Source organism: Rhinoderma darwinii, chromosome 1, assembly GCF_050947455.1.
Source record: "Rhinoderma darwinii isolate aRhiDar2 chromosome 1, aRhiDar2.hap1, whole genome shotgun sequence".
NCBI lineage: Eukaryota > Metazoa > Chordata > Amphibia > Anura > Rhinodermatidae > Rhinoderma > Rhinoderma darwinii.
Genome location: NC_134687.1, coordinates 275,821,183 through 276,096,357, shown reverse-complemented (window position 1 = coordinate 276,096,357; position 275,175 = coordinate 275,821,183). Strand labels below are relative to the sequence as shown.

The 275,175-nt window shown below is 43.3% G+C and overlaps 1 protein-coding gene across 2 annotated transcripts; it reads left to right on the top strand.

Annotated features, from left to right (window-relative positions):
* Window positions 1–44,286: 44,286 nt before the first annotated feature.
* Window positions 44,287–203,224, top strand: SH3GL1 (SH3 domain containing GRB2 like 1, endophilin A2). Of its 2 annotated transcripts, XM_075864257.1 has the most exons (9): window positions 44,287–44,590; window positions 80,476–80,544; window positions 94,419–94,491; window positions 112,456–112,599; window positions 115,703–115,836; window positions 166,082–166,240; window positions 171,956–172,184; window positions 202,238–202,294; window positions 202,414–203,224. In XM_075864257.1, exons 1-9 carry the CDS (start codon window positions 44,546–44,548, stop codon window positions 202,608–202,610), a joined length of 1,107 nt encoding a protein of 368 aa, XP_075720372.1. In that variant the 5' UTR covers window positions 44,287–44,545; the 3' UTR covers window positions 202,611–203,224. The 2 variants fall into 2 exon arrangements, with proteins under 2 accessions (XP_075720372.1, XP_075720379.1); XM_075864264.1 differs by lacking the exons at window positions 44,287–44,590; window positions 94,419–94,491.
* Window positions 203,225–275,175: the final 71,951 nt, after the last annotated feature.

The following is a 275,175-nucleotide window of genomic DNA, read 5'->3' as shown; positions in this document are numbered from 1 at the left end:
GCGCGCACTGACCCTTTAAGGCCGGGTGCGAGCGCGTGCACGCACCCTACGGGACACAGCAGAGCGGAGCGGAAGTGGGCGCTGGCATCTCCTGGGGAGGTCACAAGTCCGTGGCTGCGGCCGCCGGGGGAGGGGGGGGGGGGGTCGGGAGTAGTCCCGATGGTCCGCGGCCGTGGATGTTACACTCGTTCACTTTGCTCCTACGGTAAATGCTGCAGAATTTCTGCACAGTATTCCGTTGTGGAAAATCTGCAGCATTCACGCTATCTGGGAACGCAGCCTAAGGCTGGGTTCACACGACCTATTTTCAGGCGTAATGGAGGTGTTTTACGCCTCGAATTACGCCTGAAAAGAGGGCTCCAATACGTCGGCAAACATCTGCCCATTCATTTCAATGGGTTTGCCGATGTATTGTGCCGACGACCTGTCATTTTACGCGTCGCTGTCAAAAGACGGCGCGTAAAAATAACAGCCTCGTCAAAGAAGTGCAGGACACTTCTTGGGACGTAATTGGAGCCGTTTTTCATTGAATCCAATGAAGAACAGCTCCAAATTACGTCTGTAATGGACGCCCCCCAAAACGCTAGTACATGCAATTACGTCTGAAATTCAGGAGCTGTTTTCTCCTGAAAACAGCTCCGTAATTTCAGACGTAAATGCAGTTATCGTGTGCACATACCCTAAGGGTCCACTTTGGGCAGACAGATGGTCTCACAATATCCTCAAGCAGCCTCAGGTACAAAAAAGAATTTATAGTAGATTCTGTGATGGTGAGTTGCCCAGGCCCTTATGCAGTAAAGCAGCCCCAAACCAAAACATTTCCACATTTAGTCCCCATGCACATGACCGTATTGGTTGTGTGGTCCGCAAAACCCTTGTGCACCAGTGTGTCATCGGGACTCACGGATCCACAACAATTCACCAGTATTTGCGGCCCCCGCACCGATCCGTGTAAATCACGGTTGTGTGTATGGGGCCATATATATATATGAATGGAAATTGCAGCTGCAAAAATACGGTCATGTACACGAGGCCTTAACTTCTGGTGAAATGCTGTCTTCAGTTTTTGGAGAGGGGTTGTCTGTGAATATTTGTTTACAGAATGAACGTTCCCACAATATTATATCATTACACCTGGCCATAAATTGGACGGTAATAATCTTCTCATCAGACTTGTATGGGCACATTGGATAACTATAATAGCCAACATCATCTTAACCCCTTCCCGCTGCAGCCACTTTAGACTAACCTGACAGAGCCTTATTTTTTAAATCGGATGTCTCACTTTATGTGGTAATAATGTTGGAATGCTTTTACCTATCCAAGCGACATTTGTAGAGTAGTTTCTCGCTAGTACAAAAATTTGGAAACTAGGAAATTATTCCCTCAAGGAAATTATTTAGGGGTATAGTAAGCATTTTGACCCCACAGGTTTTTTGCAGAAGTTATTATTAGTAGGCCGCGAAAATGAGAATAGAAATCTACATTTTTTTCAATAAAGTGTAGGTTTAGCAAATTTTTTTCCATTACCACAGGAACTATAGGAAAAAAAGCGCCCCAACAGTTGTAAAGAGCAGTTTCTCCCGAGTACAACAATAACCCATGTGTGATCATAAACTGCTGTTTGGACACACGGAAGTGCTCTGAAGGGAAGGAGTGCCATTTGACTTTTGGAGCTCAAATTTAGCTGGCTGGAATAGTTTGCGGAGGCCATGACGTGAAAACCCCCCCACAAATAACCCCATTCTGGAAACTACACCCCTCAAGGAAATAATTTAGGGGTATAGCGAGCAGTTTCTCCCAAGTACAACAATACCACATATGTGTCATAAATGGCTGTTTGGACACACGGCAGGGCTCAGAAGGGAAGGAGCGCCATTTGGAGTTCAAATTTAGCTGGAATGGTTTGCAGAGGCTATGTCACATTTGCATAGCCCCTGAGTGGCCAAAACAGTGGAAACCCCCCAAAAGTGACCCAATTCGGGTAACTGGAACCCTCAAGGTAGTTATTTATAGGTATAGTGAGTATTTAAATAAATTATTCAATTAATAATTCATGGATGTGTGATATACTTTGAAGCACTCCTTTATGCACAGGCCAAGTTTTTTGGGGCAGGTTTCGCAATAACAAGTTGTGTCTCGTCTTCTCCCCCTTTTGTAACACACTTTTTTGGGTCCTTCCCTTTTTAACAGTGGAGGGGATTTTGCCAGGAAAGTATTGCCCTGGTACAATACGTGGACCAACACTTCTAGAAATACTCGGGCCCTCCCCTTCCTGGTTCCCAAATACAAAAGCCTTGATAACCATCTCTTGAAACTGAAGGAATGTCTCTGTCCAGCCTGCACATTGGTATAGCACCTCAGTTATACAATGCCATCTGTACCATGTGCACGACCAGCTTTTTGTACCACACATTTGTTTTCCGCATGGCACTGTACGGCTTCAGTACTTGATCAGGGAGATCAACCCCTCCCATGTACTTATTATAGCCTAGGATGCAATCTGGCTGGCTTGTAGTGCTACCTCAGACAGGGACAGGGGTGCTGCCGCTACTGTGTATTGTGGTCAGCATAAGGACATCCCTCTTATCCTTATACTTGACCAGCAACATGTTCTCGCTGTTTAGTGTCCTTCTTTCTCCCTTTCTTAAGGGTTGCCCAATTAGAGTTTTGTTTTTCTTAAATGTTTTTATTTTGTTCTGACAACGTTTTTAGTATAAGGGTATGTTCATACGCAGTAGTAAAATACGTCTGAAATTACAGAGCTGTTTTCAGGCAAAAACAGCTCCTGAATTTCAGAAGTTTTTGCAAGTACTCACGTTTTTCGCGGCGTATTTTACGGACGTTATTGGAGCTGTTTTTCAATGGAGTCAATAAAAAACGGCTCCAAAAACGTCCCAAGAAGTGACATGCACTTCTTTGACGCGGGCGTCTTTTTACGCGCTGTCTTTTGACAGCGACGTGTAAAATTACACCTCGTCTGAACAGAACATCGTAAAACCCATTGAAAGCAATGGGCAGATGTTTGTAGGCGTAATGGAGCCGTTTTTTCAGGCGTAAAACGCCCGAATTACGCCTGAAAACAGTGCGTGTGAACATACCCTAACAGAGGGAGGGAATGGGGGAAAGGAAAGGGAGACAAAGGGGAGGGTAAGATACAAATCAGCAGTAATGTCAAACATTTACATATCAGATGTGTGATCAGATTTGTCATTCAGTCAATCTAGTAAGAATATTAGAGTTTTAGGGAGGCCTCTCTGGTTTTTGCGCATGGTTCTGCATGCTTGGCAAGTATTGGTGGAATTTTAGTCTCCCCTTAAAATGTACAAGGGACCCGTTTATTGCAAAGTTCTTTTTGGGGGTGTATAATTGTTCAAATGTGGTGCAAAAATTATCAATGACTGGCCTGATTTTGAATAGGCGGTCATATGTGGGGTCATCACAGGGCGGGCACTGTGCATATCATTATAATGCAAACATTTCAGACTTATTTCAAAACGTGTTCGGGGCATTGCCAAGTGGTAAAATGCGGTGCTGTATAAAATGTCCGCACTCCAGTATTTCCTAATCTCTGGCTTTTTTTACTAGGCCCATATGTAGCACAAGGCCCCAAAATTTCATCATCTCCCCTGCCTCTATGGGGGTCCACCTAGCAAATGATGATGCAGGGTTTTGGGCTAAAAATTGCTGGGCGTATAAAATTGTCTGGGCCACCGTTAAATTAACAGAATCCTCAGAGAAATAGACCTTAAAAAAGTCAATTTCTGTGTGGCCTGCAGTCCCAAACCAATTTCCTGAGCTGCCTATGAAATCTGGAATGTGAGGCTCATAATCCTTAGGGGGGCGGGTTCCACATGATATCACTCATATGGGGGTTGCCTCAGCTGTTGTCCTGGGGCGCCTTTGCGGGGGTTCCTCATCACTGGATGAGGTCAAGAGGAATGGGGCAATTACCTCTTCTCCCTCGCTGGCCGTATCAGTGGCCAGGATGGCGTATTCCTCCTCGGCTGAATAGACCCTTTGGGATGATTGGGACATTTTTATTAGGGGGGTATGTAGTGATTCAACACAGGTAATACTCAATTTATTTTTACAGAGGTGGTTGTGTATGTTGTGGTTTTACACGTGTATATTAAATTTCAAAAGGAAAAAAAGAATAAGGCCCCATGCACACGAACGTATTTTTACGGCCTCAATTCATTTCAATGGGCCCATGCACACGACCGTGTTCTTATTACGGCCGTGTTTTGCGGTCCAGGCTCATAGAAAATAATGCACGTGGCCGTGTGCACGGCTGGCGATTTGCGGTCGGCTCGCGGGTGACACTCCGTGGCCAGCCGGCCGGCCCGAAAATCACGGCCGTGCACATGCCTACGGTCGTGCGCATGAGGCCTAAGATGAAAATTTAGGAGAAAGAAATTGACTGAACATTCAATATAAAACGGTAAAAAAAAATCCTGACTATCAGACACTAACAAATTAAGGCCGGATTCAGACGGACCTATACAAGTCTATGGGGCAGTGCAGACAGTCCGTGAGTTTTGCGCAGCGTTAGTCCGCTGCGTAAAACGCACGACATGTTCTATATTTACGCGTTTTTCGCGCATCGCGCACCCATTGAAGTCAATGGGTGCGTGAAAATCACGCATGCCCCACGGAAGCACTTCCGTGGGACAAGCGTTATTCGGGCACTAACAGTAAAAGAATGAATTTAAACAGAAAAGCACCACGTGCTTTTCTGTTTACAAACATCCAAACGGGGTGTCATAAAGATGGCGGCTGCGCGAAAAGCACGCAGCCGCGCATCCATATGAACAGGGCACACGAAGCTGTCAAGTGCCTTTTGCGCACGCAAAACTCTGCAGGTTTTGCGTGCGCAAAACGCACACGCTCGTCTGAATCCAGCCTAACCCTAACGCTGGAAAGAACTCTAATTTTTTTTTTAGCTAAAACTGTGTCACTATGCTATCAAAAATTTTGTAACCAAACTACAGTTAAAAAAAGAAAACTGAATGACCGTTACTAACTGACGCTAACTATAACTCTGTGAATTTACAGTAAAACTGTCGCTACGGTATGAAAATTTAGTGAACGAACTTCAGTTAAAAAAAACGGAATGGGGGGGCGTGGCCAGCTATGGGAGAGTGAAGACGTGCTCTCTCCAGCTCCTCAACTAGCGTTACTAAATTGGCTGACATCCGCTCCCAGATATGGGGAAAAATTCTAAAAAAGCAAGGGCAGCAGCCCCTACATGTCCCTCATCGCCCCAGCGCGATATCGGGGATTATTTTGGGCGACAGCCCCAGATGCAGCTGCGGGCTGTGGCGCGGGCCGAGGCTGGGGGTCAAAATGGCCGCCCGACCTCTCCATCTCCAACGGACCAGGGCCCGGAGATGACGGCAGGACAGATCCACTCACCCTCTGAGGTGCAGACCCTGGAGTTCACCGATCCTCTGTCTCCTTCCCGGGCTGCGATGGATCGTGCGGCCCGTGCGACAACGCCTTTCCAAGATGGCCGCCGGGACCACGAGGCTTGCGGATGCAGGCCTGCTCTGGAGAGCACGGCCCTCCTTTCAGCTGCTCCGATAGAGAGCGTGCCAGCACAGGAGGTACCGGACCCAGAGGCACCAGATCCCCGGTCTTGCTGGGAGACATCGGAGACCCCTGTGGCGGCGGACGCCGTTCCCCGGTCACAAGAACATGTGGCCTCTCAAGATGGCTGCCACCCTCCATCGTCTTTGCTTTCATGGCCTGCGGGCCCTCTTCTTCCGGGATCCGACTGCGGCCTACTACCAGCCCCTGGAGTGAGAGACACCGCACCTGCCCTGCCTGCAGTTCTGCAGTTGGAGGAGTTAGCGAGGAGGCACAGTGAGTACCGAGGCCCTGAGCCTCCCATCACCCAGCTCACCTCACACCCTATGGGACGGATAGCCCCAGCTCTCCCCCTTCCATCCAGGGATCCGGGGCTGGTGGGAGCCTCTCCCTCTCGGCCCTCCAGCTCCGCACGGCACGGATACCCCAATGCCCCAACGATATTAGTCTCGACCCTGCTTATGGGATCTCCCCAGCATCCCGGGACTATGCCTGCACTATCTGCAAGTGGCCAAGGTCCTCAATTGCACCCACTCCCGTCGCCTGAAGTGGACACGCCAGCCAGTAGTGGATTAAGTTTTACCGACCCGTTGTCTGGATCTATGTGTGAAAATCGGCCGGCGACTCTCTCAGATATCCGCCAGCTTGTTCAATTGTTGCCTACTAGGGCTGATATGACTTCCTTTGCCAGACAGATCGTGGAAGAATGCAAGCTGGAGTTTACACAGTTTCGTGCGGATCTTTCCTCACTTTCTACGAGGGTGGACACTCTTACGCAGGATCGGGTTGCTGAAAATGCCACCATTGCAGATATCCAATCTACTATCCAGCAGCACTCAGCTCAGTTGTTCACTTTGCAGCAGCATCTTGATGATATTGAAAACCGTAATAGGAGGAACAACCTACGTGTTCGAGGATTGCCCGAATCTGTTCCTGCGTCTGATCTGTTTTCGACTCTCTCCACCATCTTCAATACTTTACTAGGCCGTCCGCCGAATACCCATATAGAGATCGACCGGGCACATAGAGCTCTCCGCCCTGTAAGTATTGACGATCCTCGGCCGAGGGATGTCATTTGCCGAATACATTTCTACGCAATCAAGGACTCTATCCTCCAAAAAATCAGACGGCAACCCATCATTCTCCATCAAGGCACGCAGTTACGTATTTTACCGGATTTATCTCGACATACGCTGGCGCAAAGAGCTGCTCTCAAACCCCTGCTGGAGGTACTCCGAAGCCGGGACATTATCTACAGGTGGGGCTTCCCGTTTGCCCTGATGGTCCGACAGGAGGGCCGTACCTACACTGTGCGATCCCCGACCGACCTGCCTGGTTTCTTGCGGGACTTGAATCTTCCTCATGTTGCATTACCGGAGTGGCCCTCGTTGTTATCCTCTGCTGGCGGGGGATCACGGGGGAGACGCCCAATCTCGGGGCCCCTAGCGGTGGTGGAGGGTCGCCCTCCGCGTGGACCCCGGAGACGATCTAGACGCCGACAAGAACGTGACCCTACTCCACCCATGGAGATCGCCCGTTCGGCGTGATGACCCGGACGGCCGTTCTTGGAATTCCTCCTTTTATTTACTTACTGCTGTCTGTTTTCAAGATTGCTTGTTGCTTTGACCGTTACCTTCAGATGCCTTCCAATGTCTTCCTCTCTTATTATTTAACCGGTTAAGGACTAGGCTGTTTTACAGCTAAATGACCAGAGCAAATTTCACAATTTTGCTATGCGCTTCTTTAGATGACTATAACTCAGCAGGTGAATAAAGTTCATCTTTGAATTTTACACTCTTTTTAAAGGACAGATAGGGCTTTGTTTTAGTGGCATTTGTCAGTATATATAATTTTTTTTTTTTTCTCTAAAGTGGGCAAAATTGGAAAAAAATGCAAGAATTTAACAATTGCGTCGGTTTATGCTAGCATTTTTCACACACGGTATGAACCACGGCCAAAATTTATCTCCTTTCACATTCTTCCACTTCTCCCGTGCATGGGGATACCAAATATGTGAGCCTTATTCACTGTGCGGGCATGTGCCAGGGCTTGGCATAAAAGGAGGCTTTTTGGCCTTTTCGGTCCAGGAATTTTGCATTTGATTTTATAGCCGTATACTGTTTTCTGGGGGGCCTAATGCTGCTGAAACATTAGAAACACCCCATAAATGACTTCATTCACACAAGTAGACCCCACAAGGTTTCCTTCAAGGGGTTTATCATATTTTTAGCAAGTCCAGTTTTCTTCTGAAAGTTTCTTGAATAAGATGGAACAAAATAAAATCAGCACTTTTTTAGCAAATGCGTCAGTTTAGGCTAGTATTTTTCACACACGGTATAGACCACGGACAAAATTCATCTCCTTTCACATTCTTCCACTTCTCCCGTGCATGGGGATACCAAATATGTGTGCCTTATTCGCTGTGCGGGCATGTGCCAGGGCTTGGCATAAAAGGAGGCTTTTTGGCCTTTTCGGTCCAGGAATTTTGCATTTGATTTTAGAGCCGCATACTGTTTTCTGGGGGGCCTAATGCTGCTGAAAGATTAGAAACACCCCATAAATGACTTCATTCACACAAGTAGACCCCACAAGGTTTCCTTCAAGGGGTTTATCATATTTTTAGCAAGTCCAGTTTTCTTCTGAAAGTTTCTTGAATAAGATGGAACAAAATAAAATTAGCTTTTTTTTTTAACAAATGCGTCAGTTTATGCTAGCTTTTTCACACACAAAATGGACCACGGACAAAATTCATCGCATTTCACATTCTTCCTCTTCTCCCGTGCATGGGGATACCAAATATGTGTGCTTTATTCATGGGCATGTGCCAGGGCTTGGCATAAAAAGAGGCTTTTTGGCCTTTTCGGTCCAGGAATTCTGCACTTGATTTTATAGCCGCATACTGTTTTCTGGGGGGCCTAATGCTGCTGAAACATTGGAAACACCCCATAAATGACTTCGTTCACACAAGTAGACCCCACAAGGTTTCCTTCAAGGGGTTTATCATATTTTTAGCAAGTCCAGTTTTCTTCTGAAAGTTTCTTGAATAAGATGGAACAAAATAAAATCAGCACTTTTTTAGCAAATGCGTCAGTTTAGGCTAGTATTTTTCACACACGGTATGGACCACGGCCAAAATTCATCTCCTTTCACGTTCTTCCACTTCTTCCGTGCATGGGGATACCAAATATGTGTGCCTTATTCACTGTGCGGGCATGTGCCAGGGCTTGGCATAAAAGGAGGCTTTTTGGCCTTTTCGGTCCAGGAATTTTGCATTTGATTTTATAGCCGCATACTGTTTTCTGGGGGGCCTAATGCTGCTGAAAGATTAGAATCACCCCATAAATGACTTCATTCACGCAAGCAGACCCCACAAGGTTTTCTTCAAGGGGTTTATCATATTTTTAGACAGTCCAGTTTTCTTCTGAAAGTTTCTTGAATAAGATGGAACAAAATAAAATTAGCAATTTTTTAGCAAATGCGTCAGTTTATACCAGCATTTTTCACACACGGTATAGACCACGGTCAAAATTAATCTCCGTTCACATTCTGCCACTTCTCCCGTGCACGGGGATACCAAATATGTGGCCTTATTTATCACATAGAGATGTAGGAGGGCGGAGGATAGAAGAAGATTATTTCACATATCGCTTTTTTTCAAAGCTGGTTTTACAAAACTCAACAGAGTTTCTATAACACTTCCAAAATATCTGCTCGTCCACACTTACATTCTGCTCAGGGGTGTAGAGTTGCAGAAATAAATTATTCAGGGAATTTATTAGCGGTCTTATTTTGAACAACCGATCCCGGTTTGCATCGGTACTTGGGGGGGCCTGTGCGTTGTCATTGAAGTGGAGGAACCTCATTATTGTCTCATAACGAGACCTGGGCATTACTGCAGAATATACTGGGGTGGCTTGGGCGGGTCTTGTTGACCAGTAAGACCTAATGGAGGGCTTTTTGACAATACCCATATTTAGGGTGAGCCCCAAATTTTTTTTTAATTCCTGCAAATTGGTGGGCGTCCAATCTCTGGCATGGGTGGATGAAGGTTTCTGCCTTATATATTGCGTGGCATATAAATTTGTTTCGTGGACAATCTGATTTAGGATGTCGTCCGTTATAAATAAATGGAAGTAATCCATTTGGACAAAATTTGTATTGTCCACGGTTATGCCAGGAGTGGCAGTAAATCCGTGGATTCTAGGCCCAAAAGATGGGGCAGGTGCCCATACAAGAGCCTGGACTGGAGGGACCAGGCTGTCCCGTGCTACAGCGCTACTTGGCCCTGCGCTTTCATGTTCTGCAGTTTCGACTGCATCAGGGACAACGTCCCCTGAAGATGAACCTGAAGTGACGCTGTCATCGTCACTACCTAAAACAGGTTCCATCTCGGACGCCATCTCTGATGCGGTCTCCGACTCAGACCACAGCATGGCGTATGCCTCCTCGGCGCTAAACAACTTCCTCGCCATAACGTAACTAACACTAACACTAACTAAACAAATTTTATTTTTTTATTTTTTTTATAAAACACACAAACTAAGGCCCCATGCACACGACCGTGCCCGGAATTGCTGTCCGCGATCGCGGGCACGGCCGGCCGCTGACTGACAGCCGCATTTTCGGGCCGTGCTCCCATACAAAGTATGGGAGCACGGCCCGCAAAATGCGAAAGAACGGACATGTTCCATAATTCCCGGAACATTTCCACGGCACTGACACCCTTCCGTAGTGCTACTGAAAGGTGTCAGCGTTCAATGAAAGTGAATGGCTCAGTTTTTGCGGACCGCAATTGCGGTCCGCAAAAACGGAGGTTTTTTGCTGTCGTGTGCATGGGGCCTAACTGCTATATATATCTACACTACCGCTAACAAAAAAATAAACCGCTATTGCTATATATATTATATATATGTGGATATATATATAATTATATACTCCCTACCTGCCTATTCTAATAGAATAAAAGAAAGAAAGGTAGATAGATAGAAAAAAAGATAGATGGATAGATAGATTGTATAGATAGATAGAAATCTATCTATACAGAGAATGTTTTATAGTGTAACTGTTTTTTTTTTTTTCACTGTAATCTTCTGGCAGCAATTCTCCCGAGTCTCTTTTTCTCCTCAAACTGAAACAATATTTGAGGAGAAGAAAAGAGGCAGGAGATTTACTGCCAGAAAACTCAAAATAAAACAAATGTGGTCGCTGTGATTTTCACAGCGACCACATGTTCAGGGACCATCAGATTGGTCCCTGATACTCTGCCCAGTGCCCAGAGCTGTTGGTAACAGCGAGGGCACAGGGCTGTGTGCACGCGATCGCGGGCACAGGGCTGTGTGCACGCGATCGCGTGCACACTGTTTTATAAGCAGAAATGCATGTGATCGCTGTGATTGGTTGTCACAGCGACCACATGTTCAGGGACCATCAGATTGGTCCCTGATACTCTGCCCAGTGCCCAGAGCTGTTGGTAACAGCGAGGGCACAGGGCTGTGTGCACGCGATCGCGTGCACACTGTTTTCTATGCAGAAATGCATGTGATCGCTGTGATTGGTTGTCACAGCGATCACATGTTCAGGGGCCAAAAGATTGACCCCTGACATTCTGCCCAGTGCCCATGGCTGTTAGCAACAGCCAGGGCATAGAGCTGTGTGCACGCGATCGCGCGTGCACAGTCTCTGAAGTGCGGCCGTATATATACTATACGCCGGACTTTAGAGACCCTGACCGCTGGCCGTATATTTACGGCCAGCGGTCGGGAACCTGTTAAAGTGTGCAAATGATGTTAAAGCTGTTAATACCTATATTATTGTACGCTAGGGAGTGCGGATAACTCTTATGCGTAGTTGCCACCTTCCCCCTGTAGGTTTTGGACCGAATTTTCGGTCTTCCGCAATAGTGCGATTAGCTTGTGCGGCAGTTGTTTTTCTACTGCCTTTTTTGTTTGATTTTATGTCTGTGTTTTTCTCTAATGCTCTGTTCTTTACTCCTAGCTTGTTTCCCTCCTCTACTTCCCTCCTGGCGATCCTGGACTCCGATCCTTCGTGCGTTAGCCGGCATTCCTCAGCGAGTCGTTTAGTCTGCATCCATGGCTGACCTTAATATTGCCTCCTTCAACGTGAAGGGGCTGAATGTTCCTGAAAAGCGGGCGCAAATTTTACACCATCTACACAAACGTAAGGTACACATCGCATGCTTCCAGGAAACACACTTTAAGGAGGGACATACCCCTACTATCAGGCACAAACACTACACTACGTGGCATTTCAGTAATAATCCCCTTTCCAGATCGTGTGGAGTTGCCATAGCCCTCCACAAGTCTCTCCCCCATCAGGTTGTCGATCTTGTCGTGGATCCCGATGCGAGATACCTCATCTTAGTGCTTAATATTGGTGGGAGGGAATTCACGGTGATTAACGCTTATGCTCCTAACCAGGGTCAGGTGCCCTTCATTCTTCAACTAATAGAAACCGCCCTTCCAGTGGTCCGAGGGACTGTGGTGCTGTGCGGAGACTTTAACCTTACTCTGGATCCGACGGTGGATAATTCTACTGGTCGCTCTAGTGTTGCATACGGTGCTATTAGGCGGGTGAGGCGTGCTCTCCTACAGCTTCAACTGTGTGATGCATGGCGCATTCAACACCCCGCGGATAAGGATTATAGTTTTTACTCCCATCCGCATGGCACCTACAGTCGCTTGGATTACATTTTCCTTCAGCAACATGCTCTCCCCTGGGTAGCATCTACGTCCATTGGCAGTATCCTGTGGTCTGACCATGCCCCGGTATATTGTACCTTACATCTCCCCTTCATCACTAAAGGCCCCTGGACTTGGAGACTGAATGAGTCCCTGCTCCTGGATGGGGTGTGCCATGCTGATTTGCTTCAAACGGTGGAACATTTCACTCTTGATCATGCCCAGGATGACACGTCCCCCTTGGTTCGTTGGGAAGCTCTTAAATGTGTTCTCAGGGGGGTCCTCATAAAACATGGGGCGCGCCTTAAGAGGAAAAGGGCCCACTCCCTTAAAATTGCTCTCCAAAAAATTAGTGCTCTTGAACTGGCTCACAAACGTGCGCTGTCTCTTCCGATTTTACGTGAGTTACAGATTGCCCGACAGGACGCCAGACGGCTGTTGGACTCTGCCCAGCAGCGCGCTCTTCAAGTCTGTCGCAGTAAATTCTACGAGTTTGGCAATAAGAGCGGACGTATGTTGGCCAGAGCTTTAAAAACCAGAATTGCCCAGTCACACATCCCAAATACTAAGGCCCCTTCTGGCCAAGTTGTTCACACGACCCCAGAGATAGCGGAGTGCTTCCATAGCTTTTTCTCTGAGCTTTACAACCTTGACCCTCCCACCCCCGCCCCCTCCCATCCGCCGGGACGGGACTCTTTCTCATCTCCCTTCACACCGTTGTCTGGGGAGATAGCTGAGGAACTTGATACGGACTTCACTCCCGCGGAGCTCCTCATGGTTATAACTGAACTTCCTGGGGGAAAGAGTCCTGGCCCGGATGGCTACACTGTCAAGTTTTACAAGGTGTTGGCGGACCGGTTGCTACCGCTTCTGTTGTCAGCTTTTAACTCTATTTCCCCGGAGGTCCTGTTTCCTCCTAGCTCCACCTTGGCTCATGTCGCGGTTATCCCTAAGCCGGGTAAGGACCCTCAACTCTGCTCCAGTTATCGTCCCATCTCCCTGCTCAATGTAGACTTAAAGGCATGGTGTTGCCCGAAAAACATGTTTGTTTTTTTTTTATTAAACATTTAGTGTGTGGGTGATTAAACATTGTTCAAATTTTTTTTATTTTTTTCACGAGTCAGGAAATATTATAAATTATTTCTAATTTATAATACTACCCATTTTTGGTCACTAGATGGAGCTATTTCCCAAAATTGCAGCATTGCAACATTGGGTTAAAAGCTCTCGCTCTAGTGAGCTCTCAGCATCCCCCCCTCCTTTATCCTGGCTAGTGCCGGGATAAACGAGGGGTTTGAACGGTGTAACCTCCTACACTGTGTGTCGCCATTTTTTGAGCTAACACACAGCGTAGTAGGTTTACATACAGTAGTAAACACACACAAACACGAACATACATTGAAATCTCTTACCTGCTCCTGCCGCCGCGGCTCCCTCCGGCCCGTCCGCTCCGTTTGCTGCCGCTGATCCAAGTGCACAAATCCGGAAGCCGCGACCGGAAGTAGTAATATTACTGTCCGGCCGCGACTTCCGGTCCACAGGAAAATGGCGCCGGACGGCGCCAATTTCGAATTGGACTGTGTGGGAGCGGCGCATGCGCAGTTCCCACACAGACGCCGTACACGGAAGTCAATGGGACGGGAGCCGTTCGCAGTCCCTATGGGACTGTGGCTGCCGTATTCCATGTCTGTATGTGTCGTTAATCGACACAGACAGAAATGGAACAAAAAATGGCAGCCCCCATAGGGAAGAAAAAGTGAAAAAATAGAAAAAAGTAACACACAAACACACAAATAAATAAAAACGTTTTTAATAAAACACTAACATAAAACTGACATGAAAAAAAAAATTTTGGTGACACTATTCCTTTAAAAATTTACGCTAAATTGCTCGCCAATAGACTGAATAAATACCTGCCAGATCTAATTCACCCGGACCAGGTGGGGTTTGTGCCTGGTCGGGAGGCCCGTGACAACACCCTTAAAACTTTTGATATCATTCACCACGCCCAGACTAACCGAATCCCGCTCATGATCCTGTCCCTGGATGCTGAAAAGGCGTTTGAAAGAATATCGTGGTCTGCCCTTTACCAAACCCTTCGGCATGTGGGAATAGGACCATCTTTCTTGGCAAAAATTATGGCATTGTATCGTACACCCTCGGCCCAAATAAAAATAAATGGCTCCCTTTCGGCACCTTTCCCTATTTACAATGGCACACGACAGGGCTGTCCCCTATCCCCCCTGTTGTATGTCCTGGTTATGGAACATCTCATGGCCTCCATTCGGAGCAACTCGGATATTAAGGGTATTAACATTGGAGGGAAGGAATACAAGTGCTCGGCATTCGCTGATGACCTATTGGTCTATCTCACAGACCCTCATGTCTCTCTCCCTTCACTGATGTCCGAGTTGTCTCGTTTTGGAACATGGTCTAATTTCAAAATCAATTTCTCTAAGTCTGAGGCGCTAAATGTTTCTCTCCCGGGCCCGTTAGTGTCGCTTCTCCAAAGTAATTTCCCCTTTTCATGGCCCTCCAGAGGTATTACATATTTGGGTGCCCGTATAAGTGGGGACCTTACACAATTGTTTACAAATAATTTTATCCCCCTACTGGCCAAGTTTCGCACTGACCTTAATTCCTGGCATAAGACTGAGTTTTCCTGGTTTGGCCGTATCAATATTATTAAGATGTCTCTCCTCCCCCGCTTGCTTTATCTCCTGCAGACGATCCCCATCTCTATCCCATCTTCCTATTGGTTGCGGCTTCAGCGATGCTTCGGCTCCTTCATTTGGCCGACTGGTCGCCCACGTCTGAGCCGGGCTCTTCTGACTCGTTCCAGGGGTACGGGTGGGGTTGGTCTGCCGGATTGTCGGCTCTACTATCTGGCATCAACTCACGCACGGGTTTTAGATTTTTTTCATAACCGTGAATCAAAATTATGGGTCCGTTTAGCTCAACAACTATGTCCCAGTACCCTATCATCCCTGCCGTGGATCCTGCCCGGGAATAGACCGACTCAAGCCTCCTTTGTTGTTTACCATACTCTCATGGCGTTGAGGTCCTTAGGGCCTGGAAGTACGCTTGTAGACCCCCTGGGTCCTTTAACTCCTATCACAGATAATCCGGCCTTTCCTGCTGGCAGGGCTGGTCGCTCCTTCCTAGGCAGGCCGTCCACCGGCCCCATGTATTTTGCCCAGGTCCTCTCCGCTTCCTCTCTTCTCCCTCTAACCTCCATCTGCCCCGATGCCGTGCCCCTCACTCGCCATATATATGAATATGCCCAGTTAAAACATTTTTATGGAGCGGTAAACCGACGCGCACATCTTCACAGGTCGTTGACGGACTTTGAGCGCCTATGTGTCTCCTCCCAGCCCCCTACACATACCATATCCACAATATATAAATTACTCCTTTCGCAGCGTTCCCAACAACTCCCCTCCTTCTGCGGGGCCTGGGAGAGAGAATTACATACTACATTTACTGATACACAATGGAAGCGGTGTTTCTCCCTCTCACAAAAAGCCTCTATAGCCATTAGGGCCCAGGAAACTAGTTATAAAATTGTCTCTAGATGGTATCGGGTCCTGGCTGCGCTTCATAAATGGTATCCGTCTGTGCCTGATAATTGTTGGCGTTGTGGGGCTGTAGGAGGTTCCATGTCTCATGTTTGGTGGAGTTGCCCCTTGTTGAGGAGTTTTTGGGATGCGGTACTTAAATTGATATTGGAGGTTACTGGAGTCTCTGTCCCCAACTCTCCGGAGGCAGCTCTTTTATTCATGTTCCCGATGCCATTACACATTTATAAAAGCTCCCTAACTAGACATCTACTTCAGGCGGCAAAGTCAGTGATCCCGCGCAGGTGGAAAACGGCAATACCCCCAACATTAGATGAGTGGTTTCGGGAAGTTGCCTTGATACAGCGAATGGAACACTTGGTGGCTCACTCCCCGGCAGCTGTGGTAAAATACACGTCTACATGGTCTCCTTGGATAGTGTTTCTTTCTTCGCCTTCCTACCTCACGGTTGTAACCTGAGTCGGCCTATGCCCCTGTGAAATACACTACGGCTCTTGCTCGCTGCTGATTTTTTTTTATTTTTTTTACTCATAATACGCCGGAACTGGAGTCCAGGATCCCTCCTGTCCTCTCCCCTCCCTCCTATCCTTCCCTCTCTTGGGGCCTTTTTCTGTACTTTCTTTCCCCCTGACTAGGGCTATGTGCCTCTCCTTCTCTGTTTGAGTTAAGTGATTTCACTGTACCTCCTGATGTTATGCCTCTAGGATTATTCATGCTATTGTTGTACACTGACAATTCTGTTTCATGTCAAGATGTGATGCACATTATTGATTTTTCCTTTTTTCTTGTATGTTTTTGCTTTGGTCCACTGACCTTGTTTGTTCTTTTAGTTATGGGTGGAGGCCTTCCCTCCAATATGTTTTGTAATTTTGTGTTCTAAAACTCAATAAAAAAATTTTGAATAAGAAAAAAAACGGAATGTCCGTCACTAACTGACGCAAACTATAAGGCCTTATTCAGAACGTGGAGAAACTCGGACGTGAAAAACGGCCGCTTTTCACGTCCACGTTGCCCCCGAGCGGGTCCTGTTTTCATGGAACACCCATAGACTTGAATCTATAGAGGGGTCTGTGAAAATGGAAGAAAATAGTACATGTTCTATTTTTCAATGGACCCTTCACACGGTCCGTTGAAACAACGGCCGTGTGAACGGTCCCACTGAAATACATGTCCGTGTGACGGCCATAGGTTTAACGGCCGTCACACGAATGTATTCAACGTTCGTCTGAATAAGCCCGAACTCTGTAAATTGACACTTAAAAAAAACAAAACAATGTCCGTCACTGACGCTAACTATAACGCTGTAAATTTACACTAAAACTGTAGAAAAAATATATAGCTAAAACTTCTGCTAAATATTTTTTTACAAAACGGACGTCAGTAAACGTCCACTACTCTAACGTCCTACCTATGTAGGTACTAACTACAACTTATATATAAAAATAATAAATAAAAAAAGGCCCAAAAAAACCTGCATCAACAAATTACCACTGAGGTTGATTATAGACTTAGCACACAGCGGCGCTAGTAGACAGCAGATACCTCCCTGCTCTGCTATAGTGCCCCCCTCTAGATAGCAACCCCCCCCTTCCAGGATAGATAGCGCCACTGTAGCGCCCTGAAGGAGCGGAATCCCCATGTGGCCGGGCATTCCGCTCCTGGAGCGCTGCTTGATGCCTCTGTCCATATATGGACAGTGACATAAGGGAAAACTCCTGAAGCGGAATCCCCGGTCACAGTATTGAATACTCTATGATTGGGGATTCCACTCCAGGAGAAGCCAATGACGTCATGGACACAGACGACAGGAGCTTCTCCTGGAGTGGAAACGACGGTCATAGCATCTGCAACGCTGAGGACGGGGATTCCGCATCAGGAGTTTTCCCTGATGTCACTGTCCATATATGGACAGAGGCATCAAGCAGCGCTCCAGGAGAGGAATCCCCCGGCCACACGGGGATTGCGCTCCTTCAGGGAGCTACGGTGGTGCTATCTTTACTGGAAAGAGGGGGGGTTGCTATCTACAGGGGGGCTGTGGGCTGTGTGGCACTACCTACAAAGGACAACTGTGCAGAAGCACACAAAATACCCAGCTTTCCCGGGTATAAAAAAAAAGTGTGGAAATAAACTAAGATATAACTTTTATTTAATCTAGCTAAAAGGATTAATCCTTTACTCAAACTAAATAAAAGTTATAACTTAGTTTATTTCCACACATTTATTTGATAGCTGGGAAAGCTGGGTATTTTGTGTGCTCCTGCACAGTTGTCCTTTTTTGAATGTCTATTGCCCGCCAGCTATAAGGGTCATTTCGTAGTCCTTGCACTAGCTACAAGGGGGCTATGGGCAGTGTGGCACTACCTACCAGGGGGCTGTGTGGCACTACCAACCAGGGGGCTGTGTGGCACTACCAACCAGTGGGCTGTGTGGCACTACCAACCAGTGGGCTTTGTGGCACTACCAACCAGTGGGCTTTGTGGCACTACCAACCAGGGGGCTGTGTGGCACTACCTACCAGGGGGCTGTGTGGCTCTACCAACCAGGGGGCTGTGTGGCACTACCAACCAGGGGGTAGTGGGCTGTGTGGCACTACCAACCAGGGGGCTGTGTGGCACTACCAATCAGTGGGCTGTGTGGCACTACCAACCAGGGGGCTGTGGGGCACTACCAACCAGTGGGCTGTGGGGCACTACCAACCAGTGGGCTGTGGGGCACTCCCTACAGGGAGCTGTGCGGCACTCCCTACAGGGGGCTGTGCGGCGCTATCTACAAGGGGGCTGTGCGGCGCTACCTACAAGGGGGCTGTGTGGCGCTACCTACAAGGGGGCTGTGTGGCGCTACCCACAAGGGAGCTGTGTGGCGCTACCCACAAGGGGGCTGTCTGGCGCTACCCACAAGGGGCTGTGTGGCGCTACCTACAAGGGGCTGTGTGGCGCTACATACAAGGGGCTGTGTGGTGCTACCTACAGGGGGAATCTGTGAGTGGGGGGCTGATGGTAATTTTACTGAGTGGTGGGCTGATGGTAATTTTGCTGTGAGTGGGGGGCTGATGGTCATTTTACTGTGAGTGGGGGGTTGATGGTCATTTTTCTGTGAGTGGGGGGCTGATGGTCTTCAAGTGGTTTCCACCTCTGACCTCCAATTGAAATTAATAGGAGGCAGAAAATACCTGCGGCATCGGTTTGGAGATTTTTTTTCCTGTGACTTTTGCATTCGCTTCAACAGCTTAAGAAAAAACACAAAAAAAAGGTAACACAACGCTGTCAGTTGCTGAAGGAATTTTGAGGCAAATTTTTTTGCCTTACAAAAAACGTGTGTGAACATGCCCTACGAGTGGAGTGCTTGTTCTTAGCCGTTTTCTGTCTTTCTCAAAACAATTTTTGGTAGGGGGGCCCTGAGGAAATTTTGTTTTTCCAGTGCTGCCTCGAGTCCGAAAAGGTTGGGAAACTCTGTACTAGGCTACAGGGTCCCGTCATGGAGCAGCTCAGTTCGTCATGGGAACGGGGCCTAGGTGAGTACAAGTTTTGTTTTTCATTGGGGGCACTGTCTACAAGGGGGAGGTGCGGGGACTGTATGGCACGATCTACAAGGGGGAGGTGGGGGACTGTATGGCACTGTCTACAAGGGGGAGGTGGGGGACTGTATGGCACTGTCTACAAGGGGGAGGTGGGGGGCTGTATGGCACGATCTACAAAAAGGATGTGGGGGATTATGGCACTGCATACAGGGAGGCTATATGGCAAAATCTACAGGGGGGCACTATACTGTGTGGGGGCCATTAAGCGGATATTGTACTGTGTAGGGGTACTACAGATGGCATGATACTGTGGGCACAATTAGAGGACAAAATAATGTGTCCTTGAAGGGGTTGTAATATATTATATTATTAAATATTATTATTATACTGTATGGGGGCACTAAAGGGGCATTATAATTTTTTTATGGGGCATTTTTTTTTTTATGATGGGGTGGGGCGCCGAAAGATCATTTGGCACAGGGCGCCATCTATCCTAGGGCCGGCCCTGTATACAGCACCAGCGCCAACCTCAGTACATAAATACAGCACTACAACCAAGCTCAGTACATATATACAGCACCAGAACCAAACTCATTACATATATACACAGCACCAAAACCAATCTCATATGTATATACAGCATCAGAACCAAGATCAATACATATATACAAATACAGCTCAAATTAGTGCAACCCCTGCCGTATAAGTTTGTACGGCGTAAAACTACAGCTCCCAGCATGGCCCGAACAATGGTGAGGATATGCTGGGAGCTGCTGTTTCACAAAACAATATCATATCATAATCATCTCGCTGCAGATCACAGAGTGACAACAGCACTGATTAGAGGCAGAATAAATATTTACATTAAGTGACTCACCGGTGACGTCTCAGATTCTAGTTCTTTTCTTCTCCCTTCGGTCCAGACCTCTGTCGGATTTCTCCCGGCCATGACCCATTTCTGCAGTTTTCCGCTCAGATGTCTTCAGCTTCTTACTTTTAAAACATTTCTGCACCTATAAACAAAGTTAAAATTCTCAACACTTCTAAATATAATAAAGCACCATACACTGCAACTCTAACTATAATAGCGCCATACACGGTGTCCCTGATTATAATAGTACCATACACTATGTCACACACACACACACACACACACACACACACACACACACACACCGTGCCCCCTGTAGATAGTGCCCCCATAGCCCCCTGTAGATAGTGACCCCCATAGAGCCTCTGTAGATAGTGACCTACATAGAAGCCCCTGTAGATGGTGCCCACATATGGACACCAGAGCTGCAAGGCAATAGTGCTAACCACTGAGCCACCATGCTGCCCTACATATAGCTTCCCCTATAGATAGTGCTCCACGTATAGCCCACCTTTGTAGATAGTGTCTCACATATAGCCACCCCTGTATATAGTGTCCCACATATAGACCCCCCTGTAGATAGTGCCACACATCCCCACATATAGACTCCCCTGTAGATAGTGGCCCATATATAGAGCCCCCTGAATATAGTGGCCCACATCCCCACATACAGACCCTCCCTGTAGATTGTGCCCCACATACAGACCCCCCCTGTATATAGTGGCCCACATAGACCCCCCTGTATATAATGGCCCACATAAAGACGACCCCCTCCCCCTGTAGATAGACCCCCCACTATAGATAATGCCACTCACATTTTTATAAGAAAAAAAATAATATAAACTTGACATACTCACATGATCCCATTCCCACGCTGTTCAGTGGCGATGGAGACATGCTCTCTTCTGAGCAGGTCTGCTGGAGCTGAACGAGCGTCGTCCAATGCCGCTGATTGGAGGGGCTGAATGACTTGCCCCGTCAATCAGCACCTTCCAAGCCAATCAGCGTCATTGTAAGGCACTGGATGGTCGGGCATGGAACATGCCCGTCCATTTAGTGCTAATGCTTGTATTTGGCTGCCGCTAGCAGCGGGGCCCCCTCCGGTGCTAGCGACACCTACAGGCATGAGAGGGCCTGTGTCGCCCAGCCCATACTTGGAGGCTCGGCGGCGCGGGCCCCATAGTAGCGGCGCTACCGCTGTAGCAGCCATAAAGGCTGCTAGCGGTGCCACCAGGCATATGGGGGGGCGTGTCGGCTGGCGGCACGGGCCCCCTCAAGCCCCGGGCCCCGTAGCAGCCGCTACGGCTGCTACCGCGGTAGTTACGCCACTGCAATCTGGTTCAACCTCTCATTTTTCAGAGGTCCTTTTGAAAATGAAAGAAGCAATGTAATCAGTTTTGATTTATCTCCCCCTTGTGTTTGCCTAGGTGTTCATGGGTAAACGTTAGTCTTGCCATGATGTTCTTCCTGGACAGCAAAGGTTTTCTCCTGGTACACCTCCCATGTAGATTTGTTTGTTCAGCCTTTTTCTCGGGCTGTGGCTCGCACAAGCGCGTTAACCTGAGAACAACGTGTGATATCGACTGTAATATAGGTCTATGGGGTCGCATTAACCCCTTCCCGCCGGATCACGTACAGTAACGTCATGAAAACTGGTGTCTTACCGCATTTTCACGTTACTGTACGTCATGGAGATGAAGCTGGCTCAGGAGCTGAGCCAGCAACATCACCGCCGGGTGACAGCTGTATGTTACAGCTGGCACCCTGAGGTATCGGCCAGGACCGGAGCTAGCCTCCGATCCAACCGATTAACCCCTCACATGCTGCGTTCAATAGAGATCGCAGCATGTGAGGAGTTTATAGCCACCGGCACCACAGCAACGTGATCACTGGGTTGCCGGTGGCTGCAAAGGCGATCGGAGGGCTAATGCTTACCTCCCGGTCCGCCAGTAACGGAATCATCCTATGCCCCGTCGTCGGCGGGGCCCAGGAGGCTTCCGGTACCATCGGCAAGATGGCGCCGTCTCAGCTTCCGGCTCAGAAGCTGAGCCGGCGTCATCAGCAGTGGGTGTCCGCTGTAGCTCCGATTCCTGGCATTAACCCCTTCGATGCAGCGATCCATTGTGATCGCTGCATCCTAGAGGTTTGTAGAAAACCGGCAGCCTTGCCATGCGATGGCAAGGCTGGCGACTGCTACTATGGCAACAGGAGCCCTAACAATGGACTCCTGTCTGCCATTACGTAAGCTGATTAGGCCCCGCCCAGAGGCGGATTGCTGTCAGTGAACAACAGTTGGACATTCAAGTCCCCTAGTGGGACTAAAGAAAAGTGTAAAAAAAAAGTGTCAAAAAAGTAAAAATAAAAGTTGTAAAACATACAATAAAAGTTTCAAATAATAACACAAAACACAATCGCCCTTTTTCACTTATCAAGTCATTTATTATAGAAAAAAATAATAAAGCCATACATATTTGGTATCGCAGCGACCGTAACGACCTGAACTATAAAAATATTATGTTATTTATCCAGCGCAGTGAACGCCGTAAAAAAACAACTCAAAAACACCATAATTACTGTTTTTTTGGTCACGGTCTTCCAAAAATTGAAATAAAAAGTGATCAAAAAGTCGCATGTATCCAAAAATGGTACCTAAAAAATCTATACCTCATCTCACAAAAAACAAGCCCTCATACAGCTCCATCGACGAAAAAATGTAAAAGTTATGGCTCTCACAACTTGGCGACAGAAAAAATACATTCTCTTTCCAAAAGTAATTTTATTGTGCAAAAAGTTATAAAAAAGTTCTATAAATTTGGTATCGCCGGAATTGTACTGACCCGCAGAATAAAGGTAACATGTAGTTTATAACGTACGGTGAACGCTTTATATAAAAAAAAAAGTGGCCCAAGCTGGGCACGACATATTTGACACTGAATTGGCATATCTAGGGAAAATTTTTAATTTGTACCTTCCGCAGCGCAATCATTTATGGAAAAGACACATGGGGTGAAAATGCTCACTACACCTCTTAATAAATGCCTTGAGGGGTGCAGTTTCCAAAATGGGGTCACTTCTCAGGGGTTTCTTTTATTATTTCACATCAAAGCCTCTGCAATTGTGAACCAATACTTTATATGTCGCCAAATTAGGCCTCAATTTTACACGGTACTCTTTCACTCCTGAGCCCTGTCGAATGTCCAGGCAAAAGATTAGGGCCACACGTAGGGTGATTCTAAAACAGGGAAACACCACATAATAATTGAGAGCTGTCTTGTTATGGTGGCACAAGCTGGGCACCACATATTGGCGTATCTAAGGAAAAATTCCCATTTTCATTCTCCCACATCGTGTGCACACAAATTTCTGCAAAACACCTGTGGGGTTAACATGCTCACTACACCCCTAGGTGAATACCTTGAGGGTGTTGTTTCCAAAATGGGGTCACTTCTGGGGGGGATCCACTGTTTTGGTCCCACAGGGACTTTGCAAATGCAACATAGCGCCCAGAAACCAATCCAGCAAAATCTGTACACCAAAAGCAAATGGCGCTCCTTCCCTTCTGATCCCTGCTGTGTGCCCAAACAGCATTTTATGACCACGTGTGGGGTATTGCCGTACTCCAGAGAAGTTGCTTTACAAATGTTGGGGTTCTTTTTTTCTTTTATTTGTTGAGAAAATTAAAAATTTGGAGCTAAAGCTACGTCTTATTGAAGAAAAAGGATTTTTTTTATTTTCACTGCCCAATTCTAATAAAATCTATGAAACACCTGTGGGGGCAAAATGCTCACTACACCCCTAGATGGATTCCTCAAGGGGTGTAGTTTTCTCAATGGAGTCACTTTTTTGGCGTTTTCACTGTTTTGGTCCCTCAGGGGCTTTGCAAATGCGACATGGCCTCCGCAAACGATTCCTGCTAAATTTGAGCTCCAAAAGCCAAATAGCGTTCTTTCCCTTCTAAGCTCCGCCGTGTGTCCAAACATCCGTTTCTAACCACATGTGGGGTATTGTTTTACTCGGGAGAAATTGCTTTACAAATGTTGTGGTGCTTTTTCTCCTTTAGTCCTCGTGGAAATTAGAAAAAATTAGCTAAACCTACATTATCTTTGAAAGAATGACGATTTTCATTTTCTCTGCCTACTTCCAATAATTTCTGCAAAAAACCTGCGGGGTCAAAATGCTCACTATACCCCTAGATAATTTCCTCAAGGGGTGTAGTTTCCCAAATGGGGTCACTTTTGGTGTATTTCCACTGTTTTGGCACCGAAAGAGCCCTTGAAACCTGACATGGTGCCTAAAATATTTTCTAATAAAAAGGAGGCCCAAAATCCACCAGGTGCTCCTTTGCTTCTGAGGCCAGTGCTTCAGTCCATTACCACACTAGGGCCACATGTGGGATATTTCTAAAAACTGCAGAATCTGGTCAATAAATATTGAGTTGCGTTTCTCTGGTAAAAACTTCTGTGTTACAAAAAAAATTGATTAAAAATGAATTCTGCAAAGAAAAAATGAAATTTGAAAATTTCACCTCTACGTTGCTTTAATTCCTGTGAAACGTTTAAAGGGTTAAGAAACTTTCTAAATGCTGTTTTGAATACTTTGAGGGGTGAAGTTTTTAAAATGGGGTGATTTTTTGGGGGTTTCTAATATATAAGGCCCTAAAAGCCGCTTCACAACTGAACTGGCCCCTGTAAAAAAAGCCTTTTGAAATTTTCTTGAAAATGTGAGAAATTGCTGCTAAAGTTCAAAGCCTTGTGACGTCATAGAAAAATAAAAGGACGTTCAAAAAACGATGCCAATCTAAAGTAGACATATGGGGGATGTTAATTAGCAACAATTTTGTGTGGTATAACTGCCTGTCTTACAAGCAGATACATTTACATTTAGAAAAATGCTAAATTTTGCAATTTTTCACAAAATTTGGGTGTTTTTCACTGGTAAATATTGAATTTATCGACCACATTTTTCCACTATCATAAAGTCCAATGTGTCACGAGAAAACAATCTCAGAATCGCTTTGATAGGTAAAAGCATTCCGGAGTTATTACCACATAAAGTGAAATATGTCAGATGTGAAAAAATGGGTCTGGTCCTGAAGGCCAAAATGAGCTTGGTCCTGAAGGGGTTAACAGACCGTGTGCATGTAAAAAAATGACTCCTGTAAATACAGTGAAGGAAATAAGTATTTGATCCCTTGCTGATTTTGTAAGTTTGCCCACTGTCAAAGACATGAACAGTCTAGAATTTTTAGGCACAGCAAGAAAGTGGGTGTGATCCAGCGCAAGAGAAGAATCATTCAAATTGTATTAAAATGGAAACTGGTTCCGATTTTATTGAAAATGCAAGTAAAAAACAGGGAGAACTTGCTCCCACGGAAGAAAGGTGGATATATGGAGAGAAGATGGGTGTGTGAAGCCTACGCGTTTCAGACGATCTCCTCGTCCTTAATCATGGCTGAGAATGAATGGTCTGACATTTGGGGTTAGGGCTTATATCCGGTTTAATACAGGTGTGTTAGATTGCGGTTCAGGAGAATTTAGATGGAACGCAAACATGTGACTAGTTCTACATCGGCTCGCTTCATCTGTCAAGCTCTGGACACATGAAAACCACTACGTGGAAAACCGCGATGTACTTGCGGTGAGTATGTACATAACCTTCCAGTGTATTTATTAGTGACAGTTAACTATGTCAATGATATTCTCAATATCGGAATATATGCAACATTTATTTTTTGAAAACGAAAATGTTAGTTTATTGAATTTAAACCGGATATGACCCCTAGGTGAAAAACACCCCACTGGTCAGAGATACAGTTAGGTAGAGAAATGTTGTGTGAATGCACTCTAGATGCGGGATATTTAAAATGAATAAAAAGTGACTAGTATTGACGTATATATTTACATGCGAGGAACTAGTGTTTGTACACCAAGAAGCATAGTGTACCGATACGGCTTTGGCAGTTAAAGATGTTGGTGCGCTGCAAACATGACTATAGATGTAAAGTCAGAGCACATTAAGCTGTGACATCCTTGTACCCACAAACACTGGCTGAATGATCTGGTAGGACGAATTTTATGGAATTTTTTCTTTGTGGACAACGAGTATAGTGCTTTTATAAGACTGTTGAATATGATTCAAGATATTTCAATGAATATTAAAAGGAAAAATCTTTCAAATATGAAAATATAATTATATCTATGTCTATTTATCGGTTTAATGTTCGGAATTAAGTGCTGCTCTCCTATTAGCTTTGTATTTTTCAAATTTACGAAATGTCATTGTTAATATTGTTATATGGAATTGTCATGGAATAAGATATCACTTCTAATCAATAATTTGTCCATTTTCTCTACTATTTTTAGGCTAGGTTAATTTTACCAGTGAGAGATAGATTATATAAAAAAAACAAAAAACAGAAAATCACATTGTCAAAATTATATATATTTATTTGCATTGTGCACAGAGAAATAAGTATTTGATCCCTTTTGCAAACAAGACTTAATACTTGGTGGCAAAACCCTTGTTGGCAAGCACAGCAGTCAGATGTCTTTTGTAGTTGATGATGAGGTTTGCACACATGTTAGATGGAATTTTGGCCCACTCCTCTTTGCAGATCATCTGTAAATCATTAAGATTTCGAGGCTATCGCTTGGCAACTCGGATATTCAGCTCCCTCCATAAGTTTTCGATGGGATTAAGGTCTGGAGACTGGCTAGGCCACTCCATGACCTTAATGTGCTTCTTTTTGAGCCACTCCTTTGTTGCCTTGGCTGTATGTTTCGGGTCATTGTCGTGCTGGAAGACCCAGCCACGAGCCATTTTTTATATCCTGGTAGAGGAAAGGAGGTTGTCACTCAGGATTTGATGGTACATGGCTCCATCCATTCTCCCATTGATGCGGTGAAGCAGTCCTGTGCCCTTAGCAGAGAAACATCCCCAAAACATAATGTTTCCACCTCCATGCTTGACAGTGGACACGGTGTTCTTTGGGTCATAGGCAGTATTTCTCTTCCTCCAAACACGGCGAGTTGAGTTAATGCCAAAGAGCTCAATTTTAGTGTCATCTGACCACAGCACCTTCTCTCAATCACTCTCAGAATCATCCAGATGTTCATTTGCAAACTTCAGACGGGCCTGTACATGTGCCTTCTTGAGCAGGGGGACCTTGCGGGCACTGCAGGATTTTAATCCATTACGGCGTAATGTGTTACCAATGGTTTTCTTGGTGACTGTGGTCCCAGCTGCCTTGAGATCATTAACAAGTTCCCCCAGTGTAGTTTTCGGCTGAGCTCTCACCTTCCTCAGGATCAAGGATACCCCACGAGGTGAGATTTTGCATGGAGCCCCAGATCGATGTCGATTGACAGTCATTTTGTATGTCTTCCATTTTCTTACTATTGCACCAACAGTTGTCTCCTTCTCACCCAGCGTCTTACTTATGGTTTTGTAGCCCATTCCAGCCTTGTGCAGGTCTATGATCTTGTCCCTGACATCCTTAGAAAGCTGTTTGGTCTTGTCCATGTTGTAGAGGTTAGAGTCAGACTGATTAATTGAGTCTGTGGACAGGAGTCTTTTATACAGGTGACCATTTAAGACAGCTGTCTTTAATGCAGGCACCAAGTTGATTTGGAGCGTGTAACTGGTCTGGAGGAGGCTGAACTCTTAATGGTTGGTAGGGGATCAAATACTTATTTCTCTGTGCACAATGCAAATAAATATATATCATTTTGACTATGTGATTTTATTTTTTTTTTTTTTATATAATCTATCTCTCACTGGTAAAATTAACCTAGCCTAAAAATTCTAGACTGTTCATGACTTGGACAGTGGGCAAACTTACAAAATCAGCAAGGGATCAAATACTTATTTCCTTCACTGTAAGCCTGCAAACTACATGTGTGACACAGAAGTGGATACTAAAGAGAGGAGCCATATAAGTCCATCTTTTCATATGTTCCCTTCCTTTTGTATCTACTCCTGGCTTTAAAAAAAAAAACGGCATCAAAACTTCAGGTGTCAATAAAGGCCTGATGGCTTACTTTTTAGGCTACGTTTACACAGTGCAGTGAAATTACATGGTTTTGAAAAAAATCTGGCGTTTTGTTATATTTAACCCCTTCCCTCTTTGGCCACTTTTGACCTTCCTGACAGAGCCTCATTTTTCAAATCTGACATGTTTCTCTTTATGTGGTAATAACTCCGGAATGCTTTTACCTATCCAAGCGATTCTGAGATTGTTTTCTCGTGACACATTGGACTTTATGTTACTGGCAAAAGTTGCTCGATACATTCAGTATTTAATTGTGAAAAACACCAAAATTTAGCGAAAAATTGCAAAAATTAGCATTTTTCTCAATTTAAATGTATCTGCTTGTAAGGCCGGGTTTACACGAGCGTGTGCGTTTTGCGCACGCAAAAAACGCGGTGTTTTGCGTGCGCAAAAGGCACTTGACAGCTCCGTGTGTCAGCCCTGTATGATGCGCGGCTGCGTGCTTTTCGGGCAGCCGCCATCATTATGACACTCCATTTGGATGTTTGTAAACAGAAAAGCACGTGGTGTTTTTCTGTTTTCATTCATCCTTTACAGTGCTGTTGCATGAATCAGGGTATGTTCACACGGCAGCCTCCGTAACGGCTGAAATTAGGGAGCTGTTTTCAGGAGAAAACAGCTCCAGCATTTCAGCCATAATGGCATGTGCAGGCGTCTTTCGCTGCGTCCATTACGGACGTAATTGGAGCTGTTTTTCCATGGAGTCCATGGAAAACGGGTCCATTTACGTCTGAAGAAGTGACATGCACTTCTTTGACGCGGGCGTCTTTTTTATGCGCCGCCTTTTGACAGCGGCGCGTAAGAAAAATGACCGTCGGCACAGAACATCGTAAGACCCATTCAAATGAATGGGCAGATGTTTGCCAACGCTTTTGAGCCGCATTTTTGGACGTAATTCGGGGCTAAAACGCCCGAATTACGTCCGTAAATAGTGTGTGTGAACCCAGCCTCACACTTGTCCCACGGAAGTGCTTCCGTGTGACATGCGTGGTTTTCACGCACCCATTGACTTCAATGGGTGCGTGATGCGTGAACAGCGCACAAATATAGGACATGTCGTGCGTTTCACGCAGCGGACATACGCTGCGTAAAAATCACGCACCTGTCTGCACGGCCCCATAGACTAATATAGTTCCCTGCGACGCACGGACGTATAACACGCTCGTGTAAATTAGCCCTAAGACAGGCAGTTATACCACACAAAAATGTTGCTAATTAACATCCCCATATGTCTACTTTAGTTTGGCATCGTTTTTTGAACATCCTTTTATTTTTCTAGGACGTTACAAGGCTTAGAACTTTAGCAGCAATTTCTCACATTTTCAAGAAAATGTCAAAATGCTATTTTTACAGGGGCCAGTTCAGTTGTGAAGTGGCTTTGAGGTCCTTAGATATTTAGAAACCCCCAATAAGTCACCCCATTTTAAAAACTGCACCCCACAAAGTATTCAAAACAGCATTTAGAAAGTTTCTTAACCCTTTAGATATTGCGCAGAATTAAGGCAAGTGAAATTTACAAAGTTCATTATTTTTTTCCAGAAATTCATTTGGAATCCATTCTTTTTGTACCACGGAAGGTTTTACCAGAGAAATGCAACTCAATATTTATTGCTCAGGTTCTGCAGTTTTAAGAAATATCCCACATGTGGTCCTAGTGTGCTACTGGACTGAAGCACCGGCTTCTGAAGCAAAAGTAGCACCTAGAGGATTTTGGGCCTCCTTTTTATTAGAATATATTTTAGGCACCATGTCAGCTTTGAAGAGGTCTTGTGGAACTAAAACAGTGGAAACCCCCCAAAAGTGACCCCATTGAGGAAACTACACCTCTCGAGGAATTCATTTAGGGGTGTAGCAAGCATTTTGACCAGCCAGTTTTTTTGCAAAAATGTTTGGAACTAGGCCATGAAAATGAAAATCTACATTTTTTCAAATAAAATGTAGGTTTAGCTAATTTTTTTTCATTTCCAAAATAACTTAAGTAGAAAAAGCACCACAACATTTGTATAGCAATTTCTCCCGAGTAAAACAATACCCCACATCTGGTCATAAACATCTTTTTGGACACACGGTAGGGCTCAGAATGGAAGGAGCACCATTTGGATTTTGGAATGGTTTCTGGGCGCCATGTCACATTTGCTGAGCCCCTGTAGTACTAGTACAGTGGAAACACCCCAAAAATGACTCCATTTGGGAAGCTGCACCCCCTGAGGAATCATCTAGGGGTATAGTGAAAATTTTGATCCCAAAGGTTTTTTGCTGAATTAATTAGAATTAAGCCATGAAAATGAAAAATAATTTTTTTTTACAACAAGATGTAGTTTTAGATCAACATTTTTCATTTTTACAAGGAAGAGAGAAGAAAAAGCACCCCAACATTTGTAAAGAAATTTCTCCCGAGTACGGTAACACCCCATATGTGGTTATAATCAGCTGTTTACATATATGGGAGTATTCAGAAGAAAAGGACCTGGTATTTATCTTTTGGAGCGTAGATTTAGCTGGAATGGTTTGCGGACGCCATGTTGCATTTGAAAAAACCACTGATGTGCCAAACAAAAGTGACCCTGTTTTAGAAACTACACCCCTAAAGGCATTTATCAAGGGGGGTGCAGTGAGAATTTAGACTCCACAGGTGTTTTTCAGAAATGAATACGCAGTGGATGGTGCAAAGTGAAAATTGCAATTTTTCCACTGATCTGCCTATTCACCGCACAATATGTTGTGCGAGACGGTCTGTATATTTTATTGGTATTATTTTGTAACACATACGACTTTTTGATCACTTTTTATTTCATTTTTTGGTAAAGGAAATTACCAAAAACAAGCAATTCTGGAATAGTTTTTTATTGAGTTTTTTTCGGCATCCACAGTGCGCCCTAAATTACATGTTAGCTTTATTCTGCGGGTCGATACGATTACGGCGATACCAAATTTATATCGTTTTTTTTTATGTATTGCAGCTTTTGCACAATAAAATCACTTTTTTTATAAAATCATTTGTTTTCTGTGTCGCCATATTCTAAGACCCATAATTTTTTTATTTTTGCGTGCACAAAGCGGTGTCAGGGATTATTTTTTGCAGGACGGATTGTCGTTTTTATTAGTACTATTTTGGAGTAAATGTGACTTTTTGATCACTTTTATAGCATTTTTTGGAAGGAGATGTGACCTAAAAACAAAGATTCTGGCGTTGTTTTTCATGGTTTTTTTTACGGCGTTCACCGTGTGGGATAAATGACATAATAGTTTTGTAGTTTGGGTCGTTACGGATGCGGCGATACCAATTATGTATAGTTTTTTTTTTTATTTTAATGGTTTCTCCCATAATAAAAGACTTACTATGGGGAAAAAGTCAGATTAGCTTTTTTATTTATTTGAAACGTGTGTGTTTTTATTGTTTTACGACATTTTTATTAACTTTTTTGACTTGTCCCACTAGGGCACTTGACGGCCTGATGCCCCGATCGCTACTCTAATACACTGCACTACATGCGTAGTGCAGTGTATTAGCGCTGTCCGTTATTCACTGACAGCAAGCCTATGAGGACGGGTCCTCATTGGCTCCCGTACAAGGCAGACTCGGACACCATTATTTGGCCTCCGATTGCCACAGCAACCCGCCGGTCGCAATATTGAGCGCATCTGAGGGGTTAATCAGCCGGATCGGAGAATAGCTCCGGTCCTGGCAGTTACAGGAGGGTGCCAGCTGTATAATGGATGAAGCAGCCCCCACTACACTCCGAACCACCCGACAAAGACGACGACAACCCTGGCACACGCCTCAATCCCGCTTTCTTCAGCGGTGCTTGAGATGTGCCGAACGACTGTGGAGAAAATCGCATTTGGATGCAGATTTCCTCCATTACAAATTTATGCTCAAAACTTACAACTCTGCCCTTCACCGCGCCAAACAAGTCTACTTCACTTCTCTCATCTCCACACTATCTAATAATCCAAAACGCCTCTTTGATACTTTTCACTCCCTCCTTAGTCCTAAAGTGCAGACACCAATCACAGATCTCAGTGCTGAAGACCTGGCCAATTATTTTAAAGTTAAAATTGACAACATCCGGCATGATATTCTCTCCCAGTCCCCTAGTAACATCGATCCCCTTCCCCCCCACACTCCCTCTTCTTCACTCTCAGCATTTGACCCAATAACTGAAGATCCCCTTCCCCCCCACACTCCCTCTTCTTCACTCTCAGCATTTGACCCAATAACTGAAGAAGAAGTCTCGAGGCTCCTCTCTTCTTCTCGTCCTACTACCTGCCCTAGTGATCCTGTCCCCTCACACCTCCTCCAGTCCCTCTCCCCAGCTGTCACTAGTCACCTCACTAAAATATTTAACCTCTCTCTTTCCTCTGGTATCTTTCCCTCCGCTTTTAAACATGCCATTATAAACCCATTATTGAAAAAACCAACACTTGACCCATCCAGCGCTACCAACTACCGACCAGTCTCTAATCTGCCCTTCATCTCCAAACTCCTGGAACGCTTGGTCTACTCTCGCCTTATCCGCTATCTCTCTGCTAACTCCATTCTTGACCCCTTACAATCTGGTTTCCGCACTCTACACTCCACAGAAACTGCCCTTACTAAAGTCTCAAATGATCTCTTGGCGGCTAAATCGGACGGTAAATCCTCTCTCCTGATTCTTTTGGATCTCTCTGCAGCCTTTGACACTGTAGACCACAAACTCCTACTTAACATGCTCCACTCTATTGGCCTCAAGGACGCGGCTCTCTCTTGGTTTTCCTCCTACCTCTCTGACCGCTCATTCAGTGTGTCATTTGCTGGTTCCACTTCTTCTCCTCTTCCCCTTGATATCGGGGTTCCTCAGGGATCAGTCCTAGGTCCACTCCTCTTTTCTCTCTACACAGCTCCTATTGGACAAACCATCAGCAGATTTGGCTTCCAGTACCATCTCTACGCTGATGACACCCAATTATATACCTCTTCCCGTGACATCACCCCTGCTCTAATACAGAACACCAGTGATTGTCTGTCCGCTGTCTCTAACATCATGTCCTCTCTCTATCTGAAACTGAATCTTTCTAAAACTGAGCTCCTTGTGTTCCAACCATCTACTAACCTCCCTAAACCTGATGTCTCTATCTCTGTGTGTGGCACTATCATAACTCCTAAGCAGCACGCCCGCTGTCTCGGGGTTATTTTTGACTCAGATCTTTCCTTTACTCCTCACATACAATCACTTTCACGCTCCTGTCATTTTCACCTAAAAAACATCTCCAGAATCCGCTCTTTTCTTACGGAGGAAACTGCCAAAACTCTCATTGTTGCTCTGATTCACTCTCGTCTTGACTACTGTAACTCATTACTAGTCGGTCTTCCCCTCACTAAACTCTCCCCTCTCCAATCTATCCTCAATGCAGCAGCCAGGCTCATCTTTATGACCAACCGCTACACCAACGCCTCTAATCTGTGCCAGTCACTGCACTGGTTGCCCATCCCCTTCCGAATAAAATTCAAACTTATTACTCTCACCCACAAAGCTCTCCACAGTGCTGCACCTCCTTACATCTCCTCCCTCATCTCTGTCTACCACCCTACTCGGGCTCTACGTTCTGCCAACGACCTTAGATTAAAATCCTCCATAATCCGAACCTCCCACTACCGTCTCCAGGATTTCTCTCGTGCTGCACCCGTCCTCTGGAATGTGCTACCCCAGACAATCAGATTAATTCCCAATATCCACAGTTTTAAACGTGCCCTGAAAACACATCTATTTAGACAGGCCTATAAAATTCCCTAATCTGACTCCTTTTCATGGCCCTCCATTTAGATTAGTCATCAGAATAAGATTCCCTCACACTCCTTCTCTTCATGTCCGTCATACACGGATAGTGGCTGGTGACCGGCTCATGCAGCTTTATGATACCACCGCATGTGTATAAAAATGGCCGGACCATTGTACAGAACAAACACTATTACACTTTGTGTCTCCCTTATGTCCTCATAGATTGTAAGCTCTTGCGAGCAGGGTCCTCACTCCCCAGGTTTGAATTGTAAATTAACTTTGTCACTATGTAATGTCTGATATTGTTTTCATGTTCCCTCTACATTGTAAAGTGCTGCGTAATATGTTGGCGCTATATAAATAAAGATTATTATTATTATGTCACCCCGCGGTGATGGTGCCGGCTCTGCTTCTGAGCCCGCACCATCACTGCCATGTAACTGTACTGCGGTTTGCGGGAACACCTTCCCGGCAGCGCCGTATATATACGGCAGATGTTGGGAAGGGGTTAACTGCGATTTAACTGCACTGTGTAAACATAGGCTTAAACGGAACCTGTCACCAGCATTTCACTTATTAAACCAGCAATACCTGGTGGAAGTGGGTGAATAATCATTTTTATGTAACCTATAATTATCTTATAAGTCGGCTCTGTACCTTTAGTGTTCCCACACGTATGCTAATGAGCAAAAAGAGTCATATCTTCGTTCCTCAAGCCTTTCCGAGTTAACCCCGCCTCCTTACTTTTGATTGACAGCTCCTCACCTCGCCACAGCACACATGAAATACTGTGCATGCACATCAATGTCCTGTTTTGGTGCGTGTGCACAACAGGACACCATAGCGGCGCATGCGCAGTAACTAGATTTGAGGCCTGGACGATACAGGGACGGGTATCGGACCTTACGTGACAGGTGCATGCGCTATCTCAGACGAGATTTTGGCGTTCAGGGTGGGCCCGTTTTTGGAGGTGGGCGGGTATAAGAAGAACAATGGACGAGACCGCCGGAATATTACCATAAAAAGCGCAAAATGTTTGCAGACCGTTATTTACCTTCGGAGGAGCAGTTTAAAAGGGAATAATAACGGCAATGAACTTTAGACAACAGTGGCCAGCGAGGGGTGAGTAGAGTTCAATATGCTGGTGACAGGTTACCTTTAACCTCTTAACGCTCAGCGACGTACTATTCCGTCGTGCTGACCGCCCCGTTCGCGCTCAGTGACTGAATAGTACGTCGCGGGAGTAATGGCCATTTCGACCGTCTTCCCGACATATACAGGAGCTGTGACAGTTGCTGTCTTGTAGAGCGCTTGTCGCAACTCCTATAGCGGGGACCGATCGCTGTGTCCCTGCTGATTAACCCCTTAAAAGCCGCATTCAATAGCGATCGCGGCTTTTTAGGGGCCGGGGATGGTGACTATGGCAACCGGACACCTGACAATGGCGTCCGGCTATGCCATCTACGGAAGCCTAGTGGCTCCTGACAAAGTCAGGACCCACTATGCTTGCTGTCAGTGAGTAGCTGACAGCTCTAATACACTGCACTATGCATGTAGTGTAGTGTATTAGAATTGCGATCACGGCCTCCTGCCCTCAAGTCCCCTAGTGGGACAAAGTAATAAAGTATTGTACAAAAAAAGTTGTGTAAAAATAAGAAAATAAAAGTTTTAAAAGTAATAAAAGTAAAAATCCCCCTTTTTCCCTTATCAGTCCTTTATTATTAATAAAAATATATAAACAAACAAATAAACTATAGATAATTGGTATCGCCACGTCCATAATGGCCTGAACTACAAAATCATTTTGTTATTTATCCCGCGCGGTGAACGCCGTAAAAGAAAATAATAATAAACCGTAACAGAATCACAATTGTTTGGTCACTTCCCCTCTCAAAAAATGGAATAAAAAGAGATCAAAAAGTCGCATGTACCTAAAAATCGTACTGATTGAAACTACAGTTCGTTACGCAAAAAATAAGTCCTCGCACGGCTTTCTTGATGGAAAAATAAAAAAGTTATGGCTCTTAGAATATGGCAACACAAAAAGTAAATGATTTTTTACAAAAAGTATTTTATTGTGCAAACGCCATAAGACATAAAAAAAACTATAAACATCTGGTATCACCATAATCGTATCGCCCCGCAGAATAAAGTGAATATGTCATTTATAGCGCTCGGTGAACGCTGTAAAAAAAATAGAATAAAAAAACAATAGTAGAATTGCTGTTTTTTTAGTCACCACGCAACCTAAAAATAGAATAAAAACTGATCAAAAAGCCGCATGCACCCCATGAAAACTACAATGAATTCTTCAAGGAGTCTAGTTTCCAAAATGGGGTCACTTTTGGGGGTTTCCAATGTTTTGGCACCACAAGACCTCTTCAAACCGGACATGGTGCCTAATAAAAAGGAGGCCTCAAAATCCTCTAGGTGCGCCTTTGCTTCGGAGGCCGGTGCTTCAGTCCATTACCGCACTAGGGCCACATGTGGGATATTTCGCAAAACTGCAGAATCTGGGCAATACGTATTAAGTTGCGTTTCTCTGGTAAAACCTTTTGTGTTTTAAAAAAAATAATTGTATAAAAAGAATTTCCTGACAAAAAAAAATAAAAATGTAAATTTCACCTCTACTTTGCTCTAAATTCCCGTGAAACACCTAAAGGGTTCATAAACGTTCTAAATGCTGCTGTGAATACTTTGAGAGGTCTAATTTCTAAAATGGGGTGTTTGATAGGGGTTTCTAATATATGGGCCCCTCAAAGCAACTTCAGAACTGAACTGGAACCTAAAATAAATAAAAATGAGGCAATACTTCGCTTCTTACATTATACTGATGAGCCATGCCCACCCCGAGATGACCCCAGTTTTGACCGTTTGTATAAACGGAGACCCCTATTAGACCGTTTCAGTGCCCGGTTTTCCCAAGCATACACCCCCGAGAAGTGTATTTCTATTGATTAATCCTTGGTAGATTTTAAAGGGAGGCTTCAATTCCGCCAGTACCTGCCGAGTAAGAGGACAAGGTATGGTGTGAAGATGTATAAGCTGTGCGAGAGTGCATCAGGGTATACCTACAGATTTAGGATATATGAAGGGAAGGACACCAGTATTCAGCCCCCAGAATGCCCCCCCCCTTACTGGGAGTTAATGCAAAAATTGTGTGGGAATTAACCAGGGTTACCACCTCTACCTGGATAATTTTTATACCAGCGTCCCACTCTTCAAGCGCCTCGCTTCCAGAAGTACTGCGGCATGTGGCACTGCTAGAAGAAATCTGAGAGGCCTCCCTAAGACTCTGCAGGGCAAACAAGAAGGGGTGAGAGCAGGGCACATTCTAGCAGCAACATATTGTGTGTCAAGTACAAGACAAGAGAGATGTCACACCAGTACCCATGTACCTGTACAAGGTACCAGTACAGAGACCACCAAACCAGACTGCATCCTGGACTACAATAGGTACATGGGAGGGGTGGACTTGTCAGATCAAGTCCTGAAGCCCTACAGCGCCATGCGGTGTGGTATAAGAAGCTGGCCGTGCGCATCATACTAATGGCATTGTACAGGGTGGGCCATTTATATGGATACACCTAAATAAAATGGGAATGGTTGGTGATATTAACTTCCTGTTTGTGGCACATTAGTATATGGGAGGGGGGAAACTTTTCAAGCTAGGTGTTGACCATGGTGGCCATTTTGAAGTTGTCCATTTTGTATCCAACTTTAGTTTTTTCAATGGGGAGGGTCATGTGACACATCAAACTTAGCGAGAATTTCACAAGAAAAACAATGGTGTGCTTGGTTTTAACATTACTTTATTCTTTCATGAGTTATTTACAAGTTTCTGACCACTTATAAAATGTGTTCAAAGTGCTGCCCATTGTGTTGGATTGTCAATGCAACCCTCTTCTCCCACTCTTCACACACTGATAGCAACACCGCAGAAGAAATGCTAGCACAGGCTTCCAGTATCCGTAGTTTCAGTTGCTGCACATCTCGTATCTTCATAGAACAGACAATTGCCTTCAGATGACCCCAAAGATAAAAGTCTAAGGGGGTCAGATCGGGAGGCATTTCTTCTGCGGTGTTGCTATCAGTGTGTGAAGAGTGGGAGAAGAGGGTTGCATTGACAATCCAACACAATGGGCAGCACTTTGAACACATTTTATAAGTGGTCAGAAACTTGTAAATAACTCATGAAAGAATAAAGTAACGTTAAAACCAAGCACACCATTGAAATTCTCGATAAGTTTGATGTGTCACATGACCCTCTTCCCATTGAAAAAACGAAAGTTGGATACAAAATGGCCGCCATGGTCAACAGCCAGCTTGAAAAGTTTCCCCCCTCCCATATACTAATGTGCCACAAACAGGAAGTTAATATCACCAACCATTCCCATTTTATTTAGGTGTATCCATATAAATGGCCCACCCTGTACAATGCGTATGTGCTACGTCGATGTACAGGCCAGAGGGGAACTGTTAGGGATCTGCCAGGTACTTCATCTAGGTATACTCCTGGGATTAATCAATCCACACCTGAGGCCAGACCTGTTCGACTGACACCATCTCCCACCAACCAGGGTGGCAGGCTCAGGAGTGGGAGAGCCTATCGCGGCCTGGTCTGTCGGAGTTAGCTCCGCCCCCTGTCCTTTATTACCTGCCCTGTTCTCTCCCTCAGTGCTTGTAATTCTTTTGGATTCCTGGCCCCACTGCTGCTTGCTCCAGCCTGCTTCTGCCGTGCTTCTGCCTTGCTGCAGTTCTGCTTGACCTTCTTTGCTTTGCCCCTGGCTTGCTTCTGTCTCCTTGCCCGCTTGGGTGTACTCACTTCGTCCTGGTCCTGACTGTCCGTTCGCCGCTCCGTTTCCTCGTGGCGTTCCGTGGCTACTGCCCCTTCCCTTGCATGTTCCCTGTTTGTTTTCCTGTGCACTTAGACAGCGTAGGGACCGCCGCCCAGTTGTACCTCGTCGCCTAGGGCAAGTCGTTGCAAGTAGGCAGGGACAGGGCGGTGGGTAGATTAGGGCTCACTTTCCCTTCACCTCCTTCCGGCCATTACATAATTACAAGCCCTTACCTAGTCTACCATTTCTCCTACGCTGACGCTATCATGGACCCCCTTGAGACCCTGGCCCAGCAGATGCAGGGCCTCTCCCTACAGGTCCAGGCCCTGGCCCAAAGGGTCAATCAGGGTGACGCTGCTTTAGTAGTACCCCTCACCTCACCTCTAGAACCCGACCTCAAATTACCTGACCGGTTCTCAGGGGACCGTAAGACGTTTCTCTCCTTCCGGGAGAGTTGCAGACTGTATTTCCGCCTAAAGCCCCACTCCTCAGGTTCCGAGAACCAGCGGGTGGGTATCATCATATCCCGACTCCAGGAAGGGCCCCAAGAGTGGGCCTTCTCCTTGGCTCCTGACGCCCCTGAACTTTCCTCTGTTGATCGTTTTTTCTCTGCCCTCGGACTCATTTACGACGAGACTGACAGGACTGCCTTAGCCGAGAGTCAGCTGGTGACCTTACGTCAGGGTAGGAGACCGGTTGAGGAATACTGTTCTGATTTTAGGAAGTGGTGCGTAGCTTCTCAGTGGAACGATCCGGCCCTAAGGTGCCAGTTTAGGTTAGGATTCAGGCGGATAGTAGACGTTCTGCTAACCCCCGGTTTGTCGTCGGGGATTTGGTCTGGTTGTCGTCCAGGAACTTGCGCCTTAAGGTCCCGTCCAGGAAGTTTTCTCCCCGATTTATTGGACCTTATAAGATCATTGAAGTCCTCAACCCTGTATCCTTCCGTCTGGAGCTCCCCCCATCCTTTCGCATACATGACGTCTTCCATGCCTCCCTCCTTAAACGCTGCTCCCCGTCCTGGTCCCCCTCGAGGATACCTCCTGTTCCCGTTCTCACCCCTGAGGGGGTGGAATTCGAGGTGGCCAAGATTATGGACAGTAGGATGGTCCAGGGCTCCCTCCAGTACCTGGTCCATTGGAGAGGATACGGGCCGGAGGAGAGGACTTGGGTACCTGCCCGTGATGTTCACGCTGGGGTATTGATCAGGAGGTTCCACCTTCTCTTCCCCACTAAACCGGGTCCCCTTAGTAAGGGTCCGGTGGCCCCTCATAAAAGGGGGAGTACTGTTAGGGATCTGCCAGGTACTTCATCTAGGTATACTCCTGGGATTAATCAATCCACACCTGAGGCCAGACCTGTTCGACTGACACCATCTCCCACCAACCAGGGTGGCAGGCTCAGGAGTGGGAGAGCCTATCGCGGCCTGGTCTGTCGGAGTTAGCTCCGCCCCCTGTCCTTTATTACCTGCCCTGTTCTCTCCCTCAGTGCTTGTAATTCTTTTGGATTCCTGGCCCCACTGCTGCTTGCTCCAGCCTGCTTCTGCCGTGCTTCTGCCTTGCTGCAGTTCTGCTTGACCTTCTTTGCTTTGCCCCTGGCTTGCTTCTGTCTCCTTGCCCGCTTGGGTGTACTCACTTCGTCCTGGTCCTGACTGTCCGTTCGCCGCTCCGTTTCCTCGTGGCGTTCCGTGGCTACTGCCCCTTCCCTTGCATGTTCCCTGTTTGTTTTCCTGTGCACTTAGACAGCGTAGGGACCGCCGCCCAGTTGTACCTCGTCGCCTAGGGCGAGTCGTTGCAAGTAGGCAGGGACAGGGCGGTGGGTAGATTAGGGCTCACTTTCCCTTCACCTCCTTCCGGCCATTACAGGAACTTTCCTGGAATTTCAAGAGGTGGTTATTAAGAACCTAATCTTTAGGGACCAAGAAGGGGGGGGGGGGGCACCCAGTACTTCTGGAAGCGAGACCACACGCATCGTACCAGGGCAACACTTTCCAGGAGAAGTTCCCCAAACTGGCAAGAAGGGAAAAAGTCAAAAGAGGTGCAAAGTCTGCTATAAGAGGGGGATAAGGGAGGATACAATATATCAATGTGACACATGTCCAGAAAAAACAGAGCTCTGTATGAAAGAGTGTTTTAAAATTTATCATACATCCCTTGATTTTCAATCTCCCCAGTTTTACTTACCCTGATGCACTCCGCACAGCTTATCCCCCCTCGTCTTTCCCTTCTGAGCCCTGCTGTGTGTCCAGGCAGCTCATAACAGCCACATGTAGGGTATTGCCGTACCCAGGAGAACCCACATTAGTTTATGGGGTGTATGTCTCCGGTCAAAATGCTCACTACACCTCTAGATGAATGCCTTAAGGGTGTAGTTTTTAAAACGGGGTCACTTCTTGGGGGTTTTAACTGTACTGGTACCTCAGGGGCTTCTGCATACATGATTTGCACCAGAAAATCCCCAGTAGGCCAAATGGTGGTCCTTTCCTTCTGAGGCCTCCCATGGGCCCAAACGGCAGTTTATCACCACAAATGGGGTATTGCTGCACTCTGGAGAAATTCGGCAACAAAATGGGGTATTTTGTTCCCTGTGAAAATAAGAAATTTTGATAAAAAATTACATCTTACTGGAAAAAATATTTTTTCATTTCACAGCCCAATTCAAATACATGCTGTGAAAAAACTGTGGGGTCAAAATGGTAACAACAGCCATAAATTAATTCTTTGAAGGGCGTAGTTTCCGAAATGGGGTCACTTTTGGGGGATTCCTACTGTTTTGGCACCTCAACATCTCTTCAAACCTGGCATGGTGCCTATAATATATTCTAATAAAAAAGAGGCCCCAAAATGCACTAGGTGCTTCTTTTGCTTCTGTGGCTTGTGTTTTAGACCACGAGCACACTAGAGCCACATGTGGGACATTTCTAAAAAAAATAATAAAATTGAAATTCAGCAAGAAAAATGAAATTTGCAGATTTCACCTCCACTTTGCTTTAATTCCTGTGAAATGCCTAAATGGTTAAATAAACTTTCTAAATGCTGTTTTGAATACTTTAATGGGGTGTTTTATGGGGGTTTCTAATACATAGGCCCCTCAAAGCCACTTCAGAACTGAAAAGGCTTTTGACATTTTCTTAAAAATATGAGAAATTGCTGTTTATGTTCTAAGCCTTGTAACGTCCAAGAAAAATAAAAGAATGCTCAAAAAACGATGCTAATCTAAAGTAGACATATGGGAAATGTGAACTAGTAACTATTTTGGGTGGTATAACCATCTGTTTTACAAGCAGATGCATTTAAATTCAGAAAAATGCTATTTTTTTTATACATTTTCTCAAAATGTTACAATTTTTCACCAATAAACACTGAATATATCGTCCAAATTTCACCACTAACATAAAGCCCAATGTGTCACGAGAAAACAATCTCAGAATCGCTTGGATAGGTTTAAGCATTCCGACGTTATTACCACATAAAGTGAAATATGTCAGATTCTAAAAACGGGCTCTGAGCCTTAAAGAGGCTCTGTCACCAGATTTTCAAACCCCTATCTCGTATTGCAGATCGGCGCTGCAATGTAGATTACAGTAACGTTTTTTTTTTTTTCAAAAACTAGCATTTTTGGCCAAGTTATGAGCATTTTTATATTTATGCAAATTAGCCTTTCTTATGTACAACTGGGCGTGTTTAAAGTTAAGTCCAAGTGGGTGTGTATTGTGTGTGTACATCTGGGTGTGTTTACTTGTTTTACTAGCTGGGCGTTGTGATTGGAACTGTATGATGCTGACGAATCAGCATCATCCACTTCTCTTCGTTAACACCCAGCTTCTGGCAGTGCACAGACACACAGAAACGCCCAGATGTACACACACAATACACGCCCACTTGTACTTAACTTTAAACACGCCCAGTTGTACTTAAGAAAGGCTCATTTGCATAAATATAAAAATGCACATAACTTGGCCAAAAATGCTCGTTTTTGGAAAAGAAAAAACGTTAGTTATCTACATTGCAGCGCCTATCTGCTGCAACACGAGATAGGGGTTTGAAAATCTGGTGACAGAGCCTCTTTAAAGAGACTCTGTCACCCCATTATAAGTGCCCTATCTCCTACATAAGGAGATGGGCGCTATAATGTAGGTGACAGCAGTGCTTTTTATTTAGAAAAACGATCAATTTTTACCACTTTATTAGCGATTTTTAGCTTTATGCTAATTAGTTTCTTAATGCCCAAGTGGGCGTATTCGTTGTACAGAGGAGTGTATGACGCTGACCAATCAGTGTCATACACTTCTCCCCATTCATTTACAAAGCACATAGCGATATAGCTAGATCACTATGTGCAGCCACATAAACACACTACAACATTACTGCAGTGTCCTGACAATGAATATACATTACCTCCAGCCTGGACGTGATGTGTATTCAGAATCCTGTCACTTCTGTAGCGTCTCTGTGAGATTCCAGCAAGGCAAACGTAATCTCTAGAGATTACGATGTAAACTGTCATTTAAAAAGAGATTACGTTTGCCTTGCTGGAAATCTCACAGAAAAGATACAGACGTGTCAGGATTCTGAATACACATCACGTCCTGGCTGGAGGTAATGTATATTCATTGTCAGGACACTGCAGTAACGTTATAGTGTGTTTATGTGGCTGCACATAGTGATCTAGCTATATCGCTATGTGCTTTGTAAATGAATGGGGAGAAGTGTATGACGCTGTTTGGTCACTGATTGGTCAGCGTCATACACTCTCTGTACAACGCCCACTTGGTCTAAAGTAAATACACTTGGGCATTAAGCAACTCATTAGCATAAAGCTAAAAATCTCTCACAAAGTGGTAAAAATAGATCGTTTTTTTAAAATAAAAAGCATTACTGTCACCTTATGTAGGAGATAGGGCACTTATAATGTGGTGACAGAGCCTCTTTAAGGCATGTTCACACGCGAAATGTTCAGGCTAAAAAATGAGGCTGATTTAAAAATAAAAAAAAAGACTGATAATCAGTAAAACGCCTGGAATTCAGTGTTTTTCAATTTTGCAGGTGTAATTGAAGCGTATTTTGAGTTGTGTATACGCTTCAAGAAGTGACGTCACTACTTTTTTTTTACGCAGCTATCTTTAATTCAGTAGCATAAAAATACTCCTCGTATGTACTACACAGGGTATTTGTTAAGCTGTTTGCTGACGTATTTCTAGTGTATTTCAGCGTGAAATGCGAGCGTTTTACAAAGCAAACTACGTCTGAAAATAAGCTGTGTGAACGTGGCCTTAGTGCTTGAAGCCTGCAGCTCTGATTTCTCTCGTCCAAGCCTTGAATAGCGCTGCCCGGGGTTTACGTCCACATTTCCACTTCTATGAGGACAAAGAGAAAGGTGTTCGGCAGCAGTCGCCATACACAGCGCACATATCATGAGGAGCCCGGCCACCAGCTGCGTCCAGCCGCTGCCTCCTGCACCCCAGGAGTGACTCACACTCAGGACACAGACTCCGTGATTGTTACCCTCCCCCGTTTCCTCTCTCATACCGGAAGTGAGCGCTTGCCATGTAATTTCCTGAGCCGGGAGCCCCGAAAGGCTCTAAGTTTGTTTTTTTTCCTTCATCGACTTTCGGAATCTGCGCTCGAGTTTCCCAGGCCGGAGCCATGTCTGTAGCGGGGCTCAAGAAGCAGTTCTACAAGGCTAGTCAGGTCAGCCGAGGGGGGAATGCTAGCTGTGTGGTTACACCGACGCCGCCTTATTACAAGCGAGCTCGACAACTGTGGCGGCGACCTGGGCGCTACTGCGACTTTCTGTATGTGTACGGGGTGTAGTAGTGCTGACCAGTGTCACGTAGTGGAGTTGTAGTAGAGCTCCGTACTAGTTTAATGCGACGGTGATGGGACTATGTGCTAGTGATTCGGTGTACAATCGTCTGGCTGGAGGCACAGGGCACAGGCTTTCTTCACAGGAATCTGCGAGCCTCAAACTTTTGGGTTCCATGTAACTTTTATTGTTATTAAATGAAGTGTACAAATTGGTGGGATTTATCAAAACTGGTGCAAGGGAACACTGAGCCCATAGCAGCAAACTGGGCATATATAAATCCGCAGCTGACCCTCGTAATAAAATGGAGCTACTACTCCGCGTTTCAGCTCAAATACCACGGAGATTCTGAACGTTTTTTTTATATCCGCAGCGAGTTCATTACTCCGAGCTAATGTTTTATTGAGCGTGTGAATAAGGTCTAAAATACTCTATTCTTATGCGTTGTCCGCAGAATAGGAATGGATTTTCACAGGATTCACGTTCAGATTCACATGGACGTGTCCGTTTTGCATGCTCAAAAATCGCACTGTTTCTCATGCGTTGCAGTTCCGTGAGGCAACAGTTTTTTTTATGTCCGTGTTGGTGCACGTTGTGGTGTTTTTTCTCAGCCTTTCTTTAGCAACAGATGACGTCCGTGTGCTGTCGATGATTTTCATGCACCCATAGGCTTCAATGGGCGCATGGTCCGAAAAAACGGACTAGAATAGGACATGCAGTGAGTTTCACGCAGCGGAAACACGCTGCGTGAAAAATCACGCATGTCTGAATAGCCCTATTGAATTGCATAGGTCCGTGTGCTGCCTGTTTTAACGGACAGCACACCGACTTTACAACGTTCGTGTGAATCAGGCCTTAATTCTGACACGATGTGTGAACGTCTCCCTATTGTTTGCTTTTAAGCAGCTCCCTAAATTTTTCGTTTGCAGTAGTTTTTGATAAATCCACCCATTGAATGTTTGGCTGCATTCAGACTGCCGTTACGGCTTTCGGGTAGGGCTACACACAGACATTTTATAGCGTGGCCTAAAGAGGTATTCTCACCTTAGACATTTATGGCATACCCACACCTATGTCCAGAATGGGGAATGGCTGCCACATCCAGGTGGTAAATCAATGAAGGGGTGGCAGAAAATGACGGAAACAGCTGTGTCCGGTTTACACCATTCTAGAAAGAAGTGCGGGTCCCGGAGGTGGCTCCTGCATCTCAGACATTTATGCCATATCCTGCCATAATTGAATACCCCTTTAGACCAGGACCACACAAGCATTTTTTGTCTTGTGTTTTTTTTTTTTTGTTTTTTTTTTTTTACAAGAAATGGATCTAAAAGGAAGGAAAGGTCTAAAGAAATGACGCATTTAGTTTCTTTTGTGTTACTCCAGTGTTTGGCTAAAAACGGCATCAAAACCGTGTGTGATCGTAGCAACGGATAAGTCTGTCACAAGCCAGTGCTCCTATCTTGTGGGTACTGCCACTGTACCCATGAGTTCCGCATCAGGAACACGGCTGTTATACACAGCCAGGCTCCTGCCACAACTGCAGGAATTGGAGAGAACTCCAATTCTGGCAGTTTAACTCAGATCCCGCATTCAATAGCGGCCATGGCATCTAAGGTATTTCACATAGGGTGTGCCCTCTGTCACCCCATCGGCACACCTGCAGGGCGCCAATGGGTTACAAAGGCCCCCAGGTCTGCCATCAGTAACTGCTTATTAGGCAATACCAGAGGCATAGCTGAATTACTTGTCGGTTGCAGGCCTCGTTCACATCGGCGTCGGGGCTCCGTTCATGGGTTCCGTGGAACCTTTCCCTCAGGGGAACCCAAACGGAAACCATAGCTTTCCGTTTGCATTACAATTGATTTCAATGGTAACGCATCCGTTGCACATGGTTTCCGTTTGTCACTGTTCTGTAAGGTTTCCGTTTTGACAGAATCGATAGCGTATTAATTACTATGCTATTGATTCAGTCAAAACACCAGAAACCTTACAGAACGGTGGCAAACGGAAACCATTTGCAACGGATGCGTTACCATTGAAATCAATTGTAAGGCAAATGGAAATCTATGGTTCCGTTCATGGGTTCCCATGACTGAAAAGTCAGACGGAACCCATGAACGGAGCCCCGACACAGATGTGAATCAAGCCTTACTGACAGGCTATAATGTTTGGCAAACTTAGGCCTCATGCACACGAGCGTGTCCGATTAAAGCGCGTGAATCGGGTCTGTGTGTTTTGGGTTATGCATCAGTGCGCTTTGCGAGGGGGATGCGTTATTCACTTGCAAAGCACATCTTTTTTTTTTTTTTTTTTTTTTAATAATTTTCAACTGAATTGATGCGTGTGCGGTGCATGGTTTTCACACACCCTTTGACTTCAATGGGCACCAATATAGGACATTAAGTGAGTGTCACGCAGCGGACTTTCGCTGCGTGGCCCGATCAATGCGTCCGTGTGCTGTGCTTTGTTTCAACGCACAGATGTGATTCACGCTCATGTGAATGGGGCCTTATGACAAAGGATTATATCTGCTATCAAAAGATCGCATAGTGAAGTCCCCTTGAAGGAATAAAATTAAATGAAAACAGTCAAGGTTTCTGGAAGAAAAAAAATGACAGTAAAAATAAAACCAAGTTTTTCCATAAAAAGTGGTTTTATTTAGAAAGTGTAAAAAACAAAACCCAACATATATGGTATTACCACGATCGCAAAGGCTCTAAACCGCTTGGTGAACGGCGTACAAAAAAACAGTGCAAAATTACTTTTTTTAGCTACCCGACCCCCCCGGAAAAAAATGTTACCCCCAAAATAGTACCAATGAAAACTATGTTTTGTCCCACAAAAAAACAAGCCCACATATGTCCACAAATAAACATGTTACGGCTCTTAATCCCTTCCCTTTAACCCCTTAGTGACCACTAATACGCCTTTTAACGTCATTCACTACTGGGCTTTAGGCTAGGCTGACGCCTTTTCACGTCAGCCTAGTCTAAGTCCTGCACGGGTCTCCCGTGCAGGCTGGTGCCGGGGCTCTGCTGTCTGATGACAGCTGAGCTCCTGCTCCAACGCCCGCGATCGAAGTTTACTTCGATCGCGGCCGTTTAACCCGTTAAATGCCGCCGTCAATAGCGACCGCGGCATTTAACTTTGTTTACAGAGGGAGTGCGCTCCCTCTGTCACCCATCGGCGGCCCGCGAATGCAATCGCGGGTCTCCGATGGGGTGTCATGGCAGCCGGGGGACTGATAAAAGCCCCCAGGTCTGCCCTGGACATATGCCTGTTAGGACGCGCCGGAGGCACGTCCTAACAGATTGCCTGTCAGATTTACACTGACAGGCAATAATGCTCTGGTATACGAAGTATACCAGAGCATTATAGTAGCGATCGGAACATCGCACAGTAAAGTCCCCTAGTGGGACTAATAAAATCAGTCATCAAAGTGAAATAAAGATTATTAATAAAAAGTACAGTAAAAAAATAAATCCATTTTTTTCCATAAAAAGTGGTTTTATTTAGTAAAAGTGTAAAAAAAAAAAAAAAAGTACACATATGTGGTATCGCCGCGACCGTAATGACTCCATTAATAAAGTTAATATGTAATTTAAACCGCAAAGTGAACACCGTAAAAAAAAAAACGCCAAAAACTATGGCGAAATTGCAATTTTTTTCCATTGCCCCCCAAAAAAGTCATAATAAAAATGAATCAATAAGTCCCATGTACCCCAAAACAGTACCATTCAAAACTACGTCTTGTCCCGCAGAAAACAAGCCCAAAAAATCACTACATTGATGGAAAAATAAAAAAATTACGGCTCTTGGAAAGCGACGATGCAAAAACAAATAATTTTAGTTCAAAAGTGTTTTTATTGTGCAACAGTCGTAAAACATAAAAAAACCTCCACATATGTGGTATCGCCGTGATCGTACCGACCCATAGAATAAAGGTAACATGTTAATTACGTCGCACAGTGAACGGCGTCAATTTAAAAACGCATAGAACAATGGCGGAATTTCAGTTTTTTTTTATAATCCCCCCCAAAAAGGTTAATAAAAGTTAATATAAAAATTATATGTACCCAAAAATGGTGCCATTAAAAAGCACAACTAATCCCGCAAAAAACAAGTCCTCATACAGCTATGTAGACGAAAAAATAAAAACGTTATAGCTCTTTGAATGCGACTATAGAAAAACGAATAAAATAGCTTGGTCATTAAGGCCTAAAATGGGCTGGTCACTAAGGGGCTATAGCCACTTTTCACCTTCCTGACAGAGCCTCATTTTTCAAATCTGACGTGTCACTTTATGTGGTAATAACGCCGGAATGCTTTTACCTATCCAAGCGATTCTGAGATTGTGTTCTCGTGACACATTGCACTTTATGTTACTGGCAAAATTTGCTCGATATGTTCAGTATTTAATTGTAAAAACACAAAAATTTAGCGAAAAATTAGCATTTTTCTCAATTTAAATGTATCTACTTGTAAGACAGGCAGTTATACCACACAAAATTGTTGCTAATTAACATCCCCCATATGTCTACTTTAGATTGGCATCGTTTTTTGAACATCCTTTTATTTTTCTAGGACGTTACAAGGCTTAGAACTTTAGCAGTAATTTCTCACATTTTCAAGAAAATTTCAAAAGGCTATTTTTACAGGGGCCAGTTCAGTTGTGAAGTGGCTTTGAGGGCCTTATATATTAAACCCCCAAAAAGTCACCCCATTTTAAAAACTTCACCCCTCAAAGTATTCAAGTATGTCTTAACCCTTTACACATTTCACAGGAATTAAAGCAAAGTAAAGGTAAAATTGACAAATTACATATTTTTTTGCAGAAATAAATTTTTAATAAATTTTTTTTTATAACACCGGTTTTACCAGAGAAATTCAACTCAATATTTGTTGCCCAGTTTCTGCAGTTTTAGGAAATATCCCACATGTGGCTCTAGTGTGCTACTGGACTGAAGCACCGACTTCAGAAGCAAAGGAACACCTAGTGGATTTTGGGGCCTTATTTTTGTTAGAATATATTTTAGGCTCCATGTCAGGTTTGAAGGGCTCTTGCGGTGCCAAAACAGCTAAAATCCCCCAAAAGTGACCCCATCTGGGAAACTACACACCTCAAGGAAATTATGTAGGGGTATAGTGAGCATTTTGAACGCACAGGTTCTTTACAGAAATTATTGGAAGTAGGCCGTGAAAATTAAAATCGGCATTATTTCAAAGAAAATATAGGTTTAGCGATTTTTCTCATTTCCACAAGGACTAAAGGAGAAACAGCACCGTAAAATTTGTAAAGCAATTTCTCCCGAGTAAAACAATACCCCACATGTGGTAATAACCGGCCTCCATTTCAGCCACCGGAACCTCTGCATTTCATTGCTGGGGTTTCGATGAGCTGCAAACACCTTAAGTGCAGCACTCGCGTTTGAGCGCTGCACTTAAGGGGTTAATGGCGGGGATCGAAGCTAATTTCGGTCCCCGCCGTTACAGCCGGATGTCAGCTGTAAGATACAGCTGAGATCCGGCGATGATGGCACCGGCTCAGCTTCTGAGCCGGAGCCAAACATTTGGCGTATTGGTATGGCAAAATGCGGGAAGTCAATGCTTTCCATGGCGTACCCATACGGCAAATGTCGGGAAGAGGTTAAAATGCTGCGATTCAAAAACAAATATATATATATATATATATATATATATATATATATATATATATATATAGATAGATAGATTTTTTTAATTTTTTTTTTAAAGGGTTCTTAGTTTGCAAATATAGTAAAACATAAAAAACCTATACATATTTAGTATCGCTGTAATCGTACCGACCCGTAGAATGAAGGTAACATTTATTTACGCTGCAAAGGGAACGCTGTAAGTTTAAAATGCGAAAAACAATGCTAGAATACTTAGTTGTTTTTTTTGTTTTTTTAAAAATTCCCTCCCAAAAAAAAGTTTATCAAAATGAATCAATATATAATATGCACCCAAAAATGGTTCAATAAAAAAATACAACTCGTCCCAAAAAAGCAAGCCCTTATACGGCTATGTTGATGGAAAAATAAAAAAGTTATGACTCTTAGGCTGGGTTCACACGAGCATGTTACGTCCGTAATGGACGGAACGTATTTCGGCCACAAGTCCCGGACCGAACACACTGCAGGGAGTCGGGCTCCTAGCATCATAGTTATGTACGACGCTAGGAGTCCCTGCCTCTCCGTGGGACTACTGTCCCGTACTGAAAACATGGTTACAGTACGGGACAGTTGTCCGGCAGCGAGGCAGGGACACCTAGCGTCGTACATAACTATGATGCTAGGAGCCCGGCTCCCTGCAGTGTGTTCGGTCCGAAATACGTTCCGTCCATTACGGACGTAACATGGTCGTGTGAACCCAGCCTTAGGCTACATTCACACGAGCGTATCCAATTCACGCACGTGAAAAACGCATGTGTATCTTGTCCGTTATGCATCAATGCGCTTTGCGAGTGGCATAAGTTATTCACGCACTCGCAAAGCACATCTTTTTTAGTTTTTATTATTTTCAATCAAATTTATGCGCAAATCACGTACCGCACACGGATGCATCAGTGTGCGGTGCATGGTTTTCACGCATTCATTGACTTTAATGGGCGATAGGTGCATGAAAAACGCATCAATATAGGACATGCAGTGAGTTTTACGCAACGGACACTCGCTGCGTGAAAGCTCCTGCATGTGTGAATGGCCGCATTGAAATCAATGGGTCAGTGTGCTGTGCGTGGTTCTTACGCACCGCGCACGGACGAGTTTTACGTTCGTATAAATGAGCCATTAGAAATGCAACGGTGAAAAATAATGCTTGGTCATTAAGGCCAAAAAGAGCCTGGTCGTTAAGGGGTTAAAGAGGCTCTGTCACCACATTATAAGTGCCCAATCTCCTACATAATCTGATCGGCGCTGTAATGTAGATAACAGCAGTGGTTTATATTTAGAAAAACTCATTTTTGACAGTTAAGAAACTAATTTGCATAAATCTAAAATTGTTCATAATAGACAACTGGGCGTGTTTTTACTTTTGACCAAGTGGGTGTTGTAAAGAAGTGTATGACGCTGACTAATCAGCGTCCTGCACTTCTCATTGTTCCAGCCCAGCTTCTTTCACTGCACAATCACGCTGTAACAATGGGCTGGAGCAATGAGAAGTGTATGATGCTGATTGGTCAGTGTCATACACTTCACAACGCCCAGTTGGTAAAAAGTAAAAACACGCCCAGTTGTCTATTAACCCCTTCCCTCTTTGGCCACTTTTGACCTTCCTGACAGAGCCTCCTTTTTCAAATCTGACATGTTTCACTTTATGTGGTAATAACTCCGGAATGCTTTTACCTATCCAAGCGATTCCGAGATTGTTTTCTCGTGACACATTGGACTTTATGTTACTGGCAAAATTTGCCCGATACATTCAGTATTTAATTTTAAAAAATTGCAAAAATTAGCAATCGCCGTAATCGTACCAACCCATAGAATAAAGCTAATGTGTTATTTACGCCGCACAGTGAATGGTGTAAATTTAAAACGCATAGAACAATGGCGGCATTTCAGGTTTTTGTTTCTATTCCCCCCCTCCAATAAAAGTTAATCGAAAAATGATATCTACCCCAAAATGGTGCCGTTAAAAAGTACAACTAATCCCGCAAAAAACAAGTCCTCATACAGCTATGTAGACGAAAGAATAAAAAAAAAGTTATAGCTCTTTGAATGTGACTATAGAAAAACGAAAAAGAATAGCTTGGTCATTAGGGCCTAAAATAGGCTGGTCACTAAGGGGAAACGTAAACCGGATAACAAACAAAAGAAAACAATGCAGAGAATCGCTTTTTCCTATAATAACGCTGTAAAAATAAATTACATAAAAAATAAAATTTCTCTCGCATAAAACAAGGCCGCATACAGCCACGTCAATGAAAATATAAAGTTATGGCAGAGAGGCAATAACAGAGAAATTTAGTTGGTCATTAAGTTCTTTTCATGCCCTGTCATTAAGGGGTTAAACACTAACTTCGTTTTATGCTTTACGTTTGACGTATGTTCTGAATTCGTCACCATAGTGTATATGCGACAATGTATACGGTAAATGCTTACGTCATGTCCCTGTATAGATTTAACTGATACCATTATGGTCTACCGGTGATGTTTCTACTGTTAGGCATCCATTTAACGCATACTTCACCCATACACTAACGTGTTATTCATTGTATACGTCGTGAAAAGCCCATGACGTATACGTTAACTGCATATCTATGACGTATGCCATACAGTGGCATACATCACCCATAGGCTTCCACGTTAAGAAAAAAAAATAAAAAATTTGGCATACTGTGCGTTACACTTTTTTTTTTTTGCGGAATGGAGAAGCCCAGTCTACTATGCGATTTCATTCTTTAAAAGAAAAGGTAGACTTCTGTATACCAGCCCGATGGAGGCAAAAAGGACACTCTTTTGGTGTCCGTCGAGCTAATGAAGCCCTATGGTTAAAGAGGCTCTGTCACCAGATTATAAAATCCCTATCTCCTATTGAATGTGATCGGCGCTGCAATGTAAATAACAGTAAAGTTTTTTGTTTTTTTTAAATGATCATTTTTGCCCAAGTTATGAGCAATTTTTAATTTATGCAAATGAGCTTTTCAATAGACAACTGGGCGTGTTTTCTCGTTTTACCAACTGGGCGTGTATTGTGTTTTTACCAACTGGGCGTGTTTACTAGTTTTACCAACTGGGCGTTGTGAATAGAAGTGTATGACGCTGACAAATCAGCGTCCTACACTTCTCATCGTTCCCACCCAGCTTCTTTCACAGCAGACACACAGCGTAAAGTCACCCACAGGTCCTTCAACCTTGGCGTCGGACGAAAGAGGATACATCAGCTCCAGGCGTCCGAGAGGGTAATATGCTCGTCTCTAGGGAGTTTACTATGCTTACCTGCACACGGTGATGCTGCTGCAGATTCAACTGTACCCTCTCGGACGCATGGAGCCGATGTGTCTTCTCTCGTCCGAAGGACCTGTAGGAGGAAGTGACGTCACAGTGTGATCTCGCGAGAACACGCTGTATGTCTGTGCAGTGAAAGAAGCTGGGTGGGAACGATGAGAAGTGTATATCGCTGATTGGTCCGCGTCATACACTTCTATTCACAACGCCCAGTTAGTAAAACGAGTAAACACGCCCAGTTAGTAAAAACACAATACACGCCCAGTTGGTAAAACGAGAAAACACGCCCAGTTGTCTATTGAAAGCTCATTTGCATAAATCTAAAATTACTCATAACTTGGGTAAAAATGATCGTCTTTAACCCCTTCCCGCATTTGGGCGTAACTGTACGCCCGAAAACCAAGTGATTTCCCGCAGACGGGCGTACAGTTACGCCCTGCAGATAAAGCGAGCACAGGAGCTGTGCGCGCTTTATCTTCAGCGGCTGTCAGCTGTTATACACAGCTGACATGCCGCTGCGATGGCTGTTACCGCCGATCGCAGCCATTTAACCCCTTCAATGCGGCTGTCAATGACGTCCGCCGCATTGAAGCGGTTGACAGAGGGAGCTCCCTCTGTAACCCCCGGGGCCCCCTGCGATGGATTAGGCAGGACCTAATACGCTAACTGTCAAATGAAGAATGACAGTTACTATGCACTGCACTACATAAGTAGTGCAGAGCATCGTAGCGGGGATCAGAAGATCAGATCTTCATGTCCCCAGGTCAGTGTAAAAGAAAAAGTAAAAAATGTGAAAGAAAAATAAATAAATAAAAGTTAATAAATAATAAATAAATAATAAAAACAACACTTGCCCTGTTTCCCTGATCAACTCCTTTATTATTAGAAAAAAAATGAAAATCTGAAAAAAAATATATACATAATAGGTATTGCTGTGTTCGGAACGGCCTGATCTATAAAAATATCACATTATTTTAACCGCACGTGAACACCGTAAAATTTTTTAATAAAAAACAATGACAGCATTTTATTTTTTGGTCGTCTTGACTCAAAAATTTTTTAATAAAAAGTGATCAAAAAGTTGCAAGTAACGCAAAATGGTACCAATAGAAACTACAGTTCGTCACGCATAAAACAAGCCGTCCCTCAGCGATATCAACTAAAAAATAAAAAAGTTATGGCTGTCAGAAAATGGCGACACTAAAACATGATTTTTTTTAGAAAAGAGTATTTTTATTGTGGGAACGTAGTGAAACGTAAAAAAAACGATATAAATTTGGTGTTACTGTAATCGTATCGCCCCGCAGAATGAAGTTAACATGTTGTTTATACTGCACGGTGAACACTGTAAAAAAAAAAAAAAGACACGTGCTGGAATGGCTGTTTTTTGGTTTCCGCATCTCCCAAAAAATGGAATAAATAGTGATAAAAAAATCGCATGTACCCCAAAATAGAACCAATAAAAATTACATCTTGTTCCACAAAAAACGCGCCCTCACACAGCTCCGTCACCGGAAAAATAACACGTTATGACTCTCTCAAAACGCAATGATGCAAAATGATTCTAAATGACGGCCCAGACTCCTTTTTACGTCCAGTAGAATTTCACTAAATACCCCACATCGTCATTTGCTGGACCCCACAGGTGGACCCTGTAGATGCAGCGGAGATGAGGAAACTTTAGGGCCTTGTGCAGCTTATAGGGCTGGTGAAGAAGTCAAATATAAGGCAACACTGGAGCGCAGATATTTTGTATAATACCCAATAAACCCGGCCTGTGCATAAAGGATTGGTTCAAAGCGCAACATACCAATCCATGGATTACTAATTCTCCCCATTATTAAATCATCCTATTATGCCCTGATGTACTCCGCCCAGCTTACATATACCCTGATGTACTCCGCCTAGCTTACATATACCCTGATGTACTGCGCACAGTTTACATATACCCTGATGTACTCCACCCAGCTTACATATACCCTGATGTACTCCGCCCAGCTTACATATACCCTGATGTACTCCGCCCAGCTTACATATACCCTGATGTACTCCGCCCAGCTTACATATACCCTGATGTACTCCGCACAGCTTACATATACCCTGATGTACTCTGCACAGCTTACATATACCCTGATGTACTCCGCACAGCTTACATATACCCTGATGTACTCCGCCCAGCTTACATATACCCTGATGTACTCCGCACAGCTTACATATACCCTGATGTACTTCTCACAGATTACATATACCCTGATGTACTCCGCACAGCTTACATATACCCTGATGTACTTCTCACAGATTACATATACCCTGATGTACCCCGCCCAGCTTACATATACCCTGATGTACTCCGCACAGATTACATATACCCTGATGTACTCCGCGCATATTACATATACCCTGATGTACTCCGCACAGCTTACATATACCCTGATGTACTCCGCACAGCTTACATATACCCTGATGTACTCCGCACAGCTTACATATACCCTGATGTACTCCGCACAGCTTACATATACCCTGATGTACTCCGCGCATATTACATATACCCTGATGTACTCCGCACAGCTTACATATACCCTGATGTACTCCGCACAGCTTACATATACCCTGATGTACTCCGCACAGCTTACAATCCAGCAAAATCTGCTCTCCAAAAGCCAAATGGCGCTCCTTCCCTTCTGAGCCCTGATGTGTATTCATACAGTACTTTATTACCACATATGGGGTATTTCCGTACTCTGGAGAAGTTGCTTTACAAATGTTACGGTGATTTTTCTCCTTTATTTGATGAGAAAATGAATTTTTTTTACCTAAAGCTACGTCTTAGTGGAAAAAAATGACATTTTTCATGTTTACTGCCCAATTCTAATGAAATCTATGAAACACCTGGGGGGGTCAAAATACTCACTACACCCCTAGTTGAATTCCTCAAGGGGTGTAGTTTCCTAAATGGAGTCACTTTTGGCGGGTTTCCACTGTTCTGGTACCTTAGGAGCTTTACAAATGCGACATGGTGCAGAGAAATGAATCCAGCAAAATCAGCGCTCCAAAAGCTAAATTGCGTGCCTTCCCTTCCGAGTCCTGCCGCTTGCCCAAACAGCAGTTTATGACCACATGTTTGGTATTTCTGTACTCTGGAGAAGTTGCTTTACAAATGTTGGGGTGCTTTTCCTCATTTATTTGTTGAAAAAAAATAAAATTTTGAGGTAAAGCTACATCTTATTGGAAAATAATGTAATTTTTCATTTTCACTGCCCAATTCTAATGAAATCTATGAAACACCTGTGGGGTCAAAATGCTCACTACACCCCTAGATGAATTCCTCAAAGGGTATAGTTTCCCAAATGGAGTCACTTTTGTGGGGTTTCCTTTATTTCGGCACCACAAGACCTCTTCTAACCTGACATGGTGCCTGAAATATAATTTAAGAAAAGGAAGGCCCAAAAATCCTCTAGGTACTCCTTTGCTTCTGAGGCCGGTGTTTCAGTCCAGTAGCGCACTAGGGCCACATGTGGGATATTTCTAAAAACTTCAGAATCAGGGCAATAAATATTCAGTTGTGTTTCTCTGGTAAAATCCTTCAGTATTACAGGAAAAATGGATTAAAATGGAATTTCTGCAAAAAAAATGAAATTTGCAAATTTCCCTTCCACTTTGCTTTAATTCCTGTGAAACGCATAAAGGGTTAAGAAACTTTCTAAATGCTGTTTTGAGTACTTTAAGGGGTGCAGTTTTTAAAAAGGGGTGATTTGTGGGGGTTCCTAATATATAAGGCCCTCAAAGCCACTTCAGAACTGAACTGGTCCCTAAAAAAATATTCTTTTGAAATTTTCTTAAATTTGAGAAATTGCTGCTAAACTTATAAGCCTTGTAACGTCCTAAAAAAATAAGAGGATGTTCAAAAAACGATGCCAATCTAAAGTAGACATATGGGAAATGTTAACTAGTAACTATTTTGTGTGGTATAACGATCTGTCTTACCAGCAGATACATTTGAATTTAGAAAATGCTAATTTTTTGCACATTTTCTCTAAAATGTTGGTGTTTTTCACGCAAAAATATTGAATATATCGACCAAATTTTTTCACTAACTTAAAGTACAATATGTCACGAGAAAACAATCTCCGAATCACTTGGATAGGTAAAAGCATTCCAGAGTTATTACCACATAAAGTGACACATGTCAGATTTAAAAAATGAGGCTGTGTCATAAGGTCCAAAAGTGGCTGCGTCCTTAAGGGGTTAAAAACAAAACAAAAAACACAACGTTACTGTTATCTACATTGCCGCGCCGATCACATTTATTATGAGATAGGGATTTTATAATCTGGTGACACAGCCTCTTTTAAGGAACAGTGTCACCAAAAATTTCTTTTTACATCAGTTTGATTTTAGTGTTTTATTAAAAACTTTTAGATTTATTTGTGTGTTTGTGTTTTACTTTTTTTAATTTTTTCACTTTTTCTTCCCTATGGGGGGCCGCCATTTTTTTTTCCATTTCTGTATGTTTCGATTAACGACACATACAGACATGGAATACGGCACATACAGTCCCATAGTGAATACGAACACGGCCCGTTCCATCCACTATGGTGTACGCCGTCTGTGTGGGAACGGCGCATGCGCCGCTCCCACGCAGTCCAAGTTGAACTGTGCGACGTCCGGCGCCATTTTCCTGTGGACCGGAAGTCGCGGCCGGACAGTAAGATTACTACTTCCGGTCGCGGCTTCCGGACTTGTGCACTTGGAGCGGCGGCAGCAGACGGAGCGGACGGACCGGAGGGAGCGGCGGCGACTGGAGCAGGTAAGTTATTTCTGTGTGTGTTTACTACTGTATGTTAACCTACTACACTGTGTGTTGGCGACACACAGCGTAGGAGGTTTGACCGTTCAATCCCCTCGTTTGTCCCGGCACTAGCCAGGATAAAGGAGGGGGGGGGATTCTGAGAGCTCACTAGAGCGAGTGAGTTTTCTCAAATTTTGCAGCATAAAGCAATGTGGTTGCTTTACCACATGCAATGCTGCAATTTTGGGAATTGCTCCATCTAGTGACCAGCACTGGGAAATATTATAAATTAGAATCTAATTTATAATATTTCCTGACTCGTGAAAAAAAGAAAAAAAATTAGAACAATGTTTAATCACCTACACACTAATTGTTTAACTAAAAAAAAAAAAAAAATTTTTTTTTCTAGCGTCACATTCCCTTTAAGGTAGCGTATACGTCGGGAGCTTTCCCAACGTACACGCTAAATGTAGTGTACACAGAGCCCTATATGTACCCTAAAATAGTGTCGACCAGATCTGCAACTCATTCATCCCTCAAAAAAAACAAAACAATGCCTAGCGTCCTGGTCATAAAAACAAAAATGTTATGGTTAGCATAATGGCAAAGATGAGGGGATTGAAGTGGTGATTAACACAAAATTGGGGTTGGTCCGTGAGGGGTTTAAAGGTATATTGCTCTATGATGCAATTTACAGATATCCTGTTAAGGCAGTGTGCGCTAAAAGTTTGACATTCAAGAAAGACATTGGCATGTATTTGCATTTTGATAACAAAAAGGCATTAACCTGTTCCAAATCCAGGAACCTCCCTTACCTAGGAAATTCACTGGGATTGCCTATAATAGAAGCCACTGGTTAGCTGCTTTTACCATGCAAGAGATCTTATGAACCCCTTTAGGACACAGCCTGTTTTGGCCTTGTGGACACAGATGATTTTTTCAAATCCGACGTGTCACTTTGTGGTAATGACTCTGGAATGCTTTTGCCTATCCAAGCGATTCTGAGATAGTTTTCTCGTGACATACTGTACTTTATGTTAGTGAAAAAATTTGGTCGATAAATTCAGTGTTTATTTGTGAAAAACTTCAAATTTTAGCTAAAATTCTTTTTTTTCTAATTCATTTTTCTAAATTTAAATGTATTTGCTTGTAAAACAGATAGTAATACCACACAAAATAGTTACTAGTTAACATCCCCCATATGTCTACTTTATGTTTGCATCATTTTTTTTTCACGTCCTTTTATTTTTCTAGGACGTTACAAGGCTTAGAACTTTATGAGCAATTTCTCATATTTTCAAGAAAATTTCAATAGGCCATACTTTCAAGAACCAGTTCAGTTCTGAAGTGGCTTTGAGGGCCTTCTATATTATAAAGTCCCCATTAATCACCCCATTTTGAAAACTGCACTCCTCCAGGTATTCAAAACCACATTCAGAAAGTATTTTAACCCTTTAGGCGTTTCACAGGAATTAAGGCAAAGTAGCATTTTTTTTTGCGGAAATTCATTTGTAATAAAAAAAAAGCTGTAACACAGAAGGTTTTACCAGAGAAATGTAACTCAATATTTATTGCCCAGATGCAGTTTTTAGAAATATCCGACATGTGGTCCTAGTGTACTAATGGACTGATACACAGGCCTCAGAATCAAAGGCGCACCTAGTGGATTTTGGGGCCTCCTTTTTTTAGGAATATATTTTAGGCACCATGTCAGGTTTGAGGAGGTCTTGTGGTACCTAAACAGTCGAAACCCCCCAAAAGTGACCCCATCTTGGAAACTACACCCCTCAAGGCATTTTTCTAGGGGTATAGTTAGCATTTTGACCCCACAGTTTTTTTGCAGAATTTAGTGGAATTAGTCTGTGAAGATGAAAATCACCTATTTTTCTGTGGAAACATAGAATTTTTTCATTTTTACAAGGAATAAAGGAGAAAAAGCACCCCAACATTTGTAAAGCAATTTCTCCCGATTACGGCAATACCCCATATGTGGTCGTAAACTGATGTTTGGACCCACAGCAGGGCTCAGGAGGGAAGGAGCGCCTTTTGGATTTTGGAGCGCAGATTTTGCTGGATTGGTTTTCAGTGCCATGTCTGGTTTGCAACGCCCCAGAGGGACCAGAACAGTGGAAACCCCCCAAAAGTGACCCTATTTTGGAAACCACCCCTCAGCAAATTTTTCTAGGGGTATAGTGAACATTTTGACCCCACAGGATCTTTTTTAGAGCTAAGGTGACCAAAAAACAACGATTTTGGCACTTTAAATTCTTTATTCCTTACAGCGTTCACCGTGCGCAATAAATGACATTTTACTTTATTCTGCCGGTCGGTACGATTACGGCGATACCATGTGTGTATGTTTTTTTTTGTTTTTTTTTTAAGTTTTGCAGCGTTTGCACAATAAAATTAAGTTTCTATAAAATAATTTCTGAGGCACCATATTCTGAGCCGTAACTTTTCTTTTTTCGTCAAAAAAGCTGTGAAAGGTCCTGTTTTTTGCGGGACGGGTTGTAGTTTTTAGTGGTACTATTTTGGGGTAAATGCGACTTTTTGATCACTTTTTATTCTACATCTTGGGAGGGGTGGTGACCAAAAAATAGCGATGCTGACATAGTTTTCCGTTTATTTTGTTTGCGGCGTTCATCGTGCGGAAAAAAGAACATTATAGTTTCATAATTTGGGTCGTTACAAATGCGGTGATACCAAATATGTGTACTTTTTTTTTTTTTTTTTTAACTTTTTCATTTTTCCCCTATAATGACTTATTAAAGGAAAACAAACTTTTTTTTTTATTTTGACACTTTTATAAAACATATTTTAATTTTTTTTTACTTTTTACACTTTCTTTTTTTTACCTGCAGCTCTGATCGCTGCTAGAATATATTACACTACCTAAGTCACAGTCACTCTGACAGTAAGTCTACGAGGACCAGCCAGAGGCTGGTCCTCATAGGCTTCCATACATGGCAGACCCGGAGGCCGTTGCCTGGCCTCCGGATGCCATCACAAGCATCAGCTGCCCCCACAATTGCATGGGGGCTGCTGATGTGCTACAAACCCCCTAAGGGTATGTGCACACACACTAATTACGTCCGTAATTGACGGACGTATTTCGGCCGCAAGTACCGGACCAAACACAGTGCAGGGAGCCGGGCTCCTAGCATCATAGTTATGTACGATGCTAGGAGTCCCTGCCTCGCTGCAGGACAACTGTCCCGTACTGAAAACATGATTACAGTACGGGACAGTTGTCCTGCAGCGAGGCAGGGACTCCTAGCATCATGCATAAGTATGATGCTAGGAGCCCGGCTCCCTGCACTGTGTTCGGTCCGGGACTTGCGGCCGAAATACGTCCGTCAATTACGGACGTAATTAGTGTGTGTGCACATACCCTAAATGTGGTGATCGCAATCGAGCACCACATTTATCGGGTTAATTGCCGAAATCAGCGGCGATGAGCCGCTGATCGGCAACACTGGAGTTTCCTCTGTCGGGGATAGCTGATCTCCCAGTTCCCGATGCACACCTTGTCGCAGACAGTGTGCATTGGGAACGACACAGTGACTTCCTGTCACTCTGACAGGAAGCCTATCAGGACCAGCCGAAGGTTGGTCCTGGTGGGCTTCCGTCCATGGCAGACATGGAAGCCATTGTTCCGTTTGCCATGCTAACTATCGGCAAACCCCGCGATTTCGGACTGGGGTCTACCGATATGCTAGAAACCCCTAAAATTCGGCAATTGCAACCGATCGCCGAATTTAAGGGGTTAATTCGCCGAAATCGGCGGCAAAGGACCGCTGGCCGGCAAGAGTGGAGTGTCGGCTCCCGGTTCACGGTGCAGACTGTCGCCGACAGTTTGCACCGGAAAAAACCCAGTAACTGTACGTCCTCATGTGGGAAGTAACCTCCCGCAACGACGTACAGTTACTTACTCGTGGGTGTAGGGGTTAAGAGCTATATCGTTCAGACATGGCTTAGGGTTCATTCACACGTTGCGGTTAAAACCGCATGCATTTTTACCACGATTTTGTGTGTTTTGTCAAGCGGTTGCAGTAAAAAACGCAAACGCATCTGAAAACACTAATTTACAGTAAAAACGCATGCAGTTTTAGTGTACAGTTCCAACTGCACCTCAACGTGTGAATTGACCCTTATGCAAGTTTGTTTCTAACCAATATACTGACATTATAATTTATTGATTCTAATCATACCAGGGAACATTCATTAAGGCTGGATTCACAAGTCACGGTCATTTTGCAAAAATCTAAGCAAAATGGCTATGGTTGTGGAAAAAAAAAGCATTTTGCCCACGATGTGTGAACCCAGTCTGTGTGGAGGAAATGTGATTTAGACAACAATATAGGAAAGGGTTCTTTACAGTAAGGATATGTTTACGTAGTTATTTTCAGGCATATTTTGAAGCATAAAACGCTTGTATTCCGCTTAAAAATACACTTGGAATAAGTCTATAAACATTTTCTTATTGATTTCAATGGCAGATGTGGTGTTCATATGAGGCGAATTTGTACACTACCGAATAAAAAAAAAAAAAAAAGCCTAAAAAAAAAATGACGTAATTTCTTGAGGCGTTTTCCAGTGTGATTTTTTTTATTTTTTTTTGTCATTGTCGCTGTAAAAAAAATGCCCTGAGAATACACCTTGAAATACGCTAGAAAACCACTTCAAAGTACTTTTCAAAAAGACTTTGAAATTCAGTTTAAAAAAATGCCTGGATTTAGAGTGTTTTCTCTGATCGGCCTCGTATTTTTCTGCCTCAAACGTATGCCGTGTGAACATGTAGAATTGTCCAACTATGGCATGCAATAGCCCAAAAGGTAGTAATGGCAGATACTATGACCTCATTCAAAAAAGGACTAGATTCTGATCTAAGGGGTAGCTCACCATGTTGAAACCAAGAAACGCCCCAAATCGCGCAGGCAAAGGCTTTATCATCTTTTCCTGAGTGGCTTTTGGTCGCTCGTGGGAAAGAAAAAAAAAAGCAGCATGCACTATCTTCGAGCAGTTTCCGTGGCGCTCATTTTGAGTGCTTTATGCGGCGGTATTTGCCTGCGGTTTTTGCATTAGATTCTATGACGAAACTAAAAATTCAGGCAAAATGTGCAAAAAAAAAACCACCAAAAAAAGCGTAAAAAACGTATGGCAAGTCCAAATCTGTCTCAAAATTCCTGAAAGGAGTTTTGAGGCAAATTTCTTTCTGCCTGACAAAAAACGTTGTGTGAGCTCCCCTAATAAGGCCTCATGCATACGACCGTAAAAACACCCGTTATTGCGGGTCGTAATTACGACCCGCAATAACGGGCCCATAGACTTCTGTTAGCCATGGGTACCTTCCCGTTTTCTCACGGGAAGGTGCCCGTGCCGTTAAAAAAAAAAATAGAATGTAATTACGAGCACGGTCGTGTGCATGAGGCCTAACAAATGACGTTGAGGGTTATTATGATTAATAATAAAAATAGTTCATTGTAATATAGTATACAACTCTATCAAACAGAAATATGGGAAAATAGCTTATAGAAGCTGATTTTAACAATGGGAACCCTAGTAGGATAGTGTCACGTGTTTGAACTCTTGGAATTTACCACTCTTAGGGCTCGTCCACGCGTAGCGGAATTGCGTATTTTTCATCCGGAATTCCGGACGGAAAATACCCAGCAGAATACAGTAGCAGCAAAGTGGGTGAGATTTAACAAACCTCATCCACACACTGCGTAAAATTTCCTAGCAGAAATTCACCTGCGGTGCGTATTTTTCAGACCGCAGCATGTCAATTCCTGCTTCAGAATGTGGACAGAATTGCTGCGTTTTTCAGTGGAGATGTCGCCATCTCCGAACATTGTGAAAAAGGCAGCAAAATACGCACCATTTTCTGCAGTAAAACACACAGGAAATGGTGCGTTTTTGCCGCAGCGGATTGTCTGCTACTTTCAACAGAATCTCTGCAGAATTTTTTTTTCAGCAATTTTGTTGTGTGTGTGGACAAGACCTTAGGCTGAGTTCACACTGGGCGGATACACTGCGTAATAGCACGCAGCGCATCCGCCCTGTGCACCGCAGGGAATTCCTGGTGAAAAAGTGCACCAAACTGGTGCTGGTTCGGCCGGAATGTCCGCTGCGAAAAACTGCAGCACTTAGCCGGCAAGCTAGCAGACCGGCCTCCTGGGATGACGTCTTATCCCAGGAGACCGCTGCAGCGGCGGTCACATGGGATGAAGTGTCATCCCAGGAGGATGAAACCGACTCCTAGGTTAGGCCCCATGCACACGACAGTATTTTTCATCAGTAATTACGGTCCATAATTACGGACAGTAATTACGGACCCATTGATTTCTATTTGCCACGGACACCTTTCAGTATTTTTACTGATGGGTGTCCGTGCTGTAAAAAACGTATAGAACCTGTCCTATTCTTGTCAGTAATTACGGCACGGACTCTCCCATAGAAGTCTATGGGAGCTTCCGTAAATACGGGCGGCTACTGATGTGCATCCGTAAACCGTCCGTAATTACAGAAGAATTGCTAGGCAACATGTTGATGACATCGTTTGTAGCCTCCCTCTTTTTGTGAGGATCCGTATATAAGGATGCAATACGCATGCCTACTGATCCGTATTTACGGTCAGTATTTCTGGATAGATGGAAGTTTATTATTATTATTATTTTTTTTTTTCTGAGTTCCGTTTTTTGCGGTGGGATCGCCACGAATGATGCAGGATTTACATCCTTATTGACTTCAATGGGGAAATCCAGCAACATATAAGCAGCGTTTACGTAAAGACAATTGATATGCTGCGGAATGAATTTCCACACCGCAGGTCAATTTCTGAGCGGTATTTCCGCTCAGTATTTACGCAGCGTGTGGATGAGATTTGTTTTACCTCATCTACTTTCCGCAGCAAATACAGTAGCAGCGTTTTCCACAATGAATTCCGTTGCAGAAAATCCGCAGTATTTACGCAACGTATGAACTGGCCCTTAGGGCTTGTCCACACGTAGCGGAATTGCTGTGTATTTTCCGTCCAGAATTGCGGACGGAAAATACGCTGCAGAATACGGTAGCAGCATTGTGGATGAGATTTAACAAACCTCATCCACACACTGCGCAAATATTCCGACCAGAAATTGGCCTGCAGTGCGTATTTTTCGGACCGCAGCATGTCCATTCCTGTTGCGGAATGTGGACTTAAATGCTGCATATTTCAGAGGAGATATCACAGTCTCCTAGTAGTCAAAACCACAGGAAATGGTGCGTTACTGCTGCAGCGGAAAGCCTGCTACTTTCAACAGAATTGCTGCAGAAATTCAGTTGCGTGTGGACAAGCCCTAATAGAAAGCACCGAGCCTCTATGCTGCCTATAACCATGTAAAATTCGAAAACTTTAATTTAAAAAAATAAATCCGTTATTAGAATTTTTATGAATATATATTTTTTCCAAAGGATAGAAACTGTACTATAGCCTTGATGGGTAAGACACAGTATGTGGTTTCCAGAGCCCTGTCTAAAGAACCTTAAATGCTATGCAGACCTTTTGAGGGCTTGTCTGTCAGTGTGTTTTGTGTAACTTCTTAATTAGTTTTTATTAAAAATTAGTTTTCGTTTTTTAGATACAGCTGTACTGTATCCTCCATACAGAACAGCTGTATCTTTCGTTTTGACTTGAATCCATCTCAGTGTCAGCGGGGTCCTATGTGTCACACAGGGTCCACTTGTGAACAATCACATCTAGGTTCATCACTTAGATGTGATAGATTACAGGTGGATACTGCATGACATAGACACACAGGACCCTCTCTGTGAACCAGCCAGGTCTGCGGACCTAACGGGATCAGGATTTAGCGCTAGATACAACAGTGCTGTATAGAGCATACAGAACAGCTGTATCTAAAAAAAGTGAAACACATTTTTAATAAAAACTATTTATAAAGTTACACAAAACACACTGACAGACCTGTTTATTAAATAGTGGGCTGGGGTAGACTGTTTGATTTGTAGGGTGGAAGTAGTACAAGCTGCATATCTTATCAAATGGAGACCTCGCCTTTAGCTGAAGTGTTCAGGCCGTTGCCTCTCCCTTATTTTTCTCTCATTTCTAGTTAAGTCAAATGCAAATTATATTTATTAGTTTCTGGATTTCCTCAAATTCTCACAGCATAGCAGCCTTTTCCGCCTCCATATATATATATAGAGGCATCTGTTTGCTGTATTTTCTACTGAGTGTTTTTGACTGCGCTATCGATTCCGTCAAAACAACGGACCCATTACAAAACGGAGACAAACTTTAAACCATTCGCAACGGAAGCATTACCCTTGAAATCAATGGTAATGCAAACAGAAGCTGTGGTTTCCGTTTGCCTTTCCGTTGATGGGTTCCTCCTACGAAAAGCTCAGATGGAACCCACCAACGAAAAGTGAACGCTGATGTGAACAGGCCCCTATATTTTAGCTGCTCAAATGCTTTGGGGTTGTTTTTTTTAACCCCTTCCCGACATTTGCCGTACATGTACGTCATGGAAAGCATTGACTTCCCGCATCTTGCCGTACATGTACGCCGAATGTTTGGGACCGGCTCAGAAGCTGAGCCGGTGCCATCATCACCGGATCTCAGCTGTATCTTACAGCTGACATCCGGCTGTAACGGCGGGGACCGAAATTAGCTTCGATCCCCGCCATTAACCCCTTAAGTGCAGCGCTCAAACGCGATCGCTGCACTTAAGGTGTTTGCAGCTCATCGGAACCCCAGTAATGAAATTGCCGGGGTTCCGGTGGCTGCAATGGCAACCGGAGGCCTAATACTGGCCTCCCGGTCAGCCTAGCACCGAAGCCGGTCAAGATCCGCCCGGCGGCGGAGCCTGATCGGCTTCCGTAGCTGCCGGCAAGATGGCGCCGGGTCAGGAGCTGATCCGGCGTCATCAGCGGTGGAAGTCAGCTGTACTGTACAGCTGACATCCACCTGTAACGGCAGGAACCGGAGCTAGCTCCGATCCCTGCCATTAACCCCTTCGATGCAGCAATCGGAAGCGATTGCTGCATCGTAGCGGTTACTAGCAGATCGCCAGCCCTGACAGGCAATCAGGACTGGCGACTGCTGTTATGGCAACAGGAGACACAATGGTCTCCTGCTCTGCCATTACGGAAGCCAATTTAGGCCCCACCGGGAGGCAAAGCCTAATCGGCTTGCTGTCAGTGAATGACTGACAGATCTAATACATTGCACTACATAGGTAGTGCAATGTATTAGAAAAAAAATAATCTGACCGTTGGACCTTCAAGTCCCCTAGTGGGACTTGAGAAAAAGTGTAAAAAAAGTATAAAAAAGTGCAAATAATAAAAGTTTGAAAACAATAAAAGTTTCAAGTAATCAAATAAAACACAATCCCCTTTTACACTTATCAAGTCCTTTATTATTGAAAAATAATAATAAACCATATGTATTTGGTATCGCCGCGACCGTAACGACCTGAGGTATCAAAATATTATATTATTTATTGCACGCGGTGAACAGCGTAAAAAAAAACGTAAAAAACGTTACCAGAGTTTCTGTTTTTTAGTCACTTTGCCCTACAAATGTTAGAATAAAAAGTGATCAAAAAGTTGCACGTATCCAAAAATGGTGCCTATAAAAACAATAGCTCGTCCCGCAAAAAACAAGCCCTCTTACACCTCCGTCGACAAAAAAATTAAAAAGTTATGGTTCTCACAACTTGGCGAAAGTAATTTTATTGTGCAAAGTTGTAAAACATAAAAAAGTGCTATAAATTAGGTATCGCCGGAATCATACGGACCCGCAGAATAAAGTTAACATGTAGTTTATAACGCATGGTGAACGCTGTATAAAAAAAAACCGAAAAAAGCTGTGCCAGAATTGCGTTTTTTTGTTTACCTGGCATCCCAAAAAATAGGATAAAAGGTGATCAAAAAGTTGCATGTACCCCAAAATGGTACCAATAATAACTACAGCTCGTCCCGCAACAAACCAGCCCTCATACCGCTACGTCTATGAAAAATAAAATCAGTTATGGCTCCAATAAGTCAGGAAATAAAAAAATATGCAGTTGTGCCCGAGGGGAACATTTCTTCTGTTTGAAGAGGCGATTTATCAAGGACCTAAAATTAGGGAACCAGGAAAGGGAGGGCCCAAACATATCCGCTGGAAGCGCCGGTGCCCGTATTATACCAGGACAACACTTCCTAGCAAAATTACCCAAACTACAAAGGCGCGGAGTGTGGACCAAAAGGGGCATAAGAAAGGACGCCATATATCAGTGCGACACCGGCCTGTGCAGAAAGGATTGCTTAACAGCGTAACACACATCTATGGATTATTTTATTGTTTTTTTTTACCCCATTATTATACCACCTGACTATGCCCCTTATATACTCCGCCCGGCTTACATATGCCCCACATTATAAACGGAAACACCAGTAAGACTCCAAACAAAACTACTACCAAGCAAAATCCACGCTCCAAAAGCCAAATGGCATTTCCTCCCATCTGAACCCTACAGCGTGCCCAAACAGCAGTTTCCTTCCACATATATGGCACCGTCATACCCGGGAGAACCCTTTTAGCAATTTTTGGGGTGTGTGTTTCCAGTGGCATAAGCTGGGCACGACATATTTGCCACTGAATGGCATATCTAGGGAAAATTTTTTTTTTTAATTTGCACCATCCACAGCGCATTCATTTATGGAAAAGACATGTGGGGTGAAAATGCTCACTACACCCCTTAATAAATGCCTTGAGGGGTGCAGTTTCCATAATGGGGTCACTTCACAGGGGTTTATTTTTATTATTTCACATCTGAGCCTCTGCAGTTGTGAACCAATACTTTGTAAATCGCCAAATTAGGCCTCAATTTTACATGGTACGCTTTCACTCCTGAGCCTGGTCGACTGTCCATGCAAGAGATTAGGGCCACATGTAGGGTGTTTCTAAAACCAGGAAACCCAGCATAATAATTAGAGAGCTGTCTTGTTATGGTGGCACAAGCCGGGCACCACATATTGTCCACATATCTGTGGAAAAAATCCCATTTTCACTCTGCAACATCGAGTTCACACTAATTTCTACAAAACACCTGCAGGGTTAACATGCTCACTACACCCCTAGGTAAATGCATTGAGGGGTGTAGTTTCCAAAATGGGGTCACTTCTGGGGGGTTTCCACTGTTTTGGGCCCACAGGCGCCCAGAAACCAATCCAGCAACATCTGCACTCCAAATGGCGGTTCTTCCCTTCTGAGCCCTGCCGTGTGCCCAAACAGCAGTTTATGACCACATATGGGGTATTGCCGTACTCGGGAGAAATTGCTTTACAAATGTTGGGTTCTTTTTTTTCCTTTATTTGTTGCGAAAATGAAAAAATTTGCGCTAAAGCTACGTCTTATTGAAGAAAAAGGATTGTTTTTATTTTCACTGCCCAATTCTAATAAATTCTATGAAACATCTGTGGTGTCAAAATGCTCACTACGCCCCTAGATGAATTCCTCAAGAGGTGTAGTTTCCTAAATGGTGTCACTTTTTGGGCGTTTTCATAGTTTTTTCCCCTCAGGGGCTTTGCAAATGTGACATGGCCGCCGCAAACCATTCCTGCTCAATGTGATCTCCAAAAGCCAAATAGCGCTCTTTCCCTTCTAAGCCAAACCGTGTCTCCAAACAGCCGTTTATTACCACATGTGGGGCATTGTTTTACTCGGGAGAAATTGCTTTACAAATTTTGTGGTGCTTTTTCTCCTTCAGTCCTTGTGGAAATTAGTAAAAATAAGCTAAACCTACATTTTCTTTGAAAAAATGTTGATTTTTTATTTTCAGGGCCTAATTCCAATAATTTCTGCAAAAGACCTGTGGGGTCAAATTGCTCACTATACCCCTAGATAATTTCCTCAATGGGTGTAGTCTCCAAAATGGGTAGTAGTTACCACTGTTTTGTCCCCTCAGGGGCTTTGTAAATGTGACATGGCCTCCGCAAACCATTCCTGCTAAACTTGAGCTCCAAAAGCCAAATAGCGCTCTTTCCCTTCTCAGCCCTGCCGTGTCTCCAAACAACCGTTTATTACCACATGTGGGGTATTGTTTTACTCGGGAGAAATTGCTTTACAAATTTTACGGTGCTTTTTCTCCTTTGGTCCTTGTGGAAATGAGAAAAAAAATCACTAAACCTACATTTTCTTTGAAGAAATGTTGATTTTAATTTTCACGGCCTACTTCCAATAATTTCTGTAAAAAACCTGTGCGGTCAAAATGCTCACTGTACCCCTAGATAATTTCCTTGAGGTGTGTAGTTTCCCAGATGGGGTCACTTTTGGGGGATTTTGACTGTTTTGGCACCGCAAGAGCCCTTCAAACCTGACATGATGCCTAAAATTTATTCTAACAAAAATAAGGCCCCAAAATCCACTAGGTGTTCCTTTGCTTCTGAGGACGGTGCTTCAGTCCAGTAGCACGCTACGGCCACATGTGGGATATTTCCTAAAACTGCAGAAACTGGGCAACAAATATTGAGTTGCATTTCTCTGGTAAAACCTTCTGTGTTATAAAAAAAATTGTACTAAAAATTTTATTTCTGCAAAAAAATATGAAATTTGTAAATTTCACCTCTACTTTGCTTTAATTCCTGTGACAGGTGTAAAGGGTTAAGACATTTTCTAAATGCTGTTTTGAATACTTTGAGGGGTGAAGTTTTTAAAATGGGGTGACTTTTTCGGGGTTTCTAATATATAAGGCCCTCAAAGCCACTTCACAACTGAACTGGCCCCTGTCAAAATGGCCTTTTTGAAATTTTCATGAAAATGTGAGAAATTGCTGCTAAAGTTCTAAGCCTTGTAACGTCATAGAAAAATAAAAGGATGTTCAAAAAACGATGCCAATCTAAAGTAGACATATGGGGGATGTTAATTAGCAACAATTTTGTGTGGTATAACTGCCTGTCTTACAAGCAGATACATTTAAATTGAGAAAAATGCAAATTTTTGCAATTTTTCGCTAAATTTTGGTGTTTTTCACAATTAAATACTGAACATATCGAGCAAATTTTGCCAGTAACTTAAAGTCCAATGTGTCACGAGAAAACAATCTCAGAATCGCTTGGATAGGTGAAAGCATTCCGGAGTTATTACCACATAAAGTGACACATGTCAGATTTGAAAAATGAGGCTCGGTCAGGAAGGTCAAAAGTGGCTAATTTTGTTGACGGAGTTGTATGAGGGCTTGTTTTTTGCAAGACAAGCTATAGTTTTTATAGGTACCATTTTTGGAATACGTGCGACTTTTTGATCTCTTTTTATTCCTATATTTTTAGAGCAAAATGACCAAAAAACAGAAACTCTGATATAGTTTTTTTACAGTTTTTTTTTTACGCTGTTCACCGCGTGCAATAAATATAATATTTTGATACCTCAGGTCGTTACGTTCGCGGCGATACCAAATACGTATGGTTTATTATTTTTTTTCAATAATAAAGGATTTGATAAGAGTAAAACGAGGATTGTGTTTTATTTTATTACTTGAAACTTTTATTGTTTTCAAACTTTTTTATTTTTTTCACTTTTTGACACTTTTTCTCAAGTCCCACTAGGGGACTTGAAAGTCCAGCTGTCAGATTTATTTTTTTCTAATACATTGCACTACCTACGTATTGCAATGTATTAGATCTGTCAGTTATAAACTGACAGCAAGCCGATTAGGCTTCGCCTCCCGGCGGAGCCTAATCGGCTTCCGTAATGGCAGAGCAGGAGACCATTGTGTCTCATGTTGCCATAGCAGCAGTCGCCAGTCCCGATTGCCTGTCAGGGCTGGCGATCTGATAGTAACCGCTATGATGCAGCAATCGCTTTCGATTTCTGCATCGAAGGGGTTAATGGCAGGGATCGGAGCTAGCTCCGCTTCCTTCCGTTACAGGTGGATGTCAGCTGTAACATACAGCTGACTTCCACCGCTGATGACGCCGGATCAGCTCCTGAACCGGCGCCATCTTGCCGGCAGCTACGGAAGCCGGTCAGGCTCCGCCGCCGGGCGGATTCTTGACCTGTTTCCGTGCTAGGCAGACCGGGAGGCCAGTATTGCCGGGGTTCCGATGAGCTGCAAACACCTTTAATGCTGCGATCGCGTTTGAGCACTGCACTTGAGGGGTCAATGGCGGGGATCGAAGCTAATTTCGGTCCCCGCCGTTACAGCCGGATGTCAGCTGTAAGATACAGCTGAGATCCGGTGATGATGGCACCGGCTCAGCTTCTGAGCCGGTCCCAAACATTCGGCGTATGGGTACGGCAAAATGCGGGAAGTCTATGCTTTCCATGGTGTACCCATACGGCAAATGTCGGGAAGGGGTTGAACATAGGAGCATGTGTGTGACAATGGCAACTGTCACGGTATATGTTAAACGTATACATTGGGGAACTTCCCCAGGGCTGGAATCCATGAGAAGAGCATAAGGTGGCACTAGGTCCAGGGATTCTGACCCTGGGCAAGTTCCTGACGTCACTGTCCGTATCTTGATGTTACATACTTGATATGGCGCTCTTGGTGTTCGTTTTATTTCCTCCCAGAACATCCACCTAATTCAGGGGTAGGCAACCTTGGTGAGGCAGAGATCTTCTTTTAATAATACTGAAGGTTCATATGATCTACTGTGATTTAAATACCCTTTTTCCACGCGGAAAAAAAATTATCCTGTTTAGGCCATGCTCTGAACTTATACAAGGTGGTTTTTTCAAATGATTTGGTTTTTTCCAAATGTTCCAATCACATTTTAAGGCCTGATTCAAATAAACAAGTGCAAACTCGAACGTGAAAAATGGCAGTGTTTCCCGTCCGAGTTGCACCCATACCCGACGCGTTTTCACGGATCCCTCAAAAACTTGAGTCTATTGAGGGATCCGTGAAAACGGACGAAAATAGGACATGTTCTATTTTTCATGAGCTCTTCACACGGTCTGTTAAAACAATGTGTTCTCAAAGAAATGGAGCAGAAAAACAACATATGGTCACAGAAGAACTAAGGCTCTATTGACACTGCGTTTTCAGTGTACATCCGAGCTATATGTCAAGAGAATTTACCAATGTAAGCCTCCATTATATGCCACTGTAGGCTGTTATTGTAAAAATAAACTTATATTGCGCAGTTTACTTTTTTTTTAAATATTTTTTTGTATGGTTAAGCTCAGCAGACTACACTTTCCTATACAGTGAATACATGTACCGGCCATATGGATGCCAAAATGACACTGTTTTGCATCCGTCTGGTTGAATTTGGCCCTATGGATCGGTGTATGCACCAGAAACTTTCCCAGTGCATACACAGAACTGACACTGCCAACACTGTGTGAAGAGAGTCTAATCAGTAAAAAGTCAGTCAGTATGATAACAAACAAACAAACAAATTATTCTAATTAACCCCTTCCCTCTTTAGCCACTTTTGACCTTCCTGACAGAGCCTCATTTTTCAAATCTGACGTGTCACTTTATGTGGTAATAACTCCGGAATGCTTTCACCTATCCAAGCGATTCTGAGATTGTTTTCTCGTGACACATTGGACTTTATGTTACTGGCAAAATTTGCTCGATATGTTCAGTATTTAATTGTGAAAAACACCAAAATTTAGCGAAAAATTGCAAAAATTAGCATTTTTCTCAATTTAAATGTATCTGCTTGTAAGACAGGCAGTTATAATACACAAAATTGTTGCTAATTAACATCCCCCATATGTCTACTTTAGATTGGCATCGTTTTTTGAACATCCTTTTATTTTTCTATGACCTCACAAGGCTTAGAACTTTAGCAGCAATTTCTCACATTTTCAAGAAAATTTCAAAAGGCTATTTTTACAGGGGCCAGTTCAGTTGTGAAGTGGTTTTGAGGGCCTTATATATTAGAAACCCCAAAAAAGTCACCCCATTTTAAAAACTTCACCCCTCAAAGTATTCAAAACAGCATTTAGAAAATGTCTTAACCCTTTAAACATTTCACAGGAATTAAAGCAAAGTAGAGGTGAAATTTACAAATTTCATATTTTTCTGCAGAAATACATTTTTAATACAATTTTTTTTATAACACAGAAGGTTTTACCAGAGAAATGCAACTCAATATTTGTTGCCCAGTTTTTGCAGTTTTAGGAAATATCCCACATGTGGCCGTAGCGTGCTACTGGACTGAAACACCGGCCTCAGAAGCAAAGGAGCACCTAGTGGATTTTGGGGCCTTATTTTTGTTAGAATATATTTTAGGCACCATGTCAGGTTTGAAGGGCTCTTGCGGTGCCAAAACAGTCAAAATCCCCCAAAAGTGACCCCATCTGGGAAACTAGACACCTCAAGGAAATTATCTAGGGGTGTAGTGAGCATTTTCACCGCACAGGTTTTTTACAGAAATTATTGGAAGTAGGCCGTGAAAATTAAAATCAACATTTCTTCAAAGAAAATGTAGGTTTAGCGATTTTTTTTCTCATTTCCACAAGGACTAAAGGAGAAAAAGCACCGCAAAATTTGTAAAGCAATTTCTCCCGAGTAAAACAATACCTCACATGTGGTAATAAACGGTTGTTTGGAGACACGGCGTGGCTGAGAAGGGAAAGAGCGCCATTTGGCTTTTGGAGTTCACATTTAGCAGGAATGGTTTGCGGAGGCCATGTTACATTTACAAAGCCCCTGAGGGGACAAAACAGTGGAAACCCCCCACAAGTGACCCCATTTTGGAAACAACACCCATTGAGGAAATTATCTAGGGGTATAGTGAGCGATTTGACACCACAGTTTTTTTGCAGAAATTATTGGAAGTAGGCCCTGAAAATAATAATCTACATTTTTTCAAAGAAAATGTAGGTTTAGCTAATTTTTTCTCATTTCCAGAAGGACTAAAGGAGAAAAAGCACCACAAAATTTGTAAAGCAATTTCTCCCGAGTAAAACAATACCCCACATGTGGTAATAAACGGCTGTTTGGACACACGGCAGGGCTTAGAAGGGAAAGAGCACTATTTGACTTTTTGAGATCACATTTAGCAGGAATGATTTGCGGAGGCCAGGTCACATTTGCAAAGCCCCTGAGGGGACAAAACAATGAAAACGCCCAAAAAGTGACACCATTTAGGAAACTACACCTCTTGAAGAATGCATCTAGGGGTGTAGTGAGCATTTTGACCCCACAGATGTTTCATAGAATTTATTAGAATTAGGCAGTGAAAATAAAAACAGTCCTTTTTCTTCAATAAGACGTAGCTTTAGCGCAAATTTTTTCATTTTCTCAACAAATAAAGGAAAAAAAGAACCCAACATTTGTAAAGCTATTTCTCCCGAGTACGGCAATACCCCATATGTGGTCATAAACTGCTGTTTGGGCAAACGGCAGGGCTCAGAAGGGAAGGACCGCCATTTGGAGTGCAGATGTTGCTGGATTGGTTTCTGGGCACCTGTGGGCCCAAAACAGTGGAAACCCCCCAGAAGTGACCCCATTTTGTAAACTACACCCCTCAATGCATTTACCAAGGGGTGTAGTAAGCATTTTAACCCTGCAGGTGTTTTGTAGAAATTAGTGTGCGCTCAATGTTGCAGAGTGAAAATGGGATTTTTTTCCATAGATATGCCAATATGTGGTGCCCGGCTTGTGCCACCATAACAAGACAGCTCTCTAATTATTATGCGGTGTTTCCCGGTTTTAGAAACACCCTACATGTGGCCCTAATCTTTTGTCTGGACATATGACAGGGCTCAGAAGTGAAGAGTACCATGCGGAGTGGAGGCCTAATTTGGCGATTTACAAAGTATTGGTTCACAACTGCAGAGGCTCAGATGTGAAATAATAAAAAGAAACCCCTGATAAGTGACCCCATTATGGAACAGCACCCCTCAAGGCATTTATTAAGGGGTGTAGTGAGCATTTTCACCCCACAGGTCTTTTCCATAAATGAATGCGCTGCGGATGGTGCAAATTAAAAATTTATATTTTTCCCTAGATATGCCATTCAGTGGCAAATATGTCATGCCCAGCTTATGACGCTGGAGACACACACCACAAAAATTGTTAAAAGGGTTCTCACGGGTATGACGGTGCCATATATGTTGAAGGAAACTGCTGTTTGGGCACGCTGTAGGGTTCAGGGCCGAGGGAGCACCATTTGGCTTTTGGAGAGCGGATTTTGCTTGGTACTATATTTGTTTGAGTATTGCTGGTGTTTTATAATGTGGGGGTACATGTAAGTGGGGCGGAGTATATAAGGGGCATAGTCAGGTGGTATAAAAAAATAAAAATAATCCATAGATGTGTGTTACGCTGTGAAGCAATCCTTTCTGCACAGGCCGGTGTCGCACTGATAAATGGTGTCATTTCTTATCCCCCTTTTGGTCCACACTCCGCGCCTTTGTAGTTTGGGGAATTTTGCTGGGAAAGTATTATCCTGGTATAATACGGGCACCGTCGCTTCCATCGGATATGATTGGGCCCTCCCTTCCTGGTTCCCTAATTTTAGGTCCTTGATAAATCGCCTCTTGAAACAGAAGAAATGTTCTCCTCGGGCACAACTGCATATTTTTTTATTTCCTGACTTATTGGAGCCATAACTAATTTTATTTTTCATAGACGTAGCGGTATGAGGGCTGGTTTGTTGCGGGACGAGCTGTAGTTATTATTGGTACCATTTTGGGGTACATGTGACTTTTTGATCACCTTTTATCCTATTTTTTGGGATGCCAGGTAAACCAAAAAACGCAATTCTGGCACAGCTTTTTTTGGTTTTTTTTTATACAGAGTTCACCACGCATTATAAACTACATGTTACCTTTATTCTGCGGGTCAGTACGATTCCGGCGATACCTCATTTATAGAACTTTTTTATGTTTTACAACTTTTTGCACAATAAAATTACTTTTGTAAAAAGAATGTATTTTTTCTGTCGCCAAGTTGTGAGAACCATAACGTTTTAATTTTTTTGTCGACGGAGTTGTATGAGGGCTTGTTTTTTGCGGGACGAGCTATAGTTTTTATAGGTACCATTTTTGGATACGTGCGACTTTTTGATCACTTTTTATTGTAATATTTGTAGGGCAAAGTGACTAAAAAACAGAAACTCTGGTAACGTTTTTTACGGGTTTTTTTTACGCTGTTCACCGCGTGCAATAAATAATATAATATTTTGATACCTCCGGTCGTTACGGTCGTGGCGATACCAAATACATATGGTTTATTATTATTTTTCAATAATAAAGGACTTGATAAGAGTAAAAGGGGGATTGTGTGTTATTTGATTACTTGAAACTTTTATTGTTTTCAAACTTTTATTTTTTGCACTTTTTTTTACACTTTTTTATACTTTTTTTACACTTTTTCTCAAGTCCCACTAGGGGACTTGAAGGTCCAACGGTCAGATTTTTTTTTTTCTAATACATTGCACTACCTATGTAGTGCAATGTATTAGATCTGTCAGTCATTCACTGACAGCAAGCCGTTTAGGCTTCGCCTCCCGGCGGGGCCTAAATCGGCTTCCGTAATGGCAGAGCAGGAGACCATTGTGTCTCCTGTTGCCATAACAGCAGTCGCCAGTCCCGATTGCCTGTCAGGGCTGGCGATCTGCTTGTAACCGCTACGATGCAGCAATCGCGCTGCATCGAAGGGGTTAATGGCAGGGATCGGAGCTAGCTCCGGTTCCTGCCGTTACAGGTGGATGTCAGCTGTACAGTACAGCTGACTTCCACCGCTGATGACGCCGGATCAGCTCCTGACCCGGCGCCATCTTGCCGGCAGCTACGGAAGCCGATCAGGCTCCGCCGCCGGGCGGATCTTGACCGGCTTCGGTGCTAGGCAGACCGGGAGGCCAGTATTAGGCCTCCGGTTGCCATTGCAGCCACCGGAACCCCGGCAATTTCATTACTGGGGTTCCGATGAGCTGCAAACACCTTAAGTGCAGCGATCGCGTTTGAGCGCTGCACTTAAGGGGTTAATGGCGGGGATCGAAGCTAATTTCGGTCCCCGCCGTTACAGTCGGATGTCAGCTGTAAGATACAGCTGAGATCCGGTGATGATGGGACCGGCTCAACTTCTGAGCCGGTGCCAAACGTTTGACGTACATGTACGGCAAGATGCGGGAAGTCAGTACTTTCCATGACGTACATGTACGTCAAATGTCGGGAAGGGGTTAAAAGGTGTTGTCCCAGAATTGAATACTAAGTTTCTCTGTTAGATTACGGAAAGCATATCAGTTTTTCAAAGGATAAAAATAGGACACCTAGGTATACACCAATATACAATTATGTTATAAACAAAATAGTTCACTTAAAGGAACAGTGTCATCACAAATTATTTTTTTATATGTTAAAGATGTTAGTGCTTTATTAAAAACGTTTATATTTATTTGTGTGTTTGTGTTTTACTTTTTCTTATTTTTACACTTTTTCTTCCCTATGGGGGCTGCCATTTTTTGTTCCATTTCTGTATGTGTCGATTAACGACACATACAGACATGGAATACGGCAGCCACAGTCCCATAGGGACTGCGAACGGCTCCCGTCCCATTCACTTGTGTGTACGGCGTCTGTGTGGGAACTGCGCATGCGCCGCTCCCACACAGTCCAATTTGAAATTGGCGCCGTCCGGCGCCATTTTCCTGTGGACCGGAAGTCGCGGCCGGACAGTAATATTACTACTTCCGGTCGCGGCTTCCGGACTTGTGCACTTGGACCAGCGGCAGCAGACGGAGCGGACGGGCCGGAGGGAGCCGCGGCGGCAGGAGCAGGTAAGAGATTTCAATGTATGTTCGTGTTTGTGTGTGTTTACTACTGTATGTAAACCTACTACACTGTGTGTTCGCTCAAAAAATGGCGACACACAGTGTAGGAGGTTACACCGTTCAAACCCCTCGTTTATCCCGGCACTAGCCAGGATAAAGGAGGGGGGGGGGATGCTGAGAGCTCACTAGAGCGAGGGCTTTTTACCCAATTTTGCAATGCTGCAATTTTGGGAATAGCTCCATCTAGTGACCAGAAATGGGAAATATTATAAATTAGAATTAATTTATAATATTTCCTGACTCGTGAAAAAAATAAAAAAAATTTGAACAATGTTTAATCACCCACACACTAAATGTTTAATTAAAAAAAACAAAACATGTTTTTCTGGCAACACATTCCCTTTAAGGTGCCATCACACGCTCAGATGATGCGTACAATTAGAATAATTTCAATCGTCGCTTACATGGGAAGGCTTTCTTTGGCTCTCGGGATGGTATCCAAAATCTGTCTTTAGCATTAGAAAGGTATTCCAGACTCTAGTATTTTTTGCCTATCCACTGGATAGTTGATAATCGCTAGATTGGTGGTCTGTCTGCTGGGACCCCCAACGATCACCAGAGCAGGGGGCCCGGTCCCCTGCCCCCCCAGTCTCAAGGCTGCGGCTAGGAGCGCAGTTTTAATGCAGTGGAGGCCGGGCGTGGGCGGTGCCACTTCATTCAAAGTCTATGGGGCTGACAAAAACATCCGAGCACACTGCTGTGGCAATCAGTGGGAATCCCAGCGGTCTTTCCCACTGATCTAGCACTGCAGTGGATGGGTGAAAACGATGGAGGCTGAAATACCCGTTTAACTACAGGTCCCGTAACGTGGCAATGTGTACAGGGCCTAAGAAAGACAGAAACCAATGACAGTCAGTAAAGTAGTCTATTCTATCCTCCTATAATCAGAATTTTTGACGACATAACTATTTACTTCGTATCTTTTTAAAAAAAAAAGATTTCTACCAAATTAGTACCTATTCACACTGCGTTGGGAGGGTACGTTTGGCATATAGCCCAGATGTAGTTACATAGTACAGTTGAAAAAAAAACTTGTCCATCAAGTTCAACTAAGGGATTGGAGAAAGGGAAGGGATGAAACAAAAATGAACTGTATGCCATAAAGTCTCCTGTCGCCCACAGACTGCCGTAATAAAATGTATAGATGTGACGTTTCTGAAAACGTGTGTGTGTGTGTGTGTATATATGCGTATATATATTCTTATAATAATTTTTTTTTTTTTTTTAGCTTGTAAGTGAAAAAGTTGGCGGCGCAGAAGGGACTAAACTAGATGAAGACTTTAAGGAAATGGAAAAGGTAATTGAACTACTTTTTATTTATTTTTTTTTTCTCTTTCTTCCTTTTATACTCCATTTCTTCCACTTTCGTCACACATTTAACATTTTTCATTGTTTCTGCTAAATGCTGTCACAACAGACTTACTCTCAATAGGCCCACTAGAAAAAAGGGATATATATATATATATATATATATATATATATATATACAGTGCCCACCAAAAGTTCCGGAACGGCTCGAGGTAGAGGGTTGAAATTTGGTGGGATTTAATGGGGTCATAAAATCTACCAGTTAACGGAAAAAAAATACACCCCCACCCCCTTGGGTGGTGTGGGCGGGGCAGCAAAATCTTAAATGGCACGGGGGTCGAGTGGAGGCTTATTTGATTGCTCTTTTCAATACAAAAACGATGCTGCAAACTATTTTGAGATAGGATTTTTTTTTTTTTGCTGAGATATTTAACGTTAAAGTTATCATCTTCATTATTGGCTACCGCTGGTTTTGGCATTACCCAAAATGTACCGCACGGAAGTCGCACGGTCGGATTTACATGTCATCAGGGTGTTAGATTAATGTGAGTCCACTTGCCTTTCACTTTTGTGTGTGTGTACACAGCCCGAGATAAGGACCCCGGGGTTCATCCCCTAGGATTTTTTTTTTTTTTTTAAAACATCATTTTTATTAACCTTTTTCAAATTTTGTACAAACATTTCACAAAAAAATTTGCGACATCAATGAACAGCTCGCAACTGCGAGTATAACAGAAACAGAATAATTACATACATGCATGGCATATCGTCTTGCATCTGTTAAGCAATTAACATGACTTCCCCCTGTTCCCGATCACGACTTAGGTCATTAAAGAGTAGCTCCACCCCATCTATCCCCTATCTACTACTAGACTGAAGTTGTAAGCCTCCTAAAGTGTCAGCCAGAAGCTGCGTATGATACCACGCTGTGTGTCTAAAAGGCGTAACAATTTCCACCACCTCAGTCGCTGTGCATTGCGTTTCTATAAATAGCTGCCATTTAGCAAACAACTTTTTGGCTCCCGTTTCTTTTTTCTACCTCCACTCGTTCAAGGGCTAACAATTGTTTCAAGTGGGACACGATCATGTCGATGTCCGGTGTATAAGCTTCCAGCCATTTACATAGAAGGCATCTTAAAGCCACCAACAAAATTGTGTGCACCAGGGGGGGGAGGAGATCTCGTTCCTCCAGCAACCTCTTCCTCTGGCGGTCGCGCCTGATGGAACAGCAGCGCTTGGGGCGTCATTGGAAGGTTTGCCTATTTAAATCTCTGAGCCTAGAGGTACAGAATGACCGCACCTGGAGAACTTGTAGAAAATAAGTTCTGTCCTCTAAGTGATTGAGTTTAGCCCTGATTTCCGATCCGGTTAATCATCTCCTTTCCTCTGTATGCATAAGGTCCCCTGCATTACTAATACCTGCATTCCCCCAAGAGGCAAATCTGTCTCTACTGTCTACTCCCGGTAAGAATTCCGGGTGTCCACACAACGGCATGTGCTTGGATAGCAGATAAGGCAAGTCAAAAATTTTACGAACCACTTTCCAGGCTAGGACTGTATCTCTCAGAACAATGGAGGTTTTGAGACGGCACGGAAGAGAGGCCACCCGACAATGCAGCAAGGCCTTAAAAGTTCCAGGGTGAGGCATACTCCCCCTCTAGATCTAAGTTAGAATAATGGTTCGTTTCATGAAGCCAGTCCACTACATGTCGAAAGAGGCACACCACATTGTATCCCCTAATATTAGGAAATTTCAGCCCCCCCTCATGAGCTTAGTGAGTGCAATGCGAGGCCTTTTTCCCACCCATATGAATTTTGTAAATGCCGAATTCAGCTTGGAGACGTCCCCATGTTTCAGTAAGAGCGGGAGTGTCTGAAAGGGATATAGCAATCTGGGGAAACTGACCATCTTAATTAGGTGGCACCTCCCCAGAAGGGATATCGGTAACTGACACCATCTAGTGAGTTCCGCCTGCATTTTTTTAAACAGTGGTGGATAATTCAAGCCATACAAGGTTTCAGGTGCCTTTCCTATCTTAATTCCCAGATAAGTGATGCATTGTTTCACCGGGGATATCCCACATCCCAAGGATTGCCAAAAGGTACCAGGTAATGGTTTGCCCAACTCCAGCAGTTCGCTCTTCGCTATATTGACTTTGTGTCCCGAGCATTGCCCAAAGTCCTGCAAAAAGTGAAAGACCGGCAATAAGTGTTCTTGAGGATTCAACATAAACAGAATAACATCATCAGCGAACAAGGCTAGCTTGACCGCCAAAGACCCCACCTGGATACCTCTGAACACTGCCGACTCTTCCAGAAATCTAGCCATTGGTTCAAGTGCTAGATTAAATAAAAGTGGCGACAAGGGACATCCCTGCCGGGTCCCTTTATACAATTGGAAGGGAGCCGACAGAAATCCTGAAGAGTAGACACGCGCTTGGGGATTAGTATAGACCCCCTTCAGAAAGATCTGAAAGGCTCCCTGGACATTCATCTTGTCTAACACCATCCCCAGCCATTCCCACTGTATGTTATCAAACACTTTCTCTGCGTCTAGCGCTAAGAGTGTCGGCCGGGTGCCTGGCCTGGGATCGTGTCGGACTGTTTCTAGTACTTGTTAACACCTTACGCAGATTAGTCACTGCTGCCCTGCCCTTTACAAAGCCCACTTGGGATTTTCCCACCAATGTCGGTAGATACACGGCCAAACGATTGGCTAAGATTTTTGTAAGTAGTTTCTGGTCTTGGTCTATCAATGATATTGGCCGATAGGACCCCGGGTCTAGAGGGTCCTTCCCCTTTTTGGGCAGCACCTTTATATGCGCAATTTTGGCCTCCATTGGTAGCGTACCTGTCTGTAATAAAATGTTATAATACTCCATCAAGATGGGGCTAATTTCTTCTCTGAGGGACTTAAAAAATTCTCCCGTGAACCCATCCGGCCCAGGGGCCTTCCCGTTAGATAAGGTCCTAATGGTACTCGCTATCTCTTCCACCGTGATTTCTGCGCTCAGCAGATCATTCTGCTCCTGCGTGAGTCCAGGCAGCTTTACCTTCTCCAAAAATTCCTTTCCTTTTTGGGTGTCGACGGGCGTGTCTGAGTACAGGGCCTGATAATATGTACGCAGTATAGTGTTTATGGTTTTTGGATCTGTTGTAGGAAGTCCGTTGGCGTCTTTAAGGGTTAAAATGTGCGACGGTGTATACCTCCCCCTTCGCCAATCGTGCTAGTAATTTGCCCGCTTTATTACCGAAACGCATAAGGTCAGCATCAAATTGAGACCGATAAATGCTTTCTCTTTTGTCTAGCCATTGATCATGCTGTCGCTTGGCTTCCCTCCAAGCCTCCCCCAGAGACGCTGATGGAGATTGTAAAAACGCCGTGTATGCGCACCTTAATTGGTCGCTCGCCGTCTTATACCCTTCGGTGGTTTTACGTTTAAGATTGGCCATAAATTTTATTATTTTCCCGTGAATTACCGCTTTAGCTGTACGCCAGTATAACGACGGGTCCGTACGGTGTGATGCATTATCCCCGTCAAATGCCGTCCACCAGCCCTTGAACTTCTGTACAAAGCCATCATCCGCCACCAGAAAGGAGGGGAACCGCCAAATAAAATCCAGTCCCTTAGCTACCGCGTCTGCCAAAGTAATTGTGATTGGAGAGTGGTCAGAGATGACCATATCTTCTATCGCCGCGTCACGTAGCCGGCGGGAGAAAGTGTCGTTCACCAGTAAGTAATCAATGCGCGACCACGACTGATGTACATGAGAAAAGTGTGTGCACTCCCTCGCATCGGGGTGCAAACTCCTCCAAGCATCTGTGAGGGCCACATGTCTCAAAAAATCTGGCAGGATCCTATCCCTCTGTCTCTGCAAAGTGGCCCCTACACTTCTATCTTCCCTAGCGGACCTTACGGTATTAAGGTCTCCCCCTAGCACCAACAGCTTTGTGCGATCCTGCTGGAGTTGGGTTTCCAATTTACCAAAGAATTCTGCGTTGGCCGCGTTAGGCCCATAAACATTATGGATGCTAATAGTTTCCCCTGCATGCTCCATCACTAGATGTATCCAACGGCCCTCATCATCACGGTCCTGGGACACCACCCTAAAAGCAAAATTTTTGTGCACCAATATTATCACTCCCGCCTTTTACCGTCTCTTGCGACCGAGCCAAAAACATGGCCCACCCAAAACTTTTGTAGATATTTAAATTCAGATTCGGTAAGGTGGGTTTCCTGTAACAGGGCTACATCTGGACGTAATCTCTTCATATGTCGTAAGAGTTTGGTCCGTTTCTGTGGGGATCTAAGCCCCTTAACGTTCCATGAAACTATTTTCATGTTACTGGGCTATGTCTAAGGTGAGCTAAGGTGTCCAAAAATCGTGACCGAGTCAGGGAGTCAGATCCATCTTTCCCTAAGTGCCATGCATGAACATTTGAAACTCGGCCAAAACCCGGCCTAGAAAACAAAGCTAAAATCCAACTCAAAGCCTTAAGACTTTGTTCAGAAAACATTGAAAAAACGCCTGTGACAAGGGCAGTCATCTTCCTAGTACACATTGACGTCAGAGACTTTACTTTTTTCTGCTGTGCACCAACACGTCCCTCCCTCCCACCCCCTCCCAGACCTGCGTAGCAGAAATTTCCAACCGACCGAGCACACCATCCCATCCGTGACCAGCAATCTCTAGCAGCCGATAACTGGTCCGATAGCAACGGGTCAACCCCCCCCCAGTTTCCGCTCCATTCACCATGTAGCATTTAGACCTGATCACTGTTCCACTTCAAGGTTTCCCCGAGCAACGATCCAGAAGCCCCTACTGAGACTTCCCCTCGTATTTGACCTACAACGGTCTTAGCCAAACTCATTAGAGAGACCAGCCTCGTAAAATTCTCGCTCGAAGAGCCCCACCCACTAACGAGCATGGACTGCATAACCTTGAAACCAGCGCGAGCTCAAACTCAAGCCCCTAGCAGTGTAACTACGTCATTGCATCATTATAATATTATAACGGCATTATAACAGTAGGGCAGTATATCAGAATGCATACAGTTTGGCATGAAAACATTTGGCAACAGACTGAAATATTGTAGTGATAAAAGACTAACGTGTGCAACCATCAAGCCTTATCATTCTCTGCTAATATCTGTAATAACTGTAAACTTATCTGCTTAAGATCGGAGCCTGCAATTGCTCTACAGCGTCCTCCGGACCCTCGCATAAGTTATGAGGGTCTCAAAAAACTTTAGTCCTCAAACTTCAATCCGAGTTCCCTCCGACTTCTCTTGGCTTGTGGCGTGGGCTGTGGTCTGGAGTGCGTCGCACCTCGTGCAGGGGGCGGCTTCCACATAGCTCTGCCAGAGCTTCCTCCGCATCCTTCGCTGTGGCGAAAATGTTGATCCGCCCGTTTTCCTGAAACACTCGTAAGATAGCCGGGTACTGTAGGCTAAAGCGCACTTTCGCTTGAAACAGCTCCGTACAGATCTTGCTGAAGGATCGCCTACGTAGAATAGTCCTCAAAAAGTAGCACTTTCATGCCCATTATCTCCAAGGGTCGGGATCTACTTCGATATGCCTTCATCAGTGCCACCTTGTCATTATAATCCAACAGCTTAAAGATAACTTGTCTGGGGCGAAGCGAACTGCTGCTGTTGTCTGCTGGTAGGAGATTTCTTGGGTCCGGTCCCACCATGTGTGCCCTCTCCACCCGGCATGGACGTGGAAGACTCAATGCTGCCGGCCACGATCTCTCGCATATACGTTGCAACTCAGAGGGGACCACCACTTCCTTCAGGCCCACTATTCGCAGGTTACTCCTCCTGGATCGGTTTTCCAGGTCCTCCACCTTTTCCCCCAACTGCGTAGTACTGGATAACACCGTTTTAAGCTTGGACTGCAGGCGCTCATTCTCATCCTCCAGCAGCGATACACGTTGCTCCAATTCGTTAGTCCTGGAGGTTACTTGTGCCAGGTCCGCATGCATGCGGTTGAGCGACTCTTGGACTGTTTTTTCCAGCGCTTTCTGCAGGTCGGGGACTATGCGCATAGCCACTTCATGAGACAATGCTTTATAATCCACAGGTGCGTGGTTAAAAGAGGTTGTGGGCTCTGCTGGGCTTGGAATCGGTGACTGGGACTGGGGCCGTAGCTGCTCCTCATCCTGTGAATACAGCAGGGGAGCAGTGGCGGGAAGTGCCGCCATCTTACCTCCCCTGTTTACTCCCGCGTCTAGATCCTCCATGGTTGGCTTATGTGCACTCCTGAGGGGGTATCGGTCCATGCAGGCACCCCCGGGTACTTTCCAGTGTCTGTCCGCCGGTTGTCGCCACCGAAGTGGCTTTTGCAGATAAGCAGGCTAGTCGGGAGCGGGAGCTCAGCCACGCGTCCTGCATCGCCAGCGCCGGAACAGGAAGTCCTCGTCCCCTAGTATTTAACGACTCCAAACCCTGTGTGCGTGTGCGCATGTGTGTTGTCCGGCCAACCAAAGCAAGACCGAGGACATGTATTATATGTATTAGTACAAACATAAAAATTACTGTATTAAATCAAATGTTCGAACTGATGTCCTTCAAGAACTTGACAGTGTCCTAAGCGAACGTAAAACGTGTCGATAACGTTATTTATAACATCTGGTGTGATTGAATTCGAAATGTTCACTATTCTTTCCCGCAGCTCCTCTAAGTTTGTGATCCTAGTCTTAGACTTTACTTTTTAAATACACCCAGTAAAAAGTCTAATGGGGTCAGATCTGGTGATCTCGGTGGCCATTCTATCGGGCCTCTTCTACCAATCCATTGATCAGGAAAATTATCGTTCAGAAGATTTCGAGGTCACAGAGAAAAATGAGCCGGAGCTCCATCCTGCTGATACCAAACATTGCGGAAAGCTTCTCCAGCAATATTTTGAATTGCTGGTATCACTTGGTTTCTTAGCAAATTGCAGTAATTTTCTGCATTTGTTTACTTCAATGAAAAATGGTCCTACATGATTCAGCAATATTCCGGCCCAAACGTTCACCTTCTGAGGATACTGGGTATGACTGTCTCATCCAATGTGGGTTTTCGTCTGCCCAATACCTCATGTTCTGTCTATTTTACAGAACCGTTTAGTTCAAACGTAGCATCATCCGAAAAACAGGTCTGGTTGAAAATCTGATTATCATCAAATCATGCCATCGTTGTATCGCAAAATTCCACTATTCTGTCATAATCATTCTCGGATAGCTCCTGAACTAGATGTCTTTTATAAGGATGATAATGATGCCTCTTCAAAATTCGACGGACTGATGTGGCGTTGATATAATTTTGTTGTGCTCCACTGGAGACAGATGTATGAGGATTATCATGTACAGTTAGCAGAATATCTAAAGCTTTTTCATTATTACTAGCATGTTTGGGTCTTCTGGATCTTGGTGCATCTTTAATTGAACCGGTTATTTCGCAATGATGAACAGTTCTTTTAGCAGTTGACAATGATATTGGATCATGGATAGGATAAGTGGCATTGACTAAAGCCAATAGGATCCTATTTTTTCTTCGCAGTACATTTTGGCCAATGCTAACTTTTGGTGGGCACTGTGTGTGTGTGTGTGTGTGTGTGTGTGTGTGTGTGTGTGTGTGATATATATATATATATATATATATATATGTGTGTGTATGTATATGCGTGCGTCTGTGTATAATATCTATCGATCTCAAAAAGATGAACACAGCACTCTGACAACGCTGTAAATCAGGCCATGTGCACGTTACCGCAGGGGATGAATCCATTCCTTGGCTTGAAATGGATAACCGGACATAGAAGAAGTAACGGCACCAGAATTTCAGAATAGATGAGGTGTTGGTTTAATCACCAAAAAGTGAGTGACGTTTCAGTTCACATCTGAACCTTTCTCAAGCAATTACAGAGCGCAATGTGTCAGATATAGATTTATACAATGATCAGTAAATGTACACGTGTACAATGCTGAGATTGCAACTGCGCATGCGCGAAATCTGCATCGCAGCTGCGCTTGCGCACGGCCAATATCAGGCTCTACTGCGCATGACAAGGGACGTTCTCGAACAAGCGCTAGTTAGTATCTCCAACCTCCCCACCAGGGCGCTGAAATCTTCTGCAACATCCATCATTTTGTATCAAAGCATACAGAACTTAGTGTAGCTAAACGTTCGGCAAACTTCTGACATGTCATAGTGACATGTCCGAAGTTTGGATTGGTGGGGGTCCGAGCACGGAGACCCCCACCAATCGCTAGAATGAAGCAGCTGAAGCACTCGTGTGAGCGGTCGGCCGCTTCGTGTCTGTTCGGCTTTTTCCGGAAATAAATGTATCGATGTACGGACTCAATACAAAGTCTATGAGCCCGTACTCCGATACATCGGCTTTCCGGGAAAAGCCGAACAGAAACGAAGCAGCTGAACGCTCACACGAGTCCTTCAGCTGCTTTGTTCTAGCGATTTGGTGGGGGTCTCCGTGCTCGGACCCCCACCAATCCAAACTTCTGACATGTCACTATGACATGTCAGAAGTTTGCCGAACGTTTAGCTACACTTTAAGCCACAATATATAGGCATATAATATCAGTGTCAAAAGTCAGGGATTGGCCATGGCATAAAGCAGGAAAATTGTCCCTCTAAAAGTAAGGCTTGTAAAAAAACAACCTCTCAAAAGGTGCTAGGACGAAAAATTCCTGATTATCACATTTTGGTACACAAAAGAATGAAATATTTAATTTGTGAGTTGTATTTAACCTTGGAAACACAGGAAAAAAGGGCTGTCCACAAGGCCAAAATTGACTGACGTGTCACTTTATGTGGTTATCACTTGGGAACGCTTTTACTTATCCAAGCGATTCTGAGATTGTTTTTTCGTGACATATTGTACTTCGTCCCCATGCACACGAAAGTGCTTTTGCAATTCCCCCGAAAATCCACAGAATTGCGGCCCCATTCATTCCTATGGGGCCATGCACACGACCATGGTTTCCACGGTCCGTGCATGGCCCAAGAGCCCAGACCGCAGAAAGAACGGACATGTCTTATTACGGCCGTGTTCTGCGATACAGGTTCATAGGAAATAATGGCCGCGGCTATGTGCACGGCCTGCGACTTGCGGGCGGGCTCGCGGGTGACACTCCGTCCCCGGTCGACCCGAAAATCACGGCCGTGCACATGGCTACGGTCGTGTGCATGTGGCCTTAGTGGTAAAATGTAATAGATACGTTCAGTGTTTACCTGTGAAAAACACCAACATTTTAGAGAAATTGTGGAAAAATGTAAATAATTGCTTGTAAGACAGTAATACCACACTAAATAGTTACTAGTTTCCATTTCCCATATGTCTACTTTATGTTGGCATCGGCTTATAAATTTAGCAGCAATTTCTCACATTTCCAAAACATTTTTTCAGGGACCAGTTCAGTTTTGAAGTGACTTTGAGAGTCCTATATATTAGAAACCCCATAAATCACACCATTTTAAAAACTGCACCCCTCAAAGTATTCAAAACAGCATTGAGAAATTTCTTGTGACATGTAGATTTTTTTTTTTTCATTTTTACAAGGAGAAAAAGCACTCAGTCTGGAAATACCCAATATGTGATCATAAACTTCTGTTTGGACACACGGCAGGGCTCAGAATATCAGGAGCACTATTATGCATGCAGATTTTTCAGGGTTATTTTTTGGGTGCCATGTTGCATTTGCAGAGCCCCTGAGGTACCAATACAGTAGAAAGCCCTAAGAAGTGACTCCATTTTGGAAACTACACCTCTCGGTGCATTCATCTAGAGGTGTAGTGAGCATCTTGACCCCACAGGTGTTTCATAAATTTTATTAGAATTAGGCAGTGAAGATGAAGAATATTTTTCTCTTTATATCTTCACAAGGGGTAATAGGAGAATAAACCACAAAATTTGCCTCAATATCTCCCAAGTATGGAAATACCCTATGTGTAGTCGCAAACTGGCGTTTGGGCACATGGCAGGGCTTAGAACAGAAGGTGCGCCATTTGGCTTTTAGAGCGCAGATTTTGCTGGATTGCTGTCCGAGCGTTATGCCACATTTGCAAAGCCCCTGATGCACGAGAGTACAATGGAAACCCCCGAGAAGTGACCCCGTTTTGGAAATGACACCCCTCAAGGCATTTAACGTTTGCCTGGACATATGACAGGGCTCGGAAGTGAGGAGCACCATGCACATTTGAGTCCTATTTTCGTGATTTTCACAACATTGGCCCACAATTGCAGTGCTCAAAGGTCAAATAGTGAAACAAACCCCCCCAAAAGTGACACCATTTTGGAAACTACACCCTTCCAAGGCATTTAAGGGGCGTAGTGAGCATTTTGGCCCCACAGGTGTTTTTATTAGAAATTAATGCACAGCGTATGGAGCAAAGCAAAAAATTTTATTTTTTTCCACAGATCTGTAATTTCAGTGCCCAGCTTGTGCCATTATGGAAAGACCGCTCTCATTATTATGCCGTGTTTTTTGGCTTTAGATACACCCTGCATCTTGCCCTAATTTTTTGCCTTGACATACGACAGGGTTCAGAAGTGAAAAATAATCATGTGCATTTGAGGTCATTTTGGTGATTTATGCAGCATTGGCCCACAACTGCAGGTCTCTGAGGTAGGGCTGGGCAATTATGACCTAAATCAAAATCACGATTAATTGAACATGTAACCTCTATTATGATTAATGAATATTTAGGCCACACCCCATTTTGCATGCTACATTATTGAATTAATAATTATTCCAAGCCTGCTGTATACTACGGTGTATAATATACCCCCTTACACTGCCCCCACATAGTGTATTGCCCCCATAGTGCTCTCCACAGTATAATGCCCCATTACTGCCCCCACAGGAGCCCCCAATAGTGCATGATAAAAATAATATACATACTCGCCTAACCCCATTCCAACGACGAGTGAAGAAGATTCCTCTGGTCTGTGCGGCACGGCGCACACTAGGTCACTGTCTCGCGTCAGGCGATACGTAGTGGATGGTAGAGCAGGTTCCCTGTTCTACCGTTGGATTCAACTGCATCTGCATCTGCGCCCTGAAGATGCAGATACAGTTTAAACCTGGAAAAAAAAAATTGATAAATTCGCTAGATGACGTAGATTAATGGCGATTTTGGATATTTTTTGATCAATTGCCCAGCCCTACTCGGGGGTCAAATAGTAAAACAAACCCCCTCAAGGCATTTATCAAGAAGGAATTAATGCTCCGCTGAATTTTCGGTGATATGCTATTTTAGTGCACAATATGTTGTGCTACTGAAGGCAAATACCTCATAAAATGTTAAGCGGGTACTACTTGGTACGGTAATGCCATATATGTGGGCATAAACTGATGTTTGGGCACACTGTAGGGCTTGGGAGGGAGAGAGCGCCATTTGGATTTTGGAGCGCAGACTTTGCTTGGTAATAGTTCTGTTTGGGGTTATACTGGTATTTCAGTTTATAATGTGGGGGGCATATGTAATGTGTGCGGAGTACATCAGGGCATAAATAAGAGTGTATAATAATGTGGTAAATAAATAATAATCCGCAGATGTGTGGCTAGTTTCTCACTAATAAATGGTGTCCAATCTTATACCCTTTTTGTAACACACTCTGTACATTTTGTATCATTTTCTCAGAGCCAGAACTTTTTTTTTTTATATTTTCGTCAACAGATCTGTGTGAGGGTTGTTTTTTTTTTTTTTTTTGTTGGACAATTTCTAGTTTTCGTTTGTACCAATCTAGGGTATGTGCGACTTTTTGATCACTTTTTATTAAATTTTTTGGGAAGTAAGGTTACAGTGTCAATGGGAAATGGGAATTATCAGCTTATAAAACGTTTTAAGAAGTGACGTCACTTTTTGTATGAAGCGTATTTTTACGAGATTTTTTTTTAGTTCTGCAGGGTAAAAATATGTCTCCTGTGAACTACAGTGTATTTCCTATTGAAATCAATGGGATACTGTTTGCAGGCTTATTTCAAGTTTATTTTGGAATGTAAATAGAGCGTTTTATGCTCCGAAATATACCTGAAAATAAAGCATTTGAACATGCCCTTTACAGTACCATGTATTAGAGCTGTGTCTTCTAATGATCCCAACACTTGTATGACCATCACTTGAACATACAGAATTTTATTAACCTGAAAGAAACCATGAATGTTTCTCCTGAATAACAGCAAGCAGAGATCTTGAAAAGTGTGAGGAATTAATACAAAAAGTATATTGGAAAATGTTAACACTTTTTTTTAATTATACAAAAAATAACAGTAATTTTCTAAAGCTGGACAACCCCTTTAAACCAGTTATGCACCCTGAATAGTGTACCTAGGGCTTTATTATGCTGGTGTAGAGATACTGTTTCGTTACTCTGCATCCCCAAACGGTTCGATACCATTATTTCATGTATTTCAATACTTAGCTGTGCGGCCGCACAGCTCAGTAATGTAACACATGAATGTATGAGAGCGGAGCTGCGGCTGTGTGATACAGCCATTGCCGCGCTCCTGAGTCCTGACATGTGCGCGCGGTCAGCATGAGGTGATGCACTGCACTAATGATTGCCGGCAATGAAGACAGAACATGGGCGCTCTGCAAAACACCTCCCTGTTCTGTCCTCCGTGCCTGAACCGCCGCTCATTAGTGCAGCGCCGGCCGCATCGCCTCATGCTGCGCACGCACTTCCTGTCAGGAGCGGGGCAATGGCTGTATTACACAGCCGCAACCCCGCTGGCGGAGATCAGAGAAATTTCTCATCTCCGCCGTTATTCCCGTGAATGCTGCAATCACCGCGGACTGCAGCATTCAGGGAAAAATGAGAAGAGGGGGATGCTCCTTGGATGCGTCACAGGGAATTCCTGTGACGCGATTGAGGGACATACCATATATGGGCAGACAGCCCAGGGTCCATTGAAGGACCCCAGGGCTGTCCTACCATATTTCCTGTTAGGGCATACTTGGGTATGTCCTAACAACTGCCTGTGTACTATCAGTACACAGGCTAATGTACTGGGATATAGATATATGCCAGTACATTAAAGTTTAAAAAAAAAAAAGAAAAAACAAAGTAAAAAAAAAAAATACACATACACCTTTTTTTACAATAAACATTAAAATAAGTCTCAACACATAAAATATACACATATTCGGTATTGGTTCGGCCGTAATAACATGCACAATTTTTTTTTGCGTCATTTATGATGTGTACGCTGTAAAAAAATAAAATAAAAACTGCTTTCTATCACTTATTGTGGGGCACGAGGTGTGATGATGAATTTAAACTCCATGTTCCTCGCATTAATGGTAATTAAACCCATCATGTACCTTACATATTAACCCATTATGGACTGAGAAACATGATGGGGTTAATTACTATTAATGTGAGGCACGTGGAGGTTAAATTCATCACACCTCGCGCCTCACATCAGAGTGGAAGAACTTTTTTTTTTTTTTTTACTGTTGGCAAAGTATCGAATTGGTATCGAAATCGCAATACTAAACGAAGTATCGGTATCGAAGTCCAAATTCTGATATCGTGACATCCCTATTCCTAAGATGTCCTTGACAGTGAAAGTGTTAAATAGTTTTGTGCCATAGTGTGACTTCTTGCTGTACTTCTATTTAAATGAGGGTCCTTTGGACCGGGACCAGGCATTAAAACCGAATAAAGATTTTTATCCTAAATCTGCTACGTTCTGTGAAGTACATGCATATTTTAACAAAGAAAAGCAAGCGTTCATTCTGACGTTAGTCAATGTTTTTTTTCTTTTCCGTTTTTTTTATTTGTTATAGTTAAACCACTTTGCACATCGATTATCTGTTTGTTTACCAAGAAAACGTTTGTGTTCTTTCAGAAGGTTGATGTTACCAGTAAAGCAGTGTCTGAAGTGTTGACTAAGACCATTGAATATCTTCAACCAAACCCAGGTACTTTGTATAGTGTTTTTACCCCATTTTTTTTTAGATTTAATCTGTGTTAACCCCTTCCCGTCATTTGTCGTAAGTATACGCCATGGAAAGCCAGTGCTTCCCGCGAAATGTCGTATACTTACAAAAAATGCATGGCACCGGCTCAGAAGAGGAGTCGGTGCCATCATCCCCGGATGTCAGCTGTATCTTACAGCTGACATCCTTCTATAATGGCGGGGACCGAAGCTAGCTTCGATCCCTGCCATTAACCCCTTAAATGCAGCGGTCAAAAACGATCGCTGCATTTAAGGTGTTTGCAGCTCATGAAATTGCATGGGATGCGGTGGCTGCAATGGCAACCGGAGGCTTAATACTGGCCCCCCGGTATGTCTAGCACGGAAGCTCTCCAGGACCCGCCCGGCGGTGGGGCCTGAAAGGTTTCCGTAGCCGCCGGCAAGGTGGTACCGGCTCAGGAGCTGAGCCGGCGTCATCAGCAGTGGATGTCAGCTGGCAGCTCCGATCCCTGCCATTAACCCTTTAGATGCAGCGATCGGATGCAATTGCTGAAACTTTGTGGTTGTTAGCAGATCGGCAGCTGTGCCCTGCAATTGCACGGCTGCCGACTGCTACTATGGCAACAGGTCACCTAACAATGGCCTCCTGTCTGCCATTACGGAAGCCGATTAGGCCCCACCTGGAGGCGAAGCCTAATCGGCTTGCTGTCAGTGAATGACCGATTTAAAACATTGCACTACATAGGTAGTGCAATGTATTAGAGAAAAAAAATCTGACAGTTGGACCTTCAAGTCCCCTAGTGGGACTAAAGAAAAGTGTGTAAAAAATATAATAAAAGTTTCAAGTAATAAAATAAAACATAATCGCCCTTTTTCCCTTATCAAGTCCTTGATTATTGAAAAAAAACAAAAAAAACACATATTTGGTATCGCCGCGACCGTAACGGGCTAAACTATAAAAGTATTAAGTTCCTTATTCCACGCGGTGAACCGCGTAAAAAACAATTCCAGAATTTGTTTTTTGGTCACTTTGCCCTACAAAAATTGAAATAAAAAGTGATCAAAAAGTCGCATGCATCCAAAAATGGTACCTATAAAAACTATGGCTCATCTCGCAAAAAACAAGCCCTCATGCAGCTCCGTAGACTAAAAAACTAAGTAATGGTTCTTGGCAATAGAAAAAATACATTCTTTTTACAAAAGTAATTTTATTGTGCAAAAAGTTATAAAACCTAAAGTGCTATAAATTTGGTATCGCTGGAATTGTACTGACTCGAAGAATAAAGTTAACATGTAATTTATAACGCATGGTGAACGCTGTATAAAAAAAACTAAAACGATGCCAGAATTGCGTTTTTTTTGGTTACCTTGCCTCTCAAAAATAGGATTAAAAAGTGATCAAAAAGTCGCATGTACCCCAAAATGGTACCAATAATAACTACAGCTCGTCCCGCAAAAAAACGCTTTCATACCACTACGTCTTTGAAAAAATAAAATTAGTTAAGGCTCTAATAAGTCAGGAAATAAAAAATATGCAGTTGGACAGATCAGAGGGGAACATTTCGTCTATTTCAAGAGGTGATTTATCGGGGCCCTAAAATTAGGGAACCAGGAAGGGGAGGGCCCAAACATATCTGCTGGAAACGAGGGCGCCCATATTATACCAGGACAACACTTCCCAGCAAAATTCCCCAAACTGCAAAGGTGCTGAGTGTGGACCAAAAGGGAGATAATTAAGGACACCATTTATCAGTGCGACACCGGCCTGTGCAGAAAGGATTGCTTCACAGCGTGACACACATCTATGGATTATTTTATTGTTTACCCCATTATTATACCACCTGACTATGCCCCTTATTTACTCTGCCCAGCTTACATATGCCCCCACATTATAAACAAACACCAGCAATACTCAAACAAAACTACTACCAAGCAAAATCTACGCTTCAAAAGCCAAATGGGACCTACAGGAAGCGAAAATAAGCAGAGAGAGGGGACACCCCTGACTAGTACCATTCGAAATCCGAAAGGGCTCTGAAAGGAAACCAGAAACTAGAACTTTAGCCGAAGGGTTGGAGTATAACGATAAAATGGGAGATTTAATATAACCCGACAAACAAAATTTCTCCAAGGTGTCAGAAAGGTATACCGAATTCACTCGGTCAAATGCTTTTTCTGCATCCAAGACTAATCATAAAGGAGTTTTCTTTATGCTCAACCCATTGAATTAGATCAATAAAACGTCTGGTACCATCAGGTGCCTGTCTCCCAGGCACAAAGTCCACTTGGTCAGAGGAGATAATATCTGGAATGACATGAAGCAACCTGTCAGATAACACCTTGGAGAATATCTTAACATCTGAATTTAACAAAGAGATAGGTCTAAAATTGTCTGGGGTGTCAGTATCCTTTCCAGGTTTAGGAATAGCACCAATTGTTGCCGAGAGCATGTCTGCTGGGAAAGATCCCTCGTCTGCTGCTTTGTTAAATACTGCTACTAAATGAGTTAATAATAGATCAGAGAACTTTTTGTAATATGCGTTTGTAAAACCATCCGGCCCTGGCGCTTTAAATGGTTTAAGTGAGAAGACCACCTTAGAGACCTCTGTACTAGATTTAGGGTCAGATAGGCATCTCAGAGAATCTAAACTAATCGAAGGCAGCTGTACGCTATCTAAAAATGAGGGAATCTCCTGTTGTAAAGGTCAAGTAGAAGGTTCTGAGGACAAATTATATAACTCCTCACAATATATGCGAAATTGTTCCGCTATCAACCGCAGGTCTACCACTCCCCCCCCCCCCCCCCTCCCTCTTTAGGTGTGCAATTTTAGATCTACCAGCAGACTCCTTTACCTTCCTAGCCAAGAGAGCGCCTGCTCTATATTATGTACATATGAGCTTAATTGAAACTTTCTCCGTGTATAATTATACCTAGATTGTAACAAAATTTGTCAACGAGCCCGTAGGTTACATAAAGTGTGCATGTGAAATATCGAAGGGGAAGCTTTAGTAAGACTCTCTATTTGAGAAATCTTAGTAACCGTGTCTGTCACAATTTTTTCCCATAGTCGCTTCGCTTGAGCAGAGACCTGAATGAGGATAACCCTCATGTAAGCCTTGTGAGCATTCCACAAAGAATAAGGGTTAGTAAAGGAGCATTAATATCAAAATAAGTAGTGAGCGCATCCTTAATCCTAGTCTGGTAAACAGGGTGAGATAAAATATAATCATTAAAGGAACAGTGTCATCACAAATTATTTTTTTATATGTTAAAGATGTTAGTGCTTTATTAAAAACGTTTATATTTATTTGTGTGTTTGTGTTTTACTTTCTTATTTTTACACTTTTTCTTCCCTATGGGGGCTGCCATTTTTTGTTCCATTTCTGTATGTGTCGATTAACGACACATACAGACATGGAATACGGCAGCCACAGTCCCATAGGGACTGCGAACGGCTCCCGTCCCATCCACTTCTGTGTACGCCGTCTGTGTGGGAACTGCGCATGCGCCGCTCCCACACAGTCCAATTTGAAATTGGCGCTGTCCGGCGCCATTTTCCTGTGGACCGGAAGTCGCGGCCGGACAGTGAGGTTACTACTTCCGGTCGCGGCTTCCGGACTTGTGCACTTGGACCAGCGGCAGCAGACGGAGCGGACGGGCCGGAGGGAGCCGCGGCGGCAGGAGCAGGTAAGAGATTTCAATGTATGTTCGTGTTTGTGTACGTTTACTACTGTATGTAAACCTACTACACTGTGTGTTAGCTCAAAAAATGGCGACACACAGTGTAGGAGGATAGATCTCGTTCAAACCCCTCGTTTATCCCGGCACTAGCCAGGATAAAGGAGGGGGGGATGCTGAGAGCTCACTAGAGCGAGGGCTTTTTACCCAATTTTGCAATGCTGCAATTTTGGGAATAGCTCCATCTAGTGACCAGCAATGGGAAATATTATAAATTAGAATCTAATTTATAATATTTCCTGACTCGTGAAAAAAATAAAAAAAATTTGAACAATGTTTAATCACCTACACACTAAATGTTTAATTAAAAAAAACAAAACATGTTTTTCTGGCAACACATTCCCTTTAACCCCTTAATGACCGGGCCATTTTGCACGTTAATGACCAAGGATTATTTTTTGTTTTTTCACGGTCGCATTCCAAGAGTCGTAACTTTTTTTTTATTCCATCGACATAGCCGTATAAGGGCTTGTTTTTTGCGGGACGAGTTGTATTTTGTAATTGTACCATTTTTAGATGCTTACAATATATTGATTAACTTTTATTAACTTTATTTTAGGAGAGAATTGAAAATAAGCAGCTATTCCAGCATTAATTTTCACGTTATAAATTTACGCCGTTTACTATGCAGCGTAAATAACATGTTAACTTTATTCTATGGGTCGGCACGATTACGGGGATACCAAATATGTAAGGGTTTTATGTTTTCCTACGTTTGCACAATAAAAACCCTTTTAGAAAAAAATTACTTGTTTTTGCATCGCCGCATTCCAAGAGCCGTAACGTTTTTATTTTTCCGTCGATGTGGTCGTATGTGGGCTTGATTTTTGCGGGACAATGTGTAGTTTTCATTAGTACTATTTTGGGGTACATAGGACTTATAGATTAACTTTTATTTTATTTTTTATGGGGGGAATGGGAGAAAAGAGAGAATTTTGCCGTTGTTTTTTGCGTTTTCTTTGGACGCCGTTCATCCGGCGGTTTAATTAGTGTGTTCATTTTATTGGTCAAGTTGTTACGATCGCGGGGATACCATATATGTGTATGTGTGATTTGTTTTGACAGTTTTACTAAATAAAACCACTTTTTGGGCCAAAAAAGTAGTTTTATTTGACTTTGACTGTAATTTTTTTTTTTTTCCCCACAAACTTTAATTAACTGATTGTCATTTTTTTTTTAAGTCCCATCAGGACACTTCACTATGCGATGTGCCGATCGCATATATAATGCTTTGGTATACTTACAATATACTTGAAATTACAATACCAAATGTGTTAAATGGCCTCCAGTAATAGTGGCTGCCATTTTCACCGTTTGTAAAGTCACATTGTGCACTGTCATCACTTTCCTCACCTGGTTAGACCCTTGTAATATTTCCCTAAGTTCATTCAAGGGCTAAATAAGATTTTGGTAGGGTAAAGGTTCAGGTACCCATACTGTACTAATAGTTTCCTCTAGATTAGGAAGAAACACAATGGTTTGGTTGTTCCACTGTATGTGAGTAATATTATCCATACATTTACTGAAAGGTGTTAGAGTTTCTAGTGTATTAGTTATTATACATATATGCTGTGGACTGATTTAGACATATACATGTAGATATTCACTAGATATTACTGTGAATGCACATACGTTGTCTACGTGTTCCATTAAACAGGGTTCATACATAGAATATTGTTAGTTACATACATACCCTGGTCTGTTAGCTGACAATATTATGTCTTGTTTTTGGTGTCAATATGGGTGCCCATAAATATTTGTATGGTCTCATTCAATAACCTGGGACTTGGTATGGAGTGATTCAGACACCTGCGTTAGTTCTGCAAATTTCTATGCTGAAGTGACTTTCAACTGCGCGATCGTTTGTCTATAGGTGAAATCACAACAAGTCATATTAAAATGCATGGTATAAGTTAAAGTAAATACTCCTTGGTCTATTTTGACAAAGACAACTCCGTGTTTGTCCCTTCTCTCAATGTACCAGGGGCAATCAAATCTTGAATGCGTTATATTGAAGACATTGCACTTGTAAGTAAATAAACAATTTCATAATTTTAGAGTTCTTCCGTGTCCTACTCCTCGGGATGTAGAACCTTTTTACAGTGGCTGGCGTGAATCCAGTTGGGTTTTCCTTCAAGCTTCACTGAAGTACTTGTGGTTAGCAACACCTGGAAAGGACCTTCGCATCTGGGGTCAAGATCTCTTTATCACAACCCACTCTCCAGGCTGAGGCTTATAAGAGCCTTCACAATTGTCTGGATCTGGAATAGAAGAGAAAACTGGAGAATGTATTTTAGTGAGGTGCCCATGTAAAGCTTGTACATAATCGGGTAACCTACCATACTGCATTTGGAGCAACTGTGGAAAATAACATCCTAGCCTAGGAACCGTGCCAAATAAAACTTCATAGGGACTCAACCCTGTCCTTTTGTTGGGTGTATATCTTACCGAAAAGAGGGCTAATGGTAAACACTCAGTCCATGGTTTCCCGGTTTCCACCATTGCCTTTTGCATTTTTAATTTTAGAGTCCCATTTAAAGAGGCTCTGTCACCAGATTTTGCAACCCCTATCTGCTATTGCAGCAGATAGGCGCTGCAATGTAGATTACAGTAACGTTTTTATTTTAAAAAAACTAGCATTTTTGGCCAAGTTATGACCATTTTTGTATTTATGCAAATGAGGCTTGCAAAAGTCCAAGTGGGTGTGTTTAAAGTAAAAGTCCAAGTAGGCGTGTATTATGTGCGTACATCGTGGCGTTTTTACTACTTTTACTAGCTGGGCGTTCTGACGAGAAGTATCATCCACTTCTCTTCAGAACGCCCAGCTTCTGGCAGTGCAGACACAGCCGTGTTCTCGAGAGATCACGCTGTGACGTCACTCACAGGTCCTGCATCGTGTCGGCCACATTGGCACCAGAGGCTACAGTTGATTCTGCAGCAGCATCGGCGTTTGCAGGTAAGTCGAAAGCTATGCAAATGGATGCCTGTGGTGTGTCTGTCTGTGGACCAGGAGAAACATGTGACAATGGCTTATGTTCAAAGAAAGTATGATACATCAAGGCAAACGCCATCATAATTGATATTTGTAATGACCCACATAGCTAGTTATGATCAGGGGAAATAGCCCTCATATATATGTCAAATTCAGATCCCTACACTCAGAGGAACTACCTGCGATTGGCTATTGGCTAAAAACATGGGCCTATTATAGTGGTGTTTGATATGCCCTGGTTGGTAAATGTCTGCACAGATGAATGCAGGTAATATTATATTTCTAGGGGATTCCTGCAAGGACACCTGATCACTTTTATGTTTCTCTATAGAAATACAACTGTGTAATGGGAGGAGTCGCTTCATTATCATATGAACAGCCTCCTCTCAGTGACCTCACCAGCCAGTGAACTGGAGGGAAAAAACTGGGTTTAAAAGGCCATGAGAAGTGAGGGGCAGTGTCAGTCGTTGGGGATCCATATCTCGGTTGGAGTGACTGCCCATATTTTCAGCTGTCCCCACAGCCAGGATATCGCCGCTGTACATCAGTAAGGTTTTGTTCTGTTTCTTTTATCCCTTTTATTTTCATAAACTGTTGGATTGCATTGTAACTGTATGTATATTTTTTATCTTTTAATCTGACAACTATTTTATGTATTGCACTGCACTATTGTGTATTAAATTTGAAATATTTATAAGTCTCTTCCTTGTAGTCTTACAGAACTTAATCTTCCGAAGGTGAGGAATGTTACCTGTATTTTATGTTAAATTTAGATAACCTGTGTTATAGGAACTGGTGTTAAGGGAACATAGAGACTTGGGCCCCTATTGCCTAGATAAGTATAGATGGTGGTAGCATACTGTGGTATAAATTATTGGGGTGTTGGAAACTACGGGAGTAATTTAGCATAATCCTGTCATCTAGAGTAGTGTAATTCACCCCTATGACGTGACCTGAGATCGGCGATCGTCACAGGTTGCATAAGAGCCGAAGCATTGCGGACCCAGGGTCGACAATATACTAGCCCTAAAAAGGTACGTATGGCACTGAAAGTTTGTGGTGGGGGTATTGTTGAAACTACTTGCACCCTTTCTGGTGTTAGGTGTCTAATCTCTTGTGACACACAGTGGTCCAAAAATATCACTGTGGTACAACAAAACTGAAGCTTCGCTCGTGAAAACTTGCATCTTTTTGTCGCCAAAAACTGCAGTAATAACATTGCTGTTTGGATACACCGATCCTGGCTGTGGCAACATAATAAAAGATCATCTACATATTGAAGAAGTACCATATCGGGGTCAGAATTCCAATCTTCAAGAACTAGGCCCATTGCAGCCATATACATACTGGGGGAATTCTGGGCGCCTTGTGGGAGCACCTTCCATGCGTACTTTTTGCTGAAATGAGTGAAGGCAAACAAGTACCAACAGTCAGGATGTAATGGCACAGTAAAGAAAGCATTTGCCAAATCAACTTCAGTAAAATGTGTGGCATTGTGAGGAATTTGGGCCAACAAGATCTGGGGATTTTCCACAATCTGGGTATTAAATACAGTAGCAGTATTGAAAGCTCTAAGATCATGTTCCATACGATATTGGACTGGTTCCCCCTTTATCTGTCTACTTTTTGACTGGGTACAATGGGGTATTAGATGGGGACACTATTTCAGTGAGGATTCCTGCCCGCAGTAAATCCTGAACACTGGCAGAAATGGCTTCTGACTGAGCCATGCTGAAAAGGTATTGTGTCTTCTGTGGGAGTGGGTTGCCAGGATTGAGACTTAGTCACTGGTGGGACTGGAAGAACTCCTATATCCGTAGGACCAGCTGCCCATTACCTGACTGGTATCACGCTAAGGAGGGTCTCCACTTCTGATGGGAACATACATAACACTTGAGACAACGGCCGTTCATCCCAAGGGTTAAGCTCACACGAGGCAATAAGGCATAATTCCTCCTCTCCCCAGTGTCCTGTCAACTGCACTGTCCCATCTTCTAGATACTCTATACTGGCCCTGAGCGTCTGTAACAAATCTGCTCCTAATAAATTTACAAGGGTGGTTTCACTAGTGACACTGCGAGTGACTACAGATTTGTGAGGACCAAACGAGAGGACAAGTGGCTTTGTGAGGGGGTTCTGGACTACTTTCCCCTCTATTCCCACACATGGTTGTGTTTCACCAGAGATAAAATGAGTGGGTATTTGACTGGCACTTACTACTGTTGTGGCTGCTCCAGTATCAATGAGAAAAGGAATTGGCCTCTGCCCTGCTATGGGTAGAGATACTAACGGGACGGGTCCTAATTTAATGGGCAGGATTGAAGCTATTGTGCCAGCTCCTGGATTGCTAATTTCTCATGATTGATACCCATAATCCTCCTCATTGGGGTGATGTCTGCCCGAGTGCTGACAAGGAGGTTGTTCTTGAGCTGCTTCCTGTGACTGAGCTCGTGGCTGCCTATTGGGGTTTCTAGGTCTCCTTGGGGCTTTGCAATCTCTGGAAATATGTACAGGCTTATGACAATTGTAACAAATTATCTGTTTTTGGGGTCCCCTGCCCTGTCCCCCTTGATTCCGGGGATAGTAGGGAGCCACTCCTGCTACAGGATTTTTCTTTCTCTGTTGTTTCTAACTTTACTCTAATCCCTGTGCCACTTTCATGAGGTCTCGTGGGTCAAGACTCCTCCATTCAGGGCGGGCTACTCCTACAGCTTCTTTTATGGGTATTTTTAACCCTTCCATAAAGGATAAATCCCTTTTTCTCTTTCACTTCCTCATTCGATTCGGTGTTCCCGTCATCATCCTCATCTCTTACCATCATAACATTCATAATAAAACTTTCCTCCCATTCGATCTCCCTCGCCCCTCCTCTCTGTACTTCCTTGGGCACTTTTTCCCAGGCATTTTCTTGCGCCGTGAACTTTTTATCTTATCTTTTAACCATCCTCTGAGTTCTACATACCTCACCCCATTCATCAGGGTCTCCTCAGATTTTTGACTGCATATCTCCCTTCTCTTTGTTTTACTATATCCACCGGAGAAACTCTGAGTTTCTTCTTCTGGGGTGTCAGTGTCGCTAAATTCCCCATCTTGGTCACGCTACGTGTCCCAGCATCACCCTTTTTTTTTATTTTTATCTACTGGCATAGGGTTAGACTGATAGATTCTCACCTACAATCTATTTTCTACAGTCCCCCAAACACGTACTTGTCCCAGCATCACCGTGTCTACCGTGACGGTGCTGATAGATTCTCACTTACAATCTATTTTCTACAGTCACCCACAAACTACTCTGGCCAGAGCTTTAAACTGCGGACCGGGGTCTCTGACACTCACCCAGACCAATCCAATATAGTAACAAAACTCCAAAAACGGCAATCAAAAACAACAATCCTAGCATGAGTGAGGCATGATCAAAAACTCATTCTTTACCTAAAACACATTCACACAACCGTTACAGAAATCAGGCACTTTTCCTGAGGGAACAAGGATTCATGGACCGGCCAGCATTTAAGTCCCTCTTACCTTATGTCTCCCACTCATCCCCGAACTCACAGTGTAGGACAGAGAAGGTGCAGAGCAAAGTTGTAAGAATAAAGGCTTCTTACCTTATGCTGCAGCGATGGTCTGCACGTTCCTGGCTAGTCACTGCAGGGTGTTCGGAGAGTCAGGGGAGCACCAAGGTGTAGCTGCCGGTCCCTGTTCGGGCGCCAATTTCTGTGGTCGCAACGGTACCACTACGCCTTGATTTCTGTAGGTTTCAAATTAGAAGTAGGTATATATATATATATATACGAGCTCGGTGAATCCAATCACTCTGAGACCATGTTCTCAAAAAGAAAGACTCCAATTTATTCTCATACACAGCGTATATTTATAAGACACAGAACAAAGAGCATAACTCCTATTGTAATCAGCAAAGGGAGAATTCCTCCCTCTGACCTTGAGCTCCATCCCAAACTGTTACTTCTAGCAACTATTTTACTGCCAAGAAGAAATACCTTAAGCAATCTGCAGAGCATCTGCAGACTATTACAAGGCAAACTAAAAGACAAAAATGAATATCACACTGTGCAGTGTATACTGACACAAAATACAAAACATGACATTTTGAAATTATTCCTTCACAACATCCCGTCCTGGCTGGAGGTGATGCCTATTCATTGTCAGGACACTTCAGTAACGTGTGTGTGTGTATGTATGTATAGATTACTATGTGCTGTGTAAATGAATGGGGAGAAGTGTATGACGCTGATTGGTCAGAGTCATACTCTTCTCTCCACAATGCCCACTTGGTCAAAAAGTAAAACACGCCCAGTTGTTCATTAAGAAAGTCATTAGAATAAAGCTAAAATAGGTCATAGCTCTTATAATGTGGTGATAGAGCCTCTATAAGCTTCCACTGAGAGGGTGGAGGAGATTTAAACCTTTCCTCAACTGTTAATGAAACCCGAGCGTGATCATACCAGGTAATGTCCCCTATAGAGGATGATCTTGCCAACAATAGCGTTTGTCTATCGGTGAGAGGGTAATCTAATCGGGAGTAAAATAATCTAGGAGAAGAGAGGAACGTATAATCCTGTTCAGAGCCATGTTGGCATCGCCATACATCAAATAACCCTTCCTCCAATACCTGACGTGAAAGAAAATCACTCCGCCTACCAACCCTAGTAGAATCCAACTCGCCATTTAGTACTGTATTAAAATCTCCCGCAATTATAAGACGGCCCTGTTTAAATTCCTCCTCCTTTAATGTCTTATTGGAAAAAATGTTTATTTTTATTTTCACTGCCCAATTCAAATTAAAATCTATGAAACACCAGTGGGGTCAAAATGCTCACTACATCCCTAGATGTATCCCAAATGGAGTACCTTTTGGGTAGTTTCCACTGTGCTGGTACCTTAGGGGCTTTGCAAAAGCGACATGGTGTCAAGAAACCAAGCCGGCAAAATCTGTGCTCCAAAAGCCAAATGGCGCTCCTTCCCTTCTGAGCCCTGTCGTGTGCCCAAACAGCAGTTTATGACCACATACATATCTGGTATTTCCGTACTCCAGAGAAGTTGCTTTACAAATGTTGGGGTTCTTTTTTTTTTTTCCTTTATTTGTTGAGAAAATAAAATTTTTTGAGCTAAAGCTACGTCTTATTGAAGAAAAAGGATTGTTTTTATTTTCACTTCCCAATTCTAATAAATTCTATGAAACACCTGTGGGGTCAAAATGCTCACTACACCCCCAGATGAATTCCTCAAGGGGTGTAGTTTCCTAAATGGAGTCACTTTTTGGGCGTTTTCACTGTTTTGGTCCCTCAGGGGCTTTGTAAATGTGACATGGCCTTCTGCAAACCATTCCTGCTAAATTTGAGCTCTAAAAGTCAAATGGCGCTCTTTCCCTTCTGAGCCCTGCCGTGTGTCCAAACAGCCGTTTATTACCACATATGGGGTACTCGTTTACTTGGGAGAAATTGCTTTACAAATGTTGTGGTGCTTTTACTCCTTTAGTCCTTGTGGAAATGAGAAAAAATTATCTAAACCTACATTTTCTTTGAAAGAATGTAAATTTTTCACGGCCTACTTCCAATAATATCTGCAATAAACCTGTAGGGTCAAAATGCTCACTGTACCCCTAGATAATTTCCTTACCGTGTGTATCTTCCCAAATGGGTAACTTTTGTGGGATTTCCACGGTTTTGGCACCGCAAGGGCCCTTCAAACCTGACATGGTGCCTAAAATATATTCTAATAAAAAGGAGGCCCAAAATCCTCTAGGTGCTCCTTTGCTTCTGAGGCCTGTGCTTCAGTCCAGTAGCACACTAGGGCCACATGTGGGATATTTCTTAAAACTGCAGAACCTGGGCAATAAATATTGAGTTGCTTTTCTCTGGTAAAACTTTGTGTTACAAAAAAATTGATTAAAGAGGCTCTGTCACCAGATTTTGCAACCCCTATCTGCTATTGCAGAAGATAGGCGCTGCAATGTAGATTACAGTAACGTTTTTATTTTTAAAAAACGAGCATTTTTGGCCAAGTTATGACCATTTTTGTATTTATGCAAATGAGGCTTGCAAAAGTACAACTGGGCGTGTATTATGTGCGTACATCGGGGCGTTTTTACTACTTTTACTAGCTGGGCGTTCTGACGAGAAGTATCATCCACTTCTCTTCAGAACGCCCAGCTTCTGGCAGTGCAGATCTGTGACGTCACTCACAGGTCCTGCATCGTGTCGGCCACATCGGCACCAGAGGCTACAGTTGATTCTGCATCAGCGTTTGCAGGTAAGTAGCTACATCGACTTACCTGCAAACGCCGATGCTGCTGCAGAATCAACTGTAGCCTCTGGTGCCGATGTGGCCGACACGATGCAGGACCTGTGTGTGACGACACAGCGTGATCTCTCGAGAACACGGCTGTGTCTGCACTGCCAGAAGCTGGGCGTTCTGTAGAGAAGTGGATGATACTTCTCGTCAGAACACCCAGCTAGTAAAAGTAGTAAAAACGCCCTGATGTACGCACATAATACACGCCCAGTTGTACTTTTACTTTTCAACACGCCCAGTTGTACTTTTGCAAGCCTCATTTGCATAAATACAAAAATGGTCATAACTTGGCCAAAAATGCTCGTTTTTTTTAAAAATAAAAACGTTACTGTAATCTACATTGCAGCGACTATCTGCTGCAATAGCAGATAGGGGTTGCAAAATCTGGTGACAGAGCCTCTTTAAAGGGAATGTGTAGCTAGAATTTTTTTTCCCCAGTTAATCAATTAGTATATAAGGGATTACACATTGTTTTTAATTTTTTTTTTTTACATTTTTTTCACAAGTCCGGAAATATTATAAATTAGATTCTAATTTATAACATTTCCATGTGCTGGCCACTAGAGGGAGCAGTTCCCAAAATTGCAGCATGGTCACTGGTAAAGCAACCTCATTGATTTTATGCTGCAAATTTGGGGTGGACACACTCTCCTCTAGTGTCCTCACACAATCCCCCCTGCCTTCTTCTGGCTAGTGCAAGGAGAAGGAGGGGTTTGAATGTCTTCAAACCTCCTACACTGTGTGCCGCCATTTTCTGAGCGAATGCACAGTGGTAGGAGGATTATGTACAGGGCTCAGCAGACCGTATCGCACATGAACATACACGAACATAAATTACCTGCTCCTGCCTCCGCTGGTCTAACAAAGTTCTTGCCGCCGTACACTCCTCTTCCTTGCGCCTTCGCTTCGTTGAACATATGGCCGGAAGTCGTCATCTTACTGTCTGGCAGCGGCTTCTGGTCCACATGAAAATGGCGCTGGATTTTGCTCTACGAACGAGCTTTGTTTTGGTCTGTGTGGGAGCGGTGCATGCGCCGTTCCCACACAGACGGCGCACGCTTCTGAGAATGGAACGGCTCACGTTCGCATTCTCTATGGGGTTGTATGTGCCATATAGCATCTCTGTATGTGTCGTTAATCGACACATACAGAGATGAAAAAAAAAATGGCAGCCCCCATACAGAAGTAAAAGTGTGAATACAGTAAAAAGTAAAAAATGAGAACACAAATAAATTTAATTTTTGTTAATATTGTATTAAAAGCAATATAATAAAATTAAAATCATGACACCTTCCCTTTTAAAAATGAATTTCTGCAACCAAAAAGAATGAAATATGTAAATTTCTCCTCTACTTTGGTTTAACTCCTGTGAAACATCTTGGGGTTAAACTTTCTAAATGCTGTTTTGAATACTTTGAGGGGTGAAGTTTTTAAAATGCGGTGACTTATTGGGGGTTTCTAATAATAAAAAGCCCTCAAAGCCACTTCACAACTGAACTGGTCCCTGAAAAAATAGCCTTTTGAAAATGAGAAATTGCTGCTAAAGTTCTAAGCCTTGTAACATCCTAGAAATATAAAAGGATGTTCAAAAAACTATGTCAATCTCAAGTAGACATATGGGGGATGTTAATTGGCAACAATTTTGTGTGGTATAACTGCCTAACTTACAAGCAGATACATTAAAATTTAGAATAATGCTAATTTTTGCAATTTTTCACTAAATTTTGCTGTTTTTCACTATGAAATACTAAATGTATTGAGCAAATTTTGCCAGTAACAATCTCAGAATCGCTTGGATAGGTAAAAGCATTCAGGAGTTATTACCACATAAAGTGAAACATGTCAGAATTGAAAAATAAGGCTCTGTCAGGAAGGGCAAAAGTGGCCGAAGTGGGAAGGGGTTAAATTAAGTGTTCTGTTTTGTGTTTATGTAGTCTAATAAATTACATTGACTCATCACTTTTTAAAAAGTTTAAAACAGTTTGTGCGTGTTTCTATCTATTTATTAGGATCAGTGTGTTTTAAATCCTTTAAATCTTTTAAAACGAGAACAATTTTGAGTTTTCAGATTTTTCAATTACAAAAACAACTAAACTTCCCATTATCCCACGCCGCCCAACAATCCTCGCCAAGCAACCTAAAACCATCTATCATCAGAAAAGAGAGAACATTCTTCTAAAAGAGCAGAAATCTATATGGAAAACATGTCCTTGTACATTGTGAGCATATGAATAACCGCTGCAAAAAGAGTATATACACTAGGAGAGACCGCAATATACAGTACGGACCAGTACCCATGGAGAATGACTTTCAGAGTATATTAACCATACAGGGCAATAGAGCATAGTATGTGACACATTCCCGTAGCCAAGCATAGAATCGAACTATGAAAGATATCCCACATCTACCTATATCTGGGTAGCTTTAAACATCACGTCATTATCTTAGCCAAATAATACCCTTTTTCTGGTAGGATGTAATCATGCTAAGCCAGGAGAGTTCTGGGTATTGCACCTCTTTAAGTAAATCCCTTTGTCAAAGGAGATCAGCTAATTGGCCTTATTAGCAAGTTCCTTTAATGTTGGGGATGTTTCATTAACCCGTTAGTGACCGTCCCATAGTGTTTTTACGGCGGCCACTAACAGGCTTTATTCCGATGCAATAGCCTTTTTATGGCGCTGCATTGGAATATGTAAACCGAGCAGGGAGCCGTTAAATCTCTCTGCTCTCAGCTACCAGAGGTAGCTGAGGGCATCCCTACTCAAAGCGAGCACTGCATCGGAGTTGTTTTGGAGAGAGGGAGGGAGCTCCCTCTTATCCCACCGACACCCAGTGATAAGATCGCCGAGTGTCTGTGTCTCCAATGGCAGCTGTGGGCCTAAACAAGGCCCCCAGGTCTGCCTGTAGTGTATGCCTGCTAGGTCATGCCAGAGGCATATCCTAACAGATGCCTGTCCGTTTTACACGAACAGACATAATACACTGCAATACAGAAGTATTGCAGTGTATTATAAATGCGATTGTAGCTATTTAAAAAAGTTAAAAAAAAGTTTAATAAAAAGTGAGAAAAACAAAACGAAAAACCCACTTTTTCCCCTTTACAAACTGCTTTATTATTAAAAAAACCAAAATAAAGTTAAAAAGTTACACATATTTGGTATCGCCATGTCCGTAATGACCCAAACGATAGTTATTACATCATTTAACCCGGAAGGTGAACGTCGTAAAAAACAATGCAAAAATTGCTGTTTTCTTTGAATCCTGCCTTAAATAAAAAGTGATCAAAAAGTTGCATTTACTACAAAATAGTACCAATAAAAACTAAGTCATCCCACAAGAAAAAAGCCCTCATACAGCTGCATTGGTGAAAAAATAAAAAAGTTATGGCTCTTCAAATATGGAGACACAAAAACAAATAATTTAGAAAAAAAAAGTGTTTTCACTGTGTAAAAGTAGTTAAACATACAAAATCTGTATACATTTGGTCATTTGGTATAGTTGCAATCGCAACAACCCGCTGAATAGTTATTGTGTAATTTATACAACACGGTAAACGGTGTAAGTTTAGGACGCAAAAAAGTGTGGCAAAATTGCAGTTTTTTTTTCTATTCCCCCCCCCCCCCCGAAAAAAAAATGCTCATTAAAAGTTAATCAATAAATTCTATATACCCCAAAATGGTGCTATTAAAAATTGCAACTTGTCCCGCAAAAAACAAGACCTTATACAGCTATGTCGACGCGAAAATAAAAAAGTTATAGCTCGTCGAATGAGACGATGGCAAAACTTAAAAATGGCTTGGTCATTAAAGAGGCTCTGTCACCAGATTTTGCAACCCCTATCTGCTATTGCAGCAGATAGGCGCTGCAATGTAGATTACAGTAACGTTTTTATTTTTAAAAAACAAGCATTTTTGGCCAAGTTATGACCATTTTTGTAGTTATGCAAATGAGGCTTGCAAAAGTCCAAGTGGGTGTGTTTAAAAGTAAAAGTCCAAGTGGGCGTGTATTATGTGCGTACATCGGGGCGTTTTTACTACTTTTACTAGCTGGGCGTTCTGAAGAGAAGTATCATCCACTTCTCTTCAGAACGCCCAGCTTCTGCCAGATCACGCTGTGACGTCACTCACAGGTCCTGCATCGTGTCAGACGAGCGAGGACACATCGGCACCAGAGGCTACAGTTGATTCTGCAGCAGCATCAGCGTTTGCAGGTAAGTAGCTACATCGACTTACCTGCTAACGCCGGATAGGGGTTGCATAATCTGGTGACAGAGCCTCTTTAAGGTCTAAAATAGGCTGGTCATAAAACTATATCAGGCAGGTCATCATAACCAAGCCCAAAAATAAATGGGTTTAGATCAATAGAAACCGGTTATGTAGAATTAATGTAGCCTGCCACATCATGCAAGTATATTATTAGCTTTGGGCAGCGCCACTGTGGATCAGATTAGCCTAATGTACCCTGCATCTGTTACGGGTCGGGAGGGGGGTGGTTTTAGTACTGCAAGCAAGCCTATTTTGTGAAAGATAGTCATAGTTCTATAAACCCTGTTTGCTCAATGTTCAAGGCCCATGTCGACCCCCACAGATCACTAGAACAGGGGTCCCAAACCCCTCCCCCATTCCTCCTCCCTGTACGATCACTGATGAGGAACTGTAAATGTAGTGGAGGTTGAGCATTCTCCCTGCCGCTCCATTCAAAGTCTTTGGGACTGACTGAGACCGGCGCTTGGCTGTTTTGGTCCACCTTTTAGTTGAATCAACACAACAAACGCGGCAAACGGCTTGCAGGCAGCTCAAAATCTGCCTCAAAATTCCAGATGGATTGAACTCAATGTGAACATACTCTTATACTGATCACTTCTAGGTTGTGTTGCCACGTTCACTGTTTATTTTGAAATTCTTTCTCTTTTTTTTTTTCAGCCTCTCGTGCCAAGCTTTCTATGCTGAACACTGTATCCAAAATTCGAGGGCAAGTAAAGAATCCAGGATATCCTCAGCCGGAAGGTCTTCTAGGCGAATGCATGGTACGGTATGGGAAAGAACTTGGAGAGGAGTCAAATTTTGGTGAGTACAGTGGAATTTGTTTTTTATTTTGATTTCTGTATGCTATACTATGAGATCTAGCTCTAGTGCTCTTTGTGTTCTGTTGATGTGCTTATATGTTTCATAAAGTAAGGGGTTCCATGGGTATATTTGTCATGTACGGTAGTCACCAGGTTTAACGTTATGGCTCGTGTGTGTGTGTGTGTGTGTGTGTGTGTTAAAATAAGGGCGCAGGCATTGCATTACTTACATACATCTATTTGAACTCATTAAAGAGGCTCTGTCACCAGATTTTGCAACCCCTATCTCCTATTGCAGCAGATCGGCGCTGCAATGTAGATAAGCGTAACGTTTTTTTGTTTTTTTTTAAACGAGCATTTTTGGCCAAGTTATGACCATTTTTATATTTATGTAAATGAGGCTTTCTAAAGTACAACTGGGCGTGTTTAACACCTTCCCGACCGCCCACTGTCTTTTGACGTCAGGCAGTGCAGGTGCTTAGTCTACAGAGACGTCTTTTGGCGTCGCTGTAGATTAGGCTGATGAGCGCTCGTGTGAGCGCTCATCCTCGAAGCAGGAGCTGTTACTAACAGCTCCTGATCTTAGAGCAGGCTTCTGAACACAGCTGGGGTCGGCAAACATTCGGACCCCAGCTGTTTAACCCTTTGATTACCGCGGTCCGTGACCGCGGCATGATCAAAGGGAATTCCCCTCTTTGATCGCATCACCGGGATTCCAGTGAGGCGATCAAACAATGGGGAATCACTCTGCAGTCAGCCCTGGGGACCTACAAAGGACCCCAGGGCTGTATGTTCCATGTGCCTGCTGTTCGGGCACACTATGTGCTGCTCGATCAGCAGCCTGTGTCATAGTGACACAGTGTAATGTATTAGCGTACAGAAGTATGCTAATACATTGCAAGTAAAAAATAAAGTTAAAAATAAAGTTATCCCTTGATGGGAATAAAAAAAAAAAGAAGTAACAAAACAAATAAATAAAAAAAGTCCCAAAAAGAGTCTTTATTTTGCATTAAATACATTTTATTGCCCCTACACTAAATAAAAACAAAAAACCTACGCATATTAGGTATCTACACGACCGTAATAACCTGAAGAATTAATCTAATGGGTTATTTAGCGTGAAACGTGAACGGGATAAAAAAAGAAACAAAAAAACCTATTCTGAGAATCGCTTTTTCCTATATTCACGGCGTAAAAAAATTTTTTTTTACCCCCAGACTGTGGCAAAAAAAAAATACTATTTCTCTCGCATAAAACAAGGCCTCATACAGCCACGTCAATGAAAAAATAAAAAAAGTTATGGCTGCTGAAACGCAGAGAGGCAAAAACAGAAAAATTGAGCTGGTCATTAAGGTCTTTTCAGGCCTGGTCATTAAGGGGTTAAAGTACAACTGGGCGTGTATTGTGTATGTACATCTGGGCGTTTTTACTTCCTTTACTAGCTGGGCGTTGTGAATAGAAGTGAATGATGCTGACGAATCAGCATCATCCACTTCTCTTCACAACGCCCAGCTTCTGGCAGTGCACAGACACACAGCGTGTTCTCGAGAGATCACGCTGTGACGTCACTTCCTGCCCCAGGTCCTGCATTGTGTCGGACGAGCGAGGACACATCGGCACCAGAGGCTACATTTGATTCTGCAGCAGCATCGGCGTTTGCAGGTAAGTCGATGTAGCTACTTACCTGCAAACGCTGATGCTGCTGCAGAATCAACTAGGTAATACACCCAACAGTGAAACCGGACTAAGGAGGCAAAATAGGTAATAAAGCTATACAGTGAAACCTCTTCTCAAAGAAAAAAGTACGCAGAATGCAGTTCGACGTGTGCAATGCAGTCAGCAAACCTGTACCGCACACAAAAAAAAGCCCTCTCGTTCCTAGTCCCCAGTGTGGCTACCCCTCTCGTTCCTAGTCCCCAGTGTGGCTACCCCTCTCGTTCCTAGTCCCCAGTGTGGCTACCCCTCTCGTTCCTAGTCCCCAGTGTGGCTACCCCTCTCGTTCCTAGTCCCCAGTGTGGCTACCCCTCTCGTTCCTAGTCCCCAGCGTGGCTACCCCTCTCGTTCCTAGTCCCCAGTGTGGTTACCCTTCTCGTTCCTAGTCCCCAGTGTGGCTACCCTTCTCGTTCCTAGTCCCCAGTGTGGCTTGCCTGTTATGCCTTGTCCCCAGCTTGCCCCCCCATTCTTAGACCCTCATTCCCCCTCGCTTCTAACCTAGACACACCAGTGGCTGTCTGCAAGCTCCCTTGCTCGGCAAGCCCGCGGGTTGCGTCCTTCCCTTCTCTGACAGCGCCCCTCCTACTTTCTTATGGTGCTCGCAATGCTCCTCCTTCTGCTCTCTTTGCATCAGCGATGCAGTGTGATGCTGTCCTCCTTCTGCTCTATCACCAGAATCCAGATGATTTACAGCGCATGCAAGTCCAATTTTGTGGTCTTTTCAAAGGGGTTCCCATTGGAAAATGTGCTTAAAAAAAAAAAAAAGCGGTCTTTGGTTGTTTTAGGCGATGGTCTGCTGATAGAGCATCAACTTCTATAGACTATAATGGTCGGTAAAATCTATCACAGAAAATTTTTGGTCTAGTTGGGGGGGGTGGGTCCTCTCAAAGGTGTGGTCTACTGGGGTGGTTTCAATGTTTACAAAGTGTCATAGTTATTGCTATTGGCCCGAACTTGTCTAAAGGTGAACCTCCACGTTAAAATTGTACCTTAGAGACTAACCTATGATCGTACTCTCCAAGCTCTATGCCGTATAATCTCTAATCTCCCTTTCATGCACTGATGCAAGAGGACAAGCCTGAAACAGCTACATGCAACTCAGAATGAATGGCCCTCTACTTAGTGGTTCTAGATGCATAATTGGCCAAAGGGGGTATTAGAGAACTTGCTTTTCAACCTTTCCAATCCGCCAAAGATGCCATATATGTCTAAAATGGAGAGGCCTAGGATAGAGAAATCTACAGCTTACCTTCAGGTCCAGAGATGAGATGCTGAATGCTTCTATGGGTTTGCCTCTTGCCAACTGTATTAGTCCACTCTGGTGCTTTTAGGTGATCAATGTTATTCTTTTCCTTCTGTCCATTATTTTTTTTTTTTTTTTTTTGTATTAGGTAATGCGTTGTTGGATGCTGGAGAGTCCATGAAAAGACTTGCAGAAGTCAAAGATTCTCTGGACATAGATGTGAAACAAAATTTCCTAGATCCTCTGCAAAATCTTTGTGACAAGGACCTTAAAGAAATACAGGTTAGATAATCTAAAATATTTGTGACCCCTTTTAATTTTCAGAAATTGAGATTCGAAAACAAACAAAGAATGCAATTTATAAATAGATGTCTCACAGGGACAAGTAAGTGGTTAGGTACCGATCCGCACAAGTGTACAAAGTACCCCCAAACTATTAAATCAAGGAATAGCAGGACTCTACTATATCATGCGAAAACAAATGGAGAACCACGAGTCACAAGGCTACATGTAATGTAAAAAAGTACAATTTTATTACATATAAATACATCAACACATAACGTATGACATATATAATAATAAAAACACAACGAGGTATCTAAAAGACGACAGGTAATAACTGGATCAAGTGGCAAGGTGGTCAAATCGCAGGAAGGATATACATATCAGGGGGATACCCCCTGAGGAAGCTAGAACAGCGAAACGCGCGTTGGGGTGCTATTATCATTTTTTGTGACGGGGATCACGTGGATCGCAGGCGCAACACTGCAGATATGGGTAAGTCCTGATCTAGGGGCTCCCTCTGGTACTTGCCGGTCGGGCCCTTTTGCTCACCATTGGACACATATACGGTATACTCCCTGTGGGATATGTGATATAAGGATGTTCCCCCTCCTCTCCCGCTTTTGTGGGACAAACCTTTCTATAAATTACTAAGGGGGACGGACATGATATGTTGGGATATCTTTAGTGCTATTACTTTAACAGGCTTGTCAGCAGACTGTGTGTAACCTACACCTGTGCAATATATGCATTGATTATATGACTTTCCATTCATTACTTGTGCCCATCACATACATGTCCCCGGTTATTAGGTGGAATATATATCCCGTCATTTTTTGACAAAGTGCTGATCTGTATATCCTTCCTGCGATTTGACCACCTTGCCACTTGATCCAGTTATTACCTGTCGTCTTTTAGATACCTCGTTGTGTTTTTATTATTATATATGTCATATGTTATGTGTTGATGTATTTATATGTAATAAAATTGTACTTTTTTACATTACATGTAGCCTTGTGACTCGTGGTTCTCCATTTGTTTTCGAAAGAATGCAGTAGCAGCTTTAGGCATTTAGTCGCAGCACTGAAATGCAGCAGCCAGATGGTTTGCTGGCTGTCTATTACCAAATCATGAGTGTCTACTTTACACGATTTTAAAATGTTTAGCGCCATTGGTTGTCACTGGAGGTTTTTCTTTTTTGCTCAAACCGCATAATGTTGAAGGTATGGATTATTTTTGGGGGATTATTTTTGTTTTATACATAGAATAGGCTTTTCGATTTATAGCTTTAACCCCTTCCCGACATTTGACGTATCCTATCCATACGCCATAGTCGGGTAGGGGGAAGTATAACAGAGTGAACCCGCTCCATACGATGCGGGTGTCGGCTGTATGTTACAGCCGACACTTCAGAGTAATGAGTGGGATCGCGCTCGAGCAACTCGTTAAATGCAGTGGTTAATAGCGACCGCAGTATTTAAATAGTTAAAAAGAGGGGGCGACCCCCTCTAAAAGCTCATCGCCCCCACCCCCCCACAATGCAATCGCGGGGTGGCGATGGTCGCTATGACTCCCTGGGGGCCTAATGAAGTGCCCCAGGTCTGCCATCTTCGTGCTCCTATTAAGTTCTGCCTGCGGCAGGGCTTAATAGAAGCCTGTCAGAATCACGATCTACTGCAATACATTAGTATTGCAGTATATAGTGCAAGCGATCTAACGATCGTTGGTTGAAGTCCCCTAGGGAGACTAATAAAAAATTTAAGAATTTGTAAAATTGTTTGTTTTTTTTATGTAAAAGAGAAAAAAATATATGAAAAGTACAAAAAAAAAAAACATTTTCCCCCTAGAGCATAGTAAAAAAAATAAATAAATAGAATTGGTATCGCCGCATCTGTAAAAGTCTGAACTATTACAATATATCATTATTTAACCTGCACGGTGTACACTATAAAAAAAAAATGTAACCGCCAGAATCGCTATTTTTTGGTCACCTAATCTCCCGCAAAAAAATGAAATAAAAAGTGATCAAAACGTCGCATGTACACCAAAATGGTATCCTTAAAAATGACAGCTCGTCCCACAAAAAATAAGCCCTCATACCACTTAATTGACGGAAAAATAAAAGTTATGGCTACACAAAATATATATTTATTTTTTTATCAAATCTGTTTTTATTTGAAATACACATTGCAACATTATATAAACAGGGGCACATTAGCCCAAAGTGCAAAGAAATTGAGTTACAATCTTATTACATGAAGCGGACATTGCAAATTACATAAACTGTTAAACAGTCATACAGAAAAGAAAGGTGGGGAAAAACATAGTGACAAAAGCGGATATAAGCAACAGTCTGTATTCGGAACCAGTTACAATAAAAAAGCAATATAAGCAAATGAAAGACCTGAGCAATAAACATGTATCCAGAGGATCTGTGTAATAGAAGTCTTACTATATGATATGTAAAGTAGAGTGAATGGCCTCGATTTGCTCCAGAAAGTGGCCCAAGGTTGCCATAAGTTCATATATTTAACATGACTTTCCGTCTCCCAGCTAGATAAATTTTTTCTTTTTTACACTTAGGTTTTTACTTGTCAAAGTAGTAAAATATAGAAAAAAACTATATATATTTGGTATCGCCGTAATTGTATTGGCCCACGGAATAAAGGTAACATGTTGTTTTAATTGCACAGTGAATTCCGTAAATATGAAGCGCAAAAAACAATGGAGGAATCGCAGCTTTTTTAGTTTTCTACCCCACAAATAATTTTTTTCCCGTTTCCTAGTACATTATATGGCACAATAAATGGTGGTACAACTCGTCCCGCAAAAATCAAGCCCTCATAGGACTAGATCGACGGAAAAATAAAAAAGTTATGGCTTTAGGAAGGTGGGGAGGAAAAAACGAAAATGAAAAATTACTGTGGTGGGAAGGGGTGGATCAAAAAACGGATGTATAAAAAGTTATTACTGAAAAAATGTTTTCTGTGAATCCTGACTTAAAAAAAAATGTGAACAAAAAGTCGCATCTACTCCAAAATGGTACCAATAAAAACTACAAGTCGTTCCCCCCAAAAAAAGCCCTCATACAACTGCATTGGCAGAACAATAAAAAAGTTATGGCTCCTCAAATATGGAGACACAAAAACAAATAATTTTGAAAAAAATGTGTTTTTACTGTGTAAAAGTAGTAAAACATACAAAAACTATACAAATTTGGTATCGTTGCAATCGTAACAACCCGCTGAATAAAGTTATTGTATTATTTATACCAGACGGTAAACGGTGTAGATTTAGGACGCGCAAAAGAGTGGCGAAATGTCAGGTTTTTTTTCTGTTCCGCCCCCAAAAAAGTTAATAGAAGTTAATCAATAAATAATATGTACCTTAAAATGATGCTATTAAAAAATACAACTTGTCCCGCAAAAAACAAGACATTATACAGCCATGTCGACGCAAAAATAAAAAAGTTATAGCTCTTGGAATGCGACGATGGAGAAACGTAAAAAATACCTTGGTCATTAAAGGGAACCTGTCACCAGAATTTCACCTATTAAACCAGCAATACCTGGTGGTAGTGGGTGAAATATCATTTCTATATATCCTATAATGGTGTTCTTAGTCGTCTCTGTAGCTTTAGTATTCAGCTTTTTAGTGTTCCCACACCGTATGCTAATGAGCATAAAAGAGTCAAATCTTTGTTTGAAAAGAGTCAAATCTTTGTTTGAAAAGAGTCAAATCTTTGCTTGTGCATTGATGTCCTCTTCTGGGGTGTGCGCACAAAGGGACACCGGATTATTACGATAAAAGGCACAAAATGTTTGCAGACCTTTATTTTACAGTCGGAGTAGGAGTTTAGGAGAGGGGATAACGGCACTGAACTTTTGATAGCAGCGGCCAGTGAGGGATAAGTAAAGGTCAATAGGTGAAAAGCTGGTGACAGGTTCCCTTTAAGGTTTAAAATAGGCTGGTCATTAAGGGGTTAAGCATGAGTGTCTCCCCACTTGTGTCTGCTATTCAGCTGGTAGGACGTCTGCTTTCCTTTTAGGAGACGTGGTTTGCTAATGTGGATGCCTATGTCTGAAGGCTGCTGTTGACCAGTTTCAATATAGAGTTCTTCACTCAGGAAATGTCTTCCTTCAACTCCAACTAGCACACTGGAACACGCTTCTATTTTTGTCCCATTTCAGAATATGGAGTTTCTGGGTATGAACTTCAACACCAGATCTGCAAGGCTTCATCTCCAGGGGGAAAAGGTCCACACATTTTGGGCGGAGATGGCCCTCTGCTGTAACACCATCTCCTATACGAGGGTGCTGGGCAGGATGGTCTAGACCTTGGTGGCAGTTCTACATGCCCAAGTTCTATTCCAGATCCCTCAAGGAAGCGATCCTTTCACAATTCAACGAGACAAGACTACGTTTCCCCTGGACAAGCGCATCATCTGCATTCTCTGATCCGTCAGGAGTTATGCTGGTGGTAGACCTCATGGGCCATCACAATAGGAAAGTCATTTCCCTCCATGTGTTTTAGAAATGCAAAAAAAGAAACCCTGTCTGAACCATGGGGTGCTGTTTTCTGCCCTACACACAGTCCAGAGCACCTGGTCGACGGAGGAGTTCTTTTTCGGATCGATCTTTTGGAACCGAGGGCAGTCTTTCTGGCCCACTTCCATTGGACGCTCCTTCCCCGGGGCCAGCCTGGTTAGTATCCAAACCAGCAACCCCATGGCAGAACCACCAGAGTGGCTCCATTTTCTGATTGGCTCTGTGGTAGTCCTCATAAAATTCTTCTGTGGGCAGAGAATCGTTTGTTAGTCTTATTAGCAGTCCACGTACTGAAAGTGGGCAACTGAGCTTCAGACTCCCTGAGTCGAGAGAAACTGTATCCAAGAGTGGTTCCTTCACTTTTGAGCAGTCGGGCACACTGGACCTAGATCTCTTCACGTCTTGTCTTAACCACATGGTTTTCCGACCTATGTGGCCACATCGAGGGTACATTCCTGGCTAAAAGTTTTCAGCCTGACACAAATTTTGGTTCTCACCAAGTTTGCTGCTTCAGTGGTTTTAGAGGTTTGTCAGATGTTTCTATGGTATACTGAAGTACAATTATAAGCATTTCATAAGCCCCCATGCACATGACCGTAAAAAAACTTTGCATGGGAGCACGGCCCAAAAATGCGGCCCGCGGCCGGCCGTGCCTGCAATCGCCGGCCGTGCCCGCAATCGCCGGCCGTGCATACGACCGTAGCCATGCGCACGGCTGTGATTTTCGGGTCAACCGGCCACTGAGTGTCAGCCGCGAGCTGCCCGCAAATTGCAGGCTCTGCACATGGCCGCGGCCATTATTTTCAATGAGCCCGTGGAAACCACAGTCGTGTGCATGGCCCCATAGGAATGAATGGGGCTGCAATTCTCCTGTGGATTTTCGGGGGAATTGCGGCCGCAAAAGCACGTTCGTGAGCATGGGGCCTTGGTATTTAAACTTTTATTCACATACATTAACCCTTTCATGACCAAGGGTCAACGATACCTCAATGACCAACCCCATTTTTTTAAATCTGACGTCATTTTATGTGGTAATAACTCTGGGATGCTTTTGCCTATCAAAGCGATTCAGAGATTTTCTCATGACATATTGTACTTAATGTTAGTGGAAAAATTTGGTCAATAATTTCATAGCTTATTTGTGAAAAACACAAATTTTAAGAAAATTTGCAAAAATTATAATTTTTCTAATTTTAAATGTAATCTACTTGTAAAACAGATAGTAATACCACAAAAAATTGTTGCTAATTAACATCCCCCATATGTCTACTTTTATATTTGCATTGTTTTTTGAACATTATTTTATTTTTCTAGGACGTTATAAGGCTTAGAACTTTAGCCGCAATTTCTCATATTTTCAAGAAAATTTCAAAAGGCTATTTTGTCAAGGACCAGTTCAGTTCTGAAGTGGCTTTGAGGGCCATCTGGTTTTGATTAGAAAAAATAGTCAATTTTGACCAAGTTATGACCTATTTTAGATTTATGCCAATGACTTTCTTAATGCCCAACTGGGTGTTTTTTAGCTTTTGACCAAGTGGGCGTTGTAAAAAGAAGTGTATGACGCTGACCAATCAGCGTCATACACTTCTCTCCTTTTTGTACTCCGCACATAGTGATCTTGCGAGATTACTATGTGCTGTTCCTGAAGTGTCTTGAGAGTGAATAGACATCGCTTCCAGCCAGGACGCGTTGTCTATTCACAATCCCGACACTTCGGTAACTTTTGAGTGGGACTTAATGACTGTAAGCGTGATCTCGCGAGATCACGCTGTAAATGACAGCACAACTTGATCTCAATGTGCTGTGCTGTAAGTCCTACCACTATTTTCACCTTAGTCAGTGTGCCTCTTTCTTTTTTTTTTTTTTGTATACACCTTTTATCTAGATTTACCAACCAGTTCAGTTCATTTTTGTAATATATTCTTGTCTGGTAGGTCTATGCTCGTCCAGCCATTGAGCTATCAATTTAGGCGCCATGTATAACATTTTGGCTACTACCAGCTTACCAGGCTCCGAGGTCGTCAGGTCTTCAACTTATATCCCAGCACACCAACAAGCAGACTTACTTCAACATTTACATGAAAAACCTCGCTTATAATGGTTATGACCTCACCCCAGAAACTCTTCAGCTCCCTACAGGATCAGAACATATGAAGCATACCTGCAGAAACATCCTTACATCGACCCCTAATCTTAGGGGCCTGGTCACGCTTGCGACCCCTACAGCTACGCCACTTTCGGCCTGGGAGTGGACCAGTACGGTCACCTGACCACATGTCATTGACTCAGGTCAGATGACCGGACTGATCCACTCCTGGGCCGGCACGCACCGACCTCACTCAGACCGCCGCCATACTTGGCTCCTAAATGTGAGTGAGTGAGGGTGGAATCGCAGTGGCGGTCAGAGTGAGGTCGGGCCTGACCAACTGATCCCACGGGCCTTATACGGCCCGGGGGCCAGACGTTCCCCACCCCTGGCCTAGGGGGATCAGTATATCCGTATATTTAGTGGATTAAACTGCTATATGATGGCCAGAATCAGTCAATGGCTGCTTAATAATCTATTGCGTTGAGTAGGGGCACAAGGCAGGGTTGCCACCTGTCTCCCCTGCTCTTCGCATTAGCAATTGAATCTTTGGCGATTGCTCTTATAGCCCACACAGGGGTCACTGGTTTTTTAAGCGTACAGACATATTTAAGCGTACTATGGAAGCCTGGACTAAATTGCCTTTGTAAATGGTGGGCCGGGCGAATCTGATTAAAATGATCTGGATGCCACAAGTGTGTTATCTGCTGCATGATGCCCCAGTGTGGATACCGCTCAGATTTTTCCATCAGGTCAATAGGTGCTTTCGTGAATTGGTATGGTGTGGAAGATTTGCACGTATCCGACTGGAAACTCTCTAGCGACCAAAAACAGAGGGAAGCTTGGCAGTCCCTAACCCATGGGTGTACTTTCTGGCAGGTCAGCTTCAGCATATGAGTGGGAAGGGGAAGACCTAGACCCACAGATAATTATATTACAAGGGTTTTTTGAACAGAATAACCTTTATGAAATGCATGCCGTATGGGACATCTATGGGGGGGGGGGCGCATTATACTGTATGGAGCAGCTATGGGGGGCATTATACTGTATGTGACAGCTATGTGTGGCATTATACTGTTGGGTGGCTTTGGGGACATTATACAGTGGTGGTCAGCTATGGGGGGGCATTATACTGTGTGTGGGGCAGCTATGGGGGGGGGGCCATTATTAAGTTGATGATTTTGTATGGCCCGCGAATTATATAAATATCCAAATGGCCCTTGGCAGAAAAACGGTGCCCTGCCCTAGGCCAAACATCTACAGCACAGCACCTCCCAAAGGTACTCAACACTATCAAAAGCCTTAGAGGCATCCAAGGAACAAATGACTCTGTCACCAGAATTGTCTATGGAAACTTGCATATTTAAATACAGTCTTCGGATATTTATAGCTGTAGATCGGTTTAAAACCTGACTGGTCAGAGTGGATAATTGTGGAAATTATGGTGGCCTATCGGAGAGTCAGTACATTAGCTGGAATTTTAATATCCGTAGTGAGTAACGATATAGGTCTATACGAGTCAAGTAGGAGAAGGTCTTTGCTAGGCTTATGCAGAACCACAATAATTGCTGCCATCATAGTACGTGGTAAATGCCCAGATACAAATGCCTCCTGGAAGAACGTAAGCAGCAACAAAACATTTCCAAATTTCTTATACAATTCCAAAGGAAGGCCATCAATCCCCGGGATTTATTATTGGCCATGGACGCTACGCCATCTCCAACCAAGAGCCCCCACATACGAAACAATCTATTCCTTAGTATATATAATCCTAGTGTCATATAATTGAGTGTAAACCGAATAAAACAGGGGGAGAATCTGTGCAGTCGTATGCACAAGCTCCCCTTCCCCAGTCTTCACAGCAGAAATATAAGAAGAACCTGACTGTGCTCGTGCGATCAGTGCTGAAACTTGTCTGTTCTACCTCATCGTAATATTTGTTGTTGAAAGGCTCTCTTAATCTTAGCCATTTCAAGTTTGAGTGGTATATGCATCCTGGGCCTCTTTCCACTCAAGTGTCCACCCTGCTCTATATATTTCCGATCTAGACTTTGAACTCTAATGCCTCATGCACACGACCGCTGTGCCACTCAGGCCACTTTTGACTGCATCCGAGTGGCACCTGATAGTCTTTACGGACCCATTCACTTTAGCGGGTGAATCGGGTCCGTGAATAATGTTTCAAGTCTCCGATCTGAGGAAAGATAGAACATGTCCTATCTTTCCTCGGATCACTGACGGAACTCGGACGGCACACTCGGTCGTGTGCATGAGGCATTAAGCTTAGAAATTCCCCAAACTGATGAGTTTTCAGTTTACTCACTGCTTGAAGAAGTATACCACTCAGATAAGCCTTCACCGCATCCCATAACATTCCCGAGAACGTCGATCCCGTGTTAATTTCAAAATATTCCACCAAAGAAGTCTCAATGTTTAGATACGACAACCACCTGCAACCAAAATGAATTGAATGACCAAACCCCCTTCGATGGCATCAGGGCCAGTGATGCACGTAAGTTCAACACCAGCGCCGAATGATCAGAGAGGACTCTAGATGTATATTCAATAGAAACTAACCTCTGTTATAAGTCACCCGTACCCATGGCCAGGTCAATACGTAAGAGCGTGTCATGGGACCTAGACTGACCGGAAAATTTATGATTTTCCCAGATGATTACCTCCCAACAAATCCATAAATGACAATTCTCATCAACACACCAAAATGGGTCAATGAGGTAGGATCCATGGTCTGATCTGATCCAAACCTATCCCAATAAATCTGAATCACCATATTAAAATCCCCCACCATTATAATCAGGACCATCAGCATAATCTCCCTAACAACTGTGGTATTATATGGTGGTGGTACATATGCAGAGACCAATAAATATTTAGAATCTATCATCTTGGTCTACCTGCGACGTAATACATTTAAACGGAATAGATTTATGAACAACAATGCTAACCCCCTAGAGTTACTTTGAAAACGCGGAATGATAAGTATGGCCCATCCACGCTCTGTTTAAGGTATTAATCTTATCTTTGTTAAGATGAGTCTCCTGGAGACGCACAATTGCTGGAGCATGTGCCCGTAAACAGTCAAACATTGCAAAGCGCTTAGTTGGATCGACCAAGCCACGTACATTCCAGCTTACAATATTAAATTCATCAGCCGTTATCACACATGAAATACATGGCCTTCCCCAGCATTCTATTCATTTTGTCAATTTCTCAACTAGCCACAAGAGGGCAACAAGATACCATACATAAAGTAGCAATACTCTGAAGGAAAAACTATTTGTTAAAAAAAAATGTTTCGTTTCACGACATTCCGAGAGGCATCACATTTTATTTTTATTTTTTGATGGATTGAGAGGTGTGAGGGCTTAGACCTCGTTCACATCTGCGTTGGGGTCCCGTTCTGACATTCCGTCGGAGCTTTCCATCAGAACGGGACCCTGAACAGGCACAAACGGAAACCAGAGGTTTTCGTTTCCATCACCATTGATTTCAATGGTGACGGATCCAGTGCCCATGGTTTGTCTCTGTTGTGCACCGGACCCATAGTTTAGTTTTGCCGGAAGCAATAGCGTAGTCTACTTATTTTGGCAGTTTAAATGTATTTTTTTTGGCGTTCACCGTGCAAGTTAAATAATGATATATTGTAATAGTTCGGACTATTATGGACGCAGCGATACCAATTTTGTGTGTTTTTTTTACATTACTTTAGAGAAAAAATGGGAAAAGATTATTTATTTTTTTGGGACTTTAACCCCTTCGTGCTCCACGACGTACTATTCCGCCATGGTAAGTACATAGTTCGTGCTCCATGACGGAATAGTACGTCGCAGGAGGAACTGCCGTTTCGGCCGTCCTCCCGGCACATACAGGTGCTGTGACAACTGCTGCCTCGTACAGCAGTTGCCGCAGCTCCTTCAGCGGGGACCGATCACTGACCCCCACCAATTTCTAAAATGAAGCGCTCGCGTGAGCACTCAGCCGCTTCGTGTCTGTTTAATACATTGGCTTTCTGGAAAAAGCCAGAGTACGGGCTGATAGGCATTTTATTGAGTCCATACTCCGATGCATTCATTTCTGGAATAAGCCGAACAGACACGAACTCACACGAGTGCTTCAGCTACTATGTTTTCGCGATTGGTGGGGGTCTCGGTGCTCGGACCCCCACCAATCAAAACTTCTGACATGTCACTGACATGTCAGAAGTTTGTTAAATGTTTAGTTACCCTTTAAATATTTATTTAATTTTTTTCACTAATAACCTTATTAACTTTTTTTTACACATCTTATTAGTCCCCCTAGGGGACTTGAACCAGCAATCAGTAGATAGCTGGTACAATACACTGCAATACTAATGTATTGCAGTATATTGTAATTTTTACAGGCTCCTGTAACAGCGCAATAGCTGTTCCTGTCCGTTAGTCCCGGGTGTCAGCTGCAATACACAGCGTGTGAGCCGGCTTCATACATCACTCCACGCACTTCAACATGCTATTAAGTCGCGATGCATGAAGGGCTTAATACGCGGCGGATGGTACCGAGTGAAAATTAAAATTTTCCACTAATATGCCATTTTAGTTCACAATATGTTGTGCCACTGAAGACAAATACCTCATAAAATGTTAATCGGGTTCTCCCGGGTATGGCGTTGCCATATCTGTGGACGTAAGCTGCTGTTTTGGCACGCTGTAGGGCTCAGAAGGGAGGGAGCGCCATTTGGCTTTTGAAGCGCGGATTTTGCTTGGTGGTAGTTCTGTTTGGGGTTTAACTGGTGTTTCAGTTTATAATGTGGGGACTTATGTAAGCTGGGCAGAGTACATCAGGGTATAATAAGAGGGTATAATAATGGTGTAAATAAATAATCTGGAGATATGTGGCCAGTGTCACACTGATAAATGGTGGCTGATCTCATCTGCTTTTGGAACACTGCACGCTTTGGTTTGCCGTGTACTGAGAGTCATAACTTTTTTATTCTTTCTCCACTGGAGCTATGTGAGGGCTTATTTGTTGCGGGACAATCTGAAGGTTTTTATTAGTACCATTTTGGGGTACATAAGATTTTTTTTTTTTTGTTCACTTTTAATTCCATTTTTTGGCAAGCAAGGTGACCAAAAACCAGCAATTATGACAATGTTTTTTATTCTTTTTTTTACAGCGTTCACCCTGGGCTATAAATGACAATTTTACTTTATTCTATGGGTTGATACGATTACAGTGATACGATATGTATATAGTTTATTTTAATGTTTTGCAGCGTTTGTGCAATAAAAATACTACTTTTTTTTATAAAACTATTTTCTGTGTCACCATATTCTGAGAGCCATAACTTTTTTATTTTTCAGTCAATCTGTGTAAGGGCTTATTTTTTGCGGGACGGGTTTGTTGTTTTTTATTTTTACTATTTTGGAGTACATGCGACTTTTTGATCACTTTTTATTCTATATTTTGTGAGGGGTGGTGACCAAAAAAATAGTGATTCTGGCATTCTTTTACTTTTTTTTTTTTTTTTGAGGTGCTCACCGAGCGGGAACAATATTATTATTTAATAGTTTGGGTTGTTACGAACGCGGTGATACCAAATATGTGTACTTTTTTTAACGTTAATTTTTTTCCTATAATAAAATACTTCTAGGAAAAAAAGAATTTTTTGTTTTTGTAACTTACAACTTTTTTATTTTACACTTTTTTATAAAACCTTTTTATTACCTTTGTCTTTACTTTTTTTGTGTCCCACTAGGGGCTCTGATTGCTGCTAGAATACATTACACTACCTACATAGTGTAATTTATTCTAACTGTCATTGTGACGCACAGTCACTCTGACAGGAAGCCTATAACGACCAGCCTCCGGCTAGTCCTCATAGGCTTCCATGCATGGCAGCCCGGAGGCCATTGGCTGGCCTCCGGTTGCCATGGCAACCGTCGACAGCCCCCACAATTTCATGTGGGGGCTGCCGATCTGCTCTAATCTCTTTAAATGCGGCGAGCGCAATCGACCGTCGCATCTAAGGGGTTAATTGCCGAAAATCAGCGGCGTTGGTCCGCTGATCGGCTACAGGGAATGCAGGGCACACACCCTGCACAGTTAACCACCCCTGTAGTGTAGCGCCACGTGGCGGTTAACTGTCAAACCCCAGATGTAACTGCATGCCAATTACGTCAAGGTGCGGGAACGGGTTAAAGAAGAAAGAAAAACCGTACAACAGAAATAAAACCTTTGTCGTCGTGCCTACTTCAACATACGAAGAGGGATAGGGCACCAGTTCTTCCCGAAACCAAGCAAGAAAGCTCAATAAGTAGAGTCAAAAGGTGCTGTCAAGAGTCCTGCCTTATAAAGGATACACATGCTCCTCGGGCATATGAGGCACATCATAATTCTCATCCACTCTTCCAAAAAAACAATTTTGTGAATTCGTCAGCGCCTCTCTTCACGTCTCGGCAATTGCAAATTCTATTCCAGCCAGCGGGCCGCATCTCTGGGATTCTCAAAGTGCGTGTTGTCCAATGCCGCAATCCTCAGCCGGGCAGGATTTAAACCTAGAATAAGGGACATTTAGAGCTCTCAGACACTTCTTGATTTCCAGGAATTGCGCTCTCTTTTGAACTTCAGAGGAGAAATCCGGATAAAAGGCCACACGATGACCATTAACAGCTATTTCTGGTCAGTTCCTTGTCACCTTTAGGATAGCATCTCTATCCTTATAATGAAGTATTTTAACCCCTTAATGACCGGCCCTGTTTGGACCTTAATGACAAAGCCAGATTTGTTAAATCTGGTATGTGTGAGTTTATCAGAGAATAACTCTGGGAAAGTTTTGAATATCCAAGTAATTCTGACATTGTTTGTTTTTTCGTCACATGTTGTACTTTATTTTAGTGGAAAAAGTAGACTGATAAGATTTGCGGAAATTAATTAAAAAATAGAAAAATTGAAGACATTTTGTAAAAATTATCATTTTTCCCTATTTTTAACTGCAATATGTCACATATGTACATACTGTACAAATTTTTTTTTTTATGAAATATATATTTCCATCTCTTTACTCTATTTTGGCAGCACTTTTGAAAAAAAAAAAATTTTTTGGGGAGCAATTTAGAAGACTTACAAATTTAGTAATAATTTTATACATTTTGAAGTACATTTTGTCTTCCTGCACCAAGCTAGGTTTTCAGAGGCTCATAGGTGTCAGAATGGTGGAAACCCCCACAAGTGACCCCATTTTGAAAACGACACCCCTTAAGTTATTTATTAAGGGGTGTTGTAAGTATTTTGACCCCACAGTTTTTTTTGTAAGAATTCATGCAAAGCAGGCGTAAAAAAATATAATTTCACCTTTTTCATAAAAGTATCACTTTGAAGACCGATTTCTGTGTAAAGCGACCATAAGAATGAAGAAACACACCCCAAAATCTATCACCCTGTTTCTCCTGTTTTCAAACATGCCCCCATTGGGATCCTAATGCCTTGCCTGGACACACAGCAGGGCCTGAAAGGAAGGGAGCACCCGGAGGCTTTCAGGACTCATATTTTGCTTGAAAATGTTTTAGGCCCCACTGTATATTTGGAGAGGTTTTGAACTACCAGAACAATAGAAACTCCCCATAAACGACCCCATTTAGAAAACTAGACCCCTTAAGGTATTTATTAAGGGGTGTTGTAAGTATTTTGACCCCACAGTTTTTGCTAAATTGAATACATAGCAGGTGAAAAAAAATACAATTTCACTTTTTTCATAAAAGTGTCAGTTTGAAGACCGATTTCTTTGTAAAGCGAACATGAAAATGAAGAAACACACCCCAAAATCTATCACCCGGTTTCTCCTGTTTTCAAAAATACTCCCATTGTTGCCCCTATCTCCTTATTAGACGTGTGGCTGGGCCAAAAAGCGAGGGAGCACCCTTTGTCTTTCAGGGCACAATTGAATAAATTCTAGGCCCCATATTATGCATTTAGAGGCATTGAGCTGCCTGAACGAAAAAAAAAAAAACACACGGAAATGAACTCATTTTAACCCCTTCCCTCTTTAGCCACTTTTGACCTTCCTGACAGAGCCTCATTTTTCAAATCTGACGTGTCACTTTATGTGGTAATAACTCCGGAATGCTTTCACCTATCCAAGCGATTCTGAGATTGTTTTCTCGTGACACATTGGACTTTAAGTTACTGGCAAAATTTGCTCGATATGTTCAGTATTTAATTGTGAAAAACACCAAAATTTTGCGAAAAATTGCAAAAATTAGCATTTTTCTCAATTTAAATGTATCTGCTTGTAAGACAGGCAGTTATACCACACAAAATTGTTGCTAATTAACATCCCCCATATGTCTACTTTAGATTGGCATTGTTTTTTGAACATCCTTTTATTTTTCTATGACATCACAAGGCTTAGAACTTTAGCAGCAATTTCTCACATTTTCAAGAAAATTTCAAGGCTATTTTTACAGGGGCCAGTTCAGTTGTGAAGTGGCTTTGAGGGCCTTATATATTAGAAACCCCCAAAAAGTCACCCCATTTAAAAAACTTCACCCCTCAAAGTATTCAAAACAGCATTTACACATTTCACAGGAATTAAAGCAAAGTAGAGGTGACATTTACAAATTTCATATTTTTTTGCAGAAATAAGTTTTTAATACAATTTTTTTTTTTTATAACACAGAAGGTTTTACCAGAGAAATGTAACTCAATAATTGTTGTCCAGTTTCTGCAGTTTTAGGAAATATCCCACATGTGGCCCTAGCGTGCTACTGGACTGAAGCACCGGCCTCAGAAGCAAAGGAGCACCTAGAGGATTTTGGGGCCTAATTTTAGTTAGAATAAATTATAGGCACCATGTCAGGTTTGAAGGGCTCTTTCGGTACCAAAACAGTCAAAATCCCCCAAAAGTGACCCCATCTGGGAAACTACACACTTCCAAGGAAATTATTTAGGGGTATAGTGAGCATTTTGACCCCACAGGTTTTTTGCATAAATTATTGAAAGTAGGCCCTGAAAATAAAAATCGACATTTTTTCAAAGAAAATGTAGGTTTAGCTTATTTTTTCTCATTTACACAAGGACTGAAGGAGAAAAAGCACCACAAAATTTGTAAAGCAATTTCTCCCGAGTAAAACCGTAGCCCACATGTGGTAATAAACGGCTGTTTGGAGACACGGTAGGGCTTAGAAGGGAAAGAGCGCTATTTGGCTTTTGGAGATCACATTGAGCAGGAATGGTTTGCGGAGGCCAGGTCACATTTGCAAAGCCCCTGAGGGGAAAAAACAATGAAAAAGCCCAAAAAGTGACTCCATTTAGGAAACTACACCTCTTGAGGAATTCATCTAGGGGTGTAGTGAGCATTTTGACCCCACAGATGTTTCATAGAATTTATTAGAATTGGGCAGTGAAAATAAAAACAATCCTTTTTCTTCAATAAGACGTAGCTTTAGCGCAAATTTTTCATTTTCGCAACAAATAAAGGAAAAAAAAGAAACCAACATTTGTAAAGCAATTTCTCCCGAGTACGTCAATACGTATTATGTGGTCATAAACTGCGGTTTGGGCACACGGCAGGGCTCAGAAGTTCCGGAAGGACTGCCATTTGGAGTGCAGATGTTGCTGGATTGGTTTCTGGGCGCCTGTGGGCCCAAAACAGTGGAAACCTCCCAGAAGTGACCCAATTTTGGAAACTACACCCCTCAGTGCATTTACCTATGGGTGTAGGAAGCATTTTAACCCTGCAGGTGTTTTGTAGAAATTAGTGTGAACTCGATGTTGCAGAGTGAAAATGGGATTTTTTTCCCATAGATATGCCAATATATGGTGCCCAGCTTGTGCCACCATAACAAGACAGCTCTCTAATTATTACGCTGGGTTTCCTGGTTTTAGAATCACCCTACATGGGGCACTAATCTTTTGCCTGGACATTCGACCAGGCTCAGGAGTGAAAGTGTACCATGTCAAATTGAGGCCTAATTTGGCGATTTACAAAGTATTGGTTCACAACTGCAGAGGCTCAGATGTGAAATAATAAAAAGAAACCCCTGAGAAGTGACCCCATTTGGAAACTACACCCCTCAAGGCATTTGTTAAGGGGTGTAGTGAGCATCTTCACCCCACAGGTCTTTTCCATAAATGAATGCACTGCGGATGGTGCAAATTAAAAATTTATATATTTCCCTAGATATGCCATTTCAGTGGCAAATATGTCGTGCCCAGCTTATGCCACTGGAGACACACACCCCAAAAATTGCTAAAAGGGTTCTCCCGGGTATGACGATGCCATATATGTGGAAGGAAACTGCTGTTTGGGCACGCTGTAGGGTTCAGATGGGAGGAAACGCCATTTTGCTTTTGGAGAGCGGATTTTGCTTGGTAGTAGATTTGTTTGAGTATTACTGGTGTTTCCGTTTATAATGTGGGGGTACATGTAAGCTGGGCAGAGTATATAAGGGGCATAGTCAGGTGGTATAATAATGGGGTAAAAAAAAACAATAAAATGATCCATAGATGTGTGTTACGATGTGAAGCAATCCTTTCTGCACAGGCCGGTGTCGCACTGATATACGGCGTCCTTTCTTATCCCCCTTTTGGTCCACACTCCGCGCCTTTGCAGTTTGGGGAATTTTGCTGGGAAAGTGCTGTCCTAGTATAATACGGCCACCCTCGCTTCTAGCAGATATGTTTGGGCCCTCCCTTTCCTGGTTCCCTAATTTTAGGTCCTTGATAAATCGCCTCTTCAAACAGAAGAAATGTTCCCCTTAGGCTGCACAACTGCATATTTTTTATTTCCTGACTTATTGGAGCCATAACTAATTTTATTTTTTCATAGACGTAGTGGTATGAGGGTTGTTTTTTGCGGGACAAGCTGTAGTTATTGGTACCATTTTGGGGTACATGCAACTTTATGATTACCTTTTATCCTATTTTTTGGGAGGCCAGGTAAACAAAAAAAACGCAATTCTGGCATAGTTTTATTTAGTTTTTTTTATACAGCGTCCACCAAGCGTTATAAACAACATGTTAACTTTATTCTGCGGGTCCGTACGATTCCGGCGATACCTATTTTATAGGACTTTTTTATGTTTTACAACTTTTTGCACAATAAAACTACTTTTGTAAAAATAATGTATTTTTTCTGTCGCCAAGTTGTGAGGACCATAACTTTTTATTTTTTTTGTCGACGGAGCTGTATCAGGGCTTGTTTTTTGCGAGACAAGCTATAGTTTTTATAGCTACCATTTTTGGAATACGTGCGACCTTTTGATCACTTTTTATTCCTATATTTATAGGGCAAAGTGATCAAAAAACAAACTCTGGTATAGTTTTTTACACGTTGTTCACCGCGTGCAATAAATAATATAATATTTTGATACCTCCGGTCGTTACGGTCGCGGCGATACCAAATACGTATGGTTTATTATTTTTTCAATAATAAAGGACTTGATAAGAGTAAAAGGGGGATTGTGTTTTATTTTATTACTTGAAACTTTTATTGTTTTCAAACTTTTATTTTTTACACTTTTTCTCAAGTCCCACTAGAGGACTTGAAGGTCCAACTGTCAGATTTATTTGTTCTAATACATTACACTACCTATGTAGTGCAATGTATTAAATCTGTCAGTCATTCACTGACAGCAAGCCGATTAGGCTTCGCCTCCCGGCGGAGCCTAATCGGCTTCCGTAATGGCAGAGCAGGAGACCATTGTGTCTCCTGTTGCCATAGCAGCGGTCGCCAGTCCCGATTGCCTATCAGGACTGGCGGTCTGCTAGTAACCGCTACGATGCAGCAATCGCTTTCGATTGCTGCATCGAAGGGGTTAATGGCAGGTATCGGAGCTAGCTCCGGTTCCTGCCGTTATAGGTGTATGTCAGCTGTAACATAAAGCTGACTTCCACCGCTGGTGACGCCGGATCAGCTCCTGACCCGGCGCCATCTTGCCGGCGGCTACGGAAGCCGATCAGGCTCCGCCGCCGGGTGGATCTTGACCGGCTTTCGTGCTAGGCAGACCGAGAGGCCAGTATTAGGCCTCCGGTTGCATTGCAGCCACCGGAACCCCCGGCAATTTCATTACTGGCGTTCCGATGAGCTGCAAACACCTTAAATGCAGCGATCGCGTTTGAGCGCTGCACTTAAGGGGTTAATGGCGGGAAATCGAAATTTCGGTCCCCGCCGTTACCGCCGGATGTCAGCTGTAAGATACAGCTGAGATACGGTGATTATGGCACCGGCTCAGCTTCTTAGCCGGTGCCAAACATTCGGCGTATGGGTACGTCAAAATGCAGGAAGTCAATGCTTTCCATGACGTACCCATACGTCAAATGTCGGGAAGGGGTTAAAAACTAAACCCCTAAAGGTATTCATCTAGTGGTGTAGTGGGCATGCGGACCAAAAATTTTTTAAAGGAGGAAATAATGGGTATTATTTCAGACACTATGGGTATATAATGTTTTCTTCAAATTCTTATTACGTTTCCAGATAAAATAGAGGAGACGTGGTAAAAGGTTATTTTTTTAGACATATGCCACATTAATAAATTTGTGCGGCATACAGAAGAGAAGTGAAGCCGTGTATTCATAACTGATACATGTTGCTATAGACGGACTTGCCTGTACTTATGACTATGTCTTGCTGAAGAAGCAGTTGTCCCGCATCTGTGCCATTATGATGTCATTGTGGACAGAATTCTGTCCTAATATAAAATCAGTCAGAGAGGAAAAAATAAACTGTACTGGAGTGACGGGCAATATCTTCAAACAAATGGAGGAAAATGTATCCAACTATGTTGCAAACTCGAGTCTGTTCACTAGATAGAAGAACACCTGCAGGGCTGTCATGACCAGCTTTTTTTTTTTTGCAGTGACTGGTTGTACAACGTCTCTTTGGCTCCATCAATCCCTATGAGGGACGAACGTGCCAAGTGACGCGGTACACCATAACAGGCCCCTGCCCGGCAAGGTAGAAACCGCTATGTGCACAAAACAACCAATCACCTACAGAATATATAGAGGGGCAGTGTCCAAAACCATCTATAGGAACAGTAAAGTATCACTAATCCCCAAAATGATGTCAGTATTTCCAGAAGAACTGTAACAAAGCCCATGGTGTATTGATAAGGAACAGCTCAATTATAAGAGATCCTCCAAAAAAAAATATATCATGCCCATATCACGGTACAGAATTAGGAATGTAACAGCCGTATGTGGCGGGACATAGTTATAAGAAAAAGGAAATACATCCCCAATTTATTCTTGTAACCATTGTTAAAATGCACGACTTCCACTAATTCAGGGGCAGCACGGGCCGCAGGTGTTGGATTTATCTACTAATAAATGCAATGCCCACATTTATTTTTTATTTCAAGAACACTTGTGGGGTCCATGTTCTGAATAGACAGATGTGGGCTCCTGCACAATAAACAGTATTCATTTGTGAGTGATCAAGTCCTGGATTTAATTGTCCAAGAATTGTATAAAAAAAATCATAAAGGGGAATTTAGTTTTAGTCTGAAATAAATAAACTTTACTACCTCCCCATGAGAATCCCTCCCTCCCTTGGAAAGCCCAGAAACGAAACAAAAAAATATGCATAAATGAAATTTACTCCCTAAAAAGAATTCCCCCACCCCACCCTTTTTGATTTTCCCTAAATTATAGATAAAATTAATAATTAGAAACGGTGTGGTAGGTCTCAAAACAGGGGTAGTTGCACAGGTCTGGATTTGAAGGGCACATGGGGCAGTAAAACCGGGAATCGCTCCTCCTTCCATGTTTACTGCACACCCGGCATCTCTTTTGGGGGTATCTTTGGTTCACAGAGGCAGGGACGGGGTGAAGGAAGTGGCGCTCAGTGATCCTTTTGACATCCTCTGACTCGAAGGATTCTCTAGGTGCAGGGGAGTCAAACAGGAGGTGCTCTATAATTTTCTCCTGATATTGGAGGAAACTGAGCGTTCCCTGGGTCTTGTAGAGCACATAGCTGTTGTCAGTGGCCATTTGGATGCGGTAGATCGCTACCTTTTTATACCAGGCCCTAGTTTTGCGCTTGACCAGGTACGGTTGTAGGACCTGGTCAGATAGATCGACTCCCCCCATGAACTTGTTATAGTCCACCACGCAGACCGGTTTCCTCTTATCAGAGGTAGCGCCCCTCTCCCTCACTGCCGCAGTGGTGTCTTTATGCACGGTGGAGAACATGTACACATCCTTTTTGTCACTCCATTTGACAGCGAGCAACTGGTCACTTGCAAATGAGAGTGACGCACCCCTTACTAGTCGCCTGGACACCAGTTGTTGAGGGAAGCCGACTCTATTTTTGCGCACCGTCCCACAGGCCCCTGTATTAGCAGCATGGAGGGACTTGTACAGGGGGACACTGGTGTAATAATTGTCGGTGTACACATGGTACCCTTTTTTGTAGGAATGGCGCCATGAGTTCCCAGACAATCTTCCCACTAATGCCAATATCCTCTGGGAATCCTGGGGGATTAAGGTGGCGGTCCCTGCCCTCATAAATGAAAAAGCCACAGGTGTAGCCCATTGTGCTCTCGCACACCTTCTAGAGTTTCACTCCGTATCGGGCTCTTTTGGAGGGGATGTATTGGCGAAACGATAGACGGCCCTTGAAGGACATAAGTGACTCCTCTACCGCTAGTTTTTGGCCTGGGGTGTACAAATTTAGAAAATACTCAGATAGGAGGGAGATAAGGGGTCTCCGTTTGTTGAGGCAATCATAGGCCGGGTCACTTCTTGGGGGGATTTGTGTATTGTCCGAAAAATGCATGAAACGCATTATTGATTAGTAGCGCGTTCGGGGCATAACGGCTGCAAATACAGGCGTGCTATGGGTAGCGCTGGTAGCCCAATAGGAGCGGATAGAGGTTTTTTTTTACTATGCCCATGTTTAGGGTAATTCCCCAAAAAATTTTTATTTCAGAAACTGTTGTGGGGATCCATCCTCTGGCATAGCAAGACCTGGGATTTTGGGTGCCAAATTGTCTGGCATAATTCGTTCCAGGACCTGATCACCTATAAACAGTTGGAAAAAATTATAGGGACTAAAATTTGAGACATCTGCGATGATGCCTGGAGTCGCTGTAAATGGCAAAACTTGGGGGGAGAAAGCAATTGCAGGATCCCAAATTGCGGGAGGGACTGCAGTACTAGGCCCTGCTCCTGACGCTCCAATGGTGACCGCTGCGTCCACCACCATATGACTGGGGGGTCCAGTGGCAAAAACAGAACTTGTGTCGCTTTCTGAGCCAAGTTCTGCTTCTGACGCAGTGTCCGTATCACTCCCGGAACCGCTAGAGCATAGCATGGCATATGCCTGCTCTGCAGAGAACATTCTGCGGCTTCTGCGATTTATGTTCACTACACTAATAATAACTAATAACTTTTTTTTTTTTAGAAGACAAACAAAAAAAACAGGGGGGTGATTACGGGCAATCTGGGGTAATTACAGGCAATCTGGGGTAATTACGGGTAATCTGGGGTGATTACGGGTAATCTGGGGTGATTACGGGTAATCTGGGGTGATTACGGGTAATCTGGGGTAATTACGGGTAATCTGGGGTAATTACGGGTAATCTGGGGGGTGATTACAGGTAATATAGGAACACTGGCAAATATGTGGTGTATTTCACAGTATAAGGCCCCATGCACAAAACCTCCGTTTTTGCGGACCGCAATTGTGGTCCGCAAAAACGGACCCATTCACTTTCATTGAACGCGGACACCTTTCCGTAGCACTACGGAAGGGTGTCCGTGCCGTGGAAATGTTCCGGGAATTATGGAACATGTCCGTTCTTTTGCATTTTGTGGGCCGTGCTCCCATACTTTGTATGGGAGCACGGCCCGAAAATGCGGCTGTCAGTCGGCGGCCGGCCGTGCCCGCAATCGCGGGCCATGATTGCGGGCACGGTCGTGTGCATGGGGCCTAATACAGCACAAGATTTGTATAGTATTTCTCTCTCTCCTCTCACGGATCAACTACAGTGAGAGAAGGGAGGGAAAAAGCACAAATCCTGTGCTGTATTTTGAAAATATGGGACTATGGTCACTGTGATCGGTATATCACAGTGACCATCTGATCAGGGACCAATTATAACGGTCCCTGATCAGTTTCTATTTACAGGCAGAATAGCTGCCTTACACTGACAGCGCATGCGTGCACCATTTTTTTAAAATTTTCCCCGGCAGTTGGGGGGTGAAGGGGGGGGGGCACGATCGGGGGCCTAACACGTTAGTTTTTTATCTCCTCTCACCAAGCATTCATGGTGAGAGGAGATAAAAAGTTAGATCTACACTGCTGCATTCATTGTAACGGCGAATACCGGCGATCGCCGGTTTGGGGACCGCAAACAACGGTCCCCAGACTGCTCCAAGCCCTCAGCTACCTCTGGTAGCTGAGAGCAAGGCGCTATCCCTCTGCACGGCGCCGCAATTTTATTCTGATTCAGTGCCGTGAAAAGGCATATGCATCAGAATAAAGCCCGTTAGTGGCCGACGTGAAAAGGTGTATTGGCAGTCACTAACGGGTTAATCAACACAGGTCTTGGTGGGGCTTCCTGTGGCAAGGGTTGGGTAGGGACTCTGTGCTCTCTCCACAGCGTATAATGGAGAAAGAACGTCCATGCCAAATAAATTCCTGAGACAGTCCTCAAAGTAGGTAGTAGGGTTGGATCCCTCTGTTTTTTCAGGGACTCTCAACACACTCACATTATTGCGCCGCAGACTGTCATTAGTTTTGGCAAATTAGGCAGCAATTTGTTAATCATGTCTGCGTGTATCCGCAAGTAGTGATGGCAATTTATCTTCTACATCACTCACATGTCCCTCTACTTCCACAACCCTTTCATTAACGTTTTTAGGTCGTGATGCGTAAATGACAGTTCTTGCCTGAGATACTATATTTTCAAATCCAGAGAGGGATTAAACTGTCACAGCCTATAGTACATCCTTAAGAGTGGGTTCGTCTTGAGTTACAACATTGCTGATCTCCTTAGCCTGCTTAGAAGCAGAATGTTCATAAGTACTCACAGAAGGATGCTCATCTGGGGGTATATTGCCAGAAATCCCCTCATCCAGCAGTTCTTCCCCCTCCACAGGTAACTCCTCATACCTGTTAGCAGACCCTCTAGCGAATGCAGCTAACTTAGCAGCAGCTCCTGCGGACATTACTTTGTCCACTCTAGTTCCTGAGGCAGTGGTGACGGCGCTAGCTTGGAAATGCCGGTCAGCCACACCCGACTGCAATTTCAGTCTCTTTGCTTGTCTGTCCGCCATTATAATAGCTCCGGCGGGGACAGGAGGATACTAGTGTCAGGCAACTAATAGAGCCGCAATACAATGAGCAACGTACCTGAGGAGAGAGGATTTTTCATCAGCGACGGCGGGAGCTCCTTCTCTCACATGCCCATCCAATCCACGCCCCTATGTCAGAAGTTTGAACGTTTAGTTACTCTTTTAAAGTGTGAATGTTTCCTAAAGATCTTTTAATGACCCTTTGGGGGACATATTATGTAACAAAAATATATACATAACAAACAAAAATCATAAAATTAAAATGCCAACTCATGTCGTTGCGCAGCCACCCCCATTCACCCGAGATTATGGATATTGTGTATCAAAGCGACCGACACAAGATGTCAATTTGCAAATTTTAACGAATAAAGAGCTAGAAGTTTGAAAGAAAAAACACTTTACCCTAATAAAACGGATAAAAGAGGAAAAATATTTATCTAAAAGGGCAAAATTGCTGGAAATGGGACTTTTTTTTTTTTTCTTCAACTGTGGTTTTATTGAAAGAAGAGTTTTGATTTTTCCAATACTAAAATAGAAACATGCGATTAACAAGAGTACAGACATTATATAGCCGCAAATTCAGTACAGTAATTAAGACCAACAAGACATGCATAATCATCACATAAGCATAGGATAGCCACCATCCCATTACAGCGTAAGAGAGTTACTACATTCAATATGTGGATAGCAGTAGCATATCAGGTGGCAACGAAACAAGAAAAAAATTAACCTTGATAAAATAACGCAACATAGAAGACAAAAAGACAAGACATAGGACCCAAGAGGAGGGGAGGGGGAAGATTCTGAGGCAGCGCTGATGATCAGGGGACGTACTGACTGGAGATATCAATGTTTACAAATGACTGGTAAGCGAGAAAACATCCCATGCATCCCAGATGTTCAGGAAATCGTCTAATTTGTCAAGAATCACGGCTGTAAGATGTTCCAAGCATCTAATATTCTTAATTCTAGAATATAAATCTGCTAGGGTTGGGGGATTAGATTGTTTCCAGGAACGGGCTTTGAGGAACCTGGCAGGCGTTAGGATGTGTAGAGGAGGAGTGCCAGCGTGGGTTTCCCTAACTGAGAGGGGAAAACATTTAGTAGATATGAAAGGGGATCTAGCGGTATATCTAAGTGAAGGGTGTCAGAGATTAGGTGTTTACCCTAGTCCCGAAAGGGGTGTATACCGGGACAGGTCCAAAAGATATGGAATAGAGACCCCCTGGTGGTTTGACACCTCCAGCACGTAGGCGGTATAGTAGGGTTCAAATGGTGGAGGAATTCAAGAGTATGGTATAGATGGGACTTTTAACTTCTTAATGACCAAAGTATATAATATAGAAAAGAATATGCACCTTTTGAATGTGACATTGTGAACATTCAGGCATCTGAAGGCCCTGGTCCTGAAAGAGTCAACCAATATAATAGAATTCACAACACTCTCCTGACCAATTTACCTCCCAAACCTTCTGTAGTAATTTTCTTGTCTTATATTTTATTATTAATTTATTCTTATTCATTCATGACCTTAAATCTACCTCTTATTCTAATTGTACCCGATTTGTTGTAGTATATGGCCTAATTATGCCAAAATTATTACCTTTCTTAATAACATTTGTGTACATTGGAAAGGAATTTATCAACCACTTTAGACACAAATTTTGGTACACCTGTTTTGTGGAAGGGGGTCTGACAGTAACTTTAATCGAAGACCGAATTAAACTATAGCAGATATGTATGCCAGCTCATAGCTGGTGTAGATTTCACTTCATGGCAAACAGCCAGCCCATGATGTGACAAATTTATTAAGAGGCTTGCTCCTCTTAATACACTTCGGTAAAGTTTCTGTTGCAATTACTCACAGCACAGCGTGATCTCACGAGATCACGGTGTGCTGTGAGTAAGTCCCACAGAAACTTTACCGAAGTGTCAGGAGTGTGAATAGACATCTCATCCTGGCTGGAGACGATCTCTATTCACTCTCGAGACACTTCGGTAAAGTTAATGTGGGAGTATGTGACAGCACAGCGTGATCTCGCGAGATCACGCTGTTCCGTGAGTACAGCTAAACATGTATGAAGAGAAGTGTATGATGCTGATTGGTCCGCGTCATACACTTCTCTTTACAACGCCCAGTTTGTAAAACGTTAAACGCCCAGTTGTCTATTAAGAAACTAATTGGCATAAATCTAAAATTGGTCATAACTTTCTCAAAAATGTTTTTCAAAATAAAAACCACTGTTATCTACATCACAGCACCAATCAGATTATGTAGGAGATAGGGCACTTATAATCTGGTGACAGAGCCCCTTTGAGTACTGGTTATATTTTTGCAGATGACACCAAGCTATGTAGTATAGTTCAGTCTATGGAAGATGTTTATAACTTACAAGCCGATTTGGACACAGTGTTTTGGCATCCACTTGGCAAATGAGGTTTAATGTAGATAAATGTAAAGTTATGCATCAGGGTATCCATAATGTACATGCATCATATGTCCTAGACTAAGCTAAACTGAGAGAGTCAATTGTTAAGAAGGATCTTGGTGTTCTTGTAAATCATAGACTAAATAACAGCATGCAATGTCAATTAGCTGCTTCTAATGCCAGCAAGTAATTGTCGTGCATTAATAGAGGCATGGATTTACGGGACAAGGATGTAATATTACCATTTTACAAAGCATTAGTGAGGCCTCATCTAGAATATGCAGTTCATTTCTGGGCTCCAGTTTATAGAAAGGATGCGCTGGAGTTTGAAAAAATACAAAGAAGAGCAACTAAACTAATAAGGGGCATATGGAGAATCTAAGTTATGAGGAAAGATGAAAAGAATTAAACCTATTTAGCCTTGAAAAGAGATGACTAAGGGGGTACATGTTTAACTTCTATAAATATATGAATGGCCCATACAAGAGATATAGTGAAAACCTGTTCCATGTAAAACCCCCTCAAAAGACAAGGGGGCACTCCCTCCATCTGGAGAAATAAGTTTCAATCTCCAGAGGCGACAAGCCTTCTTTACTGTGAGAACTGTGAATCTATGGAATAGTCTACTGCAGGAGCTGGTCACAGCAGGGACAGTAGATGGCTTTAAAAAAGGGTTAGATAATTTCCTAGAACGAAAAAATATCCGCTCCTATGTCAATGTATAGAATTCTTGTTTGAATGTTGATCTAGTCTGATTAAACCTTCCGCGGGATCAATAGGGGTAAGACAAAGTTCTATCATTTCTCAGATCCCTTGGTTGAACTTGAACATGTTTTTTTTGGTTTTTTTTTCTCGACCTTTACTATGTAACTATATAGATAGTTCCAGTCCAAATCTCCTTTAGAAAAATGGAGCTTAAACTTGCTCCTATTTTATTTATTCTAGCATCCGACTTTATTTCTTTATACAGCAGCGAAACATTCACTGTATTGGCAAGGCTCACTGGGAAAGATGAACTGAGCTCACTGCTCGTCTGCCTACTGTTACTCTGTACATATAATTTGTATATGGCCAAAGCTGTTTATATGTGATTGGAAAATTAAAAACTCAATTCAAGTTTTCAGGGAACAATAACCTTACAGAACAAATAAATATAAAGGTTGATAAAATAATCAGACACTTTGTATGGACCTTGCCTTCATTTCTGAAGGGTACAAAAGATTCAGTACAGAATCTACTAGGAATTTACCGTGACACATGGGTCACCAGCCTAGATGTTAAAGCAATATACAGCAGCTTTAAACATGAAATAGGCTTCCAGGCAGTCTTGCTCTTTTTAAGTACGCGAGGCACACATCTGAGACCACAATTAAATTGTTTGTCTTGGCACACAATTTATTTTATTTTTTTATACGGTTTACGACCAGCTCAGGGGGACCGCTTTAGAGACATTCTGTGCACCCTCATATTCTAATTTCCTCCTAGGCTATTTTTTTTTTTAAAGAGATAGGGAGGAAAAAGGAAATGGGGCGGGGAGACCAGAGAGACAGGCACCCCTCTAAGATGATAACGTTCGAGTATTTGGTTGGATGAAGAGATAGATGTGTAAGCTGGAGGTTTTGTTTTAACTCATCTTCTATGTTTGTGCAAGATGGTCTGCACAACTCAATTGTAAAGCGTGTTGAGTCAATGGACTCCGTGGATGTACGGTCTGCAGCCCTCCGGAGTGGGCACCGGTAGCTTGTGAAACACCAGGTTTTCTGGTGAAAATGGTAGCAAACGAATTTTGGAAGAGATCACTTCTCCTTTGGGCACTCCTGTAGCGATAGTTGCCGTGGTGGCTCGTGACAGTAGGATAACTCTACAGTTTTAAGAATAATTTTAGTTTAAAAGAGATTACATGTGTATGAACACCATGCAATGTGTTTTGACCTAGCACTTAGGTCTTCATCACGCATAAAAAAAAATATATCTACTACATGGTACTCGCGCATATGTAATCTCTTCTAAACTAATGAATTATTATTCTTAAAACTGTGGAGTTATCCTACGGTCAATAGCCACCACGGCAACTATCCTCACTACAGGAGTGATCTTTTTAAAACTTTTGCTCTCCTAGGCTAGTGGGAGGATAAGCTTTTTTTTTTTTTTTTTTTTAATCCTAATTTAGGTTTTTACACGCACCATATAAACTTCTGTGAAAGATAAATCTTTGTATTGATTCTTTGGGGGGTAAAACCATAATTATTTGGAGATTTTGTTAATATTTTAAATACAAATGACTAAGGCCCTGTTCACGCATTTTTTTGCAGGCAGAAAAATCTGCCTCAGAATTCCGTTAGGAATTTTGAGACAGATTTTGAACTTCCTGCGGTCTTTTCTTTTGCCCTTGAAACTGTGGACGAAAAACGCTCAGACGCGCACTGCAGTTTTGTTTTTTTCTGCTTCAAGAAAAAAAATTCAGCTTTTTCTTTTTTTTTCTTCTCACAAGCGGCCAAAAGGCACCCATGGGGAAAAATGCCTCTGCCCCCCCTTGAAATCAAATGGGGCAATTTTTGACGTTTTCCGACACTGTTTCGGCTCAAAATCGGCCCTAAAAAACTGTGTGGACTGACCCCTTTTTTTTAAAATTTTGGAGTTGCACAAAATAAAAACAAAAATAATTATGAGCAATTTAATGACTTTGAATAGTTACAATCAAGGGAGGAGGATTTCTAGGAGGCCAGCAGAGACCTATACATGAGGTTTCTTTTAAGACATTCATGTAAAATTTTGAAAAAAGCAATACCATATATTGTTCCTTCCTAAATGACAAACTACCCAGGGATGAAATGAAAAAATACTGAATAATTAGATGCATAGGAATGTTTATAAGACAAAGACGTGACATAAAAATAAACCTTTCCAAGAATTGTGAGGTTCTGATGAATGACAAGGACTTCAGAGGTTCTATATGCAAAGCCAGCAATAACTTACAGGAGAAAAGAAAAAAAAAATGTGATACCTTGGTACATAGCTCATTAAAAAGTGCCAAGCAAGACTATAGTGGACAGTTCTGGATTCTAAATACTGTAGACCAGCAGGTTTCTAAAAGTGTGGGGACTTCAAAGCCTGTGAAAAAATGTAACGTCCTAAAATAAATTCTTGATAACTCCAATGGATAATAGATACTAGAACACCCGTCAGATTATAAATTGTAAGACTGAAGGAGTTATTTATGTAGTACAAGGTGTCTGCTTATTTACTTCAGGAAGACTAATTAAATTTTTCCTACTTGAAAAATAATTATTCCTCGAGCTCTGAAGGCAGCATTGAAGGGTTAAAGTTAACTGCCCAATTAGGACAGCATTAAGTCACTGCCGCCCCATAAGTACCCTTTCGAGGCAGGAAAAAGATGTGTTATTAGCCAGCAATAATATATTTATTGGGAGGAAAAATAGTGCTGGCTTCGAGGAAAATACATTTTCAGTTAGGCAAAATTATTTTTTCTTCTTTGTCTCCTCAGGCAGCACTTAAGGGATTGAAGTAGCAAATCAAAGAGGTGGGTTAAAATCAAAAGCTCTGGATAGTTTACTAAGGTCAAAGGCTGAACCAGCCGAGGAGACGTCCAGCATGTAATGCCTTGCGAATGTGTTGGACGATACCCACGATGCAGCTTGGCAAATTGAATCCTAAAATACCTGAGCAAGCTCAGCCTGGGAAGTAGCCGCGTATCTAGTGGTATGCGCTTTTCACTTGGATGGGTGAAGGGAGATCATGAGCTTCATGGGATACATAGAAAAGTGAGGCTTTGCCAGCTTTAAGACCTTTTCTGGGACCATGGTGCTGAAGAAATAGAACGTGTTACTTACATTGGCAGAACCCAAAAACTTTAGGAATGCAGGGCAGCTCTCAACATCGAGGAGTTGAAAAGTCCAAAGCGGTTTATAATCAGGAGAAGAAAAAAGGTGGAAAATAATACTCCTGGTTAAGATTAGCCACAGAGGAAACTTTTGCCAGAAATGACAAGACCGTTCTTAATCCTAAGCAGTCAGGAAGAAAATGTTCTTTGCAGGCAAGAACCTGTATCGCTGAAAGTCTTCTAGCAGTGGCAATTGCCACCAGAAAATTGGATATGCCATAAACGTCTGATAGACCCACACCTTTATCGAGAACGTGGGATATCCTCAGACATTTCTGACGTATCCTATGTATTTGCCATTAATGTCCAAGTTGGGAACATCCCTTGAATGAGGGATGTAAAAAGGGGTGGAGTAATAGCGGGGTTCACTGGCTAGTGTCGCTCACTCTTAAAACCTTTTATATCAGGGTCACTATGGTTATGCCTAGTTTCCCCTACCTTTTCTCTTGTATTAGCTGTAGTCTAATTGCTTTGCTACTAAGTGTATATGACTGCAGAGTAAATAAGGGTATATTTATTAATACAAACCGTAATCACACTTAGATATAAAATACACCAAACACCGTAAATCACAGTATCGTATCAGTGCATCCCAATACACATACCTTAATATGAGTTGAATACACTGACGCTACACGTGGTACAGTATAAACCAGGTATTACAAACACTAATCTATACCACCACCCACTTACGTAACATAATTCACGATATAGCATATGCATACCTCAATACATATAATCACTTAATATGTACTAAGACTACGAGTGCCACAGTATCCGTACAATATATTACAATCCCCCTGTTGAGCAATTTTGGGGAAGTGTTTGTGGGGTTGTATTTACCCCCCCCCTCAATCTCCCCGGTTACTGGTAATGGTCAGAGATGGAAGGAAGTATACTTAGGTACTCATCATCACTTATCTCCTCAAGGACACCTTCCCGCCAGTCCTCAGACTCAGGAGTCTAGTGTTCAAAGAAACGAAACCTCATAGTCCATAGAACAATTCCTCAAAGTAAATGAAGTCTCAAAGGTCCATAGAACAAAACTCAAGTCCTTGATCTTCTACTTTCTTGGATCTTACTCTTTATGGATCTTTTCCTCTTTAGCGGCGTCAGCAGGTCTTTCCAGCGGCTGATCCAATTTTAGCATGCCGACCCGTGTAAGGCTACTTGTGCCCTCACACGTTCAGCCTTGGAATGGCTTAGCCTGCCTTTCGACAACCTTTGTACGTAATCCGTTACTTTTCTAAATCTTTCCAGCATCTTGATTGAAGACTAAACAATCTTTGTGGGCTGACATCCAGGTCTCTCTCATGACAGGTTAACAGTCCAAAGTGCATGATTACTATGAGAATGAGAAGGATTATCACTGGGTGGATGAGCAAATTGAAGAAGGAAGTGGCCTTGGGACTATATCCAAACAAGCTCTCCCACCAAGACACTTCCGAGTCAGTCTCAAGGTTGTTCACAAATCCTGTGATCTTTGTAGTGTCATGTTTCAATTGAATTGTAGCTCGATGTTGGAAATCCTTCAGTTTCTCCACGACATCCTCTTCCTCCCTGAAGTCTGGCAGGAGCTTTCTCAGTTTGATGCTAAACCCAAGAGGGATTGTCTGGAGTCTCAGAGGGGTATCCAGAAGGATGTCGAGCCTTTCTTTGGGGAGTCACAAGAGTTCTTCCCTTCTGATCTGCCACATCAACTCCTAATATGGGATTAAGGGTACAATACGCTCCTGGGAGGAGCATGCCTCTTTCGGTGCAGTTAGTCGCGTGAATGGTATATGACGTTCTGCATTTGATACCAGCACCAATACCCTTGACCCATGTATTTGTTTGAGTTGGCCTTCATTTCACAGGACCCCTCGGTATCCCAACACTGACGTCTAAGCGCCCGGTCCTAACTACTATCGCAGAGGATCGCATCCTCCTTCCTTCAACATCCATCTGTACAGACCGATATGGATGGCTGCCCTTATAGGTTAGGATATCCGAGGGGAGCTGTGGATGAAGCACCATGTTTTGTGGTTCCTCACAATTCTCATGTTTGTGGAACTATATCCCTGTCTTACCAAACCCATTATCTTATAGAGGCTCTGTCACGAGATGATCAAATCCCTATCTCCTATTGAATGTGATGGGCGCTGCAATGTAGATAACAGCAAAGTTTTTTTTTTTTTTAAAACGATCATTTTTGCCCAAGTTATGAGCAATTTTATATTTATGCAAATGAGCTTTTCAATGGACAACTGGGCGTGTTTTCTCGTATTATCAGCTGGGTGTGTATTGTGTTTTTACCAACTGGGCGTGTATTGTATTTTTACCAACTGGGCGTTGTGAATAGAAGTGTATGACGGTGACAAATCAGCATCATACACTTCTCATCGTTCCCACCCAGCTTCTTTCACTAAAGACACACAGCGTGACGTCACCCACAGGTCCTTCAAGCTTGTCGTCGGAAGAGAGAAGACACATCAGCTCCAGGCGTACAGTTGAATTTGCAGCAGCATCACCGTGTCAGGTAAGCATAGTAAACTCCCTAGAGACGAGCATATTAACCTTTTGGACGCTCGAGCCGATGTATCTTCTTTGTCTGACGACAAGCTTGAAGGACCTGTGGGTGACGTCATGCTGTGTGTCTTTAGTGAAAGAAGCTGGGTGGGAACATGCACTGCTGGACTTAAGGCAGTCAACAGTGCATGATCTCTTAAAGTGCTGCATGGCTAGGGACGCACTTCGAAATATCGTACGCTTACGTTGCGTAACACTTTCGTAACCGTGTTACCTTCCGATTTCTGGATTGGATCATGATTTGCGACATCTGATCCATCACTCTTTCTTCTCCCCTCTTTTTGCCCTGTAGAGGGCAAACTTACAGTGGAATCAGGCCTTGACTTTTGTGGAAAAGACAAGGCCGGTAAAAAATTTTAAAAATCCTTTGATATTTTGCATACTCTTTACCAAATCTGGCCTAGCAGCAAGCTTATCATTTAACTTGGCAATGATTATCGTTACAAATATAATGGTGGTTTCTCTTGGCTCAAATACCCACAAAATCTCTCTCAGACCGGAGCAGGCAAAACTAAATTGGGTATGATCCAACAAATACCCTAAATAACATGGATCTTATGCTTCCTCTGGGGCATGTGTGACGTGTCTAATTAACAGGTTTATATAGCCGCATAACATATAAATTTACATACATGCCCCAGAGGAAGCCGGAAGGGCGAAACCCAGGGTCGGGTGAGTGTTTTGCGTGCCGCCTAGAAATTTTAAGGATTTTTACTTACCTTGATGCTTTTATTTCTTGTTACTTCTGTGAGTATGGATTAAACTTGGCGTGGAGCAATCTTTTTGCAGAGGGTGTTGCACTATGTGTCTTCCTTTTTCCATCTATTAGAGACATAGGATCCTTTTCCTACCAGGAGTTCTTTGAATGTGGAGAGAGACGATAAGGAGCTTGGTGGAACTACAAGGATAAGAATTACCATCCACACCCTCATTGGTTTGCGGACTGTCCACTGCATTTTTCTGGGAGAGAGCCCATACTGAATGATATTGGACTGTTACCAGTGCCGTCTGAGCGGTAAACTTCACTGTACTTTATAAATGATTATCGTTAAATGTATTGATCACAGCATAAGACTCAGTCAGCTGTGCATCAATATCATCACCATGATTTCTCAAATGTATCACCTACGAATCCAGCATGCAAATTTGCTTTTCTCTACATTGGGCATTCTCTGCCAGTTGTGTCTGCAAAGCACAAACCCGCTTCACATTGTTGGCACAACACTGGCAGTGAAAATTTGGGGAATCACTCCTCATTTCTGAGTTATCAGGCTTCTACGTCTCCTCATACACACAGATCGGTTTAGCGAGCATGTGAAGCCGTTTAGAGGTTTTATTAAAAACGCTCTTCTTGCTAATGCACAACTTATGTGTATAAGCCTCATCCAGCAGAGCGGACCACAGCATTCCTGCTGACTTGTAAGTAGTGGGGGGTACTGTGTTGAATGTACTGTTTTTGGGGAGGTGGTTAAGTGTGGAGAAATCCATACTCACTGTTTCAGAAGTCATTTCAGTCTGCGATGTCCTACTTGTCTCCCGCTGTTTTGAAAAAGGTCCTTTTCTTCCGGAACGCCTTTTCCCTATCAGCTGGCATTCACCGGAAGGACACAGACGTTGATACTTCTGCAAACTCTTTTGTATGTGTTGCTCGCTCGCCTGATGATTCGTCGCCGTAGAGCAGCATGGCGCAAAGCAAAATAAAAGACGTTACTAACATTAGTATTAGGTTCGCAGTTCTCAATTCTATCTTGTATTAAGCCTTAAATAAAACTGTTAATCGTCTGAACTTCAAAAGGTCTAGGCGCACAGTATAACCCAAACTACACCGTGTGCGTACGTTACCTGTCCATGCCTCTCCGCCTGTCTTCAGTTCACGTTTTAACACAATTTTATTGTACAAAACACATATATATGTGTCTCCTGGCTCGCCATTATGTAAAAGGGGGTGGAGTACTTGTGGGGTTCAGTTGCTAGTGTCGCCCCCTCTTACTGCCTCCTTTATATCAGGGTCACTAGGGTTATGCCTAGTTTCCCCTACCTTTCTCTTGTATTAACTTTAGTCTAATTGCTTTGCTACTAAATGTATACGACTGCATAGTAAATAAAGATATATTTATTAATACAAACCGTAATCACACTTCGATATAAAATACACCAAACACGGTAAATCCCAGTTTAGTATCCGTGCATCCCAATAAACATACCTTAATATGTATTGAATACACTGACCCTTCACGTGGTACAGTATAAACAAGGTTTTACAAATCCTAATCTATACCACCACCCACTTACCTAACATAATTTACGATATACCATCAGCATACCTAAATACATAAAATAACTTAATATGTACTAAGTACACTAATACCACACGTGCCACAGTACCAGTACAATACAATATAATACTATACTAAAACCCACCCACTTAACTAACATACATACAAGTTAGACCGGATTCACACCAGCGTGTGCGTTTTGTGAGCGCAAAAGGCACTTAACCGCTCCGTGTGGCATCATCATATGATGCGCGGCTGCGTGATTTTCGCGCAGCCGCCATCATTATGACACTCTGTATGTTTGTAAACAGAAAAGCACGCGGTGCTTTTCTGTTTTCATTCATACTTTTCACTGCTGTGTCAATCATGCGCGTCCCACGGAAGTGCTTCCGTGTGGTGCGCGTGATTTTCACGCACCCATTGAATTCAATGTGTGCGTGATGCGCGAAATGCGCACAAAGAACGGACATGTCGTGAGTTTTACGCAGCGGACTCACGCTGCGTAAAAAACACGGACTTTCTGCACGTCCCCATAGACTAATATAGGTCCGTGCGAGACGCGTGAAAATCACGCGCGTTGCACGGAAGTATATCACGTTCGTCTGAATAAGCCCTTACAGTGTACTCACTCATGCCTGCTTCTGTGACCCACCCCCACCTGGCTCTAACTTTCCCTATGCACTCAAGGGGTTAAATACCAGGGGAAATCTGTAGACCAGGGAAGGAAAAGTGTTAATAGGGAAAGTAGGGTTATGGGGAGAAGGGTAGGAGAGAGAGGGAAGATACTTAGCGGTGCATGGGGGTAAAGAGGTCTGTTGGTGTCTGGTGAGCAGGAAGTGAGAGCTGTAGGTGTCTGGTGAACAGGAGCAGGAGACAGGAGCAGGTCGTTGGTGGAGAGTGAGGTCCCACTGGAGAAGTGAGTTCCGTTGGTGGTGTGGGAGGCAGTACTCAGCTGCTCTTCGTCGGTGGAGTTTTGAGGGAGGTAGGCTGCTCTCCTGAGCGTACCGACACAGGGCTATTTAAACCCTATTGGTATGCTCGTAAAGGGGGGAGAGTGGCGCTCGCCCCCAGCTAACGTGTTGGCATGGTGATAACATCCCTCGAGAGCGCGTGAGAAGTTTAAAATGGAGACAGGAGATCAAAGCAGTATCTCCTGTCTCCATCGCTTCCAAACAAAGCAGGACAATGACAAATTGTCCTGCCTTGTTGTGAAGCCGGTGCTCATGACCAGGGCTGTGTCTCTACTAGGGATGTCACGATACCAGAATTTGGACCTTGATACCGATACTTTGTGTAGTATAGCGATTTTGATACCAAAACGATACCAATAGTAGAAAAAAAAAAAAAAAGTTCTTCCATTTTCTTATGTGATCCACGAGATGTGATCAATTTTGAATGTGCCTCACATTAATAGTGATGAACTCCATCATGTTTGCCAGTCATAATGGGTTAATGTGTAAGGTACATGATGGGGTTAATTACTATTAATTTGAGGCACATGGAGGTTAAATTCATCACACCTTGTGCCTCACAATCACTGAAAGAAAGCAGTTTTTATTTTATTTTTTTTTACAACGTACAGATCATAAATGTTGTGCAGGTTATTACAGCTGCGCCAATACCGAATGTGTATATTTTATGTATCGAGACTTATTTTAATGTTTATTGTAAAAAAGGTGTATGTGTATTTTTTTTAACCCCTTAACGACCAAGGACGAAAATGAACGTCATGGTCGGCTGCTAGTTCCCGCACCATGACGTTCATTTTCGTCCGCATTTCAAACTGTCACTCTGTGTAATCACAGAGTGACAGACCCGCTGACAGTTGTCCCCGACAGCTGAGACATCAGTCTTGCCGGACAGCGGACCATCGCCGCTGATTTCGGCAGTTAACCCCTTAAGTGCGGCGACGGATTGCAGTCGCCGCATTTAAGTGGTTTGAAGCACATCAGCAGCCCCCACGAAGTGATCGTGGGGGCTACCGATGCTTGTCACGGCAATCGGAGGTCAGATAATGACATCCGGGTTGCCATGCACGGAAGCCTCGGAGGAACAGCGTCCGGCCGTTCCTCCTCTGCTTCCGGTCAGTGTGACATTCACGTCACAATGACAGAGTACATTACACTACGTGTGTAGTGTAATGTACTCTAGCAGCGATCAAAGCTGCAAGACTAAGTGTCCCCTAGTGGGACAAGTTAAAAAAGTAAAAAAAAGTAATAAAAGTGTAAAAATAAAAGTTATAAGTTCTATAAACACTAAATGCTTTTTTTCCTATAATAAGACTTTTATTATAGAAAAAAAATGAACACGTTAAAAAAGTACACATATTTGGTATCACCGCGTTCGTAACGAACCCAACTATAAAACTATAATGTTGTTTTTCCCGCACGATGAACACCCCAAAAAAAAATCAATAAAAAACGACAACAGAATCGCAATTTTTTGGGTCACCACCGCTCCCTAAATAAAGAATAAAAAGTGATCAAAAAGTCGCATGTACCCGAAAATAGTACCAATAAAAACTTCTATCCATCCCGCAAAAAACAAGCCCTTACACAGCTTTTTTGACTAAAAAATTAAAAAATTATGGCTCTCAGAATATGGTGACACAGAATTTTTTTTTTTTATAAATAAGTCATTTTATTGCGCAAACGCTAAAAAAAAGGACCAAACCTATATACATATGGTATCGCCGTAATCGTACCAACCTGCAGAATAAAGTAAAAATGTAATTTATAGCGTACGGTGAGCGCCGCAAAAAGAAAACCTAAAAAACGGTGTCAGAATTCCTGTTTTTTACTCAGGATTGCAAAAAAATTGAATAAAAAGTGATCAAAAAAAATCGCATGTACCCCAAAATGGTACCAATGAAAACTAAAGATTGTCCCGCAACAAATAAGCGTTCACACCACTCTATTGATGGAAAAATAAAAAAGTTATGACTCTTGGAAAGCGGGGAGTGAAAATCTAAAATATGAAAGCAAAAAATGGATCAGTCCTGAAAGGGTTAATTCATTTCTAATGAAAAAACGTATGACAACATGTTGGGTATTTCTGGGAGAAATTGCTTTATAAAAAAATGGTTGTTTTTTTTTCCCTCCTTTATCCCTTGTGAAAATGAGAAAATGCAACATTTTAGTGGAAAAAATTTTGATATTAATTTTCGCGCCCTAATTCCAATAAACTCTGCAAAAGACCCGTGGGGTGTAAATGCTCACTATACCCCTAGAAAAATTCCTTGAAGGTTTTTCCAAAATGGGGTCACTTTTGGTGGGTTTCCACTGTTTTGGTCCCTCCAGTGCATTGCAAATGCGACATGGCACCGAAAACAATTCCAGCAAAATCATAAATCCAAATGGCGCTCCTTCCCTTCTGAGCCCTGCTGTGGGTCCAAACAGCAGTTTATTACCACATATGGGGTATTGTCGTAATCGGGAGACATTGCTTTACAAATGTTGGGGTGCATTTTCTTCGTTATTCCTTGTAAATAATAAAAATTTCTATGTTGTTTCAGAAAAAAAGTACATTTTAATTCTTACAGACTAATTTCAATATATTTAGCGAAAAACCTGTGTGGTCAAAATGCTAACTATACCCCTAGATAAATACCTTAAGGGGTCTAGTTTTCGAAATGGGGTAGTTTATGGGGAGTTTCTATCATTCTGGCAGCTCAAAGCTTCTCCAAATGTACATTGGGGCCTAAAACATTTTCAAGCAAAATATGAGTCCTGAAAGCCTCCGGGTGTTCCCTTCCTTTGGGGCCCTGCCGTGTGTCCAAACAACGCATTAGGGCCACAATGTGGGTATTTTTGAAAACAGGAGAAAGAGGGTAATAGATTTTGGGGTGTGTTTCTTCATTTTCATGGTCGCTTTACAAAGAAATCGGTCTTCAAACAAATACTTTTATGAAAAAAGTGAAATTATTTTTTTTTTCACCTGATATGCATTAAATTTAGCAAAGAACTGTGGGGTCAAAACACTTACTATACACCTAAATAATTACGTTATGGGGTCTAGTTTTCTAAATGGGGTCGTTTATGGGGAGTTTCTATCGTTCTGGCAGCTCAAAGCCTCTCCAAATGTACAGTGGGGCCTAAAACGTTTTCAAGCAAAATATGAGTCCTGAAAGCCTCCGGGTGCTCCCTTCCTTTTGGGTCCTGCCGTGTGTCCAGGCAGCGCATTAGGGCCACAATGTTGGTATTTTTGAAAACAGGAGAAACAGGGTGATAGATTTTGTGGTGTGTTTCTTCATTCTCATGGTCGCTTTACAAAGAAATTGGTCTTCAAACTGATACTTTTAGGAAAAAAAGTGTAATTTTTTTTTTTCACCTGCTATGTATTAAATTTAGCAAAAAACTGTGGGGTCAAAATACTTACTATACACTTAGGTAAATACCTTAAGGGGTCTAGTTTTCTAAATGGGGTCATTTGAGGGGGTTATCACCATTCTGACACCTATGAGCCTCTGAAAACCTGGCTTGGTGCAGGAAAACAAAATGTACTTCAAAATTTATAGAATTATTATTCAATTTGTAAGTCCTCTAAATTGCTGAAAATCTATTTTATTTTTTCAAAAGTGCTGCCAAAATGGAGTAAAGAGATAGAAATATATATTTAATTACAAAAATTTTACAGTATGTGTACATATGTGACATATTGCAGTTAAAAATAGGGGAAAATGGAAATTTTTACAATATTTCTTCCATTTTTCTATTTTTTTATTTAATTTCCGCAAATCGTATCAGTCTACTTTTACCACTAAAATAAAGTACAACATGTGACGAAAAAACAATGTCAGAATTACTTGGATATTCAAAACTTTCACAGAGTTATTCTCTGATAAAGTCAGACATACCAGATTTGACAAATCTGGCTTGGTCATTAAGGTACAAACATGCCCGGTCATTAAGGGGTTAAATGTAATATTACTTTTTTACTTTTATTTTTAAACTTTAATGTACTGGCATATATCTATATGCCAGTACGTTAGCCTGTGTACGGATAATACACAGGCAGTTTTTAGGACATGCCTAGATATGTCCTAACAGGAAATATGGTAAGACAGCTCTGGGGTCCTTCAATGTACCCTGAGCTGTCTGCCCATATATGGCATCCCCCCTTCTAATTTTCCCCTGAATGCTGCAGTCCGCTTTGATCGCAGCATTCAAGAGAATAGCGGCGAAGATGAGGTTTCTCTGACCTTCGCCGTTTAGAGCGGGGCTGCGGCTGTGTAATACAGCCATTGCCCCGCTCTTGACATTAAGTGCGCGCAGGGTCAGCATGAGGTGATGCGGCTGGCGCTGCACTAATCAGCAGTGGTTCAGGCACTGAAGACCGAGAACATGGGGGTGTTTTGCATTGCGCTCGCCATGTTCGGTCTTCAGTGCCACTGCTCATTAGTGCAGCGCCGGCCGCATCACCTCACGCTATCCGTGCACACACACTTGTCAGGACTCGGGAGAGGGGCTATGACTGTATTACACAGCCCCAGCCCCGCTCTCATACATTCATGTATTACTATACTAAGCTGGCGCACAGCTTAGTATCGAAATACATTAAATAACGGTATTGGACCGTTTGGGGGTGGACTGTATCGAAGTTTAGATGCATCGTGCATTCCTAGTCTCTACAGCCTTGGCTCATGAGACCACACAGACACACACACACACACACACACACACACACACACACACACACACACACACACACACACACACACACACACACACACACACACACACACCTCATTACTGCTGTATAATTTCTTCCGTGCTGCTGCAGCTTCTATAGACATGATAGAGAAGAGGTCAGTCCTGCTCTCCTATTTCTATCTGTGTATAGAAGACCTAATTACAGTTAGGCTATGCCCACTAGCTTTCAGACCACTGAGAATTAGAGAGAGAGCCTGCAGGGGGAAAACTGTTAAGAAAAAAAACCGCCACATACACATTGTTATATAATGGGCAGAAATAGCGTTGTTCCTCATGTACACGCTACATGAGGTTAGGTACACTTTAAAGGGAATGGGTCGCTAGAAATTTTTTTTTTTTTTTTTTAGTTAAACAGTATATAAATGATTACACATTGTTCTAATTTTTTTCACAAGTCAGGAAAGTGCTGGTCGCTAGAGGGAGCAATTCCCAAAATTGCAGCATTGGCATGTGGTAAAGCAACCTCATTGCTTTATGCTGCAAAATTGGAGAAGACACACTCGCTCTATTGCCCTCAAACAATCCCCCCTCCTTTATCCTGGCTAGTGCCAGGAGAAAGCAGGGGGTTGAATGTTCAAACCTCCTACACTGTGTGCCGCCATTTGTTGAGCGAATGCACAGTGAAGGAGGATTAGATACAGTGGTAATTACACAGTATAACACGAACATACACATACCTCACATACACAAACATTAACTTACCTGCTCCTGCCGCCTCCGCTCCTAGTCCTTGCTTCTGAACATATGGACGGAAGCCGCGACCGGAAGTAGTTGTCTTACTGTCCAGCCGCGGCTTCCGGTCCACATGAAAATGGCGCCGGATGTCGCTCTGCCGAAGACCTTCCTTTTGGACTGTGTGGGAGCGGCGCACGCTATAGTGAATGGAACGGCTCCCGTTCGCATTCTCTATGGGGATGTATGTGCCGTATTCCATCTCTGTATGTGTCGTTAATCGACACATACAGAGATGAAAAAAAAAAATGTCAGCCCCCATAGAGAAGTAAAAGAAAGGAAAAAAGTAAAACCCAAATAAATGTATTTTAATAACCTACTAAAAGCAATGACATGTAAAAAAAATAAAATTCTGTGACACCTTCCCTTTAAGTACTCATACTTTCTCCTTTTTCTTTCCCTCCGTCTCCATTTCTGATACCAATACATGAAATCTTTACAGAAGTGATGATATTTATAGCAGTAGGATAGCCTCGGTGTGCCATTGGGGAATTGATAGGAGAAAGTTAGCGCTGTCTCTCTAATTTCGTCAAACACTGGACAAGATGACCTATAACAAAATGTGTGATTTATAATACAAATAGAGAATATTGAGGTCATACAGTAGAAATAATTTAGTAATCATGTATTGTAAAAATAATTTTATAGTGGTTACTTTAACCCCTTAAGGACGCAGCCTAGTTTGGGCCTTAAAGGCAATGTGTTGCCAGAAAAACATGTTGTTTTTTTTTAAATTAAACATTTAGTGTGTGGGTGATTAAACATTGTTCAATTTTTTTTAATTTTTTTCACGAGTCAGGAAATATAAATAAATTCTAATTTATAATACTACCCATTTTTGGTCACTAGATGGAGCTATTCCCAAAATTGCAGCTTTGCAAAATTGGGTAAAAAGCCCTCGCTCTAGTGAGCTCTCAGCATCCCCCCCTCCTTTATCCTGGCTAGTGCCGGGATAAACGAGGGGTTTGAACGGTGTAACCTCCTACACTGTGTGTCGCCATTTTTTGAGCTAACACACCGTGTAGTAGGTTTACATACAGTAGTAAACACACACAAACACGAACATACATTGAAATCTCTTACCTGCTCCTGCCGCCGCGGCTCCCTCCGGCCCGTCCGCTCCGTTTGCTGCCGCTGGTCCAAGTGCACAAATCCGGAAGCCGCGACCGGAAGTAGTAATATTACTGTCCGGCCGCGACTTCCGGTCCACAGGAAAATGGCGCCGGACGGCGCCAATTTCGAATTGGACTGTGTGGGAGCGGCGCATGCGCAGTTCACACACAGACGCCGTACACTGAAGTCAATGGGACGGGAGCCGTTCGACGGGAGTCCCTATGGGACTGTGGCTGCCGTATTCCATGTCTGTATGTGTCGTTAATCGACACATACAGAAATGGAACAAAAAATGGCAGCCCCCATAGGGCAGAAAAAGTGTAAAAATAAGAAAAAGTAAAACACAAACACACAAATGAATATAAACGTTTTTAATAAAGCACTAACATCTTTAACCCCTTTAGGACGCAGCCTTGTTTTGGCCTTAAGGCTCAGAGCCCATTTTTCAAATCTGACATATTTCACTTTATGTGGTAATAACGTTGGAATGCTTAAACCTATCCAAGCGATTCTGAGATTGTTTTCTCGTGACACTTTGGGCTTCATGTTCGTGGTAAAATTTGGTCGATATACTCAGCCTTTATTTGTGAAAAACTGCAAAATTTAGAGAAAATTTACAAAAAATAGCATTTTTCAGAATTTAAATGCATCTGCTTGAAAAACATACGGTTATCCCACCCAAAATAGTTACTAGTTCACATTTCCCATATGTCTACTTTAGATTGGCATCGTTTTTTGAACATTATTTTATTTTTCTTGGACGTTACAAGGCTTAGAACATAAACAGCAATTTCTCATATTCTTAAGAAAATTTCAAAAGCCTTTTTTTGAAGGTACCAGTTCAGTTCTGAAGTGGATTTGAGGGGCCTATGTATTAGAAACCCCCATAAAACACCCCATTTTAAAAACTAGACCCCTCAAAGTATTCAAAACAGCATATAGAAAGTTTTTTAACCCTTCAGGCATTTCACAGGAATTAAAGCAAAGTGGAGGTGAAAATATGCAAATTTCATTTTTTCTGCTGAATTTCAATTTTATTCAATGTTTTTCTGTAACAGAAGGTTTTACCAGAGAAATACTACAAAATATGTATTGTCCAGATTCTGCAGTTTTTAGAAATGTCCCACATGTGCCTCTAGTGCGCTCGTGGACTAAAACACAAGCCAAAGAAGCACCTAGTGCATTTTGAGGCCTCTTTTTTATTAGAATATATTTTAGGCAGAATGCCAGGTTTGAAGAGGTGTTGAGGTATCAAAACAATGGAAACCCACCAGAAGTGACCCCATTTTGGAAATTACACCCCTCAAGGAATTCATTTATGGTTTTTGTTATCATTTTGACCGCACAGTTTTTTCACAGCACCTATTTGAATTGGGCTGTGAAATGAAAAAAATGATATTTTTTCCAATAAGATGTCATTTTTGATCAAAATTTCTTATTTTCACAGGGAACAACATACCCCATTTTGTTGCCCAATTTGTACTTAGTGCGGCAATACCCCATTTGTGGTGATAAACTGCCGTTTGGGCCCATGGGAGGGCTCAGAAGGAAAGGACCACCATTTGGCCTACTGGAGCTTTTCTGGTGCTAAGTCATGTATGCAGAAGCCCCTGAGGTACCAGTACAGTTGAAACCCCCGAGAAGTGACCACATTTTAAAAACTACACCCCTTAAGACATTCATCTAGAGGTGTAGTGAGCATTTTGACCCCACAGGTACTGTGTAAAAGATAATGCGCAGCAGATGGTGCAGTGTGAGATTTGCAATTTTATATATATATATATATATATATATATATATATATATATATATATATGCCATTTCAGTGTCCAATATATTGTGCCCAGCATGCGCCACCGGAGATATACACCCCTTAAATTGTAATGTGGGTTCTCCTGGGTACGGCAATACCCTACATGTGGCTGTTATCAGCTGCCTGGGCATACGGCAGTGCTCAGAAGGGAAAGATGAGGGGGGTAAGCTGTGCGGAGTGCATCAGGGGAAATTAAAAATCAAGGGATGTATGATACATTTTAAAACAATCTTTTATACAGAGCCCTGGTTTTTCGGGACACGTTTCACATTGGTATATAGTGTTCTTCCTTATCCCCCTCTTATAGCAGACTCTGCACCTCTTTTGACTCTTTCCCTTTCCACCGGTTTGGCGAACTTCTCCTGGAAAGTGTTGCCCTGGTACGATGCGTGTGGCCTCGCTTCCAGAAGTACTGGGTGCCCCCCCTTCCTGGTCCCTAAAGATTAGATCTTGAAATTCCAGGAAAGTTCCCCTCTGGCCTGCACATCGACGTAGCACGTACGCATTGTACAAAGCCATCTGTATGATGTGCCCGGCCAGCTTCTTATACCACACCGCATGGCGCTGTAGGGCTTCAGGACTTGATTTGACAAGTCCATCCCTCCCATGTACCTATTGTAGTCCAGGATGCAGTCTGGTTTGGGGGGTGGCCTTTCCTTCATATATCCTAAATCTGTAGGTATACCCTGATGCACTCTCGCACAGCTTATACATCTTCACGCCATACCTTGCCCTCTTACCCGGCAGGTAATGGCGGAATTTAACCCTCCCTTTAAAATGTAACAGGGACTCATCAATAGAAAAACACTTCTCGGGGGTGTATGCTTGGGAAAACCGGGCACTGAAACGGTCTAATAGGGGTCTCCGTTTATACAAACGGTCAAAACTGGGGTAATCTCGGGGTGGGCACGGCTCATTATCAGTATAATGTGAGAAGCGAAGTATTTCCTCATTTATTTATTTTTTTAGGTTCCAGTTCAGTTCTGAAGTTGCTTTGAGGGGCCCATATATTAGAAACCCCTATCAAACACCCCATTTTAGAAACTAGACCCCTCAAAGTATTCACAACAGCATTTAGAAAGTTTATGAACCCTTTAGGTGTTTCACAGAAATTTAGAGCAAAGTAGAGGTGAAATTTACTTTTTTTTTTTTTGTCAGAAAATCCTCTTTATACCATTTTTTTTATAACACAAAAGGATTTATCAGAGAAACGCAACTCAATACGTATTGCCCAGATTCTGCAGTTTAGAGAAATATCCCACATGTGGCCCTAGTGCGGTAATGGACTGAAGCACCGGCCTCAGAAGCAAAGGTGCACCTAGTGGATTTTGAGGCCTCTTTTTTTATTAGGCACCATGTCCGGTTTGAAGAGGTCTTGTGGTGCCAAAACATTGGAAACCCCCCCCAAAAGTGACCCCAATTTGGAAACTAGACCCCTTGAGGAATCCACTGTAGTTTTCTTGGGGTGCATGCAGCTTTTTGATCAGTTTTTATTCTATTTTTAGGTGGCGTGGTGACTAATAAACAGCAATTCTACTATTGTTTTTTTATTCTTTTTTTTTTACTGCGTGCACCGTGCGCTATAAATGACATATTCACTTTAATCTGCGGGGCGATACGATTACGGCGATACCCTATGTTTATAGTTTTTTTTTTTATGTCTTATGGCGTTTGCACAATAAAATACGTTTTATAAACAATCATTCACTTTTTGTGTTACCTTATTCTAAGAGGCAGAACGTTTTTATTTTTCAATCAATAAAGCCGTGCAAGGACTTATTTTTTGCGTAACGAACTGTAGTTTCGATCAGTACCATTTTTCGGTACATGCGACTTTTTGATCTCTTTTTATTCCATTTTTTGGGAGGTGAAGTGACCAAACAATTGTGATTGTGGTACGGTTTATTAATATTTTTTTTTACGGCGTTCACCGTGCGGGATAAATAACAAAATAATTTTGTAGTTCAGGCCGTTACGGACGCGGCGATACCAATTATGTATAGTTTATTTGTTTGTTTATATATTTTTATTAATAATAAATGAGTGATAAGGGAAAAAGTGGGACTTTTACTTTTATTACTTTTAAAACTTTTAGTTTCTTATTTTTACACCTTTTTTTTTTTACTTTTTTTTTACTTTATTACTTTGTCCCACTAGGGGACTTGAGGGCAGGAGGCCCTGATCGCTATTCTAATACACTGCATTACATGCGTAGTGCAGTGTATTAGAACTGTCAGCTACTCACTGACAGCAAGCATAGTGGGTCCTGACTTTGTCAGGACCCACTAGGCTTCCGTCTATGGCATAGCCGGACGCCATTGTTTGGTGTCCGGTTGCCATAGTCACCATTGCCGGCCGCTATCGTGTAGCAGGCCGGCGATGGCGGATTAACCCCTAAGAAGCCGCGATCGCTATTCAACGCGGCTTCTGAGGGGTTAATCGGCGGGGGAGCTCCACGATCGGTCCCGGCACATTGAGCAGTGATAGTCTGCTGTCGGAAACAGCAGCTATCACAGCTCATGAATGCGCCCCGCGCGAACGGCGCCGTGTTTACTCCATGACCTACTATTAGGTCACTGAGCGCGAACGCTACAGTTAGCATGACCTAATAGTAGGTCATGGAGCGTTAAGGGGTTAAACAATGTGATAACCAATTGGTACTCAATGTAATCATTTCAGGGTTTTTAAAAATAAAAACATTAATTTAAAATATTTCATAAATGGTATCTGATTCTTTTCTATATAGATATAGAATTGTATTGGATGCAACAAGTTCAAAACCAAAGATTCCAGATTTGACCATTATTATTTATGATTATTATTGCAACTGAGTGATCCATTGTAGCCACATTGTTGCAGAGTAAGTTAATGCATTAATTTACCTTAGCTACTTGTCTGTGTAACGAAGTATCATGCCCCATGTCTCTCCAATCAGTGTATGTAAGAAGGAGCTTTGGCCTCTGTGATTGGCCAGAGAAAGCACATGATCAGCAGAGGAGGGGAGCGTTGCTTTCAGCCATTGAGCATTACAATGAAATTCGCGCCTCCTTTTAAAACCTTTCACCCAGTCTGTTTGTCATGGGCGCCATTTGTAATGGCCACTACTTACCTGAAGACGCCGCAGTGAAACGTGTTGGGAGGATGGATTGTTTTTTAATTAACTGATCATGTATTGACTGCTGCAGCAATATACAAATTTTATGTACTACATCACATTTGGCAGGCGAGCGGAATGCTCACTCTTCTTTCCTAGTGATCCCTGTCAATACAGTGAATGTTTTATCATGCAATGAATGTTTCGCTGCTGTATAAAGGAATGAAATGTGTCTCTGGAAGAAATAGGAGTGCGTATAAGCTCCATGTTTCTAAGACCTTATTCACACTAACGTGTATTACGTCCGTGATATGCACGTGAAAATCACGTGCGTCGCACGGACCTATGTTAGTGAATGGGGCTGTTCAGACAGTCCGTGATTTTCACGCAGTATGTCAGCTGCCTAAAACTCATGACATGTCCTATACTTGGCCGTTTTTCACGCATCACGCACCCATTGAAGTCAATGGGTGCTTGGAAATCGCGCACGGCACACGGAAGCACTTCCGTGTGACGCGCGTGATTCGCGCAACAGTAAAGTAATGAAGGAAAAAATAAAAGCACTTCCATCATTTCTTTTTCTAAACTTCAAAACCACGTGTCATAAGCATGGCATATGCGTGAAAATCACGCAGCACATACTGATGACACGCAAAATGCACACGTTCGTGTGAATAAGGCCTAAAGGAGATTTAGACTGGTACTATCTATTCTTTACCAATGGTTTTTCAAATCAAAATATACAGTGAATAATAGTCAGTTCATAGCGCATGTTTTTCTTTATTATAAATTTACACCGCATATATATTTTTTAGTAGATATTAATAAAGTATACTAGTTCTCAACCGTGTATCCAATCCTCAGCTAGTGGGAGCATTCTATTGGGTTGTGTTTGCACAGCGTATTAGTATAATATAAATATAGCATTATTGTGCTCAGTTTGTTGACTTCAATAAATTTATTTTAATAAATTTGTTGCATCTTACTCCAGCGGCCTACAGTCTAAGGCCCCATACACACGAGCGTAAAAAATTTCCGCAATTACGGACCCATTTAGTTCTATTGGCCGCGCACACCCTTCCGTATTGCTATGGATGCCGTGCCGTAGAACTGTGCCTGGAATTATGGAGCATGTCCTATTTTCCCGCTTTTACGGGCCGTGCTCCCATACTTTGTATGGGAAAACGTCCCAAAAATGCGGGCTGCGGTCGGCCATGCCTGCAATTGCGGGCAGTGATTATGGGCACAGCCGTGTGCATGAGGCCGAAGGCCGTAATTACAGACCCATTAATTTCTATGGGCTACGGACAGCTTTCCGTGTCTATGGGCGCTTCCATAATTACGGATGTGCATACGTAGCCATCCATAATTACTGAAGCATTGCTATGCGACACCAGGGGATTACCCTAGATTCCTCTCTGTTTTTGTGTGGATCCGTAAATACGAATGCGTTACGGATCATTATTACGGACACCCTTCGTATTATGTGGATCTACGGATGACTATGGATCCGTATTTACGGACAGTATTTACGGATGGATGAAAAATATGGTCTTGTGCATAGGGCCTAAGACTGGCATATGAAGCGGCACTCTTAGTAAATCTGCACCATTGACAAAGGGTCTCCCTATTCATTGAGCCGTATTGAACATAGTCATAGAAAGTAATTTAATTTTGTTATGTTTTATTAAACATCCGTCCATAGTATCGTAACTCTAATGTATTGAAATTTATGTATAGCTCTTGTATAATGCAAAACTGTTCACAAGGTTAACTTTATTGTATACTAGCAAGTTATTGTTTTGGAATTACTCTATTACATGATTTCTTTTATTTTGCTTATTTTCTATTTTTTCCATTTAATGACTTTATGATCAAGGTCTGGCAGGACTAAAACATCTAGTATATATATCTAATAAGAGTACTGTGAATTCTAGTATATATCTAATAAGACATATTGACAGGGGTTGTCCAGAAGTTTTCTGTGCTATAGATAAATCTTCATAAACTGCACTTCCTTTTATAGGTAATCAGGTACTCAGGTAATCCTGTATGCTGTTCTTAAATGATAACCGTTTTCACTTGAGTGCTTTTTTACTTATTTAGGCCCCATGCACACGACCGGATTTTTTCTCTCCCGTAAATACTGGCCATAAATACGGGTCCTTTGTCACACGTCCGTAACCTGTATTTACGGTCACGTAAAAAAAAAGGGGGGCTGGAAATGTCACAATCATGTCCAAACACCTTAAAAGGGTCACATGATCGCTCAGACGCCATTTTCTCTGCTTCTCTTTATTCCAAAATTTAAATTCCCTGACGTCGCCTAGCAACACTCCCGTAATTACGGGAGCCCCATAGACTTCTATGGGCCTTCCCGTGCCGTAATTACGGCCTGAAATAGGACATGTTCTATATTTTTCAATGGCCGGGGCACCTTCCCGTACGCAAACGGGAAGGTACCCGTGGCCAATAGGAGTCTATGGGCCCGTAATTACGGGCGTTTTTACGGTCAGGTGCATGGGGCATCACTGTTATCATAGTGCAGTGCCTCTTGTCTGAGCTCCCATAGAGAGAAATATTTGCTTTGCACTTAAGTTTGTCTTACGCTGCCCAAATTTATACATATTCGTTCTTTCTCTTCATGGGTAATAAATTTACCTCTTCTTTCTTTCAGCACCACCTGAAGAAATTAGAAGGTCGCCGGTTGGATTATGACTACAAAAAAAAACGCCAAGGAAAGATCCCAGATGAAGAGTTGAGGCAAGCCTTGGAGAAGTTTATAGAATCTAAAGAAGTGGCAGAGACAAGTATGCTAAATCTTTTGGATACTGATGTAAGAAAAATAAATATTCCTTACTCTATTAATTGTAACAAGGTTGCCTGGGAATAAAAAAAACAAAAAGGGGCGTTTATTCCTATCATCATGGATATTTCCGCTGTAGGAACTGGGATATATATATATATATATATATATATATATATATATATATATAATTTGATTTGACTACTTTTTAACTTTCAGTGGTAACAAGCTGCCTTGCCTGTACAAAACGCGATTGCAATGAGATTTCATCAATGATACTGGCATCCTAACGGAAGAATCACACAGCAATTGTTATTAGAATTTTATTTTTAAGCTGCACATGAGAAAACATGCACACTTGGTAAAGTAACTAAAATACCCATATTCTCTCCACCCACTAAACTATTGTGTTCTCTCTCGGTTCCTCACATGGCAATGTAACATATAATGTTGAAGGATATACCTTCTATAATGTTAAAGAATATGCCTCTCTTATTCTTACCTATTCATACTGGCCCCTGAAGATACCTTGGTGTATTGTAGGTGTTTTCCAAACAGAGTGTGGCTGAATTTAATAGAGCTAAACCTGTCACTTGAGAGCAAATGATTTATAAGAATGATGGGAACAATGTAATTTAACTAAAAACTAGTATGTGGTAAGCTCCTCTTTCACCCACCAGCTTAAGGAGCATCTCTCACAACATCTCCAACCAGTGTCTCACCATCTCCAGGGTGAACTACTGATGAGATCCTACTGCGGTCACATATCTGGGAGATGACGGTCGCAATGGAGTAGACCTGAAGGGGTGCGTGTCACAACACCTTAACACCCCCTTCCCCAGGGCCTCCGTTTGTGATACAGAACTGTGAGCACACTACTTTGGACCGGTGGACTCCTTTCACTGTTCGCTATTTTTCTCGGGCTCTGCAGACCCTCATCGCTTAATAAGCACCATTTCCAGCTGGCCTGTAGCAGACGGCAACATTTTTTATTTTTTTACTATAGGTTGTGCCATTTTTGCCATACTTGTGCCAGACTTGTGCCGGTGGCGCTTTTTTCTGACAGTGTGTGTGGTTACTACTAGTAGAGGGTTGCGTGCCCTCCGCTCTTCCAGTAGCTTTTCATCTTCTTCACTATCCCCTCATAGATAATCAGTCCTCTGCTCTTGCTAGACATGTCCACATGACAAATGGCAGAAAATCAAGGTGGTTCAGGGGCATGGCGAATCTTCCCCGCTTTGTCACTCTATCATTCGAACAGACGCTGCTGGGGACACAGCACCTCTCGACCGTGCTTGCTGCATATTTTGCCTCTGGTTGAGTACAAGACACTAGAAACCGGGTGGAAGTGGCCCTTGGCTTTTTTCTTTCTCCTGTAGGTACCCTAACCTCGGTCCATGAGTTTTACAGATCACTGTAGGAGTGTGTCCTTTTCCTAGCAGACCTAGGTGAAGGCAGCCATTACTTCCTAGTGGTAGTTTATTGCTGCGCAGTCTCTCTACACTCGCAGTTTTTTTTTCAAGAGTGTGTGGTGTAGTGACCCCTTCTAAATTGTCTGACCCTAAACAAGACCCTTCACACCAGACAACCATTACAGTCTAATATGCATTCTTTAAATGCAGCACTAAGTTTCCTTGTGGTCTACCTACTTCCCTATGTGATGCATGCCGGCCTCCTAGCCAAATGCCTGTGTGTCCTGCATCCCGGCCACCCGCAGTGTTACTCAAGCCTGGTATGTTGGGCTTTAATCTGAAATGGGCCAATTCCCTTACTAGAACTATTGGTAACCTAGTGAACATCACTCAGTCCGTGATGTGCATGATTATTCATTTTTATCGTCAACCTACCCTGGACTCTACATCTACGTCTTCCTCATGTAGCAGACCCCAAAATCAAGCAAGGTCCACTCGACTGACTTCATTTTCACAGGTCTCTTCTCTCTCTCTCACCCCCCCCCCCCACCGGAGGTACGGCTTGGTGCCTTCTCCCCCCCCCCCTAGAGAGGGGTCTTGTCTAGTCTCCGGCGGTAGACCCTCCTGTTTCCAGTTTGGCCAAAGCTACTACTATTCCTATTGCGGACACCACTTCTTCAAGGATCCTTTTTTTTTGCCTAGGTCTGAGTCAGCAGAGCTGTCCCTAAATGGGCGAACAAATGTTGTCATTGGTAGCTCGGGCTTCGGCTTCTGGTGTCCACCGGATGACCTGGCTAAAAGCTTGTTCTGCAGATAAGGCTTTCAAGCGGTCCCTTACTGCACTCCTTTTTCGGGTTCCCGTCTCAATTCTGGACCAGATTAGACAAAATCATCTCAGAGGCTACTGGTGGCAAGAGCTCTCACCTCCCCCCAAAGAAGGCAGGTCCTCATTTTCAGTCCTGTGGGTTCTCCAACACTGTGTCTTCCAGTTGGCCTCTCCAGGACCAGAGAGCCAAACGTTCATAAAAGGCTCACCCCCTCCTGGCGACCCCTTCCTCAGTCTGCCAAGGTTGGAGCCGATAAGTACGCCCCTGCTCAATTCACTTCTGCGCTTCAAGGCTGTCTGGCTCTGTCACGTTTTGGATGCCTGGGTTCAGGAACTGGTATCTTCCAGATACAAAATCAAATTGATCAGCCTTCTTCTAGAGTGCTTCTTTCATTCCGCCTTTTTTCGAGCAATTAACCCTTTGCTCCTTCAAGGGGTCATCATTCCGGTTCCCCTTGACCCAAAGGTTTCGTGGGTTTTTTCCCAATCTCCTTGGATTGTCAACCGCTCCAAATGTTGCCCGCTTTCTTCCCAGCAGATTGAGTGTCAAAGCGACGCCCAGGAACACTGTCTGCGAGAGTCTTCCTTCCTCAGGAACGACAATGGGTCCTTTTGCTCATTGTGGGCCGGTTTTGACCTCGCTTCGCTGCTGCATGAAGGTTCTTGGAAGCATTGTTGTCTCTATCAATCCCCTTTTGCAAAGTTCCACATGCGCCCCCTTCAGCGAGAGATCCTCTCTCTGTTCCCTGGACTCCTTGGATCAATGGTTCAACTGTCACTTTACAGTCCGTTGATCACTTCGGTTGTGGATCTCTTCCCTGGCGGTTCCCCCTGTGTTCGCTCATTCCTTCTGCTGAACTGGCAGATCCTCTCCACAGATGCAAGTCTCGAGCTGGGGAGGAACTTTTTGGAACCTCACCGCTCAGGGGCTATGGTCTCCAAAGGATTCCTCTTTCCCCATAAACCTACTGGAGTTGAGAGCCATCTTCCTTTGCCTGCTGCACTGGATATCGTTGCTGTCCGGACATGCGGTGAGAGTTCAAGTGGACAATATCACGGCCGTGGCTTCTCCATCACCAGGGTGGAACTTGCAGTGCGGCAGAAAGAGATTCTAGCCAGTGTGGAAGATCACGTTCTTGCTCTGGCGGCAGTACACATTCCGGTGGTTTACAACTGCGTCACGGACTTCCTCAGTCGCGAAAATGCGGATCCTGGGGAGTAGTTCCTCCACCAGGTGGTCTTTGACCAGATATGCCTCAGAGACCTGATGGCATCCAGGTTAAATCATCCGGTTCCCTGCTTAATCTTCTGAGCCTGGGATCCAAAGGCCTGCGCTGTGGACGCTCTTGTGGCTCTATGCACCAACTTCAGTATCCTTTACATTTTTTTCTGCCTCTCCTCCTTTCGCCGGCTCAATGCCGAGGGAATGCAGGGATTCTGTCGTTGGTACGCGGACGTAGTATCCCTGCTGGCTGACATCCCGTGGCCATTGCGTCTCCATCCCGACCTAGTCTCTTTTAGGGACCCCTCTTCCATCAGAATTGTAACGTCTCTCTACGGTCGCAGTGTGACGGTTGAGGGCTCGCGGTCTATCAGTGTTTTCCCTCACTATGCTCAAGGCTAGTAAGCCTACCTCAGTCCACATTTACCGTCTTACTGAGACCTACTTTCGTTGGTGTGAGGTTTGAATCTTCCTCCTTTTTGTGATTTTTTTTTTTTTCTCTTTTTTTTCTTTATCAAGAGTTCTTTCCTTCCTCCAGGGTAGCTTGGAGATTTGGCCCTTAGTTCCCTGAAAGGACAGGTGTTAGCACTTTGTTTTGTTTGGTTGCCGTTTTGGCATCGAAATGTGTAGTCGAGACTTTTATACAGGGGTGCTGCTCACGCGGTTCCCCTTTATTGTCCTCCGATTCCTTCTTGGGATCTCAATTTGGTTTTAGAGGTCTTGCAGTAGTCTCCGTTTGAACCTTTCCGAGAAGTCTTCCTTCGTTATCTTTTCTGGAAAGTGGTTTTCATCCGACTTTCATCAAGTGTCCCCAAATTGGCGGCTCTGTCTTGCCGTTCTCCATTAATGACACTACATCAGGGCAAGGCGCTGCTCCGCACGGTGCCTTCCTTTTTGCCTAAGGTTTTTCGGCTTTTCATGAGGATATAGTTTGTTTTACTGTCCTTTTCTCCATCTCCCAATCATCTGAGTCGGCATTCTCTCCACAGCCTGCGGACTTACCTTTCTGTCACTGCTTCCTTCTGGAAGTCTGATTCCTTCTTCATCCTCCCAGAGGATCGCAGTGAGGGGTTGGTGGCCTCTAAGGCCACGATCGCTTGTGAGATTCGGAGGCTTACCGGATTTGGGGTAAAGTTCCCCTAATTCGGATCATGGTCCACTCTACCAGAAAGGTTGGGGCTTCCTGGTCTGTGCGCTATCAAGCTTCTGCCCTACAGGTGTACAATGCGGCCACATGGTCTACCTTGCACACTTTTGTCAAGTTCTATCAGGTGCACACCTTTGCCTCAGCAGACGCTTCCCTGGTTCGCAAGGTCTTGCAGGCATCTGTGAAATGGGTGACCATGTCCTGTGTTCTGTTCCCGTCCGTGGGGACTGCTCTAGGACGTCTCACGGTCTGTGTCCCCTAATGTAAAAAACAAGAAAACCGAATTCTTTTGAGTACTTGCCGTAAAATCCTTTTCTCATCCAGTTCATCGGGGGACACGGCTCCCACCCATTATGTCTTCAAGGTTTTTTTTTGTTCATGGTTTTCCGTTTGAGGGACCCTTCTCTATTGCTTTGAAATACCCTTTCTTATCTTGTTGCTGCTTCTCCTACAGCTTTCGGACAGACTGAATCGCTCAGTGTATGTAGGAAGGGGATATCCTGTAGGAGGGGCCACTTTTTCAATTTATAGTGTCAAGCCTCCTAGTAGCAACAGCTTATACGCGCGGTCTGTGTCCCCCATTGAACTGGACGAGAAAAGGGTTTTACGATGAGTACTCGAAAATCCGGTTATGTACAGCTTCCAGCGGTTGTCAAGTCACTGTTTTCTGTGTTCTGTTTTGAGGAGGAGGGGGGGGGGCTTAATTTGCACTTTCAGCAAATGCCCACAATAATGCCTCTTCTACTGCCCATACACATTTGATTAATGCAGGTGGATCATCCCAAAACCGTCAGGATTCACCAACCGTCTATTGTATATAGAGGCTTCTCAACTGTACCCAATTGTTGGCTGTTTTTTTTTTTTTTTTTTAAAAAAATAAAAAATTAATATATATTTTTTTTTTGGACACACCTGTATGTTACTGCAACTACCCTGGGGCCACCTTCCACCGTTCTTTCCCCTTAATATTCCGGTAACCGGATGTGCTCGTACCTGAGAATCTCCTTTTTCCTTACCAATTTTGCTTCTCCAGATTATAAAAGGAAAACGGCTTTAATATTTTGTTTTAGCTTTTGTCTAGTCCATGTAAGGATAAGTATGGTAGCCATTTGACTGAATAATCTGTTCCCCTTTACAGGTGGAGCAAGTAAGTCAGCTTTCAGCTTTGGTGGAAGCACAGGTGGATTATCACAGGCAAGCAGTGCATATACTGGAGGAGTTGTCAGAAAATCTCAAGGTTGGCGTTCGTGAAGCTTCCTCCCGGCCCAAAAGAGAAGTAAAAGTTAAGACACAGGAAAGTTATGACTATGGTGACAGTGACCATTCCAATGGAGGCATTTCCTGTAACCCTCTAAACAAGCCACCAGGTAAGATTTGTAAAATCCCCTCCTCCCAAAGCTGCTGTTTTAACCCTTTTTGTTTTTTATCTTCTGGACGCCTTTTTTAAAGTTTCAATGTTTTGTGACGATGGCTCTTTAAAGGGAATGTCACCAGAAAAAGACCTATTTGTTTAAATTAAGTTTTAAAGGCTATGTAAACCTTCAAAAGCGTTTTTTTTGTGTTTTTTTTATATTTTTTTATAAAAACAAAAAGCATGTGTTTATAATTCGTATTTATTAAAAATTATTTTAACTTTTTGAGGTACAGCTGCTCTGTATTCTGTATGCAGAGCAGCTGTATCGTGCACGAAGACCTGAATCTTTCAGGTCTGCGGGACTGACTGGGTCAGTGTCAGCGGGTAGGATCCACCTGTAATTGATCACATCTAAGGCTTTCGTTCACATATCAGTCAGGGCTCTATTGTGACGTTCCGTCTGAGCTTTCCGTCAGAAAGGAGCCCTGACTGAAGCAAACGGAAACCATAGGTTTCCGTTTCCATCACCATTGATTTCAATGGTGACTGATCTGGTGCCAATGGTTTCTGCTTTCTCAGTTGTGCAAGAGTTTTGACGTTTTGATGGAATGAATATCGTAGTCGAGTACTTAACGCAAAGCAATGTAAGGGTACGTTGTACAATACAATGCTGTACAGCTGACACCCTGCTGCATGGCCAGGGCCGGAGCTGGCCTCCGATCCGGCCGATTAACTCCTTATATGCAGCACTCAAAAGCGAGCGCTGCATCTATAGTGTTTCCTAGCCGATCGGAACCCCGCAATGCAAATTTGCATGGTTTCCGATGGCTGTTCTGGCTGACTGGAGGCCTAACAATGGCCTCCTGTCTGCCAAGTATGGAAGCCCCCTTCTGGGGGGCCCAGAGACGTGACCTAATAGGCCTGCTGTCAGTGAATGACTGACCGCTCAAATGCATTGCACTACGTCGGTAGTGCAATGTATTAGAGTCAAGATCAGAGGTTCAGGATGTGTGGCGTTGGAAATTTCCGTCTGATCGATTATACACGTATTATTCATCCACTCCTAAATCTTTCTCTAGAATTGACCTTGCAATGGCCTCGAGAGATTTTTCTTTTTACCTGCAATTAATTCCATTACTATTACTCCTACATCTGATCATTCTGCTCTTCTATTAACATTCTCAGCGGGTCCTCCCATCGCCTCTAAGGTCTGGAGGCTACATCTGGCGTGGCTTGATAATACTGAGGTGGTCTCGGCCTCTCATGTAATATATTGGGAAAACTATACCTCCCACCCAGACCCGCTAGTTATGTAGGATGCATAAAAAGCTACGGTGAGAGGAGCATTTGTAGCAGGAGTGGCTAAATATAGGAAGACCCTTGGGGCCAAAGAGAGGTTCCTGACGTGAGGTCCAAAGGGCTGAACAAGATTATATTGCGAACCCCCGACCTGACGCCAAGAGCCAGTGGGCAAGAGCCCAAAGAGAGTTTCTTCCTATACACACTGAGCAGACTAAGAAACGAGTACTTGCTACTGAGGCATTTGAATTGTATTTGAATTCAGGGATAGGAACGGTAAACTCCTGGCATATCTGTCGCGCTCAGAGCGTCCCTGTGTGTCCATTCCATCTATTTTCTCCCTAGAAAGAGTGATGTGTACTACCCCGAAGGAAATTAATCAGATCTTTTGTGCTTTTTATCCTGTACTATATAGTTCCAAATGTAATGGTCCGGTAAGCACTGTGGAGATGTTTTTTACACTCCCTTCCTTTGTGGTGTCTGTCAGCTGCTCAGGCCATTGAGTTAGATAGCCCAATTATGGCTGAAGAAATAGAGGCTGCTATTCAGTCCAGTCTTTGGGTAAAACACCGGGACTTGATAGATTTGGGGGGGGGGGGGGTGAATGGTATAGGGCCAATAGTGAGGTTTTGGTGCCAAGACTTTGTGACGTTTATTCTAATGCTCTTGAGTTGGGTTACCAGCGTCTATGCGGGGGGCACTTATTGTGGTGGTGATGCCATGGAAGGACCCTACTCTACCGGATTCATACCGTCCTGATTCGCTTATTAATTCTGATGTTAAGATAATAGCCAAAATCCTTGCTAATAGATTAAAGAAGATTATATTGTCTTTAGTTCACCCTGACCAAACAGACTTTATGCCGGGGAAGTGTACGGACATTAACATACATTGTTTCTGAATATTGATGCGGCCAGGGGGTAATGAGTCTCCTGGGTTCGTTCTCTCTGGATACATATAAGGCATTTGACTCGGTTGAGTGGCGCTATTTATGGTTGCTGCTTTCCAGGTTAAATTTTGGTCCAAGTTTTCTGTCACTTGTTCGTCTCCTCTATGAAGAACCTTGTGCTAGGGTAAGAACGAATCTGGATATATCGGACGCCTTTCTCTTGGGACGTGGTACCCGTCAGTGCTGCCCACTTTCCCCGCTGTTATTTGCCCTGGCCATTGAACCCCTGGCAGTGGCTATCCGCCATTCCTCTGATATACAAGGTATAACGAGAGACCACATAATAGAAAAAATATCTTTATATGCTGATGACACTTTGGTGTACTTGGCGGATGATGGTGCTTCCTTGGCTTCTCTCTTTGAGTTGATTGATAAGTTTGGTAGTTTTTCTGGTCTACCGGTAAATTGGGCCAAATCCGTTATGTTTCCACTTACTCCTAGTTATTGCTCCCGCCAGGACCTGCCTGTACCATAGCAGATCGCCTCCCAATTTACATATTTTGGGAATGAGATCTCCCTTAACCGCTTCCCGACCGCCCACTGTATATTCACGTCGGTACTTGCTGGGCTCTGTGCAGCGCCGACGTGAATTCACGGTGGGTGTTAAAAGCACGATCCGGGTGTCTCAGAGTAGCGCTGACACCCGGATCGCGCTGTTATCACCTGCCTCTGGTCCCGGAGATATGATCGGGACCTGATTAGTTCAGGTCCCGGTCATGTGATCGCAGGGAAAGTGTGTTGTAGCAACGAACTGGAAAGTTTGTTGCTACAACAAACTTTCCCGGGGACCGATTGCGGGTGCTGCAGTCGGTTATAAGGCAGAACCGGGGGCCATACAACGGCCCCCGGGTCTGCCATGCAAGGCAGCCTATGAGAACCAGCCGGAGGCCGGTCCTCATAAGCTTCCTGTCAGTGTGACTCTCAGCGTCACACTGACAGTTTATAATACGTTACACTACCTAGGTAGTGTAATGTATTATAGCAGCGATCAGTGCTGCCAGTCTTCAAGTAAAACAAGTAAAAAATAAAGTTATAAAAATGTTTTATAAAAGTGTAAAAACAAGTTATAAAAGTTACAAAAACAAAAAATGCTTTTTTTTCCTATAATAAGTCTTTTATTATAGGAAAAAAATGAAAATGTTAAAGTACACGTATTTGGTATCACCGCGTTCATAACGACCCAAACTATAATATTTTTCCCGCACGATGAACACCGCAAAAAATAATAATTAAAAGACAATGTCAGAATCACTATTTTTTGGTCATCAACCCTCCCAAAATATAGAATAAAAAGTGATCAAAAAGTCGCATGTACCCCAAAATAGTACCAATAAAAACTACAACCCGTCCTGCAAAAAACAAGCCCTTACACCGCTTTTTTGACGGAAAAATAAAAAATTATGGCTCTCAGAATATGGTGACACAAAAAATAAATAATTTTATCGAAAAGTGATTTTATTGCGCAATCGCCACAAAACATAAAAAACCTATATACATATGGTATCGCCGTAATCGTACCAACCTGCAGAATAAAGTAAAATGTCATTTATACCGCACGGTGAGCACTGTAAAAAAAAATAAATACAAAAAACATTGTCCGAATTTATGTTTCTTTGTCACTTTGCTTGCCAAAAAAATCTAATAAGTGATAAAAAAAAATCACATGTACCCTAAAATGGTACCAATGAAAAGTACAGATTGTCCCACAACAAATATGCCCTCACACGGCTCTGGTGGAGAAAAAAATAAAAAAGTTCTGCCTCTCAGAATATGGCGATGCAAAATGTGCAGAGTGTTCCAAAAGCGGATAAGATCGGGCACCATTTATCAGTGCGACACTGGCCACATATCTGCGAATTATTATTTATGTACCCCATTATTATACCCTCTTATTATGCCCTGATGTACTCTGCCCAGTTTACACATACCCCCACACTATAACCTGATATACCAGCAAAACCCCAAACAGAACAGTTACCAAGCAAAATCTGCGCTCCAAAAGCCAAATGGCGTTCCCTCCCTTCTGAGCCCCACAGCGTGCCCAAGCACCAGCTTACGTCCACATATATGATATTTTATATCCGGGAGAACCCGCTCAACATTGTATGAGGTATTTGTCTTCAGTGGCACAAACTGGGCACAATATATTGTGCTTTAAAATGGCACATCAGTGGATAATTAAAATTTTCAATTTGCACCATCCACTGCGCATTAACGCCTTCGCACACCACAACTTAATAGCATGTCGTGGTGCGAGGGGTTATATATGGAGCGGGCTCACGCGCTGCGCCCGCTCCATATTCTGCAGGTGTCAGCTATGTATTACAGCTGACACCCGGGACTAACTGACAGGAACAGCGATCGCGCTGTTACAGGAGCCTGTAAAATGACATTATACTGCAATACATTAGTATTGCAGTGTATTGTACCAGCGACCTAATGATCGCTCGTTCCAGTCCCCTAAAGGGACTTTTGGGAGGTTTCCACTGTTTTGGTACCTCAGGGGCTTTGCATATGCGACGTGACACCCGAAACCATTCCAGCTAAATTTGAGCTCCAAAAGCCAAATATTGTTCCTTCCCTTCTGAGTCCGGCCGTGGGTTCAAATAATTACCACATATGGTGTATTGCTGAAATCAGGACAAATTGCTTTACATATTTTGGGGTGATTTTTCTACTTTATTCATTGTAAAAATTAAACATTTCTATGTTTTTTCAGATAAATTTTCACGGCCTAATTCCACTAAATTCAGCAAAACAACTGTGGGGTCAAAATGCTAACTATACCCCTAGAAAAATTCCTTGAGGGGTGTAGTCTTCAAAATGGGGTCAGTTTTGGGGGGATTCCACTGTTTTGCTTACTCCAAGGCGTTGCAAACGCGACATGGCACTGAAAAACAATCCAGCAAAATCTGCGCTTCAAAATCCAAATGGCGCTCCTTCCCTTCTGAGCTCTGCCGTGGGTCAAAACAGCAGTTTAGTACCACATATGGGGTATTGGCGTAATCGGGAGAAGTAGCTTTACAAGTTTTGGGGTGCTTTTTAATCTTTATTCCTTGCAAATATTATTATTTTTTTATATTTTTTTCAGAAAAAAAGTCTATTTTCACTTTCACAGACATACTCCAATAAATATAGCAAAAGACCTGTGGGGTCAAGATGCTAACTATACCCCTAGATAAATTCCTTGAGGTGTGTAGTTTCCAAAACCATCTCACTTTTGGGGGATTTCCACTGTTTTGGCACCACAAGACCTCTTCAAACCTGACATGGTGCCTAAAATATATTCTAAAAAAAGGAGGCCCCAAAATCTACTAGATGCTCCTTTACTTCTGAGGCCGGTCTTTCAGTAAATTAGCGCACTAGGGCCACATGTGGGATATTTCTAAAAACTGCAGAATCTGGGCAATAAATATTGAGTTGCATTTCTCGGGTAAAACCTTCTGTGTTATAGAATTTTTTTTATTACAAATGAATTTCAGCAAAAAAAATTAAATTTGTACATTTCACCTCTACTTTGCTTTAATTCCTGTGAAGCGCCTAAAGGGTTAAGAAACTTTCTGAATGCTGTTTTGAATACTTTGAGGGGTGCAGTTTTTAATATGGGGTGATTTATGGGGTCTATCTAGTACATAAGGCCCTCAAAGCCACTTCAGAACTGAACTGGTCCCTGTAAAAATAGCCTTTTGAAATTTTCTTGAAAATGTGAGAAATTGCTGCTAAAGTTCTAAGCCGTGTAACGTCCTAGAAAAATAAAATAATGTTCAAAAAACAATGCAAATATAAAGTAGACATATGGAATATGTAAAATAGTAACTATTTTGTGTGGTATTACTATCTGTTTTACAAGCGGATACATTTAAAATGAGAAAAATCATAATTTTTGCAAATTTTCTCTAAATTTTGGTGTTTTTCACAAATAAGCAATGAATTTATTGATCACATTTTTCCACTAACATAAAGTACAATATGTCACGAGAAAACAATCTCAGAATCGCTTGGATAGGCAAAAGCATTCCAGAGTGATTAACACATAAATTGACACACATCAGATTTGAGAAAATGGGGCTGGTCATGAAGGCCAAAATGAGCTCGGTCTTGAAAGGGTTAATTTGACAAGTTATAGGGAACTGAATCTTGATCCTTTGGTGGTAGCCACTGAGAGACAGTTGACCACCTGGAGGAACCTTCCTTTCACTGTATGGCAGGATTAATTTATTTAAGATGATATACTTACGTTTTTATATCTACTTCGAGCCTGCCCTATTGTGTTAAAAAAAACTATTTTTTAAATAGCTTGATAGTATACTGCGATCGATTGGCGGTGTGGAGTTCCTCGGTTCAGCCTGAGTTTGTTGCAGGCCCCTAAACGATGGGGGGGAATGGCGGCGCCAAATCTTCGTTTCTTATTTAGCCTCTCAACTGGTGGTTGCTCGTTGGTGGATTGATATAGATCTGAGTAATGCAGCCACTGCACTGGCAGGTGCGCTTATAACCTCTTATGAAAGACTGACAAATTTGCTATATAGATTTAAATCCCCGGGCTGTGTACCACTCCCACTTCAGACGGTGGCTGTAGCCTGCAGGTCAGCGCACGCTCTGCTAAAGGTTACTACAGTCCCCTCCTACTCACCTAGGACTCCACTATGGAGTAATCCTTGGTTGCCTCATCTTGAATCACTGCCGGGAGCGGTGATGTGGTCAGGGGCAGGGGTCAAATTCCTGGGGCAGGTATGTAATGGAGATTCTGGCTTTGTATCTTTTTCTGAACTTCAGGAGAGATATATCATTTCAGGGACATGTTTTTCTTTCATTATCTCCAGCTACGACATGCCTGATGTGCCGAATTTGGCTCTACGTCACCTCAGGTGGGTTTCTCTGGATTAGAGGAATGGATTGGTGCTCCAGATCTCTCAGGGGTTCTCACTAAATTGTACACCTTCATTACATCCATGGGAACTAGACCATTTGATAAGGCATTTTTGCGATGGAGGGATGATGTCCCTCCCTTGACAGAGGAGGACTGGCGGGAGGTGGAATCCTCTTTTTTTTTTTTATTCAGTGGTGAGTGCAAGGGATTTTCTAATACAGTCTAGGTTCTTGTATAGGATCTATTACACGCCAGTTCGGCTTCAGTGGATGGGAGCATTGACTTCAGATAGTTGTTTTCGCTGCCAGTCAGACGTCGGTACATTTCTACATTGCGTGTGGATGTGTCCCAGAGTTGCCCCCTTTTGGTCCGAGGTGGTGGAATTTCTTCATACCCATTATGAGTTTCCGCGACTTCTTACCCCTCAGCTGTGTCTCTTGGGCATTATGGATGAAGTTATACACACCCGCTATGATAAAATATTCTTTCACTTCGCTTTGTTTTGTTCTGAGCCAGGAATATTGGAAAAGCGCAGATCGTCCGAGTTTGATCCACTGGCTACAACTAGTAAATACATATATACCTAGGTATAAGAAGCTCTACCTTAGTAGGAAATGTCTGAATAAGTTTGGGAAAATTTGGTTGAGGTGGTTGGAGACTCTAGAGACTGCGGTTTAATTGTCACTTGAAAGTGGCATTAGAAGGGGGGGGGGGTTGAGCACAAGGATGAATGTGTATGTATGGTAGTTGGTTTCAGTTAGGCTCTTGGGGAAGATCATGTCATTTATTTTGTATATGTTATATAATGCATCTCCTATGGATTGAAATAGCTTTCTGATACTCATGCCTTTCTGAATGTATCTTGTTTTGTATTGATTTGTATATTTGTACATGTTTAGTACAACAAAAGTTTTTGAAAATAAAGCCTTTTAAAAAAACAAAAGAGCAAGCAGGCCCTCAAGTCCCCTAGTGGGACAAAAAAAAAAACGTTTAAAAAATTTGAATACGTTTCAAGTTAATGAAAACAAACATCACCTTTTTTCCTAAAAGTCTTTTTTTATTATAGGAAAATAATGAAAGCGTTAACATAAAGTACACATAATTGGTATTGCCGCATCCGTAACGACCCAAACTATAAAACTGTAATGTTGTTTTTCCCCACACGGTGAACGCCATAAAAAATAAAAATCAAGGCCAGAATCGCGAATGTTTTTTTATCACCACCCCTCCCAAAATATGGAATAAAAAGTGATCAAAAAGTCGCATGTGCCCCAAAACAGTACCAATAAAAACTACAACCGGTCCTGCAAAAAACAAGCCCTTACACAGCTCTTTTGAATGAAAAATAAAGTTATGGCTCTCAGAATAGGGTGACACAAAAAAAAAAAGTGATTTTATTTTTTTATCTTTCTATTGTGCAAAACTTAAAAATGATATACATATGGTATTGCCATAATCAAATCGACCCCCAGAATAATGTAAAATTTGTATTTATAGCCCACAGTTGACGCTGTAAAACAATTTTTAATAAGTCAAAATTGCTGGTTTTTGGTCACCCTGCTTTCCAAAAATGGAATAAAAAGTGTTGAAAAAATTGCCTGTACCCAGAAATGGTACCAATAAGCCCTCACACCGCTTCGGTGGAGAAAAAAAGAAAAAAGTTTTGGCTCTCAGAATATGGCGAAATATAATTTATTTACCGCATTATTATACTCTCATTATGCCCTGATGTACTCCTCACAGCTTACATATGCCCTACGTTATAACCTGAAATACCAGCAAAACCCGAAACAGAACAACTACCAAGCAAAATCTGCGCTCCAAATGCCGCTCCCCCCCTTCTGAGCCCTACATCGTGCCTAAACAGCAGTTTACTTCCACATATATGGCATCGCCATACCCGGGAGAACCCGTTTAACATTTAATTAGGTATTTGTCTTCGGTGGCACAATCTGGGCACAACATATTGTGCACTAAATTAACCCATCAGTGGAAAATTGCAATTTTCACTTTGCACCATCCGCTGCGCATTAATTTCTAATGAAAAACACCTGTGGGGTCAAAATGCTCACTACACCCCTTTAAAATGCCTTAAGAGGGTTAGTATCCAAAATAGGGGTCACTACTTGGGGTTTGTTTTACTATTTGACCTCAGAGCCCTGCAATTGTGGGCCAATGCTTTGAAAATCACCAAAATAGACCTCAAATGCGCATGTTGCTCTTAATTTCTGAGCCCTGTCATATGTCCAGGCAAATGATAAATGCCCTGTGGGTGTAGTTTCTAAAATGGGGTCACTTCTTGGTGGCTTCCACTCTACTCTGGTACCTCAGGATTTTTCAAATGCAACATGGCGACGGAAAAACAAACCAGCAAAATCTGCATGCCAAATAGCGTTCCTGCCTTTGAGCCCTGCCGTGTGTCCAAACAGCACTTTATGACAACATGTGGGGTATTTCCGTACTCTGGAGAGATTGGCTTACAAATGTTGTGGTGCTTTTTCTCCTTTAACCCTTGAAGAAAGAAAAAATATAATTTTTTTTAGTGGGGTCTAAATGCTCACTATACCCCTCGATAAATTCCTTGAGGGCTTTAGTTTCCCAAATGAGGTTACTTTTGGGGGGTTTCCACGGTTTTGGTCCCTCGGGCATTGCAAATGCGACATGGCACCCAAAAACCTTTCCAGCAAACTTGAGCTCTGAAAGCTAAATGGTGCTTCTTCCCTTCTGGGTCCTGCCGTGTGGGGTATTGCTGTAATCGGGAGAAATTGCTTTTTAAATGTTGTGGTTCTTTTTCTCCTTGTAAAAATGTTACATTTCCACTTTTTGTCAGAAAAAATTAAATTATCAGTTTCACCGCATAATTCCACTAAATTGAGCAAAAAAAAAAAATGTGGCGTCAAAATGCTCACTATACCCTTGATAAATTCCTTCAGGGGTGTAGTTACCAAATGGGGTAACTTTTTGGTGGTTTCCACTGATTTGGTCCCGCAGGGGCTTTGCAAATGCGACATGGCACCCGAAAACCATTAGAGCAGAACTTGAGCTCCAAAAGCCAAATGGTGCTTTTTCCCTTCTGAGCCCTGCCGTGTGTCCAACCAGCAGTTTACCACATATGAGGTATTGCCGTAATCGGGAGAAATTGCTTTTCAAATGTGGGGTGCTTTTTATTCTTTATTCCTTGTAAATATTGAAGACTTCTACATTTTATTGGAATTTTTTTTTTCATTTTTACATCCTAACTCATTTTTTTAAAATAAAATATATATTTTTTTGTCCATACATTACATAAAAACAAAAAACCTACACGTATTAGGGATCTACACGACAGTAATAACATGAAGAATTTATTTAAAAGCTTATTTAGCGTGAAACATGAACAGGATTAAAAAAAAACAATGCAGAGAATCGCTTTTATACAATAGTTTGAGAAAAATTAGCATTTTTCTAAATCTGAATGTATCTGCTTGTAAGACAGATAGTAATATCACAAAATAGTTGGTAATTAACCCCTTCCCTCTTTAGCCACTTTTGACCTTCCTGACAGAGCCTCCGTTTTCAAATCTAACATGTTTCACTTTATGTGGTAATAACTTCGGAATGCTTTTACCTATCCAAGTGATTTTGAGATTGTTTTCTCGTGACACATTGGACTTTATGTTGCTGGCAAAATTTGCTCGATACGTTCAATATTTAAATGTGTAAAAAACACCAACATTTTGCGAAAAATTGCAGAAATTAGCATTTTTCTAAATTTAAATGTATCTGCTTGTAAGACAGGCAGTTATACCACACAAAATTGTCGCTAATTAACATCCCCCATATGTCTACTTTAGATTGGCATAGTTTTTTGAACATCCTTTTATTTTTATAGGACGTTACAAGGCTTAGAACGTTAGCAACTCACATTTTCAAGAAAATTTCAAAAGGCTATTTTTACAGGGGCCAGTTCAGTTGTGAAGTGGCTTTGAGGGCCTTATATTTTAGAAACCTCCAAAAAGTCACCCCATTTTAAAAACTTCACCCCTCAAAGTAATCAAAACAGAGTAGAGGTGAAATTTACAAATTGAATTTTTTGTTGTTGCAGAAATTCATTTTTAATCCATTTTTTTTTATAACACAAAGTTTTACCAGAGAAACGCAACCCAATATTTATTGCCCAGGTTCTGCAGTTTTAGGAAATATCCCACATGTAGCCCTAGGGTGCTAATGGAGTGAAGTACCAGCCTCAGACGCAAAGGAGCATCTAGAGGATTTTGGGCCTCCTTTTTATTAGAATATAGTTTAGGCGGGGGCGTGGCCTAGCGGTGAATGTGAGAGGACGTGTGTGACCGGAGCTCCTACTGTATTCATCCTATAAGGTCCATATATCCCGTAAAATTCGGGGAAAACAGTTTCCCCAGGGTCCTACCAGAGTCCAGAGGTGGAGGAACACGAGTGCCCGTCCATAATGACGCGCTCAAAGAAGCAGAAGTCGCCGCCAGCGAGTCCCGGGTCCCGCGCTCAAGATAGCGCTGAGGAGAAGGAGGGCCGCAATAGAGGCCTCCGGCAGGAAGTAGTGGAGAAGCTGGAGAGGTTCGCCCGCACGCCGAGAGCAGGGGGGGCGGCTGCACAGCAGCGAAAGTCGGTTGGAGATCAGGCAGCTGGAGGCTCATCTTATGGATCCAGGTACTCTCCTTTGGCGGGGGACATGAGAAGTGAGGAGGAGGAGGAGGAAGGAGATGAGTGGCGCCATGCAGGATCAGCCAGGTTATGGAGGGAAAAGTGGAGCAAGGAAGGAGGAACCCTCCTTAAAGGACATTTTGGCAGCGGTGAAGCAAAATTCTATGGTCCTTAATACCTTAGCAAGCCAGATGGGTGGATTGAAGGAGGACATTTTGCTGCTCAGGAACGATCTGCAAAAAGTAGCGGAACGCACCACTGCCGTGGAGGGGAGAGTCTCAGACATGGAGGATGCGATTCCTCACATAAAGCAGGATGTACAAGCACATTCGCAGGCAGTGGCGACATTGCTGGCTAAGACAGACAACATGGAAAATCGGCTGAGACGGAATAACGTTCGCCTAGTGGGGGTTCCAGAAAGAGTGGAGGGAGCGAATCCGGATGATTTCTTTGAAAAGTGGCTGATAGACACATTTGGCAGAGAGGAATTGACCCCTTTATTTGCGGTGGAGAGAGCGCACAGGGTGCCGACCAGACCCGGCCCTCCGGGAAGGCCGCCGAGACCGGTGCTGATAAAGATTTTACATTACAAGGAGAGAGACAAGATCCTGAGGAAAGCTAGAGAACGTCAAGACATCTCCTTTAATGGGGTGAAAGTGTCCTTTTTCCCGGATTTCTCTATGGAAGTACAACGGAAAAGATCACAGTTTATGGATATAAAGAGACGCCTAAGGGCGTTACAAGTGCAATATTCAATGATGTATCCTGCCCGCCTGAGAGTGGTGGCGTTGGGCACAACTTCCTTTTTCGAGACACCGAGAGAAGCGGTTAGATGGTTGGATAGCCATGAAAGTCAGCTGAGACCGGCGGAGGCAGAAGGACGGCGCTGATCCGGAACAGACCGGCTGATAAAAGGAGGCTGGGGATGCGGGACTGAACCAGGTGTCGTAAAAAAATTGCAAGATATGGCATTGAGGGTTCCTGGTCATGTTTGGACTTGGAGTTGGAGGGCATGGTTGCGGTGAACGCGGAAGACCGGAAGAGGAGGAATGTGTTTATGGACATTGAGGGGTACCGATATGTTGAAGGGATGGTTGGTTATTCGCAAGGAAAAGGCAGCGGGAGGGATGGTCAGTTACGCGGGAAACGTGAATAACGAGTTATGGTATTGTTGAATGTACGGTGGGCGGAGTTGGCCTGCCGACGCTTGTTATGGGTAATGGCAGATACGTTTTGTCGCCCCAATCCTTGGAAAGGGGTAGGTTTACGGGGGAGGTTACAGGGGGGGGGGGAGGGGAGGGAGGGAAAGAGGACCCAGCCGGTCGGATATGTAAAACTACGAGAACAGGATAGGATGTGTTGGGATATGTTGAGGTATGATGGGATCACTTAATTGTTTGTCCTGGAATGTACGGGGCCTGCGGGAAGCCAGAAAACGACAGGCGGTATTTGATTTTATTAGGAAGCAGGAGTCGAGGGTGATAGGACTACAGGAGACACATATGACTAGGGATTCAGTCTCCATGATGCATAGTGCCTGGGTAGGCCATAGCTTTCATTCTTACCATACTACATATTCAAGGGGGGTGAGTCTTCTCATACATAGGGCGGTGCCATTTATATGTCATGACTCCTTCCAGGATGGAGAGGGGCGGTATGTGGGGGTACACTGTACGATGTATCATTGGAATTGTGTGTTGGTGGTGTTGTATGTCCCCCCTCCATTTTCTAGCGGATGTATCAAGAAAGTGGTGGAGGAACTGGCTAGATACCCGGAGGTGCCGTTGCTAGTGATGGGGGATTTTAACGCGGTATTGAATACTAATATGGATAAATTCGGCATGACAGGGGGAGGTTTAACAGCATTTGGCCATCTTGTTGCTGAAATGGGTTGGCGGGACATATGGAGGGATAAACATCCAAATAGCTTTCAGTATTCTTGTGCGTCTTCCACGTATCAGTCTTTATCCAGGATAGACCTAATCTTGTGCTCACCGGCAGCGGTGCCCTTTGTAGCCCAGATAGAATATTTGCAAAGAGCGTTATCGGATCATTCTCCTTTGATAATGAAGGTAGAGACGGAGGGGAGGACAGGGCGGGGGCAAGGGTGCTGGAAACTCAATGCCTTTTGGCTGAAGTTGATAGATCATAAACAAATTTTAGACCTCATAAAGGAATACTTTCAGTTCAACTCAGGAACGGTACCGCAAGAGATACTGTGGGACGCGATGAAGGCGTGGCTGAGAGGGGTGTTCATCCAGCACATTTCGGCAGTAAAAACACGGTCTAGACAATTAGGGGAAGCGCTGTTGGAAAGGGTAACAGAGACAGAAAGGCTACATATAGCAGATAACACACCAGACACACTGAAGCATTGGGTGGAGGCGCAGCGGTTGTTAAAACAGCATCAGTTGGAGAGGGCAGATAACAAAAGGATGTTTTTAAAACGCCAATATTATGAGGAGGGGGAAACCACTAGACGGCTGTTGGCAAGGATGGCGCAGGCTCAGAGGGAGAATAATTACATACACACTATTAAGGGGGGAGGGGGGGGAAGTCGGAGACGGATACAGGACAGATTTTGAAAGTTTTTCAGCAGTTTTACTCAGATTTGTATGCCTCTAGGGCGGAGCACACACCTCAACAGCTGGAAGAGTATATAGGGGAGATAGACCTTCCCAGGTTGGGAGGGGAGGAGAGAGGGACATTGGAGGACCCCATATCTCTGGAGGAACTCCAGGCAGCCATAGGGATACTAGCCAGTGAAAAGGCGCCGGGGCCGGATGGTCTTCCGGTGGAAGTTTTTAAGGAATATGGGGAGGAGCTCGTACCGCAGTTATTGGCCACTCTTTTGGATAGTTTTGATAGGGGGCGGCTCCCGGAAACAATGTACGAAGCAACTATTGTAGTTCTGCCTAAAGAGGGGAAAGATCCTCAGCTCCCGGGCTCCTATAGACCAGTTTCTCTACTGACGGCGGATATTAAAATCATAGCAAAAGTATTGGCGCTTCGACTAGCTAAGGTAGTGGCTGGGGTGGTACATGGAGATCAGGCCGGCTTTATGCCATCCAAATCGACGGCGGTGAATCTGAGACGGCTGTTCTTGAATTTACAAGTTCGACCGGACAATCATGGGGGGAGAGCCATTCTGTCATTAGACGCGGCTAAAGCATTCGATTGCGTGGAATGGAAATATTTGTGGTCAGTTCTGGAGAAAATGGGATTTGGCCCTAATTACATAAAATGGGTAAAGTTGTTATACGTAGCCCCGACAGCAAAGATAAGGGTGAATGGGGTGCTATCGGATCGGTTTGCGCTGGAGCGGGGAACGCGTCAGGGATGTCCATTATCCCCATTGTTGTTGGCGGTGGAACCCTTGGCGTGCGCAGTGAGACAACATGAACATATTCAGGAATTGAGATATGGGGGGGTGGAGGAACGAATTGCATTATACGCAGACGATATGCTGATATTCATGGCGGATACCGAGCGCACACTACCGTTAGTGATGGCCCTAATTAAGCGGTTCGGGAAATATTCGGGATTGCTCATTAATTGGTCAAAATCGGCTCTAATGCTCATGGACCCGGGGGGTATCCAGACTGGGGAGGAGGAGGTGGAGATACCGGTGGTCACGGAGTTTAAGTATTTGGGGGTTAGGGTGACGGCGAAGGTACAGGATTATATGTCCCTTAATGTAATGCCACTGTTAACAACGATAAAAGCCAAAGTAGAGGCGTGGAATAAGTTACCGCTATCGGCGCTGGGTAGGACGAATCTGATTAAAATGATCCTTATGCCCCAGGTGCTGTATGTCCTACATAACTCCCCGGTATGGATCCCCAAATATTGGTTCAGGAGGTTGCACAACCTTTTTAGGGACCTAGTATGGAAGAAGGGGGTACCTAGGATTAAACTGGAGAAATTACAACTGCCTAAAGAGGAGGGGGGCCTGGCTGTGCCCAATGCTTGGGTGTATTATTTAGCTGCCCAATGTCAGCATTTCTGGGGGTGGGAGCAGGAAGAGACATGGGGGTCCAGTGCGCGCATCCTATCATATCTGGGGGGGGGGAGAACCCGTTTGTAGGACTGGAAGCGCACAGCTATAAACGGATGGCGAGTACCAGACCCACTCTGCTTCTCATACACAAGGTGTGGTGGCAGTGCAAGCAATTGCTGGGGATAGGAGAGTGCACTAAATATACACCGCTCTGGAGGAATGCTTATCTGGGGGAATTGGGTAAATTGGAAGGGATGCATGGGTGGGAGCAGCAAGGCATAATACGATTGAGTCAGTTGTACGAGGGAGGCATACTCAAATCCTTTCAGCAAATAAGGGAGGGGTTTCAGCTGGACTCCCGCATGTTCTATCAGTACCTGCAGATTCGGCACGCTGTGCAGACACAAGCGGCCAGTGTAGACATGACAATACATGCCGCGGGAGTGTTGGAACATATTGCAAAAGCAGTAACGTCAAAAGGATTAATTTCATTGGTTTATCGCAGGTTATTGGTGGAACATCTGGGGGATCCTATGGCACCAGTGAAAGCTATATGGGAGAGGGATGTGGGTCCTATTACGACAGACCACTGGGAGGCGGTATTGGCAGCAACATGTACTTTGTCCATTAATGTAGCACAACGAAGATCGCAGTTGTTTCTGATACATAGGGTGTATAGGACCCCGTGGGTGCTGAAACAAATGGGATTAAGAGCAGATGCCAAGTGCCCTAGGTGCCCGGAGGAAAAAGCAGACATCCTCCATATGTTCTGGACATGCGGGAGGTTGGGGATTCTGTGGACGGAAATATCGGAGCTAGTGGGGAGAGTGTTTGAGGTACAGATTCCATGGGATCCTGTGGTAATGCTGCTAGGGTATGTTGGAGATTTGGAGGGGGATAGGATGTCAGGGTTGGCAATCGCTAAAATACTATATCAAGTTAGGAAAGGAATAGCAAAGCACTGGCTGGATGCGGAGCCACCCTCAAAACAAGAAATCATAGGGGCACTTAACTCACAGGTTCTAATGGAATATAGGATATACTCCAAGAGGGGGTCCAAGGTCAAGTTTGAGAAACAATGGGCTAGGTGGATTGATCAATCTGGGTATGCTTCTGTAGAGCTGATGACACTACGGTCACACGGTCAGGTATAGGGCTACTGACGGTGGGGTACATACGGAGAGCAGGCGTAAGATGGGGAATGGAAAAGGGGAAGAGAAGGAGATAGGACTGGAAAAGTGGTATCGAGAAGACCGGCTGGGGGGTTACAAGGGGGAGTTGGGGGAAGGGAATGTTTGGTTGGATATAAATAATTGGGTCTGTGGAAATTTGCTTATACACTGTATGTGAAAGTACAATGACCTGTAAAAATGTGAAGATTGTTGAATAAAATTGAACTGATTAAAAAAAAAAAGAATATAGTTTAGGCACCATGTCGGGTTTGAAGGGCTCTTGTGGTGCCAAAACAGTGGAAATCCCCCAAAAGTGACCCCATTTGGGAAACTACACCCCGTAAGGAAATTATCTAGGGGTATAGTGAGCATTTTGACCCTACAGGTTTATTGCAGAAATTATTGTAAGTAGGCCGTGAAAATGGAAATTCTTTCAAAGAAAATGTAGGTTTAGCTATTTTTTTCTAATTTCCACAAGGACTAAAGGAGAAAAAGCTAAATTTGTAAAGCAATTTCTCCTAAGTAAAACCGTACCCCATATGTGGTAATAAAGGGCTGTTTGGACACACAGGAGGGTTTCGAAGGAAAAGAGCGCCATTTGGCTTTTGGAGCTCAAATTTAGCAGGAATGGTTTGCGGAGGCCATGTCACATTTACAGAGCCCCTGAGGCGACAAAACAATGAAAACGCCCAAAAAGTGACTCCATTTAGAAAACTACACCCCTTGAGGAATTCATCTGGGGGTGTAGTGAGCATTTTGACCCCACAGGTGTTTCATAGAATTTATTAGAATTGGTCAGTGAAAATAAAAACAATCCTTTTTCTTAAATAAGATGTAGCTTTAGCTTAATTTTTCATTTTCTCAACAAATAAAGGAAAAAAAGAACCCCAACATTTGGAAAGCAACTTCTCTGAAGTACAAAAATACCCCACATGTGGTCATAAACTGCTGTTTGGGCACATGGGAAGGAGTGCCATTTGGCTTTTGGAGCACAGATTTTGCTGGATTGGTTTCTTGCCAACATGTCGCTTTTGCAAAGCCCCTAAGGTACCAGTACAGTGGAAACTACCCAAAAGGGACTCCATTTGTGATACTACTTCCCTTGAGGAATTAATCCAGGGGTGTAGTGAGCATTTTGACCCCACAGCTGTTTCATAGATTTTATTTGAATTGGGCAGTGAAAATAAATATTACGTTTTTTTTTTCCTGTAAGACGTAGCTTTAGCGTAAAATTTTTCATTTTCTCAAAACATAAAGCAGAAAAAGAACCCCAACATTTGTTAAGCAATTTCTCCCGAGTATGGCAATACCCCATATGTGGTTATAAACTCATTTTTGGGCACACGGCAGGGCTCAGTAGGGAAGGAGAGCCATTTGGCTTTCAGAGTACAGATTTTGCTGGATTGGTTTCTGGTCGCTATGTAGCATTTGCAAAACCCCTGTGGGACCAAATAGTGGAACCCCCCCAAAAGTGACCCCCATTTTGGAATCTACACCCCTGAAGGTATTCACCTAGGGGTGTAGTGAGCATGTTAACCCTGCAGGTGTTTTGAATAAATTAGTGTGCCCTCGATATTGCAGGGTGAAAATCTGATTTTTCAATAGATATGCCAATATGTGGTGCCCAGCTTGTGCTACCATAACAAGACAGCTCTCTAATTATTATACTGTGTTTTCCGGTTTCAGAATCCCCTTACATGGGGCCCTAATCTTTTGCCTCGACATTTGACAGGGCTCAGGAGTGAGCGAATACCATGCGAAATTGAGGCCTAATTTGGCGATTTACACAGAATTGGTTCACAATTGCAGAGGATCAGATGTGAAATACTAAAAGAAACCCCCCAGAAGTGACCCCATTTTAGAAACTACACCCCTCAAGGCATTTATTAAGGGGTGCAGTGCGCATTTTCACCCCACAGGTCTTTTCCATAAATAAATGCGCTGCATATGGTGCAAAGTAAAAATTTTAATTTTTCCCCAGATATGCCAATTCAGTGGCAAGTATGTCGTGCCCAGCTTATGCCACTGGAGACACACCCCCCAAAAATACTTAAAAGGGTTCTCCCGGGTATGGCGGTGCCATAGATGTGGAAGTAAACTGCTGTTTGGGCACACTGTAGGGCTCAGATGGGTGGGAGCGCCATTTGACTTTTGAAGCGTAGATTTTGCTTGGTAGTTTTGTTTGAGTATAGCTGATGTTTCCGTTTATAATGTGGGGGCATATGTAAGCTGGGCAGAGTAGATCAGGGGCATAGTCAGGTGGTATAATAATGGGGTAAACAATAAAATAATCCATAGATGTGTGTTACGCTGTGAAGCAATCCTTTCTGCACAGGCTGGTGTCGCACTGACAAATGGTATCTTTACTTATCCCCCTTTTGGTCCACACTCTGCACCTTTGCAGTTTTGGAGAATTTTGCTAGGAAGTGTTGTCCTGGTATAATATAGGCGCCCTCGCTGCTAGCAGATATGTTTGGGCCCTCCCCGGTTCCCTAATTTTAGGGCCCCGATAAATCGCCTCTTGAAACAGACTAAATGTTCCCCTCTGATCTTAAAAACTGCATATTTTTTATTTCCTGACTTATTGGAGCCCTAACTAATTTTATTTTTCACAGACGTAGTGGTATAAGGGTTGTTTTTTTTGCGGGACGAGCTGTAGTTATTATTGGTACCATTTTGGCCTACATGCGACTTTTTATCACTTTTTATCCTATTTTTTGAGAGGCAAGGTGACCAAGAAGCAGCAATTCTGGCATAGTTTATTCTGCGGGTCAGTACGATTCCAGCAATACCTAATTTATAGCACTTTTTTATGTTTTACAACTTTTTGCACAATAAAATTACTTTTGTAAAAAGAATGTATTTTTTCTGTCGCCATGTTGAGAACATATCTTTTTAATTTTTTCGTAGACGGAGCTGTATGAGGGCTTGTTTTTTGCGAGACGAGCTATAGTTTTTATAGGCACCATTTTTGGATGCATGCGACTTTTTGATCACTTTTTATTTTAATTTTTGTAGGGCAAAGTGACCAAAAACCAGAAATTCTGGCATTATTTTTTACGGTTTTTATTTTTTACGCCGCTCACCTCGTGGAATAAGTAACATAATATTTTTATAGTTTAGGCCGTTACGGTCGCGGCGATACCAAATATGTATGGTTTATTTATTTTTTTCACTAATAAAGGACTTGATAAGGGAAAAAGGGTGATGTGTTTTATTACTTAAAACTTTTAGTATTTTTTTACAACTTTTTTTTTTTTCCACTTTACTTTAGTCCCACTAGGGGACTTGAAGGTCCAACTGTCAGATGTTTTTTTCCTAATACATTGCACTACCTACGTAGTGCAATATATTAGATCTGTGAGTCATTCACTGACAGCAAGCCGATTAGGCTTTGCCTCCGAGTGGGGCCTAATCGGCTTCCGTAAGGGCAAACAGGAGGCCATTGTTAGGTTTCCTGGTGTCATAATAGCAGTCGGCAGTTGTGCGATTGCAGGGCACAGCTGGCGATCTGCTAGCAACCACAAAGATGCAGCGATCGCATCCGATCGCTGCATCTGAGGGGTTAATGGCAGGGATTGGTGCTAGCTCCGGATCCTGCCGTTACAGCTTGATGTCAGCTGTAACATACAGCTGATATCCACCGCTGAGGACGCCGGCTCATCTCCTGAGCCTGCGCCATCTTGCCGGCGGCTACGGAAGCCTTTCAGGCCCCGCCTCCGGGCGCGGGCTAGAAGTTTTCCGTGCTAGGCACACCGGAAGGCCAGTATTAGGCCTCCGGTTGCCATTGCAGCCACCGACACCCCGGCGATTTCATTGCTGGGGTGTCAATGAGCTGCAAACTACTTAAACGCAGCGAGCGCTTTTGACGGCTGCATTTAAGGGGTTAATGGCGGGGATCAATGCTAAAGAGGCTCTGTCACCACATTATAAGTGGCCTATATTGTACATGGTGTGATCGGCGCTGTAATGTAGATTATAGCAGTGTTTTTTATTTAGAAAAACTATCATTTTTGACGGAGTTATGACCTATTTTAGTTTTATGCTAATGAGTTTTCTTAATGAACAACTGGGCTTGTTTTACTTTTTGACCAAGTGGGCGTTGTGGAGAGAAGTGTATGACGCTGACCAATCTGCGTCATACACTTCTTCTCCCCAATCATTTACACTGCACATAGCGATATAGCTATATCGCTATGTGCAGCCACATAAACACACTATAATATTACTGCAGTGTCCTGACAATGAATATACATTACCTCCAGCCTGGACGTGATGTGTATTCAGAATCCTGACCACTTCCCTGCGCTTCTCTGTGATTTACAGCACAGCACAGCGAGACCTCGCCGTAAATGACAGTTTACAGCGTAATCTCGAGAGACTACGCCTGCTATGCTGTAAATCACAGAGAAGCGGTCAGGATTCTGAATACACATCACGTCCTGGCTGGAGGTAATGTATATTCATTGTCGGGACACTGCAGTAATGTTAGTGTTTGTGTATGTGGCTGCACATAGCGATATAGCTATATCGCTATGTGCAGAGTAAATGAATGGAAAGTAAAGTAAATGAATGGAGAGAAGTGTATGACGCTGATTGGTCAGCGTCATACACTTCTCTCCACAACGCCCACTTGGTCAAAAAGTAAAACACACCCAGTTGTCTATTGAGAAACTCATTAGCATAAATCTAAAATAGGTCACAACTCCGTCAAAAATGATAGTTTTTCTAAATAAAAAAACACTGCTATAATCTACATTACAGCGCCGATCACATCATGTACAATATAGGCCATTTATAATGTGGTGACAGAGCCTCTTAACTTCGGTCAGCTGACATCCGGGGATGATGGCACCGATTCGGCTTCTGAATTTGACGTAAGTATACAACGTTTTGCGGGAAGCACTGGCTTTCCATGTCGTATACTTATGACAATTGTCGGGAAGGGGTTAACATTTCCCCTATGGCATTGTTTTTTGAACAGTGTTTTTTATTTTTCTAGGACGTCTAGTTTAGCAGCAGTTTCTCACGTTTTCAAGAATTTCAAAAGCCTATTTTTATGGGGTTCAATTCTGAAGTGGCTTTGAGGGGCCTATATTTTGGGAAACTCTCATAAATCACCTGATTTTAAAAACTGCAACCTCAAAGTATTCAAAACAGCATTTAGAAAGTTTCTTAATCCTTTAAGAATTTTACAGGAATTGAAGCAAAGTAAGTGCGAAATTTATAAGTTTGATTTTTTTTATATTTTTTGTTTTGCAGAAATAAATTTTTAATCCATTTTTTTTTCTGTAACACAGCAAGAGTTAACAGAAAAACAGAACTCCAGATTCTGAAGTTTTTAGAAATATCTAATGTGGCCATAGTGTGCTAATGGACTGAAACACAGGCATCAGGAGCAAAGGAGCACCTAGTGGATGTTGGGCCTTCTTTTTAATAGAATATATTTTAGGCACCTTGTCCGGTTAGAAGAGGTCTTGTGGTGCCAAAACAAAAGAAACGTTCCAAAAAAGACCCCATTTTGGAAACTAGACCCTACAAGGAATTTATCTAGGGGTGTAGTGAGCACTTTGACCCCACAGGTGTTTCATTGATTTTATTAGAATTGGGCAGTCAAAATGTTTTGTTTTTTTCCAGTAAGATGTAGATTTAGTTAAAACATTTTAATTTTCATGTCAAATAAAGGAGAAAAAGCACCCCAACATTTGTAAGCAACTTCTCCAGTGTATGGAAATACCCCATATGCTGCTGTTTGGATACATGGCAGGGCTAAGAAGGAAAGGAGCACCATTTGGAGTGCAGATTTTACTGGATTGATTCCTGAGCGGCATGTTGAGCCCCTGAGGTACCAGTACAGTGAAAACCCCTGAAAGGTGACTCCATTTGGTAAACTAGACCCCTTGAGCAATCTCTGGTTGTAGTGAGTATTTTGAACACACAGGTTTTTGCTGAATTTTTTAGAATTATGACATGAAAATAGAAAAAAAATTCCAATAAGATTTAGTTTTAGTTCAACATTTTTCATTTTCATAAGGCCCATAGGAGAAAAGCACCTCAACTTTTGCAAAGCATTTTCTCCCGAGTAAAGTAGTACCCCATATGTGGTCGCAAACTGCTGTTTGGACACACTGCAGGGCTCAGAAGGGCAGGAGCGCCATTTGGCTTTTTGAGTGCACATTTTGCTGAATTGAGTTTTTGGGAGACATGTCGCATGTGCAAAGCTTCCTGAGGTACCAGTAGAGTAGAAATTCCCCAGATGTGACTCAATTTTTGAGACTTTACCCCTCAAGGAATTAAATTAGGGGTGTAGTCAATATTTTGATCCCACAGTCTTGCATATATATTTTATTAAAATTCGGTCATGAAAATATAAATCTAAATTTTTTCCAATAATGTAATTTTAGTGCAACATTTTTCATTTTAACAAGGAATACAGCAGAAAAGACACCCCAAAATTTGTTATGCAATGTCTCGCGAGTAAGTGAATACCCCATATGTGGTCATAAATTGCTATTTGAACACACAGCAAGGCTCTAAAGGGAAGGAGCCCCATTTGGTTTTTGAAGTGGAGATTTCACAAGATTAGTTTTCAGACACCATGTCGCATTGAGCTAAAGTACAGTGGAAACCCCGAAAAATTACCCCATTTGGATAACGACATCCCTCAAGGAATTCATCATGAGGTGTAGTGAGCATTTTGACCCTGCAAGCGTTTTGCACAAATTACTACACAATAGATATTGCAGTTTGAAAACTGCCATTTTTCCACAGATAAGCCATTTCAGTGACCAATATGTTGTGCCAATGGCGACACACACCCCATAAATTGTTAAACGGGTACTCCAGATTACAGTAATACCCCATATGTGGTCATAAACTGCTGTTTGGGCACACTGCCAGACTCAGACCGCCATTTGGCTTTTGGAGCACAGATTTTGCTTGCGAATAGTTTTGTTTGGGGTTTTACTGGTGTTTCATCTTACAATGTGGAAGCATATGTAATCTGTGCGTAGTACATCAGGGTATATGTAAACTGTGCAGAGTACATCAGGGTATCTGTAAGCTGGGCGGAGTAAATCAGGGCATAATAGGATGATGTAATAATGGGGTGAATGAATAAAAAAACAAAACCCTAATAATCCATGGATTGGTGTGGCACGCTTTGAACCAATTCTTTATGCACAAGCCAGGTTTTTTTGTGCAGGTGTCACACTGATAAATGGTGTCCTTTCTTATACCCTTTTTGGAATACACTCTTTTTTTGGGTCCTTCCCTTGTTTGCAGTTTGGAGAACTTCGTTGGGAAAGTGTTGCCCTGCTATAATAGGCAGCTATGTGGTAAATCCGGGGTATTGTACAAATACTGTACTCCGCTCCAGTATTGCCAAATCTTTTACTACTTTACAAGCCCTATAAGTAGCACAAGGCCCTAAAGTGTCCTCATCTCCGCTGCATCTACGAGGTCTACCTGTGGGGTTTAGAAAATTATGATGTAGGGCTCTTAGTGAAAAACTACTGTACCTAAAAAAAAAATTAGTCTGGCCCATCATTTTGCATAATTTTGCAGCATTGCGTTCAGAGAGTCAAAACGTTTTATTTTTCCATTGACGCAGCTGTGTGAGGGCTTGGTTTTTGTGGAACAAGCTGTAATTTTTATTGGTTTCATTTTGGCGTACATGTGGTGTTTTTGGTTGTTTAGCACAATTCCATTTTTTGGGAGATGAGGAAACCAAAAAACAGCAATTCTAGTATTTATTTTTTTTCGACAGTGTTCACCGTGCAGTATAAACAACATGTTAACTTTTATTCTGCGGGTTGATACGATTACAGAAATTACCAAGTATATACTGTGTTTTTTTTTTTAGTTTTACTACTTTCCCACAATAAAAATACTGTTTTCTAAAAAAAAAAAAAAAATAAAACTTTTCCGTGTCGCTATTTTCGAAGAGGCATAACTTTATTTTTCAGTAGATATCGCTGTGGGAGTGCTTGTTTTTTGCGGGACGAACTGTCGGTTTTGTGGCTGCCGTTTTGGAGTACTTGCGACTTTTTTGATCACTTTTTATTAAATTTTTATTTAATTTTTTAGAGACCAGGTGACCAAAAAGCAAAATTGTCATTGTTTTTAATTAACACTTTTGACGGTGTTCACCTTGCGGTAAAAAAAATAACATGATATCCACGGGCAAAGCGTCGACAGCACTCTGGCTCGAGATTCCACTCCTAGAGGTATCCCCAATAGAGCAAACTATGAGGGGGGGGGGGTGTGGCACGATCTACAGAGGGCACTGTGTCACTATCTAAGAAGGGGCTGCCCAATCTTGACATTCTTGTGTCTGCCAACTGAGCCGCCGGACTGCATTTAGCGACGCTTAAACTGGAGAACAGGATTGTTAAAATACACGTGGAGTAAACTCGCAAATTTCCATTAACCCCTTAACGACCAAGGACGAAAATGAACGTCATGGTCGGCTGCTAGTTCCCGCACCATGACGTTCATTTTCGTCCGCATTTCAAACTGTCACTCTGTGTAAACACAGAGTGACAGACCCGCGCTGACAGTTGTCCCCGACAGCTGAGACATCAGTCTTGCCGGACAGCGGACCATCGCCGCTGATTTCGGCAGTTAACCCCTTAAGTGCGGCGACGGATTGCAGTCGCCGCATTTAAGTGATTTGAAGCACATCGGCAGCCCCCACGAAGTGATCGTGGGGGCTACCGATGCTTGTCACGGCAATCGGAGGTCAGATAATGACCTCCGGGTTGCCATGTACGGAAGCCTCGGAGGAACGGCCTCCGGCCGTTCCTCCTCTGCTTCCTGTCAGTGTGACAGTCACGTCACAATGACAGTTAGAGTACATTACACTACGTGTGTAGTGTAATGTACTCTAGCAGCGATCAAAGCTGCAAGACTAAGTGTCCCCTAGTGGGACAAGTTAAAAAAGTAATAAAAATGTTTTAAAAAAAGTGTAAAAATAAAAGTTATAAGTTCTATAAACACTAAATGCTTTTTTTCCTATAATAAGACTTTTATTATAGAAAAAAAATGAACACGTTAAAAAAAGTACACATATTTGGTATCACCGCGTATAAAACTATAATGTTAATTTTTCCCGCATGATGAACACCCCAAAAAAAATCAATAAAAAACTACGACAGAATCGCAATTTTTTTGGTCACCACCGCTCCCTAAATAAAGAATAAAAAGTGATCAAAAAGTCGCATGTACCCGAAAATAGTACCAATAAAAACTTCTATCCGTCCCGCAAAAAACAAGCCCTTACACAGCTTTTTTGACTAAAAAATTCAAAAATTACGGCTCTCAGAATATGGTGACACAGAATTTTTTTTTTTTATAAATAAGTCATTTTATTGCGCAAACGCTAAAAAAAAGGACCAAACCTATATACATATGGTATCGCCGTAATTGTACCAACCCGCAGAATAAAGTAAAAATGTCACCTATAGCCTACGGTGAGCGCCGCAAAAAGAAAACCTAAAAAACGGTGTCAGAATTCCTGTTTTTTGCTCAGGATTGCAAAAAAATTTAATAAAAAGTGATCAAAAAAAATCGCATGTACCCCAAAATGGTACCAATGAAAACTTCAGATTGTCCCGCAACAAATAAGCCTTCACAGGGCTCCGGTGGTGAAAAAATAAAAAAGTTCTGGCTCTCAGAATATGGCGATGCAAAATGTGCAGAGTGTCCAAAAGCGGATAAGATCAGGCGCCATTTATCAGTGCGACACCGGCCACATATCTGCGGATTATTATTTATTTACCCTCTTATTATGCCCTGATGTTCTCCGCACAGATTACATACATATGCCCCCCACATTATAAACTGAAATACCAGCGAAACCCAAAACAGAAACCTACCAAGCAAAATCTGCGCTCCAAAAGCAAAATGGCGTCCCTTCTGATCCCTACAGTGTGCCCAAGCAGCAGTTTGCGCCCACACATATGGCGTCGCCATACCCGAGAGAACCCGCTTAACGTTTTATGAGGTATTTGTCTTCTGTGGCACAAACTGGGCACAACATATTATGCACTAAAATGGCGTATCAGTGGAAAATTGCAATTTTCACTTTGAACCATCCGCTGCGCATTAACCCCTTTGCGCACCATGACTTAATTGCCCGTCATGATGCGGCGGTTGATGTATGGAGCCGGCTCACGTGCTGAGCCCGCTCCATACGCTGCGGGTGTCGGCTGTGTATTACAGCAGGCCCCCTCGGTACTAACGGACAGGTACCGCGATCGCTCTGTTACAGAAGCCTGTAAGAATAACAATATACTGCAATACATTAGTATTGCAGTGTATTGTACCAGTGATCCAATAATCGCTGGATCAAGTCCCCTAAGGGGATTGATTAATAAAATGTGTAGAAGAATTATAGTTATTAGTAGTGAGATTTTTTTTTTTTAAAGTTAAAAAAACAAAACACCTTTTCGCGTTTTTCTTCTAAAGTAATGTAAAAAAATGAACAAAATTGGTATCGCTACGTCCGTAAAAGTTCGAACTATTACAATATACCAATATTTAATTTGCACAGTGAACACCTTAAAAAAATTTAATAATTGAAACCGCCAAAATCGCAATTTTTTTTTTTTTGTCACCTTCGCTCTAAAAAAAAAATGTAATACAACTTTTGAATCACTTTTTATGTACCCAAAAATGTTACCAATAAAAACTGCAGCTCCTCCCGCAAGAAATAAGCCCTCACACCGCTCTATTGATGGAAAAATAAAAAAGTTATGGCTCTTGGAAAGCGGGGAGTGAAAATCTAAAATATGAAAGCAAAAAATGGATCAGTCCTGAAAGGGTTAATTCATTTCTAATGAAAAAACGTATGACAACATGTTGGGTATTTCCGTACTCGGGAGAAATTGCTTTATAAAAAATTGTTGTTTTTTTCCTCCTTTATCCCTTGTAAAAATGAGAAAATGCAACGTTTTAGTGGAAAAAATTTTGATATTAATTTTCGCGCCCTAATTCCAATAAACTCTGCAAAAGACCCGTGGGGTCTAAATGCTCACTATACCCCTAGAAAAATTCCTTGAAGGTTTTTCCAAAATGGGGTCACTTTTGGTGGGTTTCCACTGTTTTGGTCCCTCCAGTGCATTGCAAATGCGACATGGCACCGAAAACAATTCCAGCAAAATCATAAATCCAAATGGCGCTCCTTCCCTTCTGAGCCCTGCTGTGGGTCCAAACAGCAGTTTATTACCACATATGGGGTATTGTCGTAATCGGGAGACATTGCTTTACAAATGTTGGGGTGCATTTTCTTCGTTATTCCTTGTAAATAATAAAAATTTCTATGTTTCAGAAAAAAAGTACATTTTAATTTTTACAGACTAATTTCAATATATTTAGCGAAAAACCTGTGTGGTCAAAATGCTAACTATACCCCTAGATAAATACCTTAAGGGGTCTAGTTTTCGAAGTGGGGTCGTTTATGGGGAGTTTCTATTATTCTGGCAGCTCAAAGCTTCTCCAAATGTACATTGGGGCCTAAAACATTTTCAAGCAAAATATGAGTCCTGAAAGCCTCCGGGTGCTCCCTTCCTTTTGGGTCCTGCCGTGTGTCCAGGCAGCGCATTAGGGCCACAATGTGGGTATTTTTGAAAACAGGAGAAACAGGGTGATAGATTTTGTGGTGTGTTTCTTCATTCTCATGGTCGCTTTACAAAGAAATTGGTCTTCAAACTGATACTTATATGAAAAAAAGTGAATTTTTTTTTTTCACCTGCTATGTATTAAATTTAGCAACAAAACTGTGGGGTCAAAATACTTACTATACCCTTAGGTAAATACCTTAAGGGGTCTAGTTTTCTAAATGGGGTCATTTGTGGGGGTTTCCACCATTCTGACACCTATGAGCCTCTGAAAACCTGGCTTGGTGCAGGAAAACAAAATGTACTTCAAAATTTATAAAATTATTATTCAATTTGTAAGTCCTCTAAATTGCTGAAAATTTATTTTATTTTTTCAAAAGTGCTACCAAAATGGAGTAAAGAGATAGAAATATATATTTAATTAAAAAAAATTGTACAGTATGTATGTACATATGTGACATATTGCAGTTAAAAATAGGGGAAAATGGTAATTTTTACAAAATTTCTTCCATTTTTCTATTTTTTAATTAATTTCCGCAAATCGTATCAGACTACTTTTACCACTAAAAATAAAACCAAAATATGACACAAAAACAATGTCAGAATTACTTGGATATTCAAAATTTTCACAGAGTTATTCTCTGATAAAGTCAGACATACCAGATTTGACAAATCTGGCTTGGTCATTAAGGTACAAACATGCCCGGTCATTAAGGGGTTACGTTTAAACTGAACGGTATTATTATAGTAATGTAGTATTGTTATAGTAATGTAGTATTGTTATAGTAATGTAGTATTGTTATAGTAATGTAGTATTGTTATAGTAATGTAGTATTATTATAGTAGTATTGTAGTAGTGTAGTATTGTAGTAGTAATGTAGTATTGTTACAGTAATGTACTATTATTATAGTAGTGTAGCATTGTTATAGTAATGTACTATTATAGTAGTATTGTTATAGTAATTTAGTATTATAGTAATGTAGTATTAGTATAGTAATGTAGGATTGTTATAGTAATGTTGTAGTAGTAATGTAGGCTTGTTATAGTAACGTAGTTTGTTATAACTAATTAATTAACAATAATTTTGTATTGTTTCATATTTGAAAGTAATGCGGCCTGTCAACTTCACATTTTTTCTATGTGCGGCCCATTTACCCGGCCGAGTTTGAGACCCCTTCTTTAGACTATTTTCACAATGCTCACAAAGTGCATAATGAGATGTCCTTCACAAACATCTCATCATGTCTGTAAGTACATTTATGTCAATGTAGTATTTCAACGTGTAAATTTCAGACAGTTCTGGATGTTGTGCTTCTTTTCACTGCTAATGAATGCATCACAATAAGTATATACCTGAATTTGTGTAGACGTTCTCCATATCCTGTCATTTTAACTTTATTTTTGTGTAGCATATGTTATATGCATTCCATTTTTGACACTGTAAATCGCAAGATACTGCTGTGTTTCTAATAAATGTACTTTTTTTGTTTACTAGTCTCATCCTCTTTCCGCTCCGAGAAGCCCACCAGAACACCTAGCAACCGCAGCTCCAGTAAGTGACAAGTACTTTATTTCATGTACCTGATCTAGTCAGCCATAACAGAAGCCATCAATCCAACTTTACCTTTTCATGCAAAATTTTATCTTTCTTGCCATTATTTCTACTTCTAGCACCACTGGACCAACCATGTTGTAAAGCTTTGTATGATTTTGATCCTGAAAATGATGGAGAGCTTGGCTTTCGTGAAGGTGATATTATCACTCTGACCAATCAGATTGATGAAAACTGGTATGAAGGAATGATCAATGGGTTGTCTGGATTTTTCCCCTTGAACTACGTGGAGGTTCTGGTTCCATTACCTCAATGAAGACTTCATTATGCTATTGGCAAAGAAAGCCGTTATCCAGCCTTTCACTTCACAAAGGACCAAATTACTGGGATGCTTATTACATCACTCCTTTGAGTAGGAGAATGCCTCATTTCCCATTGAGCAGAAAGTGGTAATGCTTTATTGATATTGGTGCATTAGCTTCAGAACACTACGTATATACATGATTCCGTCCATATAACTTCTGTTATAGCTCTCTTTATGGACTTTATGTATGAAGAGATTCATTATAACATTACCTAACTTGTAAAACACTACGGTCTTTAGCACAGTAACTGTATTGTCTCCAGAAAGTAATTCTAAATTTTTTTACCGTTAATTGGCCTCTGATAAAGGGGCAGATATGATGTATCGCAACTACGTGAGGTAATGTTAGGGCTCTTGTATTCTTTTATATTTCTTTTTAATCTGCTACTCTAAAAAGAATTTATCCTGACTATATAAATACAAATGCTTGTAACCTTTATATATGTTACTATTTGTATTGTTACAGTAAATGTTATTTTTTTTCATATTTTTATCTATCTCAATAGCACAGGCTGATGGCCTTCAGATGTGAGTTAAATTCTTGTATTAAAGAATATCAACATCTATCTCCATGGATGCTTCATCTTCTATTCTTTAAGGGCTAACACATACATTTCATGTTTCCATTTACTTGCAATAAATACTCTATTGAACCCAGCATCCGACCTTAAGCTAGTAACTCTCAGTTCAGAATGTATTTTCCAATGATATCTTCAAACAGAAGTGTGCATTTAACTGAATTTATAACTCCCTTTGAGCGCTCTAGACAAAATGTAGTGTTGGTTAAAATTTAATTGTACAGCAAGGGTCTCTGTTGTACAGTCTCTGCATCCATTGGGTGCAGTTTTTTACAGAGCGCATGTAGAGGAGAAAAAGCTTCATACATAGCCATCTGACGAAGCTTAGTGACGTTCCAACTGGCATCTACTTTGGTTAACTGTATACATGTAGGTGCAAGAACAGGTCAGCCATGATGTGAGAGGCCACACCAGTTCACAGAATAAAGCTATAAATAAAGAACGATGTCATGAACTATGTAGCCGTGGAAGCACATTCAAATTGCATTTAACTAGCCATCAGTCAAAGATGAAACTTGATTTGGCAGGTGCCAATAGAATGCTTCCCACCCAAATTTTTATTGCCACTGTAAAGTTTAGCGGAGGAAGAATTATAGTCTAGGACTAGATTTCATTATTTTGCCTGAGCCCTTTAGGTCAAGTCGAGTGGAATTTAAATTTTAAAGAAAAAACATTAAATATTTGTTTGCATCCAAACAGAAATGGGCCTTCCCCAAATTGTTGCCACAAAGCAAGGTCCATAAAAAAAGAACCCAACTAACACATTTAGGATAGACTGGACCTATGACCGTACGCTCGTCTGTATGGCCCAACATTGGTTCCTGACCTGTATATCAAGCAATAGTGAGAATTCCTAAAACTCTGCCAAAATCTGGTAGAAAGCCTCCCCCAAGAGTGGAAGCTTTTCTAGCAGGAAAAGGTCCAGACCCAATGTTAATGCCTGTATTTTTAAAACGTGAAGTTCAACAGGCACTTGCAGCTGTCCACATACTTTTGGCTGTGTATGTTATTCTCTATACCATTGTCAGAGAGAGCTTTTTTTTCTTTGTACACCTCAGCAAGATTGATAAATTTGTACAAAGAAGCAAGTTACTAGAACCATCTTAGAAATTGTAGAAATATTTTACACAATAGACTTACTTACATAGCATAAAACTAAGGAAATTCATTCAAATAGTCAGTAAACCAAACTTCTGACTCCTCTATTTTACAGCTCCGACTCCTTCATAAATGTCTCATATATAATAATCCCGGTTGTCTGCTCGCTGTGTATAAATCTATATTAAAGAGAAAAGAAACAGGCGCTTCATGGTGCAGTACTTTAGGTAAAAATATAAAAGGTTGATAGACTGTAAGAAAGCTGCTCACCTTGTCAGGTTGTTCGTATTCCGGCACAGTGCTGCGGAGAATTATCAAATAGAGTGTTACTTTGTCGCTTTTCCTTCCCAAGGTGATATGGAGAATCCGTGGATTATCAACAGCAATGGAAAGAATGTTGTAAAAACATGGGGAAATTGGGTTCTGACATATATTCCAAACTGACAACATTCAATGTGAAAGTTAAAAAAAACTATATATAACAAGCAACGCGATTTGGCGCTGTACTAGCGGATTCTTCAGGCCTGGATAGTAGCACATGTAAACAACATATAACTAGTATGTGCAGGTACATGGGTGGGAGGAGAAAATTACAGAAAGACCGCCCCTTTTAAAAATACTATCCTATCATGCGATCACAGCAATAACACAGAATGTATGTTTAATATGCGAAAGTATATTAAACATACAGGAAAAAATACAAATGTATTGTATGACCTATGCCCTCTCAGGGTTAACCAAGGCATCATAGATCATACAGGGTGATTCAAAAAGGATGGTGCAAAAGTGAAGGCCATTGACTGAAAATCAAAGCTCATAGCAACTAATCACAGCACAGCTTTAATTTTTAAGAGCCAAATTTCAAATGTGCTTACATAGTGTGACATACGATGGCGGCGTTGAAGCAAGGAAAACCTCTGAGTGTTGGAATTTGCAAGAACGGGGTCTGTTATGAAACTTTCAGAATAAATTTGGTAAATGTGCTCCACATAGAAATTGCGTTTCGCGTTGGGTGAAACAATTCGAAACCACTGGGTGTTTGTCATGGGAAAAGTTTGGGCAGCTCAAGAAGAGAGAGTGAACAGGATTCAAGCAGTGTACAAGCATAGTCCTGGAAAGTCGACCAGGCTGACTAGTATAGAACTATAGGTGCCACAAACCACAGTATGGCCTATTTTACGAAAACGTCTTAGTTGTAAGCCATATAGATTATATTTTCAGGAGCTGAAACCAGATTGACAAATCGAAACGCTGCAATTTTGCATTAACTTGCAGGGCCGATTGGAAGAGGCTGCTGTTCAGCGATGAGGCTTCCTTTCATGTCAGGGGGAAGGTCAATCGCCACAACGTTCGAATTTAGCACTCAGAAAAACCATGTGCCCTTAACGAGCACATGACGGACTGCAATGAGCAGGTGCAAAGTCTATGGTCCCTTCTACCTGGACATGTTAAAGGAATGGCTTCTGCCACAGACTACGTGTGGCAGATTTTCCTCAAACAGCAGGATGGTGCACCTCCGCATTTCCATTTGGATGTTCGCCAATACCTGAATGAAACCCTACCGGAAAGTTGCATCGGCCGTGCTGGAAACAACAATTCACCAATGTTGCGCTGGCCTCATTGATTGCCATATCGAGCACCCTGCAACTTTCTTTGGGGCTAAATCAAGGACTCGTATCCCCCCCCCCCCCCATCCACAGGATCTGAACGCTCTGAGTCAATGCATCATTGAAACAGAGCGTCCATATCTGAGGATATGCTGGCACACTTCTGGACAGAACTGGACTACCGCCTAGACCTCTGCCGTGTGACTTTTCATGTTAATAAATTTTGTGTTTATGTTCTCTCGGTTATGAATACAGAGGCTATCATTTTGCACCATCCTTTTTGAATCACCCAGTATTTCTAGTAAGGGGTGACAGTACATAAAATAAACATATATGCAGTATAAAACATTTTGTGTATAAATGTCTAAAGCTATCAAATCTATAGTAAAATTAATAACTTCATTCTCTGGCCAGTGTGGACTTATCTTGTCTGGTTACAAAAGTATCTATCTCAGCCGTTCGTATTGGTGGTTATTATTTGTAAGGAAAGTGTTTTGACTACATATTATGTTTTTATTTCTTTTAGATCGATTTGCTGTCTGGTGGGAGGAATAGTCGCTTTGGGGTCCCTAGGAGAATAGCACTAGCAAACCCAAACTGTTTTAACCCCGTCGCGCCATTTCACGTACAGTTACGTGATGGGATATGGCCTTTTTGCGCATCTCCACTTAACTGTACGTGATGGAGATGAAGCTGGCTCAGGAGCTGAGCCAGCGACATCACCGCCGGGTGACAGCTGTATGTTACAGCTGGCACCCTGAGGTATCGGCCAGCACCGGAGCTAGCCTCCAATCCGACCGATTAACCCCTCACATGCTGCGTTCAATAGAGATCGCAGCATGTGAGGAGTTTATAGCCACAGGCACCCCAGCAACGTGATCGCTGGGTTGCCGGTGGCTGCAAAGGCGATCGGAGGGCTAATACTTACCTCCCGGTCCGCCAGTAACGGAATCCTCCTATGCCCCGTCGTCGGCGGGGCCCAGGAGGCTTCCGGTACCATCGGCAAGATGGCGCCGGCTCAGCTTCCGGCTCAGAAGCTGAGCCGGCGTCATCAGCAGTGGGTGTCCGCTGTATGTTACAGCGGACACCCCGATCTATCGGCAGGAACCGGAGCTAGCTCCGATTCCTACCATTAACCCCTTCAATGCAGCGATTCAATGCAATCGCTGCATCAAAGTGGTTTGTATGCAATCGGCAGCCGTGCCATACGATGGCAAGGCTGGCGACTGTTACTATGGCAACAGGATGCCTAACAATGGCTTCCTATCTGCCATTACGTTAGCCGATTAGGCCCCGCCCGGAGGCGGAGCCTGATCTGCTTGCTGTCCCAGTGAACAACTGACAGTTCTAATACATTGCACTACATAGGTAGTGCAATGTATTAGAACATCAAACAAACATTTGGACCTTCAAGTCCCCTAGTGGGACTAAAGAAAAGTGTAAAAATAAAAGTTGTAAAAAATACAATAAAAGTTTCAAATAATAACACAAAACACAATCGCCCTTTTTCTCAAGTCATTTATTATTGAAAAAAAATAATAAAGCCATACATATTTGGTATCGCCGCGACCGTAACGACTTTAACTATAAAAATATTATGTTATTTATTCCGCAAAGTGAACGTCGTAAAAAAAATAACTAAAAAATACTGACATAATTGCTATTTTTTAGTCACTTTGTCTTCCAAAAATTAAAATAAAAAGTGATCAAAAACTCGCATGTACCTAAAAATGGTACCTATAAAAACTATAACTTGTCTCGCTAAAAACAAGCCCTCATACAGCTCCGTCGACGAAAAATGTAAAACCGTTATGGCTCTCACAACTTGGCGACAGAAAAAATCCATTCTCTTTACAAAAGTTATTTTATTGTGCAAAAGTTGTAAAACATAAAAAAGTGCTATAAATTAGGTATTACCGGAATCGGACTGACCCGCAGAATAAAGCTAACATGTAATTTATAATGCAGGGTGAACGCTGTATAAAAAAACTAAAAAATGATGCCAGAATCGCTATTTTTAGTCACTTCAGCACCTTAAAATTTTTTTATAAATAGGGATCAAAAAGTCGCATGTACCCCAAAATGGTACCAATAAAAACTACAGCTCGTCCCACAAAAAAAACAGCCCTCATACCACTACGTCTATGAAAAAATAAAATTCGTCAAGGCACCAATAAGCCAGGAAATAAAAATATGCAGTTGTGCCGGCCCGAGGGGAACCTTTCTTCTGTTTCAAGTGGCGAAATATCAAGGCCCCTAAAATTAGGGAACCAGGAAGGGGAGGACCCAAACATATTTGCTGGAAGTGAGGGTGCCCGAATTATACCAGGACAACACTTTCCCAGCAAAATTCCACAAACTGCAAAGGTGCCGAGTGTGGACCAAAAGGGGAATAAGCAAAGACCATTTATTAGTGCGACACCGGCCTGTGCAGAAAGGATTGTGTCACAGCATAACACACATCTATGAATTATTTTATTGTTTTTTTTTACCCCACTATACCACCTGACTATGCCCCTTATATACTCCGCCCGCCTTACATGTACCCCCACGTTATAAACTGAAACACCAGTAAGACTCCAAACAAAACTACTACAAGCAAAATCCACGCTCCAAAAGCCAAATGGAGCTACCTCCCTTCTGAACCCTACAGTGTGCCCGAACAGCAGTTTACTTCCACATATATGGCATCGGCATACCCGGGAGAACCCTTTTAACAATTTTTGGGGTGTTTGTCTCCAGTGGCACAAGCTGGGCGCCACATATTGGCATATCTATTTAAAAACATTTTCACTCTGGCAGAAATTGGTGTGCACTCGATGTTGCAATCACCTGTGGGGTTAATATGCTCACTACACCCCTAGGTGAATACCTTGAGGGGTGTAGTTTCCAAAATGGGGTCACTTCTGGGGGGTTTCCACTGTTTTGGTCCCACAGGGACTTTGCAAATGCGACATAGTGACCAGAAACCAATCCAGCAAAATCTGTACTCCAAAAGCCATATGGCGCTCCTTCCCTTCTGAGCCCTACTCTGTGCCCCAATCAGCAGTTTATGACCATATGTGGTATTGCCGTACACAGGAGAAGTTGCTTTACAAGTGTTGGGGTGCTTTTTTTCATTTATTTGTTGAGAATATGAAACATTTTCAGCTAAAACTACATCTTATTGAAGAAAAAGGATTTTTTTTATTTTCACTCCCCAATTCTAATAAAATCTATGAAACACCTGTGGGGTCAAAATGCTCACTACACCCCTAGATGAATTCCTCAAGGGGTGTAATTTTGTGAATCGAGTCACTATAAGGCCTCATTTACACGAGCGTAATATACGCGCGTGCACCTATATTACTCTGGGGCAGTGCAGACGATGCGTGAATTTTGCGCAGCGCGAGTGCGTTGCGTAAAACTCACGACATGTTCTATAATCGTGCGTTTTTCGCGCATCACGCACCCATTGAAGTCAATGGGTGCATGAAAACCACGAAGGTCGCACGGAAGCACTTCCGTGCGAACTGCGTGATTCGCGCAAGAGCTGTCAAACTGAATGTAAACAGAAAAGCACCACGTGCTTTTCTGTTTACAAACATCCGAACGGAGTGTCTTAGACATGAGCGAACCGAACTTTACCGCGTTCGGCCGAACTCGTTTTGACCGAACCCGGCAGGAGACAGTCACTGTGCAGGGTGCTGAAAGAGTTAAACTGGTTCAGCACCCTGGACAGTGACTTCCGATTCCAATATACGTGAACGTGTAAAAAAAAAAAAAAAGTTCTGACTTACCGATAACTCCCGGCTTCTTCCTCCAGTCTGACCTCCCGGGATGACAATTCAGTCCAAGTGACAGCTGCAGCCAATCACAAGCCAAGCACAGGCTGCAGCGGTCACATGGACTGCCGCGTCATCCAGGGAGGTGGGGCCAGATGTCAAGAGAGGCGCGTCACCAAGGACGCGTCACCAAGGCAACGGCCGGGAAGTTCTCGGTAAGTACGAACCTCTTTTTTTTTTTAAACCGGTTACTCGATATGGTGATCGGAATTCACTGTCGAGGGTGCTGAAAGAGTTACTGCCGATCAGTTAGCTCTTTCAGCACCATGGACAGTGACTGACGTCGACTAGCCTCATCTCTATGATGGCGGCTGCGCGAAAATCACGCAGCCGCGCATCATACACGGATGACACACGGAGCTGTCAAGTGCCTTTTGCGCATGCAAAACGCTGCGTTTTTTTGCGCGCACAAAACGCACACGCTCGTGTAAATGAGGCCTAAGACCTACAATCTCCAACGAGGAACAAGACTATTGTACCCCGTTTGAGCAAATCCTTAAGTGCCCATTCGACTTAATGACCTTAATGACTATCTCTTATCTACAAAAGAATATAGCGGAATTGAAGACCCAAATATCATCAGCCGAACATCAATTGAAGGCTACAATGTCTACTACGGATTCCAACGACTTTGATGGCAAGCTAAAATCCATTCTGAGCACAAACAGGAGTGATGTGGAGTCACAAAAGAGAAAAATGCTCCAGAGGGACCTGGATGACTACAACAATCACAGAGTCTATAGATGGCAGGAAGGATATACCGCCATAAGAACAACACATAGAGGCCAATACAACTCCTCAGAATCGTCTCATTCAGTATCCGGCGGTATGGGGCAGGAGTTCTACCAACAAAGAGTATACAGCAATCGTTTTTTAGGACGTCGGGGCAGACGCCCAAGAAGAGGACGAGGAGAGGTTGGAAACAACACAGAAGAAGCCAATCGAACCATGGAGACTAGGTCCCAGGTATACGCCACAATCATTAGTTGTTAATATTTCTTCTAAAACCCTGGGTCCTGCACAAGTACTCCTTTTCCAGAACGGCCTTTCCTTTTGCCGTTCTTATAGATACGATTTGTTCCAGCTCGATATGGACCTAAATCGTCTCTACTGATCCCTACGCCTCCGGGTTTATTTCTCCGGCATGGAGGAATCCTGAAGAAACAAGGAGTCCATAACGATTACCCCCAGAATCACCTCAAGAGACTTGGACCTGAGATACAAAAGTTTATTCTACCCTCCCAAAAACTCACCTGCCCTCGAGACATTCATCAATCTAGTCCACAGGGATGTGGACAGATTTCATCATGACTTTGGATTGGGCCATTTTAAAAGTCAGGCCAATCTGAGTAGTCTGGATAGACAGGCCTTATCTTCCCTTACCGGAGATAAGTATTTGGTAATCAAACCTGCAGATAAGGGGGGAGCCATTGTGGTTATGGAAAGATCTACTTACTTTAGTGAGATCCACAGGCAATTACGGGATACCACTGGCTACCTACGCATCAGTCAGGACCCCACCCACATCATAGCCCATAAGATCAAAGGTACTCTTAGAGACGCGCATAAGTGAGGGTACCATAAATCAGAACACCACTACCTACCTGACCAACAGATATCCGTTTATACCAGTATTTTATACTTTGCCAAAAATACATAAGGGCATTGACCATCCACCAGGCCGCCCTATTGTGGCTTCAACACACCATCTTTTCGCCACTCTCTAGATTCATGGCAAAACTACTGACCCTATTAGTGAAAAATACGAGATCATTCTTATTGGATACATCTCACTTCCTAGGGATCATACATGCTGTCACGGGCACAGGGTATGTGGACCCACTAGGCCGCTCCGCCGTAGCGGGGAGGCAGCTGACCAGGTCACAGTCTATGCGGAAGTAAATGGCAGACCGTAATGCTTGGGTAACTGAAATAGTCCGGGCGGTGGCTGTGGCTTCAGCACGGATGAAGGCAGGTGCGACAAGTGGCGCCTGACGTGGCGGGCAATATCCGATGAAGCGGTAGACACTTGGCGTGGCAGATGGCACTTGACGTGGCAGATGGCTCTTGACGCTGGTAGGCACAGGAACAATACGGAATACAGGAACGGTAACGGCACGGGTAACAGCTGGAACGGGAAACAATAAGGAACCATTTGCGAGACAGACTGGGAAAGACTAACAACGCTCAGGCATCAAACTAGGGGGCTGGACCCCTCTTATAGCCCAGGGTACTCACGGGTCAAAGGTCGTTCAAGATGTCCGGTGCGCGCGCTGCCCCTTTAAGAGCGGGCTCCGGCGGAGGTGAGTGGATGCAAGCGCTGGCGTCTCCTGAGGAGGAGGCTGGGGCCAGCGCTTGCCGACTCGTGGCTGTCAGCGGGAGGCTGGAGCGGACAGTCCGCAGCCACGGACATTACAGTATCCCCCCTCTTCTTGGGACCGGAGCGAGAGAGAAACTTCTTTAGAAGAGTAGGGGCATTAAGGTTCTCCTCTGGTTCCCAGGACCTCTCTTCGGGACCAAACCCCCTCCAATCCACCAAATAAAAGGTCTTTCCTCTCACTCTCTTGGTGTCCAAGATCTCCTTGACCTCAAAGATGTCCGAGGAGCCGCTGGGAGCAACCGCAGGGCTGCGAGTCTTGGAACAGCGGTTTAGAATAACAGGCTTCAGGAGGGAGACGTGGAAGGAGTTGGGAATCCTGAGGGTAGGAGGCAGCCGAAGCTTGTAGGCGACAGGGTTGATCTGCTACAGGACCTCGAATGGTCCAAGGAACCTGGGAGCGAACTTGTATGAGGGCACCTTCAAGCGAATGTTCCGAGAGGACAGCCAGACTTTAGTCCCCGGAAGATACTGAGGTGGCTCTCTTGTCTTGGTATCTGCCTTTCGCTTCATGCGATCTACTGCCAGCAAAATAGAGGACCGGGTCTGTTGCCAGATTTGCAGGAAGTCCCCATATGCAGAGTCAGCAGCGGGAACCTGAGATGAAGTCGACACAGGAAGAGGGACTCAGGGATGTTGACTGTACACGATGTGAAATGGAGTGGAAGTGGTGGACTCACTTGTATGGTTGTTATATGAAAACTCGGCCTCAAGGAAGAAGCTGTACCCAATTACCGTGCTGAGAAGAGATGAAGGGGCGGAGATAATTTTCCATGATCTGGTTGATCCTCTCAACTTGCCCATTGGATTGGGGGTGATAGGCAGAGGAAAACTCCAAACTCACATCCAGGAGTTTACAGAGTGCTCTCCAGAATTTAGAGGTAAACTGAACCCACCGGTCGGACACGATGTGAAGAGGCAGGCCATGCAAGCGAAATATGTGCTGAATGAAGAGACTCGCCAGTCGGGGAGCAGAAGGTAGGCCGGTCAGCGGGATAAAATGTGCCAGCTTAGAGAACCGGTCCACCACCACCCAGATGGTGTTGCATCCTGCTGAGAGAGGAAGGTCTGTGACGAAGTCCATTGCGATGTGCTGCCAGGGGGCACTGGGTACAGGCAGGGGTTGAAGCAGGCCGGCAGGCTTGGAGTGAGTCTCTTTATTAGAGGCACACACCGTGCAAGCAGAGACAAAGTACAGAACAGCCTTAGGTAGCGTGGGCCACCAAAAGTGACGAGTAATTAGGTCTTGGGTTTTACGGACACCAGTGTGCCCAGCTAGTTTAGAACTGTGTCCCCAGCGGAGAATTCTTTTTCTGTCTGCCAACCGAACAAAAGTTCTCCCCGGAGGGATATTCCTTAGCTGCAGAGGATTGGCGGTGACAACGCAGGATGGGTCTATGATCGTCTGAAGGGACTCCACCGTGTCTTCCGTCTCAAATGATCTGGACAGGGCATCGGCCCTCACATTCTTGTCAGCGGGACGGTAGTGGAGCAGAAATTGGAAACGGGTGAAGAACAGTGACCACCTGGCTTGACGGGGATTCAGTCTTTGAGTGGACTGAAGGTAGGTGAGGTTCTTGTGGTCGGTGAAGATCAGGATGGGGTGAGCTGCGCCTTCTAAAAGATGTCTCCACTCCTCCAGGGCCAATTTGATAGCCAGTAGCTCCCGATCTCCAATGGAGTAATTGCGCTCAGCAGAGGAAAACAGTCTTGAGTAGTAGCCACATACTACTGCTGTAATGACAGGGATAGGGAAACAGACAAGTGAGCCCTAATCTACCCGCCACTCAGTCCCTGCCTACTTGCAACGACCCGCCCTAGGCGACGGGGTACAACTGGGCGACGGTCCCTACACTCAATAAGTGCACGACAGACAACAGACAAGGAAACACAGAACAAAGGGAAACGGGGCTGTTGCCCACGGCAACACCGTGAGCAACAAGAGTAATAAACGAGCCGAGTCAAACCAGGAGAGTACGAGGTGCCAAACGTAGAGCAGGAGAGTAGTGAACAAGCCGAGTCAAACCAGGAGTGTACGAGGTAACAAACGCAGAGCAGGAGAGTAGTCAGTAAGCCAGGGTCAATATGAAGCAGGGTCAAATAGTTCAGAAGCTGCAGCAGGGCCAGGAAACCAACAGAGAAGAATCAAAAGCAAGGAGGAACAGGAAAGGCAGGTATAAATAGACAGAGGGCGGGAGCTAGCTCCGTCTGGCCAGGCTGTGATAGGCTCTCCCACTCCTAAGCCTGCCACCCTGAGTGGTGGAAGATGGAGTCAGTCTCACAGACATAGAAGCAGGTGCAGACTGATTACCTATGGACGTGGATACAGAAGCTGTGCCTGGCAGATCCTTAACAGTACCCCCCCTTTTATGAGGGGCCACCGGACCCTTTCTAGATGGACCTGGTTTATTGGGGAAACGAAGGTGGAACCTCCTAACCAATACCCCAGCGTGAACATCCCGGGCGGGTACCCAAGTCCTCTTCTCAGGCCCGTATCCTTTTCCAATGGACCAGGTACTGGAGGGAGCCTTGGACCATCTTGCTGTCCACAATCTTGGCCACCTCGAATTCTACCCCCTCAGGGGTGAGAACGGGCACAGGAGGTTTCCTCGAGGGAGCCAAGGTCGGGGAGCAGCATTTAAGGAGGGAGGCATGAAGCAAGTCGTGTACTCGAAAAGATGGGGGCAACTCCAGTCGGAAGGAGACAGGATTGAGGACTTCAATGACCTTGTACGGCCCTATAAACCGGGGAGCAAACTTCTTGGACGGGACTTTAAGGCGCAAGTTCTTTGACGATAGCCACACCAGATCCCCGACAATAAACAAGGGGTTAGCAGAACGTCTTCTATCTGCCTGAGTTTTTTGTATGCTCTGGGACGCCTCTAGGTTCTTCTGAACCTGGGCCCAGACTGTGCACAGTTCCCGATGAACGACATCTACCTCGGGATTGTTGGAACTACCAGGTGAAACGGAGGAGAACCGTGGATTAAACCCAAAATTACAGAAAAAGGGGGAGACCCCTGACGAGTTACTGACCCGGTTATTAAGGGAAAATTCGTCGAGGGGAATGAATGAGACCCAATCATATTGACAGTCAGAGATAAAACACCTTCAATATTGTTCTAGAGACTGATTAGTCCTCTCGGTTTGGCCATTAGTTTCAGGATGGAAGGCAGAGGAGAAGGACAGATCAATCTCCAAATTTTTACAGAAGGCTCTCCAAAACAAAGAAACAAATTGTACCCCTCTGTCAGAAACAATATTGACAGGGACCCCATGGAGACGCAGGATGTGTTTGACAAACAAGGTAGCTAACGTCTTAGCATTGGGTAGTTTTTTGTGGGGCACAAAGTGGCACATCTTACTGAAGCGGTCTACTACAACCCACACCACCGACTTGCCTTGAGATGGAGGCAAATCGGTGATAAAATCCATGGAGATATGGGTCCAAGGTCTCTGGGGAATGGGCAAAGAACGTAGTAAGCCCGCTGGTCGGGACCTGGGAGTCTTGGACCTAGCACAAACCTCACAAGCGGCGACGTATGCCTTAACGTCTTTAGGCAACGCAGGCCACCAAAAGTTTCTGGCAATGAGATGCTTGGTACCCAGGATGCCTGGATGACCAGATAGTGCGGAGTCATGATTTTCCCTCAGTACCCTTAGCCGGAATTGCAGGGGAACAAACAGCTTGTTTTTAGGAAGGTTCCCGGGAGCCGAACCTTGATCAGCAGCAATTTCAGAGACTAAATCAGACTCAATAGAGGAAATGATTATACCTGGAGGCAAAATACAAGCAGGATATTCCTCCGAAGGAGGGCTGTCCATGAAGCTACGCGACAGTGCATCAGCCTTAATATTTTTAGACCCAGCCCTATAGGTAACAAAAAAATTGAATCTGGTAAAAAATAACGCCCATCGAGCTTGTCTCGGGTTTAGCCTCCGGGCAGATTCTAGGAAAACCAGATTCTTGTGGTCGGTATGGACCGTTACCTGGTGCCTAGCCCCCTCCAGGAAGTGGCGCCACTCTTCAAATGCCCATTTAATGGCTAAGAGTTCACGGTTGCCAATATCATAGTTACTCTCAGTGGGCGAAAACTTCCTGGAGAAGTAGGCACAGGGACGGAGATGGGTGAGGGACCTGTTACCCTGGGACAAGACAGCCCCCACTCCCACCTCGGACGCGTCAACCTCCACGATAAATGGCTCCATTTGGTTGGGCTGAACCAACACCGGGGCCGAGATAAAGCACTTCTTAAGGACCTCAAAAGCCTGGACAGCCTCAGGAGGCCAGCGGAGGAGATCAGCACCCTTGCGAGTGAGGTCCGTAAGAGGCTTAGCGATGACCGAGAAGTTAGCAATAAATCTCCTGTAATAATTAGCGAACCCCAAGAAACACTGTAACGCCTTCAGGGAGGCAGGTTGGACCCATTCCGCCACAGCCTGGACCTTGGCGGGGTCCATGCGGAATTCATGAGGAGTGAGGATTTGACCCAAAAATGGTATCTCCTGCACCCCAAACACACATTTTTCGGTCTTCTCAAACAGTTGGTTTTCCCGAAGGACCTGGAGCACCTTCCTGACATGCTCAATGTGGGAGGACCAGTCCTTGGAAAACACAAGTATGTAATCAAGGTACACTACAAGAAATACCCCCAGGTAATCTCTTAAAATCAAATTTATGAAATTCTGGAAGATCGCGGGAGCATTACACAACCCAAAGGGCATGACGAGGTATTCGAAATGACCTTCGGGCGTGTTAAACGCAGTCTTCCACTCATCCCCCTCTTTGATGCGGATAAGGTTATACGCCCCCCGTAGATCAAACTTAGAGAACCATTGGGCCCCCTGAACCTGATTAAAGAGATCAGGAATCAAAGGAAGGGGATACTGGTTCCTTACAGTGACCTTATTCAAGTTACGGTAGTCAATGCATGGTCTAAGACCACCATCCTTCTTTCCTACGAATAAGAAGCCAGCACCTACCGGAGAAGTAGAGGGGCGAATGTAACCCTTGGCCAGGCATTCCTGGATATACTCTCTCATGGCTTCACTTTCGGGACCAGAGAAATTAAATATCCTACCCTTAGGGAGCTTAGCTCCTGGTACAAAATCGATAGCGCAATCGTATTCTCTATGAGGAGGTAACACATCGGAGGCCTCCTTAAAGAAAACATCAGCGAAGTCCTGAACAAACTCAGGTAGCATGTTCACCTCCTCAGGGGGAGAAATAGAATTAACAGAAAAACATGACGTCAAGCATTCATTACCCCATTTGGTAAGATCCCCAGTATTCCAGTCAAACGTGGGATTATGCAACTGCAACTAGGGAAGGCCTAAAACCAAATCAGACGATAATCCCTGCATCAACAGTACAGAGCACTGCTCCAAATGCATGGAGCCAACAAGGAGTTAAAAAACAGGGGTATGCTGTGTAAAATAACCATTAGCAAGAGGAGTGGAGTCGATACCCACTACCGGGACAGGTTTAGGCAAATCAATCAAAGGCATAGCTAGAGACATAGCAAATTCCACAGACATGATATTAGCAGACGACCCTGAATCCACGAAGGCACTGCCGGTAGCAGACCTACCAACAAAAGAGACCTGAAAGGGAAGCAAGATTTTATTACGTTTCATATTTACGGGAAAGACCTGTGCGCCCAAGTGACCTCCCCGATGATCACTTAGGCGCGGAAGTTTTCCGGCTGCTTATTCTTACGCCTAGGACAGGTGTTCACTTGATGCTTGTCATCCCCACAATAGAAGCAGAGACCATTCTTCCTGCGGAACTCTCTAAGTTGTTGGGGGGACACGGAGGCCCCGAGTTGCATAGGTACCTCCGAGTCTTCCGTGGAAGAACGAAGCAACGGAACCTCGGGAGGCATCATGGGGGAGTCAGAGGAGAAAACACATAAACGTTCACGTTGTCGTTCCCTGAGACGTCGGTAAAGTCGTACCGCTAAAGCCATAACCTGGTCTAGGGAGTCAAAAGAGGGATAGCTAACTAGCAGGTCTTTCAGGGCGTTCGACAGACCCAACCTTAACTGGCACCTTAAGGCAGGGTCATTCCACCGAGAAGCTACACACCACTTCCTAAAGTCAGAACAATACTCCTCAACAGGTCTCTTACCCTGATGTAAGGTCACCAGCTGACTCTCGGCAAAGGCAGTCCTGTCAGTCTCGTCATAAATGAGTCCGAGAGCAGAAAAGAAAAGATCAACGGAGGAAAGTTCAGGGGCGTCAGGAGCCAAGGAGAAGGCCCATTCTTGGAGCCCTTCCTGGAGCCGGGACATAATTATACCCACCCGCTGGCTCTCAGAACCTGAGGAGTGGGGCTTTAAACGAAAATAGAGCCTAAAACTCCCGAGAAAGGAGAGAAAAGTCTTCCGGTCCCCTGAGAACCGGTCAGACAACTTGAGGTGGGGTTCAAGAGGTGAGGTGAGGGGTACTACCATGGTAGCATCAGGCTGGTTGACCCTCTGAACCAGCGCCTGGTCCTGTAGGCAGAGACCCTGCATTTGCTGAACCAGGGTCTCAAGGGGGTCCATAGTGGTGTGAGGGACCAGGGTAGAGTAGGTATATGGGCTTGTGATTATGTAATGACAGGGATAGGGAAACAGACAAGTGAGCCCTAATCTACCCGCCACTCAGTCCCTGCCTACTTGCAACGACCCGCCCTAGGCGACGGGGTACAACTGGGCGATGGTCCCTACACTCAATAAGTGCACGACAGACAACAGACAAGGAAACACAGAACAAAGGGAAACGAGGCAGTTGCCCATGGCAACACCGTGAGCAACAAGAGTAGTAAACGAGCCGAGTCAAACCAGGAGAGTACGAGGTGCCAAACGTAGAGCAGGAGAGTAGTGAACAAGCCGAGTCAAACCAGGAAACCAACAGAGAAGAATCAAAAGCATTGAGGAACAGGAAAGGCAGGTATAAATAGACAGAGGGCGGGAGCTAGCTCCGTCTGGCCAGGCTGTGATAGGCTCTCCCACTCCTAAGCCTGCCATTCTGAGTGGTGGAAGATGGAGTCAGTCTCACAGACATAGAAGCAGGTGCAGACTGATTACCCATGGGCGTGGATACAGAAGCTGTGCCTGGCAGATCCTTAACAACTTTCCTTTGGAGCTCCTCTGGAACAGAAGTGCGCCTGCACCAACAGAGGAAGCGTCCACCTCTAGTGAGAACTGCTGAGATACGTCAGGGTGATGGAGGATCGAAGCTGAAGTGAAGGCTTTCTTGAGGCTAATGAACGCGGACTCTGCCTCTGGAGTCCAGACCTTGGCGTTTACGCCCTTCTTGGTAAGGGTAGAGGTTGGAGCCGTCAGAGAAGAAAAGTTTGGAATAAACTGCCGGTAGAAATTGGCGAAACCCAGGAACCGCTGTATGGCCCTTAGGCCTTGAGGACGTGGCCATTCCAGGACAGACTTTAGTTTCTCAGGGTCCATCTTAAGGCCTTGATCCGAGATGACGTAGCCCAGGAAGGGCAAAGACCTTTTCAAAGGTGCATTTTTCTAACTTGGCATACAAGCGATTCTCTCTTAGTCGCAGGAGAACTTGACGAACATGCCTCCGATGGGTCATCAGATCTGGGGAGAAAATTAGAATATCATCGAGATAAACTACAACACACGTATAGAGGAGATCTCGGAAGATATCATTAACAAACTCCTGAAATACTGCGGGAGCGTTACACAGTCCGAAGGGCATCACTAGGTATTCGTAATGCCCATCGCGGGTGTTAAATGCCGTCTTCCATTCGTCACCCCGGCGAATCCGGATTAGATTATAGGCCCCCCGCAGATCTAGCTTGGAAAAAATTTTGGCTCCTCGTATGCGATCAAACCGCTTGGAAATAAGTGGCAATGGGTATTTGTTCTTGACCGTGATCTGATTGAGACCACGGTAGTCAGTGCAGGGTCGGAGAGATCCATCTCTCTTTTTAACGAAGAAGAAGCCTGCCCCGGCCGGGGAGGAAGAATTTCGAATAAAACCCCTGTCCAAGTTCTCCTTGATATAGGCTGACATCGATAAAGTCTCTTTCAAGTAGAGAGGATATACTCGTCCACGGGGAAGAGAAGCATTGGGAACCAGTTCAATGGGACAGTCATAATTCCGATGTGGAGGCAACGTCTCAGCCTCTCGTTTACAAAAGACATCCGCAAAACTGGCATACTGAGAAGGTAGATCGGAGAGTGACTGAGGCAGAGGGGGCACAACAGGACGGACTTGTGACAGGCAATGGCTATGGCATCTGGGACCCCATAGAAGAACCTCTCCAGAACTCCAGTCGAGTGTCGGGGCGTGTAGACGGAGCCATGGCAGACTCAGCAGGATAGGATTGATAGCCTTGGGTAGTACCAGGAAGGTGATCTGTTCTGAGTGAAGAGCTCCGACCCGTAGTGTCAACGGCTCAGTGATGAGCATGATTGGATCAGGCAACGGTAGACCACTCACAGAGGCAACTGCCAGGGGTCTCTCCAGACGGACTGTGGGTAGTTGAAACCGATCCACTAGATCCTGGTGGATAAAATTAGCAGCCGCTCCAGAGTCAAGATAGGCGGAGGAAGGATGTGATGTCTGTCCGGTGACTATGGCCACAGGTATCGACAATTTGGAAGAGGTTTTAACGTTTGGAGACGTTCCACCTCTCCAACCAACCCTAGGTACTGGAGTTTCCCGGTTTCTGTGGGCATTGGTGCACAAAATGACCCTTGAGGCCACAATACATACAAAGTCCAGAGGAGCGTCTGCGCTGCTTCTCCTGTTCGGATAACCGGACTCTGTCTACCTGCATGGGTTCCTCAGGTAGCGCACTAGGAGTGGACAATAGTGGTCTCTGGGCAGAGGGTGCTGGTCTGTGGGCCCGGGTCTCCTGACAAACCTCTTGAGAGCGCTCCCGGATTCTCATATCAACCCGGGTGGCTAACAGGATGAGGGCATCCAAGGTAGAAGGAAGGTCTCGGGCTGCCAGTTCGTCCTTGATGTGAGAGGACAGTCCCTGCCAGAAGGTCGCCACCAGTTCCTCATTGTTCCATGCCAGCTCGGCTGCTAGGGTACGGAGGGAGATCGCATACTCCCCTACTGTGGAGCCTTCTTGCTTGAGGGTCAACAGAGTGGCTGCGGCAGAGGATGTTCGACCCGGCACCTCGAACACGGCACGAAAGGACTGCAGGAACAAGGCTAGGTCCGAGGATACAGGTCCTTGTTGCTCCAAGATTGGGTTCGCCCATGCGAGGGACTTGCCAGCGAGGAGGGAGATAATAAATGCCACTTTGGCCTCCTCGGAGGGGAAGAGATGAGGCCGTAGCCTAAAATGCACCGTGCATTGATTGAGAAATCCTCTACACGCTCTGGGATCACCGTCGTAGCGAGGAGGAAGAGGCAGAGGAACTGAGGATCCAAACAGGGGGAGCAACGGGCAGTGGCACAGCAACAGCCTCAGGAGGAAGAACCGGAGGTGGAACAGCGAGTAGATCCAGGCGGACCAGGATAGAATTCACCGCCTCAAGGAGTTGATCCTGACGTGTGCGTAGGTCATGCATCTCTGTCTGAATCTTCTGTATTGGGGTCTTGGGCTGGCCAGCGGGTTCCATGGCCTGAGCGTACTGTCACGGGCACAGGGTATGTGGACCCACTAGGCCACTCTGCCGTAAAGGGGAAGCAGCTGACCAGGTCACAGTCTATGCGGAAATAAATGGCAGACAGTAATGCTTGGGTACCTGAAATAGTCCGGGCGGTGGCTGTGGCTTCAGCATGGATGAAGGCAGGTGCGGCAAGTGGCGCCAGACGTGGCGGGCAGTATCCGATGAAGCGGTAGACACTTGACATGGCAGATGACACTTGGCGTGGCAGAAGACACTTGGTGTGGCAGATAGCACTTGACGTGGCAGATGGCACTTGACGTGGCAGATGGCTCTTGACGCTGGTAGGCACAGGAACAATACGGAATACAGGAACGGTAACAGGGCACAGGTAACAGCTGGAACGGGAGACAATAAGGAACCATTTGCGAGACAGACTGGGAAAGACTAACAACGCTCAGGCATCGAACTAGGGGGCTGGACCGCTCTTATAGCCCAGGGCACTCACGGGTCAAAGGTCGTTCAAGATGTCCTGCGGGCTCCGGCGGAGGTGAGTGGATGCAAGCGCTGGCGTCTCCTGAGGAGGAGGCTGGGGCCAGCGCTTGCCGACTCGTGGCTGCGGCTGTCAGCGGGAGGCTGGAGCGGACAGTCCGCAGCCACGGACATTACACATGCGTTTGACGAGCTATCAAGAGATACCATTCTAGTCACACTTGATGTGTGTAGTCTATACACCTCGATTGAGTATAACAAGGGGATACTAGCTGTTAGAGAGAGCTTGACCATCACAGGGAAAGATACCAAAATAATAGACCTTAGCACAGATCTACTAACCATCATCCTGACTGAGAACTACCTCCTCTTTGAGGATGCTTTCTTTATCCAGCAATGAGCCACAGCTAATGGGTCTAATATGGCACCCCCTATGCCAACTGCTTTATGGCATACTTTGAGAAACACTTTGTGTACCCCGATACCAATTTTAGGGAGCATGTCTTAATGTGGAGAAAATAAATAGACGATATCTTCTGTCTATGGCTCAGCTCCATCAAGACACTGCTAGAATTCACCACCTATCAATAGCATTTGGCCAGAACTGCAATTCACTCTGAACTATGACCTGTCCAAAATCAGTTTCCTGGACACATTGGTCATCAAGGATGATACTGGTCACCCTAGTACGGATCTATTTACTAAGGAGACCGACAGAAATAGCCTACTACACTACACCAGTTGTCACCCCTTAGCTACAAAAAAAATTACTGCCCAAGTCCCAGTATAAGTGCGTTTCCAGAATAGTGGATGAAAGTGATACAAGGGCTGATTAGAACCGCCACCATCAGCAGAAAATTCAGAGATAGAGGTTACCCTGCAAAAACACTTCAGGAAGCACAACAAACCACAATTAGTGTCAGGGTAATTGAGAAACCTATACGTATTCCATTTGTACCCACGTACCACCCATGTTATTATAAAGTTCACCACATTATCATGAAACATTGGCCCCTTCTGAGAAAGGCTTATCCACGGATTGCTGAGTTCCAAAACCCTATCCTCTCCTGTACAAAGAGACCACAGAATCTTAGGGACAAACTGGTGAGAGCAGATGTAGGCTCGGCTAAAATACTCCCTAGGCAGACCTTCCTGAATACACCTAAGAAAGGAACCTTTCCCTGTCGATCATGCATACAATACTCACGTGATCACAGGCGACAAAATCCACCATCTACTGTCCGGCCAACAGATACCCGTACGCAATTATTTCACCTGTAATACCAATTATGTCGTATACATCATTAAATGCCCATGCGGCATTGCATACGTGGGGTAGACGACCCAACGTGTACGAGACCGGATAGGGCAGCATAAGTCTAATATACGCTGCAACAAAACATTACTGCCCTTTCCATCACACTTCCTTACTGAAGAACATAATATCTGACAACTTATGGTCCAAGTGATAAACACGTACCAGCCCCTAGAAGAGGTGGGGATAGGGTTAAGAATCTTAAATGTAGAAAAGCCTACTGGATTCACAGATTACAGATGCTTGAACTGAGAATATAAGATTAGTAGCTTCTTGTAACCATCACAAGAATCTGTCTTATATGTTTACAATATGCATCGGACTCTATAATGTATACAACAGTTACTAACTACCTGTTTTTGTTATCTCCTACCAGACATGTTGATCCTTTCCACATTACATTACCACGGGGACTGCCTTTCGGGCATAACCGGGCATATATATATATTATCCCTACTGAAATAGAGTAAGTATGCTTACAACGCCTATCCTCTATGACTTAGATTAAGTATTACCCTTCTGTTCCCTAGTTTGACTTAGGCATTGTTCTATCATTTATGGGCTTAACCAGGCCCATTACCTATAATACGTTTCTATGGCAACAGGACGTGCTGCTAGAACACATTATTGTAGTATTGCACTCACACCACTCTCGATCCAGTGTGTTGTCACTCTGCACCACGCCACCTAACTGATACGTCGGTATTGACGACATCACGCTAGCGGCACTTATGACGGTAATGCGCCAACGTCGTCTGTTAATATCTCCGCCTCCGGAAGTTATGTACTGTTGCTTAGTTGCACGGCCCACATTACCGCCCACACCAACAATGATGTAGGCTAACACGCCTATACACGGCTTATAAGGAGCCACCCATAGTTAGCTAATTAGCGCCAATACTAGCGACTAGCCGCCATTTTGAACAGAGCACCAACTACAGGATTAACCAGTTCCCAGCACGGTTGAAGCCTCCATACTTTGATGGGTTCATATTTGCTCCATATACAGTACATACTTATGCATATATCCTGCCCACTTTGCCTTCGCTTTGCATCAATAGTGTAGAGATAATTTCTGAGTCTTTGTAAGTATATGTAAATATATAATTGCTGGAAATGCATGCATAAGTAATTGCCCTATTAGATTACCTCTATATATAAGCCTAGATTAATATCTCCGTGAATGGGTCATACAACATGTACTTGAAAATTGTATTTCTTTCTTAAAGGGAAACTGTCACCAGAATTTCACCTATTAAACCAGCAATACCTGGTGGTAGTGGGTGAAATATCATAGTTACATAGGTTACATAGTTACATAGTTAGTACGGCTGAAAAAAGACACATGTCCATCAAGTTCAACCAAGGGAAGGGAAAAGGGAAGGAAAAATTTCTACACATAGGAGCTAATATTTTTTTGTTCTAGGAAATTATCTAACCCTTTTTTAAAGCCATCTACTGTCCCTGCTGTGACCAGCTCCTGCGGTAGGCTATCATATCATTTCTATGTAACCTATAATTGTCTTCTTAGTCGGCTCTGTAGCTTTAGTATTCCGTTTTTTAGTGTTCCTACACCGTATGCTAATGAGCATAAGAGTCAAAGCTTTGTTTGAAAAGACTCAAATCTTCATTCCTCAAGTCTTTCTGAGCTTACCCCGCCTCCTTACTTTTGTTTGACACTAAATCCTGCGCTTGTGCATTGATGTCCTCTTCTGGTGTGTGCAACACCGGATTACTTCGATAAAAGGAGCAAAATATTTGCAGACCGTTATTTACAGTCGGAGGAGGAGTTTGGGAGAGGGGATAACGGCAATGAACTTATGATAGCAACGGCCAGTGAGGGATAAGTAAAGTTCAATAGGTGAAATGCTGGTGACAGATTCCCTTTAACCCTTATATATACACGATTATATTGACGATTATTTATTATTATAGTAGATGATCCACTTACCAACAAGTTCTGTTCCTTAAACTTATGTCCTATAATTGATTCTGAATGTTCCCATCGTCACCTACAGGTGTCCCCTCATATCCGTGGGACAACATAACATAATATAACACTGATCTTCATACGCTATGCTAGTATTCACTAATATGTCCTTGATGATGTTAACGGATGGAGGCTGTCCACATGTAATCTATATTTCCTTATCTTCATTATGAAGTGTTCTTCTTACATTTGTCGATATTTGAAGGTCATTTAACGACCGAAATATCGCACTAAGCCTCGCATTATTTCCATAAATAAAAACAAAATTTTCTTTAACTACAGTATTGTGTGCCGAATACTTCTTTCTGGCAGACACAGTTACCGTTAAAAACTTGTAAGGCTGGTTTTGGGGGCAGACATGAGGGGAGAGCGGAAGTGTTGTGTGTCTTCCCCTGTGTTTGTGTCCCCTCTTATCCCTTGTGTCCTTCACTTTCATTGGTTGTCTGTCTTTATCACCTTCTGTGTAGGTCTGGCCGTACTCCTTCCTGTTGTTCTTTTCGGCAGCTTGCTGCAGCACAACTGAGAACTCTGTAGTGTTCCTAGTTGTCAGGGAGACAGTTTCCCAGGCAGCCAAGCTAGGAAGGAGAGGAGGAGCGCAGCGTCGATTCGTTCTGAGCTCAGCGCTGATACGGGGCCACGCCAGCTGAGCTGAATGACTAGGTGGCAAGGCGGGACTGGGATATAGTAGAGAGGATGTACGGCACAGCGGGAGACCACATGATATATTACAGGATGCTATAGCACAGCCCTGGTACTCACAGCGCTCACTCAGTACAGCCTGATCACTGGGAACAAAGACAATATTAACCCTCGACAAGTCTGTTCAGATGGGGCGGGTCACTCTTGAAACTTTTGTACTGGGCCCACTAAAGTGCTAAAATGGACTTATGCCCAGTGGTGAACTTCCTGTGCTTTTCAGAGGAGTAACCTCAATGATCAGGTTTACCAGATTCAGACATTTTAATGAAGGCCCTTGGAGCAGCCAAATAAAGATAGTTTAGTCTGAGGTGGAGGAGAGAACAAAGGAGAGGTGGTGATCAATTTTCTATGGCCGCTAGAATATCCTCGATATCCCTGGTGTTTTTGTTTTCGTTTTTTGGAGGATTTTATATGGAGCAGGTTTTGACCATGTTTTTTGTAGGGGCCATTCGTATATTTGTACAAGTTACTCATGTCTCCCCTTAGTTGTCTCTTTTCAAGGTTAAGTTGGTTTAATACTTTTAATCTTTCCTCTTAACGAAGATCCTCCATGCCCCTTATGAGTTTAGTTGCTCTTCTTTGTATTTTTTCCAACTCCATTCTTTCTATGAACTGGAGCCTAGAACTGAACTGCATACTCTAGATGAGGCCGCACTAATGCTTTGTAAGTGGTAATATTATGTCCCTGTCCCACGAGTCCACGCCTCTTTTAATACACGACAGTATCCTGCTGGCCTTAGAAGGAACTGATTGACATTGCATGCTGTTATTTAGTTTATGATTTAGGGTATGTTCACACGGCAGCGTCCATTATGGCTGAAATTTCTCCTGAAAACAGCTCCGGAATTTCAGACGTAATGGCAAGTGCAGGCGTTTTTCACTGCGTCCATTACGGACGTAATTGGAGCTGTTTTTCCATTGTGTCAATGGAAAACGGCTCCAATTACGTTTCAAGAAGTGACAGGCACTTCTTTGACGCGGGCGTCTTCTTTACGCGCCGACTTTTGACAGCGGTGCGTAAAAAAAATGACCGTCGGCACAGAACATCGTAAAGCCCATTCAAATGAATGGGCAGATGTTTGCCGACGCTTTTGTGCCATATTTTCGGACGTAATTCGAGGTTAAAACGCCCGAATTACGCTCGTAAATAGGGTGTGTGAACCCAGCCTTTCAAGTACGGCTCATTTGGCATGTGGATGCCCACTCACTCAGTGTGCCCAAATCGACTTGTAATTTATGACCATCTTCCATGGACAGAACTATGCTACATAGCTTGGTTTTATCTTCAAAAATAGAAACTGTTAATACCATCCTCTAGATCATTAATAAATAAGTTAAATAATAGTGGTCCCAGCACGGAATCCTGGGGTACATCACTCGTCACCGGTGCCAATTCTCAATCCAATTACAAACTATACTTTCTAAACCTATAGTCCTTAATTTACCCATTAGGGCATGACCACACGTGGCGGATTTCCTCCGCAACTGTCCGCATCAATGCCGCACAGAATCTGCGTTGCAGATTCTGCTGCGGATCTGCACAAAATGTGCAGAAAATTGATGCGGACTAGCTGCTGCGGACTGCGGGAAAAGTGCTTCCCTTCTCCCTATCAGTGCAGGATAGAGAGAAGGGACAGCACTTTCCCTAGTGAAAGTAAAAGAATTTCATACTTACCGGCCGTTGTCTTGGTGACGCGTCCCTCTTTCGGCATCCAGCCCGACCTCCCTGGATGACGCGCCAGTCCATGTGACCGCTGCAGCCTGTGCTTGGCCTGTGATTGGCTGCAGCCGTCACTTACACTGAAACGTCATCCTGGGAGGCCGGACTGGAGACAGACGCAGGGAGTTCTCGGTAAGTATGAACTTATATGTTTTTTTACAGATACATGTATATTGAGATCGGTAGTCACTGTCCCGGGTGCAGAAACAGTTACTGCCGATCGCTTAACTCTTTCAGCACCCTGGACAGTGACTATTTACAGACGTCTCCTAGCAACGCTCCCGTCATTACGGGAGCCCCATTGACTTCCTCAGTCTGGCTGTAGACCTAGAAATACATAGGTCCAGCCAGAATGAAGAAATGTCATGGTAGCAAAACCAATACGCTCCGCAGCACACATAAGATCTGCGGACTTCATTGCGGAATTTTGACTCTCCATTGAAGTCAATGGAGAAATTCCGCCATGAGTCCGCCACTGCTCCGCAACAGACAGAGCATGCTGCGGACACCAAATTCCGCTCCGCAGCCTATGCTCCGCAGCGGAATTTTACGCCTCGTCTAAACGAACACTGCTAAATTAAAGTGTAAGTCAATGGACAAACGGCACCGCTGCGGATTAACGCTGCGGAGTGTCCGCAGCGGAATTTAAGTGAAATTCCGCCACGTGTGAACCCGCCCTTAGACGTCTATGAGGGACAGCGTCAAATGCCTTTGCAAAGTCCAAAAACACTATATCCACAGCGGCCCCTCTTTCTATGCTTCTGCTCACCTCTTCATAAAAACAAATCAGGTTGATTTGACAACTTCTGTCCTTAGTAAAACCGTGCTGGCTGTCATGTATAATACTCTTTTCTCCAGTAATCCTCCATGACCCCACCACAGGAGGATGACTCCACACCCTAATACGGACAGGAAACAGAGGTTAAAAGTCCCTCCCCATCCTAACTCCATCTATGTTTTTCCTGTCCATATGGGGCATGGCAGAGAGGTTTTCTGGGCTCTGGGAACAGTCTAGTACATTTTTAATTTTCTGATGTATTTATTTTTATATTTTACTTACCATACAGCTGAATAAGTCTAAAAAACGGTTCTCCAGGAACTCCTCGGTCATATACCCAGGGCCTCTTCCGTGTGTGTGGGACTTCGGATAGCGTGACAATGGCGATTTCCAGTCAGTGGAACGCATATGTGTTTCAAAACTAAAATTAGTTGGGCCTACTTTGGGTAGTGGCGACTGCTGGGTTTTATGGAAATTCAACGGATTGGACGTCCTGGAAAAGGGTACCCTCGTATTGGACGAGGAAGGCGCTGATCCTGGCGGCAAGATTTAAAAAGTCCCTGATTAAGGGGTCTATTCTACTAAGGTAGGACTAACACTATATGTCTAGAATACCTGAGATGGAAGGTTCCTCCTCCCGCTCTGGCTCTGTGGAGCACTGCGCAAACCCCGGCTCATTAAATATTACTGTCAGGGGATCTGGGACCCTTAAGGAGGGAGCAATTAATTATATTTCCCTTTTGTTTCTTGCTAAAATGACAAAGCGGGAGTAGGGAACACAATAAGAGTAGCCCCTCTATCTCTCCCCAGGCCTCTCCCTCTAATAAAGGCCCAGGAAACAAATGCAGCACAATAACTGCCACTAATAATATGAATTTCACCGTGGCATTTTCTTTCACAGACTGAGACGTCTACTCTCTCATCATCTGATAAACCTGTAACAGAAAACATGCTCCTCTCCCTGCAGAAAACATCTGCTCTAATCTAAGCAAAATTATATACCAACTACAATCTAAGATAAATGATGTGGGAAATAAAGTGGGAGAATTTTCACTAGCCCATAATGAATTGGTAGACATACACAGTGCAGTGAAATCAATGAGGGACGTTTATGACATATCCACCTCTGGGACCCGCACCTATCTCTAGAACGGGGCCCCCTAACCGCGTTCTACCTCTTTGTCTTCCAGCTGATTTCCGACCATGAGAAAACAGTGTAGCTTGCTGAGCTACGTTGTTTTCCTAAGCCCCATAGAACTGAATGGTAGTTACGGAAACAACGTAGCTCGCATGCTACACTGTTTCTGTAACTGCCATTCACTACTATGGGAGTTACGCTGTTTCGGTAACTCCCGACCATGTAAACAGGAAGTGGCCGGGAGTCGGCGTGAGCACAAAAAGCTAGAACAGGGTTTAGGGGGCCCCGTTCTAGAGATAGGGGGTGCCCGCATCTATCTTACAATGACCTATCCTGTGGATATGTCATAGATGTCCCACGTGGGAAAACCCCTTTAGGACACAGCCTGTTCTGGCCTTGTGGACACAGACGATTTTTTTTCTTCAAATTGACGTGTTACTTTATCTGGTAATAGCTTTGGAACGCTTTTACCTATCCATGCGATTCTGAGATTGTTTTCTCGTGACATATTGTGCTTTGTTAGTGAAAAAATTTAGACGATAAATTTCATATTTATTTGTGGAAAAACCCCAAAATTGATAGAATATTTGCAAAAATGTGAATTTTTCTAAATTTAAATGTATCTGCTTGTAAAACAGATAGTAATAACACACAAAACCGTTATTAGTTAACATTTCAGATATGTCCACTTTATGTTCGCAGCCTGAACATCCTTTTCTTTTTCTAGGATGTTACAAGGCTTAAGCTGGATTCACACAAGCATGTTCGGTCCGTAAAGGATGGAACGTATTTCGGCCGCAAGTCCCGGACCGAACACACTGCAGGGAGCCGGGCTCCTAGCATCATAGTTATGTACGACGCTAGGAGTCCCGGCCTCACTGCGGGACAACTGTCCCGTTCTGTAATCATGTTTTTAGTATGGGACAGTAGTTCCACAGAGAGGCAGGGACTCCTAGCGTAGTACAAAACGATGATGCTAGGAGTCCGGCTCCCTGCAGTGTGTTCGGTCCGGGACTTGCGGCCGAAATACGGTCCGTCCTTTACGAACCGAACATGCTCGTGTGAATCCAGCCTTAGAACGTCAGCAGCAATTTCTCACATTTTCAAGAAAATTTGAAAAGGCTTTTTTTTCAGGGACCAGTACAGTTCTGAAGTGGCTTTGACGGCTTATATAGTAGAAAGTCGCCATAAATTACCCCATTTTAAAATCTACACTCCTCAAAGCATTCAAAACAGCATTTAGAAGGTTTCTTAACCCTTTCAGTGTTTCAAAGTAGAGGTGAAATTTACAAATTTCATGTTTTTTTGCCGAAATAAATTTGTAATAAAAAATATATTTCTGTAGCATGTTTTTTCTTCTTTTTTTTTTAAAGAGGCTCTGTCACCAGATTTTGCAACCCCTATCTGCTATTGCAGCAGATAGGCGCTGCAATGTACTTACCTGCAAACGCTGATGCTGCTGCAGAATCAACTGTAGCCTCTGGTGCCGATGTGGCCGTCACGATGCAGGACCTGTGAGTGACGTCACAGATCTGCACTGTCAGAAGCTGGGCGTTCTGAAAAGAAGAGGATGTTACTTCTCTTCAGAGCGCCCAGCTAGTAAAAGTATTAAAAACGCCCCGATGTACGCACATAATACACGCCCACTTGGACTTTTACTTTTAAACACACCCACTTGGATTTTTGCAAGCCTCATTTGCATAACTACAAAAATGGTCATAACTTGGCCAAAAATGCTCGTTTTTTAAAAATAAAAACGTTACTGTAATCTACATTGCAGCGCCTATCTGCTGCAATAGCAGATAGGGGTTGCAAAATCTGGTGACAGAGCCTCTTTAAACTCGTTTTATTAAATAATATACACAATACAATTAGTGTATCAATAGAGAAATAATGGCGTCACATCATGCATACATATATTGAATAAAATACAATGAAGAGATAAGAAACTGAGTATCCGGTCACACCGTAAACAATACTCAATCTAACACATTTGTAAAGTGCACAGCATAAATCAGGATGTTACAAGGAAATATAATACATATTGTATGGAAAAACTTAGTATAACATAGTTTAACTGAACTTCTGCACATGTGAGTTTCGTACTAAGGGTTTATTCAGACGAACGTGATATACGTGCGTGCAACGTACTATGTTAGTCAATGAGGCCGTTCAGACAGTCCATGAGTTTCACGCAGCGTGTGTCCGCTGCGTAATACTCACGACATGTCCTATATTTGTGCGTTTTTCATGCATCAAGCGCAGCACACGGAAGCACTTCCGGGTGACGTGCGTGATTCGCTCAACAGCAGTAAAAACTATGAATGTAAACAGAAAAGCACCACGTGCTTTTCTGTTTACAAACATACAAACAGAGTGTCATAATAATGGCGGCTGCGTGAAAAATCACACAGCCACGCATCATACGCTGCTGACACACGGAGCTGTTATGTACCATTTGCGCGTGCAAAACGCACACGCTCGTGTGAATCCGGCCTTAACATCATATTAACGCATCCCGAGCATTAAGCAAAGCACTATATATGGGAAACGAAAGCAGCAACACACTTCATGAAACAGTCATGTACAGCAATGGAACCCCTCCCACACTCAAACACTGGCTACTTCAGGAATCCTAAAGACCAGAGGAGAGGCCCACTCTCAATGATCTCGGAGGCAATAGGGCCAGGGAGGAGGAATTCCAAACATCCCAGAGCCTCTGGAATTTGTAGGGACAGCCTCTATGAGTATATACCATTCTCTCATATGGAATTGTCGCATTTATCCATTGGGCACAGGTAGGAGGTCTATCTCCCATCCATCTGATCGCAATAGCTTTTCGAGCAAAAAATAATGATTCCCTAAGGAAGATCCTGGTATAATGTAACCATATCGACTCATCTAATAGACACAGAAGACAAACCTCAGGGGTGAAAGGCACCGGGATACCCAGAAGAGATGACAATTTCGATATTACATCCCCCAGAATGACTTAATATATGAGCAGTCCCATGCCATATGCCAGAAGTCAGCCTGTGATTCCGAACACCTATGACATCTAGTGTGTGGGACTCTGCCCATTTTATGGAGTCGTGTTGGGGTCAAGTAACATAAATGTGGGGCCTGGCCTGGTAATGGCGCTGAGCGGACGTGTGGACTGAGAGCTCCGCTTCTGACTACACCCCAGCATGGTCATTAGCACGATACCGCAGATGAAAACGGCACCCTAATGATCAGGAGAACACCCAGACTTTCAGGAACACCTTCCAGACCGCAATCAGACGCACTTACCGGCGGTATTCTCAGATACTTCAGCGTCACAGTGAGGGGAGATAAATCCAAGATGGCGCCGCTGGGTCCTGAACGCCGGACCAGGGGAAATGGCTGTGCAGTGCAGGACACCTCATCTGCAGCTCCCCCTACTCCAGCTCGAGCCCCCTCTCCCAGCTCCTCTTCACCTCAGAAGAATATTACTCCTTCAGACCTGCCTATGCCTACAACTGATGTGATCTGGAGCTAAAGCAACAACTTGCTGCAGTTCCTACCAAAGGTGACATGGAAGCTTATGTGAGCAGATTGGAGACCACATACAAATCAGAGATACAGGCACTGACATGCAATCTTTCTCAGCTTACAGACCAGGTTCAACGAATGGATGGAGATATTACTGCTGCATCACAAGTGGAAGCCTCTCAACAGTCGACATTAGAGCAACATACTCAACAAATACATATGCTGTTTAATATCGCTGAGGATCATGAGAATCGCAACCGACGCAATAACTTGCGCATACGAGGTCTGCCTGAGACTTACAATACTGCTGCTATAGTCCCTACGCTGAAGGGCTTATTCAACTCTCTCCTGTGCCGCGAACCTGAATCTGCACTGGAAATTGATAGAGCACACCGCACTCTGGGTCCTAGAAATGCTGATCCCGACAGGCCAAGAGATATTTTGTGTCACATCCATTACCTCACGCTCAAGGAAGAAATACTCCGTAAAGCAAGAGATAAAGGTGATATCACATGGCAGGGGAACAAACTTCAGCTTCTATCTGATCTTTCCAAAATGACTTTGGATAAACGACGAACTTTGCTCCCCTTATTGGATGTTCTCCGGGAGCACGGGATTCCCTATTCGTGGGGATATCCTTTCCAACTCCAAGTAAGGAAAGATGGAGTTCTCTTCTGTATCCGGGACCTGGATGATATGCCAGAGTTCTGTGAGGCCCTGGACATTCCTAGAGTCTCCATATTGGACTGGCCCTCCATTCCCTTACTTCCCCAAAGAGCGCGTCAAGGGCGTCGTGGAAGATCTCCCGCCATTCGTGAACGTCGTCAGGATCGACAACATATGGACCCTGTTCCAGAAGCTTGAGGGTTTTTCGTGAGTATATATACTCACCTGCGCTTGGCATGCCTTCAAGCCTTTTTGAATTTAGCGCAGAATTCTTATATTTATATGTATATGTTTTATATATTTTGTTCATTATGCAGGGTTACCTGCTGTGGTTAACTGTTGTGTACTACTGCGCTTTTGTGCAGTGAATGATTCTCATGGCGTGACAAGCCTCTACATATCTGTACTTAGGATGGAGGCGGTTGTGGTTTATTTGCACTGTCCAAAAGCGCTTTTCTCTAAGGGGTTTCTGTTCTGATGTATGTACATGAAGGTATATGCTATTTTTCCTGAATGTATTTTTTATGATGTCATATTGTCATAGATACTAAAGTATTACGGGTTTTCTCGACAGCTTTTTTTGTACTGTTCTGTTTTCTTAACAATTATTTATTTTTCTATTTTTCTATTTCGCTCTTATTATTTTCCTTTTCTAAGTAGTAGTGCTGGGGTGATAGTCTAGCGTTCGCTGGGTTTCTGAATAGTCACTCTTCCACTTAGAGATTCGCTGGTTCGCCAGTGTAACTTTGTTTGAGATTATCTCTCTGATTTAGTCATCAGAGAGCGGGTATTTACCCTTTTTCTATATTTCTTCCTCATTTTTCTTTTATTCTTTTTTTTTCTCCCCTTTACCCTTTTGTCTTGTTTCTACCCCTCCTTTTTCGTCTTTTTTTTGTGTGGAGGGATGGCCTCGCTGAAGATGTGTACCTTGAATGTTCGGGGATTCAATACACCAGAAAAACTCGCGCAGATCTTATATGATATGCATAAGGAAAGGGTTCTTACAAGAGACCCATTTTAAAACTGCTCATACTCCTCGTCTCAACACTCAATACTACTCTAAGTGGTATCATAGTACGAATGCGGAGTCCAAAAGTAAAGGTGTCAGCATTGCAATTCATAAATCTCTGTTGCATGAGGTATTGGCGACGGCGTCAGACACGGAGGGACGCTATTTATTTGTCAAAATTTCTTTGCATGGCAAGGTGATTACGTTGGCAACTTTTATTTACCCATTCAAGATCAAGCCCGGGTTTGCAGGTCGTTGTTGCGGAGGTTAGATGACTTTACAGAGGGTCTTTTGGTAATCGGAGGTGATTTTAATCTAGTTTTTGACAAACACCTTGATTCCTCGTCGGGTAAAAGTACAGTGCCTAGGTCCCATTTGTCTGCTTTATCCTCCACACTGCATTCAATGCAGTTGGTTGACGTTTGGCGCATGCTTCATCCACTAGTTAAGGATTATACCTATTTCTCTGCATTGCATAATTCTTACAGTAGAATTGACATGTTTCTTCTCAGTCATCATCTTCTCACATGGAGACCCACAACACTGATAGGGAATGTACTCTGGTCAGACCACGCTCCAGTGTATCTGATTTTAGACATTCTGGATAGGCTGACTCATTTTTAAAAACTGGAAACTGAATGATAACCTCCTGAATGACACTGTCTGTATGACAGCAATGAAGGCCTCCATACAGTCCTTCATTCTTAACCATACAGCTGATACAACAGCCCTGCCAGTACAATGGGAGGCTTTGAAATGTGTGTTAAGAGGAATTCTCATTCAACATGGGTCTCGCTTGAAGAGGGAGAAAGGTGCTCAAATTACTAAATTGTTAGATAGGATTAACGTTCTTGCGGCTCAGCATAAACGTACACAACTCCTCTCTACACTCTCAGAGCTTGACCTTGCAAGGAATCAACTTAGGGCCCTTCTTGACCAATCTTACACAAGGTATAGAGACAGGAATCGGAAGTTCTTTTGTGAATTCGCTGACAAGTGTGGACGACCTCTTGCTAGGGCGCTGCATCCCAGGTCGCAGGCTGCTTATATTCCTAAAATACATACGGCTTCGGGGCAAGTGGTCTCTGATCCGAAGGACATAACCACATGCTTCCAACAATACTATTCCTCTTTGTACAATATTAAAGGCAGCTTACATGATATACCGGTTGAAACTCTGCAGTCCAAAATCGATGTATATTTAAATGAGACTCCGCTCCCTACTCTTTCCCATCTGGAATCTGATACCTTGGAAGCTGACTTCACAGAGGATGAAGTGCTGCAAGCTTTGAAAGATTTTCCATTGGGGAAGAGTCCTTGTCCTTCTACAAACATTTCAGGATTTGTTAATTCCCTTCTTAACGCGGGTCTTCAATTCCATCACTTCAGCCTGTGGTTTTACTCAACAGTCACTTGAGGCACATATCACGTTGTTACCAAAACCTGGGAAAGACCCTACGTCTTGCCCTAACTTCCGCCCGATCTCACTGATCAATGTGGATGTCAAGCTATTTGCGAAGACCATTGCGTCACGCATCTCCCCCATCTTACCCTCTCTCATTCATGATGATCAGGTGGGATTCGTTAAAGGGCGAGAGGCAAGGGACAATACGAATAAAACCATTCTTCTCATGTCCTATGCACAAAGACAGCATATTCCAGCATGCCTGCTCTCAGTAGACGCTGAGAAGGCTTTCGACAGAGTGAGTTTGCTATTCCTTCGAAGAACCTTGTCACAAATCAGTTTGGGTCACAATATGCTTGGTAAAATCATGTCCCTGTATACGAGGCCTACAGCTCGTGTTCGTGTGAACAGTTTACTGTCGGATCCACTACATATTTCGAATGGCACTAGACAGGGATGCCCGTTATCCCCTATTCTATATGTCCTCACTATGGAACACCTGGCTAGTGCCCTGCGAAATAACCCCTCCATAAAAGGAATAACTGTGAGATCACTGCATACTAAACTTGCTTTGTATGCTGACAACCTCCTCTTATATGTAACAGAACCAATTGTGACTTTACCATCCATACTTAAGGAATTTGAATGTTTTAGTCAGCTCAGCAACTTCAAAGTTAACTACTCTAAAACTGAGGTCTTAAACGTGTCCCTCAGCCCTGATTTGGTTGAACACTTAAAACAAAACTTCCCATTTAAATGGCAACAGGAATCCTTAAAGTATTTGGGGATCCACATTTCACAAGATTTGAAGGCGTTGTTCCGTCTGAACTACATCTCTCTATTGCACCGTACTTTGAGAGATTTAGAGCAGTACTCCTCGGTCCGCCTTTCCTGGTTTGGCCGGATCAACGCTGTGAAAATTGACATTTTACCTAGATTTCTACATGTATTTCAAACTGTGCCGATTCTGGCCACTCAATCCTATTTCCGTCCATTGCATAGAGCCATAAATAAATTTATTTGGGACTCTAAGAAACCTTGGATAAGCATGACGGTGCTCTGCAGACCTAAATCGGATGGAGGGGCGGGGTTACCAGATTTTAAAAAATATCATTCTGCAGCTCTTCTAATGAGAATTGCTGATTGGTTTAGATCATTTACTCACAAACAATGGGTTCGTCTGGAATTTGAAATTTCACCCTTGCACCTAACATCTCTTCCGTGGATTGCCAAGCAGCATAGAAATACACCTATGCTACCATTATTGACTCAACAATTTCTGGTGGCCTGGGATAGGGATGCAGTGCCTTCCAAATTAACACATTGTCCTGGTCCTTTCACTCCTTTATTTGACAACCCCGACTTCACACCAGCGATGGGAGTGGAGGAATTTCTTTCCTGGAGTAGACAGGACAATGTTAGACTCTCTTCCACACTTGCCGACACTCGTGAGCTTCCCACTCTATCGTCTCTGCAGACATCTTGTCCTCACAAAAGATTATCTTGGATGGAATATCTCCAGTTTAGAGCATACATTTCCTCCTTCTCAGATTGCGAGGCTCTTATCTTAGACAAAACTACATTAGAAACTTTTCTATTGCTACCCTCTATTCCTTCTAAACCCTTATCAACACTGCATGCATTCCTTCGTGCTCCCCCGGAGCTCTCGCAGCTTAGATACGTACAGGCGTGGGATCGTGAATTAGGGTTTCATATTCAAGATGAGGATTGGTATAAATTTTTTTGGCTTACGCATAAACTGCCCTCAGCTTGCTATGCTCAGGAAAAGAATTTTAAGATTCTCACCCGATGGTACGGTTATCCGGTCTTGCTACACAGAGCCTTTCCCTCCGTGTCTGATCAATGCTGGCGATGCTTTTCTGCTTTAGGAACCATGCTGCACATATGGTGGGAATGTCCCATTTTGTCTCCATTTTGGACTAACATATTCGAACTATATAATGATTTGTTTGACTCCCAAATACCTATCGAGCCTGCTGTTGGACTGTTGTCCCTTTTACCAGGTAATGTCACAGTTCTGAAAAGAGGTATCTTCAGACATTTTCTTACTGCAGCCAGGTGTGTGATCCCTAGGCATTGGAAATCTACGGGATGCCCTTCTCTTCGTGAATGGGCAACCGAGCTGAATCGTATCATGAGAATGGAGGACCTCCTGGCAGGAGACAATGGCAAACATGACAGATTCATAACTACCTGGAAGAGTTGGATTCTGTTTACAGAGAGTGAGGCGCTCTCCTGTTGGCTGGAAGAACACACTTGAATCTCTTTGGTCAGTAGCGCATCTTGGGTCGCTGCCATCCCTCTTCACCTTTCACTTTTCACTTGTTCGCTTTCCTGCCTTCCTTCTCCGCTCCCCCTTTGTATTTGCATCACCATTTTATGATTCATATGCCAATGTAAACTTTTTTGCTGCTGACATTACATGTACTCTACTTGTATTGCATTTGTATTGTATTCAACTGTGTAAACTTGAAGTGGTTCAGTTGAACTGCCACTCATTTTTTGTGCAATTACATTGTTTTTGTATATTTGTACTGAAAAATTTAATAAACTTTGATAAAGAAAAAAAAAGTAACATAAATGTAAAAAGTATGGTTGAGTCATATGATTGTTAATTGTAGGAGATACAGAAAGCGGAGACGCCAGTGCCTCCTCCCAATCCTCCACAGATAAACCTGTAATAAGAGATCTCCATCTAGTCTCAGAGACCAACTGTGTAGAGTCCAAAAGATATGTGTATAATGCGGATATGATGGCACCTCAGGCATGTTCAAGGAGGTATAAGCCTTTCGGGAGGAGAATCATTTTGATTAAGTTGATGTGTCCAGGAACGGACAAAGGCAAAGCACCCCAAATCTTACATTTGGATGTAGTATACTCTAGCAGAGGGTAAATATTTTTCGCATGGGATTTATTAGCGCATTTAGTAATATAAATACCTAGATATTTAAAATCCTCCACCACTGGTAGGTTATAGTACTCAACAGGCTAATCAGATTCCCATAAGGGCATCAAAGCAGATTTGCCCCAGTTTATGTGGAGGCCCGAAAATGTGCAAATGTATCCAAGAGATGAATAGCTCTACACAAGGACGCGTCCGGGTCTTCCATAAATAAAATAAGATCATCTGCATATAAGCCAACGCGATCCTCCCTCTCCCCACAAGAAATCCCATGGAAAACAGTATCTTGTCGTATGCGAAGTGCCAAAGATTCAATTGCCAATGCAAATAGCAATGGCGATAAGGGAAAAAGACGCCTCCGCCTCCCATTGAAATCAATGGTAGGCATTTTCGGCTGGTTTTTGACGAGTTTTGCGGCGCGGTTTCCGTGTCAATCAACTCAGTGTGAACATACCCTAATACACCCCGCAGCCTAATACTACTAGCCTGCGGCCGCCCCGGTACCTGACCGTCACTACAGATGGTCGGGTACTGGTTCGTACCCGGCTCTTCCCAGTACCCCTGGTGGTGGTGGGTACCGGGGTAATAATGGGGGTTAGTGGTTGCCTCTGCACCTGCTAACATTAAGCCCCGCCTTAGTAATGGAGGTTGTCAATCAGCCAGCGGCCATTACTAAGGCGGTAATAAGGCGGTAATAATAAAGTTTAAAAAAAATAGAAGCACATAGAAAAAATATTTTATTGAAATAAAAAAATACACACAACCCTCGTTAACCATTTTATTGAGAATAAAAAAGCGCTGTCATTGAAGTAGTCCTCGAATCCGAAATAGTCCAACAACCGAACTTGTAAAAAAACACAAAAATAATTTGTGTAACATAAAAAAGCAAAACAATTATTATTCTTACCTTTCCTGGGTCCAGCGCTGGAGCCACAATGTCACCGAGCTGAGCCCTGTATCTAATCCAATCATGTGTGATACTGTCTGCTGAGCTGTGTATCTAATACCATCATGTGTGATACGGTCTGCTGAGCCACTGTATCTAATCCTATCATGTGTGATACTGTCTGCTGAGCCACTGTATCTAATCCAATCATGTGTGATAATGTCTGCTGAGCCACTGTATCTAATCCTATCATGTGTGATACTGTCTGCTGGGCCACTGTATCTAATCCTATAATGTGTGATACGGTCTGCTGAGCTGTGTATCTAATCCCATCATGTGTGAAACTGTCTGCTGGGCCTTATATCTAATCCAATCATGTGTGATAATGTCTGTTGAGCCACTGTATCTAATCCTAATGTCTGAGCCACTGTATCTAATCCTATCATGTGTGATACTGTCTGCTGGGCCAGATATCAATGGTGACGGAAACATCGCTAATGGTTTCCGTTCATCACCATTCCAGCAGGTTTCCGTTTTAACGACGGAATCAATAGCGGAGTCGACTGCGCTATTGATTCCGTCGGAAAAACAGTATCACACATGATAGGATTAGATACAGTGGCTCAGCAGACAGTATCACACATGATAGGATTAGATACAGTGACCATTAGCAATGTTTCCGTCACCATTGATATCAATGGTGACTGAAATGGAAGCTGTGGTTTCAGTTTGACTTTCCGTTGCAGGGTTCACCCGACGGAACCCCGGAACGGAAAGCCAACGCTGATGTGAACAGGCCCTTATACTGACTGCTGGGCCACTGTATCTAATCCTATCATGTGTGATACTGTCTGCTGGGCTACTGTATCTAATCCTATCATGTGTGATACTGTCTGCTGAGCCAATGTATCTAATCCTATCCATAGTTTATAGGGTCGTAGTGCTATAGATATGCTATGCTATCTCCTATACACACACATACAAACATATACACACACACACACACACACGCGCGCGCACACGCGCACACACACACACACACACACACACGCACACACACATTTTATTTGGGTGGACACATATGTATTGGGGCTATTTCCCCAGACATTTTAAGTCCTTAGTGACAACCCTGGCTGCTAGTTCTGCATTGTTGGGTCACTTAGGAGACCCAGCGATGCAGCTGAAAGCTGCGGACCGTCGGCAATGAGAAGTTTGCGGGGGGCAATAAGAACTTTTGCATCGGGGCCCATGAGCCTTTAGCTACGCCCCTGGTCCAACACCATGTTACAATCTCCCATGCACACCACCCGGGCATCAGACCGCAAAGAGTGCAGCTTGGTGCAGTATAGACATGCCTGACGCTGGGGGTATGTATAAACCTAGTATGACATAGGAGGAGCAATTAATGTAGGTGTGAACAAATATATATCGCCCGTCAGGGTCAACAGAAACCACGCACACACCCCTCCCCCCCATACATCTCAGCAGGTGCACAGAAGACCTTATTCACATTTGAACAGGGGAATCTACCCAAGTGCTCTCCAGCAACTCCCGAGAAGTACGAGTGCGTAACAGCATATCACATGTGGCGCGGAACGCAGAACCAGCAAACAGCCTAACCATTGAATAAAAAGATAACATATAATTCAAAAAAGTAGTAAGTGGCAAATTACAGGGGTTACTCGTGAGACGAAAAAGACAGATGTTGGTTGTCTCACAAGTAAATGACAATTCTCTTGTGACTAATATCACTGGCTAAATACAAAAATGGTATACATATATATATTAGTGGTCGTGTCTCTACACCTCTGTAGACTTATTTAGTATAGTGTAACATATACTCGTAATACACACCCGCAAGCCAACTATCCAACAGGTGTCGCAGCCTAGAAACAAAACAATGTTATATGCACAGTAATTATGATCATAGAAATTACAGTCACATTAGTTATTGAATCACGGCTGCAGCACTCCTGCAATAATATAATTTCCTGAACATAAATAGCATCAGTAGAGGCAGCACGGATTCAGTGATCAGGTAGTACATTTGCTATGTAGCCATTACAGCATACAAATGGGGCATATCCAACATTCGAACAACAATAGGAGAATAACTGGTCATCTCTGAAGGAAACCGTCCATCCTGAGAATAAGAAGTAAAACCTAAAGTAAAAACATGTTAGATTGAAAGGTGTAGAATAGTTCAAAGCGTATAAGTGAAACATGGACAGTCATAGCAGCAATGCAAGAATATTTTACCAGTTCACTGCTCTCCATTATGAGGATGACGTGTAATCCAATCTTCTGCTTCAGCCGGATCCTGAAAAAACAAAACCTTATCTCTATCTACCACTCGAAGACATGCAGGATAAGCCATGGAATATGGATGGTGAGCTGCACGCAATCTCCTCGACAGATACAAAAGTCGCTCTCCTCTTCTGCAATTCCGCAGAGAAGTCTGGAAATATTAGAATTGACGTATTCTCAAACCGGATCTCCTGCTTCCGTCTAGACGATTGTAATACGAGGTCACGATCTTTCCAGTTGAGCATCCTGACCAGTAACGGTCGGGGTGAAGCTCCAGGCGGTGAACTCCGGGCTGGCACCCGATGTGCGCTTTCCACCGCAAATGCCGAGGAAAAGGAAGCCTCCGGGAAGGTGTTTATAAGCCACGTTTCCAGAAATTCAGCCGGATTCGTGCCCTCAGCACGTTCTGGAAAGCCCAAGATCCTAAGGTTATTCCGGCGAACTCTATTCTCCATATCATCACATTTTTGGTGCCAGAGATCTACTTTCCGTTCCAGAGCAGACATTCTGTATGGTATTGGCGCCACAGTATCCTCCAACGATGGAATACGAGTTTCAGCTTCCTTGACTCTATCACGCACATTATGAAGATCTTGTCGCAGCAAACCCAGGTCCACTTTAACTTCATCAATTTTGCCCATAAGGGAAGTATTTCTAGTAGCTATGGCCGCCAAAAGTTGTTCAGACACTTGCCTCAAAGTTGGCTCAGTGTCCAGGGTATGCAGGGGTGAACCTAGCCCCTCTGCTGCCTGAGGCGAACTATAAAAAGGCGCCCCCCCCCCAAATCTATCAGAGTTTTCTCATTACTAGCTTTACACAAACACGCAATATATAAATTTTTTAAATAGGAAAACATTTGATGTTTATTTGTTAGGCCCTGTTCACATGGAGTATTTTGACGAGTTTTTTGGAGCGGAAACCGCTCCGCAAAACTTGTCAAAAAACAGCCGAAAATGCCTCCCGAGAAAGAAGGGACATGCCCTATCTTCATTGACATCAATGGGAGGCAGAGAAAGAGTATTTCACAGAGTTTTTTGCCCGTAGCACTCAATGGGCGCAAGCGAAAAACGACGTGCAGGAAGGACAAAATCTGCCTCAAAATCCCAAACGGAAGTTTGAGGCAGAATTTTCCTTCTGCAAAAAACTCTGTGTGAACATAGCCTTAAAGTGCTGTTTGAAGTATGGAAAATATTTAAAGAATTATTCTTACTGCCAATCAGTGCACTGCAAATAGTACAGTCTGCTCTGCACTGCCCCATATCTTTCCTCGGCAGCCAGTTTCATTTGCAGCGTCACTCTCTGCAATTACATTCAGGCCAGTCCAGGACGCACATAGCTCTGTTTTGAAGCGGCACGTCCTGGGCTGGTTTCTTTGCTCTACCTGCTGTATTGTAGTGGTCTGCCTGTGCTGACTTGCGTAAGTATCACCTACATGTTAATGTACATCACATGCCACTCTGCAGACTGTCTCTTAGCCTGATCATCTGCTGCCACACTCACACTTCCCCACAGCCCCCACCACAGTAATTTACATAGATTGTAACGCCAACATTACCAATAATACCCCATACTGTTACTGAATAATACCGCCACACCATAACCACATAGTGACTGAATAATACCACCATACTGTTACTGAATAATACCGCCACACCATAACCACATAGTGACTGAATAATACCACCATACTGTTACTGAATAATACCACCACACCATAACCACATAGTGACTGAATAATACCACCATACTGTTACTGAATAATACCTCCACACCATAACCACATAGTGACTGAATAATACCCCCATACCATAACCACATAGTGACTGAATAATACCCCCATACTGATACTGAATAATACCTCCATACTGTTACTGAATACCTCCATACTGTTACTAAATAATACCCCCATACTGTTACTGAATAATACCACCACAGCATAACAACATAGTGACTCAATAATACCCCATACTGTTACTGAATAATACCCCCATACAGTTACTGAATAATACCACCACGCCATAACCACATAGTGACTGAATAATACCCCCATGCTGTTACTGAATAATACTGCCACACCATAACCACATAGTGACTGAATAATACCTCCATACTGTTACTGAATACCTCCATACTGTTACTAAATAATACCCCCATACTGTTACTGAATAATACCACCACAGCATAACCACATAGTGACTGAATAATACCCCCATACTGTTACTGAATAATACACCCATACAGTTACTGAATAATACCGCCACACCATAACCACATAGTGACTGAATAATACCCCCATACTGTTACTGAATAATGCCCCCATACAGTTACTGAATAATACCACCACACCATAACCACATAGTGACTGAATAATACCGCCATACTGTTACTGAATAATACCACCACACCATAACCACATAGTGACTGAATAATACCCCCATGCTGTTACTGAATAATACCACCACAGCATAACCACATAGTGACTGAATAATAACCCCATACTGTTACTGAATACTGATACACCCATACAGTTACTGAATAATACCGCCACACCATAACCACATAGTGACTGAATAATACCCCCATACTGTTACTGAATAATACCTCCATACAGTTACTGAATAATACCGCCACACCATAACCACATAGTGACTGAATAATACCCCCATACAGTTACTGAATAATACCGCCACACCGTAACCACATAGTGACTGAATAATACCACCATACTGTTACTGAATAATACCGCCACACCATAACCACATAGTGACTGAATAATACCCCCATACTGTTACTGAATAATATCCCTATACAGTTACTGTATAATACCGCCACACCATAACCACATAGTGACTAAATAATACCCCCATAGTGTTACTGAATAATACCACCACAGTATAACCACATAGTGACTGAATAATACCCCCATACTGTTACTGAATAATACCCCCATACAGTTACTGAATAATACCGCCACACCATAACCACATAGTGACTGAATAATACCCTCATACTGTTACTGAATAATACCGCCACACCATAACCACATAGTGACTGAATAATAACACCATACTGTTACTGAATAATACCGCCACACCATAACCACATAGTGACTGAATAATACCCCCATACTGTAACTGAATAATACCTCCACACCATAACCACATAGTGACTGAATAATACCACCATACTGTTACTGAATAATACCGCCACACCATAACCACATAGTGACTGAATAATACCCCTATACTGTTAATGAATAATACCACCACACCATAACCACATAGTGACTGAATAATACCACCATACTGTTACTAAATAATACCTCCACACCATAACCACATAGTGACTGAATAATACCCCCATACTGTTACTGAATAATACCCCCACACCATAACCACATAGTGACTGAATAATACCACCATACTGTTACTGAATAATACCACCACACCATAACCACATAGTGACTGAATAATACCACCATACTGTTACTGAATAATACCTCCACACCATAACCACATAGTGACTGAATAATACCCCCATACTGTTACTGAATAATACCTCCACACCATAACCACATAGTGACTGAATAATACCCCCTATACTGTTACTGAATAATACCACCACACCATAACCACATAGTGACTGAATAATACCACCATACTGTTACTGAATAATACCACCACACCATAACCACATAGTGACTGAATAATACCACCATACTGTTACTGAATAATACCTCCACACCATAACCACATAGTGACTGAATAATCCCCCCATACCATAACCACATAGTGACTGAATAATACCCCCATACTGATACTGAATAATACCTCCATACTGTTACTGAATACCTCCATACTTTTACTAAATAATACCCCCATACTGTTACTGAATATGACCACCACAGCATAACCACATAGTGACTCAATAATACCCCCATACTGTTACTGAATAATACCACCACACCATAACCACATAGTGACTGAATAATACCCCCATGCTGTTACTGAATAATACCACCACACCATAACCACATAGTGAATGAATAATACCTCCATACTGTTACTGAATACCTCCATACTGTTACTAAATAATACCCCCATACTGTTACTGAATAATACCACCACAGCATAACCACATAGTGACTGAATAATACCCCCATACTGTTACTGAATAATACACCAATACAGTTACTGAATAATACCGCCACACCATAACCACATAGTGACTGAATAATACCCCCATACTGTTACTGAATAATGCCCCCATACAGTTACTGAATAATACCGCCACACCATAACCACATAGTGACTGAATAATACCCCCATACTGTTACTGAATAATAACACCACACCATAACCACATAGTGACTGAATAATACCCCCATGCTGTTACTGAATAATACCACCACAGCATAACCACATAGTGACTGAATAATACCCCCATACTGTTACTGAATACTGATACACCCATACAGTTACTGAATAATACCGCCACACCATAACCACATAGTGACTGAATAATACCCCCTATACTGTTACTGAATAATACCACCACACCATAACCACATAGTGACTGAATAATACCCCCTATACTGTTACTGAATAATACCACCACACCATAACCACATAGTGACTGAATAATACCACCATACTGTTACTGAATAATACCTCCACACCATAACCACATAGTGACTGAATAATACCCCCATACTATAACCACATAGTGACTGAATAATACCCCCATACTGATACTGAATAATACCTCCATACTGTTACTGAATACCTCCATACTGTTACTAAATAATACCCCCATACTGTTACTGAATAATACCACCACAGCATAACCACATAGTGACTCAATAATACCCCCATACTGTTACTGAATAATACCCCCATACAGTTACTGAATAATACCACCACACCATAACCACATAGTGACTGAATAATACCCCCATGCTGTTACTGAATAATACTGCCACACCATAACCACATAGTGAATGAATAATACCTCCATACTGATACTGAATAATACCTCCATACTGTTACTGAATACCTCCATACTGTTACTAAATAATACCCCCATACTGTTACTGAATAATACCACCACAGCATAACCACATAGTGACTGAATAATACCCCCATACTGTTACTGAATAATACACCAATACAGTTACTGAATAATACCGCCACACCATAACCACATAGTGACTGAATAATACCCCCATACTGTTACTGAATAATGCCCCCATACAGTTACTGAATAATACCGCCACACCATAACCACATAGTGACTGAATAATACCCCCATACTGTTACTGAATAATAACACCACACCATAACCACATAGTGACTGAATAATACCCCCATGCTGTTACTGAATAATACCACCACAGCATAACCACATAGTGACTGAATAATACCCCCATACTGTTACTGAATAATACCGCCACACCATAACCACATAGTGACTGAATAATACCCCTATACTGTTAATGAATAATACCACCACACCATAACCACATAGTGACTGAATAATACCACCATACTGTTACTGAATAATACCTCCACACCATAACCACATAGTGACTGAATAATACCCCCATACTGTTACTGAATAATACCCCCACACCATAACCACATAGTGACTGAATAATACCACCATACTGTTACTGAATAATACCACCACACCATAACCACATAGTGACTGAATAATACCACCATACTGTTACTGAATAATCCCTCCACACCATAACCACATAGTGACTGAATAATACCCCCATACTGTTACTGAATAATACCTCCACACCATAACCACATAGTGACTGAATAATACCCCCTATACTGTTACTGAATAATACCACCACACCATAACCACATAGTGACTTAATAATACCACCATACTGTTACTGAATAATACCACCACACCATAACCACATAGTGACTGAATAATACCACCATACTGTTACTGAATAATACCTCCACACCATAACCACATAGTGACTGAATAATACCCCCATACCATAACCACATAGTGACTGAATAATACCCCCATACTGATACTGAATAATACCTCCATACTGTTACTGAATACCTCCATACTGTTACTAAATAATACCCCCATACTGTTACTGAATAATACCACCACAGCATAACCACATAGTGACTCAATAATACCCCCATACTGTTACTGAATAATACCCCCATACAGTTACTGAATAATACCACCACACCATAACCACATAGTGACTGAATAATACCCCCATACTGTTACTGAATAATAACACCACACCATAACCACATAGTGACTGAATAATACCCCCATGCCGTTACTGAATAATACCACCACAGCATAACCACATAGTGACTGAATAATACCCCCATACTGTTACTGAATAATACCGCCACACCATAACCACATAGTGACTGAATAATACCCCTATACTGTTAATGAATAATACCACCACACCATAACCACATAGTGACTGAATAATACCACAATACTGTTACTGAATAATACCTCCACACCATAACCACATAGTGACTGAATAATACCCCCATACTGTTACTGAATAATACCCCCACACCATAACCACATAGTGACTGAATAATACCACCATACTGTTACTGAATAATACCACCACACCATAACCACATAGTGACTGAATAATACCACCATACTGTTACTGAATAATACCTCCACACCATAACCACATAGTGACTGAATAATACCCCCATACTGTTACTGAATAATACCTCCACACCATAACCACATAGTGACTGAATAATACCCCCTATACTGTTACTGAATAATACCACCACACCATAACCACATAGTGACTTAATAATACCACCATACTGTTACTGAATAATACCACCACACCATAACCACATAGTGACTGAATAATACCACCATACTGTTACTGAATAATACCTCCACACCATAACCACATAGTAACTGAATAATACCCCCATACCATAACCACATAGTGACTGAATAATACCCCCATACTGATACTGAATAATACCTCCATACTGTTACTGAATACCTCCATACTGTTACTAAATAATACCCCCATACTGTTACTGAATAATACCACCAAAGCATAACCACATAGTGACTCAATAATACCCCCATACTGTTACTGAATAATACCCCCATACAGTTACTGAATAATACCACCACACCATAACCACATAGTGACTGAATAATACCCCCATGCTGTTACTGAATAATACCACCACACCATAACCACATAGTGAATGAATAATACCTCCATACTGTTACTGAATACCTCCATACTGTTACTAAATAATACCCCCATACTGTTACTGAATAATACCACCACAGTATAACCACATAGTGACTGAATAATACCCCCATACTGTTACTGAATAATACCCCCATACAGTTACTGAATAATACCGCCACACCATAGCCACATAGTGACTGAATAATACCACCATACTGTTACTGAATAATACCCCCACACCATAACCACATAGTGACTGAATAATACCCCCATACTGATACTGAATACCTCCATAATGTTACTAAATAATACCCCCATACCGTTACTGAATAATACCGCCACACCATAACCACATAGTGACTGAATAATACCACCATACTGTTACTGAATAATACCTCCACACCATAACCACATAGTGACTGAATAATACCCCCATACTGTTACTGAATAATACCACCACAGCATAACCACATAGTAACTGAATAATACCCCCATACTGTTACTGAATAATACCCCCATACAGTTACTGAATAATACCGCCACACCATAACCACATAGTGACTAAATAATACCCCCATACTGTTACTGAATAATACCGCCACACCATAACCACATAGTGACTGAATAATACCTCCATACTGTTACTGAATACCTCCATAATGTTACTAAATAATACCCCCATACCGTTACTGAATAATACCGCCACACCATAACCACATAGTGACTGAATAATACCACCATACTGTTACTGAATAATACCTCCACACCATAACCACATAGTGACTGAATAATACCCCCATACTGTTACTGAATAATACCACCACAGCATAACCACATAGTAACTGAATAATACCCCCATACTGTTACTGAATAATACCCCCATACAGTTACTGAATAATACCGCCACACCATAACCACATAGTGACTAAATAATACCCCCATACTGTTACTGAATAATACCGCCACACCATAACCACATAGTGACTGAATAATACCTCCATACTGTTACTGAATACCTCCATACTGTTACTAAATAATACCCCCATACCGTTACTGAATAATACCGCCACACCATAACCACATAGGGACTGAATAATACCCCCATACTGTTACTGAATAATACCGCCACACCATAACCACATAGTGACTGAATAATACCACCATGCTGTTACTGAATAATACTGCCACACCATAACCACATAGTGACTGAATAATACCCCATACTGTTACTGAATAATACCACCACACCATAACCACATAGTGACTGAATAATACCCCCATACTGTTACTGAATAATATCACCACACCATAACCACATAGTGACTGAATAATACCCCCGTACTGATACTGAATAATACCACCACACCATAACCACATAGTGACTGAATAATACCCCCATGTACTGTATATATATATATATATATATATATACATATATATATATATATATAAAATGCTGCCATATATTGTACATATAGAGTCAAACATATGCTGCAAGTATAATTAATCAAATCACTTTATACTCTGTACATTGTATAGCGGTGTTATATGTGTGTACACATATAATACCACCACATATTGTTTGTATAAAAAATACTGCTATAACTGTAGACATATAGTACCATTATATTCACTGCACACCTATTATACTGCTATATACTACACTCACATATAATACCGCTATATACTGCATACACCTATAATCAGGGGCATAGCTAAAGGCTCATGGGCCCAGATGCAAAAGTTCTTATTGTGTCCCCCCCACACGCAAACTTCTCATGGCCGACAGTCTGCAGCTTTCAGCCCCATCGCTGGGTCTCCTAAGTGACCCAACAATGCGCACTAGCAGCCGGGAGCGTCACTAAGGACTTAAAATGTCAGGGGAAATAGCCCCAATGCATATGTGTCCGCCCAAAAAAATGTGTGTTTGTGTGTGTGTATAGGAGACAGCAAATCTATAGCACTACGACCCTATAAACTATGGATAGGATACATTGGCTGAGCAGACAGTATCACACATGATAGAATTAGATACAGAGGCCCAGCAGACAGTATCACACATGATAGGATTAGATACAATGGGTCAGCAGACAGTATCACACATGATAGGATTAGATACAGTGGCTCAGACATTAGGATTAGATACAGTGGCTCAACAGACATTATCACACATGATTGGATTAGATATAAGGCCCAGCAGACAGTTTCACACATGATGGGATTAGATACACAGCTCAGCAGACCGTATCACACATTATAGGATTAGATACAGTGGCCCAGCAGACAGTATCACACATGATAGGATTAGATACAGTTGCTCAGCAGACATTATCACACATGATTGGATTAGATACAGTGGCTCAGCAGACAGTATCACACATGATAGGATTAGATACAGTGGCTCAGCAGACCGTATCACACATGATAGGATTAGATATAAGGCCCAGCAGACAGTATCACACATGATGGTATTAGATACACAGCTCAGCAGACAGTATATGGTATTAGATACATGGCCCAGCACGCTGACATTGCGGCTCCAGCGCTGGACCCAGGAAAGGTAAGAATAATAATTGTTTTGCTTTTTTATGTGTTACTAATTATTTTTGTGTGTTTGTGTTTTTTTACAAGTTCGGTTGTTGGACTACTTCGGATTCGAGGACAACTTCAATGACAGCGTTTTTTTATTCTCAATAAAATGGTTAATGGGGGGTTGGTTTTTTATTTCAATAAAATATTTTTTCTATGTGCTTGTACTTTTTTAAACTTTATTATTACTGCCTTAGTAATGTCCGCTGGTTGATTGACAACCTCCATTACTAAGGCGGGGCTTAATGTTAGCAGGTGCAGAGGCTACCACTAACCCCCATTATTACCCCGCTACTCACCGCCACCAGAGGTGCTGGGAAGAGCCGGGTACGAACCAGTACCCGACCATCTGCAGTGACGGTCAGGCACTGGGGCGGCCGCAGGCTGGTAGTATTAGGCTGGGGAAGGCCAAAAACAGTGGCCCTTCCCACCCTGGTAATGCTGCCTGCTGCTGCTGCTGTGTTGTATCTGGCTGGTTATGAAAATTAGGGGGGACCCCACATCGTTCTTTCCAATTATTTTGTATTTTATTTTTTTTAAATGACGTGGGGTCCACCCCATTAGTCATAACCAGCCAGATACAATAAAGCAGCAGCAGCCTAGCATTACCAGGGTGGGAAGGGCCACTGTATAAGGCCTTCCCCAGCCTGCGGCCGCCCCATTGCCCGACCATCACTACAGATGGTCAAGTACTGGATCGTACCCGGATCTTCCCTGGTGGTGGGGGTAATAAAGGGGGTTAGTGTTAGCCTCTACACTGGTTAACACTAAGCCCCGCCTTAGCAATGGACGCTGTCACTCAGCCGGCGGCCATTACTAAGGCGGTAGTAATAAAGTTTAAAAAAAAAACACAAAGACATAGAAAAAATATTTTATTGAAATAAAAATAAATCACACAACCCTCATTAACCATTTTATTGATAATAAAAAAAGCCGCCATTGAAGTGGTCCTGGAATCTAAAATCTTGTGTAAGAAAACACACAAAAAACGATTAGTAACACATGTGTTAGGCTTAGATAGAGGGCCCATGTGCGATACTGTCTGTGGGACCCTGTATCTAAGCCTACCACAAGGTAGGCTTAGATACAGGGTCAGGCAGACAGTAATCTTATACAGTAATAAAGGGCCCATCAGACAGGATCACACATGGGCCATGTATCTAAGACTACCATATGATTGGCTTAGATACAGGGCCCAGCAGACAGCATCACACCATCTGTGATCCTGTCTCATGGGCCCTCTAAGCCTGCTACATCGTAGGCTTAAAGGGGTTGTCCAGTCCCTAAACATTGATGGCCTATCCTCAGGATAGGGGTCCGTCTCCCGGGAAACGCCAATCAGCTGTTTTGAAGGGGCCGCAGCACTCGTACGAGAGTTGCTTCCCCTTCATTTCTCTTACTCGCTCACACTGTGAATCGCCAACACGGATTCACAGTGTGACCGGAATGAAGTGACCGGAATGAAGGGGAAGCAGCTCTCGTACAAACACTGCGGCCCCTTCAAAACAGTTGATTGGCGGGTCCCGGGAGTCGGACCCCGCCAATCAGCTTCAGCAGACAGGGATATTAATCTTACCCTCCTCTTCAGCCGCGGCGGAAGCTCTGTCCTAACTCTATCCAGGATCACGATGTTGTGCGCGGCGCATAGCGCTGTGACGTCAGGACCTCCATTGCGCTCCGGAACCAGGAGGGTAAGTACTGTCAGTTACTATAGACACAGGGGCCCGCGGCCCGAGTTACTATAGTAACTTTTTATTGATGTGGTGCGGGGGGCTTCGGGCCCCACTGGCTTCGGGGGCCCGGTCGCAATTGCGACCCCTGTAGCTACGCCACTGCCTATAATATTGCAACATACACTACGCACAATACTGCTACACAGTCTACACACACAATACCAGTATATGCACTATATACTCTACACATCAGTTTTCCCACTATTTACACAAAAGCACAGCAAAAACATAATACATAACATAATTTCTAAATTATTGCTGCAAAACTACAATGTGTGAATGTCCTTACAGTATCATATATATCCACATACACACAGATTATATATACATATATATATACATACACACACACACACACACACACACACACACACACACACACACACACACACACACACACACACACACTTACCTTCTATGTAGGATCCCTCATGCAGTCTCTTGAAGCAGCAGGGGCTTTACAACATGCCCCATCCCAGGACAGCAGATATAACAGGCTGCAGAAGTAGCTGGTCTGTTAGAAGAAGAGGGGGACACAGCACACGAGAGGAGGGGGGCAGAGGAGAGGGAAGCAAGGGGACACAGGAGAGGAGGGGGATACAGGAGACACAGAAGAGTGACACAGGAGAGGAGGGGGGCACAGGAGAGGGAAGCAAGGGGACACAGGAGAGGAGGGGGATACAGGAGACACAGAAGAGGGACACAGGAGAGGAGAAGGGCACAGGAGAGGGAAGCAAGGGGAGGAGCGGGATACAGGAGACACAGAAGAGGGACACAGGAGAGGAGGAGGGATACAGGAGACACAGAAGAGGGACACAGGGGAGGACTAGACACGGAGCTTCCTCTCTGCAGACGCTGAGGCTGTGAATTCTCCCCTCGCCCTCTTCTCTACCCCGACTGCTTCAGACGAAAGGGAGAGAGAGGGAGAGGACGTAGTTTGTATGCACAGCAGTCCAACGCTCACCTCATGCGTCTCGTCACTTGCTTGAGGAGAGGACCGCTCCTCCTGCAGACCTGCTAATCTCTGGTGGCGCGTGCTGCATACAGTGTCAGAGAGGCCTCTGAGAAGAGGATTAACAGGGATTAGAAGGCAATGGCTGTGGAGCCTCTCTAGTGTGCGTCCTGTCCCGCTCGTGCCGAAGCCACGCCCCGGCCATTGACTTTTATTGCTTTAGTCCATAGTCTTTATTTAATCAATTGTGAAACAAAATCTAAACGGCATAACAATAGGTCAGCAGCACCACGGATTCCCAGACAGTCTCCCACCTCAGTACTTGCAAGACTTTAAGCCATGTAACTTCTTCAATCTGACGAGAGCAGGAACATTCAGTTTAGAATGGCCTTTGATAGCTTGCATTTTAGTCCGTTGTCCTTTTTTAATTAATCTAGGAACAAATTCTAAATAGCAAATGCAAAGTAAAGAGCACCACAGATTGCCAGACAGTCTCCCACACCAGTACTAGCAAGGGTTTAAGCCGGGTATCTTCTACGATCTGACTAAAGCAGGAATATTCAGCTTAGAACAGCCATTGACTTTGAAAGGGTTTCTCCATAGTCCTTTTTTAATCGATTGTGAAACAAAATCTAAACCGCATAACTACAGGTCAATAGCACCACGGAAACCCAGATATTTCCCCACACTGGTATCTCGAGATGACTTAAGACGTGTAACTTCTGCGATCTGACGAGAGCAGGCATGTTCAACTTAGAATGGTCATTGACAGTTTGCATTTTAGTACGTTGTCCTTCTTTAATCGATCTTGGAACAAATTCGAGATAGCAAAACCAAAGTCAAGAGCATTACCCATTCCCAGACAAGCTCCCACACTGGTACTAGCGAGGCCTTAAGCTGTGTAGATACTGCGATTTGATAAGAGCAGCACATTCAGCTTAGAATGGCCATTGACTTGTAAAGCTTCAGTCCATAGAACTTTTTTAATCGATTGTGAAACAAAATCTAAACAGCATAACAGTAGGTCGACAGCACCACGGATTCCCAGACAGTCTGCCACACTGGTACTAGCGAGGCCTTAAACCATGTTACTTCTGCACTCTGACAAGAGCAGGCACGTTCAGCTTAGAATGGCCATTGACTTTTAAAGATTTAGTCTTTAGTTCATAGTCCTTTTTTAATCGATTGTAAAACAAAATCTAAAAAGGCATAAAAATAGGACAACAGCACCACGGATTCCCAGACAGTCTCCCTCACTTTTGGTAGCAACGGCTTAAGCCGAGTAACTTCTGTGATCTGACAAGAGCAGGGATATTCAGTTTGGAATGGCCATTGACTTTTAAAGCATTAGTCCATAGTCCTTTTTTAATCGATTGTGAAACAAAATCTAAACAGCATAACAATAGATCAACAGAACCATGGATTCCCACACTGGTACTATCGAGGACTTAAGCCATGTAACTTCTACGATCTGACTATCGCAGGCACATTTAGCTTAGAATGGCCATTGACTTTTAAAGCTTTAGTCCATAGTCCTTATTTATTTTTTGTTTGGATAGGGGATGAAGCCTCAGCCGTTTTGTTTATTGAATCTTTAAATATAAATTCCTGTGGATTAAATTTTACACACACTTTTTCTATGGAACAAATAGATTTTCCTGATTTAACTATTAGTAAAAATATGGACACATTCACAACAAAAACACATTTTAACCCCTATCCGCACGAGGACGTAACTGTCCGTCGTTGCAGGAGGTTACTTCCCGCACGAGGACGTATAGTTACTGAGTTTTTCCCGGTGCACACTGTCGGCGACAGTGGGAACCGGGAGGTCAGCTGTCGCCGACAGCTGACACTCCCCTCTTGCCGGCCAGCGGTCCTTTGCCGCTGATTTCGGCGAATTAACCCCTTAAATTCGGCGATCGGGTGCAATCGCCGAATTTTGGGGGTTTTCTAACATATCGGCAGACCCCGGTCCGAAATCGCGGGGTTTGCCGATAGTTACTATGGCAAACGGAAGCCAAACAATGGCTTCCGGGTCTGCCATGGACGGAGGCCCATCAGGACCAACCTTCGGCTGGTCCTGATAGGCTTCCTGTCAGAGTGACAGGAAGTCACTGTGTCGTTCCCGATGGCACACTGTCGGCGACAGTGTGCATCGGGAACTTGGAGATCAGCTGTCCCCGACAGCTGACACTCCAGTGTTGCCGATCAACGGCTCATCGCCGCTGATTTTGGCAATTAACCAGTTACATGCGGGGCTCGATTGCGATCTCCGCATGTAGCGGGTTTGTAGCGCATCAGCAGCCCCCATGCAATCGTGGGGGCTTCTGATGCTTGTGATGGCACCAGGGGGCCAGACAACGACCCCCGGGTCTGCCATGTATGTCAGCCTATGAGGATCAGTGACGTCACACTGACAGTTGGAATACGTTACACTACCTAGGTAGTGTAATGTATTCTAGCAGCGATCAGAGCTGCAGGTCAAAAAGATAAAGTGTAAAAAGTAAAAAAAAGTTAGTAAACAAAAATATAAAGTGTAAAAAGTAAAAAAAAGTTAATAAAAATGTTTTATAAAAGTGTAAAAATAAAAGGTTTTGTTTTCCTATAATAAGTCATTTATTATAGGGAAAAAATGAAAACGTTAAAAAAAAGTACACATATTTAGTATCACCGTGTTCGTAACGACCCAAACGATGAAACTATAATGTTCATCTTTCTGCACAGTGAACGCCGCAAACAAAATTAACGGAAAACTGTCAGCATCGCTATTTTTTGGTCACCACCCCTCCCAAGATATAGAATAAAAAGTGATAAAAAAGTCGCATTTACCCCAAAATGGTACCAATAAAAACTACAACCCGTCCCGCAAAAAACAAGACCTCCCACAGCTTTTTTGACGAAAAAATAAAAAAGTTACGGCTCAGAATAGCGTGTCTCAGAAAATAAATTATTTTATAGAAACTTAATTTTATTGTGCAAACGCTGCAAAACGTAAAAAAAACTATACACATATGGTATCGGCGTAATTGTACCGACTGGCAGAATAAATTAAAACGTAATTTATTGCACACGGTGAACACTGTAATAAATAAAGGATTTAAACGCCAAAATCTCTGTTTTTTGGTCACCTTAGCTCTAAAAAAGATCCTGAGGGGCCAAAATGCTCACTATACCCCTAGAAAAATTCCTTGAGGGGTGTAGATTCCAAAATAGGGTCACTTTTGGGGTATTTCCACTGTTTTGGTCCCTCCGGGGCGTTGCAAACCCGACATGGCACTGAAAACCAATCCAGCAAAATCTGCGCTCCAAAATCCAAAAGGCGCTCCTTCCCTCCTGAGCCCTGCTGTGGGTCCAAACATCAGTTAACGACCACATATGGGGTATTGCCGTATTCGGGAGAAATTGCTTTACAAATGTTGGGCGGCTTTTTCTCCTTTATTCCTTGTAAAAATGAAAAAATTCTATGTTTCCACAGAAAAATAGGTGATTTTCATCTTCACAGACTAATTCCACTAAATTCTGCAAAAAACTGTGGAGTCAAAATGCTAAGTATACCCCTAGAAAAATGCCTTGAGGGGTGTAGTTTCCAAAATGGGGTCACTTTTTTGGGGTTTCGACTGTTTAGGTACCACAAGACCTCCTCAAACCTGACATGGTGCCTAAAATATATTCCTAAAAAAAGGAGGCCCCAAAATCCTCTAGGTGCTCCTTTGCTTCTGCGGCCTGTGTTTCAGTCCATTAGGACACTAGGGCCACATGTTGGATATTTCTAAAATCTGCAGAATCTGGGCAATAAATATTGAGTTGCGTTTCCTTGGTAAAACCTTCTGTGTTACAGATTGTTTTTATTACAAATGAATTTTGGCAAAAAAAATGAAATTTGTAAATTTCACCTCTACTTTGCCTTAATTCCTGTGAAACGCCTAAATGGTTAAAATACTTTCTGAATGTGGTTTTGAATACCTTGAGGGATGCAGTTTTCAAAATGGGGTGATTTATGGGGACTTTCTAATATATAAGGCCCTCAAAGACACTTCAGAACTGAACTGGTCCGTGATAAAATGGCCTATTGAAATTTTCTTGAAAATATGAGAAATTGCTGCTAAAGATCTAAGCCTTGTAACGTCCTAGAAAAATAAAAGTACGTGAAAAAAAATGATGCAAACATAAAGTAGACATATGAGGGATGTTAACTAGTAACTATTTTGTGTGATATTACTATCTGTTTTACAAGCAAATACATTTAAATTTAGAAAAATGCAAATTTTTGCTAAAATTTGAAGTTTTTCACAAATATATATTGAATTTATCGACCAAATCTTTCACTAACCTAAAGTACAATATGTCACGAGAAAACAATCTCAGAATCGCTTGGATAGGTAAAAGCATTCCGGAGTTGTTACCACATAAAGCGACACATGTCAGATTTGAAAAAATCATCTGTGTCCACAAGGGGTTAAATCAGTCGATGTAAACAGTTATCTTGATTTTACAAGTGCTCATTATTCCCCATGGCTCCGAAATATCCCCTTTGGACAATTTCGTAGAATTAGAAAAAATTGTTCTAATCCAAAGGATTTTAAAAATGAATGTCAGATTTAAAAAAAAAGGTTTAACAGGTTCCCGACCGCTGGCTGTATTTTTACGGCCAGTGGTCAGGGTCTCTGAAGTCCGCCGTATAGACTAATTATGGCGGCACTTCAGAGACTGTTGCTAACAGCCATGGGCACTGGGCAGACAACCAATCACAGCGATCACATGCATTTGTACGTATAATACAGTGTGCACGCGATCGCGTGCACACAGCCCTGTGCCCACACTGTTACCAACAGCTCTGGGCACTGGGCATAGTATCAGGGACCATTCTGATGGTCCCTGAACATGTGGTCGCTGTGAAAACCTATCACAGCGACCACATTTGTTTTATTTTGATATTTCTGGCAGCAAATCTCCTGCCTCTTTTCTTCTCCTCAAACATTGTTTCAGTGTGAGGAGAAGAAGAGACTCGAGAGAATTGCTGCCAGAAGATTACAGTTACAGTTACAAAAAAATACAGTTACACTCTATAAAACATTCTCTATATAGATAGATTTCTATCTATCTATACAATCTATCCATCTATCTTTTTTTCTTTCTATCTACCTTTCTATCTTTTATTCTATTAGAATAGGCAGGTAGGGAATATATAATTATATATATATATCCACATATATATAATATATATAGCAATAGCGGTTTATTTTTTTGTTAGCGGTAGTGTAGATATATATATATATATATATATATATATATATACGTCCATTTATTTATAAATGACGACATCCTAAATATCATTGTCCACGAAACAAATTTATATGCCGCTTAGTATATAAGGCAGAAACCTTCATCCACCCATGCCAGATTGGACGCCCACCAATTTGCAGGAATTAAAAAAAATTTGTGGCTCACCCTAAATATGGGTATTGTCAAAAAGCCCTCCATTAGGTCTTACTGGTCAACAAGACCCGCCCAAGCCACCCCAGTGTATTCTGCAGTAATGCCCAGGTCTCGTTATGAGACAATAATGAGGTTCCTCCACTTCAATGACAACGCACAGGCCCCCCCAAGTACCGATGCAAACCGGGATCGGTTGTTCAAAATAAGACCACTGATAAATTCCCTCAATAATTTATTCCTGCAACTCTACACCCCTGAGCAGAATGTAAGCGTGGACGAATCCCTCCTCAACTTTCATGGAAGACTTAGCTTTCGCCAATATCTACCTTCCAAAAGGGCAAGATATTGCGTTAATCTTTATAAACTGTGCGAAAGCGGGTCAGGATACATCACCGCCTTCAGAATTTATGAAGGGCGGGACCGCTCAATAAATGTTCCTGGATGCCCCCCTGATCTTTCCACCAGCAGTAAGATTTTGTGAGAGATAATGCAGCCTCTGCTTCACAAGGGGTACCACCTGTACTGTGATAATTTTTATTCCAGTGTGCCCCTGTTTAGGCATTTGCATTCTGCAAGGACTGGGGCATGTGGTAATGGGGGACTCCTGTGCTTATGCATCTGAGGCAGTGGCGTAACTACCGCCGTAGCAGCTGTAGCAGCTGCTACGGGGCCCGCGGCATGAGGGGGCTCGTGTCGCCCGCCGGCACGGGCCCCCACCATGGCCGCAGGCTCCGCTAGCAGTCGCTATGGCTGCTACAGCGGGATGCCAGTGATCACTACGGCAGAGTAGGGAGGTATCTCCCCGCTCTGCCATTAAACAAAAGACATATATCCCCTATCCACAGGATAGGGGATACATGTGTGATCGCTGGCAGCGATAGGGAGAACGGGGGACTGAAAGTCCCCTGAAGTTCTCCATCACAAACCTCAGACTTCCGTGTTCTGTGTCGGCTTCTCCGTAGAAATGAATGGAGCGCCGGTCGCGCTTGTACGATCCTTTCATTTTTATTGAGCTGCCGACACAGACGCCGGAAGTCAGAGGTTAGTCATGGAAAACTTGGGGGGACTTTCAGTCCCCCGTTCTCCCTATCAATGCCAGCGATCGCACATGTATCCCCTGTCCTGTGGATATGGGATGCATGTTATTTGTAGGACACAACAACACAGTAGGTCGCATTTTTTTGGGGGGTTGGGGACGCTGTATGGCGTTCCCTGCCGGGGGGGGGGGCGCTGTATAGCGTTCCCTGCAAGGGGGGGGGGGGCGCTGTATGGCGTTCCCTGCACGGGGGGGGGGGGCGCTGTATGCCGTTCCCTGCAGGGGGGCGCTGTATGGCGTTCTCTGCAGGGGGGGGGCTGTATGGCGTTCTCTACAGTGGGGGCTGTATGGTGTTAGTGCCACACAGTCCCCCCTGTAGATAATGCCACACAGTCCCCCCTGTAGATAACGCCACACAGTCCCCCCTGTAGATAACGCCACACAGTCCCCCCTGTAGATAACACCACACAGTCCCCCCTGTAGATAATGCCACACAGTCCCCCCTGTAGATAACGCCACACAGTCCCCCCTGTAGATAACGCCACACAGTCCCCCCTGTAGATAACGCCACACAGTTCCCCCTGTAGATGACGCCACACAGTCCCCCTGTAGATAACGCCACACAGTCCCCCCTGTAGATAACGCCACACAGTCCCCCTATAGATAACGCCACACAGTCCCCCCTGTAGATAACGCCACACAGTCCCCCCTGTAGATAACGCCACACAGTCCCCCCTGTAGAAAACGCCATACAGCCCTCTCCCTGTAGATAACGCCACACAGTCCCCCTGTAGATAACGCCACACAGTCCCCCCTGTAGATAACGCCACACAGTCCCCCTGTAGATAACGCCACACAGTCCCCCTGTAGATAACGCCACACAGTCCCCCCTGTAGATAACGCCATACAGCCCTCTCCCTGTAGATAATGCCATACAGTCCCCCTGTAGATAACGCCACACAGTCCCCCCTGTAGATAACGCCACACACACAGTCCCCTCTGTAGATAACACCATACAGTCCCCCCTGTAGATAACGCCACACAGTCCCCCTGTAGATAACGCCATACAGTCCCCCTCTGTAGATATCTACAAAGGGGGCTGTATGGCGTTATCTACAGGGGGGGGGGCTGTATGGCGTTATCTACAGGGGGGACTGTATGGCGTTATCTACAGGGGGGACTGTATGGCGTTATCTACAGGGGGGGCTGTAAAAAAGGCACTATCTACAAGGGGGGTGTGTGTGACTCCCAGGGGAGGGGGGGCCCCAGTCAAAAGTTCGCTATGGGGCCCAGTCTTTCCTAGTTACGCCCCTGATCTGAGGAATTGCTGGCAGTCAAGTACAGGGATTGCAATGACGTGTATCTACTAAGCACAATACATACCGCAGGAACAGTGGCAGTGAGGGAAAGGGGGGCAACATCGGACAAGCAAAACCAGTGAGCGTGTCCGAATATAACAATTACATGGGGGGGGGGGTGGATTTAAGCGACCAGGTCTTACAGCCCTATTTAGTGAAGCGAAAAACAAAAACCTGGTACAAAAAAGTGGCCATTTATTTTTTACAGGTGGTAATCCACAATTCATTTGTGCTCTACAAAAAAAACAGAGGCAGAGACACATACCTGGATTTCCAGGAGAAAATTATTGAAGACCTCATTTTTGATGTTCAGGACTCCAGAGAATGCCCCCAGTCTGAGGATGTCACGCGACTGACTGAAAGACACTTTATCAGTCAGATTCCCCCAACACCAACCAGAAGCAACCCCTAGAAAAGGTGCCGCATCTGCAGAAATGAAGGGGCACCGCAAAGATTCCCGATATTTCTGTCCATCATGTCCCTCACAACCAGGCCTGTGCGTTGACCCATGTTTTAAAAAATACCACACTATACCACATTATTAGATTTTAGTTAATTAGTTGAAAATATATTTGTCCTACATTACATTTTTATTTTTCCCCTGATTTTACTCCATGGGTGGGGGGTGGATGTATATTTTCTAAAGTTCATCTGCTGGAGAGCTCCATTTGCATAAACCTGCAATTTCTTATTTTAGAAAACCCCAAAAAATAAATTCCCATTATACCCCTAGATTAATATTTTGGGATCTCTGCTTCAAGAGCAGATATTTTGGAAGTGTTAGGCTGGGTTCACACGACCATGTTACGTCCGTAATGTACGGAACGTAATTCGGCCGGAAGACCCGGACCGAACACAGTGCAGGGAGCCGGGCTCCTAGCATCATAGTGATGTACAATGCTAGGAGTCCCTGCCTCGCTGCAGGACAACTGTCCCGTACTGTAATCAAGCATTGCAAGCATTGCGGCGAGGCATCTTCCACGGCCAGCGTCCCGCCCGCCTCTCCTCCCCCGCCTGAGGGAGATTGGGATGACAACCCCTCCAGGATGACAGCCGAGGGTGAGTCTGTGCCCTGTGGGGACGGGGAATCAGAATCGCCTAACGTAGCTTCCATGGGGAAGGGACGCTTTGCTGCACTAACAAATATCCCCACATCTAAAATGGCATCATCCCCTCATGTATCAGAGGAGTCCCCCCCCAGTCCTGCAGGCCTTACAGCTGCCCAAGTTCCCTGTGTGGGGGATATGTTTCCACATTCTGTGGCCATAGAGGATATACCCTCATCGGATCAAGCTGCTTCAGAAGCTTTTATAAAAAATGTGGTATTAGCCCTCAGGGGTTCCTTTCACAGCGATTATTTGGGGTTCTCCACGAAGCTCTCTAACGCTATCGACGACTTGGGAGAACCAGTAGACCACGTGGAGTAAAAAATTAGTGAACTCACTAATGCACATAACGATATAGTGGACGCCCATGTGTCTTTGGAGGAAGAAATGCAAGCTTTAAAATATAAGTTGGCTGACTTAGAAGATCGCAACAGACGGAATAATGTCAAATTTAGAGGAATTCCGGAGTCGGTCCAACCTTCCAACCTTACCGCATACTTGTAGCAACTTATTAAGGATGTGTTACCTACTTCCAAACCTGCGGATCTTATCATAGATAGAGCCCACAGGCTCCCTAAACCTAAATCTATTTCTGCTGATTTGCCACGGGATGTGATTGCAAGGATCCACTTTTATCATACCAAAGATTCCCTCATGTCTGCTTCACGACGATTGCCGGCTCTACCTGTACCTTATGAGAAGATACACATATATGCGAATCTCTCCCAAACAACCCTGCAAGCTAGGAGGAAATTTCTGCCTCTTACATTGGCGCTGAGGAAGAACGACGTGGGATACAGATGGGGATTTCCTACCAAATTACTGGTGTATAAGAATGGAGTCCTGCATACCATGGCGGACGTAGAGGAAGGATTGGCCCTGCTTCATAAATGGGGACTTGCACCTATTTCACCCGCTGCGCTTCCTGCTAGAAGGTCCCCCTCAAGACTTTCGCCGGAGTGGATTGGGAAATCTCGTCCTTGATCTTTTCTGGGGTATTGGCTGCTAAATGGAGGTCGTGATGGTGTCCAAGTAGACTCTTTCCCCACTTGTGTTTGGTGACTCTCAGCCAGGACGTCTGGCGGAGTTACTTTTTCACTACGTGATGTTTTTCTTGCTACAGTTTCTCAGTTTCTACTTTCCTTCCCTGTCCTTCTTCCTTGAAATTGCTGTTCTACGATTATTGCCATATGTGCCCGGCGCGTTATGTTCAGACCCTAGCCAGGCCCGAATACGGTTTTTGGTACATATAGAGTACTTTACATCTATTATTCATGGCGGTTAAATTTGTATCTCTGAACACGAGGGGGCTTAATTCTCCCTTTAAGAGAGCTTCGGTATGGAAGGATGCTTTGGCTTCCAACGCTGACATAATCTGTTTACAAGAGACGCATTTTGCCAAGTCCCATTGTCCCAAATTTACCCATCATAAATTTCCGTTAATTTACTCCTCTAAAGCTGATAAGAAAAGGGCGGGAGTGTTGATAGCCTTTAAGGACACAGTGTCCTTTCAACTGCAGTCTTCTGTTATTGATGAGCGGGGGAGATTTTTGATCCTGGTAGGTCTGCTTAACAACTGTCCCGTCACTATTGCTAATATTTATGCTCCTAACGCATCACAAATGCGCTTGCTCAACAAGTCTATGCGCAAAGTTCACAAAATTATGCAAGGAAAGCGTATAGTATGTGGAGATTTCAACATAATCCCGGACGCCAAATGGGATTCTACTAATCAGGATAGAAGGTCTCCTCCGACTCTAACCCCATGGTTACTTAAGGAAGATTTATATGACACGTTTAGATGTATGAATTCCTCTTCTAGAGAATTCACCCTTTATTCCACAAGACACCGCTCATTTTCCAGAATAGACCTTTTCTTGGTGGACAGGAACTCTATATCAGATATTAAAGCTTCTGAGATAGGGCAAATAACATGGTCAGATCACGCTCCCTCATATCTCCTTCTCTCTTTAGGGCCCGCCCCCTCACCAAGAGCCTCATGGCGGATCAATAATTTTCTTTTCAGTCTTCCCAAATATAAGAAGAAAATCTCCTCCCAATTGCAGGAATATTTTCTTTTGAATTGATCCCCAGACCTAAGCCCATTCACTCTATGGAATGCACATAAAGCGGTTATGCGGGGGTTCTTGATACAACAAGGGGCGCAATACAAAAAATTGAAAATGGCCGCGTTGACATTCTTACTGTCTGATATGCGTTCTGTGGAACAAGAACTCCAACTAACTCAATCTCCCTCCCTGCATGACAAACTCATGACCCTTAGAAGGAATTTGCAGGCCCTCCTCATAGATGAATTCGATAAAAAGATTGCTGTCTTAAGATTAAACTACTACACTTCCTATAATAAATCTAGTAAAGTGATGGCGCGTAAAATGAAACAACGTCAGCTAAAAACTAAAACCACACATCTAGTCGCACTAACAGACCGGTCTAGGATCTCTAACCCCCAAACTATAGCAGACCAATTCAGCTCTTACTATTCGAAACGATACAACCTGAAGTCCGATCCCCAAACTCCACAACCCTCAGATAGGGATATCCAAACCTTTTTAGAATCGGTTCAGTTGCCATCTATATCTCCGGACCAACTATCTAGTTTAAACGCCCCTGTATCTCTCTTAGAAGTGTCTAAAATTATTAATTTATCTAAAACCAACAAATCTCCTGGTCCAGATGGGTTCTCCAACGAATACTACAGAACCTTTAACACCATTCTCGCTCCCCATCTAACTGCAGTCTTTGATAAAGCAATGTCGGAGGGAAGTATGCCCCAAATGCTGGAAGCCACGATAGTGACGATCCCTAAACCTGGGAAATCCCCTACAACCCCCGGCCAATTTTAGACCCATCTCCCTTCTTAACTGTGACACTAAATTATACGCCAAACTTCTAGCCACCCGCTTATTAGACATTCTGCCCACGTTAGTACAATCCGACCAGGTTGGTTTCACGAAAGGGAAGCAAGCTCCTGAGGGTACTAGACGAATAATTGATCTCATAACTAAAGTAAGCCAATCTCGAGCGTCTTCTCTCCTCCTTACCCTGGATGCAGAGAAGGCGTTCGATAGAATACACTGGGGGTTTGCATTTTCGACTTTGACGAAGTTTGGATTCGTAGGGAACATATTTTAAGCTATTCAAGCGCTATACACTCTACCTACTGCTAAAGTTCTTTCTAATGGTTTCCTGTCTACCCCCTTCCATATTACTAATGGCACCAGGCAGGGGTGCCCGCTGTCCTCCTTGTTATTTACACTGGTTATGGAACCTCTAGCAGAATCTATAAGATCTAACTTGCTGATTCGTGGAATCCCAGTGGGGTTTCGACAGCATAAAATTGGATTATTCGCGGATGACATTATTTTGACTATTACTGACCCTTTATCCTCCCTAAGGGAAATTTCTCAACTTATCTCTAACTTTGGATTAGTATCTTATTATAAAGTGAATGCATCTAAATCTCAAATTTACAGAAAGAATTGGATCAAATTGCTTCACACGAACCCTCATGGCTAGGACGCAACGTGTGCTATAAGATGTTCATACTACCCAAAATATTATACTACCTACGCACACTGCCAATCCCTATATGCACATATGGCTTTCTAAGTTCCAGAAGCAACTTCAGAACTTTCTGTGGGGGGGGGGGGAGCCTCGGATAGCAGCGTCCCTCTTGATGAAGCGGAAACATAGAGGTGGGCTGGGAGTACCTAGTCTCTTATCTTACCATAGAGCATTAGTAATTAAACAATCTGAAAAATGGTTTACTTCCTCTTCTGGAGTTAGCTGGCCATCGATTGAACACCATTTAATAGGAGGTCAACCTCTACCTACGGTACTGATGGCCTATGCCTTGAGACCTGACCTTCCTCTTCCCAATATCCCCCCAATTAGGGTTGCAGTACAATGTTGGCTTCATTTCATCGCACAGCCCGCTGGAATTCCTGGGAGTGGTGCGATTCAGATACCGATAGGGGTGCTTGAAATACTGATTCCCAACTTAGGAATCAAACATTGGCATCCATTTTGTTTCTGACCTATTCTTGGGGAAAGATATTAAGCCCTTTGCCAACATTCAGGTACAGTTTATGATCTCGGATAGAGATATTTACAAGTATACTCAGATTAAATCTTACTTAACGGCTTCAGGTACCCCTATCAACTAGTGCACTTCTTTCTGGGTCTGGTTGGGGGAGTTGGAAACCTTACGGCTAGAATATATGATGCAATGAATGGGGATGTGGAGACTTCTAGGCGAGCACACTTCTTGACATGGGAGAGAGACATGGGTAAATCTTTCTCTCTGGCACAATGGGAAGCAGCGATTAAATGGACTTTGAAATCATCAGTTTCTATGAACCTCTTGGAAGTTTTCCATACGTTTCTGTTACGATGGTACTATACTCCGGCCAAATTGGCGAAGATATATCCTCAAACTTCTAAACATTGTTGGCGTAACTGCGGCCAAGAGGGCGCGATATATCATATATTTTGGGGATGTCCCCGCCTGGTGACCTTCTGGACCAACATTTTTCAGTTACTCTCAGAGGTTATGGGGATTCCTATTCTCCAAGACCCAGGGTTAGCATTGCTATCTCTAGAGATAGAAAAGATCCCACCTGTTTCTCGACGCCTAGTGTGCCATGTTCTGCTCACAGCGAAGCTGCTGATAGCTAAGGCCTGGAAGTCTCCAACATCACCCACACGTGAAGAGGTGGTGGCCAGGGTGTCAACACATTGTGTATATGCATGCATTTTTTACCTTAGACAACATAGATATGCTTCTTATATTGCCTTTTGGAATCCCTGGATAATATATCATAAAGTGGATGTGGAGATGACACAGATTTCAGCAATTTCCCCCCCTCTCCTTCCCCCCTGGACCTCCCCTTGTTTCTGGTTCTCTGTTGATATGATATGTGAACAAGATCGATCACTGCTGGCGACATTATTGTAATACTTGTGTATGTTGCACTTCACTTCTGTATCAAATGTTGTTTATTTGAAAATTTCAATAAAAATTGAATGTTAAAAAAAGAAACCATAGACCAGGTTAAAAAGAGGACATTTGGCCATGCAACTCACTGAGTGAGTAAACAGTGCAAAAAAGTAAAGTGCCAGTAGCACACCTATCAATGTATACAATTCCAGACTTTGTAAAAGACCACATATGAATTAAATGAAGTGAAATAAACATATACAGTATAAAGTGGTATAAAAATAAGTGACAAGGTTCGTATAAAGATGACAACAAAATGTAATAGTGCTGATATATGAGAAGATTTTAAAGCAAACTGCAAGAATAAACCATACCCATGATAGGTCAGGAGTACACAGCAAAACGTCCACCCCAACATGCGTTTCGGCGCAAATGCCTTCGTCTGAGGTATTGGCGACGGCGTCAGACACGGAGGGACGCTATTTATTTGTCAAAATTTCTTTGCATGGCAAGGTGATTACGTTGGCAAACTTTTATTTACCCAATCAAGATCAGGCCCGGGTTTACAGGTCGTTGTTGCGGAGGTTAGATGACTTTACAGAGGGTCTTTTGGTAATCGAAGGTGATTTTAATCTAGTTTTTGACAAACACCTTGACTCCTCGTTGGGTAAAAGTACAGTGCCTAGGTCCCATTTGTCTGCTTTATCCTCCACACTGCATTCAATGCAGTTGGTTGACATTTGGCGCATGCTTCATCCACAAGTTAAGGATTATACCTATTTCTCTGCATTGCATAATTCCTACAGTAGAATTGACATGTTTCTTCTCAGTCATCATCTTCTCACGTGGAGTCCCACAACACTGATAGGGAATGTACTCTGGTCGGATCACGCTCCAGTGTATCTGATTTTAGACATTCAGGATAGGCCGACTCATTTTAAAAACTGTTGACTTTTAAAGCTTTAGTCCATAGTCCTTTCTAAGCTGAATGTTCCTGCTTTCCCTGCTCTTGTCAAATCATAGAAGTTATATGGCTTAAGACCCTGCTAGTACCAGTGCGGGAGACTGTCTTGGAATCCGTGGTGCTATTGACCTATTGTCATGCTGTTTCGATTTTGTTTCACAATCGATAAAAAAGGACTATAGACTAATGCTTTAAAAGTCAATGGCCGTTCTAAACTGAATGTGCCTTCTCTCGTCAAATCGCATTAGAACAATGCCTTAAGACCTCACTAGTACCAGTGTGGGAGGCTGTCTTGGAATCCGTGGTGCGGTTGACTTATTATGTCATTTAGATTTTGCTTCACAATCGATTAAATAAGGACTATGGAATAAAGCTTTACATGTCAATGGTCATTCTAAGCTGAATGTCTACCCGGCTTAAGGCCTCATTAGTACCAGTGTGGGAGTCTGTCTGGGAATCTGTGGTGCTGTTGACCTATTGTTATGCCGTTTAGATTTTGTTTCACAGTCGATTAAAAAGGACAATAGACTAAAGCTTTAAAAGTTAATGATCATTCTAAGCTGAAATGTGCCTTCTCTCGTCAAATCGCAAGAAAAACACCTTGAGGCTGTGTTTACACGACTTCTTTTCAGATGTAATAAAGGCATGTTATGCTTAGAATTACGCCTGAAAAGACATGTCCAATACGTCGGTAAACATCTGCCCATTACTTTCAATGGGTTTACGATGTACTGTGCCAACGACCTGTCATTTTACGCGACGCTGTCAAAAGACGGCGCGTAAAAAAGAATGAAGTGCAGGACACTTCTTGGGCCATAATTGCAGCCGTTTTTCATTGACTCCTTTGAAAAACAGCTCCAATTACGTCCGTAATGGACGCCGCGAAAAACGCGAGTACGAGCAATTACGTCTGAAATTCAGTAGCTGTTTTCTCCTAAAAACAGCTCCGTATTTTCAGACGTATTTGCCGTTATCGTGTGCACATACCCTAAGACCTCGCTAGTACCAGTGTGGGAGACTGTCCGGGAATCTGTGGTGCTGTAGACCTATTGTTATGCTGTTTAGATTTTGTTTAACAATCGATTAAAAAAGGACTATGGACTTTAGCTGTAAAAGTTAATGGCCATTCTAAGCTGAATGTACCTGCTTTCGTTAGTTCATAGAAGTTACATGGCTTAAGACCCTGGTAGTACCGGTGAGGGAGACTGTCTTGGAATCCGTGGTGCTGTTGACCTATTGCTATGCTGTCTAGATTTTGTTTCACAATCAATAAAAGAAGGACTATGGACTAAAACTTTAAATGGCAATGGTCAGTCTAAGCTGAACATGCCTGCTCTTCTCAGGTCGCAGAAATTACATGGCTTAAAGCCTTGCTAGTACCAGCGTGGGAGACTGTCTGGGAATCCATGGTGCTGTTGACCTATTGTTATGCGGTTTAGATTTTGTTTCACAATCGACTAAAAAGGACTATGGACTAAAGTTTCAAAAGTCAATGGCCACTCTAAGCGGAATGTGCATGCTCTCATCAGATTACTGAAGTTATACAGCTTAAGCCCTTGCTAGTACCAGTGTAGGAGACTGTCTTGGAATCCCTGGTGCTGTTGACCTATTGTTATGCCGTTTAGATTTTGTTTCACAATCGATTAAAAAGAAAAATAGACAAAAGCTTTAAAAGTTAATGGCCATTCTAAGCTCAAATGGGCCTTTTCTCGTCAAACAAATAATGTGCTAGAGCACAAATGATCCCAGTTTCCCAGCTGCTATTGAGTTGTTGAAATGATTAAAACGTAACTTTTAATATTTTACTTTAGAAATAAAGCACAGCAGGAAGTGAAAAGACGTACAACATTAAAGTGAGTTAAAATTATTCCAGGTCGGTTAGCGTAACGTTTGAGATCCAATGTGTATTGAGATCTCATAGGAATAGTGTGGCAGGCACAGTCAGCAGCTGCAGACTGCTAGAGAGCCTCTTTGTCACACTGAGTGGAATGCAATAGCTTGTGCCGACTAGGATTATTAAAAGAGCGCTAGCCCCCCGACATGTTTCGCTGCTTCAGCAGCGTCCTCAGGGGATAAATTCGGGGCTAATAGCCGCGCGTTCATTTTCCTCTTCCTGTTATAGGAGGGGGAACCACCTACAAGGGTACGTCATCGCCGCAGAGCGGCCAATAGTGATTGCAGAGAGGGACGAGCCCTCGCTGTATTTGATTGACATGATGGTTGGCCTATACGGTGATGTAGCCGTTCCTCCAATGGAGTGTCGATTGGCGCGCATGCGCTCCATCGTCAGATCGAGTAATAGAAATGTGGATGTTTGAAAGGACAGATGTCCCTATCAGGACACGGATGGAGGCCGGATGATACACTAAAGTAAGGCATGCTGTTGTCACGTCTTAGTTTTTAAGTAGTTAGTTAGTTAGTTAGTTAGTTAGAAGTGCCCCTGGCGATGGCATACAAAAAGGAAAGAGAAAAAATTATTATTTTGATGTTGTACAGTAACAAAAGATTTTTGAGTGTGTGTTTATAGTAAACAAACATTGTCTCTGCTGCGAAAAGTATGCCAATACTTTATAGACATATGTAAGAATTATCTCATGTAGAAAAGTTGTATCAGTACATAATAATAGATATTGTGAGTTCATTTGATAAGATATTGGATAAATGGCCATCAGTGCCTTTAATAGTGAGTCTGATATGTATTAGGGATGTTAGATAGATATAATTAGGTACCTTGTTGAATAAAGCGCTACAAAAAGGCAGCAAAAGTGAAACCTTCGTTTAGACCGTTGGGGCTAAGAGAGTTAAAGAGGCTCTGTCACCAGATTTTGCAACCCCTATCTGCTATTGCAGCAGATAGGCGCTGCAATGTAGATTACAGTAACGTTTTTATTTTTAAAAAACGAGCATTTTTGGCCAAGTTATGACCATTTTCGTATTTATGCAAATGAGGCTTGCAAAAGTACAACTGGGCGTGTTGAAAAGTAAAAGTACAACTGGGCGTGTATTATGTGTGTACATCGGGGCGTGTTTACTACTTTTACTAGCTGGGCGTTGTGTATAGAAGTGTCATCCACTTCTCTTCACAACGCCCAGCTTCTGGCAGTGCAGCACTGTGACGTCACTCACAGGTCCTGCATCGTGTCGGCACTAGAGGCTACAGATGATTCTGCAGCAGCATCGGCGTTTGCAGGTAAGTCGATGTAGCTACTTACCTGCAAATGCTGATGCTGCTGCAGAATCAAGTGTAGCCTCTGGTGCCGACACGATGCAGGACCTGTGAGTGACGTCACAGTGCTGCACTGCCAGAAGCTGGGCGTTGTGAAGAGAAGTTAATGACACTTCTATACACAACTACCAGCTAGTAAAAGTAGTAAACACGCCCCGATGTACACACATAATACACGCCCACTTGTACTTTTACTTTTCAACACGCCCAGTTGTACTTTTGCAAGCCTCATTTGCATAAATACGAAAATGGTCATAACTTGGCCAAAAATGCTCGTTTTTTAAAAATAAAAACGTTACTGTAATCTACATTGCAGCGCCGATCTGCTGCAATAGCAGATAGGGGCTGCAAAATCTGGTGACAGAGCCTCTTTAAGCCTATGTATCCAACGGGCTTCTTCTTGTAGCAATTTTCTATCTAAATTACCGGCCCTGGGGCCTAGTTTGACTTGCGTAATGCCCCAGAAATGGAGAGAGTTGGCGTTTCCCTGATGTGAGAGTCTGACATGTCTGGAAAGTGGTGTGTCTTGTTGTGTATTAATGGTACTTACATGCTTAGAGAAAACTAAGATGTGACAACAGCATGCCTTACTTTAGTGCATCATCCGGCCTCCGTCCGTGTCCTGATAGGGACATCTGTCCTTTCAAACATCCAAATTTCTATTACTCGATCTGACGATGGAGCGCATGCGCGCCAATCGACACTCCATTGGAGCAACGGCTACATCACCGTATAGGCCAACCATCATGTCAATCAAATACAGCGAGGGCTCGTCCCTCTCTGCAATCACTATTGGCCGCTCTGCGGCGATGACGTACCCTTGTAGGTGGTTCCCCCTCCTATAACAGGAAGAGGAAAATGAACGCGCGGCTATTAGCCCCGAATTTATCCCCTGAGGACGCTGCTGAAGCAGCGAAACATGTCGGGGGGGCTAGCGCTCTTTTAATAATCCTAGTCGGCACAAGCTATTGCATTCCACTCAGTGTGACAAAGAGGCTCTCTAGCAGTCTGCAGCTGCTGACTGTGCCTGCCACACTATTCCTATGAGATCTCAATACACATTGGATCTCAAACGTTACGCTAACTGACCTGGAACAATTTTAACTCACTTTAATGTTGTACGTCTTTTCACTTCCTGCTGTGCTTTATTTCTAAAGTAAAATATTAAAAGTTACGTTTTAATCATTTCAACAACTCAATAGCAGCTGGGAAACTGGGATCATTTGTGCTCTAGCACATTATTTGTTTTTCGTACCTAATCTATCCCTGCCAGCTACTAGGGTCCATGCTATTTCTTTTCTCGTCAAATCGCAGAAAAATAACACTTTAAGGCTGGGTTCACACGAGCACATTAACGTCCGTAATGGACGGACGTATTTCGGCCGGAAGTCCCGGACCGAACTCAGTGCAGGGAACCGGGCTCCTAGCATTGTAGTTATGTACGACGCTAGGAGTCCCTGCCTCTCCGTGGAACTACTGTCCCGTACTGTAATCATGATTACAGTACGGGACAGTTGTCCTGCAGAGAGGCAGGGACTCCTAGCATCGTACATAACTACGATGCTAGGAGCCCGGCTCCCTGCACTGAGTTCGGTCCGGGACTTCCGGCCGAAATACGTCCGTCCATTACGGACGTTAATGTGCTTGTGTGAACCCAGCCTAAGACCTCGCTAGTACCAGTGTGGGAGATTGTCTAGGAATCCGTGGTACTGTTGACCTAACGCTTTGTTGTTTAGATTTTGTTTCACAATCGATTAAAAAAAGACTGTGAACTAAAGCTTTAAAAGTCAATGGCCATTCTAAGTTGAATTTGTCTGCTCTCGTCAGATCGCAGAAGTTACACAGATTAAGACCTTGCTAGTAGCAGTGTGGGAGGCTATTTGGGAATCCGTGGTACTGTAGGCTTATTGTTTGCTGTTTAGATTTTGTTTCACAATTGATTAAAAAAGGACTATGGATTAAAGGTTTTAATGTCAATGGCCATTCTATG

Excerpts from the sequence above, each read along its gene's own strand:
- SH3GL1 (XM_075864257.1), top strand. The coding sequence starts at position 44,546 with ATGTCTGTAGCGGGGCTCAAGAAGCAGTTCTACAAGGCTAGTCAG. Across the intron at positions 44,591-80,475 it reads AGTTCTACAAGGCTAGTCAG|CTTGTAAGTGAAAAAGTTGG; the intron begins GTCAGCCGAGGG and ends TTTTTTTTTTAG. Across the intron at positions 94,492-112,455 it reads ATATCTTCAACCAAACCCAG|CCTCTCGTGCCAAGCTTTCT; the intron begins GTACTTTGTATA and ends TTTTTTTTTCAG.